Below are 288,358 nucleotides of genomic sequence, written 5' to 3'. Positions count from 1 at the left end.
CTGAAAGCTGTGTTTTTACTGTTTATTGTTGCAATGTTTAGTCTTTTTTTTTTTTTTTAACTATCTTTTTTTTTCTTTTCTTTATTGTTTCAGGGACATTAACCCTCAGCAATGCTGCCCACTTTTCCTTGAGAAGTGTGATGTGTTTTGCAATGTTTGAGAGGCAAAGGTTTCGGATGTCACACTGTTGCTGGGAGGTTCTTTATGTTTTCTAACAATATAAACCAGTGATGTCATCACAGGAGGAAGTGCTGTCCATATTGACCATATAAGGAAAAGGGGGAAAAAAAACTTCACAATTCAAAAGGGTGGAACTTTTGTTTAAAATTAACTAGTAGCAACTGGCCGACTGTTTACCTGCATTAGCAGACACCCCCTTCACCTAAAGATTAGTGATATTTGCAACCCAAACATAAATACAACAATAAATCCACTGGAAGCTGTATATCCAGTTTTAACGTTATAATCAGAAGCCTGAATTTAATCACAAACAGATTTTATTTATATCGCCGAAACTGCCTATAGAATTTACTGCCACACCCTGCAAGGGTATTTTAGTGTAAATCATTTTCTGTTATTAACCCTTCATTTGCAATGACCAACACATTGACCAAGAATTGCCAGATCTTAAAGGGACACTATAGTCACCAGAACAACTACAGCTCATTGTAGTTGTTCTGGTGAGTATAGACAGTACCTGCAGGCATTTTCAGGCAAACGCTGTCTTTTCAGATAAAATGCAGTGTTTACATTAAAGCCTAGTTATTACTCCACTAAGCCACTCCTCAGATGGCTGCTAGAGGTGCTTCCTGGAAGCCTCTGAACTTTCCTCATAGAGATGCATTGATTCCATGCATCTTTATGAGGAGATGCTGATTGGCCTGGCCGGTGTTTGGCCCCACCTCCTTGGCGATCTCAGTGAACCCAATGCATTGGATTGGCTGAGCACATCAATTCTGATGTCAGCGAAAAAGGTGGATCGTTACCAGGGCCAACAGCAGCGGACCCACCAAGTGCTGGAGAAAAGGTAACTTTTAACCCTTTCTAAGGGGGCTTTCAAATGGTGGCTTTAACACTATAGGGTATATCTATTTTTTTGTTCCTGACCCTATAGGGCTCCTTTAAATGCTATCTCGGACATCGATTACAGGGTTATTCACTAAGGTGAGAATTCAAAGGTAATTTCAAATTTAAGGTCAAAATAGTCATATTTGAAAGTCGACTCAACTTTCAGTGTGGCTACTCTGGCCTTAAAGGGACACTGTAGGTACTTTAACCACTTTAGTTTAACTGGTCCTAGCAGCATACCACTGGACACCAGGGAAAAGATCTATATAAAATTAAAATGTGTTTAAAACAATATGAGTGTTTGTATATGAGTGTGTGTGTATATGAATTTGAATACGTATAATAACTTGAGCATATAAATGTTTGTACCTTACCTGTCCCTGGGCAAGACCAGAAATATATATCTGCCTACCCCAAATCCTCATAGATTGTAAGCTCATTTAAGCAGGACCTTTAAATATCTAACTAACAATGATAAGTGAGTATATGCAAGTGTGTATTGCTAGGGGATTTGCAGAGAGACAAAAAAAGCATGGCGATAAAACAAAATTCTACATTCTAAAACTTCTATTGGGGGAGGGGTGTCAGTTAACCAAGGTACACCTCTGGTGGGTTTTGACAAAAGCTGCTTAGAATGGGGAAGTGGCACCATATCCACTGCAGATCACTGCTTGAAGTGTTCCTTTAAGGTGGATGACTCCAGACAGTTCAACAGAGTCCTCTGTAATGTTATTGGGGCTGTTAAACGTTTGGACCTTATTAACAAATGTTTCAAGGCTTTACATATTAGGAGAGTACCATAATGCACAAAGCTATACATGGATACTCAAAACCAGGCAAAAACATAGATTGAAACATTTACATACTTAGATACAAAACACACACATAAAAGCATACCCATTGGGGTTTATTCACTTAAAGGACCACTATAGGCACCCAGACCAATTCAGCTCAATGAAGTGGTCTGGGTGCCAGGTCCATTAGTTTTAACCCTGCAGCTCTAATCATAGCAGTTTCAGAGAAACTGCTGTTTACACTAGGGTTAATGCAGCCTCTAGTGCAGTGATGGCGAACCTTTTTGAGCCCGAGTGCCCAAACCGCAATACATGCCAACGTTTTCCCTTAAAGTGCCAACACGGCAATTGAGTGTGTGTGTGTGGGGGGGTGCGTGTGTGTGTGTGTGTGTGGGGGGGGGGGTGTGTGGGGGGGTGCGTGTGCGTGTGGGGGTGTGCGTGTGGGGGGGTGCGAGTGTGTGTGGGGTGCGTGTGTGTGTGGGGGGGTGCGTGTGGGGGGGGGTGCTATGTGTGGGGGAGGGTGCGTGTGTGTGGGGGGTGGGTGTTGTATGTGTAAATGAGGGGTGCTGTGTGTGTGTATGAGGGGTGCTGTGTGTGTGTGTGGGGGGTGCTGTGTGTGTGTGTGGGGGGGTGCTGTGTGTGTGTGGGGGGGTGCTGTGTGTGTGTGGGGGGGTGCTGTGTGTGTGGGGGGGTGCTGTGTGTGTGGGGGGGTGCTGTGTGTGTGTGGGGTGCTGTGTGTGTGTGTGGGGGGTGCTGGGTGTGTGTGGGGGGGGTGCTGTGTGTGTGTTTGGGGGGGTGCTGTGTGTGTGTGAGAGGGGTGCTGTGTGTGTGTGTGTGGGACGGGTGCTGTGCTGTGTGTGGGGTAGGGGTGCTGTGCTGTGGGGGGTAAGGGGTACTGTGTGGGGGGTAGGGATACTGAGTGTGGGGGGTAGGGGTGCTGTGGGGGGTAGGGGTACTGTTGTGGGGGAGTAGGGGTACTGCTGGGGGGTAGGAGTTTTTCTGGGGGGTAGGGGTACTTCTGGGGGTAGGGGTGCTGCTGGGGGGGTGGTGCTGGGGGTGGGGTGCTGCTGGGGGGGTGGGGTGCTGCTGGGGGGGTGGGGTGGTGCTTTGGTGGGTAGGGGTGGTGCTGGGGGGTAGGGGTGGTGCTGGGGGGGTAGGGGTGGTGGGTAGGGGTGGTGCTGGGGGGTAGGGTGGTGCTGGGGGGGTAGGGTGCTGCTGGGGGGGTGGGGTGGTGCTGTGGGGGGTGGGGGTGGTGCTGTGGGGGGTAGGGGTGGTGCTGTGGTGGGTAGGGTGCTGCTGGGGGGGTAAGGGTACTTCTGGGGGGTAGGGGTGGTGTGTTAGTATCCCACCCCCCTCCTTCTTACCTTCAATGAAGTGTGGGGGGGGGACACAGCCATCCCTGGTGGTCCGGTGGTGGTAAGTACTGCAGGGGGAGGGATCTGTGTAGCAGCTCCCCCTGTCCTCCCGCGCGATGCTGTGTGGAGCGTTGCCATGGTAACGCTCGGCAACGCTCCACACAGCATCGCGCGGGAGGACAGGGGAGCTGCTACACAGATCCCTCCCCCTGCCTCCCGACCCGGAAGCAGAATAAGCGCCTGCCGTTTCGGGCAGGCAGGCGCCTATTCTGCAGTGATGGCAGACCTGTGGCCGCGTGCCCACAGAGAGGGCTCGGCGTGCCACCTGTGGCACGCGTGCCATAGGTTCGCCATCACTGCTCTAGTGGCTGTCTCATTGACAGCCGCTAGAGGCGCTTCCGCGCTGCTCACTGTGATTTTCACAGTGAGAAGACGCTGCCGTCCATAGGAAAGCATTGAGAAATGCTTTCCTATGGACTGGCTGAATGCGCGCGCCTGCGCATTCGGCGGATGACGTCGGAAGAGGGAGGAGAGTCCCCAGCGCCGAGGGAGCCCGGCACTGGAGAAAGGTAAGTGTTTAACCCCTTCCTTCCCCTTCAGCCCGGCAGGAGGGGGACCCTTAGGGTGGGGGGGACCCAAAGACTAGCGTTTTCCAGGCACTATAGTGGTCCTTTAAGCATGAAGTGTTCAAAATTTAAACCAAATTCAAAATAAATGTTCATATTTTAGGATAAAATAGTTGAACTGAAAACACAGCAGACTTGGATAATTTTTCCAGTTTACTATTTTATTTTAAAATATGAAATTCACTTTGGATTCTCAAAAATCTACGTTTTACTGAATCATTTTAATACCGGATTTACAACTTTATGCTCCCATCTGACAGCCTAACTTTATGTGTTATGAAGATGTCATTATATTATTTTTTTAAAAACATTTTATTGAGTTTCAGTATTTCAAATACCAAGGATATATATTTCTCGAATATTTTAAAAATAAAATAAAAAAATACTTAGTTGCATTTTGCTTTAACTTCAAAGAAATGTAATATTAGTTTAAAAGCACGCTGTGCTAAAGCTTAAAAGTTTAAAATGCAATAAAAGTTTAAGAAAGGGTGTTCTATTCAGAAATAGGTTAGCGACTAATTAAATGGGTGTAAAATATAACTTAGTGGTGTCAGATATCAGGAATCAGTAACCCTGGGATCTCACCTATATATATATAGCTTAAATACTGACATCGGGAAAGGAAGAGACAGCGATTTCATAATGTCTCCTGGAAACACTGTGCTGTTTCTTGGATTTAATGAAATAGAAATAAAATTATTTATTAACATGTTTGATTATCCCTTTACGATTTTTAATAAGAAAGGTGTTTGTAAGATTGTAACATTTGTGCCTTTTTTAAATGGAATTTCCCTAGGATTTCCAATTCACAATTATTTTTGTTTTAAAACTGTAATAAATTCTTCTCTGTTGGTCAGGACTTACCAAAGCTGCCCATGCAGCATTGTGTGAATTTTGCCTATTGTACAGCACTTTAGAATATGTTGGAGCTTCATAAATAATAAAATAAAACCAACAATAATATGCACCAGATGTGAAATCAATAAAGTAATCACGACGGGGTCCTAGAGGATCTGAACATTGGTAACACACAGGTGCGTGTGGCATTTGTTTATTTATTTTCTTTTTATAATGTGCAAATATAATGTCAAAATGCAGCTACTTGCCTCATTTCATTCAGTGTCCTCCCCTATCAAGCATACTTCCTAAGTAGAGTTGAGCGGACACCTGGATGTTCGGGTCCGGCGAGTTCGGCCAAACTTTGAAAAAAAGTCCGGGTTCGGGCTCGAACTTGACCCCGAACATGACCCCGAATCCAAACCCCATTGAAGTCAATGGGGACCCGAACTTTTGGCCACAAAAGTGGCTTTAAAAAACTCCTGGAAAGGGCTAGAGGGCTGCAAAAGGAAGTAAAATGTGGATAGGGAAATCACTTCAAAATAACATGAAATAAGCAGCCGCTTAGTAGATAACTCCCTAATTCACACGGTATTAGGGAGCTATCTACCAAAAGGCTGAAAGACCTAAATTGGTCACCTAAATTGGTCTTTCAGCCACATTTACTAATACTAAGTAAAGATTACTTAGTAGTAGTAAATTCAACCTCTATTTGCTATACCGCGAGTAGGGGCGTGTCTAGTAAAGTGGCTGCTCACTGTATAAAAAAAAATCTATTGCCCCCACCCCTGTGCGATGGGTGGGGGCCCTAAATAACAATAAAGGGGGGGGACACCTAATGTCCTCCCCCCAGCCCCCACCCCTGAGCGGTGGGTGGGGGCCATAAATAAAAATTGGGGAGGAGGACCTAATGTCCTCCCCCCTGCCCCCACTCCTGAGCGGTGGGTGGGGGCCATAAATAAAAATTGGGGGGACCTAATGTCCTCTCCCCTGGTCCCCACCCCTGTGCGGTGGATGGGGGCCCTAAATAACAAAAGGGGTGGACCTAATGTCCTCCCCCCTGGCCCCCACCCCTGAGCGGTGGGTGGGGGCCATAAATAAAAATCCCCCTCCCCCAGGTGACTAGGGGTCCCCAAACCCCTAGTCACGCCCCTCCCCCCCCAAAAAAAACTAACCCCTGCCTACCCCCCTCATCCTAAAAATAATGAGGGGGTCCCTTGTCTAAATACATGTAAAAAAAAAATAGACTTACCAATATGCCTTCTTTCTTCTAAAATCTTATTTTCTCACCCCTAAAAAGGACCAAATAAAAATCCATAATAACCGACGCACTTAAAAAAAAAAAAAAAAACACGAGCGCAAAAATAAAAAATCCATCTTCACCAAAGGAGGGCTCCGCGCAGGCTGAGCTCTGCAGGGCGGGGCAAGGCTTATCCAATCAGAGTGCTCTGACAAGTAAATGAAGAGACTGACAGGTAAGTCTCTACATGTACCTGTCACAGCACTCCGGTTGGCTTGAAATCCACCAATCAGGTGCTCTGTGTCATTTTACACAGCATGGGAAAGTTCTTTGGAATTTTCCCACGCTGTGTAAAATGGCACAGAGCACTCTGATTGGTGGATTAAGTAACCAATCAGAGTGCTCTGTGTCATTTTACACAGCATGGGAAAATTCCAAAGAACAGCTGCTCACTGTTTAATAGACATGCCCCTACTCGCTGTATAGTGTGATTTGGCATAATTTACTAATACTAAGGGACCAGCTTCTAGAGAGGCTGGGTCACTTGCTGCACTGGCCAATCACAGCCATTCCATTAGTAGGCATGGCTGTGATGGCTTCTAAGGGCACACGAGTCAAATGTTTGTTGATTGGCTGCCCTGCAGCCTTTCAAAATGCGTCATTAAATCGCCGAACTCCGAACTCCAACCCGAACATACAGTGATATGTCCGTGTTCGGGTCCAGGGTCCAAAAAAACTAATGTTCGGTACGCTCAACTCTATTCCTAAGCAATATAACCAGTATGTAGGTGCCAGGCTATACCACTGGGAATGAACATGGCCCGGCAGGCGAAAACGCTAACATTTCTGTGGGCCTGGAGTTAAAGTTAATTGTTGTCTGTCCAGCACACAGTATCTTCAATGCCACAACATTACTTTCTCTAAGTAACATGCGCTTAGGATGCACAATTTGCACATAGAATGTGTAGCTGTGAGGTCATATGGCTCTAAATCGTGCTGATGGAGAGGGAAGACTGCTTCCCAGTGCATGGCTTTTCTTCTCCTCCCACATCTAGAAACCAGTGATAGACTGGATTCTTTCCTCCTCAGCCCCTGACATATGTGAACCACAGGGAAGAAGAGGGTCCATAATTAAAAATAATTATTTGTGTCTGTGTGTTTTTTGTGATTGTCTGTAAGAGTGTGTTCACATGAATAATTACCTACACAAATTTACAGTGATCAACCATAACATTAAAACCATCTGCCTAATATCTCGAAGGTGCCCCTCGTGCTCTGCAAAACAGCTATGATGTGTTGAGGCATGGACTTCACAAGACCTCTGAATGTGTCCTGTGGTATCTGGCATCAAGACATTAGCAGCAGATTCTCTAAGTCCTGCAAGTTGTGAGGTTGGGCCTGAATGGATCGGATTTGTTGTTCCAGCGCATCCCACAGATGCACAGTCGGATTGAGATTTGAGTAATTTGGAGGCCAAGGCAACACCCTGAACTCTTTATCATGGGGGGGGGCGGAGCCAACGGCGCACCGAGGCAGTCGCCATTTCCGAACGCTCAGCACGGCTGGCGCAAAAGCTCCCAAAAAAGGGCACACCCGCAACCCATCGACCTGAACCAACGACGGGCACAGCTTCCAGGCACCCTGCTGAACACGCAGATGCCTTTTTTCCAGTCATCGGGCACGAAACGCCGGAGCAAGGGGCCTATCGCACACGCGACCAATACCTCACCAGGGAGCTGACAATGTGGCTGGAACAAAGCCCGCAGTTAATAGAGGCAGACTCCCACGCAACTGCAGATATGGGACGGAGGTCCAACAAGCCGACCGCAAGTACCCCCACACCTAACAGGGACATCGGCAGCATGCTGCAGCACCCTCCACCCGCACAGGCCCAGGCTCCCACGGCAACCTCACCTAAGAGGTCTGACGATGAGGACTCAGTATACAGCACAGCTGAGACCACTGCAGGCACCTCGAATGCACAAGCCACTAATGGAATAACCCCAGCGACAAAACTGGACATCCAGACCATGTTAATGGGACTCCAAAGTAACCTGCAAATAATGTGGCAAGCTGACCTGAAAGGGCTGGCAGCAGAAGTACAGACGGTGTCGGCCCGAACACAGGCCATGGTACAAGAAGTGAAAGACCTGAGCCAAGCCCTGAACTCACTGAAAGACACGGTTGCCCAGCTGCAAACAACACAAGCTTCTGTCGCCAGGCAAGTAAACATCCTTGACGATAGGGGTAGGAGGAAAAATTTAAAGATCAGGGGGGTCCAGGAGTCAGTACCATTGGAAGAATTACCCCATTTTGTAAGACGCTTGGTGGCCTCACTCATTCCCAACAAGCAGGCAAAGCATTTTACGTTTGACGGCGTATATCGCATTGCTAAACCCCAAAAGGCACCCAAGTCGGCCTCACGTGACATAATCCTACGATGCCAAACCGTAACAGATAAAATAGCCCTAATAACAGCCATAAAAGGGAAAACGCCATATGACTTTGAAACTCATAAAATCACGTTCTTTCAGGACTTATGCAGAGACACACTAGCATGGCGCAAGAGTATGCAGTCCATAACCACCACCCTGCGAACAGCGGGTTTGATGTACAGATGGGCAACCCCCAGAACGCTGTGGGTGACCAAAGGCGAACAACACTATAAAATCACAAACGAGGAAGAAGGACCGGCCTTGCTGAACACACTGGGACTTTCCAACAACGGTATCGGGGAGGACAACCCGCACCCAGAACCCGTTCCCTGAAACCTGGACTGTTCAAACAAAGACCTCCAGTTCTTATTATTGTTCTTTAAGTTTTATATGCTTTAGGCTCCTGTCTAACGTACTATACCAAGTTATGTATAACCTGTTTACAATCAGATCCTTAACTCTTACAACGTCAGGTCGTACTTGACCCTGTGCCTTTAACCCCTTAAGGACCATACTTCTGGAATAAAATGGAATCATGACGTGTCACACACGTCATGTGTCCTTAAGGGGTTAAGGCAACACGGCGGCAGACTGCCCCTAAACCTCCCCCCCCCCCTAATGTCTCAGGGTTAAGAGGCGTAGCAACCGCTGGAACACATGCTGACCTGAATGGCCCAATCTTTCACTCACATAAACCTCCACTACAATCTTCGAGAAGCCTGTCTCAACACGGCTCGGGCACAAATACCTTGGGTTATAGACCATCCACACATAGACGATACTCAAACCCCTAGTCCCTACCCTAGTATACACGCTTATGCAACAACACGACTAAAAGGGGCAGGAGGTTTCACAGCGCAACCCCCATACCAGAACCATCTCACCATCGATGCAACACCCTAATTTCACACTAGATATGACACACATAGTCAACACTGGTATTGGTGACCACATCGTGACTACTTAGCCATATATAAAAAAATGTGCACAACTAATCTTAGCCCCAACGGCAGAATGCGTTGATTGTTGAAACATTATGTACGATTGCTGTTGTGGCATACTCAAAGTCTGTATTATTGAACCGGCACTGAAAAATAAATAATAAAAAAAAAAAAAAAACCTCTTTATCATGTTCCTCCTTGATTTAGACAAAGAAAATAAAAAAAAAAAGAAGAAAGGAGCCTTAACTGACTGGGACCTCTGTGGGGGATAACCCCTGTTTAAAGTAGAATAGAAAAAAGGAAAAATTGGAGGTAGCAGTGCTAAATAATTAAAAAAACAGGGAATCACTTAGATGGTATGCTGGATACTTTAATGTATAAGATAAAACGTCACTTTTAATCTAATAACTAAAAAAAAAACTTTCATATGGGGGCAATTGAAGATACACACTGTCACACAAACACTAAATAAATAAAATAAATAAAAGTGAATAACATAAAATCTAAATTATGTGAATTGTAATGTCCAGAAATCGTCTAGTAACAGGATTTGTCAATACTATCTAACGTTTTATACTGACAGGTACAGCTGGAATACAATTCTAGGTGCAAGTACTTCAATGTAACTAGAGTGGACAAAAATGAACCACTAAGAACAGGGCTATAGTGTGGTAGTTTAATAATAGACCACGTTGTTTACATGTTTAGTGTGTGAAATACACATTGTTCCAAGCAAAAAGATTTTTGAAAAAACGAGGAACCACATTCTACAGATTTATGACTGATATCGGTCTGCTAAATTCACAGCAGACTATAAAGTTTCGGTAGAATAACCTAAATTCCTGACCGTTTGATGTCCCCATAAATTGCCAGATTATTTACTGACATTAATCAGCCATGGTGTTAGTGCACCGGCTTGCCAATATTTAACTTTAAGCAGTCTGTAACAACTATCTCACAAAGTGACTGTGTAACAAATACAGCTAGTGGATGTAGGATAAAAGTATCCAATTGATAGTAGCAAAGTCCGCTTGTGAATACATCTGAAAATATACCTATCGGTGTGCAGCTGTCCAGTCTTAGGTAAAAGTGTGGATAGTTGCAGACTATAAAGCTGTTAGACTTAAAGCGGCAATGTCATGCCGAATCCGTCTTTTTTTAACCCGCCTCCACTACATTCAATTGACCCCCTAGTCACCCCGAAATACCCCTAAGCCCCCCAGATTACCTCTTTTTTAATCTTCATTTTCTGCCCCATCTATATTCAGGGCGCCGCCATCTTTGTGTGGGTAGGTGAAGTCCCTGTGGGACACGTCATCTGCCCACACTAGATAGCGCTGAGATTCCCGCACATGCCCAGTGAAACACCTGGACATGCGAACGGGAATTTCATCTATTCATTCATTCATCAGACAGACAAATGAATGAATAGAAAAAATCAGACGAACAAACTGACACTGTTTATCAGTGTTCGTTTGCTCGTTCGGTTTATTACAAGGAGGGAGCTACCGGCGTGCAGCTCCCTCCTTGTAATATGTACAGATAGAAGCGGCAGGGAGCAGTGCTCCCCACCACTTCATAAGCCCCCCAGGTCCCCCTTTAACTCTATGGGGGTCAATATGACCCCCATAATAGCACAAGGGAGATTAAAATCTCCCGAATGCCCCTACGCGCTATGTGGCTGCTCACTGTAAAAAAAAAATACATAAATTACAATAAGGGGGGGCGGACCTATTGTCCTCCCCCCCTCCCCCACCCTGAGTGGCAGGTGGGGGCCATGAAGATAATGAGGGGGGGACACCTTCTGTCCTCCCCCCCAGGCCCCCACCCCTGAGCGGCGGGTGGGGGCCATGAAGATAATGAGGGGGGGACCTACTGTCCTCCCCCCCAGGCCCCCACCCCTGGGCGGTGGGTGGGGGCCCTAAATAAAGAGAGGGGGGACCTAGTGTCCTCCCCCTGGCCCCCACTCCTGAGTTCCCCCCCTCTCTTTATTTAGGGCCCCCACCCACCACTCAGGGGTGGGGGCCAGTGGGGGAGGACAGTAGGCCCCCCCCCTTATTGTTTTTTAGGGCCCCCACCCGCCGCTCAGGGGTGGGGGCCCTAAAAAACAATAAGGGGGACCTACTGTCCTCCCCCACTGGCCCCCACCCCTGATTGGTGGGTGGGGGCCCTAAATAAAGAGAGGGGGGGAACCTACTGTCCTCCCCCTGGCCCCCACCCCTGAGCGGTGGGTGGGGGCCCTAGATAAGAATGGTGTTTGGGGGACCTACCGTCCTCCCCCACGGCCCCCACCCCTGAGCGGTGGGTGGGGGCCCTAAAAAAACAATAAGGGTGGGGACCTACTGTCCTCCCCCCCTGGCCCCCACCCCTGAGCGGTGGGTGGGGGCCCTAAATAAAGAGAGGGGCGGGGGACCTACTGTCCTCCCCCCGGCCCCCAACCCTGAGCGGTGGGTGGGGGACCTAGATAAGAATGGTGGGGGGGGACCTACCGTCCTCCCCCCAGCCCCCACCCCTGAGTGGGGGGTGGGTCGCCCTAAAAAACAAAAAGCGCAAAAAAAAAACTGACAAAAAAAGAAAAAACCCGAGCGCAAAAAAATAATCCATCTTCACCCATAGAGGGCTCCGCACAGACTGACCTACGCAGGGCGGGGGAAGGCTTATAAAGCCTTGCCCTGCCGTGCAATTAGGCTAATAACACTCTGATTGGTGGGTTTAAGCCAATCAGAGTGCTCTGTGTCATTTTACACAGCGTGGGAAAGTTCTTTGGAATTTTCCTACGCTGTGTAAAATGACACAGAGCACTGTGATTAGATGGCTTGAAAACCATCCAATCACAGTGCTCTGTGTCACTTTACACAGCGTGGGAAAGTTCTTTGGAATTTTCCCACGCTGTGTAAAATGACACAGAGCACTGTGATTGGATGGCTTGAAATCCATCCAATCACAGTGCTCTATGTCATTTTACACAGCGTGGGAAAATTCCAAAGAACTTTCCCACGCTGTGTAAAATGACACAGAGCACTCTGATTGGCTTAAACCCACCAATCAGAGTGTTCAAGTGCGGTATAGCGAGTAGGGGCATATTATTTACTAATACTAAGTAATCTTTACTTAGTATTAGTAAATGTGGCTGAAAGACCAATTTAAGTCTTTCAGCCTTTTAGTAGATAGCTCCCTGATACCGTGGGAATTAGGGTGTTATCTACTAAGCAGCCGCGGCAATGAATAGGATCGGAGTTTCATTCATTAGAATGAAATTGCGATCCGAACAAAGTGCCGAATTGCGTTCTAAAAGAAACGAACATACTGTTCTCATTCAGTTAGAACGCAATTCGGCAGTTTCGTCTAAAATGACAGGAAGCATCGTGGGAACAGGGAGGAAAGGTAAGAATTATGGGAAAATTGCTCTGACCAGCGGAAATGAAGCACACTTTGCTCCTCCGCTGATCAGAGCTGGTCAAGCGGAGGAATCCTCCATAAGGCAAAGAGTCCCTACTTTGTCTTATGATTTTAAAGAAAACTAAAGAAGACAGGAAGAAAAGAATAACAGATCCTGAGAGAGGGGGAGAAGAGGAAGAGATTGAGGAAAGGTAAGTTCGGCATGACAGTGCCGCTTTAAAAGGAAAAACATGTTGCTATAAACATTTATGTAATGGTTATCCATCCCAGTACAATTTTTGCAATGTGGCATGGTGCACCTTCACACTAAAAATATGATCACACTTAAAGGATTCCTTCCTCCCTTTTCATCTGTCTACATTGGCTTGGCAGATGGCACCTATCCACCAATTATGTCGATACTGTCAACGTACAATATATCCCACCATGCAAATTTGGAGAAAGATTATAAATAAATTTAACTTGTCTCCAGAAATCTGCATGTCCTCACTCATAACCCTTTGATGTTGTCAGGTAGGCCCAAGCTCTTGGCGACATACCTCCACGGGATCACTATTATTCACTCAATTTATTGTGGAGGGTCATTCTATCCCACTGTGTAGCTTGATGAAGGATAAAGTGCCCAAGAAGATGGACATTTTTATATACAATCAAGTTAGAGTTTATGTGAAACCACTCCCGTCTGTCCTTTTTTCGAACAGTTATGCCTCTCCCCCGACCATGTCCTATATTTTATTACTATGTTATATAAACTAATACAGAACAGAGACCAGCCTTACAAAACACTCTTCATGGCACAGTGGGAGTCAGATCTGAGTGCGGCTCACTGAAACACTCAGATTTTTTTGTTTCTCAAATTATGAAAATGTTGTATTCTAAGAGCACCAAGAACTATAGCTCATCAAAGGAAAACTCGAAATGCGAGATCAGTTCTAATTGCTGCACACCACCACAGTGGCCAAAGGTTTTCACAGTAGCACCCAATGGCCCCTCCAGCGTGTGATACCTGGAATATAGTTATAAGCTCTTGACAAGGTGGTACTTAACACCAACCAGACTATATGCCTATAGTACTTCAAATCCTGATACGTGCTGGAGGAGTGGGAGAGGCTGGGGTTCCTTGATGCATTTATGGTGGACATGCCCACTTATCCGACAATACTGGGATATGGTTCTTTCAAAAATCCATGATATCACGGGGAGAACACAATTAAAACTCAGCCGCACAGGCTTTCCTGAAACACATTTTTTTGTTTCTCAAATTATGAAAATGTGTTTCATTCTTATTACCAGCAGGTAGATTCCTTATTCCAGCTATGTAGAGGCAGGCACAACTCCCAACTGTATCAGAATTTAGGAAAGACATTAGCAAATTCGAAGAAACTTCTTCAATCCTCAATCATACTAAGACTGCCCACTGCGCCCATTGGGCACAATGGAATTCTTTTTTCTTTCATTGGGCTGTACCTAATCAGATAACAGCCTATGGGCCAAAAATAGGTAACTGACTGTACCATCCGCTTTCCTACAACATAGTGATATTATGTACTCCTTATGTATGACAGTGTATTGTTTTGCTACAACATTTAAAATTATCTCTCTTGCTTTATCTTCTGTACTCACCTAAGGTGTTCCACCTCCTTGGAGCACCAAGAGCTAGAGCTCATCAAAGCAAAACTCGGAATGCGAGATCAGTTCTAATTGCTGCACACCATGCTCGTATCGTTATTATGTTAATCCCTTTTTCTGATACTGGTATCCTAAGTGTGGTGCATGTGAGGTATTTAACAATGATTGAAATATCAATAAAAACACATTGTGGCAGAACCACTGCCTATTCGTGGAGTTCCTTCCATATTGTGTGTGTGTTCCCCTGTAATTTTCGTATACAGTGCCCCTCCCTCATTCGTCTCCAGAATGGGGACCACCCCCATTTCCCATTTAACGCGAGTTAGAACGTTCAAATAGAACGTTCTCATCTCGATCATTGGTGCGAAACCGCAAGGGAAACAATTAATGAGGGCTCCCCTGGGTGTCCGCTACAGTACAGATGAACGCCAGCCAGGGGGAGCGTTCGTGGATTGCTTCCGGACTCGTTCGTCACCCGAACAACGACCTTCCCGGTGCCCCATTAGAACGTTTCCTCCCAATTAATCAGAACGTTCGCACTTGCAACATAAGTGTGAAAGTGCAACGTTTGCACTGGCAACATAGTGTGAAACCGCAAGGTAAGTAATTAATGAATGCTCCCCTGGGTAGCCACACTTTCGTATAGACGAACGCTGTAATAAACGTTAACTCGCAAGTTGGAGTAAACTTGGAATTAATAATAACATTAATAACTAAAAATAATAACTTAAAATAATAACTTAAAAACCGAGTGTAAAGTCACAGTCCACACTCCTTGCTTTCGGCAATTCAATAATATTTATTAATAGAGGCTAATCAAACAAATAAACAATACATATACATTTGAAATAGGCTAGTATCTGTTGCTACTAAAACTAGTCATTGATTGAATGAAAAGTAGACTAAATTAACATAGTAAAACAGGCATAGATGCATGATACAGTTACTAGTCCATCGATCATCAGCTGAGAGTAAGAGAGAGAGGGTGTGTATAGTGGGGAGAGGGAATAGAGATGGAGAGAGTGAGGAGGGTGAATTCCAAGAGAGTGAGAGTGTTGCTACTCACAGGGCTTTTAACAGGTTAGCCCTTCCTTCTGCTGGACCCACCTCCCTCAGTCAATCCCTTAGGATGGAACAGAACCAGAGGGACTCCTGGGGGAAGGGGGATTGCACTGGAAGTGAATGGAGGAGGAGTTTATCAACAGCCCAACTGGTTTTGCCTGGTGAAAGGCCATGTGCTTCACAGAGGACTCCATTATTGCTTGTAATGGAATGCCTGGCACCCCGACTGGGTACCTTCCGTTGACGGATGCTCCTAGTGCTTTCCAAGTGCTCCAAGCACTCCACTAGACACCATAACCACCGCAGACCCCACAAACCACTGCAGCTTGGTTGGGGTCTCGCCGTCTTATGCCCACTCTTGACCCAAGACCAGGGTCCAGCTTCCAGTAGGTAGACCTCTCTTGTAATCCAGAGAGCAGGAACAGAAACAGGAACAACTCTTACAAGAGCTAGTGCTTATACTCTGGGGAGTATAGGGATTATAGCAATCCCCAGAGTGTGGTTCTCCAATCCCCGAAACATGAGCCAAGACGTCATGAAGGGTGGAACAAGTCTGTTTAATGCAAGCAAGCACTCAAAATTTATACATACATTTAAACCCCCAACAGCCTCATTTACATACAATAGGTTACATAGAGCACTAAAGTACCAGGAGGGGTAGGGTCAGACAATAGCAAGGACTGATGGGAGATGGAGGAGGGACAAAGCAGCTAGTTTAAACTGGTCTGGCAGTGTCCCTGGGACAACGCCCTGCTGGGGAAACAATAGGGCAGGAAAAAGGGGGAGGGGAAGTGGTACATACAAGCAATACACTCTGAGAGATAATTGAGTCAGAAACTGTACAAACTCAATTATCTCCAGGTACAGAAAAATACACAATTTACAAACACCCCAAAAGTACCCCCAAGATCCATGGAAACCCCACAAGAGTCACATCCTCGGATAGCCCTGATCTGGGTGACCAACATATCCAGAAATCACCCAGATCGGTTCAGTGGTGTCACGATTCAGGGAACCCAACACGCTAACACACACACACAGACACAGAAAAGGTGCCGTACCGGACCTTAGAGCCGAGTAAGGGGAGCCAGAAAACGGGAGAACGAGAAACAAGCCGAGGTCAAAGGGATGGAGAATACAGGAGAGTCAGAGAAACAAGCCAAATAATCGGTAACCAGCGAGAACTACAAGCAAACAGCAATACAGGTATCAAAGACCACAACAGGGCACTGAGGGGCAGGGAAGGTAAGTATATAAACCCTGTGGTTAATTCTGATTGCATAACTTCCAATCAGAATTAACAATCGGGGGCGTGGCTTGGAAGCCGAGGAAGATGGCGGCGTAGACCCGGAGCTCCTCTGCAGGCTGAGCACTAATCCTCCTCACAGCACTGATATTGCGGGCAGAAATGGGTAAATCCCACCGGGCATCGAGCACTACCAAGCCGGCGGACACGCCGAAGGGCGCAGCAACGGCATCGCTGCGGCAATTCCTCGTGGCTCCCGCGGACGCGGCCACTCGGGCCTACGCTAATGAAGAGCCTGCTGACGCCTCCCGCCCAGCGTCGCCACGAGGTGAGGGCCCAACAACTGCTGCCCAGACCCCTCCGGACCAACACCCGGACTGGGTCCAACTAATCAAAGCCTTGCCTACCAGACAAGACTTGAAAGAGGCCAACTCCGAGCTGAAAGCCTCTATCACCGCTGAATTGCACTCCCTCAGGGAGGACATTCAGGGCCTACACACCAAAGTGGCCCAACTAGAAGCAGACACTGACCATTTAACCTCTGCTCAATCTGCAACCACAGATGCATTACGCCGCCACACGGCACAAATGAGACAAATGGCCCTGCACATGGAAGATTTGGACAACCGTGGCAGGCGCCAGAACATTCGGGTGCGTGGCATCCCAGAAGACCTTGACCAGGCGACGCCGATAGCTGACACCCTCATGAACCTGTTCAACAAGATCCTGGGCCGCCCTGAGCACTCCGAGATAGAGCTCGTTAGAGCCCACAGAGCCCTGAGACCAAGGGGCCCTCCTGAGGCTCCTCCAAGAGACACCATCTGCTGCCTAGCCGACTTCAAGCTGAAGGAAGAAATCCTACAGAAAGCACGCAACACTGAAAAAGTGCAGCTAAATGGCGTGGAACTACAATTATACCCGGACCTCTCACCGGCCACCCTGGCCTACCGGCGGGCTATGAAGCCCCTCACAAGACTCCTTCAAAGTCACAGACTCAGATACAGGTGGTCTTTCCCGACCGGACTCCAAGTCATTACCCAGCAAGGGCCTTTTGCAATCCGAAATCCGGAAGACCTGAGCGACCTAGCTTTGGAACTACGCCTCCCACCTGTCACCCTGCAATGGCCGGATCCTCTCGCTTTCTACGCACCGCTACAGATGACTCCAGGGCCTCGGCCACAGCAGCCCAGGAGCAGAGGGACTAGACAACAGGCCATCCGACCCTCCGGGATGGCGGTTTAAGTGAACACCACCGACTGCTGCAGCATATAACCGCAAGTACCAACTGACGGGACTCACTCCCCTGAACGGGGCTTAGTCCCCCCAGAGACACTGGGGGTTCTTAGACTATCTCACTAAAACACACTGCTCTACGCAAGGGGAGATTAGGGATACAGGGGGGACCCACCCGGCCCGGACACTTGGAGGGAGGCAGACACTGGGGGGTTACGTAAGGAGTAAAAGGAACAGAACTCGCTCCATTGAGGTAGCCACCCGCTCCTATACAACTGGCACTCATAGCTATCCACAAAAGCCATCTGACGACCGCTGGGGAGGGTGGGGGGGTGGGGGGGGGGGAGAGAGGCGCCCACTAGGCCCTGTGCAGTTACGACAGCGGAGCTCTACTAGGACTGGGACCCACCGCTGGAGCCCTGTCCGCCCTGTGATGACTTAAACGAGCAGGGGGCGAGCTCCACCGGGGGGTCTCACTCACATATAGCTTAAGGGTTGGAGAAAAGAGCCACACTGTACAGCGGCCTGAACTCCCGCTCCCTCAACACACACATGCGGTGAGACACGAACATGGAGAAAACTAACATAGGGGGGGAATAGGAACCTCTTTTGGGAGGGCTGGGAAAATGGCGATTGGGCTGGGACACGGGTGGCGGGAGGGGGAGGAGAGGGCACGTTAGTTAGGTACGTAACTATGACAAGAATTGAATTACGCAGCAGGCGGATGTACACCACAACACAGTTTATTGTTTGATGTTTAATGTTGAGAGAGTTATATGGCAAGTGTTTCTGTAACTGTTATGTTATTTGCTTCTTCTCCACATGCACAAGACAGGCACCCCAGGCGGCGACCAGTGCTAAGACCCGGAGCCTAATACTTACGACTTCAACCGAGGAGGACGCTAACACGAACCCGACTGTAGCTGACACAGCCGACAGAGAAACTACACGGACCCTACAAACCGACCTACACAATCAGGTACTCACTTGTCTACCACAGACAGACGCACAGACGCGGGGAGGACTGGTTCCACCCGGAGTCGCTCGACTTCCTTCTTCTGCCCTACAGGGCCCAGCGACCAAGACAAGGTGAACGGGATCAGCGGGCCACAGGTGGCCGCTGACTAATCCGTTCCCCGTCGCTGTCACCTCACCGTCTCTTTACAGAGGCGAGGACACACCTTCATATACTTCACACATCACCTTTCCCCTCCCCCTCCTTCCCTGTATACCCCACCTGACCCGTAACTAGCAGACGCAGACGACCACAGACCCCTGGACTGGACTGAGACCCACGGACGGAATGACACAGCCACCCTCACACCCCGACACAAGGGCACTCGTGCCGGACTGCCTCACGGTCCTCTCCATCAATGCCAGAGGTCTTAATAAACCGGAGAAGCGCTCAGGAGCGCTCCGAGACTTCCACACCCACAGAGCCTCGATAGTGCTAATTCAGGAAACGCACTTCAGGGAAGGGTCTAGGCCCAAACTGACGAACCAACATTATCCCACTGGATATTATAGTGACTACCACGCGGGGAGGTCCAGAGGGACGGCTATTCTAATCGGGAAAAATATACCACTAGTAGTAACGGGACAGCTAACAGACAGAGAGGGTAGATTCCTCTTCCTTAAGGGCACGATAGCCGGTCAGGCCTATACATTCGCAAATGTATATGCTCCGAACACTCGACAATACCGGTTCCTGGCACGCACACTTAGGATACTTAAGCCCTTCTCGGAAGGGATCCTCATAGTTGGGGGCGACCTCAATGTCGCGCTCAACCCGAGGTGGGACTCCTCGACCGGGAAGTCGGGGGTCCCGTCGCAACACTTGAATGCAATCAAAACCCTCCTGACCCGATCTCAACTGATAGATTGCTGGAGAGCCTACCACCCTGACGAGAGGGATTACACATATTTTTCACATGTCCACAACACCTACACCAGACTAGACTACATCTTCACCTCTCACTATAATCTACCGACCACGAGCGCGGCGGAGCACGGGGTGCCGACATGGTCGGATCACGCGCCGGTGACCCTGACACTCTCCTCACCCATGTTCAGGCCCCGCCACAACAAATGGCGACTTAATGACTACCTACTGACCAGACCCGACTTTACGTCCGAAATCTCAGGCACACTCAAGGAATATTTTGAGACGAACACTACTGACCACACCTCACCTACCATCAGATGGGAGGCACACAAAAGTGTGATACGCGGCCACTTCATCCGCCAGGGGTCCACTCTCAAAAAACAGACCAATAGTCGCATGGCAGACCTGGTAACAGAAATACACAAGGTGGAAACACTCAATAAAACCGCACAACAACCGACACATCAGGCGACATTACTGCAACTTAGACGCGACCTGACGGGCCTCCTACACAGACAACATCACAGGGACGTACTTAGACACAAGGCCTTCTTCCTGCTCCACGGCAACAAAAGTGGAAAGCTACTGGCTAGAATGCTAGCCAAAAGACGACAGGGGACATATATTGACAGGATGAGAGACTCTAAGGGCACCTTACACCAACTGCCTTCCAAGATCCTTGACATCACACGGGATTACTACGCGAACCTATATGCCCTTCCCAGACCCCACCAACACAAACCCGGGGAAGAACTGCATGCGAAAATACAGGACTATTTGTCAGAACATTCCCTCCCGTCCCTGACACCGGAAATCGCGGACAGGCTAGACGAACCGATCTCCATAGAAGAGCTGGCCCGCATCATTAAAATGATGAAACAAGGCAAAAGTCCCGGCCCAGACGGGCTACCTCTCAAATACTACACTACGTTCGCAGACCTACTATACTCACCCCTTCTAGAGGCCTTAAACGCACTCAGGGAGGGCCACCACCGACCGAAACAGTCGCTAACAGCACACATCGCGCTCATCCCCAAGGAAGGCAAGGATAGGGAACACTGCGGGAACTACAGGCCCATCTCACTGATTAATTGCGATGTCAAACTGCTGGCTAAAATACTAGCCACAAGACTCCAGACACACATCCCCACCCTCATACACCCAGACCAGGTAGGCTTTGTCAGGGGACGCGAAGCAAGAGATAACACGATCAGAGCGCTAACGCTCATGCACAGACGACATGGCGGGACCGAGGGCGTTCTGCTGCTGTCGACAGACGCAGAGAAGGCCTTCGACAGAGTCGACTGGCAATATATGTTCCACATACTGACACACATCGGACTGGGCCCACATTTCCGGGGATGGGTCGGGGCGTTGTACGACGGGCCCACCGCACACGTCATAGTGAACGGAGCCCTGACGAGCGCCTTCCCCATCACCAACGGAACGCGGCAGGGATGCCCCCTATCCCCCCTGCTCTTCGTGCTGACGCTCGAACCCTTCCTGACGCACATACGACACAATGAGGCAATCAGGGGAATTGGATCTGGAGACACGCAACACAAAATCGCGGCGTATGCCGACGACCTCCTTTTTTTCGTCTCCAACCCGGAGGTCTCACTCCCGAATATCCTGAAGGCCTTTGAGACCTTTAGGGAGATTGCTAACCTTAAGATCAATTACGCAAAATCCTACATCCTGAACATGAACCTATCGGAACATAGAGCCTCCCCTCTACGACAGAGCCATACCTTCCAATGGGCACAACACCGCATACAGTACTTGGGCACCTGGTTAACAAGGAAAGACACTGACCTATTCAAACACAACTTCACACCCCTACTGGACAGATTCCGGAAAGACCTATCTGAATGGGCATACCCGCACATCTCATGGCTGGGCAGGGTTCAAGTTATAAAGATGAACCTTCTCCCGCGCCTGCTATATCTTATGCAAGCCATACCGGTCACCATCCCCAGCTCATTCTTCCGAACCCTGAGACAAGACATCGGGAAATACATATGGGACCGCAAACGGCCAAGGGTCAAACTAACTACACTGACATTGCCAAAAGATAGGGGGGGCTTAGCCATACCGGACTTCGCCCGGTACTACGACGCATGTCATCTCCAACGAGTCATGGAGTGGACAAAAGAGAATGTTCACAAGCGCTGGAAGGAGGCGGAGGAAACGGACACGGGGACACCACTGTCCACTGTCCCGTGGGCGGGGAGAGGGGGTTATGGAGGACTGGGCACGCCATACACGACCGCAACACTGAGGGTGTGGGAGAGAGTAGCGAAGAGAAGTAGACTGGCCCCATTCCCGTCTCCCCTGCTCCCACTCACACACAACAACAGCTTCCCCCCGGGGCTTGACCCCAACGCGTTCAGGGACCTAATCAGACATAAAGTCCCCAGACTACATCACCTTCTGGCGGGGACGGAATGCAAGACACTCCCGACCTTACTGGAAGGGACCGCCCCCACCCTTTTACACCACCTTAAACACAGACAGCTTCGGAGTTATGTGCACACCCTCCCTGAGGGCATGGCAAGGAAGCGCGACCCCACCACATTTGAGAGGCTATGTATGGAGCCAGACCCGCAACCTCACGGGATCTCACACATATACGCCCTGCTACAAAGGGAAACACCAGCGGAGACTCCTAAATTCATGGGGAAATGGGAACGAACATTAGGGAAGACTTTCACGGAGGAAGAATGGGAACAGATGTGTTACTTGACACACCACTGTTCAGTCTTCAGCAAAACCCAAGAGACAGCGTTTAAGCTGCTAACGAACTGGTACCGTACCCCAATGGTACTGCATGCCATAGACCCTGAACATACAGACCTCTGTTGGAGGTGCAACAGGGAGACCGGCACTGCACTCCACCTCTGGTGGGATTGTGAACTGGTGCAGCCCTTCTGGCGGGGCATACACAGCATCCTGAAAACCTTCACCGACATACCACCCCCCTTCCTTCCAGAACACATGCTCCTTCACCACACACAGACCCCGAGAACACGCTACAAACACTCACTGACCATCAGAATCCTAAATATTGCCAAGCAGGTAATACCCCAATTCTGGAAACGGCAAATGACACCTCCGCTAACATCCTGGTTCTCCCAAATGGAGGAGCTTAGGGCCATAGAGGAACTCATTATGACTACATCCAACGCAACGACCAGGTACATGGAAATATGGACCCAATGGATACTGACCACCACAAGGGCAGACTTTGCGACCAGACTTCGATACGACCCATAATGACACACTGAGGGGACGAAAAGACCGGACAACCACAGGACGGACTCAGACAGAAGGGACTTGGACGCAGACGCACCCTTCCCCTACCCTCCCTGACAAGTCATTCCCGATTCCCCCCTACCCTCTGGCACACACACACTGACCATTAGCATGGCTCACAGCCGGAGCGACAACAGAGCGGACATGAACAGATCCTGCGACGATACTCACTTCCCCAAGGGGAGACCACAGTAATTGCACCTCCACGAACAGACCCTTGATCACGGGGGTTGGACGTCCTACCGAACTCCACTGTGACCGATAGAACACTCTGCCACGACACCAGACCACCTCACAGGAGGGATACCTGACCGTCACACCACAGCCATGCGAACGGACACGGTACACGAAAACCCACTCGGCGCATGGGGACGGGCGCAGCTGGGGAGGCCGGCATACATAAGATGCAATACAAACCTAGAGTGCCCTGACCAGAGCCGCCGCCGCTCGGACTGCGCTCGTTCCCCTGGGCCGAGGTTGAACTGTGCAGGTGGAGAAACTATACGCATACTATGTAGTGATCTATGCACCTACCTCGATTACATGTCCATAAAATGCTTCTAGAAATACTATGCTGTGACCTGCGAGTCACCATTACTTGTTTGCTCATACATTTCTCCCATAAAGCCGTGACGTGACCTGCGAGTCACCTCTACCTACTTGCTTGAATACTGCTTACACAAGTGCCATACGGCGACCTGCGTGTCACCACCTACTGCATGTCTATACAATACTATGTTTACTGGAACAATTTGAAACTGAAAATAATAAATAAAAACATATTTACAAAAAAAAAAAAAGAATTAACAATCACACGTGGGAGATATCTATACCTCCCACTGTGATTGTCATACTGTGACTTTAACGCCGGGTCACGTGGCTGACCCCGGCGTTTGCATAAATGTGCTGTCTCCCAGCGTGCAGCGTTATACACGCTGCCGCCGGGGACGAGAAGGAGGATGCGAGCGGCGTGCGAGGCAGTGAGGACGCCGCTCGCCGAACTGACATTACCCCCCCCTCGAAGACCGCCCAGAGGGCGGGAAGCAGAAGGCTTCAAAGGAAAACGCGCATGGAAGGAGCGAACCAAAGAGGGCGCGTGCAAATCAGAAACAGAGACCCAAGACCACTCCTCAGGACTGTAACCCTTCCAATCCACCAGGTACTGCAACCGACCCCGAGAAAGACGAGAATCGAGGAGAGCAGCCACCTCGTACACGTCACTAGAGACTGCGCGGAGGGAATTGGGTCGCTTGAGAGGGCCAGAGGACCGATTACAGAGCAAGGGCTTCAATAGGGAGGTGTGAAAGGTGTTCGGTATACGCATGGAAGGAGGCAAGGCCAGGGAGTCGGACACAGGATTGACCCTACGCAATACCCTATAGGGACCAAGGAACCTGGGCGCAAACTTCATCGAGGGGACCCTGAGGCGGAGATTCCTAGAGGACAACCAAACCCTATCACCCGGAGCATAAGTAGGAGCCGCACACCTACGGCGATCAGCGAATCTCTTCTGAGCAACCTCTGCACGAGAGAGAGCAACATGGACCTGATCCCACATCTTCCGTAAGGAGGTGAGGTGCTCGTCCAAAGCGGGCATTCCCTTGTCGGAGAATACACCGGGAAGGACAGAGGGTTGGAACCCATAAGCAACCATAAAAGGACTTAAGCCAGTAGACGAATGTGTCACAGTGTTCCTGGCGAACTCAGCCCAGGGAAGAAGATGAGACCAGTTGTCCTGGTGCGCATTCGTGAAGCAGCGTAAATACAACTCCACAGACTGATTAGCCCGCTCAGCAGCTCCATTAGATTGAGGATGATAGGAGGACGTAAACGACAAGGAGATCCCCATCTCAGCACAAAAGCCCTTCCAAAACCGAGAGACAAATTGAGAACCCCTGTCGGATACGATATCCAATGGTATACCATGCAACCGGAACACCTCTTTGGCAAACACCTGAGCCAACTGAACCGCAGAAGGAAGTTTCTTAAGCGGAATAAAGTGCGCCATTTTAGAGAACCTATCTGTCACAGTCAAAATTACTGCCTGTCCATCAGAGGAAGAAAGATCCACAATAAAATCCATGGATAAGTGGGTCCAGGGTTTCTTGGGTACAGACAGGGGCATCAGGAGTCCCCGGGGTTTAACATTAGGCGACTTACACTGTGTACAGACACGACAAGCCTGCACATAATCCACCACATCTTGTTTAAGTGAAGGCCACCAGAACTGTTGAAGGAGACCCTTGTACGTCTTGGTAATCCCCGGATGACCAGCAGTTTTGGCGGTGTGAAATAATGCTAACAACTTTTTTCTGTCTTTTACTTTCACGTATAGTCTACCAACGGGTGTCTCAGAGGGTGCTTGGGTTTGGTATGTCTTGATACCATCAAGGAAAGGAGACGAAATCGCCAAATGAGTAGCAGCTATAATCTGAGACGCTGGTACAATGGGTTCGGGAGCGGGAGCTATAGACCCTAAAGGTTCGTACTGTCGGGAGATAGCATCAGCTTTGACATTACGGTAACCAGGCCTATATGTAATAACGTACTGAAAGCGGGAAAGAAATAAAGACCATCGAGCCTGCCGAGAGGACAATCTTTTGGCATCTGCTATATAGGAGAGATTCTTGTGATCAGTTAAAACCAAAATTTTGTGTCTAGATCCCTCCAATAAGTACCTCCATTCTTTAAAAGCCATCACAATAGCCAATAGTTCCCTGTTCCCGACATCGTAATTCTTCTCTGAATCAGACAGCCTTTTAGAAAAGTAACAACAGGGATGGAGGGGTTCGTTATACGATAACCTTTGGGACAACACTGCTCCTACACCTGACTCAGAAGCGTCCACTTCCATAACAAAGGGAAGGGAAGGATCAGGATGGTGTAGCACAGGGGCAGTGGCAAATGCCTTTTTGAGAGTCTCGAAGGCCTCAAGGGCTTCAGAAGTCCAAACCCTGGGGTGCAAACCTTTTTTTGTTAGTTTCGTAATAGGGGTAACAAGTGATGAAAAGTTTTTAATAAACTTCCGATAATAGTTGGCAAACCCTATAAAGCGCTGTATAGCTTTAAGTCCTTGGGGAAGAGGCCAGGACAGTATGGCTTCCAATTTAGAAGGATCCATGCTGAATCCCTGTTCGGAAATGACATACCCTAAGAATTGCACAGAAGTCTGGTCGAACAAACATTTTTCTAACTTGCAATACAGACCATTCTGCAACAATCTCTTAAGCACCATCCTCACATGAGTATGGTGTGACTTTAAATCAGGAGAATATACAAGTATGTCATCAAGGTATACCACGGCACAGACATGCAGTAGGTCCCTACGGACATAATTTATGAGGTCCTGAAACACAGCAGGAGCATTACACAGTCCAAAAGGCATGACTAGATACTCATAATGTCCACTACGTGTATTGAACGCTGTCTTCCACTCATCATTTTCCTTTATATGAACAAGGTTATAAGCCCCCCTGAGGTCTAGTTTAGTAAAATATCTAGAACCCTTGACACGATCAAACAACTCAGTGATGAGAGGGATAGGATAAGCGTTCTTGATCGTTATATTGTTTAAACCCCTGTAATCTATGCATGGCCGTAAGTCACCCTCTTTCTTGGCAACGAAAAAGAAACCAGCACCAGCAGGAGAGGAGGACCTTCTGATAAAACCTTTCCTCAAGGATTCCCTTATATACTCCTCCATAACCTGATTTTCTTTTTCTGAAAGAGGGTAGACTTTACCCCTAGGTGGCATAGTGCCCGGTAACAGGTTTATGGCACAGTCATAGTCACGGTGTGGGGGTAGCTTATCTGCCTCCCTTTTTTCAAAAACCAATGCAAGGTCTGCATACACAGAAGGGACAGAAACAGAAAGTGGTTTAGCCGTGGGCACATTGAGTAAACAAACAGGACGTACATGGGCCATACAGTCTTGTTGACAAGATTCCCCCCAGGAGAGTATATCTAAACAACCCCAATCCAGCACTGGGTTGTGTTTCACTAACCAGTGAAAACCCAGAATGATGGAAGCAGTAGGAGAGTCAATTATTTGGAAGGTTAACCTTTCCTTGTGCAAAGCACAACCTCAACGGCATAGGGTGTGGCCTTTTGGATCAAAGTCAGGGCAGCGGTTTTAGCAAAGTATTCATCCATAAGATTGTCTGCCGCACCTGGATCGATCAAGGCTTTAGTTGTTATAGTGGTTTTATTGACCAGAAGAGAAACCGTAATAAACGGTCTGGAGATGGACACGGGAGGGGACAAAGTCATAACACCCGAGGCCGAACCCTCTCTAGGCCTTAGGTGCTGGAGTTTCCCTGTAATTTAGGGCAGGCATTACAGTGGTGCCCCCTCTTTCCACAATAAAGGCATAACCCCTCCCTTCTACGATAAGCTCTTTCAGCCTCAGTTAACCCCGTAGCACCCAATTGCATGGGTTCGGGGGATGGTTGTCTAGGAGCGGGTAAAGCAAGTAATGCAGTGCTGGGGAGAGCAGGTTACACCTGAGTATTCATCCGTCTTTGACTACGCCTCTCTCTTATACGGTTGTCTATAAGAATTATATAGTCTATAACATCATCCAGAAGAACAGGCAATTGTATGTAGGCAGCCAAACCCTCCTGAAAGGCTGTTACGAGGGCATCATTATTCCAAACCACTTCAGCTGCTAGAGTGCGGAATTCGATAGTATAATCCGCTACGGACCTGTTACCCTGTCGAACCCTAAGCAGAGCTTTGCCAGCAGAGGCAACCCTACCAGGTTGATCAAACGTGCGTTTGAAAGCCGTCAAAAAATCTGCAAAGGACATAGGAGACAGATTCTCCCACATGGGGTTGGCCCATGCCAAAGCTTTCCCAGACAAGTGGTTTATCAAAAAGGCAATTTTGGATCTGTCAGTGGGATAGGAACGTGGATTCATCACCAAATGGATATCAATTTGGTTGAGGAAACCACGACACAATGCTGGATCACCGCTATAGCGCTGTGGCGGCGTCATATGAACTACGTGAGCAGGAACGGGTACTGGAGTGGGGATGGGTTCAGGCACAGCAGCAGCAGCCTCCTGAACGGCAGGTTGCAAGTGTGCAGTACGAGCCAGTATGGTTTGTAAAGCCTGGGCAAACTGATCCATACGGTGGTCTAAACCATCCATTCTAGCCTCCTGATTAACTAATAGCTGTGGAATGTCAGCAGGTTCCATTATGGCCCTGTTGTAATGTCACGATTCGGGGAACCCAACACGCTAACACACACACACAGACACAGAAAAGGTGCCGTACCGGACCTTAGAGTGGCTGGGCTAAGCACACACAGAATAGTCAGGAGACAAGCCGAATAAGGGGAGCCAGAAAACGAGAGAACGAGAAACAAGCCGAGGTCAAAGGGATGGAGAATACAGGAGAGTCAGAGAAACAAGCCAAATAATCGGTAACCAGCGAGAACTACAAGCAAACAGCAATACAGGTATCAAAGACCACAACAGGGCACTGAGGGGCAGGGAAGGTAAGTGTATAAACCCTGTGGTTAATTCTGATTGGATAACTTCCAATCAGAATTAACAATCACACGTGGGAGATATCTATACCTCCCACTGTGATTGTCATACTGTGACTTTAACGCCGGGTCACGTGGCTGACCCCGGCGTTTGCATAAATGTGCTGTCTCCCAGCATGCAGCGTTATACACGCTGCCGCCGGGGATGAGAAGGAGGATGCGAGCGGCGTGCGAGGCAGTGAGGACGCCGCTCGCCAAACTACACAGGAGGAGGAGTCCGCGGGCGGCAAAGAACCCAGGGTGAGTGCTGCGAGCGGCTTGCAGCCTCCCCTAAGAGCCGCCCGCGGAACCCTGACAAGTGGTTTGGTTTTTCCATGGAAGTCACTTTTTAACATGTGTTTTTGCAGGGCCCATAATACTGGGGCAAGAGGCTGGCAAGCAGCCCTCTCCAAATCCCAGTGACGAAGGAGCTTTCGTCACATTGCCTAAGGGTAAAATGGAGCTTGAATCCCTGTATTAGAACACAATAACACTTCATTGGCATACAGTGTGGCTGTAATCATTTCCCCCCCACTTATTACAAACGCCATCCAGGGGAGCATTCGTACCCCGAAAGGAGACAATTCCCTTGCAGGTTTCAGCACCTGAGCCTTGTGAGCGGAGAGTGGTCGGGGAAGGTGCCCTGGTGGGGACACCTGAGGTTGGTGGAGATACTTTTGGGGAACTGGCTACTTTGGCGGGCTTTTCTGTGCCTGGGAGACAAAGGGACAGTTTCTTATCCCTGCCTTGGCTTCCAGACACAGAGGATCACGGGATGAAGATTCCTGTCCATTGGGGTGAGAGACCCCTTGTATGTGTGGTGGGCTTTCTGTACCTGGGAGACAAAGGGACAACGACCCCCTTTCCCGCGCTTTGGCTCCCAGGTACAGAGGCTCTTGGGATATGACTCCTGTTGACTTGAAATGAAAACCCCTTGCACGGCGACGTGCACAAAAGCCAAGTGTGGCTCAATAAAATGTTGTTGTACCCCTGGAATTGTGTGTCGTACAGTCACTGGGGGCAAAATGAGTCTCATTATACTCCAAGTGGTTTCTGAACGGCTGAAGGAAGGGAATTAGCGGAGGTGATCGGTCGGGTTACCCGTGGTCCGCTTCACATATTAAATATAACCATATTGGTGATAATAGGTTTATCAGTATACTGCTCTATTAAACCTGCACGCACTGTTTCATAACAGCAGCGACATTTAGTAGAAAGCCAAAGTTGTCATAGAAGGATCACTGCTGAAGATGAGGTTAAAAAAAGAAACCCTACAGACTCAGTATGGAAGCCCTGAAGATGGTGGCTACAGAGTTAAGAAGCAAAGTCAAAAACTGAGGGAGGAGACGAGCCCCCCACCATTTTAAAACGTCACCAGCCATCACCTGTATCTGTATAATTAAACATAAACATTTCTCAAGAACTACTTCTTTGGGCGAGGTTTACTTTAACAAAAACATTTTTTTTGCTGAAGGCAACTATCAGAGAGCAATTCTAAAAAAATAACACATGGTTTCAGTCATTCTGCTTCAGTGTCACATGTAACAATAAAATTTACTATTTGGCATAACAATATTAGGGTGTTATAAAAGGGTAAAAATAGTGAGTATTGTTTAATCTAGAGATTAAGTAAACAAGTTTGAGATAATATAGTTCAGATATGTAATGGTATACAAGAGAAATTTAAGCACTGAGACACTTTTAGAGTTAAACTATAATCTCTTCCATGGGGAATAGTTGATTTTGATGGAGTGGGTGGAATAGTAATAGAATGGGAGGAAAACGTGAAATTACCCAGAGATTCCTGGGTATTTAAAGAATATGTTTGAGGAATGAGGAGAGTTATGGGCAGAGCTGAGATTTGTAATTTTGAGTTCCAAAGGACATCAGATTTAACGATTTACACCCTACACAATTATTTGTGGTTGATTATGATAAATTGCAACTCAAGTGTTCGAAAACTGCATGGTTTACTTAACCATTTCACAGCCAGAGTTCCAAACAATATACACCATCTGCACACACATTATCTCCAGATTTCAACTCCCATCAGGTACATTAACGAACTGGGGAACTATAGAACAAAAAGGGAGCCGAGATAACTGATGGCATTTTGTCACCTTTAGACTGTAACTCCCATCAGACTAATCCACTCAGTTGAGAAAATATGCAAGTTACATGCTTAGCAAAACAATGGTTCTTGGACTGCAACTCCCATCAGTTCAGCTAAATAGTTGAGAAAAAGAGGTTTCCGCAAAGCAGATAGATAGATAGATAGATAGATAGTGTATGACCAACAAACTACAATAGGATAGTCGCATGGACTATAATTCCCACTAGGCTCCAGACGAGAATTGTAAACCACAAATACTGGACTGAAAGATGTGATTTCAAACCAGGTCACCGCTATGAACTACAGTACTGCAGGGGTTAAGCAAAATGTAGGAACACAGGTTGCCAAAATCTCTGCTTGTATCAGGAAACTCCCACAAACTATTCCCTTTGAGCTTTGCATAGAAAATCTTTGTGTGTTGCCCCAGCTGCGCTCATAAGGGAACGCACTGCGAATATGGCACTGTGAAACATATTTTATTTGGCTGCAAGAGCTGTCAGCAGAGACAGGAAGTAAAGTTAGAGAAAGGGCAGGATTAATAAAAGGACAAGTTTGAGATTAATCAAAATACGAGGAAAAACTGAGTGGATCAAATATGGACAAGGAAATGATTTGTTTAAGCTATTGTTAATGTGTTAGTGTTTTATGTTTTATTCAAAGCAATAAGAAAAAAAAAAAATGTAAAATTTCAAAAACACCAAATGATGAATTTTGGATAGAGGCATTCTGAATTTTTTTAAAAATGTTTTGAGATTATATCATCAATAATTATTTTTTAGTAGCGGATTTGAAAAATAGTTTTCACTTCTGCTTTTAAAAAGTGGTCATGGTGGCAGGATTCGGTATGTGCAGCATTTCTGCTTGAAACACAGCACACATAGAGATATTTGCACATTTGTGCAGGGGAGGGGGGGTAGTTGCACCTCTGGCACACAGGGCTTCGGCAGCAGCATGTACAGCGTGGTCAGCTTCCACCCTTGAAGATATCGCTGGGAATGAACCTACAAAGGTAAGTTTGACCGTCCTTCCCTCCCTTGGAGAGCTTCCTACACCTTTCTGTCCATTGTGCATTATTTTCTTTAGTAATGCCCTCCTTTGTCTACCCCCTTACTCCCTCCCTCAGAGAACGTGCATGCGCTGTGAGATGGTGAGAAAAGTCCAATAAAATGCTAGTCTATGAGAAGCATCTGATTAGACCTCGCCAGGAAGGCAGTGAGGTCAGGCAGAGTGTTAAAACTAGCGCAGTAGCTTCACCCAGTGTCGGATACCACATTAGTTTATAGTTTCTTTTAAAGCTTTATAATGTTGGGACCCAATCACTAATGGTCATTCTAAACGTCAAGAAATCATCCTTTTTTAAAAAGGGTTGGAGTGACACTTTCGTTTAAAACTAAACTTAAGAAACATAGAATGTGACGGCAGATAAGAACCATTCGGCCCATCTAGTCTGCCCAATTTTCTAAATACTTTCATTAGTCCCTGGCCTTATCTTATAGTTAGGATAGCCTTATGCCTATCCCACGAATGCTTAAACTCCTTCACTGTGTTAGACTTTACCACTTCAGCTAGAAGGCTATTCCATGCATCCACTACCCTCTCAGTAAAGTAATACTTCCTGGTATTATTTTTAAACCTTTGTCCCTCTAATTTAAGACTATGTCCTCTTGTTGTGGTAGTTTTTCTTCTTTTAAATATAGTCTCCTCTGTTACTGTGTTGATTCCCTTTTATGTATTCAAATGTTTCTATCATATCCCCCTGTCTCGTTTTTCCTCCAAGCTATACATGTTAAGTTCCTTTAACATTTCCTGGTAAGTTTTATCCTGCAATCCATGAACCAGTTTACTAGCCCTTCTTTGAACTCTCTCTAAGGTATCAATATCCTTCTGAAAATATGGTCTCCAGTACTGTGTACAGTACTCCAAGTGAGGTCTCACCAGTGTTCTGTACAATGGCTCATTTTTGAATGTGTGTGTATATATATATATATATATATATATATATATATATATATATATATATATATATATTATTTCTTTTTTAATAAATAACATAAAATACAAAAATAAAATAATAGAGGCTGCAACAATTGTAGCCAGCCAATGTTATCAAGTTGGGAGACTGGCTGACTGAGAAGCAGATTGAGTTGCCCCCATTTACCAGTATGTCCTCCCAGCATCTACCTTTTCTGTGGCATTTCCTGTGATTGGCTATGGGGCATGCAGTAACCGTGCTGCATATCCAATTGATGTAAGGGTTATTTCCCTCCCAATATTTCAAATAGACACTTTAATTTTTGGTGTGTGTGTGTGAGTGTGGCCAGGTTGACTAATTACAATTTATTTAACTAAAATTCCATTTTGAACAAGAAGAATGTATCTTATTTACACATATTGATTTCCACATTTATTTTTTTTATTTTTATTTTTTTAAAAGACACATCACTGTGAGTATTATTGCTGTGTACCTCTGTTAGATTCAGACACACCAACAATATGGAGCTCCTAGAAAAGATGGGCATTAGGATAGGAAAAGTGGGACAGAGGGATTTGGGTTAAAAATAGGGACTGTCCCTCCTAAATAGGGACTGGTTGTAAGGTGTGGCTGCATCCAGGGACAACAGGGAACTGTGCGATTGCACCATTAGAAATACTGGTGCTGTGAACAGGCACTAGGACCATGCAGAGAGTGCATCATCAACACACTCTGCATGTTCCCGTCTGCTGGGGGCCAGACAGACAAGCTGTCCTTCTTGACTCCAGGCTGACATGACCCTTCAGCACGTGGACCAGCCCCTTTTCCAGGTGGGCATGCCCATTATGAGCATCACCAGTGATTCAAGCAGTGTCCATCCACCCGTCCACATCTCAATCCTCTTGTATGTTGGGAGGTGTGCGTGTGTGTGCGTGTTTGAGGGTGTGTGTGTGAGTGTATGTAGTAAAGACTTAAAGGGACACTATAGTCACCTGAACAACTTTAGCTTAATGAAGCAGTTTTGGTGTATAGAACATGCCCCTGCAGCCTCACTGCTCAATCCTCTGCCATTTAGGAGTTAAATCCCTTTGTTTATGAACCCTAGTCACACCTCCCTGCATGTGACTTGCACAGCCTTCCATAAACACTTCCTGTAAAGAGAGCCCTATTCAGGCTTTCTTTATTGCAAGTTCTGTTTAATTAAGATTTTCTTATCCCCTGCTATGTTAATAGCTTGCTAGACCCTGCAAGATCCTCCTGTATGTGATTAAAGTTCAATTTAGAGATTGAGATACAATTATTTAAGGTAAATTACATCTGTTTCAAAGTGAAACCAGTTTTTTTATGCAGGCTCTGTCAATTATAGCCAGGGGAGGTGTGGCTAGGGCTGCATAAACAGAAACAAAGTGATTTAACTCCTAAATGACAGTGAATTGAGCAGTGAAATTGCAGGGGAATGATCTATACACTAAAACTGTTTTAATTAGCTAAAGTAATTTAGGTGACTATAGTGTTCCTTTAAAGACGTACTGCAGGCACCATAACCTCACTGTAACACAGTTGTTATGGCAACAGGATGTCCTGGGTGCTGGCCTTCCTTAAAGGGACACTCCAGGCACCCAGACCACTTCCACTTCTGCCCAATGGAGTGGTCTGGGTGCCAACTCCCGCAATCCCTTAAAGTGTAATTATTGCAGTTTTTTATGAACTGCAATAATTACCTTGCAGGGTTAACTCCACCTCTAGTGGCTGTCTAATAGACAGCCACTAGAGGGCACGTCCGTGTCTATAGCACAGATTGCTCGCAGGATCAGTCTCGCCCACCGGCCGACGTAATGAAGAGGAGGAGCGGCGGCGACCCGAAACCACCGCCGAGGGACATTGGCGGGGGTCTCAGGTAAGTAACTGAAGGGGTTTTTACCCCTTCATCAACCGGGGATGGGAGGTGGGAGGGAGAGGGGACCTGCAGTGCCAGGAAAACAGATTGTTTTCCTGGCACTGGAGAGTCCCTTTAAGGGTTAAACTGTTAACATTTTTGCTATCACCCCAAATGTTTGCACGTACAAATGTTTGCGCGTACATATATTTATGTTCTTTTTTAAATTTCATTTTTTTTTTTATTTGAGCAGCTGTGTTGGTTCAGACTTTACTGTTATCTGCTCAAATGCTGCTCAGCCTAACTTGCCTGCTGCTGCTATTGCTCTGTGTGAAACTGCAGAAACAGGCAAGTTAGGTTGAGTAGCAGTTGGTCAGATAAAAGTAGACTCTCAACCAACGTAGATTCTCACACAGATAAACAGTGAAAATTCTCCAAAAACCTCCCATAGATTAAAAAATATATAATTGAAGGGATTCTATTAGGAACAGAAATCTATATTCTTAACACTGTAGTTCCCTCATCCTCTGCTGAGCCGAAACGTTGCACTTTCTTTGGGGTGGTTCACCTATCAATAAATATACCATTATTACTATTGGAGTGTTGCCTGCGTTTATTCCTTTTGAATACATACACAGACCGTCATACAGAGACATACAGACTGTATGTCTCTGTAAGACGGTCTGTGTATGTATGTCGGTGTATGTACACAGGATGGCTAAAAGATAGATCCCCATCTGTCGTGCAACTTCAACAATGCTTTGAAACCTGGGGCTCTACTGATTCCCCATGCTTGCAGGATTGTATTTAGCACGGAGCAGTATTTGTGTGTTTGACTGTAAGCATGTGTTTGTATAGAGTATGTTTGTGTGAATGTAGGTGTGAGTTTGTATGTAGTGTTTGCGTTTGAATGCAAGCATGCATTTACATGTTGTGTTGGTTTTTGAATGCAGGTGTGTGTTTATATATAATTTTGGTGTCTGATATAGAGGTGTGTTTGTATGTAGTGTTGACATTTGAATGCAGGGGTGTGTTTGTATGTAGTGTTGAAGTTTGCATGCAGGTGTTTATTTGTGTGTAGTGTTGGTGTTTGAATGTTGAGATGTATGCACATATACACATACACTGCTAAACACGCACACACTGTGATACACATACACAAAGATACACCCTGACACACATGCAGATACACATATACACAAACTGATACACATTCAGATAGACAGACACACATATACAGATACACACAAACACGGACAGACATACAGGTAAACGCATACACGATGATAGACATACAGATACACACACAGACACACTGACAGACATACACAGACACACTGACAGACATATATATACACACAAAGACACATACACACACAGACACACTGACAGACATACACACACAGACACTGACAGACAGAAACACACACAGACACACTGACAGACATACAGGCACACAGACACACACACCCACTGACAGACATATAGATACACACAGACAGACATACACACACACAGATACACACACATACTGATCAAAATATACACTTTTCTAGCCATACACAGGAGGGTGGCTTACCTGGGATCCAGAGTGCTGCCTGAGATAGTTGGGAGTTGGAGCTAGTCCTGCCCAGCCCCCCTCCTCTCTGCCTTCTTCTGCTCTAGTCTTCTTGGGAGGAAGTACTCCCATGCTGATGAGAAGGAGGACGGCGGTAGCTCCGCTCCTGCTGGGCGCCAGCCGCGCTGTGTGCTACAGAGGGAGCAGGGATATGACGTTCATATCCCCACCCCCTCCACACAGTCCGCGGCACTGCAGGTTGGCGCTCTGCCACGCTACAAGAAGTGACCGGCAAGAGAGGGGCGCTGTGCGCTTCCCTCCTGCCGGCCACCCGGACATTTGCGCCCCCGGGCCGGTGCGCCCTAAGGCAGCTGCCAGTGCCACCTTATGGACGCGCCGGCCCTGATTGTGCCCTCCCCATAGGAAAGCATTTAATGAATAATTTTCTATGGGGATTTTACATGTAGAATGTGAGGACATCCAGAGTAATTTAGGTGACCCAGAGTCCGGTTAAGTCCTGGAAGTGCCCCCAGCGGCTGTGTGGTAGACATCCACTAGAGACTGTCTTAGTACTGCAATGTAAACATTGTAGTTTCTCACTTCATTGAGCAGAGATGGTCTGGGTGCCTATAGTGTCCCTCTAAGTTTCATTGAATGTAATAAACTTTTAACAATTGTACAGAACTGTGGAATATGTTGGCGCTTTATAAATGCCAGTAATAAATAAATACAAATTAAATAAAACGAGAAGGGAAAATTTACTAATAGTCCTTTAACTCAACAGTACAGCATATTAGAGGTCTCCATTGCCTTCTATAAGAGGGTTATTCAGGTCTAAAGTATGAGCCAGATAATATCATGATGCAAAATCCTCTTATTAGGCTATTCACTAAGTGCAAATGAGCTCACAATTTGGCTTTTCACTAAATGCAAATGGATCAACCATTCAGCTATTGCGCATTTAGGAAAACATTTAAGACTTCTTTTTACCTTTTGTTGTTTGCAGTTTATATTGCATTCCTGACACCAACTTTGTATCCCCCCAATGAAAGAAGGTATTAAGTTTTAATTAAATATTATTGTTATTATAAAGTGGCTCTTACAAGGATCGCAGCTTATGTAAAATCTAGTTGAATATTATAGTCATTCATTATCCCATAAATATCATATAGAAATTGTTCTTTTATGTGTTGATATATTCACAGAGAAATTTGGGGATTAATGGATTATTGAGTCGCCATGCGCAGAGTTACTAATGATCTGAGGCCACAGAGAGCTAGGCCATTCTTAATGGTGATCTAGACAGCTCTAGTGTATGTTGAGAAAATGTATGTGTAGGACATAGGATATCATTCACATGCATAAAATATTGGAACCACCTGTATATTTGAGTAAAATGTTTTAGCATGATGAATTGTGTGTGAAACCACTACACTACGACACTGGTGCAAGTGTACAGGGGCATAACCTAAACCCAGCCTCGAACAACCCAAAGTCACGTTGTCCCTGAACAGATCTATATCACTCACTTAAAGGGACACTGTAGAGTTAGAAATGCACACCTGTATTCTGAACACTGTAGTGTCTCCGTCCCTAGTTTTCTGGTTTGACCTCTTACCGGTGGATGATGAAAGGGCTAAAAAAAATGTTTTTAACTTACCTCTTTCCAGCACTATGCTTTAGTTGGAACATGACAAGTGGATTGACATGCTACGCACTTCTATACCCACTTCTCAATCACTTCATCCATATTTGGCCATCAAACATAACTTCTGACTAAAGCTTTCATGCGGACTATTCCAGGGTGCCCCTCATGGAAAGCATATAATACCGCTCACTGTGCAGCACTGCCCCAGGAAGCACCTCTAGCAGCCATCTGAGGCATGGCCAGTAGAGGTATCCTTAGGCTGCAGTGTAAACACTGCATTGTCTCTGAAAATACAGTATTTACTGCAAAAATCCTGAAGGGAATATTTATACTCAGTAGAACAAATACAACGAGGTGTAGTTGTTCTGGTGACTATAGTGTTCCTTTAAATGCCCTTTTCTCATTTTTATTTTTTCGGTTTACCTTCCCACTAAGCTACTGCCCACCACCTTTTCTTGTTTTGTTTTGTTCTTCCTAAATAATGTGTAGCCATTTAAGTTAACTCCCCAGTCTTGTGTCTCACCCCACCATGTTTGTTATCCTTATTATGTCATATTATAACAATCTCCAAATATAAACAATTATCCTCAAACGCTGGAGTAATATATGCATACTGGACCTAAATCCACAGGCAGCTCATAGCTGGTTGTCTGCAATGACCTCAATCCTATGCTGTATGGAATGTGGTGGTCAAACCACACAAATTAATGCACAAAATAGATGGATAACAGCAACCGGATCTCAAAATAATAAAGTTCATCTTTATTCTCCCACGTACGGATATTAAAATTCATTCAGCAACACACGCCATGAAAAGCAACGCAGTGACAGACAGCAGTAGTTTATATGTTTTAAACCCTTGTACTTTAACCAGTACTTTAACCATTTAACAAGAGTTTCAACCAAGGGTTAAAGTTCAAGGGTACGAAACGCTTAAATTGCTGTTGTCTGTCACTTTGTCACTTTGCCATATGCCATGAGTTGCTGAATGAAGAAAATTAACTTTTTATTTTGCAATCCGGTTGCTGTTATCCACCTATATTATGTCATATTGCTTAGTGTATGCTATTGCCTCTATTTCCCTCATTTTGTTATTTAGGCTCCCTGCATTAGTAATCATACATTTAATATTATTATGAGTCTTTTGTACTTTATGTGAATTTCTATTACTATTACATACTTCCTCTGTTTTGAACTTGTCCCTTCGCCATGTCTATCCCCCTTGTGCTGAGTTAAAGCCAATTTTCTTCCTGTCCTATATCCATTGTGTAGATTTATTTGTTCCTCCCCCCACCACTCATCCAACCTTCTAGCCATCCTGTCCCCCAGCACAGCCGATCCTCTCTCGTTTAGGTGCATTTCATCACGCAAAATCAGCCTAGTGCTCTAAAAAGCCCAAATCCTCCTTCCTGCACCATGACTTTAGTCAATCATTAACCTTCCTAATTTCCCATTGCCTTTCTACTGTAGCGCACAGCACAGGTAATATTTCTGAAAATACTATCTTGGTGATCCTTTTCTTCAGTTTACTTCCTAATTCTCTGAACTCATCCTTTAGAACTCTCCATTTTCCTCTGACTTTGTCATTGGTACCAGTATGGACTGTGTGTTACAGCTGGGTCATACCCACCCCTCTTAATAATTCATTATCTCTGTCAGCAACATGACATACCCAAGCACCTGGTAGATGGAAAAATGTCCAGTTGATATGAGCAGAATACCCTGTCTACACTCTTAGTAATAGAGTCCCCTACCTCCACAACCTAGACTTTCTTACATTCTCAACCCTACCCGTACTAAAGGTGCTGTCCCCCAGCTGTTGGAAGGAACAGCTTCCTCCAGTACAGCTACTTTTGAGTTGATGTTCCCAACATCTTGAGTAATATGCAATAGCAGCACCATTTCTTAAAATGTGACTTAAGACAGCACCAATTCTTTACGGAAAAGCATCACAATTAATGGTGAGTGGTTTCTCCAAATCACAGTGTACATCAGGGTTTAGTAAAAAGATCCCAGTATGCAGTAATCAGCTAAGAGACATCCAACGCAAGGTAAAAAGGTACGGTCAGACTAGCAAATAGTCAGGTGTGGCAGCACAGATTCACAAATGGAGGTCAAGCCAAAGGTCAAATACCAGGTAGTTAGAATAGCACAGGAATACAACTGATAGAACCTAGGAGCAATGTAATACTGAGCACTGACAGCTTGTGTGAGCAGGTTTAAATAGGAAGAAAAAACAAAGAATTTGAGAACTTAAATAGGAAGAAGTATGGACCTCCCCACTGCGTCACACCTACATCACTGGCACAACCTCTTTAAAGCACACTAGGTTATGAGCATGCCCAATGGATTCAGCATGTGGGGATCAAAAACCCTCGGCTGGGCTGAATTACGAGACATGATTTCCTGTTCGGCTCCACTCCGCCTTATCGAGGTGCCAGCTGCTAGTGCAACAAAGTCAGCAAGGAGATCCACAAACAGCAACCAAAAGGAATACTTCAAAGGCGATTTATTCACTTGTAAAAAGGTATATAAATAAAGTTCATAAAAACAAAATTAGAAAGAGATGCTGGTATCCCAACTCCCATATAGAAGGGATAACCTCTCTGGTACCTATGCACAGGTGGTGAGGAACAAGGAAGATAATAGAAAAGGGAATCCTTTGGAGATCAGGGAAAATTAAAATTTTCAAGAGCCCCAAAAGAAAAAACTATCACCAACTACTTCCAGTCACGAGAGAAACGGTGGGATCATCCCAATCGCTTCTCCCATTTGTACAGGGAATCTCCACCAAAAAGAAAAATAGCAGAGGATCAGGAGAGAAACCTAGGGAGAGATTAGAAATATTAGAGGATGAATTAAAAAGAGGGATTGTCAATCTGTCTGGAATTAATTTGACAGAACAGGAAATGCAGCTCTTAGAGAAGGAAATGAAATTCGCCCCTAATCAAGAGGCGGATGATTTTCAATTATATATTGACCTTAAAAAGTTTATTAGATCAATGACAGTCACAAGACATTTTTTAAAATACCCTAATCCGATTGAGAACAAAGATGACAATGAGCTCAAGGATATACAGAGAAAATTTAAGCCTAAGTCCAAATTTTTCCCTGTACATAGCAAAGGGTCACATTTGGAGACTTTTGAAAGCCTGGTTGAAAAAGATTTTGAAAAATGGGTAGGTAAGAGAAAAAGAAGAGGAGGAAACCAAGTACAAAATTTAACTAAGGGGGAGCAAGCAGCACTAAAGGATTTGACCTCAAGGGAGGATATTGTCATAAAGGAAGTGGACAAAGGGGGAGCAATAGTCATTATGTCAGAGCAATATTACCGCCAAGAAGCTTTTAACATTCTAGCTGATGGCAAAACTTATAAAAAAAATTAAAAATGATCCCTCTCAGACGTTTAATATAGAACTAAAAACTCTTTTAGAAGAGGCTAGAAATGAAAACATCATTACAAAAAGAAATTTTGATTATCTTTGGAATCCTCACCCGGTTATTCCCATTTTTTATTTAATTCCAAAGATCCATAAAAATATAACAAGCCCCCCAGGGCGCCCAATAATTAGTGGTATTGAATCAATCACGGCCAATTTGTCTGCTTTCTTAGATTCCTATTTACAAAAAATATGCCCAAATGGCATGGTCATACACAAAGGACACAAAATCTTTTTTACAGGAAATCGAAAGTTTGGAATGGCAGGAAGATTACAGCTGGGCCACACTAGATGTAACCTCATTGTATACGGTCATTAGCCACAACCTTGGTTTAGAGGCAGTGGCCTTTTACTTGTATCAGGATGAAAACATCTCTCTTGGCCTTAGATCTTTTATTTTGTGGGGTATCCAATTTATATTGGAACATAACTTTTTCCTCTTTGACCAATCTTTTTATCTACAGTTGGTGGGAACCGCCATGGGTACCAGGTTCGCCCCCAGTTATGCCAACATATACATGCGCAGGTGGGAGGACCTCTGCGTACATCTGGGGCATGACTGGGTGGTGAACCTGGTCCTATGGCGGCGGTATATCGATGACGTGATCATCATTTGGAAGGGGTCGGATTCTGAATTTATGACTTTTGTCGACCACCTCAACCAGAATGAATATAATTTTAAACTTTCCCCAGTATGGAACCGCAGAGAAATAAATTTCTTAGATCTCACCTTATTTTGCGAGGGAAATGAGATAAAATCTAAATGCTTCTTCAAACCAACTGATGGGAATAGCTACGTTCATAAACGTAGTTGTCACCACCAGCCTTGGTTGAAGGGCATTACTAAGGGGCAACTTAATCGAGTAAGAAGAAACTGTTCACATACTAAGGACTTCCAGATACAGGCCCAACATATAGCTGACAAGTTGGTCAAAAAAGGTTATAACCAAAAACAGATCAATAGAGAAATTCATATGATGTCCAAAAGAAATAGAAATTAGCTTTTAGTTGACGGCCCTAGCAGTAAGAAAAAAGGAGAAGATTTCAAACAGGCTTTCTTCACACAATACAATGTGGACCATCCACAAAAAAAATGAGTCTATATAAATATTGGCCAATATTGTTGGAGGATCCCATTCTGGGGGAACATCTATCTAAAAGGCCAAAGATCATTTATAGGAAAAAACAAAACCTCAAGAATTTATTAGCACCAAGCTACGCTCTAAGAAATGGATTTAAAAAGAATAAAAAAGGGTTAAAAGGTTTTAGGGGTTGCAAAAGTTGCAAAGCCTGTTCACAAGTGAATACGGACAAAGTCACATCATACAGCAGTTTTGTGACAGGGAAACAGTTTTCTATTAAAGAGATTGGCTGCCGCTCGACCTGTGTGGTATACCTCCTTCAGTGTCCGTGCGGTAGCCAATATATTGGCCGTACAAAAAGATGTTTGAAAGTAAGATTTTTAGAACATATAAATAATATAAAGAAAAAATTGGACGCCCACTCAGTTCCCCTCCATTGTAATAGTTGCCCATCTTTTTGTTTGAATTGTTTGGGATTGCGTTGTATAGGGATAGAACAAATCCAACCCCATTGGAGAGGGGGTAATAAAGAGAAAAGATTGTCACAAAGAGAATCATACTGGATTCACAGATTACGCACTCTCACCCCTAGGGGTTTGAATGTGGATATGGATATTGTTTGTTTTTTGAATAATTGAGTGAGAAGATGTTAATGTCCCAAAATAAATACACAATATAATATAATTTAAACATTTAATAAAAACACAGTAACACTGGTTCAGTAGCTAAAGTGTATAATTTTTATGTCACTTTATTCAGGATTGAACAAAAATTGAGCGTTCAATCAGTTATGCCACTTTACACAATATGGATATGTAATTGAATATATAAATAAATATTCATGTCACTTTACACAAAATGCAGTTGCAATTGATATATGGTCATTTATGTCACTTTAATGGTTTGTTATGTTAAAATATTGCCGTTAATATATGAATTTATTAACAATCAATTATCATTTCTTGTAAAGTTATAATAGATATTATGAATGATAAACTTAGATAGGAAGTTGTATGTCATTCATCTTTACAATGTCTCAAATTGGTTATTATTATTTTTATAGAGGACATATTATTTCTATTATAACATTCTATATGATTATAAGATGGTTCCTAACAGTTTTCTATTTTCAGTTGCTTATACACAAACATCAGGTATAAGAAAAGTGCTCCTTTAGGCTGCTATTATGCTGTGGAACGCACAGCCATGTTTTTCTTCCCGAGCGTGGAACGCATGACGATGATGTGATGAATAACCAAACACGTGACGCATGCGTAACGTATGACGAATGCGGAAGCGGCTAACAATTTGAATGGACCGGGCATTTTCTCATTGCGGCAAAGCGGTCACACCTGAGGGGGCATACTCCGACGAATTGGAACTGTAAGATTAGAAGACACCCACTATTCCACCAATGACTTGAAGGGACTAGCCCTATATAAGATCTTTTGAATGTTAGCGTTTTAGGATGCTGTTTGATTTTATGTACCTGTTAAATGTTATTTACTGAAAGAGGTCCCTGAGGAAGTCCTTTTGCACAAGGACGAAACGCGTAGGACCAGCATCTCTTTCTAATTTTGTTTTTATGAATTTTATTTATATACCTTTTTACAAGTGAATAAATCGCCTTTGAAGTATTCCTTTTGGTTGCTGTTTGTGGATCTCCTTGCTGACCTGGATACCCTATTGGCTATCACTTGAGGAGGGATATTTAAAGGAACATACCCCCCATTTCCATCAAGGGGAGGCACCCATAATACGCTTAATTTTTCTGGAATATGTGAGTGCATTCTAATCATTGGAAGCTTTATTATAGTTTTTTAGCAATATTTGCACTATGTTTTGTCCTCTATTATAGGTACACTAGCAGAATCCCAAAATACCCTATCAATTATACAGTCTTGTTATATGGTTATCAGCTGGGAGATAACCTTGGGAAGCCGTGTACCAATCAGTTAAGATTTTCTTGTGTTTTATCACTTTTTCACGGGTGTCCGTGTGTTTGTTATTTGCTAGTGCAACAAAACCTGGTACATTGCAGGGAGCAGAGAGGTGCTCAGCATGGGATTACGAGGTAAGTGCCTGGCTTGTTGATAGGCTTGTGCCATATTCAGTTTAGCAAAAAGCATTTATTTTGCCAATGTAGTAAGAATTTAATTTAGATCTGCAATTTAGTAAAGATGCTCCTGTAATGCTATATTGTGTGTGCATTATAGTCAGCACAAATCCCAACATCTCTGTTTGGCTTCATCACTGGAACTATTTGTGTATACCATTTGAGGTGCGTTACAGGTTTCAGGAATACCTTGTTCCACAAGATGTTTAATCTCAGTATCTATTTTTGATCGGAGAGCAAGTGCCTCACTGCAAGTATTCATAAGAATTGGAGCTACATTAAGATCTAATACCAAAAAAAACAGGAGGACCTTTATACATGCCAAGACCTTCTTCAAAATCCTTTTATCTTGCCAAGACCTTCTACAACAACCTCCCTAAAGTCCTTAATCACCACCTGTAGAGTATCTGTGGATACATAATACATTTCAGTTAATTAAATTCCTAGGGGTTCAGACCGCTCTCTACCTAGTAAACTTACTCTTTGTCCCTTAGTTATTATTAAATGTAAATTTCCACTGAATGTACCATAATTTACTAGGACGAAACAAGCACCCTCAACTTTCACTACCTGTTTGTTGTAGTTTACCAGTTGAACATCACAAGGTACTTTTGAAGGACTGTTATAAGGCCATAATTTTGTAAAAGTCTCTTTAAATCAAAGAATATACACAGCCCGAATCTGCTTCCATTTTGCAAGGAAAATCTTGTAATACAACCTCAGTGTAGGCCTTCCACCCCGGTGATGACATTCCCACTTTATTCACATAGCCATTTGAGTACACTCCTGTAGATATTTCACCATCAAACACGGCATGTGGAATATTAACAGCAGTGGCGTACTAAGGGGGGGGCGGGGGGGGGGGGGGGCGGTCCGCCCCGGGTGCCATCCAGTAGGGGGGTGCCACACTCTGTACCTCCTGCTGGTCGTCTTCTCCCTCGTGGCTCAGGCGCTCAGTGAGTGAGTTAGAGCACAGGGAGGGGATTCCCAGCCTGTGTTCTGAGTCATCACTGAGCACCAGGGAGGTTGTTATGGAGTGTGCCAGCAGGGGGCGCAGAGTGTATTCTGCCAGGTTTCTCCCCTGCTGCCACTCTGCCCGCACCTCCTGCACTGCCTGGGCTGGGATGGAGAGAGACAGCCCCTGAATCATGGTAAGACAATATTATTATTGTAAATTCACCCTCACCCCCTCCCTCAGTCACCCTCTCACCCCCTCCCTCAGTCACCCTGTCACCCCCCCACTCAGTCACCCTGTCACCCCCCTCAGTCACCCTGTCACCCCCTCACCCTGTCACCCCCTCTCTCAATCACCCTGTCACCCCCTCCCTCAGTCTCCCTCTCACCCCCTCCCTCAGTCACCCTGTCACCCCCCCTCAGTCACCCTGTCACCAGTCACCCCCCCTCAGTCACCCTGTCACCCCCTCCCTCAGTCACTCTGTCACCCCCCTCAGTCACCCTGTCCCCCCCTCACCCCTGTCACCCCCCTCAGTCACCCTGTTACCAGTCACCCCCCAGTCACCCTGTCACCCCCTCAGTCACCCTGTCACCAGTCACCCCCCCTCAGTCACCCTGTCACCCCCCCTCAGTCACCCTGTCACCCCCTCCCTCAGTCACCAGTCAACCCTTCCCTCAGTCACTCTGTCACCCCCCCTCAGTCACCCTGTCACCCCCTCACCCTGTCACCCCCTCACCCTGTCACCCTGTCACCCCCTCCCTCAGTCACCCTCTCAACCCCTCCCTCAGTCACCCTCTCACCCCTTCCCTCAGTCACCCTGTCACCCCCTCCCTCAGTCACCCTGTCACCAGTCACCCCCCTCAGTCACCCTGTCACCCCCCCTCACCCTGTCACCCCCCTCAGTCACCCTGTCACCAGTCACCCCCCAGTCACCCTGTCACCCCCCTCAGTCACCCTGTCACCAGTCACCCCCCCAGTCACCCTGTCACCCCCCCTCAGTCACCCTGTCAACCCCCCTCAGTCACCCTGTCACCCCCCCTCAGTCACTCTGTCACCAGTCACCCTGTCACCCCCTCCCTCAGTCACCCTGTCATCCCCCCTCAGCCACTCAGTCACCCCCTCAGTCACCCTGTCACCCCCCTCAGTCACTCTGTCACCAGTCACCCCCTCCCCAGTCACCCTGTCACCAGTCACCCCCTCCCTCAGTCACCCTGTCACCCCGTCACTCTGTCACCAGTCACCCCCCCAGTCACCCCCCTGTCACCAGTCACCCCCTCCCTCAGTCAACCCCCCTCAGTCACTCTGTCACCAGTCACCCCCTCCCTCAGTCACCAGTCAACCCCTCCCTCAGTCACCCTGTCACCCCCTTCCTCAGTCACCAGTCAACTCCTCCCTCAGTCACCCTGTCACCCCCTCCCTCAGTCACCAGTCAACCCCTCCCTCAGTCACCCTGTCACCCCCTTCCTCAGTCACTCTGTCACCAGTCACCCCCTCCCTCAGTCACCCTGTCACCCCCTCCCTCAGTCACTCTGTCACTAACCACCCCCTCACTCTGCGACCTGTCATCCCCTTACTCTGCCACCTGTCATCCCCTCACTCCGCCACCTCCTCACTCTGCCACCTGTCACTCCCTCCTTCCCTCACTCTGCCACCTGTCACTCCCTCTTTCCCTCACTCTGCTACCTGTCACTCCCTCCCACGCTCTGTCAGCCCCTCCCTCCTACGCTCTGCCACCTGTCCCCTCCTCACTCTGCCAACCCTATCCCACAGCACACTATGTGCCTTACAATGCCCTACACACTACATCCCACCCCCACACTATGTGTCTTACCCATACTACATCCCTATCACCCCTACACCAGGTCTGTCTCCTAAATTACTATCAATAAAGATTTGTATCAGGACAAGTAGATTGTCACGGTAGACAAGTAGATTGGGCAAACACTTTAGTCCCTGGACAAGTAGTTTTTTTTTTTTAAATTTCAACACCTCTGCCCTCTCTGCCATATACACCCCCGCCATATGCACCCCTGCCTTGTCATAATATCCTCCCTGCTATAAACCCACTACCTGGTCATAATTCCCACCCTGGCATATACCCCTTTAACATGTCATATAATACCCACACTGCCATAATCCCCTCCCTGCTATATACCTCCACCGTATCATAATACACACCCTGCCATACACCCTGGCCCTGCCTTGACATAATATCCTCTCTTCCATATAACACCCAATCCCATTGTTCCCACCCGTGACATAAAACACCATATACTCACCACCTCACCTGCAGTCACCTCCTTCAATCCACTGTGTGCAATGGCACACACTGTCATAGTATCCACCACACTGTCCCACCCTGCCATATACCTTTCTCCTGATAGTAATACTCACCCACTTACATATACATCCACGTTGTCACATTCCCCCAGACAGATAGGACAGATATATACTGGAAGGCAGTGAGATTAAACATTTTTATGGACCATATAGGAGTTTGTGTACGCCCTGCAGTAAGCCGGCAGCCGGGGTATGACGTCATCCTGGCATCGCCATCACTACTGGTCGTGCAAGTGAGCTGTGAAGGAAGAGCACAGAGATCCCAGCCCAGCAGCAACCGCTTGTCACTCCCAGAGTAAGGTAGGGAGGTTGGTTGGACCGCTTAATAACTAAATGCGTTTGTATATCTGTGGTTGTGTATATGTTTAGTAGATAGCTCCCTAATTTGGTGTCCTTAAATATGTCAATCCCACATAAGGATAACAAATAAGTGAGTTATCTACTAAACAACCTAAAGATTAAAATTAAGAAAAAGGCTTTTTAAATTTTGATCTTTTAGCTATTTAGTAGAGAATTCCCTAAATCGGTGCCCTTATGTGAGATTCCATATGTAAAGATACCAAATTAGGGTGTTGTTTAGCAGATAGCTCCCTTATTTGGTGTCCTTAAATATGGCAATCCCACATCTCAGCATCTTGCCAACACTACACACAAACACATCCTTGCATTCCAGTGCAAACACTACATACAAACACACCTCTGTATTAAAACATCACCATTATATATAACCACACCACTGCATCTCGCCAACACTACACACAAAACCATGCCTGCATTAAAATGCCAACACTACATACAAACACACCCATTCATTCACTCACACTTACTCCATACAAAAGCATGCTTACATTGAAGCATGCAAGCACTGCTCAATGCTACATACATTAAAAAAATTGTGGGTGTTTTGTACATTTTAAAGTGCAGGGGGGAGGAGGGGGGGGGTGCCAAAACTAGGACCGCCCCGGGTGCCATATGCTCTAGGTACGCCCCTGATTAACAGTGTGCGTAGCATGGGGTGTTGTACTCACATTCTTCTGTTGGTTTTGTGTTTCAATGGCTTTTCTTTGGTAAACCATCTGTATATGACCTGTATGTTGGCATTTATGGCAATCTGTATATTTGAAACAACATGAGTTACGCCTATGTTTCCCACCACAACTATACCAAGATTCTTGAAATAAAATTGTCACACCTGTGTTGGGTGAAGGTTTCTTTAATTTAAAATCCATTGTCTTTACTCACTGTATTTCAGGTCGTTATGATTGCTGAAGTAAGATTGTATGCCTTTTCAATGTAAATATGCAGCCTCATATGCAAGTACTTCTTCTTACGCAATACTAAAAGTTAGGTTCTATTTTGCAAGGAGTCTATGTTGTAATGCCTCATCATGTCCCGTATGAAGGATTCTAAACTGGCTCCAAAATTGCAATTTTCACACAACCTGCACAGTTCTGCAATGTATACTGCTTTCACCTGGTTGTTGATTACGTCTGTTTAAATGGAAACGCCTCACTATGCCAAAGAGGGTAGGGGCAAAATAATGTTTTAACAATGTCAGTATTTCCTCAAATGAGTGGTCACTTGGTTTAGCAGGGAATATCGCTAAACGTGGACAATATTAAAAGTCTTAGATCCAATAACACTCAGTAACACATCGCTCTTCTGAACAGAGTCATTTACGTTATTAGCTTCCAGGAAAAACATTATGCTGTAAGCATAGGAGGCCCATGAGAATACATTAGCCATGTCAAACTCCTCCATGTATCTCAAAGAAGTCATGATTGACAAAGCATTCATGAAAACAACCAAATAACCCACCCAAACCCTCTCCCCACCTTGAAATAAAAGCATCACACAGATATAAGGTGAAATGGCTTGGTCACAGCTTTATTTAAAGGGACACTATAGTCACATGAACAACTTCAGCTTAATGTGGTTGTTCAGGTGAGAACTATAGCTCCCTGCAGCCTTTCTCATGTAAATACTGTATTTTCTGATAAAAATACAGTGTTTACATTGAAAGCTAGGAACACCTCCAGTTGCAGTCACTAAGAGTGAACCAGAGGGACTTTGGAGTTGATGGAGGCATAATATGATATCATTGATTCAATTAATCTCTATGAGGATATGCTGATTGGCCAGGGCTGTGTTTGAATCATGCTGGCTCTGCCCCTGATCTGCCTCTTTGTCAGTCCCAGCCAATCCTATGGGGAAGCACTGTGATTGGATCAGGCTACCACATGTCAGCAGACTGCTTGTTTTTCTGAGTCTAACAGCATGCATATTTACAGCTTCAGGCTTGAATACAGTAAGATTTTTACTATATTTATAGAGGCATGAGGGGCCCAGGAGGGCTAGATGGTGGTGTTAACACTATAGGGTCAGGAATACATGTTTGTGTTCCTGACCCTATAGTGATCCTTTAAACATTTGAAATGGACCGCCATTAACTTAAACTGATGGCTAAAAGGGCACCGACTTCGAGGCAGGTATTATTACCATTTGAACAACCACCTCTTCCAATGTTTGGACTTGCGCTACCTAGTTAATCCAGGTGCTGGCCAGGGTACCTTCTGCCGCTGTGACAATAACTATGCCTATAATGCCCCTTTAAGAATAAAAATAATTCACAGCCATAATATAACAACTCAAGTCCCACTTAGCAAGACCTCAACAGGAATCTTTAAAATGCACACTGAGAGAGAAATGAGTACAGCATTGTTATTTTAATAAAAGCAAAACAAAAAGGTAAACTTCAGAACTGTACTGAATAAAATGTAGACTGAAACATCTACAACAGAACCACAAACGACACATTTCTTTCATAAGTGTCCATTAGTATAAATGGACTCAGTGGAAAACAGAGAGGGGATCTTGCAAACACCTTAATAGTGGACTTATTTCACCTCTACTGAACTATTTTAGTGGAAAGCAAAGTCTATCACGATGTTTGGAAATCCCAGTTTAAGGGAACGCTAACATGTTACAAAATTCACTCTTCATAAAAAGGAATTTTTACATCCAGAGTCTTATAAGTGTTTTTGTTAAGTGTCTTTTTCCTCCTGCCATAAAACAATATTATTTAGCAGAAATTCTTGTTGTCGTGGTAGAGGTTCAGATTAGACGGCAGCCATTTTTAACATGTCATCGCCCTTCAGCCACACCTCTAGCCCTCAAGTGCTTTGTGAATGGAAGGCTGCAACTTGCCAACAGTGTCAGTGACATTTCCTAGCAGCTCTCAAAAGCCAAAATGTGAGGTCACCAAAATGAGTTGAAGCAGAGATATCCCGTTTGAATGCTCTGCTAATAGATTTTTTTAGTAAAATAAACTTGGCCCGTTCAGTAATCAAGAAGCCCTTCTCACAATAATAAATAATATTTCCCAGTATTGGTATCCTTTAAAAGCTTCCCCTTTCATGTATGCGTTATTATTATATATCTCTTAAATTGTATCAATATATTATTGTATAAAAATTTATTTTTTTCAATTAGGCATAGAGATAGGCATAGATTTAAGCTACCCTCAATTTTAAGGCAACATCGGACTATATATATATATTCTAGCCTGCCCAAGATTGGTGGGAGTCACATTCTCCTGCTAACTGCAGTCAGGGTGTCCGTCTATCCGGAGCTCCTCTCCCCACATTTGGGTACTGTACAAAGGGGAAGAATTCAAGGCGAGCTCTAAGGAACATATCTACTGCAACTTGTCTCTGGACGTAATTCCCCAGTTTAATGCCCGTTTAGGCCAAAAAATGGGTTCTTCAGAACTGCGAGAAAATGCCCGCTTATCAGCTGTACTTCAGCAACTATCACTCTCTGCCAATTAAACACTTTTCAGATTGAACAAATTGATATTAATCATTGAATTTAATTAAAATGTAGATTTGACGTTAGCCATGCAGCTGAGGAGGTGGCGGTCTTCGAGTGCCATGGACAACCCTGGTTTTTGTGAATCCATCCTAAATGGTTTACAAAATAAAAAATACACGGAACAGTACCAAGAGACTGTAAGCAACATAATCATTATAGTGAGCTATAGTGTCTATGGTGCTTAGGGTGTCCTTTATCGGTAGTTTTATTCCATGACCAGTGGCAAATGGCATAAATCAATTCCATCTTTTGTATCCAGGAAAGCGGCATTTCATGGTAAGAAAATTTAGTTGCCGTTTGGCTGCAATTCTTTTGTAATATGTTAAAGGACCACTATAGGCACCCAGACCACTTCAGCTCAATGAAGTGGTCTGGGTGCCAGGTCCATCTAGGGTTAACCCTGCCTGCTGTAAACCTAGCAGTTTCAGAGAAACTGCTATGTTTACATATGGGTTAATCCAGCCTTTAGTGGCTGTTTCACTGACAGCCTCTAGAGGCGCTTCCGCGCTTCTCACTGTGATTTTCACGAGTTTGTTTTCCTGGCACTATAGTGGTCCTTTAAGTAAATGTTATGCAAGCAGTGAGATACATTAGAAAATATCAGAATTCCATTGAGCCTAAAGCAGTTTCAATCCAGTTGATAGTGAATAGAGTCCATCTCAGAGGGATTTTATTTTGGCTGATTTAAAGAGAATTCAGCCAAATGAAAGTGGCCAAATTTCCTTTACAAATTCAGTGTTCATGAAATAGACCCATATGTGAATCTTTTATGGAAAGCTCGATTGGGAAAAAACATACTTTTTTTTTTTTAAACAATTTAGTCTATATACCTCCAAAGAAAACATGCGTGCTATTAATTATTAATCTTTTCATTGTGGGTTTATCTAAGAACAGCTTGTAAAAGTTTCAGTAAAAAGCCACATTGCTGTATTTGCTCTATCCTGGAACCGAGTTCCCCATCTTGGCTCCCGGTCAATCATTGTTATAAGCTCTGTTCCTTGCACCTGCCAGTCAGCATAGAGAAAGGACAAGAAACAAGAACAAGGATTCTGTCTCCTCCAGCACAATGTTCGTGCCCTGCCGGTGCCTTCACTGAACTGGATTTTCAACTGATACATTTTAATTCTATTTTCACTTTATTCACTTAAGTAATTACCCCAAAACGTGCATTTGCATCAATGAGTTACATTCCCTTGAGAAGTCTCTGAACCTTCATCCAAGTTTTTAGCAGAGTCACAAAAACAGGTTTCAGGTTCTGATAGGTGAATCCACATATGCGTTGCTTCAACAGTGCAGTCTCTGATTGGCTGGGTAGTGTACAATACTTCAACTGTGCAACCAATCACAGACAGCTCTTGAGTTGCTGGGATTATGTGCTATTGTTGAGATGACTAGGCTCAACACATTGTACATTGTGTAACCATGGCTTTGGGATTTTTTAAGTACGTATTCCATTGTATATTGCAGACACTCTTCCCAAGTCTGAGTACCATGTGAAAGAGTGTAGCTGTGGAGTGTTTGCATATCATGTGTCACATGATCATATAGTGTAATTGGAAAAAAATCAGTTTAACATGACTTGGCCTCAGTAAAAAAAAAAAAAGAAACCTTTACATTACGCTAGCAAACATATTGGTAACAAGTTATTTTGTACTTTACGGATTTTGACCTTCCTACGCTTTACTTACAGATTGCACCTAAGGGACCCAGCCCTCCTCCAAATATCACATTCCTCAATTCAAGGCAGGCGTTTGTATGACGGGAATTATGGGATGCTGTTCACATCATTTAGAGTTAGGACGGTTGTATGATTTATTTCCTAAGTTATGAGATGTGGAGAGGGTTAAAGGAATTGCACATTTTAGGCCAAAAATATCCTAACTGGGGAAAGAACTGAATTTTAGAATTTTCCCAGTTCGGCAATATTCACAATACATCTCTAAAGTATTCCAGTGAGCCTAAAAGCCCAAACTAAATCTGTAAATTGTTCCTTCAAACCTCTTTCTCTTAAAGTCGCTAAACAGCCATTAAAGGATTGTACAGAACTGTATATTGACGAGAACCATATATATGTCAAAGGCCTTACATATTGCTGGAAGAATAACAGAATGTGACACTAATTGGGCCAAGGAAGAAATGCATTCGAAATGGCCATGCTGGGAAATTTCACGAGGCGTCTGAAGGCATCTGCTGAAAAGGTCCACAGATATTATACATATAATGCTGTTTTTCAGCGTTTTTCAGCGTATGTTAAATGCAAGTACATTGCTCTGCTCTGTGTGTTGTAATGTTAATGTAACAATGGCAGCTCACAGAACCTCAAACAGGTGCATGACTGTTTAAATGGGGAACTTTGGCCATTAAAGGAACACGCCAATGTTATGTATAAATCCATTTATTTAGAATGTTGTTTAGTCTCTTGGACCCCAATTGCCTCCCACCATTTTCTCCTAAATAAATGGTTAGTTACCAGCAATTACACACACACACACACACACACAGACATACAGACAGACACACACACATACAGACACACAGACACACATACAGACAAACACACACACACACATACATACAAACACACACGCACAAAATGTTTAAGTCACCCTCCTGTTTCCTACCTTTTAGGTGCAGGAGGGTGACTTTCCCTGGGGTCCAGCGGTGGTTCAGGTGGATGGGAGTCAGAGTTCCCGCGGGCTCTCTGTATGCTGGGAGGAGTGACTGGCAGTCACTTCCTCCCAGCTCTGTGTGATGTAATCACAGGGGGCCCGGTCGCGCTGTTAAAGCGCCTAGCGCTGACCGGGCCCCCTAACAATCCATGCCCATCGGGTGGCCCTAACAGCATGGGCCACCCGATGGACCCCTTGGACGGCGGCCCCGGCGGTTTGCCGCAAAAGATGATGGCTGGTACCCGATCGCAGGGCTCCGCAGGGCGGCCGGGCCCCCTGGTGTGACGGGCCCGGTCGCAGCTGTGACCCCTGCGACTACAGTATGTACGCCAGTGGCCATGGCCATTATATAAAGTTACCCCCACAATGTATTTGGTATGGTGGGGATATTTATACATGATATAAGGAATAATATTGCTGGTATGACTTGTTTTTGTGTTTCCTTATTTTGTTTGTAACCTTTGCCTTTGTTTTTTGGTGTTTATTATTTATTTACCATTGGCCACACTGGCCCTCATTGGTGCACCTCAATATTGCCTTTTTCATTTGGAAATGATGGAATCAGGTGAATATATCCCTCGGGTTGTTGGTGTCTGCTCTGACACCAACAACCCGAAAGTGCATTATGTGCGATCAATGTGTCAGAGGTAGTTAGGCATGTCCATCAATAAGGCCGAAATATGGCTACTATTATTTCCAGTAATGGGTTCTATCCAGGTGTCTTCAAGTGGCCGCAGATTCTTAAATTGTTACAATGTGAACAATTGAATAAGTCTTGTAAAGTCACCTCAATAGCGACTATACAAGCAGCTGTGGAGTTTGAATGGTCAGTTACCGCGGTGTGGGCCAGAACCAGCGTCTCCAAGTATTGCTCCAAGTGTTTGTGTGGCACCCAAGGGCCTGGATTTCAATCTTAATTTCTTTCCTATTGCACTTAATCTCCTGAGCTAAAAAAACTTTTGACTTTTCAATTTCAGTAGAATCTGGTGTTGTTGTGCGCAGTTTGGACAGAGAATCCCGACTACCCAGGAGACGGTGAATCACGCGGGCTCACCCAGCTGCAATCTTGAGAGGCATGTTGCGCAGCACGGGAAGTGGCAAACATTCTAGCATCCTCAGTTATATTTTGATGAGGAAATCTCAACAGTTAGTATGACACATTATTTATTAAGGGCCAAAAGGAAGAGCACAGTGTTTAGTTTAGCACAAATACATTGCTGTTTGAGTCAGGGATGCTTACTAGAAAGGCATACAGGGATGTAAATTACAGTTGAATATCTTTGTTGTGCCCAATACAGTCATAAAGTCTGAATTTTTATTAGACTTCCCACTTAAAATGCCCACTACCCATAAACAATAGGTGTGACTATTTTTATCTATTTTTGTCATACCTAGTATATGGGACGAAAATTAGATACCTGTTTGTATACTAATATTTTACACCCTATCTAAAATATTAGAAGAAAAATATAGTGTAATATTTTTTTTAAATGTTACTTCTCCGATACTTCTATTGACGATCAATGAATAAATAGAAAAAAATACATTTTGTAAATGTATTTCATTATTGATTTGTGCATCTCTGATCAGAAATCTAATCATAAAATCGCTTTGTTTTCCTACATTTATGAACCAACTATGCGTCATATTTTATCAAACAAATGTACAGTAATATTAAATATATATATATTCTTAGCAAAGGGTTTAAATTTATTTTTTATAAAAGAAGTAATTTTCAGTCTGCATAAGTTTTCTGCATAAGTTTTCTTGGATGGCTGTAATAAAGAATAACCACATTACTTACACTGGCTCAAATGTAAGTCTTTGGTGACCTACCAAACTCATGTGCTTTCTTCTGTCAGTAAAAATAAATAATGGATATATTTGGGCTTTGTAGGCATCCTTAAAATGTCAACTTTCCATACATCTATTACTGCGTTTGATACAAAATGTGTTGGGTCTAAAATTTATAACGGAAATCTGCATGTGGAAAAATCAATTCTACTGCTTCTATACAGGTGTTGAATTAGTTAATGAACTACATGTAGTGTTTGTCCTTTTCTGGAGAACCATTTGAGTTGGGAAGTAGTAGTGATGTCCCAAACAGTTTGCCGGGAACTGTTTGCCGGCGAACATAGCTTGTTCGCGGCAAACGCGGCGGGCGAACATATGCGATGTTCGGTCCGCCCCCTATTCATCATCATTGAGTAAACTTTGACCCCGTACCTCACAGTCAGCAGACACATTCCAGCCAATCAGCAGCAGACCCTCCCTCCCAGATCCTCCGACCTCCATGACGAATGGGGGCGGACCGAACATCGCATATGTTCGCCCGCCGCGTTCGCCACGAACAAGCTATGTTCGCTGGCGAACAGTTCCTGGCGAACTGTTTGGGACATCTCTAGGTAGTAGTAATCAGAAAAGCGAAGGTTCTCCTGATTCATGCGCCAGTAATTTTTCTGTATGGATAAAAAAGTATTTTTAAACCAATTTTTTATATGGGTAGCTTGTATGGTGCCTTATTAAGCTTTGACTCTTTTATAGCTTTATATTTTTGACAAGGCTAGTGTTGTAACAATATATTGATCCACAGATAAAGCATTGCTCTGTAGCTAGTTCAGTAAAATTTCCCGGAATGGAGGTTGTCTTAGGAATATAGTTGTGTGAGTGTATTTAATTAACCCCTTACGTGTTTATATGATTATGATTATTTTACAATCTAATAATTCTCTATAAAGAAATTGTGGTCAACTATATATATATTTATTTTTTTTTTATTTTTTATTTTTGCAGTGCATATGGTGATAACATTCAGGCACGTGGTACCCCAAAGGCAATCCGAATGCTTAGTTCCAAACAAAGAGTGATAACATAGAAAGCATTAGGGTATGGTAGTACAATGCACTATTTCTTTTTTTTATACATGAACAGGCTTAAATCATGTTAGTCAGGCATGTTATAGATTATTTGCGTAGTATGCTAAAGTAACCATGCGTGTTCAGAATAAAGCATACGTGTGATAAGACAAATTAAACTAGCTATGGGCTGAGTTAGCAATACTTAATTGTTCTTACAAGCTAGGTACATGCTGTAGCTACCGTTGTCTTGGTAGATTGCTTTAGTGAGTAGTGACAATATCTTACAGGGAACATTTCTATGATGCCGATCTAGCTAAGTTAAATATGTCGGTGCAGCAATGGCTAAGATCAGAAGCTTAGGAAGCCTGAGAGAGTTATCAGGTTGTCAATGTCATTGTAGATAAGTGAGGTGCATTAAAGTGAGTGTGTGTTAGGCTAAGTATGCTAGCGGGGCGCTATACACGCTTGTGTGGCATGAGTATGCGAAAGGTAAGGTAAATAGTTAAATCGCCGGGTAATCAGGCTTGTCAGCATGGAGTTAGCAGGGGATAGGCTGTACGGGCACATGTCTAGTAGGCGTAATAAGGCATTATAGTATTGTGCAAAGAATACTTTGAAAAATTCACAGCTAGTCATACATGAATAAACAATGAAGAACTCTCAAAAGTTCGATGATGTTTGCCGATCTCAAAACATTAAATTATAAAATACACCACCAAAAATCTGTATGGACATGGTGATGGGGTAGCAAGCAAGCCCCCAGTGTGTTACCGAAAGTCAGCCGACTCCCTTAGCCGGCAGTCTCATGTCGCCTGCAAGCGTGGCACCGGCAGAGCTCAGAGGTAGTGCTACTCCCGGCTGGGGTCTTAGGGCAATGTCCTCTGGAATAAGGGGGGCTTGGCGTGTAGTGGTGGTCTCGCCGTTCTGTTCGGGTGTTCCCACTGCGACTCAGCTTCCCGGCTTTCTGGCTCCGGGCCTTAGTGAGAGCCCTCGCCTTGAGTCCATGGAGCCTCCCAGACTCGGTGGTTGGCTCGGGGGCCCGCGGGTTCTCCCTATCCCGGGTGTCCCCACGGGTATATGGACGGCATGGGGTAATCCCCCGATGGGCTCCCAGCCCAGAAGGACGTCGGGCAGTCAGTGCGGCAGCTTTGTACACCTTCTTGACGATCTCCCCCGACGGTCCAAGGGGGAGGGGGGTAACGGGGTTCCTTCTTGCGTTGTGTCAGCCTCTCTTGGCACCGGACCGGGGGATCGCAACTATATATTTTTTATGTACAAGATTGGATGGGTATCATGATATTGTATACTGTATAAATTTAAAGGGACACTATAGTCACCTGAACAACTTCAGCTTAATGAGGTTGTTCAGGTGAGAACTATAGCTCCCTGCAGCCTTTCTCATGTAAACACTGTATTTTCTGTGTTTACATTGAAAGCTAGGAACACCTCCAGTTGCAGTCACTCAGAGTGAACCAGAGGGACTTCTGAGTTGATGGAGGCATAATATGCCTCCATTCACTCAGATCTGCTGTGCACGAGCATCCTGTGATTCAGTATCTCCTCCCACTGCATGCAGACACTGAACTTTCCTCATAGAGATTCATTGATTCAATTCATCTCTATGAGGAGATACTGATTGGCCAGGGCTGTGTTTGAATCATGCTGGCTCTGCCCCTGATCTGCCTCCTTGTTAGTCTCAGCCAATCCTATGGGGAAGCACTGTGATTGGATCAGGCTATCACATGTCAGCAGACTGCTTGTTTTTCCTGAGTCTAACAGCATGCAGATTTACAGCTTCTGGCTTGAATACAGTAAGAGTTTTACTATATTTATGGAGGCATGAGGGGCCCAGGGGGGCTAGATGGTCATGTTAACACTATAGGGTCAGGAATACCTGTAGTTGCACTGGTGACTATAGTGTCCCTTTAATATTTAGACAGTGTTATTTTAATTCAATTATCTTTAAGTAATGTGATTTTTTTTAGTATGTTATAATTTTGTGAGTTTGGGATTCAATTGATTTATTGATTTATCAATTTATTAATTTATGTACCAACATTTATATTGATTTTTGTTTTTTATATTTAGTTTTTGTAAGTGGGATTTAGGTGAGCTTTACTCCTGTTCTATGGATTTTTGTGGGATGCATTCTGGGATTTCCTATGGGACCAGCAGGATATAGATTTCCAAATAGGGGTGATATTCTAGTTTACCACGCGTCAAGAGTGCAGGGAACCCGTTACTCTGGGTGATCTTGATAAAGTGTCAGCAGACACGAAACGCTTTTATTGCTAAGATGCTTATGTGGATGGGAGCTTACCACTTTACGGCGAGTGTTTTTCAATCATTAATTTTTTGACCATTTGGAATAAAAAGATTGTTTTAATCTATACAGAACAAGCTGTTGGAGGTGTATTGTGAGAACGATACTTTTGCTATTATTGTGTTCCAGCTTCCTGGACTCACTATCCGGTGGGGACTCACTAGTTGGAGATTGTTATTGTGGCACACCCTGGTAGGTCTGGTTTTGCTGGGAGCACATCAGAAAATACAATCCAAGTTTTAAAAATAAAGGTACCTTTATTTTATAAAAATTTAACTTGGGTAATAGTAATATCAATAAGTAAAACACTGACACTATGTAATTCGTTCTAAAAAGATAAACATACTGCATGTTTGAAAACCAGAGTGTCTCCGTAGCAGTAATGAATGTATTATTATTATAATTATTTATAAAGTTTTAACAAATTCCGTAATGCTGTACAATGGGTGGACTAACAGACAAGCAATTGTAACCAGATGAGTTGGATGCACAGGAACAGAGTGGTCTAGGACCTTGCTCAATGAGCTTACATGCTAGAGGGAGTGGGGTATAGTGACACAAAAGGTAAGAGTAGGGATAGAAAAGTAGGTTGCTAGAAAAGTATTCTTATTGAGTTTTTTACTTTTTTCTTTTTTTGTTGACAGTTGAAGGAGAGGAATCAGAGTGCAGGGGAGGGAAAGCTGTTAACAGTTTAATTGATATGCTTTCATGAAGAAGTGGGTTTTCCATTATTTTTTGAAGAAACTGAGACTGGGTGAAAGTCTAACAGAGAAGAGAAGTGAGTTCCACAGGAACGGTGCAGTTCTAGAGAAGTCTTGAAGACGAGCATCAGAGGTAGGAGTATGGACAGAGGATAGACGTAGGTCTTCAGCAGAGCTAAGGGACCTAGACAGGACATACTTGTGTATTAGGGAGGATAGGTAGATTGGAGCAGCATTATGTAGAGAATTGTAAGCAAGTACCAGAATCTTAAACTGAGCCCTGTATCTTATGGGAAGCCAATGTAGGGACTGACAGAGGGGAGAGGCGTGGGAGGTGCGGGCGGACAGGAGCCTTGCCGCCTCTTTCATTATAGACTGTGACAGGGCAAATTGGGAACACATAAGACAACTGAGAAGCAGATTGCAGTAGTCAAGGTGAGAGAAGACAACGGCATGGACCAGCATCTTATCCGCTTCCGTGGTTAAATAGGGGCAGACGCGGGCTATGTTTTTGGGATGGATTCAGCAGTATTTGATGATCAACTGGACATAAGGATGAGTTGAGTAAAAGAGAACACCTAGGCAGGTAGAGATGATAGTAGCGCCGTTAACTTGGAGGGAGACAGACATGAGAGTAGCAAAACCTGAGGGAGGAAAGACCAGAAATTCTACTTTGGACAGGTTGAGTTTAAGGAAGTGAGGAGCCATTGAGTTGGAAATAGCAGAGAGGCAGTCAGAGACATGAGTCAACAGTGACGGAGAGAGATCAGGAGAGGACAGACAGATTTGTGTGTCATCTGCATAGAAATTTTATAGGAAGCCAAAGAAGCTGATGAGTTTACCAAGAGATGCAGTATAGATCGAGAACAGTAGTGGACCAAGAACAGAACCTTGAGGAACACCAACAAAAAGGGGTTGAGGAGAAGATGCAGAGCCAGAAAAAGAATCACTGAAAGAGTGCTGGGAGATCTAGGAGGAGCACATGGAGAGAGCAGTATCCTGTTGACCAAGATTGTGGAGGATGAGAAGAACTTGATGATCAACAGTGTCAAAAGCAGCAGAAAGGTCAAGGAGAATTAGGATGGAATAGTGACCACGATATTTAGCAGTGATTAGATCATTGGATACTTTGGTTACAGCTGTTTCGATAGAGTGACTAGTGCGAAATCCAGACTGAAGTCTGTCAAGCAGAGAGTTGGATTCGAGGAAGTCTGTCAATCTTGCATACACAACTCTCTCAAGGATTTTGGAGGCAAATGACTGTAGCGAGATAGAGGGTACTTAGGGTCAAGATTGGTCTTTTTCAGAATCGGGGTTACGGTTGCATGTTTGAAGGGTGAAGGAAATGTGCCAGAGGAGAGTGAGAGATTAAATTTTTTAGTGAGAGGGAGAGCAAGAGAAAGAGTGCAGGTGAGAAATGAGGGAATAGGATAAAGCGAACAGGTGGTGGGGCAGAAGGACCGGAGCAGAGCAGAAACATCTTCTGCAGTAGTAGGTGCGAATGAGCATATAAGAGTGAAGGGAGTGGGGTTGGGGGAAGTATTGGTATCAGGAGGGAGAGAGATGAGTGATTTCGTCCCTGATTGTAGAATGGAACATAATTATCAATGGGTACTGGAGATACCTTTTTGTTATGGGGCTTATTACAATGTTTCCAGAACTCATTTGTGGCATTATTTACACCCACATCTTAGCACATAATACACCAATGTTTTATATGTTCATTTGTCTGCCTGTCTATTTATTATGTTGTTTTCCACCTCTATTTCCTGTTCACCTTTAATTTCTTAATGTATTCAATATCCAAAGATTTTCATATATATAAAGCTATTTTTTTTTTCATATTAAAAGCATGGCAACATTTCAGTCCTGCATACTTTTCTGTTTGTGGGATCTAAAATAATTTTACGTGTGCTGCCAAATTGACAACGTTTTCCCCTGTTACTTTGTGACTCACAGGAAGTTGTTCTTTTTTTTACAGGAAAACGTCTTTCCTTTTCATTTTTGTCAAATATTTTTAGTCAGTGTACAAATATGTGTTATTTTGGCACTAGTGCTATATCCACAGTGAGGAATCACCATCGTCAGAAGCAGTATTTAAAGAGGAATCATGCCTCATAATACACAGGGCTTGAATGACTTTAAATAATGTCAGTTGTCTTTCTGTTACTTTATACAGATTAGTTTATCAACCCAATTTTCCATTTTAGAAGTCCATTGGTGACCCATGTTTCCATAATTACGTAGTATATAACTGGCTTCATTCTGCAAAACACTCTAATTGGGACTCTATTGCCTGTAGGATAGAAGATCTAGTCCAACAACCAGTTTATTGACAGTTGCCGGGTAATAATGGAATGATGTGTGGTGCCAGCTACTGGAGGACTGAAAATAGCAGGGCAACCCATTTCTGAGTTCTAGAGCAGGTGTTATAAAACACTGATCCAAAACTGGTTTATTCTGGACTTCTCTCTACTGTGTAATAACCACTACTGTATCATAGAGGGTATATCATATATAAGAATGTCTACATTTAAATCTATTTCTCACACCAAACTCACACATTTTTAAGGTGTTTCGTAAACATGATATTAATAGGGGATTAGTAAACATGATATTAAAGATCCTGGGATATGACGGTCCCACTTTAATGTTAGCCACAAACAACCGTATGACCAAAAGGTGCCAATCAAAGAGAATCATTGTGATGTATCACAGAATAATGTCAATGCCCAAATTGTTTCCTCAATACTTGTTAACATTGCATGTATGCCAAGGCAGTCTTGTGTTGCATTATACTAATTGAGCATTTAAATGGACACTATAGTCACCAGAACAACTACAGTTTCATGGGAAATTCACATTATACAGCCAGCTCTATGTATCTTTAAATCAGATGAATAACTTGCTGTACATCATGGCAAACATAGCAGCTAATGGTGGGTAATTTTCTTTCACTCAATAATTATTTTTCTGTATCTTTTTTCTCTCCTTTCTTCCCTTTCTCCTTTTTCTTATTTTATTTTCTTTCCTTTATATTTTACTATCTTCTTTTTCTCTCTTTTAACTTTTTTGTCTCTCTTTTCTTTTAATGTATCTCCTGCTTTATTTTTATAGTCCACTCTCTTTTTCTCTTCATTTTTTTTTTTCTAGGTTATAGGCCGCTCCATTCTTAATATTTATAAAAATGATGGGTTAGGTAGAAAACGTTTAATTTCTGGGTGGTATTTTGGGGGATTTGTGGAAGGGTATTTGGGGACCTCTAGCCACGTAGGGGGTTATTACTAATTCATACCAAGGGACTGTACTGAATAACAGGAAAAACTGTTAACAAAAAAATTAGATTGCATCAAGTTTTAAAAAACGTTTCTACTTCTTGCTTTGATTTTGCATCAGTTATGTCAGGAAGTGGTTTTAATTGAAGAAGTTAGGAGAAGACCTGCTTAAAGAACACATTGTTATGCAATGGATACGTAGAAATCAGTTTCCTTCATTTCTTTAGATCAATGTCTGAACTGCTGAGCTGGAATATTTTAAAGGAACCGCAACAGCTAAAATAAAAACATACTGAAGCCCATGGAACAACGCAGTAGGAGGAGTGGGCCTTGACAGAGCCAGGAAGTGGGCAGGTGCTAGTGTTTGGGGGTTGGATTAGTTTAATGGAGCTTGGGGGCGGAGACAGGGAGTATAAAGAGCAGCCATTTTAGAATAGGGGCCATTTTAACCAGAGCCTTTCCTACCTGTAAATTGTTTCAGGTCGGCGAGGTTCTTTTTCTTTGTCGTTTCTGCAGGATTATGGCGTCGCTAGATGAGATCCTGGAGGGTGTTCGGGCAGCGGTGAAGGACAGAGGACTGGATTGGCTTCATCAGCAGTTGGGGACTGCCGGGCCTGCTCCTGCGGTACCGGCCCGTCGACCGGCAAGGAGGACGAGACCACCTCAGCGTTTGAGCCCGGGCGCTGGGCCTGCAGCGCGGCGGAGGAGGAGCCCTTCAGCGGGAAGTGGGGTGACCGATGGTCCGGGTGAGCCCCGGTCAACAGAGCCAGGCAGGCGCACGGCTCGCTCCGGTGGGCGCGGCAGCGGCCTGGCGAGGACGGCCGCACAGCGCATGGTGGCGGATGGATCTAAGCCACGCGGTTCCGCGGCTGGCAGGAGGAACGGTCCGGGCGGATCTCGGAAGACGGCCGGGACGGAGGCCAGGCCGGCTGGGAGTCATGTGAGCGGCGGCACGAAGCGGATACGTCCCGGTGAGTCAGCCACTAGTGCGAATGCTGGAGGGCAGGGGTGTGATGGTGATGGCGGATGTATGACGGCCCCTCAAGCTGTGGGGGGAGGCCAGGACAGCAGTGTGAGGGCAGGGACGTCTCAGGCTGAGGCAGGTCAGGGAGACAGATGCAGGGACAAGGGGACCTCACAAGAAGCGAGTGGGTCAGGGCACACGGCAGGCTGCCAGGATAGCGAAGATGAATCGGACATGGGGCAGACGGCCGAGGAGAGGCCAGGCTCGGCACTGACAGTTGAGGGACAGGGTGCTCAAACTGTTAAGCTGGTTAGGGATGTCAGCGGTAGGCGGGAGGGCCCATCTGGCCGCTCCCAGGGTCAGCTTCATGACAGGGAGGCCTCAGGGAGTGAGTGGAGAGCAGAACGACGCTTCTCTGGCGTCAGGCGCAGCGTTTCGAAGAGCAGAGCAAGGAGTTCAGGGAGCAGGGAAAGATCACCTGCGCGGAGCGGGTGCAGCTTAGCAGGCTCATGTTGCAGGAGGCGTGATTCCAGGGATAGCATGAGGAGGAGTCAGCGGAGAAGATCGGGTTCGCCGGGAGAGAGGCTCAGTGATCGGTGGAGGGGATCATCTCGTGAGGGCAGTCGCCCTGCGAGACGCAGCGTTGCTGAGGAGGATTGGGAGGAACGTAGGGAAGAAAGGCGGGTGAGGAAGGTTCAGGACAGACTACCCAGATCTCCTTCTCCCTACAGGTCTCGGAGCAATACCCCTACGGTCTCGAGGCGAGTCCAGGCGGATGGGAGTCGGCGACAACGGGATTCTCCGGTGCCTGAAAAGGTGGACGGAAGGACGGTGCCTCTGCAGCCAGCTACGGCCAGAGGTTCGAGTGGTGAGTTCTTACACACACGACACCCAGGACAGTTGTTAAATGATTTAAGAACATTTTTAGATTCTTGGTCTGGGAAAGAGGGGTCGCCTGCGCAGTTCGGGAAGGTGTGGGCACGAGAGAGTAGTCGGGACATAGCTACAGGGCTCGGGGTTACACAGCTGTCCGCGCACGGCGGAGGTGAGTCGGGAGCGGGGGCTGATTTGTCTGGGTTGGAAGGAGGGGGCGAAGAGCGGGAGGTAGGTGATGTCCCGGATGCAGCGCGGCAGAATGTGCACGTGTCCTTCGCGGGCCCCCTCGGATGTCATTTAAAAGTAGAAGTGAAGGAGAAGATATGGAAAGGTGAGTTTGTGGAGATATTTTCCCTCCTTCCCCTAGAGGAGTTCTTAGACTTGAAGGAGGAGGATAAGAAGGATGCGAAAAAGGAGGAAGAGGAGAAAAGGCGGAGGTATCGCAAGATACCTAAGACCTTTGGGAATTGGTTGAGGGCCTTCTGCATTCTAGCTAGTGTAATCGGGGAGAAGGCGCCGGGGCGTTGCTCAGAACTATTTTGTTATTTGGACGGGATAGGTGACGCGTACCGAACCTACGGAGGTTTGGCTTGGTGGAGGTACGACGAACAATTTCGTCAGCGGCTGGCAGCGAATGCGAACATGCGGTGGGACCAAATGGACCTGCCGTTATGGATGCGCCTTATGATGGCCCAGAAGGCGGCGCCCTTTCCCGGGGCAGCCGGCACGGCCTCAGGGGCCGGGTCGGCTGGGCAAAAGAAAGGTTTCTGTTGGATGTTCAACGAAGGACATTGCAAATGGGGAAATAATTGCAGGTTCCGGCACGAATGCTCAGGCTGCGGGGGGTCCCACGGTGTCAACCGTTGTTTCAAAAAGGGTAAGTCTGGCGGGGGAAGCGGGCCCGCAGGGGCGGCAGCCACCGCAGCTCCCGTTGGGAGCGTCTCCGGTGAAAATAGACGTGATGTTGCCTTGGCTAAGGCGATACGTTAACCGGGAAGATGCTATTTTCTTGTGGCGGGGTTTTCGGGAAGGGTTCTTTATTCCCTACGTAGTTAGGGGACCTGGTACGTTATGTGGGAATCTTAAGTCAGTGCGGGAACACCCAGAGGTAGTGAGGGACAAGCTAAGTAAGGAAGTGCAACTGGGGAGGATGGCTGGGCCGTTCTCGGCACCGCCATTGCCCGATTTGCGAATATCCCCGTTGGGCGTGGTCCCCAAGAAGGAGGCAGGCAAATTCAGGTTGATTCACCATTTATCGTACCCGAAAGGGGCTTCGGTGAATGATGACATCGACACGGCTCTTAGCTCCGTCTCTTATACGTCATTTGACAAGGCAGTCGAGTTGGTTCGGAGGCTGGGGCATGGTGCACTGATGGCAAAGGTAGATGTGGAAGCAGCATTTCGACTGCTCCCGATACACCCGGACTGCCATCATCTGCTCGGTTGCTGTTTTGAAGGGGAATATTTTGTTGATCTGTGCCTGCCTATGGGGTGTTCGATCTCGTGCGCCTATTTCGAGAAGTTTAGTACCTTCTTGAAGTGGGTCGTGCGGACGGAATCGGCAGAGGGTGCGGTGGTGCATTACCTAGATGATTTTCTTTGCGTGGGCCCGCGAGATTCGGACCGCTGTAGACAGATATTGGACGTGTTTCAGTGGGTGGCGCATAAAGTAGGGGTGCCCCTGGCGGAGGACAAGACGGTGGGGCCTACGACGTGCCTTAGTTTTTTGGGCTTGGAAATTGACTCCTGTAAATGGGAATGCAGGTTACCGGGGGACAAATTGTCACGGCTGCGGGAGCTGGTGGCCACGGTAGGGAGGGCCAAGAAAGTGACACTGCGAGGGCTCCAATCGCTGGTGGGGAGCCTTAATTTCGCGTGCCGGGTCATACCCATGGGGAGGGTTTTCTGTAGGCGCCTCGCACAAGCTACGAGTAAGGTGCGTCTGCCGTCGCATTACATTAGGGTTTCGGCGGATATGAAGGCAGATTTAATGGTGTGGGACCGGTTCTTGCAGGATTTTAACGGAACGGTGATTTTTCGAGAGCCGGCGGCATCAGGGGAGGTTGTTGGTCTATACACCGACGCTTCTGGTAGCGTAGGCTTTGGGGCTTACCTGGGGGGTCACTGGTGCGCTGAGCCATGGCCGGAGGCCTGGAGACAAAGCTCGCTGATTAAAAATCTAGCGTTTCTGGAGCTATTCCCGGTGGTGGTAGCGGTGAGTTTGTGGGGGCGGGTGTTGTCCAACAAACATATTATATTTCACTCAGACAACATGGCGGTAGTACAGGCGATCAATAGTTTGTCGGCGTCGTCCCCCCCTGTGTTGTGTTTGCTGCGGCGTTTTGTCCTTCTTTGTATGTCATTTAATTTGGTGTTTAGGGCTAGGCACATCCCTGGTATGTTGAATGTGGTAGCTGATGCGCTTTCTCGTTTTCAGTGGGAACGATTTCGGGAAACGGCGCCGGAAGCTTTGGCACAGGGGCAGGCTTGCCCTGGCGAGATGTGGCAGCTCGGGACCGCATGCTTGGGGAGTGTATAAAGAATTCTCTTGCGCCGAGCACGTGGTCAGGCTATGTCAAGGTTTGGAAAGAATGGGACGAGGCGGTACAGCAGGTAGGGGGTGACAGTTCGCAAGGGCAGAGGGTGGATGTGCTTTTGTGGGTACTGTGTCGCTTGTTTGCTAAACAAGCGTCGCCGGCCGTGATAGATAGGTGCATGTCCGCCATGGCGTTTTTGTTCAAGTTCAACGGGTGGGAGGACATTACGAAGAATTTTTTAATACGCCAGGCTTTGAAGGGCTTTAAGAAGGGTAAGAAGCTCGCGGACCCGAGGCGACCGGTGTCGTTTTCGGTTTTGCAAAACCTGTTAAGTGTGTTGATTGATTTGTGCAATTCCCCTTTTGAAGTGACACTTTTTTCCGGGGCGTTTGTCTGGGCGTTTTTTGGGGCTTTTCGCATTAGCGAGCTGGTGAGTGCCAACAAGTTGGGGAACGGCGGTTTGATGTTCAAGGATGTGGTCGTGGGTATTGATCAGGTGCAGATATGGCTGCGCCGGTCTAAAACGGACGTGTACGGCAAGGGACGTGCGGTGGTACTGTATGAGTTGCCAGGATCAGAGGCTTGCCCGGTGGCTTGTGGCAAAAGATACTGTGAGGTGCGGCCAGAAGGTAAGAGTTGTTTCTTTTTACACGCCGATGGTTCAGCGTTGTCGAGATTTCAGTTTCTGCGGATTTTTCGCATGGGTCTGCAGAGAATGGGCTTAGAGCCGAGTCAATTTGGGACGCACTCCTTTCGCATTGGGGCAGCGACGGAAGCTGCGCGTTTAGGTCTGGGGGACGAGAAGATCAAGCAAATTGGGAGGTGGGAGTCCGTGCGATTCCGCTCGTATGTAAGGCCTGATAAGTTGGTGTAATTGCTAGGGTGCAAGTATCTGGGGATGGGGACGTTGCCTTTTTTTTTTCTGCCACTAACTTTGTCTCTTTTCAGGTTTGAAAGTTTGGTTGCTGGGCCACTCGTATGTGTACTGGGCGGAGAAGAGGGCCGCAGTTCGCAGAAGCGGATCACAGCTGGGCTTTCCTTTGGAACGAGTGACTCTATGTTGGTTTGGTTTCAGGGGAGCAAGTTGGCAGAGTTTGTGTAATTTCTTGTTTCAGAAAGTGGTTGGCGGGTCGGTCCCGGATGTGGTATTGATTCATGGAGGAGGGAACGACCTAGGTGGGATTCCGCAAAGGGAATTGGTGAGAAGGATGAAAAGGGATGTAGATCGGCTGAGGGAGCTGGTTCCTGGCGTGGTGGTGGTGTGGTCTGAAATGGTTCCACGATTTGCGTGGCGGCACGCCAGGGATCCGGCTGCAATAGCTCGATCAAGGGGTAAGGTTAATAAGATGATGTCAGTTTTTATTAGACGTTCAGGGGGTGTAGTGGTGCGTCACAGAGAGTTGGAGGGCATGTTACCTGGGTATTTCAGGAGGGACGGTGTACACCTGTCAGATGTGGGGAACGATTTGTTGAACCTTGGGTTCCACGAAGGTATTGAACAGGCCCTGTTTAGGTGTGGTGGGGGTCGCACATGCGCTTAAGGAGGTCAAGCCATGTGCTGTGGCGGAACAGGGCATAGTAGAAATTGGAATTTGGCGTAGAGTTTGGACTGGACAGGCCGAGGTGTAGGCCTGATGGAATTAAGGACTGGTTGGTTCTAGCTCTTCGGTGGCGACGAACCTGTGGGTGTAGGGGTGTCTGAGGTACACCCCTACAGTTAACAATATGATGTGGGGCCTCTTTGGTAGGCCGTGTTTCAAGTGAATTGTTATTTGTTATATATTGTTCAATTGGTAGGGTCATTGTCAGGGGTACTGTGTGGGGGGTATAGTAATTTAATGTATAGTTGGACAATGACCCTAAATTATGTTAATTTATGATAATTTAATTAATAATTTAATTAATAAAAGCTGTGGACTTTATACTCCAACAGAATTAACTGTGTCCGTGTCTATTCAGTTTAAGGTTATAGTACATACGAATATCGTCTGTACAAAGGTTTATATAAAAGTTTTAGCACATGCCGAATAACGTCTGTGCAAATGTCATGCTGCCTATGTAAATGGAGAAAAACTCTCTATGGACGATTCGCTAGTAGTTTTTTTTTCCCCCTAACTTCACAACAAAGTTCCAGCAAAATTACATTAACTACCTGAAGTATCTGTGATGTGTTAAAAATAAAAACAATAAACAAAGCTATTAAAGCAGAAAACACATCGGGTAAAATTTCACATTCTGATGGAAGCATCATATCAGAACCAGAAAGAACCAGTAACCAGTGCTCTGGATCTGAACTGAAGCCTTTAAGATGCTCTGAGGCTGACCAGGGGGCTGGTACAATGGCATGTCAAGGCTTGAGGAAGGGTAGATTCTATTACAGACCCCTGTCCTCCCACTACATCCACTATCCCCATCACCACTACAGCTCCTATCACTCTTACCACAATCTCTATGCTTCCACCACAGCCCTATCATCACACTATAGCCCCAATCCCGTCTCCCACAGCCCCTATCCCCCAATATACTCTAACCACAGCCCCCCACTATAGCCACTATACCCATCACCACTACAGCCACTATCCCCATCACCACTACAGCTCCTATCGCTCTTACCACAATCTCTATGCTTCCACCACAGCCCTATCATCACACTATAGCCCCAATCCCGTCTCCCACAGCCTCTATCCCCCGATATACTCTAACCACAGCCCCCCCACTATAGCCACTATCCCCATCACCACTACAGCCACTATCCCCATCACCACTACAGCTCCTATCACTCTTACCACAATCTCTATGCTTCCACCACAGTTCTATCCTCACACTATAGCCCCAATCCCGTCTCCCACAGCCCCTATTCCCCGATATACTCTAACTACAGCTCCCCCACTATAGCCACTATCCCCATCACCACTACAGCCACTATCACCATCACCACTACAGCTCCTATCGCTCTTACCACTATCTCCCCACTACAGCACCCGTATCCCTTTTTTTCCCAAACCACAGTCCCTTTTCCCCCACAACACATAACAGTCACTCAGGGCCGCCACCAGAAATTTTGGGGCCCCTAACTCAGCTCAGGGTCTGGGCCCCCTGGGGCCCGCCTCCAAATATGCCCACTGGGTCAGTGGCGGATCCAGAGCCTGATCTCGGGAGGGGCACTTGTAGATTATTTAACTAAATAATCCAGACACAATAACCACTACAGCTCAGTGTAGTGGTTATGGTGCCAATAGTGCCGGGACCCCCTCCCAGAGTAAGTAGTCAAACCGTTTAAGAACAGTTTGACAACTTACCTGAGGTCTGCTGGGAAATGGGGCTGTCATAGGGCATAGGAGCAGTGGTGTGTGTGAGTAGTTCAATGTGTGAGGGGTGCAGTGTGTGTGTGTGAGGGGGACAGTGTGTGAAGGTTGCAGTGTGTGAGTGAGGGCGGCAGTGTATGTCAGGGGTGCAGTGTGTGTGTTAGGGGGCAGTGTATGTGTGTGTCAGTATGTGTGTGTGACAGTTGCAGTGTATGTGTGTATGGGGGCAGTGTATGTGTGTCTGGGGCAGTGTGTGTGTATGGGGGGCAGTGTGTGTGTGTATGGGGGCAGTGTGTGTGTATGGGGGCAGTGTGTGTGTATGGGGAGCAGTGTGTGTGTATGGGGGCAGTATGTGTATAGGGGCAGTGTGTGTCTATGGGGGCAGTGTGTGTGTATGGGGGGCAGTGTGTGTGTATGGGGGGCAGTATGTGTGTATAGGGGCAGTATGTGTGTATAGGGGGAGTGTATGTGTATGGGGGGCAGTGTGTGAATGGGGGGGCAGTGTGTGTGAATGGGGGGGCAGTATATGTGTGGGAGGGGCAATGTGTGTGTAGGGTGTGAGAGTGTGTTATAAGGCATGGGGGGGCATTTTTTATAATATGCTTTTTTCTTTTTACATTTATTTAATTAAAATAAATATTAATTCTTACCTTTACTGGGAGGAGGGGGGACTCATTGGTGGTTCCAGTGGGGAGAGTGAACTCTAGCCCGTAGCTCCAGGGCTAGAGTTCACTCTCGCGAGATTTGGAGCGTTGCCGTGGTAACCGCGGCAACGCTTATGACAGTCCTGATTTTGGAGCCCTTTCTGCTGTCCTGGGATATTTATCTTTTGTCTCAGTTCTCTGGGAAAATAGAGTACACAGTGTAAATGGCTAAGTGTGCATCATATAATGGACATATGTGATCCCTTCTGGACAGCTCTATGAATGCCAGGGTGACATCAAGGGGCTCTGCTCACATACAAGAGTGGCAGTCTCAGTATACAATACAGTGTAGCGCTAATATAAAATAAAAAAATAAGTATACAAAAGTATATTATGTACCTTAAAAAATGATGTATGGCTTTTATGGCAAGGTAGTGTACACATTAATGAACTATAAACCTAGCTCAGGTAGAAACAGTGTTAGGGCCCATTAAGGCAACCCTCCCCTTCTTGTAATTGATGTTCTCTTTATTCCATCCTATAGGCTCAAAAAGAGGGAGATATGGTGCAATATTACAATATTGCAATGTACACAATGTCTCTGTAAGAGTATAAAACGAGTACTCACAAGCAAGGAGTTAAACAGTAGGCTCAGATATAGCACAGTTTGTAGTTAGGGACCGCACTACCTCTTTAGATGTCGCTGGAACTGAATGTCATTAGTGTCAATCAACTTACTATTTATTGATAGACATAAACACAAAATACAGCAAAGTTTATATATAAAACAAACACTTCATTTTTCTAAATCTTGCAGATGCTGTTGGGGCATTGCAGGAATGTTTGTTATTCTGTGCACAAAAAAAAAAAAAAAAAAAGAACACTGCAAATGGCAATATCCAAATAGTCTCACTGTCTCCAGGAGCGGAAGTCTGACTGGAAAAAAAATGTTTCTATAATAGACATGATAGTCTCCGACCACTGTCTGGCGCTGTCAACTTATTTTTTCTGCTTGAGTTTTCATTTATGGCAGGGGTTCCCTATTCATTTTTCATGTGGAACCCTTTGACATAGTGTAGCAACATCGTGGAACCCCAAAAAAAGTTTTTGCGCCATAGCGCAAACCTTTTAATTAGCAGAGTGTCTTTTCTAGCAAATTAGTTTTTCTGCTATACATACACTAATTTCCACAGATAGTAAACAGATTGTAGTACATAGGAGCAGGTTTGACTTTTTGTGTAAAGTTGGTGTTTGTATGTAATTTTAGCTTCTTAATACAGGGGTGTGTTTGTATGTAATGTTTGCATTTGTTTGCAGGGGTGTGTTTGGATGTAGTGTTGGCTTTTAAACATGGATGCACATTTGTGAGTAGTATTGGTGTATGAATTCAGTTTTTTTTTGTGTATGTAATGTTTATGTTTGCATGGGTGTGTTTACATGTTGTGTTAGTGTTTGATTGCTTGGATGTATGCACATACACTGCTACATTCATATATTCACACACACACACACACACACACACACACACACACACACACACACACACACACACACACACACACTGGCACAAACACACCCACACATACACACACACTGGCACTGACACACAGATACACACAAACACACACTGACACAGATACACACTCTGACACACACACTGGTATATACACACACGATCTGACATACATAAACAATTCGGGATTATTCTAGCTCCTAGTGACCGAATAATCTAAATTTTATTAAAGACAGGAGGCGAATATTTGCTTATCTTTCTTTACTGAAACTCCCAGCAGCAAAGAAACAGTTAACAGCAGTGTAAAAAAGTTTAACCAATCAGAGTGCATCACAGCAATATAAACTGTCATCAGGCTCCTCCCAATTCCTCTTTCTTGATGTAGCCGATCAGTTGTAGAGTCAACCATGTAAAAGTAGTCATTAAAACGATGAACAGGTAACGGTGAAGGTATCTTTAAGTATGAAGGTAGTGATCAACCCGCAGGTAGAGTCAAGGCAGAAGGCAAGCGATCTTCACACTAGGAGGAAGGAGAAACATCGTGAAAGTATGATCTCTTTGGCAAAAGAAAACCAAATAAATGCAGTGAACTGACTTCCAATTTAGTGCAAGCTCTAACTATGGTAATAACAGAGTGGTATAACAGTAAATGACCATCTAGAATTTAATGAACTAAATATAATATAAAAAACGGGTTATAATAATAACGACCTAATGAGTCTAGGTTAGCGAAAGAGAGGATGTAAGTCATAGTTAGAAATTGGAGGTAGTACAGGATACTTACCTAGAAGGGTGGGAAGAGAAAAACTAGGGTGGGAAAATATTCGCCTCCTGTCTTTAATAAAATTTAGATTATTCGGTCACTAGGAGCTAGAATAATCCCAAATTTTATGGCAAGACAGGAGGCTTCATATTTGCTATTTTAACGCACAGATAGCAAGGACAGAGAAACGTGAGGAGAGTGTCTAAAATAAAAGGTACGGAAGGTGGATTCTCTAGACCAATCAGCGGAGGATAGAATTTCCGCTAAGGAACCTCCAGCTAAGAGTGCTGAAGAGGCGGCTGCGCCTCTAACCGAGTGAGCCCCGAAAGATGCATCAATGCCAGCCATTTAATCCAGCGTGCAATGGTAGGGCACGAAACTGGTTTGTGAGGCCGTACATAGGATACCAGGAGGGGCCCGGTAGGTGCTCTGAGAAGGGTAGTGCGAGCGATATAGTGTCTTATGCACCGGGCTACGCATAGGAGTGGTCTCTCTGAGAAGTAAGGATAGCTCACGGTAGATGAGTTGGTCTTAGTGCGTCTAGTGATGTGAAAGTGTACCCCCTCTGGTGTGAAATCGAGGGCGTGAAAGTCGAAAGCCCTGATGTCGGAAACTCTTCGGAAGGAGACCAAGCAGAGGAGGAGAGCTAATTTGGCTGGTAATTGGCGTAGGGAAAGCGCTTCGTTGTCCGGCCAAGCTTCCAAGAACGTGAGCATGACGGCAACGTCCCAGAATTGATTATATTTGGGATTCGGGGGTCTAGCGATGCGGATGCCCCGCAAAAGTCTGCAGACAGACGGGTGTTTGCCCACCGAAGAGCCTTCTATAGGAACGTGCGCTGCAGAAATAGCAGACCGAAACACGTTAATGGTCCGGTAGGATTTACACTGGTCGAATAGAGACGACAGGAAGTTAATAATATTAATTATAGGTGTTGAAAAGGGATCAAGGTTCCTTTCCAAGCACCAGCAACTCCATAGGCGCCATGCAGAGATGTAAGAGCGTCTGGTTCCTGGGGCCCATGAGTCCCAAAGGAGTCCCTGAGCAGTTGTCGAAAGGCCTGAGACATTCCACGATCCCCTGAAATGGTCCAAGCCACTAGTTGGAGATGGTCTTGGATCGCCAATGGGTGAAAGTTGCCTATCGAGTCTCTGAGGAGGTCGTGGGTGCAGGGTAGCAGCAGGGGAAAGTCCACTGACATTTCCAGTAGGTAAGGGTACCATGGTTGGGCCCGCCATAGCGGGGTCACTAGAGTTATCTTGACACCTTGAGTTCTGAGAAGTTGTAGCGTGCGTGGAATCATGGAGAATGGAGGGAACGCATATGCCCCTGACATCGGCCACTTCTGTAGGAAGGCATCGACTGCAAGGCACGCTGGGTCCGGTAACCAGCTGTAAAAAGCGTCCGTCTGCCTGTTGAGGCGAGATGCAAAGAGGTCCAGGTTGAATGGTCCCCGGCAAATCTGGAGATGCTGAAATATTTGTGGATTCAGTTGCCAATCGCTGGAGTCCCTCCAGTGGCGGGAGAACCAGTCTGCGACGAGGTTGTCTGTTCCCGGCAGATATTCCGCACGCAGGGAGATATTCCTGTCTAGGCAGAACTGATATAATTCCTTGGTCAGGTCTGAGAGCATCTTTGATTTGGAACCTCCTAGATGATTCACGTAGCGGACTGCGGACACGTTGTCCATCTTCAGCACAACTGAACAGTTGTAGACATCTTTGGCGAAGCTGCGGATTGCAAATGAGCCTGCAATCAGTTCGAGGCAGTTGATGTGAAGTGCGCGTTCTGAGTGGGACCAGAGTCCTCCTGTAGAGGTTTCCGAGCAGGTTGCGCCCCATCCGAGCAAACTTGCATCTGATTCCAGGATGAAGTCTGGTTGGGATCCGAAAATGGCTCTTCCATTCCAGGCATCCATATGTTGTAGCCACCAATGGAGCTCGAGCCGGACCTCGTCCGTGAGTGTGATCTGTTGGTCGTAAGACGTCGACTGGTGTAGGTATTGGGTCTTTAATCGTTGCAGTGCCCGGTAGTGCAGTGGGGCAGGGAATATAGCCTGTATTGAGGCGGAGAGCAAGCCGATGGTGCGGGCTAGATCCCGTAGGCGAAGGTGTGGTGATATCAGTAACTTCCGAATGTCTCTTTTTATGGATTTTATTCTGGGTGCCGGAAGTTGAAGGACTGCTTGAACGGAGTCTATCTGGAATCCCAGGAATTGTATCGTCTGGGACGGTGTTAGAGATGATTTCTGGTGATTGATCACGAAGCCAAGATTCTGCAATAGGGCGGAGGTCATGTTTGTATGATGGAGGAGGGTTTCCTGGTCTTGTGCCATGAGAAGGATATCGTCCAGATAGATTATGGAGCGGATTCCTTGGGACCGCAGTAAGGCCATCACTGGTTTCATTAGTTTGGTAAAGCACCAGGGTGCGGAAGATAGGCCGAAGGGGAGGCAGGTGAACTGCCATAGTGTCTGTTCCCAACGAAACTGAAGGAGGCAGCGGTGTGCTGGTGTTACCGGCACCGTGAGGTATGCATCCTTTAGGTCGAAGCGAGAGAACCAATCTCCCTCGGAGAGTAGGTCTCTCAATAAATGGATCCCTTCCATTTTGAAGTGACGGTATACGATGAAATTGTTCAGATCTTTCAGGTTGATGACTGGTCGTAGACCCCCTGATTTTTTCTTTACCAGAAACATGTTGCTTATGAAGACCTGTGGGCCCACAACTCGTTCGATCGCACCTTTGGTGCATAGATCGTTGAGTTCGCTCCGTAGAGTCGACTCGTCTAGCAAAGACATTTTTATTGGGGTAGGAAGGGAATTTTGAATTGGTTCGACTGAAAAATCCAGGTGGAACCCGGACACCGTTTGAAGGATCCAAGGATCCTGAGTTAGTTGAGACCACTGTTGGGAAAAAAGGGTTAACCGGCCTGCAATAGGAATAAGAGAATAAGGAAGGTCCATTACCTGTAGCAGAGCGACCGCGTAGGGAAGCGGATCCACGTCCTCGGATTGCTCCGCGAGAGGGAAAAAATTGTCTGTGTTGGAATCGGGTATTGCCCGAATTCCAGGTGTCTGAAGGTCGAGGCCTGTAGCCTGTGAAGGCGGCTCTGCCAGTCGCTCGGCCTCTATAGCGACCAGCTCTTCCAGAAAAACGCTGAGAGCGAAATACCTTGCGAATAGAGGATTGTGCCTTTGTCAGTGTTGTAAAAACAGAGACGTGTTTACTTAGTTCTTTTATGAACTTGTCTCCAAATAACATGCCTTGAGCTTCTGGAAGTTCTTTGGTGCCTAGTTCGGCAAGTTTAGCATCAATTTTATAAAGGACGGCTTTCCGCCGCTCTGTTGATATTGCCACATTGGCATTGCCTAAAAGGCATAAGGCCCTTTGTGCCCACTCTCGCACCATATGTGCGTCAAATGTGCAACCTGATAAAGCCTCGTCTGCAATAATGAAGATTTGTGTGAGCGGGCCCGCCACATCCATCAACTTGTCTTGAGCAGTTTTAAGACCCTGTTCTAGACCTTTACGGGGGTCTTTCCCTGACTTGGTTAGAAAGGTCACAAGGAAGGGGTCGAATTCTGGTGTATTGGCCACCTTGTCTGGGATGGTGGGGCGTGGGCATTCAGCCCTTAATTTGGCTCTCACCTCTTTTTCTAAAGGCCGACGGAACCACATTCTACAATATTTGGCAATGTGGTCTGGGGGTGTCCATTCGGCCGATCTAGGGTGCTTAATGCACCTGGGGTCAAATAGAGGGCGTCCAGAGGTGTCAAATAAGGTATCTATGGGGTCAGACTCCGATTGGAGTTCCTCTAGAGGTATGAGGGGTTCATTAGTTGCAGAATCGGATGGATAAAGGTCTCGGAATGTCTTATGAGGCGGAGCCTCAGTATCAGAGTGTTCTGCGTAGTATTCGTCTAATACTTGGAGGTTAAAATCAGAGGTAGAGGGCGTGGCTTAGCAACCGAGCGGAGTAGACGCATGGCAAGAGAGCTCCTGCAAATTTGCCCAAAAGCACACCAATTTCGGGCACAAAAATTACGAATTGGGGATCTACCCACAACGAGCAGAGCCCAGTGACCAAAATGGGGCGAAAAACAAAAAAATTTAAACCAGATAAGCCGAGACAAGGGCCGACCATCGCGGAGCTCCTAAGGCAGACACACGAGGCCGCAGGGCCTAAAATGGCCTCTCACCCGGACACTTACTCCGAACTATCGGATGATTTCTCCTCTGAGGGAGATGTGGCCGACCTCTACCTAGCACAGCAGCAGGCACCAATAGCCCAGAAACGGGACGACTCACCAGTCACCACTGCGGTTTTAAAATCGCTCCTCGCAGACCTGCAAAAGACGCTCCAGACGGACGTAGCCTCGCTCCGGGCCGACATACAAGGCCTGACCGGCCGTATGAGTGCACTGGAAATTAACACCAGAGCCAGCTCAGACCACATCACAACGCTCCAACAACAGGTCATAGAGCTACAAAACCAGAACGCGGCACATGAACGCCGCTTTGCGGCCTTGGAAGATTCACGCCGGGCTAATAACCTGAAAATACGAGGTGTCCCTGAAGATGTCCCAACTACTGAACTGCCACACGTTTTGAGACGCCTCCTAGCGGCCCTGCTACACCCAAAACAGGCCAGAAATGTCCAACTGGACGGCTTCTTTCGGGCCCCAAAACCGGCCCAAGCACCAAGCACAGCGCCACGCGACCTCATAATCAGATTCCAGAACCACGCAGACAAACTGGCTGTTGCAGCGGCGACTAGGGACTGCTCACCCTACAAATTCGAAACAATGGAATTAACCTTCTATGCCGACCTCACAGGGGGCACGTTAGCCTGGAGGAGATCGCTTAGGCCACTTACGACGCTCTTACAGAAGAAAGGACTGAGATATAGATGGCTACAGGCCAGAAAACTGCAGATACTACATGGGCCTGACAAGCATGAGATCCACGACATACAAGAAACGACAGCTCTGATGCCCATCTTAGGACTACCACACGACTCCTTAAAAACGGCTGATACGGCGGGCACAAGTGGGCCATCGCATCATTGGAACCCTGAAAGAGTGACTCCTTTCGTCCCACGCACCCTCACAGAAGTCCCGAGCACGGCGGGAATCACTTGAAGCAGCCTGACAACCGTTACCAGTTGACACCGAGGCGAAATACCCCAAAGCCTGAAAGACAATCTGCCTCAAAACTTTTCCTGTTGACTTTTCTTGCTTTTTCGTTCAATTTTACTTATCCTGTATGGTAGGGAATGTATTTACTTTGTGCTATCTCAGAATGCCAACACATGTTAATGGTACTGACCTGCTACACAAATAGAAGGTACATAGACCACGGCCCATCACCTCCCCCCGCCTGACCCCAGCTCAGCATGATACGCCGAGAATAATTCCATAGACAGGCGCAAAATCACCCACTCACAGCGACCACCGCTGTTACACCGACCAACATAATCGCCCAACGGCGGTCTCAATATAAGACTCCCCTATACCATACGCTTAAGCCGACTTGACACTTACTCCCGGGCGTCCTCCAAGACAACTACCTGGTATAGGGCACACCCAGACACCCCAACGCCCACAGCCCGTGCAATTTTACCTTTGCTCATTAGACTAGCTCTTCCTTCCCACCGAGCTTGGCACTTTTCCTGAGAAGGGCTCATGTGCCAGACTCTGGCAATGCCCACCCCACTTACTATCCACGCACACTATATAATCATACATTATGTCAACCCGGCCAGATACTAAACTTAAGGTATATACCTAGTATAGGGGCTCATTTTCCATTGCTAAACAATGTTTTCATGTCCTATTCAGGAGCCCATAGTTAAGCAGTCTGCTCATAAGCACAACCTATGCTATATGCCAACTCCTGACGTTTATGTTACCTCACTCCATGTTATCAGCAAATATAACCTTTTTAAACTCTTAGGTTCAGCACTATAAGCAACTGCACTCCTTAAATGTTTTTATAGCATAGACATTAGCGACATACCTATCTCATATTTGTACTTAAACAAATGATTGTCTTATATATATGTGCCAAGGGGTCTTCTTTGCACTGTTGCTTGCCTATTATGTCATGTTACCATGTTATCAAAAAAAAAAAAAAAAATCCACTCGGCAGATCACTGCACCAAACCAAATATCACTGCTTTTGTACATGCTTGAGAACGTTATGGGCACTAGCCCACATTTTGTAATATAACGATTGCTATATATAATCTGCTGAGTGACTAAAATAAAGAATTACAAAAAAAAAAAAAATCAGAGGTAGAACCCTCAAATGCGTCAAATTTATCATGTTTGGGTTTTGAATAGGGCACTTTAGGGTGTTTAGCGGGCGCTTTGCCTTTACCGGCGGTGGCGCTATCGCCCTTCCAAGGGCGTTTGCGAGGGGCTCCTTCATGTTCCGAAGTGTGAGAATCTTCGGAATCTGAGAGTTGGGTAATGGTCGCCGTAGGGGCTGGTATTGTCTGCTCGCTGAAAGCCGCTAAAGCTTTAGGAATAGATTCAGTGATGGCATTGAATAGCCAAGCCTTAAGTTCGGCAGAAACTGCTGGTTCTGGCACATCAGACATAATGTCAATAACAGTGGGGTCACCACAAAGAGAATAATATAATATACAATATATATATATAGTTTAAATTTTTTTTTTTTTTTTTTTTTAATTTTTATTATTTTTAATTATTTCTAATTTTGGTATGCAGACAAACTAATTACAATGAGGCAGTGGACTTATACAGAAAGTAATTTTTGTAACAGTGGGGTTCATCCACAATATATCAATGGGGTTCACCCAGAGAGGAAGGACAATGAAATGTCCAAAATCAAATAACAGGTATGTGCCTGTGTTATCAAATAGGGATTACCCTGTATAGAGGCAGAAAAAAGGGGGTCACCCTTGAAGGAAGGCTAGAGGGGGTCACCCTCTGAATAAAGGCTTGAGGGGGTCACCCTCAGTATCAAGCAAGGATTTTTTAAGTTGAAAAAACCTGTCAAGAAAAAGGGAAATTTTGAGTATGTATCCTTAATGATTTAAAATAAAAAGGTCTGGGGCTTTAAGGGATAAAAAGTACTTACCGAACAGCTGGGTCGTGTTCTGCAGTGGGAGCTGAAATGCGAGTGAACCGCCGCGCATAAAATTTCCGCAAGATGGCGCTGAGAGGAAGCCCGGGAAAAGGAAAATAGAAATGGCCGCGGAAAGAAAAGGGCGGGAAACGTCTCTATGGAGACGCAAGGCAACACACGAAGTGTGTGAGGGAAAAAACTGAGCGGAGCGGACCGGCAAAATGCCGGGCGCTGCGGGGAAAGTGTGTCAGTTAAACAGACAGTATAAGAATACAAGTATGGTAGAAAAAATAAGAGAGGCAATTGTGTTTATAGGTTGACTGGGGAGTCAGCCCATGTCACCTAAGCAGTGTGTAAAAGCACAGAAAGGCTGAGAAAAATACTAGAATAAGTAAATGAATAAATATATATAATATTAAAGCAATATACTCATATAAATATATATAAAAATTGAGCATAAATAGGAGTATAATTAGAATAGACTCACCTGGGAGGCTAAGCAGCAAAGAAAGAGGAATTGGGAGGAGCCTGATGACAGTTTATATTGCTGTGATGCACTCTGATTGGTTAAACTTTTTTACACTGCTGTTAACTGTTTCTTTGCTGCTGGGAGTTTCAGTAAAGAAAGATAAGCAAATATGAAGCCTCCTGTCTTGCCATAAAATTGTATACATACTTCCTGTATATTGGACTCCTTGGTGACCATAACCATGAGATTATGGTTGAGAAGATCTCAATCATTGTGGGTGGCCACACATCACACTCAGGTGTTTCTCATCTTTGGGTATATAAAGGAATTTATTTTCCTTTGACTCTCTTTGACTCTCTTCTCACTACTTCTGGTATTTTTCTTTTTTGTGGTATGTATGATTTGTTGGGTTGCTCTTTCTGGATATCTAATTCAATTTGTATCTAGATTAGCATTTTTGCCTTTTGTAGTTACTTACTATGTGTATAGAGAATTGTGATACATTTTGTACATTCTTTGTATTGTGGCATTATTACTAAGACACTTTTTCTTTTTCATTTTGTTTGTATCTTGGGATACCTATTCTATTGGACCCAATTAATAAAGTTGCTTTTTTATCCATATGGTTGTGCTCCTCATTCAGTATTTTCTACAGATTATTTAGGTCCTTGGAGAAATAGGACCTTTTGAGTAAGCACCTTAATTTGGCTGGTTTGCTTTTGTTAATAAATTATCATATCATCTGACTAGTGTGCCTGCCTGTTTCTAATTAATGGGGAAAAAAACATTATTATGGTGTACCCACCAATTTAAACCAAGCCCTGATGGCTGCCCCAGTTGCTGTGGCCAAATGTTCAAATAAATGTCCGGAAGCCTTGCTATTCTAACATCAGACAGGGTATTTGGTGCACTGAGGTTACTGAACTGTGATACAGTCTATCTTAGCAAAGCATGCTTACGACAAGTACAAAACGTTTTTTTAAAGAGGAATTCTATTCAGTTGAACCAGTTGGTCATATAAGAAGCCCATGATATGTCATGGTACGAGATGAGCTTTCCCTTGACCCTCAGGATTTTTCTTGCATAAATCCAGTCCTGTAATTTAAGGAGATGTGATTATCTCCTCTGTAATAATGTGAGGGTTTTGTCAGTATTGAGTAATATGATGTTTTAGAGCTTTTGTAAGATCTGGCCATGTAAGCAGTATTTCCTCAAGGGGAAAGGGGAAAGTCTTGTGTCAATACAGAATGTATATAGTAATGAAATAGAAACAATGTTTTAAAGCAGATTTGTCATTTTTGCGATCATAGACTTGTGCAGCCGGGAGCTGGTGACCGCCGTTGTAGAGGGTTTGGTGACTGCTACTCGGGTATGCTGGTTTCTGTGTCGCCTCAGTGCAAGCTGGTTAGGAGTAAGAGGTCGGGTGGTGTGCTGGGGTTTCTCGCTTGGTGGTAGGTTTTAGTTCTTCCAGGCGGGAATGTGGGTGTTCGGTGTAGTAGCGCCATCCCCTCCGTGCAGCCGCTGTCGCCGCTGGTTTGGATGCCTGCGGGGGTAGGTAAGAGTTGTCCCGCCTCCCTGTATGGCAGTGTCGGAAGGCAGGGGTTGCGATGGTAATTGTGAGCGTGGGGAGAGAGCTGGTCTTCCCCTCGCCTCCCGCGCACATGGTGTCCGCCATCTTGGGCGCAGCAGTCAGGCTCTTTGACACAATCTGCGGCAGCTCGGTCAGGGCCACAGGGTGAGGACCGGGATCACCCCCACCGGTCCAAAGGGGGGGGAACAGGGCCGGGTCCGCTCGTGTTTTCATGCCTCTGGCTGGGTGCTGTGATGCAGGATAGTAGGGCTGCGGCCGTCAGCCCCACTCACCACCGGAGAAGGCCTCTGTTGGGGTAACAAGAATTTCTCCTCCAGGGGACTGAAACTCGGTGAGCCAGCCTCTCCCTGGATCCAGTATTCCCCTTGCTTCGGGCACTATTGCTGTCGGTCTGCTTTTAAGCTAGAAGGCATGGTGGATTAGCGTTTTGTGGCTATGTGTTGCAGGAGCTTCCCCAGCCTGCGACCGTCCAGCTCGGCGGTCCGGCCCCCCCCCCCCCCTTGTACTTTTAGGTCGTTCTATTTATGGTTTTATGTTTAAGATTTTGAAGAAATTGAGGAGTCTTCGCACTTCCTATTTCTGGGTATTTATATAAATTTTATATTTTACCTTTGTAATAGCCACAGAGGGTTTTTTTGCATTCTGTAATGAATGATGCAGCTAGACTAATTTTCTTTTTTTTTAAATTCTTTATTTTATCGTGCATAGTTAAGACAAAGTACATTTATGCCAGTCAGTGCCACAACAGCTTTCTGCGAGGGTTTACACGTTCATACAAATACTGTAATGTGGTATGAATAGACCGTGCACATTTTGTATAATTAAGACAGTTCAAGTTTGTAAAACAGGCTTAAAGTACAGGCTTATAGTACAGTCTTATAAAACAGGTTTATAAAGCAGGCTTGTAAAACAGGCTTAAAAAAGGTGCGCTTATCATCCTGCATTGTCACAACATCTAAAGCGGTAACATGCAAAATTCACAATAAAACAGCTTGCATAAGAGATTGGTCTTGAGAGTTATCACTGGGCTTCAAGTCGCTGCGTCTGTACACGTTTGTTAAGGTTATAGTACAAGAGGTAGCTACCCAAATTTTCGTGAAATAGCTAGTGCATAAGTGATACATGCATATCCTATGTGTACAGGTGTGTGGTTGAAGTGGTAACTGTCAGACCCTCCCATATGTGTGGTTATTAAATGAAAAACTTAAATATATTGCATGCTTTACCGTATAAAACACGAGTAAAAAATACCAAGAGGTTGCCAGGCCAACAGGCATATGAATATGAGAGTAGGTTATCGGCCATCAGGGAGAGCAACCCGCGTGTGTAACACAACATTATATGGTCATTGTTGTATTGTTATACAACTGCAAGCGCAAATTAGAAAAAACAAGCAAAACGATCAGGCATTTAGGCTATCTGAAGTGTTCTCTGGAGCTTGCAAGTCTCGGGTAGGGAGGCTGCTGTGTGATCTGAGCTTGGATCTCTGCGCTTTCCCGGGGTGTACGTTCCCCTTCAGCCTATGCCCAGCATGGGAAATAACTGTAAAGTTGTGTGGGAGTCCTGATCAGGCTGCAGGGTTGGTGTTGGGCTGTGGGGTCGTCCGCCGTCTGTATCCGAGGATTCCCTCCAGCCCTGGTCGGTATAGAAAGCCAGCACCCGTGTTCCACTGACCTGAGGGCCTTGTGGCGCCAAGTCTTTCCCCTGTTTGAGGTTGCTGTGGCGTCTGATAGGAGGTGTTCGCCTTTTGTGGGAGCTTTTCAGCCTACTTGGTCGATGAGTGGAGGCTATGCCTCGGAGTGCTCTCGGTCCAGGTAAGGTGGTCGCATAGCAATTCGCCGCTTGTGATGATTGTTTCTCCCGAGGGAGACTGCTCTGCTCCTTCTTTTGCGGGTGTGGTGGGTGGGCTGTGATGCGATCCTGGAGTTTGAGCCAAAAGGCTTTGAAGATGTCGTCCAGCTGCTGGGAAATGTTTGGGATGGTGCTGTGTTGATTTTGCCCAGGTGGGCCATGGTCCTCTGTGGTAGTTTGGCGTTCATCCGCCATTTTGGCGCGTCGCAGTAGCTTGTGAGCGATTGGTAGTCCTCGAGGAGTAGATGTCGATTGAATTTGCTTGGTGACACGTACAAGCTAGGGTGGACCGGGATAACCCCCACCGGTCCCGGGGGGGGGGGACAGGGTTGTATTACAGGCTTGGGAGGGCACTAGGTCGCACAGAGCAGGGGATCGGCCGCCTCCCCCGTCCGGCGATACTACTAGGCCTCACTCCCCGGACCCTCGACAGATGCTCCGTGCACCCGCGGGCGGCAGACCCGGGGCGCCTCGGCTGGCTCCTGAGGTGGGTATGTCCTGGTTACAGGCTTTTGTGGTGGTCCTGGCTGGCTGGTGTGCGGTTTTTCAGGCTTAGTTGGATGATTGAGCTCGGAGCTCACACAAGGTACGTCCAGCCGCCATGATGTCCAGGCCCCGCCCCCCAGCTAGACTAATTTTCCTCTCTAGTCTGTCCTCTCACACCTCGCCCCTCTGCCAGTCCTTAAATTGGCTCCCTGTTTCCTATAGGAGTCAATTCAAAGTGCTAACCCATACATTTAAAGCACTGAACAATTCCAGCCCCTCTTATATCTCTTCACTGATCCATAGGTATGCCCCTCCTCGTACCCTCCGCTCTGCCCATGACCACCTCCTGACCGCTGCTCGCACCCGTACGGCCAACTCGCGCTTGCAGGACCTCTCACGGGCGGCTCCTCTCCTATGGAATAGCTTGCCTACTGCCATCAGACTCTCCCCTTGTCTTCAATCATTTAAGAAGGGCCTTAAAACCCATCTCTTCAGGAAAGCGTATGGCCTCCCAGAGTAATCTCTACCTTACATACCTGTCTCTTGCTCTCTCCTATGGGACAGTGCTTTGCTCTCTCCTCCAGCTCTGCTTCACTCCTACTTGATATTTCCTGTCCTAATGTTTCTAATACCCCACCTCCTATAGTCTGTAAGCTTGTTTGAGCAGAGTCCTCTTCAACCTACTGTTCCTGTAAGTTTTCTTGTAATTGTCCTATTTATTGTTACATCCCCCCCTCACAAAATATTGTAAAGCGCTAGGGAATCTGTTGGCGCTATATAAATGGCAATAATAATAATAATAATAATGTCTCGAATTCCATCTTACTTGGCCTATTTTTGTTTTGTTTTTAACTATGCATATTTTCCAATTTCTTCATAAAGAAAACAAGGAACTACTTTTCCTTATGTATAACCTAAAGGTTGCCAAAAGTTGAAAAGGGTGGACCTTTAGTTGACAACCTGGTCATTGGTCACCTTCTACTGTACTCTCCTCCCTCCCTCCATGGCACGCAACTTCCTGATGTGGTTCATCACTGGTCTTCATTGTAGACTATCATGCTGTGGTCAGTGGAAGCTTCTGGATCTCCTTGGTATTCACAAGATTATATGTGCATGCCCAGGAAAGGGCAGAAGATATGTTTTCTGGGTGGAGTCATCTTAGAATCTTTAAAATAGCAGTGCTGAGAGAAATGCCCTGCAACACCATAACAACTTCAAAAAAGGTAGGTTTAATTGTTCCTCGGGACAGAATAGGTTAAGGAGGGCTTAATATGCCCTGTGTAACTACACTTCTGGCACCAGAGGGATTAACCTCTGTAAACGCAGTGTTTCATAGCAAAATGTTGCAAATACAGACTCCTCAATAGAGGTTATCTTTAAAAGGCCATCCCATCCTCAAAGCAACTTTAGCTGAATGAAATTTTAGTAAAGGCAGTACCTTGGCTTACTTTAAAGGGTTATAACAAGCACCACGACCATTTTAGTCATTTCAGGTGGTCAAGGTGCTTGTTATAACCCTTTAAGGTAAGCCAAGGTACTGCCTTTATTAAAATTTCATTCAGCTAAAGTTGCTTTGAGGATGGGATGGCCTTTTAAAGATAGCCTCTATTGAGTCATGTATCCTAAAAGTAATCATCTAAATCAATCATTGTTTTTCCATGGGGTCTGCTCCACCATTAAACCTTCCTTTTTCTCTTTGTAAACTCATAAAATGTATGTCTGAAGAACTCTCCAAAATCACATAGGTTGTCATTGAAACTTGCCGCTGCACTGTTTTACGCAAGTACTTTTAGGCAGGAAATATTGGTTTAAAGAATTTATAAAACAAATAAAAAAAAAAAATATGTTCTGATTATATTCAGTCTTTGCCAGTTTCCTCCCACTAGGGTCATTTTAATTGTTGGTCTAATTTTAATTTCCTGTTAATTGTACCCTTCAGCATAATGTTTTCGTAAACTAGTAAAAATGTGTATAAAATGTGCAGATTCTTTCCAATATGAGAATGTTGAACAATTTCTTCAGGTTATTATAATTTCCCTTTAACAATATTTTTATGAATTCAATCGCAGTGTTTATGGGATACCTAAGCTATGACTTCCTCATCTAGCACAGCTGGCTGTTGCTCTATGTGCTATGCTCCTTTTGTCATCAGCCAGAGAAGGTATACAATATAAAGAATCCTCAGCTCTACATGTACATGATCAGGGCCGGACTGGGGATACAAAGCAGCCCTGGAAAAAAAAAATCTATGCCAGCCCCATAAGTCATTGCGCCATATATTGTTGCATGTAATATGTAAGGCTATGTCTTGCCACCCCATATAATAGAGTTATGTTATATATATATATATATATATATATATATATATAACTTTTTCTAATATAATATATTGGTCCTTTCAGAGTAAAACATTTAATTATACAGTAAGCATACTCACATGCAGACACAGACAATCTCACTGACACACACAAGCTCATTGATACACAGCCTCATAGACAAACAATTTCACTAATATACATAAGCTCATTGACATAAAAACCCAAGCTCACTCACTAGCAGGCACACACACACACACGCAAGCAAGCAAGCTCACTAGCAGGCGCACACACACACACAGCTTAATGTAGTGTTTCTGGTGTCTATAGCCTGTCCCTGCAGGCTTTTGAATGTAAACACTGACTTTGCAGAGAAAAGGCAGTGTTTACATTGCTTCCTAGTGACACCTCTAGTGACAGACACTCAGACGGTCACTAGAGGCGCTTCCTGTGTTGGTGCGGATTGGCTGAGATCATCAAGCTTGATGATCTCAGTCATAGAGGCAGAGACCAGCACGACGTTGGGAAAAAAAAAAGGTGAGTAAAACATTATTTTTAAAAACACACACAGACACCACGACTGACACACACACACACACACACACCATGACAGACACACACACACACACACACCATGACAGACACACACACACACACACACACACACCATGACAGACACACACACACCATGATACAGACACACACACACCATGATACAGACACACACACCATGACACAGACAGACACACCGCATGACACAGACAGACACACACACACAGCATGACACAGACAGACACACAGCATGACACAGACAGGCACACAGCATGACACAGACAGACACACCGCATGACACAGACAGACACACCGCATGACACAGACAGTTACACCGCATGACACAGACTCACACACAGCATGACACAGACTCACACACAGCATGACACAGACACACACACACCGCATGACACAGACACACACACACAGCATGACACAGACACACACTATGACAGACACACACCATGATACAGACACACCGTGACACAAACAGACACACACACACACAGCATGACAGACACACACACACAGCATGACAGACACACACACACACACACAGCATGACAGACACACACACACACAGCATGACAGACACACACACACAGCATGACAGAGACACACACACAGCCTGACAGACACACACACACACACAGCATGACAGACACACACCATGACAGACACACACCATGATACAGACACACCGTGACACAAACAGACACACACACACAGCATGACAGACACACACACACAGCATGACAGACACACACACACACACAGCATGACAGACACACACACACACAGCATGACAGACACACACACACAGCATGACAGACACACACACACACAGCATGACATACACACACACACACACACAGCATGACAGACACACACACACACAGCATGACATACACACACACACACAGCATGACAGACACACACACACACACAGCATGACAGACACACACACACACACAGCATGACAGACACACACAGCATGACAGACACACACACACACAGCATGACAGACACACACACACACACACAGCATGACGTCATATTCTGGCTCCGGTCTCTTTCTAGCCCGCGAGGGAGGGGGAGCAGAGACAGAACAGCCTGCTCCCCCCAGAACAGCCTGCTCCCCCACCGGCCGCCGGCCCAGAAGAGCTTCCCCTGCGGCCGCCAATCAAGCTCTCCCTGCGGCCGCAGGTCACCCCGGCCCCAGGTGCCGACGGCCCACCGGGAAATTTCCCGGTATCCCGGTGGGCCAGTCCGGCCCTGTACATGATAACACAAAAAAACACTTTCTACTATATTTAAAGGATCACTATAGGCACCCAGGCCCTAGTTATAACCCTGCAGTTGAAAACATAGCAATTTCTCACTGACAGCCACTAGAGGCCGCTTCCGCAATTCTCACTGTGAAAATAACAGTGAGAAGATGCTGGACGTCCATAGGAAAGCATTAAGTAATACTTTCCTATGGGCGGTTAGAATGCGCATGCGGCTCTTGCCGCACATGCGCATTCGGCGCTGACGTCGGCAGGAGGAGGAGAGGTCACCAGCGCTGAGGGTCCTTGCTGGAGAAAGGTAAGTGGCTGAAGGGATTTTAACGGTAGGGGGGCCCTGAGGGTGGGGGGTCCGAATAACCCTATAGGGCCAGGAAAATCAGTTTGTTTTCCTGGCACTATAGTGGTCCTTTAATTAGTATAAGCATCTCACTTGCCCTTACATTAGGGTTGGGAATATATATATTGTGGCAAGGTCAGAGAGGCTTTCTATGTTAGTAATAGATTGGAGCGCTCTCTATTACCAGCATGATGGGGTTAATTGGGGGGAGTCACCCCTTGTATGTTATCAACCAGGTGAATGTAATTAACCAGCACTAGGGTTTTAAAAGGTTAGCCTCTGAAGACATCAGGGAATCTAACAGCTGGGAGAGAGGAGGCAGTTAAGCCTGAGACTCTGAGACAAAGGTACTGTGTGAAACCTGCTTAAAGTGCTGTATTTCATTTTGTTTAAAACTGGGAACCAGATTAGCTGGCCAGTTGGATAGTTAGTAACACTGTTGTTTAGTAAGTCTCCAAGTTGGAGTAGGATTTATTTTCTTTTTGTTTTATTTTGTGGGAAAGCACAACCTTGTATAAATTGTGGAAAGTGACAATAAACTGCAGTACTATTTTATCCTGAATGTTGCATTTGAAGTTTATTGTGAAGAGCCTGGCCATCCTGCCACAAGTGGTGTCAGAAGTGGGATTAGCTGTTTGAACCATGTATTAACATGGAGGATGTGTTAAAGGCATTGCTGCATGCTACCACAGTGCAACAGGAAGCTAACCGGCTGATAACTGCTCAAATGGGGGCTGTGTTGGAGGCACAGCAAGAGGACAGGACTGTCCTGAAGGAGATTGTGCAGCAACTCTCAAAAACTACCAGAGAGGAGCAAAGCAGCGGTTCAAAGCCAATACGTGCAAATCAGTATCTGCAAAAGATGATGCCGCAAGATGATGTGCTTTTGAGCAAACTGCTATCAGAGAGCAATGGCCTCATGCTCAATTGGCTGACATAGTTGCACCTTTTCTGCTTGGTGATGCTCAAAAAGCTTACTTTGACCTAGAGGAAGAGGCGGCTGCAAGCTATGAGGTTCTTAAAGCAGAGATTCTTGCAAGGACTGGCGTGACTCCAGTGATCCGGGCCCAAAGGTTCTACAATTGGAAATTCCAGGAACAGAAGGCACCCAGGTCACAAATGTTTGACTTGATTCATCTGGCAAGGAGATGGTTAAAACCAGAGAGTTCAACACCTGCACAAATAATTGAGACATTAGTTTTGGATCGGTTCTTGCGAGGATTACCCCACGGTCTGCGACAGTGGGCAGGACAGGGTAGCCCTACCACTTATGATTCAATGGTGTCGCTGGTTGAAAGATATACAGCAGTGAGAGAGTTAAAATCTACAGCACCACCTGCAGTACAACATAACCAAGGACTGATTCCAGGCTCAAACACCTTGAACTATGGCACAATTCAAAAGCCTTTGATACAGACCAGGAGAACCCCAGTTACCTGCTTTGAGTGTGGGGAGCTAGGACACATAAAGGCTGTGTGTCCACATTTGCAAGAACCTATTGAATGTGGGTATAATTCTGTAAATGAGGACTTTTGTGGGCTGATCTGTTTGGTGGGGAAACATACTGAAACATGCATATATGATAAAACTGTTTTTTTAAATGGGAAGGCAACCATGGCTCTTGTGGATTCAGGTAGTGACATTACCCTAGTGACAAGCAGTTTGATTCAGCCTTCTCAATTGATCCTAGAAAAGAAGGTTAAGGTACTTTGTGTGCATGGCTGCACTGTATCATACCCTACTATCTCTATAAAAATAGGCTGTCTTGGCCAAACATACCCAGTATTGGCAGCAGTTGTGCCTAAATTGCCACATGCTCTTATTCTCGGGCGCAATTTCCCAGGCGTTGAAAGCCTTATTCAAACCCAGTGTGAATCCATAAGTGAGAGCCCTTTATGTATTTTTCCATTTACACACCCTGACTTGTTTTATGATCAATGTAAAAGGCGCAAGTCAAGGCGTGAACGAAGGGAAGATAAGCATAGGGGAACTATGAATTTACAAATGGCTTTGATTAATGAAGCTAAGAGTAATGAAGGTGTGGTCTTACCTAGTCCAAGTACTAATTCCACACCTTCAACTGAAATATTGATTGAACCCTATGTTCAAACCCTACAACAGGTTAATATTGAGGACTTGGGCATTGGTACCATGGGCGTAGGAACCGGGGGGGATGGGGGGGACGCATCCCCCCCAGCAAATCATGCGGGGGGGACAGGTAATGGGGAAATCCCCCCCAGCTCCGCCGGCCCCCCTTTTGCTGCAGCCGCCCGAGCGCTCTGCAGAGAGCCTCAGGCGGCTGCAGCTCTGCCCGGGCTGGTGCGTCCATGAGGGCGCACCACCCGGGCGCAGCCAGAGGAGAGGGGCTGACAGGAGGGAAGCGCTCAGCGCTCCCTCCTGTCACTCCCTCTATGTAGCGTGGCCGAGCCCTGTATAGTCCGCCGGTACAGGGAGCATCTGTCTCCTGTACCCGGCCGGACTAAAAGGAAGTGAACACTGAGTGTGCACTTCCTGTTAGTCCGCCGGGTACAGGAAACAAAAGCTCCCTGTACCCGCGGACAGTACAGAGCTCGGCCACGCTACAACACAGGTAGGGGAGGGGGGAAGAAAGAAACAGGGAGGGAGGGAGGGGGTGGGGGGGGGAGAAAGAAAGAGGGAGGGGGGAGAAATGGGGGGAGAAAGAAACAGGGAGGAAGGGGGTCAGAAAGAAACAGGGGGGGGGAATAAAGAAACAGGGGGGTGATAAAGAAACAGGGAGGGAGGGGGGGGGTGATAAAGAAACAGGGAGGGAGGGGGGGGTGATAAAGAAACAGGGAGGGAGGGGGGGGGTGATAAAGAAACAGGGAGGGAGGGGGGGTGACAAAAGAAACAGGGAGGGGGGTGATAAAGAAACAGGGAGGGAGGGGGGATAAAGAAACAGGGAGGGGGGATAAAGAAACAGGGGGGTGATAAAGAAACAGGGAGGGAGGGGGGGATAAAGAAACAGGGAGGGGGGATAAAGAAACAGGGAGGGAGGGGGGGATAAAGAAACAGGGAAGGGGGATAAAGAAACAGGGAGGGGGGGGATAAAGAAACAGGGAGGGAGGGGGGATAAAGAAACAGGGAAGGGGGATAAAGAAACAGGGAGGGAGGGGGGGATAAAGAAACAGGGAGGGAAGGGGGGATAAAGAAACAGGGAGGGAGGGGGGATAAAGAAACAGGGAGGGGGGGGGATAAAGAAACAGGGAGGGAGGGGGGATAAAGAAACAGGGAGGGAGGGGGGGATAAAGAAACAGGGAGGGAGGGGGGGATAAAGAAACAGGGAGGGAGGGGGGGATAAAGAAACAGGGAGGGAGGGGGGGATAAAGAAACAGGGAGGGAGGGGGGGATAAAGAAACAGGGAGGGAGGGGGGGGGATAAAGAAACAGGGAGGGAGGGGGGGGGATAAAGAAACAGGGAGGGAGGGGGGGGGATAAAGAAACAGGGAGGGAGGGGGGGATAAAGAAACAGGGAGGGAGGGGGAGGGGATAAAGAAACAGGGAGGGAGGGGGAGGGGATAAAGAAACAGGGAGGGAGGGGGAGGGGATAAAGAAACAGAGGGGGAGGGGATAAAGAAACAGGGAGGGAGGGGGGGATAAAGAAACGGAGGGAGGGGGGGGATAAAGAAACAGGGAGGGGGGATGAAGAAACAGGGAGGGGGGGTAAAGAAAGAGGGAGGGAGGGGGGATAAAGAAACAGGGAGGGGGATAAAGAAACAGGGAGGGAGGGGGGGATAAAGAAACAGGGAGGGAGGGGGGATAAAGAAACAGGGAGGGAGCGGGGTATAAAGAAACAGGGAGGGAGGGGGAGGGGATAAAGAAAACGGGAGGGAGGGGGAGGGGATAAAGAAACAGGGAGGGAGGGGGAGGGGATAAAGAAACAGGGAGGGAGGGGGAGGGGATAAAGAAACAGGGAGGGAGGGGGGATAAAGAAACAGGGAGGGGGGATAAAGAAACAGGGAGGGGGGTAAAGAAACAGGGAGGGAGGGGGGTAAAGAAACAGGGAGGGAGGGGGGATAAAGAAACAGGGAGGGGGGATAAAGAAACAGGGAGGGAGGGGGGGATAAAGAAACAGGGAGGGAGGGGGGATAAATAAACAGGGAGGGGGATGGGATAAAGAAACAGGGAGGGAGGGGGGGATAAAGAAACAGGGAGGGGGGAAGAAACAGGGAGGGGAGGGAGAAAGAAACAGGGAGGGAGGGGGGAAAGAAACAGGGAGGGAGGGGGGAAAGAAACAGGGAGGGGGGAGGGGGGGAAAGAGTGACAAGGGAGGGGGAGAGTGAGTGACAAGGGAGGGAGGGGGAGAAAGAGAGTGACGAGGGAGAGAGATTGACATCCATCACACACACACAATCATGCCACCCTCACACACACAGAAACACACAATTCATCCTTACACACACGCAATGCACCCCGTGCACACACACACAATCACACAATCATGCAATCCTTACACACACAGAAACACACAATGCCTTCCTTACACACACTCAATGCACCCCGTACACACACTCAATGCACCCCTTACAGACGCACACACTGCATCCCGTACATACACAGAATCACATCTTGCAGCCCTTACACATACAAACACAGATTCACACAATGCATTCCTTACACACATATCAGGACATCCCCTACACACTCCACCCCCTGTGAACAAACTCGTTGGTGGAAGGTGAAGGTGGACCCTGGGACCCAGACCTTGAGCTGTATAAAGGGCCCCCAAAAAATGGAGCTGCTTCCCGTTCTCACAGAACATTGATTTTTGGGACCACAGTTACGAACAGCCTCCAGAGAGCCTGTTCTACACCAGACCAGTGGAGCCAGACTGCAGCTAGAGTCCATCATCATCATATTCATCTGGTTGTAAGTAGGCAATCTAGCATATTATTTGTGGCACTAATCTCTAATTTAACTCACATTAAAGAAACAATATAGTCCCCAGAAGCACTGCAGCTTAATGTAGTGGTTCTGGTGTCTATAGCCTGTCCCTGCAGGCCTTTTAATGTAAACACGGCGGCACTCCAGCACTGGCGTTAGTTAACATGGCAGAAAAATAATTGGAAAGGGTTAGGGGGCTACTAATAAGGATAGGGGGAGAGGGGTGGGTAGAAAAATAATTGGAAGGGTTTAGGGGGGCTACTAATATGGATGGGAGGAGGGGGGAGGTAGAAAAATTATTGGAAGGGGTTAGGGGAGTACTAATATGAATGGAAGAGGTAGGGTGGGTTCTAATATGCATGGAAGGGGTAAGGGGGTACTAATATGCATGGAAGTGGTTAGGGGGTACTAATATGCATGGAAGGGGTAGGGGGTTAATATGCGCGGAAGGGGTAGGTGGGGTTCTTTTGTGCATGGAAGGGGTAGGGGTGGTTCTAATATTCATGGGAAGGGTAGGGGTGATTCTAATCAGGAGGATCCCGGCGCTGTATCCAGGTAAGTAAAACCCCTTCCTTGTAGTGACCCTTTAATGTTATTATTTAATCATTTATATAGCGACTGCAAATTCCGTAGCGCTGTACAATGGGATAAACAACTCCTAGTTTACGGAATAAGAATATACCCGGCGAGTAAAAATGCTATCCCCCCCAGATTTTTTTGGGTTCCTACGCCCATGATTGGTACAAGTCAATTTGGAAGGGAACAAGTTAATGACTTAACATTGCAAAATGCCTGTAACCAAGTTATAGAAATTAATGGTACTATGGTTGATGGGAAATCCAGAGAGATGTATCCCCGTTTCATTCTTAGAAATGACTTGCTTTATAGAGTTATCAAAGCTGAGGGGCTAGAGATTGAACAGCTTTTGGTACCCAGATCTTTCAGAAGGAAGGTGTTAGATCTGGCTCATTCTCACTTATTTGGGGGGCACCTGGGGGTTGAAAAAACTCAGGAATGGATTCTAAGGAGATTTTTCTGGCCTTGGGTATATGAAGAGGTCAAGAGGTACTGTGCCTCATGCCCAGACTGCCAACTAGCAGCCCCAAAACCTCACTTAAGAGCACCCCTAATCCCATTGCCTATAATTGAAACCCCTTTTGAGCGAATTGCTATGGATTTGGTGGGACCATTGGAAAAGCCAGCTAAGGGTAATCAGTACATTCTGGTTGTATTGGATTATGCCACACGCTATCCAGAAGCTATTCCGCTTCACAATACTGCTTCCAAAACCATAGCAAAGGAATTGCTGCAGGTATTTTCTCGGGTAGGGTTACCAAAAGAGATTTTAACTGACCAAGGTACCCCTTTTATGTCCCGACTAGTGAAAGAGCTATGCCAATTATTGCAAATATAAGCCTTGAGGACATGTTGCGGTCGCCGGCCCGCCGAGTCTCACGGCCGTGCCCGACCGGCACGACCGCGCCGACAACACGAGCTTACCTGCTCGTCGGCGAGCCGGGAACAGCTCCCCCAGGTCTTCCGGGCATCACGCCCAGATCCAAGAAGGCGCCGACCGCGTGGTCGCGTCTATTACTAGCCCCGCCCCCGGGAATTATACCAACGTGTGCGTGATGTCACGACGTCAACGCACACGCACGTTTTGGGGTCAGAGGTCGCCCTCTGACCAATCACTGCATAGAGAGGGATATTTAAATCCCTAACTCACCCCAGTACTTTGCCCTGTCGTGGTTTCCGTGGTTTCCGAGTGCTAATTTTTCATGTTTCTGATTTCCTGGTATCCTGATCTTGGCTTTTCCCTGGTTATTATAAATTCTGGTTTCCCTGATTTGGCTTGTCTTTACGGTATTGTGTATTTTCTGGCTTCCCTGACCTCGGCTTTCCCTTTGACCATTCTCTGTCTCTAGCGTATTAGTCCGGACATTCTAAGGTCCGGTTTACGCTCTATCCTTTTATTTCCCTTTCCTTATATATGTATATGTTTACATAGTTTCTGCGTGCTGGACCACACTAGTAGTCGTGACAGGACATCAGTGTACCATCCTCAAACCGATGGCTTAGTAGAAAGATTCAATAGAACCCTAAAACACATGTTGCACAAGGTTGTAGGTTGAGATGGGAAAAATTGGGACACTCTCTTACCATACTTGCTGTTTGCTATTCGGGAGGTTCGCCAATCTTCTGTAGGGTTTTCCCCTTTTGAGCTCCTTTATGGTAGACACCCAAGGGGTCTATTAGATATAGCAAAGGAAGAATGGGAAGAACAAACAGTACCTGTAAAGAATGTGATTCACTATGTAGATCAACTCAAAGAGCGCATTACACAAATGTCTCCAATAGTCAGGCAATACCTGGAAGAAGCTCGAAGGAGCCAACAGGTTATCTACAACCGTCAGGCAGTAGTAAGGTCCTTCCAACCTGGGGACCGAGTGATGGTACTTGTTCCCACAGCTGAGAGCAAACTCCTGTCTCATTGGCATTGCCCGTACGAGGTTATTGAACAAGTAGGGCCAGTAAACTATAAAATTTGACAGCCTAATCGTAGGAAAGTTGAACAAGTTTACCATATAAACTTATTAAAGCCCTGGAAGGATAGGGAAAGCTGTATGATTGCTGTAGACGAATCTCCAGTTGTTGACGTTAGTATATGCGCTGATCTCACCCTGAACAGCAGATGGAAGCCAAAGAAATGATATCCAGAAACAGTGGCGTACATACCAGGGTCGCAGGGGTCGTGGCTGCGACCGGGCCCGGCCCACCAGGGGGCCCGGCCGCCCCTATGACCCGGTATGTACGCTCTGGGCCAGCCTCTTCTCCTGGGGGGCCCAGGAGCCGGCCACCTCCGGGCCCCCCGAGGCTGGCCCTGCTTACACCCGGCGGGCAGTCAGGCTGGCTGGTGCGCGAGGGAGCACTCTCCCCTGAGTGCTTCCTCTTCAGCTCCCTCGCGCACCGCACTGATACCGGAGCCGGAAGATGACGTCATCTTCCGGCGCAGGTATCAGTACGCGGCGCGTGAGGGAGCTGAAGAGGAAGCACTCAGGGGAGAGTGCTCCCTCGCGCACCGGCCAGCCTGACTGCCCGCCGGGTGACCGGCCCCCCAGGAGCCCAGCAGCACCACTGGACCCCAGGGAATCCCCTCAGCACTCCAAAAGGTAAGGAGGCTGGGGGGATTAAATTGAAAAAAAATATTAAGCATTATCTTAAATATAAGAAGAGATACAATAATTTACTTGTTCAATAGACCTTGTACGTGTATAAAGACTCCCTTGGCGCTGGGGATCCCTCCGCCGCTCAGCTCCGAATGCACATGCACCGCAAGAGCCGTGCGCGCATTCAAACCGCCCATAGGAAAGCATTACTCAATGCTTTCCTATGGACGTTCAGTGTCTTAGAATCGCGGAAGCTCCTCTAGCGGCTGTCAGTGAGACAGCCACTAGAGGCTGGATTAACCCTCAGTGAAACATAGCTGCAGGGTTAAAACTAGAGGGACCTGACACCCAGACCACTTCATTCAGCTGATGTGATCTGGGTGTCTGTAGTGGTCCTTTAAGTGTGTGTGCATCTGCATGCACTGGTGTACATACCGCGGTTGCAGCCCTGCAACCCCTGCGACCAGGTGCCCGCCGCCATGTGTTGCGGCCCTGGCCTGCGCAGAGTAAGCGTGCGGGGGGGGGGGCCCACGGATCAATTTTCGCACCGGGGCCCCATTGGTCATTTGTACGCCACTGTCCAGAAATAAAGATGTATTTTCTAGCATTCCTGGCAGAACTAGCGAAATCTGCCATGACATTATCACAGAACCAGGAATTACAGTAAAATTAAAGCCCTATAGAATTCCTGAGGGAGGCAACAAGGGTGGCGATACAAACGGAAGTAGCAAAAATGCTTGAACTAGGAGTTATTGAGGAGCCACATAGCCAGTGGTCTAGCCCCATAGTTTTAGTACCTAAACCAGATGGGTCAGTACGTTTTTGTAATGACTTTAGAAAACTTAATGAACACTCTAAATTTGATGCCTATCCTATGTCCCAAGTGGACGAGCATATTGAGAAACTGGCACAGGCCAGGTTTCTAAGTGTTCTAGACCTAACAAAAGGATATTGGCAGATCCCACTGACAAAATCAGCTAAAGAGAAGACTGCGTTTGTGACCCCTGAGGGTCTATACCAGTATACGGTCTTACCATTCGGGCTTCATGGAGCCCCAGCAACCTTTCAGAGGTTAATGAACAAACTGCTAAGACCTCCCTCCAGGTATGCTTCAGCATACTTAGATGATGTAGTCATCTATAGCCAAGACCGGGTCTCCCATTTGGAAAAGGTAGAAGCAGTATTGAACAGCATAAGGAAAGCTGATCTTACTGCTAATCCCTCCAAATGTTCCATTGGTTGTATGGAAGCCAAATATCTTGGCTATACTGTAGGGAGAGGACTGGTAAATCCGCAAATGACTAAAGTTGAGGCAATTGAAAATTGGCCACGCCCTCTAAGAAAGAAACAGGTTAAAGCTTTCTTAGGATTAGTTGGCTATTATAGACGCTTCATTCCCCACTTTGTAACCCGAGCTGCCCCTCTCACTGATTTGATTAAAGCAAAGGCGCCAGATACAGTAAAATGGAATGATAATGCAGAAACGTCTTTTACAGATTTGCGTACAGCTCTATGCATGCACCCCATTTTGGTAGCCCCAGATTTTAAGAAGCATTTCTTTTTGCAAACCGATGCTCCCGATGTAGGCCTGGGGGCGGTACTATCTCAGATGATTGGTGATGAAGAACACCCAGTGCTATTTCTAAGTCGCAAGTTACTGCCAAGAGAGCAAAACTATGCGACAGTAGAAAAAGAGTGTCTAGCCATTAAATGGGCAACAGAAACATTGAAATATTATCTGTTGGGCAGATCTTTCACCCTTATCACGGACCATGCTCCACTACGGTGGATGCAGAACAATAAAGACAAGAATGCTAAGGTCATCCGTTGGTTCCTCTCTCTGCAACCATTTAAATTCTTTGTAAAGCACAGGGCTGGTATACTGCATGCTAACGCGGATGCATTATCATGCCTGATGGGGCAGATTTATTTTCTTTTTGTTTTATTTTGTGGGAGAGCACAACCTTGTATAAATTGTGGAAAGTGACAATAAACTGCAGTACTATTTTATCCTGACTGTTGCATTTGAAGTTTATTGTGAAGAGCCTGGCCATCCTGCCACAATATGCACTAATTCTTTGACTCTGTAACCGATATCCGTATCTGAAATCAGTGTGCAGCCTAAAATCTGGTGGAATGTAGTCTCTCAAAAAGTCTGCACTATGCCTTGTAAGGGCCAGGTAGAGTCCCACATCAGAAACTGCCCCATCAGGCATGATAGCTCACGGGTAAGTATGAGAAACAGCATGGCTTGGAGACATGACCCATAAGGCAGCAGCACCAGAGCTGGTCCGTCCATCCAGTAAGCATGTAGGTGCAGTATCAGGGTGCCGCCGTATCCAGAGGGGTTGTTATCGATAAACGCCAAGATGTGTCTCTCCGGGCGCTGTCGTACAGGACAGGTTGGATCAGGAGCGGGCTCCTCTTCTCCTTGCCCGTCTGGGTGTGTAGGACAGTGAGACACGAGGTCTAGCTTGAGATCAGGAGCCGCTGTCCACATGCGAGCGGTGAGCTCCGCAAAAAAGGCGTTGAATAGCTCTGTCAGCTTGCTCTCCACATCCCATCTCCCACCGCATGGGTCAGGCGAGCAAGGGGCGACCGCCATTGTATTGATAGGTTCAGTATTGCTTGTAAGTGTCGCTTGGGCACAGCTTAGTAGTGGAGCTTTTGGGGTTTGGACCGGGATCACCCCCAGCGATCCAGAGGGGGGGAGACGGGGCTGTAGTAGGATTCAGTGGTAGTCCAGTATCTGACAAGCCGGGAGAGCGGCCGCCCTATACCAGGTCTCACAGCATTCTCCTTTGATTGTCGGAGCAATCCAGAGTTCACGTGCGCTAGGAGAGCCCCAATATAGCGGGATAGTGGTAAGTCTCTTGTAGCTGTAAAAGTAGAGTCCCAAGGGGCAGTAAACATGGGAAAATCAGTAGTTAAGTTGGAAGCTCTTTCAGAATGCATCCGACTGCCATGCAGAATGCTAAAAAAAAAATTGGAAAAGTTCAACAAATATTAAAGAATGATTTATTCTTTAAATGCATGTTAAAAAATAAAATCATGATATTATATTTGACTTTCTAGGCAGGCCTGTTTAAAAATATGATAAAGATGATATGTGGGTATTTTTTATAGCGTTTTGCCATTTAGTTTACAATATGAGTCATTCATTAAAACTCCCAGAGAGATATATATCAATGATGGTCATCTTCACATTATAAACTTGTGTGAACTTTATGGCCCATGAGAACCAAATACCTTAAAGAGAACCTTTCATTAAAATTCTTACTCCCTGTAGTTCTTTTATGGTATAGCGTCACCTCCTTCCTAACAAATCCAGCACTACCATGAGCCCACCTTCATGGGTGGTAACCTTCCCATGTGGACCTCACCTGTTTAGGAGTCCTAGGATGACATCCCTATACCTGTAGGCCTGTAGGTGTGTACTCAGACACACATACCTTGGAGTAAAGTCTATGCCAACAGTCTGTCTGCCAGAGGGAGCTCGATTTTAGCTGTAATTTATGAATAAATCTACTTGATTGCTTGTGATTTAAGTAGCACTATGTATAGATGAAATATAAGGAGGAATTCATTTCTGGAAAGTATCATGATGGTAACCTTTAAGGGAAATGGAAAAATGGTAAATGTACCCAGACAAGACATCACAGAGCACTATGGCACTCCCTAGATGGGTTTGATTAAGTTTCAGAGTTAGTTAGATTATGAAAAGGTGGCTTTCAGATTTTGTGCATGAAGTAACAATTTTGTTCAAGATTTTAAATTAAATCTATCATTTTTCAGTGTTATCTTGCCTGTGAAGTTGTGATGTTTTTTGAATATCCGCTAACCTACTGATGAGAAATACATTTGTTACATCGTGAATTCACTCGATATAGGTCAATTTTTTAAAATTCCCAGAATGTTTGAATAGGTTAAAAAATAACCAAGGAGAAAGGTATCACTATTATTTACCTATGTTGATAATAGTGTGTAGAAAGACAAGTGTTTCTCGTGGCTCTTATAGTCTAGCAAATTCTGACAGTAATTCTCTGATGAAATGATATATGATATGTAGCTTGAGAGTCTGCTGTGATAGAACTTGATAGCCTTATATAATATAAGTTGATAGTCTAATATGATATAAATTGATAGCCTAATATAATATAACTTGATAGCCTGATATGATATACATTGAGAGATATATTATAACATGATAGTCTGATATGACATAATTTGATAGATATAATATAACCTGATAGCATTATGTAATATAACATGATCGTCTGATATGATATAACTTGAAAGATATATGATCTGATAGCATGATATGATATAACGTGATAGATATAATATAACTTGATAGTCTGATATACCTAACTTGCTAGTTTTGATAAAGCCCAGTTGGGACTGAAGAAAGTGACGGCTGTTTTTGTTACACGTAAATAAACAAAACGTATAGACCTTTTTACCCATGACCCCTTCAGAGGTCAGTAAATTGCAACATTGAAACCCTAACACATACTTGATATCTAGTGGTTAAATACATCGATACTATATAACTAGATTTATTTTACCAACAGCAAATGCTTGGACAAGCGGTGGCTAACCCTGGATCTGTAGATATTTGGCCACTACAGCCTAAGGCTGACTAAGGATAATGGGATACTTAGCCAGAATCATGACTCGTGTCTCTGTCGTGGACATCTAGATTAAGTCATACACAAAGGGGAGAGAGGAATGCATTAGTTCGTGAGGCACCAACAGGTATCTTCCCAGTTATTGAACAACGTATCAAGCGGTTATTATTGTTATTAAAATTATAATATATAGCGCCAACATATTCTGCAATGCTCTACAGTTATAAAAAGGGGATATTTCAGTTATTTGCATATGGAATATAACAGACACAAGAGGCGAAGACGTCTTTTCTCAAACAAACTTATAAACTATGAAATATCAAGATTTGTCTAGAAAAGTTAAAGTTGGTGATCCGGAGAGAACGATTAAACAGTTGAAAAATGACTGTAACTGTGGACTGTCCATGTGTTTATGTAGAGCCTGCCCTGTTTCACATGGATGGATGGGTCTAATACAAAAGGTTTGCTAACATAGAAACATGGAATGTGACGGCAGATAAGAACCTTTCAACCCATCTAGTCTGCCCGATTTTCTAAATACTTTCATTAGTCCCTGGCCTTATCTTATATCTACGATAGTCGTATGCCTATCCCACGCATGCTTAAACTAAAACCCCTTAGTGTATGCTCAAACAAAACAAAAATGGAAGATGTGATGTGTCTTACACTGCACTGTCTGCTTTAACCCCTTAAGGACCAAACTTCTGGAATAAAATGGAATCATGACATGTCACACATGTCATGTGTCCTTAAGGGGTTAATTAGTTTGTAATATTTCCTATAAGGGCTTCCAGGAAAGGCCTAGTTCGCATCAAATCTTTAGGGACACCACTTCTGATGTAACAATTGAACCCATTATGGATTGTTCTACTCATATAGAGATAACAGACATCCCATGCAGGCATATGGTCTTTGTGTATTAAACTGTAAATGGGGAATGGAATGTTCTATTACCAGGGGGACAAATACAACCTTGTTCAGAATGAAAAAAATAATATATACAGGCATACCCCGCTTTTAAATACACAATGGGACCAGAGCATGCATGTAAAATGAAAATGTACTTAAAGTGAAGCAATACCTTTTTTCACTACCCAATGCATTTACTGCCGTGCAATAGTCATTTACAGGCATAACTGATACTGCAACTGCAGATTTCCAGTGATTTATTTAGTGATTTTCAGTGGGCTTTTGTTCAGTTAAAACAAACAGTAAAAAGAAAAATCTCATTCCAGATTGTACCATTTATCTTTAATGTTTTACTCATCTGACAACCTTAAACTGGGAGGAAAAGTAAAATAAACCTGCCCACTGGGCCATTTTCTGTCAATACAGTACCAATTTGTATTTGTTAGCAGCTTAGTTGCACACTTTGTTTAGAAACACCTCTTCATCACTTTAAGCATTTATGGTTTAACTTTGAATCCTCAGAATTGTGGCTAATGCAGCTAAGCTGCTAAGTCATAGTTATAGAAAATGGCAGGGTAAACCCTTTCACTGGTTGACACCGATTGCAGAATATGGGCAGAAAAAAATATACATATTCAGCTAGGAGTAGACATTATAAATTTGAGATGATTAACCTGTGCCATGTCAGAAGGTGTGAAAAGTTCTTGCCCCAAAGGCACTGAACTGAGCTGCTCCGGGTGAGAATAGAACCTTCCATTTCCTGTTCGGACAGAAGAGGCGCGGGAATGTCTGTACTCGCGAGTGTACTTAAAGTGAGTGTATGTAAAGCGGGGTATGCCTGTATATATATTGATGTAAAATGACTGATGCGCATCACCTGCTTATCTCAAGGTGGACTTTGAGAAATTTCGAGAAGTCATGTCTCCACATCTATGCAAGAAAGTAGATATCAAATATAGGTCTATTTTGCTAACGAGAATAATGGCCCTGATTGCTGATTCTGTACAGTGACTCCTTCCCTGGCTCATCCAGTGCTCCAAACCACCAACTAATTATGACGATTGCTTCTTCCTTGTTCCAAATCCGGATGCCAAAATCAAATGGAAGCATTTTTCGAAACGATTCCCTGCAGTTTGCCGTTACCACAAAGTGTGATTAGCTGTTCTAATATGCTTTCATATAACATTTATTTTAACTTTACTGCTATGTGGAAACTGGATATGAATTATGCAACACAACCATTTTTAACCTAATTCTGCAATTAAAGTGTTATAATTCTATAAAGGCTGAGGTTGATACCAAATAACACACAGACTAATGAAACTACAGCAGAAAATAAAATCTGCAGATCTAGTCAAGTTCTGTGCCTGTTGAACGGACACAGGCACCAGCTTTCCTAAAACCCATGCCAAAATACAGCAACGCCAGGACACAGAATATGTACCCAAGATTTGCACATAATCTAAAAGTCTCCACTCTATTACATTTGTATTTTAGCAATTGGGAATATATTACAATAGTAGGTAAATAAATCATCTGGTAATAAAGCATGAAGCAGGGCCACATATACATCTTGCGTATCTGTAGGTACAGAATTACTCCCATCCCCCCTCTGCCAAAAAATAAATAAAAAAATCTAGCTTTGTGGTTTTTGCTCCGTGAAATGAATTAGGCACAAGAGAGTCTGGAAGTACACCCCTCATTCCGATTCTTGCAAGTTCCACATCCATACAGGCTTACTAACAGATAGCCAGTAATACATAAATCCCCATCCAGCCACATGGAGGAACAATTCACGGACAGACACATATTTAAATACGGGCTCACAGATAGCCAACTGGAAATGCACACAGGGTTACTTACAGCCAGCCTCTGAAACAAAGACCCATTTATAGCAACAAAATGAAACTAACATACTCACTCAGACACAAAGTAATACAAGCAGAGCTACAGACAACAACATACTAAAGAAACAAGTACAGCTACCCCATGGACACATGCCTGCTCACAGTCAAACACACACAATTCCACTTGCAGACAGACAGTGAAGCACATCGACAGACACACTCTCAGCCATGTATTGGGTTATTCATTTATTTGGAAACTGTGGAGAATTCACAAAGAAACAGCGATCTTAAAGGGGCACTATAGGCATCCGGACCTCTTCATCTCATTGAAGTGATCTGGGTGCCGTGTCAATGTCCCCTCTGAACCCTGCAATGTTAAACGCTGCAGTTTCAGAGAAACTGCATGAGGACATCCAGCATCAAGCAAAACCCCATAGGAAAGCATTTGAATGAAGGGATAATGTGAACGCTGCACTCACCGAACATGAACATTAGGTTCCCCCTCTGCGCGAACGTCGGAGGAGGTATAGACAGAAACAGAGCAGAAGGACCTAAGTGATGGAATATATGAGGGAGAAAAGGTTTTTTTTTTATTAACCCTTTAACTGCTGGGAAGGAGGGGGGGCACGAGGGAGAGGGAACAGAGGGCACTATAGTGTTAGCAATAAAGCCTTGGATTCCTAAAACTACAGTGTTTCTTTAAGACAAAATCTTTCAGGTTTTTACTAAACTCATTCACCTAATGAGTCTTAAAGGGACACTCAAAGCATCATTTTGGTGTTAGAACAATATTGTTCTAGTCCTATTTCTGTGAAACTGTTTTTAAGCAGTTGAAATAAACAACTAAACACATTCTGTCTTCAAAAGCCCGCCCCATAAACTCAAGTTTTCATAATGAAGAAATGTACTTATTTGTCACAGTTCTACGTATCTGTACAACATAGGTCCGCACTGCCTCTTTAAATCATGCAGTGAGAGTCTCTGGCCATTGTGGTATAGGTGGAGTTGTGCATTTGGAATCTCTGTGGCCATTTCAATGTGGGCTTCTGTTATCTTATCGCAGGATAAGCTTTATCCAAACCACTCCACCTGCAAATAGTGCCGGAAATCAATAAAAAAAGAGAGAGGGTCACATTTAAACACTTCATTTATGAAGAACACATACTAACCTGTATGGCATGTGAGACATAGAACCCAAATATGGTTGGGAGCTCTTGAATATTTGTTGAACACAACAGCCTAGCCTTCATCTCATGGCAGAGATGCATGTATCAGTGAAACCAGGAAGATCAAAAAGTTTCATACTTATCAAATAGAAACAATATCAGAACAAGGAAAGTCAACAAAACAAAGATACTGCAATATGGACAAAATGTACATCACTGACCTACTAAAGCCAAGTCTGTGTTAATGTGTACTATTTTTGCTAACCTGTCTCACAGGGTTACTCAGGAACAACCTTATAGTATTCCAAGGGTACAGCTTAATATCTTCAGAAAAATCTGGGCTTTGAGCTCAAAGGAAACTCAATGGTCAATGGTATTTTCACATTCTGCACATTCAACCATTCAATGCCCCCCTGTCATGCTACCTAACTAATAAGGGGCGTGCAGACGTTCTGTTCCTCCGCACTCCCACCCGATAGTCACCTGGGGGACATCACATCCTCCCCCTAAGCAGCCCAACAGAAAACTAACTGCTACCTGATGTAACAAGTTGCCTGATGTAAAATTAAAAAGAAAAAAACACAATATACATGAAAAGTAATATACTCCTTACCCTGTAGAGATTCTGGGCTGAAGAACCCCATATGTGGGGCTCTAGCCCCCTACCCCTCTCTCAACCTCCACCAGCAATGCCTATAGCTGCTATAACCTACCCATGTAATAGCCACTTTGCCAGTAAATGTATACATAAATGTGTTAACAGAGTGTAGCGTCTCTTTAACACTGATCAGTAACCTGTAACCTGTATCCAGTAACCCGTATACCAGGGGCAAATAACATCTGGATGACAGTTAAGGCATCCAGGAAGAGTGCTTCTGTATTTTAATGATTGCCAAAGACACTAAAAGATGTGTCCCCATTGTATTTTAAAAACATGTCATCTGTAGACCTGAGACACTATGCAGGGTTGAGAGGTCTAATTTCCTTTTTTATTTTATTTTTTGTACCTAAGTTTGACATTTCCCTGTTGCATGCCCTAAATATTCTGACTAATTCTTCTCTCCACATCCTCTGTTTTTGTTGCACTCTGTGCCTCCCACTCATTGTAAACATAGGATATTCCCTGTGTGTGTAGCACACAATGGGTTTAAAGAAAGTAAAAAAGTGAAAAAACATAAACATCTGTCAGCACACAGGACTAGCTTAGATAACATTCTCATTTACACTGATTCATTGCTCTCAGTACAAAGGCTTGTTTGTAGGCCCCAAGACAGCTAAAATATGACATGGACTCTCTAGCGGCACCTTAATTGGTCAAGCCGTCTTTAAAGTAAAAGAAAATGATATTTAGCATATTTAAAACAACTAAATTGCTCGGAAAATGATGGACTTTTGTCTTTTTTTTTTTAACCCAGATTACTATTTAACGATGTAGGTTTGTAGATCCATCTCAGAATTCTAAAATGGGCGAAAGGTGAAAATACAGTAGCTGGTACCTGAGTAGGCTGAGAGCACTTTCTAATATCTCTCAGTAGATGGCTGGAAAAAAGTCCAGATGGCTCTTGATGAGCTTTTGGGTTTTGCGGTCTATCATGGCTGCACCATTTGTGCAATCCATTTTTTGTTTACACATTGCACTTGAGAGATTTAATTCCAGTGAGATAATTACATTATGCTTCTCCCCAGCTATTCTTGGGTTGTGACTTATTTTATTTGTCATTTTATGCATTTTTAACTTCAAGAGTGTCATGCAAAGCTTTCTCCATTTGCAGTCAAACAATAAAACTATTAACAGATTTTGATGTCTGGTAAGACTTGTCTAACCAGACTTGTCTAACTTAAATGGACACTATAGGGTCAGTTATACAAAGGTGTATTCCGGACCCTATAGTGTTAAAAATGCAGTTTAGGCCTTGTGCCCCACCTTGTCTCCCTTAAAAATTATTAAAACTCACCTTTATTCACATGGGTTAGCCGGCACTGGCCCCATCCCAGATCAGCTTCCTTGGGTGACATCATCAGAAATGATTATCTCACCCAATCCAATGCTTAGTTACAGGAAAGTATTGGATTGGCTGATATTGTCAATTCTGATGATATCTGATGATATCAGCCAAGGAGGCGGGGCTGGGTGGAGCAAAATGCTGCCCTTGCCAATCAGCATCTCCTCATAGAGATGCATTGAATCAATGCATCTCTATGGCGAAAGTTCAGGATCTCTATGCAGAGTGTGGAGATGCTGAACATGCAGCACTGACCCAGGAAGCACGTCTAGGGACTAGGGAGCAATGTAAACACTGTCTTTCAGCAAAATGCTTGCAGGGACTGACTATACTCACCAGAACAATTAGCATTAAGCTTAGTAGTGTCCCTTTAAGTCCTATGTAACGTAGTGTAGAGATTTGAATTGTCACACCATCATTGATGGTCACTAACTGGTGTAACTTTGCTAAAGCAACAATTAATTGTAAAGGGTTCCAGTCAAAGGGTGAGCAGTCCATTGAAACCCATAAATACTGCAATTCCACTTGTTAGTGTCTAAATGGAGCACCAAAAAAAGCTCTTTTAATGGCAGAAAATCTATTTCAAGTTAGACCAGCCAACCAGGTCGCTTCATAATAAATAAACAAACAAACAAATCTGTGGGGACCCCAAGACTCCCCAAAAAACAGTAGAGGCCCAGCAAGCGGTCTCTTATTTTCCTCCATCCCATGAGCATCAGGAGAGAGAGCAATAATAAAACAGGGTCCAGGATACACTATTAGACCTGTTGTGGATTGACCTGTACTATGTATGGCCCAGTCAGTGCACAACTGATATCAAGTCTCCGTGGCCCTTAAAGTGACCCCCACCCCAGACACACTTGAAAACAAGCAACAGCTAAATATATACTTCCTGGTATACTCTTCTATGTTACTTATCTCGAACACTGATTGCAAACTATGTATTAAACCTTGTACGCCCTGAGATTGTCTTTTAATCTCTAATTAAACTCACCTTGTAACAAGAATGAAACTAGTGTCTATATCTTTATGGCATTTGTGGAATGTCGACCTTCGGCACCGAGAGCAAACGGGTCAGTGCTCTGCATTCTGCACATGAAACTCGTCCTTATAAATGAATGAATGTACAGTAGATGTTGTGGTTCTCTGAAGAGTCGAAGAATGACTACTGATTGTTCTTGTCTAGGTTTGAAGTGCTGTCTGAATGGAATATTGCAGCTGAGAACAGCGATAGGATGGAGTCAAGCATCCAATTGCAGCAATAAATCTTAGCCCACACAATATTTCCTTTATAATCTTCCATTCACATTAGATAAAACTATTCGATAAGAAATTTATACATGAATCAGAAATATCTCTACTTGATTGTGCAATCCAGCTATATAGAGAAGTCACATTTTTAGCCATAGCTATCTATGATGTTACCATAATGGGATAAGTGCCCCGCAGTTGACTCTCTGCCCTCCCTCTGCAGCCAGGAATGCTGCATGCAGTGCAGGGCTGACTCATTGTCTGAGAGTGTCAGATGATCACTCTCAGCCAACAAACTAAACCCTGCACTGCTGGGTTTAGCGCACACAGAGACTACCTGCTCTCTTAAGGCTGTAATGGAGGCAGCCAATGGTGCATGACAGACCCAGGGTAGGAAGTCTAAGCATTCTAAAATAGTTTGACCACTTACAAACCAATAATGTGGAGCATATACAGTCATGGGAAAAAGAACGCGCACCCTCTTTAAATTCTATGGTTTTACATACCAGGACATAATAACAACCATCTGGTCCTTAGCAGGTCTTAAAATCAGGTAAATACAACCTCAGATGAACAACAAAACATGACATATTACATCATGTCATGATTTATTTAACAATAATAAAGCCAAAGTGGAGAAGCCATGTGTGAAAATCTAAGTAACCCTTACTACTTCCATAGGAATTAAGAGGCCGCAAATAAAATACCCTTGATTAATTGATCATCAGCAAATGTGACCACTCTGTAAAAGCGAAGGTTTTAGAAGTTTGCTGGTCTGGAGCATTCAGGTGTGTGTTAACACAATGCCAAGGTGAAAATACATCAGCAATGATCTTCAAGAAGCAATTGTTGCTGATCACCACACTGGCAAGGGTTATAAGGCCATTTCCAAACAATTTAAAGACCGTCATTCTAAAGTTAGAAAGATTATTCAAAAGTAGAAAACACTCAAAAGGGTGTCCAATCTTCCCAGGAGTGGACATCCCAGCAAATTCACTCCCAGGTCAATCCATGCAGAGAAATTGCATAAAGACAAGAGTTACATCTCAGACTCTACAGGCCTCAGCATGTTAAATGTTAAAGTTTATTACAGTAAAATTTATGGTTTGTTTGGAAGGGTTACCAGGAGAAAGCCTCTTCTCTCTTCAAGGAACATGGTAGCACGGCTTAGGTTTGCAAAGCCGCATCTGAACAAACCACAAGACTTCTGGAACAATGTTCTTTTGACAGACAAAGTGGAGATGTTTGGCTATAATGCACAGTGGCTCGTTTGGTGAAAACCAAACACAGCATACCAGCACAAACACCTTCTATCTACTACCAAACACAGTGGTTGAGGCCTGTAATTTGGGCTTGTATTGCAGTCACAGAACCTGGGAGACATCCAGTCATTGAGTCAACCATGAACTCCTCTCTATTCCAAAGTATTCATGAGTCAACTGTGAGATCATCTGTCCAACAGCTCAAACTTGGGCGAAATTGGGTCATGCAACAGGACAATGATCCAAAGCACACCAGCAATTCTACAACAGAATGGCTGACAAAGAAAAGAGGCAAGGTGTTGCAATAGCCCAGTAAAAGATATGTAAAACCATAGAATTCAAAGAGGGTGTATTTTCCTTCCCCCATGATAGATATGTATCACATAATAAAACAATCACAACACTGCTCTATGTATCATTATTTCTCCACGGAAAGAGATGTGCAGTATGGACAGGGTCATGATCGGGGGAAACAGCCCATTTACCATTAGGGGTCCTTGCCAAACAATGGATGGAGCCTACGAAAGGCCCAGTGATGCAATGTGGTCTGTTTAGTAAAAGTTTAATATATCTACCCTCTCTGGATCACATTTTACAGCAGAATCAGACTGGGACCCTTATCTGATAGGAAGCCTGGACAGCTCCCTGTGGGTGACAGTGCTGGACATTTAGGAGTTAAATCCATTTGTTTATGAACCCTAGTCACACCTCCCTGCATGTGACTTGCACAGCCTTCCATAAACACTTCCTGTAAAGAGAGCCCTATTTAGGCTTTCTTTATTGCAAGTTCTGTTTAATTTAGATGTTCTTATCCCCTGCTATGTTAATAGCTTGCTAGACCCTGCAAGAGCCTCCTGTATGTGATTAAAGTTCAATTTAGAGATTGAGATACAATTATTTAAGGTAAATTACATCTGTTTGAAAGTGAAACCAGGTTTTTTTTTCCATGGAGGCTCTGTCAATCATAGCCAGGGGAGGTGTGGCTAGGGTTGCATAAACAGAAACAAAGTGATTTAACTCCTAAATGACAGTGAATTGAGCAGTGAAATTGCAGGGGAATGATCTATACACTAAAACTGCTTTATTTAGCTAAAGTAATTTAGGTGACTATAGTGTTCCTTTAAATGCCTGGCCAGGCTTCATGGCGTAGGCCTGCCTGTGGAAGAGGGTATTTCTGGCTTCAAGATATAGTGAGAAGGGAGGAGTTTCTGGTTAACTGAGAGGATAGGATATGGTTCAATGTGGGCACTGATCGGTAAGGAGTGAAGACGTTGAAGATCTGTATATAAGTGTGTGTTACATTGTGTATCTATGTATTTGTGAGACAGTGTGTATCTTTGTGTGCCATTGTGTGTGTGTGTGTCTGACACTGTTACAGTTTGCATCTGTTCATGTGCATCTGTCAGTGTTGTTGTGTGATATTGTATACTGGTATTTGTGTATATGTAATATGTACATGTGAGTAGTCCAGCAGTGTATGTGTAAGTACAGTTGTGCTCAAAAGTTTGCATACCCTGGCAGAAATTGTGAAATGTTGGCATTGATTTAGAAAATATGACTGATCATGCAAAACAAAATGTATTCTATTGAGGAATAGTGATCATATGAAGCCATTTATTATCACATAGTTAGTTGGCTCCGTTTTAAACCATAATGATATCAGAAATCACCCAAATGGCCCTGATCAAAAGTTTACATACCCTTGAATGTTTGGTCTTGTTACAGACACACAAGGTGACACATGCAGGTTAAAACGGCAATTAAAGGCTCATTTCCCACACCTGTTGCTTTTTAAATTGCAATTAGTGTCTGTGTATAAAGAGTTTGTTAGCTCTCATGTGGATGGACTGAGCAGGCTAAATACTGAGCCACGGGGAGCAGAAAAGAACTGTCAAAAGACCTGTGTAACAAGGTAATGGAACTTTATAAAGATGGAAAAGGATAGAAAAAGATATCCAAAGCCTTGAAAATGCCAGTCAGTACTGTTCAATCACTTATTAGGAAGTGGAAAATCCTGGGATCTCTTAATACCAAACCAAGGTCAGGTAAACCAAGAGAGATTTCAGCCACCACTGCTAGAAGAATTGTTCGGGATACAAAGAAAAACCCACAGGTAACCTCAGGAGAAATACAGGCTGCTCTGGGAAAAGATGTTATGGTTGTTTCAAGGAGCACAATACGACGATACTTAAACAAAAATAAGCTGCATGGTCGAGTTGCCAGAAAGAGGCCTTTACTGCGCCAATGCCACAAACATAATATGCCTGACAACACCTTGACACGCCTCACAGCTTCTGGCACACTGTGATTTGGAGTGACGAAACCAAAATAGAGCTTTATGGTCACAACCATAAGCGCTATGTTTGAAGAGGGGTCCACAAGGCCTATAGTGAAAAGAATACCATCCCCACTGTGACGCATGGTGGTGGCTCAATTATGTTTTAGGGGTGTGTGAGCTCTAAAGGCACCGGGGATCTTGTGAAGCATGTTATCAGAAAATACTGGCAGACAATTTGCGTTCTTCTGCACGAAAGCTGCACATGGGATGCTCTTGGACTTTACAGCATGACAAAAGGCCAGGTTGACCCTCCAGTGGTTACAGCAGAATAGAGTGGCCATCACAAATTCCTGACCTTAATATCATAGAGACACTCTGGAGAGATCTCAAACGTGTGGTTCATGCAAGACTATCAAAGACTTTGCATTAACTGGAGGTATTTTACCAAGACGAATGGGCAGCTATACCACCTGCAAGAATTAGGGGCCTCATAAGCAACTATTACAAAAGACTGCAAGCTGTCATTGAGGCTTAAGGGGGCAATACACCGTATTAAAAACTAAGGGTATGCCGACTTTTGAACAGGGGTCATTTTGTTTTTTTCTTTGTTGCCATGTTTGGTTTTATGATTGTGCCATTCTGTTATAACCTACAGTTGAATATGAATCTCATAAGAGATAAAAGAAATGCGTTTTGCCTGCTCACTCATGTTTTCTTTAAAAATGGTACAAATATTACCGATTTTCCAAAGGTATGCAAACTTCTGAGCACAACTGTGTGTGCTTGTCTGAAAGTGTATCTGTGTGTATTTTGGTGTGTATGTTATGAATGTATCTTTGTATTTCATGAGTATATCTGGAAATTGGACAAACTTGGCAAATGGCTTGTGGTGCTCTGCCCTTTTTATTAAACTTTTTTCCCAGTCCAGCCCTGAGTATGAATCATTATTATAAGTAAAAAGTGGTTATGTGTGAGAGATCCAGAACTCAAGAACTCACATCCCAAAAATTCAGTGATGTGGTTAGTATGATAGCATCACCTATCTCCAAAGCACAAAACTCACATTGATGTGTTTTCTTTGATTTTATCACAGAGACACAGCAATAAAACGCTAAGGGTTAACTTATTTACTAGTGAATTCAAAATTAACTGCACACTTAAAGGACCACTATAGGCACCCAGACCACTTCAGCTCAATGCAGTGGTCTGAGTGCCAGCTCCCCATTTTTTTTACCCTGCCTGCTGTAAACATAGCAGTTTCAGAGAAACTGCTATGTTTACATTGTGAGTTAATCCAGTCTCTAGTGGCTGTCTCCTTGACAGCCGCTAGAGGCGCTTACGCGATTCGCTTACGCGATTCTTATGTGAAAATCGCATTGAGGACAGGCTGGATGTCCATAGAAAAGCATTGAGTAATGCTTTCCTATGGGTGGTTTGAATGAACGTGTGGCTCTTGCTGCGCATGCGCATTTGGAGCTGCCGTCGGCAGGGGAAGGAGAGTTCCCCAGCACAGAGGGAGCCCCACGCTGGATTAAGGTAAGTGGCTGAAGGGGTTTTAACCCATTCAGTCCAGCGGGAGGGGGGCCCTGAGGGGGGGGGGACCTAATAACCACATAGTGCCAGGAAAACGAGTTTGTTTTCCTGACACTATAGTGCTCCTTTAAGGCCAGAATAGAAGAGTTGGAAAAATCAGTCAGCTATGCTTCAAGTGCAGATACTTTGGCCTACTGTGAATTGTAACTTTAGTAAATAATCCCGATTGTGATATGTTTTGCATGATGATATCACAGAGCTCCACAGCAATAAAACTCACAGGGACATGTTGTCTTCATAGTATAACTGTGTTTCACAGCTATAAAGTTCACACATATGTGCTTTGCTCAATGGTATCACAGAGCTCGTATAATATTCACACATATATTCTTTGTATGATGATATCACAGAGCTCCACAGATATAAGATTCCGCTGAAATGTATTTCAGCTTTTACATAATCAAAATACACAGTAACATGAAATATGTTCTTGAATTTGTGCTAGAACTGTACGAAATGTATTCTGTCTTGCGGATCCTAGTGATATTTTAAGCTGAGATCCCTGGTTAAGAGAGGCAGTGAGCGTTTTAAACCCCCCCCCTCCCCCCCCCCCCAAAAAAAAATAAAAAAAACAAGAGAAATGGTTTAGAGAGACTGAGGTGGTTAATTTAGAGAGACTGGCAGGAATACAGAAAGTAGATATGGATTTAGTGACATAAATAAATAAACAAATAACTAGACAAACCATGCAATATTCTTCAACAAGGTTTAATTATTTAGCTAGGTACGTGAAACTAAAATATAGCACATCACAAACATTTTACATTTTTATTGAACTATACCAAGTCCAAAATACAGATTATGAAGAATGTTACATACATTCGAAAAATGATCCCGTATCAGAGCCGGAACACAGAAGTGCAATATGTGGAATCCTCCAATGAATCAATACACATGGATATATATATGCCCACTGGGTCGCTCTTCTAATAGTGCTTAGTAATCATAGTGCAGACCAACCTATGGTAATTTGTGCCACGATTATTATGACCAAAAATATATGGAAGCGTGGGGAATTAAAGGAGCCGAGAAGACTGAAATAGACAAATATATCACTACTATATAGTATATTTGGCATCAAAAAAGTTTAACTGTTAATGTACAGGCTACACTCTCCTATGGGATGTGCAGAAGTGTTTGGCACTCAAAGGGTTTCAGTTATTGGCAATATATCCCAGTTTTATCCTATTTTATCTTTCGTCGTGAAGCCTAGAAACAAAATAGTTATCACTGTAGTGAAACACAGGCTTTGGTCACAGCAGTTGCCAAACAGAATAGAATTTACTAAGACAGCGCAAAATATCTCATGTTTAATGAGCAAACAGTGACACCTAGTGGACATTCATGAAAACTATGCAAGGCAGGTCTGAGAGCTTTTCAACCTTTAAGCTTTAGTTGTGGCAAAAAAAGTACATTTTATGAAGGGTTTAAAAAAGCAATAAAACAAAACATAAACAAACATGTCCTAGCAGCAGTTCAGGATGTGCGACCATCAAATACTTTTAAAGGACAAATAATATATTATTTATAATATTTATAAATATTATTGGAGCAATTGGACTGTTTTGCAGAGTCAAACAAGCAGTATGTTATCGAAATTGTTTTAATATTTTCAAAAATTGGATGATGGTTACTGAATGTTCATATATAGCACACGGGAAAATTAGGTGATCACAAATTAATTTCAGCCACTTTGTCCGTATCAGATTCCTTTTAATTCACACACAAATTAATCATTTTCTTCTTCTTCCACATGCTATAAGTGATTCACAAGGTTTTGAACTGAAATTCACTCTGCACAAGGTTGATTTACAAGGTTACTTTTTCTATTTGATAAAGAAAAAAATGTTTTTATTGGATTGAATGATATGGATCACACGATATAATTACTTTGTATTGGCTTAATTTATAAGGGACATAGATATAGGATAAAAGAAAGTGTGTTTTTTTTCCTTTTTATTTTTCTTTAAATCTCCTACAAGGTTCTTCTTTGGCTTTTAAGCCAACAGGTCTACCTTCCACCTTATACCTCAAGACTAGGCATGGATAGTGGAATTATTTTTGACTGGGGGAGAAAGAGACACACAGAGGTCTGGGGTAACACAAAAGAAAACACAGAGGGGCTGTGTGGTTCAAAGAGACACAAAGAGGGATAGTAGGATAAAGAGACACATAGAGTGATGGTAAGACAAAGAGAGACAGAGATGGGCGGGGGGGCGGGGGGGTGAGGGGGGGGGCAAAAAAGCAAACCACATCAGCTAGTGTGAAGAGAGACACAAATACGGATTGGGAGAAAGAGACACACAAAGGGTCTGGGGAAGAGAAAGAGACACAAAGAAGCAGGGAGACAAGACACACAGAGGGGCTGAGGGGAGAAATAGACCCACAAAGGTGTGTGCCCAGACACACAAAATGGGGCTGGGGGAGAAAGAGACACACAAAGGAGCTGGAAGGAGAAAGGAGATGAGTGGGAAGAGACACAGAGAGGGGCTGGGAGGGAGAAAGAAACCACAAAGGTGTTGGGGAAGAGAAACATAGAGGGGCTGGAGAAGAGGAAAAAGAGACACTCAAAGGAGTTGGAAAAACAGAAACACAAAGAGGCTTGGGGAAGAAAGAGACACACAAATTGGCAATTTTGTTTTCAGTGGGTGCACATAGCTGGTCTTCCCTATGGCACAAAACAGTCTTAACCAGCCCTGAATGTAGTGGTGTAATTGTGAGTAGTGTCGCCATCTGAAAGCAGTGGTGTACTTGTGTGTAGTTTTTGCATTTGATTGCTGGAATGTGTTTATATGTCGTGTTGGAGTCTGAATGCAGGGGTGTATTTTTTATATACCATTGTAATTTTAATACAAGGTACTGGTGTTTGATTGAAGGGGTGTATTTGTATGTAGTCTTGGTGTTTAAGTGCAGGCATGTATCTGTGTGTTGTGTTGGTGATTGAATGCAGAGATGTATTTGTGGTGTTGGCATTTAAATGGAGGAGTGTTTTTGGACATAATGTTGGCATTTTAATACAAGGGTGTGTTTGTATTTTGGTGTTTGATTGCAGGAGTGCTTTGACTGTAGTGTTGGTATATCAATGCATGGATGTGTTTGTGTGCAGCGTTGGTGTTTGAATGCTGGGATGTATGAACATTAACACATACAACGCCACACACACACAGGACCACACACTGACACAGATACCCATTGACACACAGATGTACATACATATTGAGGCTCACACACAGATACACACATTGACACACATAAATACACACTCATACACACACTGACATACACACACAAACAGGTCAGAATTGACATATTTTAGCCATCTTCCTGTTTCTGAACCTTTTGGGTGCAGGAGAGTGGCAGCCTTCAGGTCTACTAGCTGCAGCTGGTAAGTATATCTACCTACCTTCCGTCATGCACACTAAGCGGAGATGTCACCTTTGAGGGTTCTCGATTAATATGCAAAGACCCCTGAAAGTGACAGACCCGCTTTACACCATAGATCACACTTTTCCATTTATATAAATAAAAAAAATAAAAAAACTCCTAAAAAGTGCTGTGTTGGCCCTCTCAGTAAAGTAATACTTCCTGATATTATTTTTAAACCATTACCCCTCTAATATAAGACTATGTCCTCTTGCTGTGGTAGTTTTTCTTCTTTTAAACAGGGGTCAAGTCCTGGAGAAAAAAAGTGTGGGAACTCACCCAAGATTCCTCCCCTAAAAAAAACAAACAAACACAAATTTACACTTCTATGCATATAGTGCAGTGCAGAGTATGTATAATAAATGTAGTGTGTTTGTACTGAATGCACAGTATGTATAATGAATGCAGTGTGTTTATAGTAAGTGCAGAGTGTGTATAATGAATGTAGTGTGTGTGTGGTGAGTGCAGAGTGTGTACAATGAATGTAGTGTGTTTGTAACGAGTGCAGAGTATGTATAATAAATGTAGTGTGTTTATAATGAGTGCAGAGTGTATAATGAATGTAGTGTGTGTGTAGTGAATGCAGAGTATGTATATTGAATGTAGTGTGTGTGTGTGGTGAGTGCAGAGTGTGTATAATGAATGTAGTGTGTTTGTAATAAGTGCAGAGTATGTATAATGAATGTAGTGTGTTTGTAATGAGTGCAGAGTGTGTATAATGAATGCAGTGTGTTTGTAGCAAGTGCAGAGTGTGTATAATGAATGCAGTGTGTTTGTAGCAAGTGCAGAGTGTGTATAATGAATGCAGTGTGTGCAGTGAATGTTGTGTGTTTGTAGTGAGTGCAGAGAGTGTATAGAGAGTGCAGAGAGTGTGTAGTGAGTGCAGAGTGTGTATAGTGAATGTAGTGTGTTTGTAATGAGTGCAGAGTGTGTATAATGAATGTAGTGTGTTTGTAGTAAGTGCAAATTGTGTATAATGAGTGTAGTATGTGTATAATGAATGCAGTGTGTGTGCTGGATGATGTGTGTGCTGGATGATGTGTGTGTCCTGGATGATGTGTGTGTGATGTGTGATGAGGTGTGTGTGTGTGCTGGATGATGTGTGTGTGTGTGCGTGCGTGTGCTGGATGATGTGTGTGTGTGCGCGTGTGCTGGATGATGTGTGTGTGTGTGCGCGTGTGCTGGATGATGTGTGTGTGTGCTGGATGATGTGTGTGTGTGCTGCGTGTGTGCGTGTTAGGAGAGAAAGCATTTTTTTTCAATGTATGTGTTTATATTTGTTATTTTATTCCCTCCTCCCTGCTATTTACCTTGTCAGGGAGGGGGGGAGATCTCCTGATGGTCCGGTGGAGGGAGCCAGACGCTGCACATGGGGGCCCAGCACACTCTGTGTTCCCTCTCCAGTTCTGTCTAACTCTCCCGAGACTCGTCTGCATGCTGTGCGTAGCGTTGCCATGGTAACCCGTGGCGACGCTCTGACAGCCGCGGGTCTCGTGAATGTGAGACAGAGCTGGAGAGGGAACACAGGGTGTGCTGGGCCCCTGTGTTCAGGTATCAGGGCAGATCCTGCAGGATTACTAGCGGGAACGGCGTTCCTGCTTTGGAAAAAGTGCAGGAACGCCGTTCCCATGCGTTCCTGCAGGACTCGAGCCCTGCTTTTAAACATAGTCTCCTCCTTTACCAAGGTGTTCAAACGTTGTGTAACCAGCTGTTTTGGTGTTAGGGTAGATGATGGTCTCTTATTCAGCCCAGCTGTACCCCTTCACTCTTAATAATGTGTACACGTGCATATCCCAGCCCCTTGCATTCTTACAATAATATAACTCAATCAATTATTATTTCTGTAATATAATAACTCACAATCAATTATTTTTCATTAACTGTGTTTTCAGAACGCCCCCCTCCCCTTCCCCAGATCCTGGTGGTCATGTGTGTTAATATAACCTGGTCACGAATGGGTTAACCAGGAGTGGATTACAGGATTATACAATCTATCCTATTTGGTCTTGGTAATTATGCCATAAGATTTGAATGGGAGGAGCTAACTGATTACTTTAAAGGAACACTATAGTCACCTAAATTACTTTAGCTAAATAAAGCAGTTTTAGTGTATAGATCATTCCCCTGCAATTTTACTGCTCAATTCACTGTCATTTAGGAGTTAAATCACTTTGTTTCTGTTTATGCAACCTTAGCCACACCTCCCCTGGCTATGATTGACAGAGCCTGCATGAAAAAAAAAATGGTTTCACTTTCAAACAGATGTAATTTACCTTAAATAATTGTATCTCAATCTCTAAATTGAACTCTAATCACATACAGGAGGCTCTTGCAGGGTCTAGCAAGCTATTAACATAACAGGGGATAAGAAAATCTTAATTAAACAGAACTTGCAATAAAGAAAGCCTAAATAGGGCTCTCTTTACAGGAAGTATTTATGGAAGGCTGTGCAAGTCACATGCAGGGAGGTGTGACTAGGGTTCATAAACAAAGGGATTTAACTTCTAGATGGCAGAGGATTGAGCAGTGAGACTGCAGGGGCATGTTCTATACACCTAAACTGCTTCATTAAGCTAAAGTTGTTCAGGTGACTATAGTGTCCCTTTAAATATAAGTGTTTGCCGTGAAATAACCCCTTTGGCATTCTGTGCTGTGTTAAACTAATATAACATGTTTGTCCGAATATAATAGGATTCTTTTACACCTTTGTCAGATCATTTGGATTGTTAGTTTGTTTGAGCAGGGCCCTGAACACATGTGAGTCAAAGCTGTCTAAGTGAATTAACTAACACATCTCATCCGTCTATTGTACAGTGCTGTAGAATAAGTTGGTACTTCATAAGTAAGAATAATTGTAATAGAGAGGTTAACAATGCTAATTAACTAAGTGAAATTCTTAAATGAACTAAATGAGTTCTAACATTTTACATATCCTGGATAGTTTTTAGAGGATGAGATTCACTAGCTAGCCAGACATGTTGCTGCTTTGTGTCCATGGGATGACGTGGGACCCCTGCGGAGGGTTAGAAGTGGGCAGACAGCTACTAAACTACAGCCAGTCTGATTGAACTGTAAACCTGTTTGTCGGAGTTTGCTGAAACATCCCTGCAAAGCTTTGCACTGGGAGAGGCATTTACAAAGCTGTTATATTCACAGCAACAGTTACTAAGGTGTTGATTTTTGTTTGTTAATCTTGACAAAGTTAGTGTTCTCCCAGCAGGAGCAAACAAACAGCTTCCTTTTAACAAAAGACTCCTGACTAGCTGGGGAGACCTACTGAGTATGTAAAGCAGCACTTTTCTCTGAATAATGGAGTATTTTGGTGGATTTAACCATGACTGAGAAATTAATGGGACTATCAGCTTCTAAAAAAGACTTTCTCAATGAGATTAAGCAAATGTAGATGAAGATCTCCTATGACTGTGAGCCAGAAGGAACATTCTTCTTTGAAAATGAGCACCATTGCTGTAACACATTTGCCAGCAATCCAGTCCACCAATCTTTTTATAAATCCTTACGCTATTGAGGTGTTAAAGAACAAAAAAGAGGAACTTGTTGAAGGTATTAAGAATCCAGATCTTCTCCTGAACTGGTTAGTGGACAATGGGTTATTCCCAATGGATAAAAAAGTGGCCATGTCTTATTACCGAACCAGGACAGAGAAAAACTCACGGATGCTTGATATTCTGGTGTCTAAAGGTGAGCGGGCCTGTCGACTCTTTTTCTATCCTTGTCTTAAGTTGATTGAGCCAGAAATATATAACAGTGTTAAGCAATATGTCAGCAACGTGAATGATTATGTTGGGGATGGCAAAAGGCAACTCGTGGGATATTTGCTTGAAAGGGACAAAGAAGACCTTAAAAGGCCTGTTATCGAAAAGGTGGTGAAACCAGCTTACAAGGAGACTCTGCCCAAAATTAAAAAGGTTCCAGAGAAAGTATCAGAGGTTCCACGTCCTAAAGAAAAGCCAAGAAGTTTGCCCCAGTCTCCCAAAGAACCCACCACAAAAACGGGTTCTCTTAGTATGTTTGATGCTGCTGTAAAGGGGAATCTCTCACTTTTGGAGGAAATATTAAAGGGTTCAAATGTCAATGCTGTGAATTCTTCAGGCGAGACCCTTCTCCATGTCGCTGCGGCCAGTGGACATGTCCCAGTGATAGAATTTTTAATCAGCAAAGGGGCTAAAGTAGAAGCCAGAGACAATAATAATAGGACACCGTTGCACAGAGCGGCAGAGAACGGACATGTAGAGGCTGTCAAGTTATTGCTTAAGGCTGGTGCTAATATTTACAACTTTGATGACGGCAAACAAACCCCTGTTCACTTGGCTGCACAAAACAACCACCAAAAAGTATTGCAAGTCTTTCTGGAGGAAGAAGCTAAGCGTTATAAAAATAGGCGCAACTTTTTACACATGGCCGCAATCAAAGACGATAGCAAACTGGTGACGATGCTTTTAACAAATGGTGCCCAGGTGGACGCCACAGATGAGAAAAACCAGACTGCTTTGTTTCACGCTGTTTCCAGTGAGCATGAAGCCACGGTTAAAGTATTATTAGAACACGGAGCTTCGATAGATTCCAACATTATTGATATTGCCTTTAAGACCAACAATGAAAAGATTTTTGGGTTATTACTAGAATATTCTAAAGGATTGTCTCCCGACACCATGATATCGGCAATGTTCAAAGCCGTCAAGCTGAATCTGTATGGTATAATCAATGCTTTAATTGATAAGGGAACAGATGTCAATGCTACAAATGACCTGAACTACACACCATTGTTGCTTGCCGCAGAATTAGGAAAATCAGAAGCAGCCCAGGCTGTCATTGAAAAAGGAGCGGATCTTGATGTTAGAACGCCGAATCTGAACACAGCCTTACATCTGGCGGTTCAAGGAGGAGATGTTTCAATCACGAAACTACTCATACGTAAAGGAATAAATATTAATATCACAGGCCCTGGAGACCAGACTCCAATTCATGTCGCTGCTTTTCATAACAGGCAAGAACTGATTGATATTTTAATTGAGGCTGGAGCTGATGTGAATGTCGTAACAAAGGAATTAGTGACTCCTTTGCATATTGCAAGCCAGAGGGGAAACCTTGATCTTGCACAACGTCTTCTACACCACAAAGCCAAAGTTAATGTTAAAGATAAGATTTCAAGGACACCCTTACATCTTGCCACTGAAGGAGGGGGGGCAGCTATGGTGCAGTTGCTTCTAAACAACAAGGCAGACCCTAACGCTGCCGATAAAGATAAAAAGACCCCTCTTCACTTTGCAGCAACCCTTGGAGAAGCTGAGATGGTGGAAGCTATGTTAAAAAACCATGGCAGGTTTGCAGCTAAAGATATGGATGGTTGCACACCCCTTCACTATGCTGCGGTTGCAGGCAGTACGGACACGGTGAGGGCTCTCCTGGAAGCTGGAAAAAGCAAGAATGTGGATGATAAAAATGTGTGGCGGAAAACTCCTTTGCATCAGGCGGCTGAGCACGGCCACAGTGATGTCATCAATATGCTTCTAAGTAACGGCGCAGCCATAAACCCTCTAGACAGCAACAGAGACACGCCGTTGCACTGCGCCTGCAAGGCCGGACACTTCACCTCGGTGCAAACTCTGGTGGGCTGGGCGCAAGGAGAAAAAGCCAATTTGCAGGCTACCAACAGCCTCAAGAAAACACCTCTCCAAGTAGCAGAATCTGAAAATACTGATGGTCACCAGCACATCACAACTTTTCTGAAAAAGAAAATGCACTTAATCAAATAGAACCTTTGATTACAAGTGTAGAGGAAATTCGTATGATCCCTGCTAAAACACTTCAGACATGATTTTCTTTCTGGTGGCTGATGGTTAGCGTACATATATTTTTGGGATATATTCTAGATCTCCGTGATATTGGGTGACGTATGAAAAGTGCTGCCATGAAATATGCAGAATGGAAATAATTAGTTTGTCAAGGAAGGATCCCAATGAAACTGACTTGATTATTTCATTAATTTCCTCCTTCCATCATACAAATTCTTTACTTTTTATATACCACCCAATAGCGCAGACATGAAATATGTCCCAGAAACATGGTGGGTCTTTAAGACCATGCACTAAAGATGAAGCTGGAATTAAGATCTGTGCCCTGTCACTACTGCATGTCCCTCATCTCCCCAAGGGTTATTCACTAAACTGTGAATTGTTGAGAATTTCAGATTATAGGCTACAAAAAGAAACTGGAAACCCTGTCCAACTTAGAATTTTTTCCATTCTGCTATTTTGTCCAAAAAATGTTTAAGTTCACTTTGAATTTCCTAACATTTCAAACTGAATACCCCTGGCAGAATTAGAATTGGTTTGGCTACATTCTGCACAATCACTTCATAATTAGTGTTCCGGCAGATTAAGCAGCACATTGCTCAGAATATTCAATATATAAAGGCTCTAGTGTGGCCAAATTACTGACTGGTGGGAGTTGTACTGTAGTGGCAACAAAGATTGACAGGTGTTGTATTTGTGGGTTATAAATTGTTCAGTGATTAGTTTTAGCCGGTTGGAATATTATATCTCAATTAAAGGTTTCTGGGCTTTGCAACCCCCCACCCCCCCAAAGAAATCTCCCCCAACTATAACTTTATATACACACAGACATATATATATATATATATATATATAGACATAACTATTAGAGATTTGGGTATATTCAAACAGGTCAAGATGAACAAATGTATACCTCATCTTTCGATGTTGAAAGGAACACTTTAAGCACCATAACCACTACAGCACACAGTAGTGGTTATGGTGCCAGGAGTTTCTTGGTGCCCCCCCCCCATTGTAGGTAGTCAAAGTGGTTGCAACTTGCTTGACCACTTACCTGTGGCCTCTGGGTCTGGTTGCCTGCTCTATGAAGCTCTCTGCATTGAGCAAAGCTCCATGGCGCAGGGTTTAGCTCATTCTCTGAGAGCAAACAGATCTCATCCAGTGAGCTGGCCCTGCGTCATGGTAGGGTTTAGCTCAGGAAATGTAATGCAAGCTCCTTGTGAAATTAAGCGATGGCTGCAAAGCCCAGTTAGGTTGCCAATCCATTTGCAAATGTTTTGACTATTTACATTGGGGGGCAGGAGGGCACTAGGAAACTCCTGACATCATAACCACTACAGAGCTGTAGTGGTTATGGTACTTGGAGTGTAACTTAAACAAACAGGGATCCCACACCCCCAAACAGAGCTCAAATCTGAGCTACTTTAAGAGAAAAAAACTCAGCACTCATAGTGTAGACGAGACCTTATGGCTACGTAAGCCCACTTTATTGAAGGATCAGAGGATACAATCCCAATAATCACAAAGCATAGCTGACCATGGCTGCCTAAAGCAAAAAATAAAGAAGACTTAATCGTAGATTTAAGATTAAGTCTTATTTCTTCAATAACGTGGGCTTATATAGCCTGAGACTCACCTATTCCGTGATCCCTGGTATTTTATTTATTACGAATGTTCCAGCATATTCGGCAGTGCTGTACAACGTGTAAACAAGTCGTTATATTGTAATTGCTATCAAGCAAGTTTGACAAGTAATGGGGGGAGGGAGAAGAGGGTCATTGCTGAAACACACTGTGCAGGAAGTGGGACACATTTAAATAAAAGGCAAAGATGAAAATGCTAGCTATACAGAACAATTATAAAAAGTATATATTGAGGAGAATGTGCAGCAGGGTTAGCGAGGGCGATTGGGACGTGTGGTCGGTATTAATTACTATGTAGGAGAGAAGGTACCGGTAAATGGTTAATTAATATGCCCCTTAAGAAATGTTGGTTTTGTGAGATTTTTTTTTTTTTAAACTAGGAAAATATAATGGAACAAACTGCATCTTTAACATCCAGATTATAACAGCATAGAATTTCTTAAAGGAACACTATAGTCACCTAAATTACTTTAGCTAAATAAAGCAGTTTTAGTGTATAGATCATTCCCCTGCAATTTCACTGCTCAATTCACTGTCATTTAGGAGTTAAATCACTTTGTTTCTGTTTATGCAGCCCTAGCCACACCACCCCTGGCTATGATTGACAGAGCCTACATGGAAAAAAACTGGTTTCACTTTCAAACAGATGTAATTTACCTTAAATAATTGTATCTCAATCTCTAAATTGAACTTTAATCACATACAGGAGGCTCTTGCAGGGTCTAGCAAGCTATTAACATAGCAGGGGATAAGAAAATCTTAATTAAACAGAACTTGCAATAAAGAAAGTCTAAATATGGCTCTCTTTACAGGAAGTGTTTATGGAAGGCTGTGCAAGTAACATGCAGGGAGGTGTGACTAGGGTTCATAAACAAAGGGATTTAACTCCTAAATGGCAGAGGATTGAGCAGTGAGGCTGCAGGGGCATGTTCTACACACCAAAACTGTTTCATTAAGCTAAAGTTGTTCAGGTGACTATAGTGTCCCTTTAAAGGATTAAAGGACAGTGGCCATTTAAAACAGCACCCTCAGTTCTAATTCATATGTAATTCTTTAATTCTGGAAGCTACAAATATGGGCTTGATGTCCCATTTAACTGGGAACCAATAGAAAGGGTATGGATTTAAACATGGCACGCCCTGAGAGTCCATCATTTGAAACCCTCTGCTGCATGTTAGGAATTATGTCTTCCAGCAGTCACCTGACCCATAAGGAATATTTGGGTCTAATATTAGATAGAAGGGGTGAATGTATTTCTGATTAATCTTCTTTCAGAAAATGTATAAAGCAGGGTTATATTAAACTAATTCCTGCCCTGGATATTCCTGATTTAAAAAAGATTGTCCAGCTACCATCTGCTAGCGGACACATTATATCTTCCATTAACCAAAATAATTATGTTTTTGAGCAGTTTGACCAACCCGAAGGCTCTACCCAGGGCATTACTGATACCCGCAACTGCCCTCAAGATGCTAAAGAATTTCACCTTAAGACTCATTGCACCCTACCCTTTACAATGAGATGGTCCTTAATGTTTCCTTTTCAGATGTATCAGTACATGTTATTACAAGCTGCTATGTGATCAGTTGTTTAATACATTTGTAATTTGGATAAATATTTCTCATTTAGTTCATGTTTCTTTGTTTTGTCTTCAGAGAGTTCATTAATGAATTGAAACTTGTTTTTGTAATTTTATTATTTTTACATATTTTCTTTTTATTGTCTACTATTAGAGAGGGGAGAAATCAGTTTTTATATTAATAGAATATTATATAATGTTAATTACCTTATTGTAACAAAATAGAACATCCAATTAAATACACTTAAAAAACTTGATCGTAATGTTTTACAATAATTTCCATATACGTATGTTGTATTTCTTTGAAAAGTAATCAGCAACATGTAAATAAACATAAATAACTAAATACAAAATAATTTTCATATCTAGGAACCTTTCAAGTGCTAACCATTCATGAAGGCATATGATGGCACCAGTCCTCATTTTATTTAAATATATTGATTAGGGGTTTCCATTATTTTGTCTACCCACTGTACAATAAGTGTATGTGTGCATTCAGAACAATGACTATTGGTAAACAGTGGCGGAACTAACATAGAGAGGACACTGGCGCATGTACACATGTACACACAATGACACATACAAGAGGAGAGAGAGGAGGCTGTCTCTAGATAGTGTGTAAGAAAATCATTAAAAAAAAATATGGTTTAATTCAGAAATGCTAAAGACACACACAATGACTGACGAAGTTGCTAGTCACTACTGTCTCAGTAATGGATACCTGAGGCAGACACGGTGGCTGCAACTAGACGAACTACGTGAAGGTGGGTACAAACGGGAAGACAATAAACAAAACGTAAATGGACAGAGACAGGGCAAGAACCACACTAAAATAGTAAATAGGTCCCCACAGCAGGAATGGTACAGTGCATACGATATTATTGCCCTATTCTGGTTAACTGGCAAGATCGTAAAGTATGGGTGCAAAGTAACTAAAATCTCAGATGAAAATCACAGTATGGCTACAATGTGCCAGAAATGCCCCTTCTCTCAGGAAGAATAGGGGAAATCGTTAGTCAATTCCGGGTAGTGGGTGGGAACTTAATCGTGGGTTGGTGCCCTATACAGCATATAAAAGTTTTTAACTTGTATCCTCACAGGGAAAGTAACGCTTGTAATATACTCCGGCGCCCCTATATTAGTGGAGGATATAGTAGTAGGTCAGCATCCTAGTATAAATCTAGTGAAGTACATATAACCAAGAATAGTGTCTGTATAAAAGTATCCAACCTAGGTGCTAGTGGTTACAGTATAATCTGTACTAATATCCTGATCTGTGCCTTCAAGGGCACATAGCTTCTGGTAAGGCTATGGTAGTACTAGATATCCTGTGCCTACATAAGCACCTAAATAATGGTCGGAGTAAATGTAGCAGAGAAATCCTATGTCTGTATAAAAGTATCCAACCTGGGTGCTAGTGGTTCCAGTATAATCTGCACTAATATCCTAATCTGTGCCTTCAAGGGCACCTAGCTTCTGGTAAGGCTATGGTAGTACTAGATACACTGTGCCTACATAAGCACCTAAATAATGGTCGGAGTAAATGTAGCAGAGAAATCCTGTGCCTTCGTGGGCACCTATGTGGTTAGCAGAGCTGTGCTACCTGAAATCGGCTGTTCTAAACTGTGCCTATGATGAGCACCTGAATAATCAAAGAGTTAACCAGAGATATCCTGTGCCTTCGTGGGCACCTAAATCGTTAGCAAAGCTCTGCTTCCTATTAACGGCTATTCTAAGCTGTGCCTTCGTGGGCACCTAGCTCTAACCGTAGAGATTAGCAAACTGGGATGCTGAGTGGAAACTATGGTCAGAGTCCAATGATCCTCGGTGTAACCGAGCGCTAGTGGCTAAGGTACTGTGAAGTTTAGCGTGTAAGGTCACACGAACAATCATATAGAGTTAGTAACACCGGATCGATTATCGAGCCCCGACGCGCGTTTCACCAAACACAGGCTCTTCAGGGGGAACCGGCTTCCCGATCGAGGCGAGTTTAAATAAGCCGCCTATTTTCCTTATTGGACCAAAGAGTGTGACGTCATTGTCAGTAGTGAGACGTACGGTGGCTGAACGCAATCATTTCGAGTCAGACTGCGCTGACTAAATGATGCCCCGTAATGTTCAACTAATATGTTCTAAAAGTAACACCCAGAGTCATGCTGATTAGGTAGGGAAGGGGGAGATGGTTCATCCTCATAATTTGGGGATAATGTACCCTGAATGATAACACTTGATGGTGACGATAATCTTAGATAGTGGGAGATATATAATAGTTCCCATCAGTGCAGGGACAAAGATCTAAATAAGGAGAAGTCCCTCATAATATTTGCCAATTGGTTAAGTTTATGGCATGGTGGATCAGCAATACGGGTGATGTATATAGTAGCGATTAAAATACATAGTATATGGGTCACAATATTTGGTGGTTGGTCATAAAGGAAGGGTATATCATTAAGGGTGTGTCTTAATAGATAATTTTAGCTAAGAAGTATTCAAGTGGTGTACATGCAACATAAGTGCTAATACATCGTGGATAGGGTATAGAGTGCTCGTCATCGGTGAATGAATGCGGTGTAGTTAAATTCTTCATTCAGTCCCGATGGAGCCAAAGTTTTAAAGAGATAGATCCATTTGGATTCTTTTTGTAGTAGTGTTTTATTAAAATTTCCTTTTCTTGGATTGGGCGATAGTTTTTCTATTGCCTGGAACTTGAGATTTTCAGGTTTGCCATCATGGAAATTCCTGATGTGTCTGGCCACTGGTGTAGGGTTAATGGTATTATCAATAGAATTGATATGTTGCCAGTTAACCAGAATAGGGCAATAATATCGTATGCACTGTACCATTCCTGCTGTGGGGACCTATTTACTATTTTAGTGTGGTTCTTGCCCTGTCTCTGTCCATTTACGTTTTGTTTATTGTCTTCCCGTTTGTACCCACCTTCACGTAGTTCGTCTAGTTGCAGCCACCGTGTCTGCCTCAGGTATCCATTACTGAGACAGTAGTGACTAGCAACTTCGTCAGTCATTGTGTGTGTCTTTAGCATTTCTGAATTAAACCATATTTTTTTTTATGATTTTCTTACACACTATCTAGAGACAGCCTCCTCTCTCTCCTCTTGTATTTATCTATCTAGGGTTATCCCCTGCGCTGTCACTTATCATAGGACCAACCCTCTACTATATACACAATGACACATAGATTCACACACAGATACATACAATGACACACATACAAATAAAAACATAGACACACAGGGGCACAAACTGACACCCATGCAGATACACAGACAAACTCTTACAGAAACACTGACACACACAGCGCCTCTATGCAGAGTGTGGAGATACTAAATGTCAATGCTGCACATCATGCAGCACTGATCCAGGAAGCACACCTAGTGGCTGTCTGAGTGACTGACACTAGAGGTGTTCCTAGGCAGCAATATAAACATTGCCTTTTTCCTGAAAAGGCAGTGTTTACATTAAATAGCCTGCAGGGACACACTATACACACCACATTGTTGGCGTTCCAGTGACTATGGTGTCCCTTTAAGCTTTAGGGAGTTGTAGCTTTTACAGGCTGGATTTGCAACATTCCTTTATATTATCCATAGATTTAGAAATTCTGAACTGCAGTGAATTGAAAACCAAATTGCAAAATTACATAAAAATAGCCCAACTGACTAACAAACAAACAAACAAACAAAAAAACAAACAAACAAACAAAAAAACACAGCTATAGCCACAACTTTGCAATCCATTTTTATTGTTCTAAGTTCTTTCCAGCCCGTTGCACTTTCCTCTGGTGCTAACATAGTTCTATTTCAGTCCAGCTCTGTGGGTCTGGGAGGTTTCCAACACGGCTTGGACATGGCTCTGTTTTCTGTTGAAACCTACTCTTTTCTTTGTGCAATTCCCACTGGAAACTTCAGCTAAAAACAGAAAATGACATCAACCACAAATCAAATTTTAAATTGTTTTCACACTAAAAACACAGAGGCTTTGTTCATAGCCATTTAAGTCTCCCATTTGCTCTGAAAGTTCATGTGAACAATCCTGAAAGAAATTCTATTAGATTTGTTCACGATTTTAAAGATCTGACCTAGAGATTTTTTTCTGCCCAATGCCCGGCCCCTCACCAACAACATAAATATTTAATTGAAAAAAGGGGAGTGTATACCGCGCCTAGAGGTATTCGTGTAAACAATTATAAAAAATTATACATACATATAGTCGATGGAGATTTTGACAATAGTTGGTAACCTCAAAATAAAAAGCAAAACATAATAGTGCAATACAGTAAATAAACAAGAAAGGTCAGATAAAGCTATACACAGTCCACTCACATGGGGATGAGCTATAACAGAGCTCAGCTGTGATGCGCCTGGACGGTATAATCCCCGTCTCGGGATATATGGTGGTATAACTTCAGGGATTTTCCAAGGTGCAGTGGTGCGTAGATCATAAAATCCAAAGATAAAAATATGGCAGCATATGGTGAAGTAAGTACTGGTGAAGTAGTAACAAGTATAAAAGGTATTGTACTTACAATTTCTAGAGCATGTAACCTGCTCTAGTTTGGACAGCCTAGGTGGTATAATCCCCACCAAGGATATGCAGGATCCAGGGAGTAGAAGGTGATAATAATAACGATATATATAAAAGTATAATAAAAGAAGTACTTTAATATATAAAACAAACAAGTATAATAACAAGTATAAAAAGTCCACTTTACGCGTTTCGCCTCACAGGGCTTCTTCAGAAGTGTGGAGAATCTCCTTCATGGATCCGTTTTTATATGGCTGTCAATTTAGGAAAAGTTAGTTGGTGGTATAGTGGTTTCTAGTTCCGGATTATCTGTCCTGGAACGCTCATTTCCGTTTCCGGGTTGTGTCTATGGAACGCAGGAGTCGCCAGAGTGATGACGCGGCACTCGCGTCGAACCGGAAATGACGTGGTAGGTGCGTCATTCCGGAATATTGGCCAGAATGATCGTGACGCTCAAGTGGAACGCACGCAACGTCCGAAAACAGCGTGCGTTGCGTTCCAGAGCGTCTATATGCAAATAGCTGCAATAGAAAAGATAAATATGGGCACAGTAGTCTGAGTATATAACCGCCATATTGGTTATGGGCATTTACATTTCAACGATTGTAATATAAGTGTGAACACAATATCAGAACAATATAAAGACAACATAAAGGTGGGGTACTTTCAGCCTCAGGGGTAATTAGATATACATATACAAATCAATATATAATGTAGCAAATTGAATGAAGAGCTACAATTGATTATAATAGATGCAATAAAAACGTAAAGATATAAATATTCTGCATGAGGCACAGAAAAAAAATATATATTGTATAAATAAATGAAAATATATTATCATACATTAAATTTCATACATAGCATAATTTAGAGGTCAAAGTACTCCTGTATTATATTTTTACAGGTAGGGGTATATATATAAAACCAAAAACATGCAGAGCAAGTGGGTATATAGAGGGGTGTTGATAAGTGTAAAAAAGATCGAATGAAATGAAGAAAATCTTAAAAAATAAATAAATAAACAAATTAAAATTAAAAAATAACATAAAAAGATAATAATAAAACACATAATATTAATTGGATAAAGGAAGCAGCTCTATGGGCAGATTAAAAAACCAAAAAGGGCTAATAAGAAAGAGCTAATAAAAATATATATAGAAAAAAATATATAATCATAAAAAATTATAGAGATCAAAATCTGCATTCAGCCCTTTAGGATGTAGGGTGTCGAGCTGGTATACCCACTTCATTTCTATCTGGCCGATCTTTTTGACAATATCCCCTCCCCTCCAATGTTTATTGACTACAGCTATACCAGTAAAAGAAAGGTGCTTGGGGTCGTTGTTGTGTAAGCAGAAATGTGTGGGTACAGAGTGGGTTTTTAAACCTTTTTCGACATTTCTGCAATGCTCTGCTATTCTTATTTTCAAGGGTCTAATAGTTCTGCCCACATACTGGAGGCCACACGGGCACTCCAGTAGGTAAATGACATTTTTACTGTTGCATGTAATGACGTCCTTTATATTATATTTCTTGCCTGTATGGTTAGATTTAAATTCTGTCAACATTCTTTTTGTTTTTTTAGTTTTCTTGCACGCTATGCAACAATTGCATTTGTAAAAACCTTTGTTGTCCATAAAATTATTAGTTTTATTTGGACTATTCTTTGAGAAATTCTTAGTTAAATGCATCTTTAAATTTGGAGCACCTCTAAAAACTATTTTCGGTTTATCTGGGATTATTTTTCCCAGAATTTCATCTTCTTTTAGTAAGTGCCAGTGCTTGGTTAAAAAATTTTTCAGTTGTTTGTTTTTGTTATTGTAATCTAAAACAATTGGTAGGGTAAAATCTGGATTTCCCTGGTTTGGCAGGGGTTTTAATTTATGTATTAGCTGGTTTCTATCTATTGCAGCTGTTTTCTTAATTGTTAGGTCTATATTTTTTGCATCGTATCCCTTTTGTGTAAAACTTTCTTTTAGTGTGTTTGCTTGCTCCAGAAAAGTTAGTGTCTCTGAGCAATTTCTTTTGAGTCTCATAATTTGGCTTTTGGGGATGCTATCCAACCATATCTTGTTGTGGCAACTGTCTGTACTTATATAGTTATTCACATTAACATCTTTAAAATGAGTTTTTGTGTGTATTTTATTGTTCTTAATGTAAATATTTAAATCCAAAAAAAGTAACCTTCGAATTGCTAAAATCTGCAGTTAAAATAATACCATCTTCATTCCTATTTAAAAACGAAATAAAATCTTTGGCTGAGCTCTCAGATCCCTTCCAGATAAAAAACAGATCATCTATATACCGGGAGTAGGATACCAGGCACTCCACCCAGTCATGCCCCCTCCAAACGGACTGGTCTTCCCACTCCGCCATATAGAGGTTGGCATAACTGGGTGCAAACCTGGTACCCATAGCTGTTCCCGTATTTTGCAAATAAAAACCGTCTTTGAACCAGAAGTAGTTGTGCTTTAAAATCAAGTCTATGCCTTCTATTAAAAATTCTGTATGTTCTTGGGGCATGGATTCATCCCTTTCCAGAATAGATCTAATAGCTTTACAACCTCTGTCATGTTTTATAATAGTATACAGAGATTGTACATCACAGGTGATCATAGTGTAATCTGTCTCCCAGGTGACATTTTCCAATTTTTTTAAAAGGTCTATTGTATCTTTTAGATACGATTTGGTTTGTTTTACATACGGTTGTAACATAATGTCAATGTATTCAGAAAGGTTTGAGAGGGGTGATCCTATGCCGGATACAATGGGACGGCCAGGAGGGTTATTCAAGTTTTTGTGGATCTTTGGCAGGAAGTATATAACCGGAATCTTAGGAAATGGATTGTTAATGTAGTGGTACTCTTTGTCACTTAGGATCCCCATATCTTTACCTTTTTTTAGAAATACATTTAGTTTATTCTTTATGTCTGTTGTGGGGTCACTATTTAATTTAGCGTATGTGTTACAATCATTTAGTTGTCTTAAAGCTTCTGTTTCATATTTATCTTTTGATTGGATTACAAGACCTCCGCCTTTATCGGCGGGTTTGATTACAATGGAAGTATCATTATATAGATCTTTTAAAACTTTCATTTCTCTTCTGTTTAGATTTGATGTGTTGTTTTTGGGTTTAGTATCTAGGGTTTTTATTTCTTTGCATACCTTTTTTTCAAATATATCGAGAGCACTAGATTTAAAATATGCGGGGTAAAATGTGGATTTGTTCTTAAGTTCACTGCATCTGTATTTTTTGAGGTTTGTAATATTTGTGTTAGTTGATTGGTGATCATTAGATTTACTAAGATAAAAACGTTTTAAAGTGGCATTTCTAACAAACTTGTTTACATCTATATATGTAAGAAATGAGCTAAAATCTCGGGTTGGGGCAAACTTGAGGCCTCTTTTTAAAATATTGATCTCTGTGGTATTTAATGTTTTATCAGACAGGTTGAAAATGCCTGTAGGGGCTGATGGTGATTTAGGGTTTAAAAGCTTTCTAATCTTCCTTTTTTGTTGTCTTTTTCCTGACCTCCTTCCTCTAAGTCTCTCTTGCGGTTTTTTATAGGGGAGATGCTGAGGCGATGGGTTTGTCTCTCTCGGTTGGATGCAATCTCTAAAAAAGAAGTTTCGTCGAACTGTTCACAAAAGGATAAAGCATGATATCTGTTGTTTCTAGTTAAGTCATGTGGGGATAGTTGTTTTGTCTCTTCTTGTCTTTTATAGAATTTTTTTGGATTTTCCCAAGAGTGTTTGGTAGTGCGCTGAGGTTTCGGAGAGTCTGGTATATAAGTGTACCTATGTGTTTTAGGTCTCACTATGAGAGGAGAGTCAAGAGCGTCGTGGTGTGTGGTATATTTGTGTTTGGCTTGGTCTCCAGTTTTTTCTAAGGGATGAATGGGTTTGGTGTCATATGTTTTATAAGTGTTTTGGTGATATTTGGTGTGAGTTTTATCATATCTCGTGTTATATCTTCCAGGAGATTTAATTGGTGATCTGTGCCTATAATTGTGAGAGTATTTTTTCTCGTGAAATTCTTTACTCTGAAACCTTTTAGGTCTAAATTGGTGACTTACACGTGTGTTAGTGTTGGTGTGCATTTCAGCATTTTTCCATCTATTTTGTGTGTTGGGTTTTTTTGTGTTATAAGTGCGGACTTGTTTGTGTGCATAGTCATATCTGTCTCGATTAAATTTTTGAATTTTTATCCTTCTTGTGTCTGTTTCAATTTTTTCTACATTTTTTTTGATTTTTTGTGATGAATTATAAAATTCTTCTGTATCACCAAACGGGATTAGCTGTTCCCTTAGCGTGTTTATTTTTTTGTCTAGTGTGGAGAGTTTCTCACTTTTAACTTTTATGAGACTTCTCATCAGACCGAAAGTACAGAACTCCAGGTGGTTATACCATTCTTCCATGAAGTTTGTATTATCGGTGTCTGATGTAGGCATTTTAAAGAGTCTCAGACCTCTTGGGGTGATTTTTTCTTCTATATATTTAGTTAATGTGGCTATCTCCCACCTTAACTTCATTTCTTTTGTTAATGTAAATTCTAGTTCCTTAAGTAGTTCGGGTAGATTGTCAAAAATAATTAACGGTTCATTGATATTCGGTTCTTCTAGCTCGTTAAAAACATCATTAATATTGATGGTATAATTATCTCGATATTCAAACAGAGTCATATTAGAGAAAATACTATAGGGCAACCTATCTAGGGAATGTATAATGGTCACAAGGCAAAGGGTAATAGGCGCTCGCTATAGTAAGTGGTGGGCAGGCAGCGGTGTACAAAACAAGGATTCCCAAAACCTTGTAAGTGAGAGTAGAAATCGAAAAAAGGGGAGTGTATACCGCGCCTAGAGGTATTCGTGTAAACAATTATAAAAAATTATACATACATATAGTCGATGGAGATTTTGACAATAGTTGGTAACCTCAAAATAAAAAGCAAAACATAATAGTGCAATACAGTAAATAAACAAGAAAGGTCAGATAAAGCTATACACAGTCCACTCACATGGGGATGAGCTATAACAGAGCTCAGCTGTGATGCGCCTGGACGGTATAATCCCCGTCTCGGGATATATGGTGGTATAACTTCAGGGATTTTCCAAGGTGCAGTGGTGCGTAGATCATAAAATCCAAAGATAAAAATATGGCAGCATATGGTGAAGTAAGTACTGGTGAAGTAGTAACAAGTATAAAAGGTATTGTACTTACAATTTCTAGAGCATGTAACCTGCTCTAGTTTGGACAGCCTAGGTGGTATAATCCCCACCAAGGATATGCAGGATCCAGGGAGTAGAAGGTGATAATAATAACGATATATATAAAAGTATAATAAAAGAAGTACTTTAATATATAAAACAAACAAGTATAATAACAAGTATAAAAAGTCCACTTTACGCGTTTCGCCTCACAGGGCTTCTTCAGAAGTGTGGAGAATCTCCTTCATGGATCCGTTTTTATATGGCTGTCAATTTAGGAAAAGTTAGTTGGTGGTATAGTGGTTTCTAGTTCCGGATTATCTGTCCTGGAACGCTCATTTCCGTTTCCGGGTTGTGTCTATGGAACGCAGGAGTCGCCAGAGTGATGACGCGGCACTCGCGTCGAACCGGAAATGACGTGGTAGGTGCGTCATTCCGGAATATTGGCCAGAATGATCGTGACGCTCAAGTGGAACGCACGCAACGTCCGAAAACAGCGTGCGTTGCGTTCCAGAGCGTCTATATGCAAATAGCTGCAATAGAAAAGATAAATATGGGCACAGTAGTCTGAGTATATAACCGCCATATTGGTTATGGGCATTTACATTTCAACGATTGTAACATAAGTGTGAACACAATATCAGAACAATATAAAGACAACATAAAGGTGGGGTACTTTCAGCCTCAGGGGTAATTAGATATACATATACAAATCAATATATAATGTAGCAAATTGAATGAAGAGCTACAATTGATTATAATAGATAGCAATAAAAACGTAAAGATATAAATATTCTGCATGAGGCACAGAAAAAAAATATATATTGTATAAATAAATGAAAATATATTATCATACATTAAATTTCATACATAGCATAATTTAGAGGTCAAAGTACTCCTGTATTATATTTTTACAGGTAGGGGTATATATATAAAACCAAAAACATGCAGAGCAAGTGGGTATATAGAATATAGAAACCAGCTAATACATAAATTAAAACCCCTGCCAAACCAGGGAAATCCAGATTTTACCCTACCAATTGTTTTAGATTACAATAACAAAAACAAACAACTGAAAAAAATTTTAACCAAGCACTGGCACTTACTAAAAGAAGATGAAATTCTGGGAAAAATAATCCCAGATAAACCGAAAATAGTTTTTAGAGGTGCTCCAAATTTAAAGATGCATTTAACTAAGAATTTCTCAAAGAATAGTCCAAATAAAACTAATAATTTTATGGACAACAAAGGTTTTTACAAATGCAATTGTTGCATAGCGTGCAAGAAAACTAAAAAAACAAAAAGAATGTTGACAGAATTTAAATCTAACCATACAGGCAAGAAATATAATATAAAGGACGTCATTACATGCAACAGTAAAAATGTCATTTACCTACTGGAGTGCCCGTGTGGCCTCCAGTATGTGGGCAGAACTATTAGACCCTTGAAAATAAGAATAGCAGAGCATTGCAGAAATGTCGAAAAAGGTTTAAAAACCCACTCTGTACCCACACATTTCTGCTTACACAACAACGACCCCAAGCACCTTTCTTTTACTGGTATAGCTGTAGTCAATAAACATTGGAGGGGAGGGGATATTGTCAAAAAGATCGGCCAGATAGAAATGAAGTGGGTATACCAGCTCGACACCCTACATCCTAAAGGGCTGAATGCAGATTTTGATCTCTATAATTTTTTATGATTATATATTTTTTTCTATATATATTTTTATTAGCTCTTTCTTATTAGCCCTTTTTGGTTTTTTAATCTGCCCATAGAGCTGCTTCCTTTATCCAATTAATATTATGTGTTTTATTATTATCTTTTTATGTTATTTTTTAATTTTAATTCGTTTATTTATTTATTTTTTAAGATTTTCTTCATTTCATTCGATCTTTTTTACACTTATCAACACCCCTCTATATACCCACTTGCTCTGCATGTTTTTGGTTCTATATATATATACCCCTACCTGTAAAAATATAATACAGGAGTACTTTGACCTCTAAATTATGCTATGTATGAAATTTAATGTATGATAATATATTTTCATTTATTTATACAATATATATTTTTTTTCTGTGCCTCATGCAGAATATTTATATCTTTACGTTTTTATTGCATCTATTATAATCAATTGTAGCTCTTCATTCAATTTGCTACATTATATATTGATTTGTATATGTATATCTAATTACCCCTGAGGCTGAAAGTACCCCACCTTTATGTTGTCTTTATATTGTTCTGATATTGTGTTCACACTTATGTTACAATCGTTGAAATGTAAATGCCCATAACCAATATGGCGGTTATATACTCAGACTACTGTGCCCATATTTATCTTTTCTATTGCAGCTATTTGCATATAGACGCTCTGGAACGCAACGCACGCTGTTTTCGGACGTTGCGTGCGTTCCACTTGAGCGTCACGATCATTCTGGCTAATATTCCGGAATGACGCACCTACCACGTCATTTCCGGTTCGACGCGAGTGCCGCGTCATCACTCTGGCGACTCCTGCGTTCCATAGACACAACCCGGAAACGGAAATGAGCGTTCCAGGACAGATAATCCGGAACTAGAAACCACTATACCACCAACTAACTTTTCCTAAATTGACAGCCATATAAAAACGGATCCATGAAGGAGATTCTCCACACTTCTGAAGAAGCCCTGTGAGGCGAAACGCGTAAAGTGGACTTTTTATACTTGTTATTATACTTGTTTGTTTTATATATTAAAGTACTTCTTTTATTATACTTTTATATATATCGTTATTATTATCACCTTCTACTCCCTGGATCCTGCATATCCTTGGTGGGGATTATACCACCTAGGCTGTCCAAACTAGAGCAGGTTACATGCTCTAGAAATTGTAAGTACAATACCTTTTATACTTGTTACTACTTCACCAGTACTTACTTCACCATATGCTGCCATATTTTTATCTTTGGATTTTATGATCTACGCACCACTGCACCTTGGAAAATCCCTGAAGTTATACCACCATATATCCCGAGACGGGGATTATACCGTCCAGGCGCATCACAGCTGAGCTCTGTTATAGCTCATCCCCATGTGAGTGGACTGTGTATAGCTTTATCTGACCTTTCTTGTTTATTTACTGTATTGCACTATTATGTTTTGCTTTTTATTTTGAGGTTACCAACTATTGTCAAAATCTCCATCGACTATATGTATGTATAATTTTTTATAATTGTTTACACGAATACCTCTAGGCGCGGTATACACTCCCCTTTTTTCGATTTCTACTCTCACTTACAAGGTTTTGGGAATCCTTGTTTTGTACACCGCTGCCTGCCCACCACTTACTATAGCGAGCGCCTATTACCCTTTGCCTTGTGATAAATATTTAATTATCCCTATTCTTTTATCAACTCAGGTTGTGTATGTCCTTATTCTTCATTACTCCAGTTTTACAAGACCCTACTCCCCTATACCCCCACTGTATATGCCTTATCTCCTAGTGAATACCCAAATTCTCCCCAGTTTTACTAGTCCCTATTACCCAGTTTATGTATACAGGACCTCTCTTCAGCTATCTCCCCAGTTTTAAGAAACATTATTCCCCTATCCCCATTTGAATATTCCTCTAATCCACTTTTCCTAAGTTTGTATATGTCCCTATTCTCCTATCTCCCCATTTTGTACATGTCCCTATTCTCCTATCTCCCCATTTTGTACATGTCCCTATTCTCCTATCTCCCCAGTTTGTATATGTCCCTAGTCTCCTATCTCTCCAGTTTGTATATGTCCCTATTCTCCTATCTCCCCATTTTGTACATGTCCCTATTCTCCTATCTCCCCAGTTTGTACATGTCCCTAGTCTCCTATCTCTCCAGCTTGTATATGCCCCTGTTTTCCTATTCCCCCAGTTTGTTTGTACCCTTATTCTTCTACCCCCCCCCAGTTTGTATTTGTCCCTATTCTCCTTTCTCCCCAGTTTGTATATGTCCCTAGTCTCCTATCTCTCCAGTTTGTACATGTCCCTATTCCCCCTATCTCCCCATTTTGTACATGTCCCTATTCTCCTATCTCCCCAGTTTGTATATGCCCCTATTCTCCTATCTCCCCATTTTGTACATGTCCCTATTCTCCTATCTCCCCAGTTTGTACATGTCCCTAGTCTCCTATCTCTCCAGTTTGTATATGCCCCTGTTTTCCTATTCCCCCAGTTTGTTTGTACCCTTATTCTTCTACCCCCCCCAGTTTGTATTTGTCCCTATTCTCCTATCTCCCCAGTTTGTATATGTCCCTAGTCTCCTATCTCTCTAGTTTGTACATGTCCCTATTCTCCTATCTCCCCATTTTGTACATGTCCCTATTCTCCTATCTCCCCAGTTTGTACATGTCCCTATTCTCCTATCTCCCCATTTTGTACATGTCCCTATTCTCCTATCTCCCCAGTTTGTATATGTCCCTAGTCTCCTATCTCTCCAGTTTGTACATGTCCCTATTCTCCTATCTCCCCAGTTTGTATATGCCCCTATGTTTGTATACGCCCCTATTCTTCTATCCCCAAGTCTGTATATGTCCCTATTATGTGGAAATCAAACACTCCTAATGTGAAATCAACGACATATAATCATGGATCTTTCTTAAGGATAACCTATTTGATTTTTCAGCTGCGTACACACCTGCACACACTGGCGGAACTACCGCGGCCACAGGGGTCGCAGCTGCGACCGGGCCCGTCATACCAGGGGGCTCGGTGTGCAGGTGTGTACGCAGCTGAAAAATCAAATAGGTTATCCCTAAGAAAGATCTATGATTATATGTTGTTGATTTCACATTAGGAATGTAACTGCCAGGGTTACATTGAAGGAGCCCTCCTGGGGCCATCGATGGCAATGGATTTCCTAGGGCCTGGTTTAAGAGCGTGACCGGGCCCCAGTGAGGATGTCAGAGCTGGGAGGAAGCCATTACTTCATCCCAGCCAGCAGAGCGCCGTGCAGGAGGAGAGGAGGGAGTCAGAGTGGGAGCTCTGACTCCCATCAGCATGAGGCAGCCACTGGACCCCAGTTAAGACACTATTTTTTTTTTTAACAGTTTGTGTGTGTGTGTGATAGATAATGTCTTTATCAGTATATCTGTGTGTGTGTCTGTATGTGTCACTGTGTGTATGTGTGTGTCTGTATGTATGTGTGTGTTTGTATGTCTGTATGTATGTATATGTCTGTGTGTGTATGTATGTCTGTATGTTTGGGTCTCTGTATGTGTCTGTATGTATGTATGTGTGTCTGTATGTATGTGTGTTTCTACATGTATATATGTCTGTGAGTGTATCTGCGTTTGTATCTGTTTGTCTGCATGTGGGGGGGGGGGGGGACACGTATGGAGTGGGGGAATAGGGGGTGGGGGGTTAGACGTATGGGGAGAGTGGGGGTACAGGACATTTTTTGCACCGGCTCCCGTGGTTTCTAGTTACGCCTCTGCCTGCACATTAAAAAAAAAATATTAAGTGCAATCCGTATGGGGTTATTTACAAACCTGTGAATTTCTGGTATTTCAAAGTAAACTTCTAAATTTAGGTTAAAATAGCTAAATAGTAGAAAAATCTAAAAGTGATCTATATTTTCAGTTCTGCCTGTTTTGGCCGGAGTGTTACTTTAATTCCAGGAAATCCACACTATACTGAATAAACATAATAGTTTTAACACAGGTTTCTCCAAAATCTGGCCCTCCGGATGCTGCTGAACTACAACTCCCATGATGCTTTGAGTGAAATAGTTAGAGAATCTGAAAAATGTAGCTGCAGTTCTACAACATCTGGAGGGTCAGAATTTGGAGAACCCTGGAACACAACCCCTCCCCCCAATATCCATAAATGTGTATATAATTATTTATTATCATGTAATGATAGACAGGCAGGATGCAAGCACACAGGTAGCTGCTTGCTATACACACATATACACATGCACAGGTCGCTGTTTTCTCTACCATTTGATTGGACGATGAAAGTCAGCTGATCATATTCACCATGGGCAACATCTTATGTCATGTGATCAAGTGACGTCACGACCCAGGAAGTAGAAGACAACATGGCCAGAAATGAGGAGAAGCAGCTGGGCAAGCTGAACAGACTGTGGCTCCAGAAAGAGAGAGAAGGTTCTCTTATCCTCAGTTTTAGACTCTAGTCTTTCTATCACCTATAGCACAATGTCAATGGGTTTTTATTTAATAATTTGTAAGGACAATGAAGAAACCTAATTAGATTTGTTTTTACTCCTTTGACAGAGGGAAGAATCAGAGATGTAAACCATAGCAGACCCAGACTGGTGAGTTACAATGTATTGGGGAAATCCAGGGTCATAGCTTGTAGGATGCTTTTCTGGGCATTTAAAAATGTGTTCCATACAAACTCACATTGCTGCACTTGGAGTGTTAATGAAGCAAATTAAAACTGAATGGAGACATTGAGGTTAAAATAACTAAATTGGGGTAATTCCCCCATTTGGCTATAGCTGCAGTTTGGTTATTTTCTTCTAAGTTTGCAATTTGGAAGTAATTTGTTAAAATTCTGTGCTTTGTTAATTACCCTGCTGGCATTGCATTTAAAATAGATACTTCAGTCCAGGAATCCACCATCATCCCTTTTTAATGCATTATTCAGTGATTGTTTATAATTTGCAAAACCATCCTAAATAATAAGCCCTCCAGAGGTGCCTTAGAACTAGAGCTTACATGATGCTTTGCATGCCTTTAGAATGACAAAGCATCATGGGAATTGGAATTGTACAACATCTGGGGCTCCACCTTTTTTTTTTTTTTGGCACACCTCTTTCTAAGCATATAGACCTTGAGTTCAGTAATGTTTTTGTTTAAGAGAAGAAATATACAATGCTGCAATTTTGGGTTTCAAATCACTACAGCTCATTGCTTCATGAATCAACCCCAAAGTTTTATTATTTTGGTATACATACATTACATGTCATGCAATTCATTCATACTTGACATTAAAACATTAAAATAAAATTGTGCTCTGTATTAAAAAAAATAAAAAATAAAAATACACACACACTCACACTCACACTCACACTCACTCTTCAGTTTTAACTGTTTGCATTTATTTTGCAGTCTGCCTTGAATACAGCTTCCAATGTTAAGAAATGGATACCAAGCATTAAAAGTGAGATAAACTACTATTTGGAAGTAAGTCCATAGTAGTCAGGTAATCCTTTCAAACACAAGTATCAGAATTATGATTTCATTTATATATGCTATATGTGACCGCAAACTCCACTGGTAAAGTTGGGGGAAAATGGAATGTAAAATGTTCTATTCTGGTTTTATATGAGAAAATTAATAGGTAAAATTTTAATTTTGAGTACATGGTATTTTAAATAATTGTATACACATTTATCAACCAATTCTTAAAGGGACCACTTCTGCCCATTGGAGTGGTCTGGGTGCCAACTCCCACTACCCTTAAGCCTGCAAGTGTAAGTATTGCAGTTTTTTTTTTTTTTTTTATAAACTGCAATAATTACATTGCAGGGTTTACTCCACCTCTACTAGGCAGCCACTAGAGGGCACTTCCTGGTTTCTAGCCCAGGAAACCTATGCTAGAGCGTCGCTGGATGTCCTCACGCTATGTCAGGACCTCCAGCGTCGCTCATTTCCCCATAGGAAAGCATTGAAATGCATTTTCAATGCTTTCCTCTGGGGAGCGCTAATGCGCTCCCCGGCCGGTGGGTGGGATCAGTCTCGCCCACCGGCCGACGCAATGCAGAAGAGGAGCGGCGGCGGAGGAGGAAGCAGCGACGAGGGACATCGTCGCTGCCTCAGGTAAGTCACTGAAGGGGTTTTCACCCCTTCAGCAACCGGGGATTGGGGGGTGGGAGGGAGAGGGGACCTGCAGTGCCAGGAAAACAATCACTGGAGTTTCCCTTTAAATAGGTTCTCGTGCAGACCATGTGTTTACACTGTAAACTATAGTCTAAATCAATCTTCCCCAAACTCCAGCCCTCCAGATGTTGCTGAACTACAACTCCCATGATTCTATGAATGAAATAGGCTGAGAATCATGGGAGTTGTGGTTCAGCAACATCTGGAGGGCCGGAGTTTGGGGAAGCCTGGTCTAAATCCACTTAGACCAGATAGATTTGATGTAAAAAATAAGTAAAATTTTTCTTTTTGGCTTGTTTGCAAAAAAATGTTTTTTTCTTTCTGTTTGTTATAATTTCTAGGCTGAGACCAGTATGTATAGATAGATTGATAGAAAGTGTGTGTGAGTAGGAGCCCATCAATGTCTTGATTTGTGAACATTGGCGGATCCAGGGGGGGGGGGCAACGGGGCAATTGCCCCCCCCGAGATTCTCCCCTGCCGGCTAGTGCAGGGCTGGCATTGCCCAAGCGCCAGCCCTGCACTGCAATGTGCCTGCGGACCGGGGAGGGAGATCAGTGATCTCCCTCCCCGGTCCGCAGGCACATTACTGACAGCCGACCGGAAGGGGAGGGAGAGAGGACCCGGGAGCTGTTACCAGCGCAGCTCCTCCGGGTCCTCCTCTCGCGAGATTTGGAGCGTTGCCGCGGTTACCACGGCAACGCTCCAAATCTCGCGAGAGTGAACTCTAGCCCTGGAGCGCGGGCTAGAGTTCACTGGAACCACTGGACCACCAGGGATTCCCCACTGGGACCACCAGGGATCCAGAAATATCCCCCCTCCTCCTCAATAAAGGTAAGAAGGGAGGGGGGACATAAATATATTTTATTAAATACATTTTTTTTTTTTTTTTTATTAAAAAGCCTCCCTTCCCTCCTCCCCTTTGCCCCACATACACTGCCCCCATACACACACTGACCCCATACACACACTACACACACTGACCCCATACACACACTGACCCCATACACACACTACACACACTGACCCCATACACACACTGACCCCATACACACACTACACACACTGACCCCATACACACACTACACACACTGACCCCATACACACACTGACCCCATACACACACTACACACACTGACCCCATACACACACTACACACACTGACCCCATACACACACTACACACACTGACCCCATACACACACTGACCCCATACACACACTGACCCCATACACACACTGACCCCATACACACACTGACCTCATACACACACTAAACACACTGACCCCATACACACACTACACACACTGACCCCATACACACACTGAGCCCATACACACACTACACACACTGACCCCATACACACACTGACCCCATACACACACTGAGCCCATACACACACTACACACACTGACCCCATACACACACTACACACACTGACCCCATACACACACTGAGCCCATACACACACTACACACACTGAGCCCATACACACACTACACACACTGAGCCCATACACACACTACACACACTGAGCCCATACACACACTACACACACTGAGCCCATACACACACTGAGCCCATACACACACTACACACACTGAGCCCATACACACACTACACACACTGAGCCCATACACACACTACACACACTGAGCCCATACACACACTACACACACTGAGCCCATACACACACTGAGCCCATACACACACTGACCCCATACACACACTACACACACTGACCCCATACACACACTGACCCCATACACACACTACACACACTGACCCCATACACACACTGACCCCACACACACACTACACACACTGACCCCATACACACACTGACCCCACACACACACTACACACACTGACCCCATACACACACTGACCCCACACACACACTACACACACTGACCCCATACACACACTGACCCCCACACACACACTGACCCCATACACACACTACACACACTGACCCCATACACACACTGACCCCATACACACACTACACACACTGACCCCATACACACACTACACACACTGACCCCATACACACACTGACCCCATACACACAAACACTGCCCCCGTACACACAAACACTGCCCCCGTACACACAAACACTGCCCCCGTACACACAAACACTGCCCCCGTACACACAAACACTGCCCCCGTACACACAAACACTGCCCCCATATACACACTGACCCACAAACACTGCCCCACATACAAACACTACACACACTGCCCCCCCATACACACACTGCCCCCCCATACACACACTGCCCCCCCATACACACACTGCCCCCCCATACACACACTGCCCCCCATACACACACTGCCCACAAACAACACTGCCCCCATACAACACTGCCCCCATACAACACTGCCCCCATACAACACTGCCCCCATACAACACTGTCCCCATACACACTGCCCCATACACATACTGCCCCGCACACACTGCACACCTATACACACACAGTGCCCTACACACATTGCCCCAAACACATACACACAGTGCCCCCCATACACACACTGCCCCACACAGACATACAGTGCCCCCATACACACACTGCCCCCTAACACACACACTGCCACCCTTACACACTCAAACTCACTTCACCGCTCACACACACTGCACCTTTCACACACACTTCACCCCTAACACACACCACTTCTCCTATGCCCTATATCCCAGCAGACCCCAGGTAAGTTGTCAAACTGTTCTTAAACGGTATGACTACTTACTCTGGGGTGGGATCCTGGCACTACTGGCACCATAACTACTACACTGAGCTGTAGTGGTTATTGTGCTAGGATTATTTTTTTTAAATAATCTTCAAGTGCCCCTCCCGAGATCAGGCTCTGGATCCGCCACTGTTTGTGAATGCATAGTAATGCTTGAAATAATAAAAGAATTACTGTTTTATACTCTCAATATATCCCTTTCCTCGAGGTAGAATTAAACCTGTAACATTTTGTATGGATCCTGGCCTGTGTTCAATGATTTGAATGTGCCAGCAGATATGCATGTATTACCATGGTGGTGCTCAGACAAGATGTGTGCCTTTAATCCCGTGTCAGATAATTGTGTTTATCCAGTTACTCACTAGAAGGTTCCTCTGGCCCTGTCCTACATTAAGGAATTAAACTTTCACACAGTTTGACATTAACCTGGGTCCTCGACTCCTCACGCTCACACTTCTGGTCTTCTGTCATTAGAGTGAAACTAAGTGTAAGCCAACAAATTCAAGTAGTGGCTAAGCCTGAATGGGAACCTCCGCTTTATGAATATCTGTGAAGAGGGGCCATATGTATCACATGGGGTGGAGGCAGAAAACTGTTCAACCTGCTGAAAATAATTTACTCAATACCATGGGAGTACCCCTTTTAAACCCAGCCACTCTAACATTTGGTTATACTTCTTTCTATCTTTTTTTTTTGTTTGTTTTATTTTCATGCTTACTGGATTCACTTTACTTTTGCAGTATGATTATGCAGGCTACCTGCCACACGTTTACTCCTTTTTCTGTTCATCTGTTTGCGTGTCCTTTTAACTTTTCACTTTTTCACGTATAGTACAAATATCGAGTGTTGTTTGTCTTGTCTTGTGTTTTTTTTTTTTTTTTTTTTTTTTTGTCTGATTGGGACTTTTAAAATTACCTATTAAATATTTGGTTTTATATACATTTTCTGATTTTGTGATCATCTATAAGTTAAGGTTACCCTCTCCATCTTCTTATCTATTCCCACAGGGGTTATCCCCCATCAGGAGAGGTGTAACACTCTGGCTCCATTCCCCTTCTTTCCATCTTTTCTCAGTCTGTTACACTATCTTGACCAAACTAGATTCACCAGTCCTTAATCTTTACTATATGGTGTCAATGGCAGAACTGTTATTCAGTTACCAGAGTTTAATGTATCACTTGTATCAGAATCTTACACATAGACATTTCTTGCAAATGCGAAAACTAAGCATCCCACAATGTCATTTTTTTTTTTTTGTAGCAATCACAGTTGTCGCACTACTCAGAGCGGAAGATCCAAGAATTCCAAGACAAGATCGAGACTTTGAGGAAGGAGTATCAGAGTTTTCTCTGGAAGCTCCGTAAGTTGGATCCTTCATGCAAGGAGCACCCCTGGAAGCTGCGAGGCTACTCAAGAAAAAGAGCTGCTGATGGAAAGCTGCCATCTTGGCTAGAATCCGGTACTGTAACTAAGTCTCTACAGTACAACTATTCCCTTACAAATCTGCAATGATATAATGAACGTTAACAGAACCTTAGGTTTCAGCAGCTGATTTATTGAAATTCATTTAGACTCCACAACCAACTCAGTTGATGCATATTTCATTTTTTTCCCCATTAATTTGAACATCCTTTAACCAAGAAATTTACTAAAGGAAAATAAATAGCATTCACTAAACTCTAAATTCTTGTGGAGGGAGCCAAAAGCCTGTTACTAACAACTACAGCTGCGCACGGAAAATAAAGGTGCAGCACTCCTGTGGTGTGTAAATGTCCTTCATTTGTGCCTTTAGAATTTAGTCACTCAAGATGGGCTTACTTCTTGTTATATACGGTCTTCGGCCAATGAAAATGTTAATCAGTCAATGACCAGAAAAATCAATTTGAGTGATGCTTCAAATTAATTATACAAAATATAAACATCCTAGAATACACAAACAATTTAATTTTGAACCTGTTTAGATGGACTCTTTTATATAAACTGAAATGTATAATTTTGACTGTTTACTTTATTGAACAGATGTCACTCCATAATTGTTATATGATTTGTTATAAAAATACACAAATGTGTAGTTGATATGAGTGTGCATTCTTAGCATTCCAAAAATGTAAGCAATAATGCACTCTGAGCACTTATATATATATTTTTATTTTTTTTCTATTTTCAAGGAGAACATACGGGGGCGAAATTGCTTTGCACACCAATTCTTAATCAGAGCACGAATAAGGCCCAGAGTGATTCAGAAGAGACACCCTCTGATGGAGAGAGGAAACCATTAACTGTAGAGAGTGCAATGCTAGTTTTGGCAGACCAGGATAAACCTCTTGTGTTTAATAGTGAGAAATCTCACCCAAAACATATCTGGCTTAGGTCATCTTACAATGCAGGTGGAAGTGAAACAAAACCCATGAGAGACATTCTTCTGTCCAAAGATCCTGCACCCAGAGGAGAACTTTCAGCACCTAGTCTGGAGAGCAAGCAAGGTGACCTTTCTGGTGGTGGAGTGAAAGGAATTCTGGGTTTAGAATGTTACATCTCTTCTGAAGAGGAAAGCTGAAGGATTATTTATAATGTACTGGTATACAAGTTATCTGGAGAAATGGGTTTATGACTTGCTTAACAACTCTGATCTGCCTGGTGATCATTTTTATTTAATATTGTCAAGCCTATTTGTGGTTCCTGTGGAGATGCCTTTGACATTGAACTCTTAAGACTGTAAACCAGGACTAAAATGGACAACTACATTCTTATGAGCATATATTAAATTTTTCAATATATATGTTTTTCCTTATATGAATTGCCAGCCTAGCTACGGTCTAACAATACCTCTGGGTTTACTCATACTTAAACCCCAAGCTTTGGTTCCCAAACCTTTTCTTGCCTGAAGCACACTTTGGTGTTACATTAGAGACGTTGTGTCTAATCAGCAGTAACACGGTTATTAGAATTTAATATTATTTGTGAATATTTACTGAAAGACAGTTATAAAATAGTAACCTACTAAATGTTAAAAAATTCTAAACAGATCTGGTAGAGTGCGACTATTATACAAGTGACAAACTATTTTAAAAAAATAAAATATTTTAATAAAATAATTCCATGTGTCTGCACTAGATGGCATCACACAGCCCAAGGCAATTGAGAGGCTTGCACTTTTTAATGTGCCACTATGCCTGGCCTACAAAGACACTTACAAATGCATCCTGATCCTCTGACTTACACAATTGCATTTCCAGGCATTCAAATGTCTTCAAGGAGAGCCCTGGCAAAGAAATTTTTCAAACACACTTTGTGCCTGCATCCACATACGCTACTTCCAAGATTCTCCTTTAGGATAATTCAGTTAGCTCTTCAGAGCTAAGCAGAACTGCTGATCGACAGCTGAGCAGCCATTTAATGTGGTCCTGGGTCAGCCATACTTAGCTTTATGGAGACATCAGCTTCAACTGCAGGGGAAGGTAGTGTGCAGCAGGCTTCCGAAGGACCTAGATAAGCTGTCAACCACTTCTGCAATAGTTTGACAAACTACCAAAGGATGGTGCCAATGCATTCCAGGTACTATAACCAATACAGTGTAGTGGTTATAGTGCTTGGAGTATTTCCCTAGAGCGTAATTTCAATATTCCAAAAGTAAGCACTATTAAAGAGTTTCCTGTGGTAAAATGAGCAGCAGCGCACTTGCCTTGCCCAGATGTCCTTCGCTGCTGAGAAATACTAAATTTAAGAAACGTGAAACAGCACTGCTTCTTCATGGCCTAAAAATTACAATCATTTCATTTCACTGTTTAGTAAATGAACCCTTGAGTGGTGAGACATTGAATAGCAGGGACCCAAATCACAGTAAAGGAGTACACATGTTGGGTGGCCCGAGACTGATTTCAGTTAAGCTCAAGGGCCTCAGCCATACTGTGGGCAATGCAGGATTTAAAACCATGATCTGCCTTTTTAATAACTGGCAGAATCTGTAGTCCATGATGATGTAAAACCATGCCAATGATTCGCTAGACCTCACAAACCATCTTATAGCTATCTCTAGAACCTTGAGATGGCTTTTATACAGATTACATGAGTGGTTTTATTTTGTGAAGTTCTGTTGCACAGTACTGTGAAAACCAAGGGCTGTTCTTTGTCATTCCAGATGTGGAATGGAACACATTCAAAATGTGATAGTAATCAGTAAACAATGAAATCCAAAACATCAGATGATATTTTTCGATTCACCACTATTTGGTAAATACACTCTAGACTTCTTGGGGATGATTCCAGGCTGCCGCCCTGGGTCCTGCCATTTATTCTATTTATGTATAATCCATGAATGGTGTTGAGGAAGTGAGAGGACATAGATTAGGGCAGACAGATAAAATAATAACAGCCATGAATTTTGGCTCCAGCAAACCCATTTATCTTGGTCAGCCCAAACTGGTGCTACACTAAGCTTAAGAGCAGCTGACACTCTCAGACGATTAAGTCTACCCAAAAGGCAGACACATATCCCCTATACCAGTGATGGCTACCCTTGACACCATCAATTGTTTCTGGACTACCTTTCCCATGATTCTCAGCTAGTTTTAGAGTCCAAAAGCTAGCTGAGCATCATGGCAAATGTAGTCCAAATAGCCATCACTGACCTATACTGAAAGGGAACCAACACTTTTCTGACATCTCTAAAAGGGCTGAACCGCAGGTGCCTGAGCTACTCAAAATCTGTTTTTAAATGAATTTGGTGACATCTGTTAACATTTGTCAGAGGAAATTACAACTTAGGAGAAGAAGTTATTAGTATACAACCACTTCCAGTTCATAGCAGCAGAAAACATAATTTGAGAAATGTAAAAAAAAAGACATAGCACCAATAATGTACCAACCTTTGCTGAAAATCACCAGGATCTGAAGCTGCTGTATTGAACTTTGTACAGACCAGGAAGGAGTTGAAAATTTTTAAAATCCAATACTAGTACACCATCTTCAGTGGGAAAGCAGAGCATTTTCCTAAATTCTTGTCCAGAGTATGCGTATAACAATGGCAGTAGTTTTATTCATGAAATATGAAAAACAACTATTGTGCATGCTTACTGAAGCAGAAGCATCTTTCCTTTAAAGGGATCTGGCACTATAGGTTTCTAAGGAGCCCCCTCTTTAACATTGCAGCATTAGGTGCAAAAGGGACACAGCACCCAGACCACCTCAACATAGAATGTGTCGGCAGATAAGAACCATTCGGCCCATCAAGTCTGCCCAGTTTTTTTTTAATACTCTCATTAGTCCCTGGCCTTATCTTATAGTTAGGATAGCCTTATGCCTATCCCACGCATGCTTAAACTCCTTTACAGTGTTAACCTCTACCACTTCAGCTGGAAGGCTATTCCATGCACCCACAACCCTCTCAGTAAAGTAATACTTCCGAATATTATATTTAAACCTTTGTCCCTCTAATTTAAGACTATGTCCTCTTGTTGTGGTAGTTTTTCTTCTTTTAAATATAGTCTCCTCCTTTACTGTGTTGATTCCCTTTATGTATTTAAATGTTTCTATCATATCCCCCCGTCTCGTCTTTCCACCAAGCTATACATGTTAAGATCCTTTAACCTTTCCTGGTAAGTTTTATCCTGCAATCCATGAACCAGTTTAGTAGCCCTTCTTTGAACTCTCTCTAAGGTATCAATATCCTTCTGAAGATAGGGTCTACAGTACTGCGTACAATACTCCAAGTGAGGTCTCACCAGTGTTCTGTACAATGGCATGAGCACTTCCCTCTTTCTACTGCTAATACCTCTCCCTATACAACCAAGCATTCTGCTAGCATTTCCTGCTGCTCTATTACATTGTCTGCCTACCTTTAAGTCATCAGAAATAATCACCCCTAAATCCATTTTCTCAGATGTTGAGGTTAGGACTCTATCAAATATTCTATACTCTGCCCTTGGGTTTTTACGTTCCATTAGCTGAAGTGGTCTGGATGCCTACAGTGTCTCTTTAAGTATTTAAATAAATGGTTGGGTTTCTAGCAGCAATATTAGAAAATCTAAAAAATTATGCAAGTGATAATATTTTCTGTAAATGGTATTTAATACACTTAAATACTTATAGTTTGATAATTAGCATTAAGGTCAACACGATATATCAGGTAAACTGTACACAAAAGATATACATCTGCCTAACTTCATACAGGACAGCAAAATATATTCTCAGGAATGCATAATGGTTGTGTTCGGGCGATGAGCCTCATTTCTAATATTACGAGACTGTCATCCAAAGACCACAAATGAGAATATTGCTTCTCTAAGCAGTCTTTGAGGAACACCAAGAGTTCAAAAGGCTGTTCCTATGGTGTGATCGATAAAACCCAGACTGTTCATAGTTCTATCAAGATGACATTTAGACTACAATTAAAACATGCCTACTTATTTTGATTATTAACCTTGATTTGTATGATTATAATGTTCCCAAATCATTTACTCCTTCGAAAAAGTCAGTGAAGTAAGTGGTATGGAATTGTGGAAGATGCTGCAGAGAATTACGAGAGTTACAGCTGGACAACAATTGGGAGTTTTGAGTTTGACACTCCTGGACTAGGCTCCCTTGTGCGGATGGTATCAACTACCCATAGAATCAATTAATGGGCGGGTCAATCATGTGAATTAAACTTCCAGTAGCTAAACATTTGGAATGGAAACAGATCCCCTTTAAAAACCCCACCAGTTGCAGAGTGCCACTTATAAAACCAGATCGATGACTGCCAGTTCTGATGTCCAACCCTTTGTGCAGCAACTGTACTAGGATGACACAAACAGGTCACCGGCAGAATAAGATCAGCTTTACAAAACAAGCGAGGCCAGGCTTTTACACTGTTAATTTGAAAACATTACAATATTTCTTGGAAATGAGCTGGAAAGTAGAAATTGAGCAAGTGCTAAGTCTCTGCCATGTAATGACCTTAGAGAACGCATGGTTATATACAATGGGGAACATTTTGGCAAACTTCATTTGGGATTTTGTCAGACAGGGGCTGGAAAGACAGTTATTCTCAATGTTTAAGATCCATTTTTTTTTTTTGCTCAGACCAACTTCTTCAGTTACTCTTTTCAATGTGTCGATATGTCTAAAAGTAAAACCAGATGTAAAAGTTTGCTCGATTTCATCACGGAGTTTTGCTGCACAAAATAATCTTTAAACAGGAGCCAGATTGCATGGGCTAGTTTTCAAAGAAATGATCACTTTCTGACACAGTTGCAACACTACTTTTTTCATAAGTTCTCGGAGCCTCCTCCTCCTCTTCTTCTTTTGAATCCTTAAAACTTTGATAGCTGGTATGAAATAAATCTTCTATCCGATTCAGAAATTCTTCAGTAACCTCAGGGTGGGCTGTGTTTCCCAATGTTCTTTTCATACAGGACAATAGCTGTCAGGAGAACACAATCAATCTGTTAGTGCGTCGTACGCATATCAAGAAATACGGTGTATTAAAAGTAATAGTATCTGTTATTGAGAAAAAGGAAGTAACCTTTCTGCAATTATCAAAATCAATTTGCAATAAAACATACTGTGAATTAAACAAAATCTTATATTTAGTGCAATCATTTTGCTTTTTAATGCACTAAACAGTAGATCTGGCTCCACCTGCTGGATAAAATGAATCTGCAGATCCCTTGAAGATAATTTAAGGTAACTAATACAGTGCATTTTCACACGGTAGAGGAGGATGAATACAAAACCGTAACAAACTCAAAATACAAAACAAAAAAAAAGTATCTCCTGGAGCACGTCACGACTGCTTAGTCACCAGAACAGCTACAGCTTATTGTATTTGTTCTGGTTTGTATAGTAATTCCCTTCATGCTTTTTGCAGTTAACACTGTCTTTTCAGGAAAATGCAGTGTTTACATTACAGCCCAGGGATACCTCCAGTGGACACTCTTTAGATGGTTACTAGAGGTGTGTGTAGCACTGCCTTTCAATGTCTCCACCCTCTGCATGGAGACACTGAACTTTCCTTATAGAGATGCATTGATTCAATGCATCTCTATAAGTAAATGCTGATTGGCCAGGGCTGTGCCCCCTGATCTGCATCCTTGACAGTCTCAGACAATCCTATATGAAAGCATTGTGACTGGCTCAGAACAACACTTCTGATGAAGTCAGCCAAGCAGGCAGATCAGGGGCAGCAGCAGTAGACTGTAAAAACAGTAATTTTACTTACCGTAAATTCCTTTTTTCTTAGTATAGTGGCAGTACTTACAAGTGGGATGTTCCTTCCGGTGTTGGACAAGAAGCTCCCCCTTCTTTGAATAATATAGCTGTGCTCCGCCTGCTGCCTCCATATAACCTGCAAGATTGAATCACCCGCCAGTAATAGAAAAGAACCAAACGGAGACAGACTAATGCAAAAAACATTTAATCCAAATGAAAGAGGAGGGAAACCCAGTACTGCCACTATACTAAGAAAAAAGGAATTTACGGTAAGTAAAATTACTGTTTTTCCCTCCGTATAGTGGCAGTACTTACAAGTGGGATATAGCAAGAACCCTGCATACAACAAAGGGTGGGGACTCAGCAGGCCACAGCTTGCAGCACCTTACGCCCAAAAGCAGCCTCAGAAGATGAAAATATGTCCAGCCTATAATGCTTGATGAATGTATGCAAGGAAGACCAAGTAGCCGCTTTGCAGATGTCTTCAGGTGATGCTGCTGCTCTTTCAGCCCAGGAGGTTGCCATAGCCCTAGTGGAATGAGCTTTCAACGGGAATCTGAGAGGAATCCCTTTGGAGTGATAAGCCAACTTGATGGTATCTGTAAGCCACCGAGCCAGAGAGGGTCCGGAAACAGCACGACCCTTGTACTTGCCTTGAAAGTAGACAAAGAGATGATCTGAGGATCTAAACCCTTGAGTCCTCTGAAGGTAGATCTTCAGGGATCTTCTAACATCCAGGAAATGCCACTTTCTTTCCAGATCCGATGTAGGAGATTGACAAAAGGACGGCAGAATAATAGGTTGGTTAATCGCAGCCCTAGAGATAACTTTAGGCAAAAAAGAAGGCCTGGGGTGCAGGACCACCTTTTCCTGATGGAATATGGTGAACTCCGGAGAAGATGATAGAGCTCGGATCTCACCAATTCTCCTAGCGGAGGTGATAGCCACCAGGAAAGCCGTCTTGAAGGTTAGTAGCTTGATGGGGACCTTAATCAATGGTTCAAACGGTGGTTCACAAAGGGCTTGAAGAACCAGAGACAAATCCCAGGTAGGAAAATACACTAATCTGGGAGGCCTTTTTAACCGTATGGACTTAAGAAACCTTCGGACAAGTATGTTTGAGGCAATGTCACGAACCAGGAAGTGACTTAGAGCTGAAATTTGGCCCTTGAGTGTAGAGACCCCTAGGCCGGCTTCAAAACCATCCTGTAAAAAAGAAAGGATTTCCGGGATAGACGTTCTGGCAGGATCCGAACCTCGAAGAGAACACCAGGCTCTGAATTTCACCCAGACTCTGAAATAGATTTTCGAAGTGGACAAGCGGACAGAGGATAACAAAACGTCACATAAGTGTTCTGAGAGACCATGACCCTGAAGGATCATCCTTGCAGCAACCATGCTGTCAGGCGAAACATTTCCAGGGTTTCTACTGGAAGAGTCACATTCTCTAATATGGTGGAAGAGATCGGGAGAGACCAACTTGATATGGTCATATTTTCCACTTCTGAGAACCAACTTCTGTTTGGCCAGAAGGGCAGGACTGCTAGAATTCTTGCCTTCTCCCATCTTATCTTCTGAACAATCCGGGGAAAAAGAGCGACAGGCGGGAAAATATAAGCCATGTTGAAGTTCCAAGGGATCGACAGACCGTCTAGGACATCTGGGTAGTCTCCTGCTTGGAGAGAAGCGAATCTCTGCACTTTCCGGTTTCTCCTTGTCGCCAACAAGTCTATCTCTGGCCTGCCGAAGCGGGAAACTAGCTCCAAGAAAACCTGGTTTGATAGTGCCCAGTCTGCCTGAGACCAATGACTTCTGCTGAGGTCGTCTGCAATAATGTTTAGAGACCCTTTGATATGGGTAGCTGAGATTGCAAGAAGATTGGTTTGGGCCCAAGACATTATACGGTAGCAGAGATTTTGGAGAGCTTTTACCTTCGTGCCTCCTTGGCGATTTAAATAAGCCACAGTGGTGGCGTTGTCCGACTGAATCCTCACCGTCCGATTGGCGATGACTGAACCGAAAGACACCAGTGCCTTCCAGACCGCTAGTAATTCCCTGAAATTTGAGGAAGCGCCTGCCTCTTCCTTGTTCCAAAGACCTTGATGGAATTGAGAACCGAGATGGGCGCCCCAACCAGTCTGGGAAGCATCTGTGGTTATCGTAATCCACTGTTTTTGTGCAAAAGATAGGCCTTTTGAAATGTTGCTCCTGTCTCTCCACCAGTTTAGCTGTTTTTTCACCTTTTCGGATAAGTGGAAGGGAGAGTCTAGATCTTCCTGTTTTCGAGTCCATTGTGAAAGAATGTCCCATTGCAATGGTTTTGATTCTGCTTTTGCCCAAGCCACTGCTGGGATTGCAGAAGTGAGGAGGCCTAGCAAACTCATAGCATCCCTGATTGAGCTTAGGTTTTTCTGCAGCTTTAATACGGCTTTTAAGATCCTCCTTTGTTTCTCTATTGGTAAAAACAGAGACAGGGACTGTGATTCTACCTGAAGACCCAAGAATTCCAGACTCCGTGACGGATTCAACTTGAATTTTTCCAGGTTCAGGATCCAACCGTGATCTTTTAAAACCTTCATCGTAATCCTGAGATGATATTCTAGCAGTTGTTTCGATTTGGCTTTCAAGAACCAATCGTCCAGGTATGGAACAATCGAGATACCTTTCAGACGTAAGACTGCTGCTACGGGTGCCAGGATCTTCGTAAAAACTCGAGGAGCTGAAGACAGGCCAAAGGGTAGAGCCTTGAATTGCAAATGGAGAATCCTTCGCTTTCTTGTAAGAACCGCAAACCTGAGAAACTTCCGGGAAGATTCTGAAACCGGTACATGTAGATAAGCATCTTTTAAATCTAATTTTGCCATGTGATCTCCTTTTTGTAAAATGTGCGTTACAGACAGAATACTTTCCATGCGGAACTTCTGGTACGGTATGCAGGTGTTGACTTGTTTTAGGTCTAGTATTGGCCGAAAGGATCCGTCTGGTTTCTGAACCAGGAACAGGCGGGAGTAAACCCCCTGAAATTCCCAACGTTTGGGTACCTTCTCTACCACATCTTTTCTTAAAAGAAGAAGAGCTTCTGTTAGGAGTGCTTCTGTTTTTTTCTTTGAAGGATAGTCTGATAGTAGGAAGGAAGGTTGTGGTTTCGTTGAAAACTTTATTCTGTAACCTTCTGAAATTGTTCTTATAATCCACCCATTTGATGTACTCTTTTTCCACTCTTGGGCGAAGAACCGAAGGCGTCCTCCCACTCTTTTGGCGTCAAAACTTCCTCTTTTTGTCTTGCCTGTTGGATTCATGTCTAGACCACTGGCTGCTGTTTCCACCCTGTTTTTGAAACCTTCGAAACCGCCCTTGGTAACGAAAGGACCGCTGACCCTTATACTGAAAACGTTTATAACCCTGTGATCTTGATTCCAGAGGTAGGGCTTTCTTTGTGTCTGACATTTGTTTAATAATGTCTTCCAAAGGTGTTCCAAATAGTTTGTTCCTCTCAAAGGGTAATTCACACAAGGCAGCCTTGGACGCTGAATCTGCTGTCCATGTACGTAGCCAAAGAGCTCTTCTGGCCACTGACGACAATCCCATGATTCTTGCTGCTAAACCCATAGACTCATCAGAGGCATCCAAAAGAAATTCATTAGATAATTTCAGTAGGAACATAAGATGGGAAGGATCTGCATCTGATTTTCCCATAAGAGATTCTTCCAGGGATTGTAGCCAAACGCTCTGAGCCCTGAGAACCGCTGAACCTGCAATACCGGCTCTGCATTGGTACCCTGCGGCCTGAAATATTCTTCTACATGAAGTTTCGGCTCGTTTATCCATTGGGTCTTTGAGTCCTGAGACTTCGCCAATGGGTATAGTGGTTTTCTTAGATAGCTGGGCAATCTGAATATCTACTTTAGGAAGATCTTCCCACTTTTCTTCCGACTGTAGTTTGAACAACAGTTTAAATTGTTTGGAAATAAATGCACGTCTTTCAGGATTCTTCCATTCTCTATGAAGGAGATCCAAGATTTTAGGTGACATCGGGAAACCTTTAACCTTACCCTTGGTAGGTTGCGTTTCTTGTATAGCTGATGTTACTTCCTTAATAAATTTTTTCAGCTCTTCTGGTGGGAAGCCCTCCTCCACACTGGAAGCTAGGCTGGAAATATCCGAAGGCGAAGAAATAGAGCATTCTCCTGAAGAAACGTCAGACACCGAAGGAGATCTATTCCTTCTACGTTTCTTAGGCTTCTCTTGTATAGCCGGCTCTTGCTTCACAGAATCTTTAAAAGACTCAAACGTCTGGGACAAATTTTCCTGGAACCAGCCCAGGAAGGATGCCATATCAGTCTGCTTAGCTTTCTCTAGCAATTCCACAGAGCACTGATTACACGTCTTTTTGCGACATCCGTCAGGCAGAGGTACAGCACATTCCAGACAACATAAGTGCTTAGATTTGCTTGTGGCTTTTTTAGGGACAGATGCTGACATCTTGTCCTTATCCGCTTTGTCCGTCGGAATAGGACTGGACATATCTGTGGATCAAACAAAAAAATGTTTCAATAGAAATAGAAATAGACATATAAATAGACGCATGCAAAATAATAGATGAATAAAAGGAGAGATTCATAAAATCTCACCTTAAATCAACTAATGTCCGTGTAGGAGGGCTGGTGACACGGAGAACCAGAGCTGTACACCCACCCTTGGGGTCAGTAAGGTTCTGCACAGTTTATATACCAATTAAAAATTGTAATTTTAAAATTTGGCGCCAAAAAACCCCGGTTTCGCGCATGCGCAGTTGCGCGATTCCGTGTTTGGTGGAACGCAACGCCTCCCGGCGTGCGTTCCACCACTGTGCGCATGCGAAAAGCAATCGAGGAGGACCGCCCGGGAACTCATCTTAGCAGCCACAAAAGGGAAGTACCCGGTCGCGTTCCGTAACGCTAGACCGGAAGTACTGCGCCACTCAGTTCCCACCCGGGGAACCATCGGGCAATTACCTCCCCGATCAGCAGCCTGTGCTGATCGCACCTCTCCACCTGAACTGGGGAACCTGTCCGTCCCGTTGCCGGGACAAGAAGAACTGGCGGGTGATTCAATCTTGCAGGTTATATGGAGGCAGCAGGCGGAGCACAGCTATATTATTCAAAGAAGGGGGAGCTTCTTGTCCAACACCGGAAGGAACATCCCACTTGTAAGTACTGCCACTATACGGAGGGAAAAGTAAGATGCTATATTTAGGAGGGCAAGGGGAGGTTTTAACACTACAGGGTCAGGAATACGTAAAAAAGACACAGACACATACACACAAAAAGAAAAAGCCCTGTCCACAAAAATGATATTATATACAACATAAAATGCAAAAGGCCGCAATCCATCTGCTTAGGTGCTACTTTAGGGTCAGAACATATATAGCCAAAAAGAAAGTAATGCAAAATGCCACGTTTATTAGACACGACGACTGTGCTTACAGTTGTGAACAGACATGGAATAGAGACACTGGGTAATGTTTGATGTGGACATGTTAGTACAGTCAGTAATTTGTTATTAATAAAGTAGAACCAACTTTTCAGAGATATGCACTTGCCAATCTATTTGATGGCCATGAACACATTCATAAACTTAAGTCTGAACGTGGCGGATTTAAATTGGAGAAAGCAGACCTAGAGGCAGGCGACTAAGTGAAACAGTAGTATGGTTACGGTAGTCAATCACTGAGGCTATAAATAAATAAGCAGATCCCTTTGTGTTTGGCAAACACTGTACAGAAGACACGGCTTACCTTCTGTACACAAGTCAGATCACAGTCTTGTCGAAACCTTTTGTTCATCGGGATACTGCTGCTTGACAAGAGAACAAATCATTAGTAAAAACAAGATTTAAGTAAGATTAGCAAGTATGGTAATAAAACCATAAAGAGGTTTTTTTTCACCAAACTCCAAATTGTATCAAATTAAAAACATAACGTCAGTAATTACGCTAAAATAGCTGAACTGGACACTCGTCTCAAATTCTGCTATACATCAACTTGGCTAACTGAAACTAAACTTTGTAATTTGGATTTCAACTTTCTACATATCAAAGTTCAGCAAACAGGACCCTACCCTAAGCATAACTAGCAGTATGACTGGGATAAAATCTAAACCAGGAATTGAGTAGGGAATTTGATATTTTGGCCAATATAGCTAGGCAAACAGCTGAGGTGGATGTTTTTTTTTTGTCAATAGTGGTCTCTGTGATTCTTCACATTCAAGCATCCTATATGTCCATTTACTCACAGCATGTACCAAAATAAGAGCAGTGGTGACTAGTACATGTCAGTCTCCTGCCCTGCGCTCTGCGTACGGCCTGTGTTCCATAGAACATACAACAAGTTCTTCTGTGTATGGAGCTGGCCAGTGCACATTGTACTGCTCCAGACACTGACACTTACTAAATAAAAAAACAAAAGGACTTCATAGACCTCACAAAACAACTTTCAATCAACTATTACTGCATGTACAGAACAAACATCACAAACACGTTGATGACGTTTGCAAACAACATTGTTTTACCAACAATTCCTTGTTGTTGAATTAATGCAGTCATAAGTACTGCAACAACAAAATTACATAGCAAAATCGATAAGACATCACGCAGGAACTCTATACTCAAAATTTCTTTTTTAAACGTATTTTAAGAAATGTACAGGCATTTCATTGCGAATTGGAGCACAGATTAAGGACACACACACCTAATATCCTCACCACTGCACTATAAAAGGGGATGTTCCCCAAAATGGACCATTTTTTGTCAAACTTTATGACCTTATAGTATTGACCTCGAGATCATATAATCAACAGTGACAATTGAAGTTGAGGGGTTACTCCAATCACCATGACAACTTCAGTATTTTGAAGAGGTCAAAGCACCTGGAGTCTTACTTTGTAGAGTTACACTATGAAACGCTGCACATACAGAGTTTAGATCCTTTGCTGCTGTAGGTGTACTCCAACTCCGGCAGCGTCACTGGGGCATCATTAGCCAGCCGGGAACAAGAGTTCCCAGATGACTAATATCAATCCTGTGCACATTTCTATGCACAGAGTTGTGTTCATTGGCTGACAGCAGTAAGCTGACGCTCTCAGCCAATAAATGGCCATTCGGATTGACAGTCAACATCAGCTCTTCAGAATATATGCTGTCATCCCCCTGAGAGGATCCCTCGGCGCCCAGCAAGAGGGTTACAAAATGTTCGCCCCATTATTGGAAAATTGGAACAGTGATCCTCACATCATAACCACTAACGTGTGCTGTAGTAGTGATGAAGTCTGGAGTAACTCTTTAAGTTGATAAAGATTTTTAACTTTGGCAGAGTTACTAGCATACAAAAAGTTGTGATATTTTTGGACTGTACTTACCATGAAAGATTCACTTACTTCTGACATTATCGATCAAATAATGACCCTGGACTGTGAACAACCTTAATGTGTCTAGTGTGTGTCCTTCAACTTAATGTTTTGATTGTTCTGGAAATCCAATGAAATACCAACGTATCCTCAAATGTTTGGTTTACGTCAAGATAATGAAAAGAACACATCTGGGTGCTGTAAACACACCTGTGGGATACTCTGTACTTCTCGATTATCCATCTTGTCTTTTCAAACACTAGATCCCACTGAGGTTCTCCTGGCAGGTGTTCTACTTCAAATTTGTAGGGGATTCCTGGGAGACAAAAGACACAGACATCTATTAGCGGTCTATGTTAGCAATGAATGCAGCCTCATTAATCAGATTCTGAAAGCACTCATGGCTAACATATTCAATGTCTCATAGCAAGGACGATCATGTTCTGAACAGTGGAGACTTTAGAGGATGTGTCAGGACAAAAAAAGCAAGAAAGCATTTATTCTTAGAAAGCCACAAAAAGATATTTAACAAACAGTATTAATAAAAAAAAAACAAAAAAAAAACACTTTGAGCATTTGCTGTTCCTGCGCAGGAAACCATAAGTATGCAATTGGAACTAGAGCCCATCTGTTGTAAAACCACAATTGCCATGTTGTTTTGACAATCTCAAATCAGTTGGTGGGGTCTACCTTTTGGCCACCCTCTGCTCTATGGGCTGGTTTACCTGAAACAGGATAATTCAAAGGGACAGTCTGATCTGAAATCTGTATTTACAGAAAACTGAAGCAAATTAAAGATACTGCTTTATTTTCAATACCTCTGACAATCACTTTTGTGTTGATTAAATAAAGTTCAACTCACTCCTTTTCCACGACATAGGATTCAAGCCTGTTTTAAGTGAAATGTTAGGCTTCATTCATTAAACGGTGAACTGTGGGAAAGCAAAAGCCAAATTTGGCAATTTAAAGAGAAACAACAAAACAAATTTAGCTTAATTGAGTGGTTTTCATGTATAGTCTAACTGTTAAATTCTCTGCCATTTAGGAGGTTAAGTCACTTTGTTTATACAGCCTTACCTTACAGTCACACCTCCCTTCATGTGATTTATGCAGTTTCTATGCACATTTTCTGTCATGAGCTCTAATTTTTAAAACTTCCTTTATTGCATACTCTGTTTAAATTAGAATTTATCTCCTGCTCTGTTAATAGCTTGCCAGAGTCTGCTGTGTGTGATCAAAGTTAAATTAGCATAGCAGGAGGCTGTGCGAGTCACAGCCAGGAGAGGTGTAGCTAGGGCTGCAAGGACAGAAACAAAAGTGATTTAACTCCTAAATGGAAGAGAATTGAGCAGCGAGACTGCATGTTCGTAATCTATAACAACTTCATTAAAGTTGTTTTGGAGCTTAGAGTATCCCTTTAAGAAACCATACAATGGAAGAAAACAACATGGGTTAAAACTCTGATTTCAGAGTGCTTCAGGTGCATATTGTATATTCAATCTTTGACTGGTATAAAATGTATTATAAAATATATATATTTTACCCAATTTCAACAATCTGCATTTGTAAACTGTTAAACAGCACTTAAGTAGCCTACTTACGTAACATACAAAAGTTGTGAACCACAAATTGTCTTAATTATGTCATGGTTCCTACAAGGTGGCCCATAAGTCCCTACCCATCCATATATCTTATGTACCGTGTGCTGGATGGTGGCCCTTCAAAGGTCCTTTATTTGCTAAATTAAAGCCCTATGTTCTGACTCGAGTTAAATATATGAATTTGCCAAAATAAATGGTTTCACCCCTTAAGAACACATGATGTGTGTGACACGTCATGATTCCCTTTTATTCCAGAGGTTTGGTCCTTAAGGGGTTAAAGGACCACTCCAAACCAATAAAGCAATTCAGCTTGCTGAAGCACTTTATGAGTGAAGAGTATCTAATTTAAAAGGCACTTTATAAAAGTGAAGCGTTGTAGGTGAAATCATCACGTTTATCATTAAATACTGAAAGTCACTACAAGGCTGTCAATCAAACAGTCAGGGATATTTAACTTCTTGCTTCCGTTAGTTCAGCTGAGCTAACAGAAGTGGCAGGCAAGCTCTACTTGAACGTGCCTGCCTCCCTTACATTACTACTCACAGAGACTAGATCAAGACCAGCATTCTTTCTCAATGGAGGCTTCTCAATGAGGTTATTTCCCTGTAAAGAGACTGAAAAGCTGCAGTTTTCACAAGCTCTTTTAAAATATAACTCCAATGAATACATGCATGCAGGTATAATTGCTAAACAGTGATATTTTTTAAAAGAAAATAATTAGCACTGTGGAGTGTTCCATTAATGAGTAAAACGATCTGCACACGACTGGCTTGAACACGGTTTCAATGGATAACTTTACACATTTGTAACAAGCTTGTATAATAGAGGAACAAGACACCGTGATTTACAATCATTTCAGACTATGAAAAGTGAATAAAATAATGTACATACTGTAAGAGCCATCTGCGCTAAGATCATCTCCTATAATGAGACAAGACACTTGTGATTGAGGAAGAGGGTTGCTGCGATTGTAAGGGCTTATGATCATTCCCAAAAACTTTGATCCACCTCTAGAAAAATAGCTCTGTGAAGGGAGAGTAATATTACATTGTTGTACATCATGACAAATAGTAAAAAGAAGGTTATCGTTGCAAAGTGACACGTATAAGCAAGTGTTTAATATTAGTTACCTGAACTAAACAATCTGTATTAGTGATCTATTAAGCGGAAATTAAGTAGCCTAGTACACACACCATTGGGGAGTGGAGATACCATATAGTAGATTTGTGCACGGTGGCTAACAAGGGGACAGACATGTAGGGATAGAACATATGTCTTCCTGGGTTTCATCTCATTGTAATGCTGGTTTGTCTTCCTGTAGCCCAGCTCACTTAAAGGACCACTATAGGCACCCAGACCACTTCAGCTCAATTAAGTGGTCTGGGTACAAGGTCCATCTAGGGTTAACCCTGCAGATGTAAATATAGCAGTTTCAGAGAAACTGCTTTGTTTACATTAGGGTTAATCCAGCCTCTAGTGGCTGTCTCACTGAGAGCCGCTAGAGGCGCTTCCGCGCTTCTTACTGTGAAAATCACAGCGAGAAGACGCTGACGTCCACAGGAAAGCATTGAGAAACGCTTTCCTATGGACTGATTAAATGCGCGCATGGCTCTTGCCGCTCATGCGCCTTTGGCGCCGACGTCGGAAGAGGGAGGAGAGATCACCAGTGCCGTGGGAGCCCGGCGCTGGAGAAAAGTAACAGTTTAACCTAGAGCATCAATGTTATTTTCGTGTCTGGAGGGCCCCTTTAAAAAAGGTTCCTTTTTTCTTTGTTTAATTTGTACTCATTAGAATAATTTATTTTAAACTGTTATCTATATGATGTATTACAAAATAGGGGTTACTTCCAGTAGTGGAATGTCCCTATAAGGTGAAAAACAAACAAACAAAAACATGTTTTAAATATCCCTTTAACCCCTTAAGGACCAAACTTCTGGAATAAATGTTATTTCAAGTCATGTGTCCTTAAGGGGTTAAACATCATATTAGTAAATCAGTCATGCTCTTAGCTTATTGGATATCCATAGCCAACTTTAATTTCAGCAATAGTGATGTCACAATGCCATTGATTAATACAGACAATATTTAAACTGGATTGATTTTGTCTGTTCCATACCTGATACTTAGTCTGTGTGTCAATATCACGGATGGATGGATTGGGATCAAAGGCCGGATGTGAATGGTACCATCCAATAATGCTGTATCCTCGTTCTGCTAAGGCCTCTGATGCCTGCGTTTGTGACACTGGATCCATCTCGCATTGCAGTCCAGTGCTAAGACTGTTGCATGGTTCAGCTGCCCAGATCTGTACAGAAAGCACATAAGCCATCTGTTAAAGTCCTGCTATTATGCAAATAGGACATGGAGGCACTAACATTTTTATCATTACATTGCTAACAAATGTATAGATCTGTCCGATCCTGATTAAATATGCAGCTTATGCATCTATGCCATATGTTTAATGTTTTAATATGAATTGCTACACTATTGGGCATAAGCTAGATAAAAATTATAACATTAAAATGTAATTATTAAAAACCACACCACAAAATTAAATGAAAATAAATTAATAAAAAATTATTTTTTTCCATTTTGAAAAGCCATGTTTATTTTGTCTCTGTTATCACATATGCATAAATATGAATTGTGTCACTGTCACTTCTAGTTGCAGCAATACATCGTTCACATAACATTTATATGCACTGGAAAATTTTGCCCCATGAGACGGTCAGGCACTTGCAACTAAATTGGTGTAAAAACCAGGGTTCTTTTCGATTTTAAAATATCTGTCAGCTACCGATTTCAACAGGTCAGAATGTCCCCTAATTTACTTAGTGGCTGATTTACTAAACATCTATTGTAACAAAATTGAAACTGAACTGCAACTTTTATGCAAAAATGGCAAATTTGAAAAATAAATCTGCAACGAAACACTACAATTTGCTGTTTAGAGAATAATCCCCTTTGCTTAAATGAATTAAATAGAGAATATTCCATGCACGGAATGCCATGAGAACTTATCCAATAATACCTGGGAGGGCACACTCCCACGGACACATCGAAAACGCTGCGACTTCAAACTGCGCTACCTGAAACCAGGCCCACTACAAACACCATATAAAGCTGTACATTATGCAGCACCATATCTTATCTATGTTATGCTCCGGGTTACTGCTTGATGATTCTAGAGGCCTGAAAAGCCTCAGCAACATGTTTAAGCTATAATTTCGTAGATTTGTAACCGTTATTTACTGTATCATATAACCAAGAATAGATTTGGTAACCATAAGTATGCTCCCTCATTTGGACACACAGTGCACTCTTTAAGCACATTGTAATGTTGTGTCCCTTAAATATGGCAATATGAATGGGATCATACTCTGATCATAACCCGGCGGTAGCCGCATGGAAATATTACTGTGTCGCAAATTTTAGCCACTTGTGTATCTACTACTACAATTGGAGGCTCATGCACAAACTAGCAAAAACCTAAAAGAACGTTCCAGGCATCACATAGATAGTGCTTAGTATTAGCATTCATAGTTCGGATGCAAAATACATTTATAACATATCAGGCAAGTACGAACATGTTAGACACAAAAACAATACACTCAATAACTATGCTTAAATTTCTGGTAGTAAGCAAAAACAATGTATTCATAAGACATCTCTGGGCTATATGCAAACAAAACACTAGCCCTTTATCGCATAATATGTCTCCACTGCAGTTTATGGCAAAATAAATTATTATGCAGACACAGGCATTTAGGACGAAAACATAGCATTGCTAAAATATGCCACCCTCATTGCACTCTCCAAATAAGGTAGTCGTTAGTTAAGTGTAAAGTGTAAAATGTACTATGCATTACTTTGTTCAGCCATGTATTACAAACGTCATGATCAACTTGCCTCTGCGCAGGCAATAAGATGGCATTCCGACTCATGTAACTAATAACAGCGCCTCTGCGTAGGCGATTACCCGCTCGAAAACAAAACCAAGTTTGAAATGGACGTTATGATTTGATAACAATAAACATATTCAAAACAATAATACCTGGGGTTATTGGTGTGAGCAGGGATTTACCCTCAACCTTTTCATAGGTGTTTAAATGCCTATTTAACCCTTTCCACTCGGATACAATTTCAGTGTCGTTCACCAATTTTGCAAAATGTATTTATAGAAATCACTTTGTGGGTGCGTTTTTTTTCCCAAGTCACCTTTATCCGATAACGTTATGTCCCTCTGGGTGAGCCGTACGATCGTCAAACTTGTATGTTACTCATGTGTCCCACCGGGTGGGACCTACGATCGGAATTTCGAAAATTAAAATGTCCCACCCTGTGAAACAGTCGAGGGGAAGGTTTTTTTTGTATTTTTTATTTAAAGTCAATTTTTTTTAGCTCCACAATGACTTTCTACAGCTAAGCAACTCTGAGACTGCATGATGTAATCTAGATTGTGGCAGAAATCATAACACTTACTTCTAAAACACTTTCTGTTTCCGAATATCTTCCTCCCAGTAAGCCGATCACTTCTGCCATGGACACATGGGCGTGCTTAAAAACCAAGACAGCCACAACATTAGCATTTGCCCAATGGAATCCTTTCAGAATGCATTCAGAATATTCCAACAAAAAAGAAGACAGGTGGCATGTAGGATATGCTGATTCCATTCAGCTTGACACACACTTCATCCTATATCGCCCTGAAATTGGATTCTGATACTTCTGTTTGACCTCTCAAAAAAACAAATAGATAATAGCATATTGCACAATATCTGGATCTCATATTTTGCCCAACATACACATAACAGGCTTTGATATCATTAGTACAGCACAACCTTAGCCTTGGGTGTTGGTGCGTGTGGGTTCTCTATTTTACCTGTAAGGTGTGTGTAACGTTGGTGAAAGATGGGTGATGTATGTGGATGAGCGATAGATGAAGTCTGGGTGTCAAGGAGTTCATGATATCCAGAATTAGACCAGATCTGCCAATTCCCACATATACAAGATATGCCAACAGTATACAAGAAAGGTGAGGCTATAGTGTACAGCAGCGTTTCCCAATTGGTGTTCCAAAATTGGGGTTCTGCAATGAATCGCCCCATCCAAGATGGTCGCCGCGCCCTGCTGTTCCCGGAAGGTCGGAAACAGCAGAGATTGTGCGGCCGCGATCTTATAAAGAGATCGCGAGATTGCCACACACTTATGCATGCCTGCCCTGTGTCAGCTCGTCCAGGGTCATTTAAGGTAAGAATTTCTCCCAGCCCAGTATTCCTTTATTCCCCTTTCCTCCCAGCATTCATTAACTCTTCTCTCCTCCCAGGATTCCTTTCCTCCTCTTTCCTGCCTGTATTCTCCAATTCCTCTCTCCCCTAGTGTTAAGCTAACCCTTTCTTTTCTCCAATATCACTCCATTTCTTTCTTCTTTTGTTACACCATGTCTATTCCAAGAGTCGCTCTATTTATTTCCTCATCTCCCCACTAGCGTATCTCTCTTGCACAGACCTCCATTACGGCTGTTTTGAAACTCAACACTGATCTGCACAGATCTCTACTTATCTGGAGAGACATTGTCACTATACACAATCCAAGGGGTGTTATTCTGTATTTATATGTTTTGTGGGAGTATATTTTTGTTGTCAACATGAGCCAAAGACTTACAGACCAAGAGTGGACAAAGAAAAATAGCTAGCTCTATAAATAGCACACACAAAAGGGCTGAATGAGATCTTATCTCACCTCCCTTATTATAAATGAAAAGATACACCATTAGCATTATAGACTGGTCATCCCACACTACAGTCCAACGCTGAACTTGCAGATGTTAACCTGAATTGTCAACTCACTACAATTTACTATTAGTTGAATAAATTCCAAAGTATAAGAATTGGTCAATGAGAACATTAAAGTTCAAGATTTTTCAAATTTGTATTTATAAATAAATTATTAGATATGACTAGTGAATATTTTGGGGGATATGTCTTTTCTGCAATCTACCAAGTACATTTCCCCTTATTATTACCGCCTCCCCCCCATCCTTATCAACTAAACTTTGACATTTGGTGTCAGTGCATTTGTGGCTCAAGTAATTGGCTGCCTTACACTGACTTGGCATATTGATCCAAGTGCAATATCGCATTTATTTTGATAAATGCTCCATGTAGTTCCTTACTGTTCTCACAAGAGCAGGGGTTTGACTTTTGGTTGAAGTGAGGCTTACTTGCATAGTGACATATAGTGTTCATGGGAGTAGCGGCAGTTTCTTCCAACTACAACTTAATTGTGAGAGTGAAATGAGAGTATCCACATGATTTTGGCAATTTTTAAATTATTTATTTTTACATATAATTTTGTATATGTATATTTTTTATTTTATTTTTTCAGTAGAAATCTGTAAAAGAAGAAAAGAACACAAAGCTAACCAATCTTCTTCTCAAACAAAGAAAAGGAAATATGATGACAGCTACTTAAAATTTGGATTTTTTTGCCAGAAATAAAAATATACCTCAAGCACAATGCTTACTTTGCAAGAAAATATTGCCAAACAGTTCGTTAGCACCTGCTAAGTTACATCGTCATTTTGAGCAAAACCACAGAGTACAAAGATAAAGACATTGCCTTTTTTAAGTGAAAGCTTCAGGAGTATCATAAGACTAAACAGTTTATGAGCAAAATATTTGAAAATGACACATACTGTCAATGGGTCCATGTTCATTGCCAGCTATGGCGCAAACTTTTTTTTCGTGGGTTCCACGATGTTGGTATACTGTGTCAAAAGGTTCCACGGGAAAAATTAATTGGGAACCCCTGGTGTACAGAATAGGCTACCAGCATTATCTAACACAGCATTCTTACCAAATCTAATAGTAACATCACTTCTGCTGCGACTTTCACTCTGAATGGTTCCTGAAACAAAAAGTGCAATTTAGTAGATTCAAAATATGAAATTCTTTGCTACACTACAAAATGAAGAGATGACAGGTTAAAAAAAAAAAAAAAAAAGTGGTCAGGTTCCAAAGAACTTCAATCATTCCATGTGCTATGAAGTAAGCAGTGTGGGCAAAGCGATAGAACAGACTGCAGAATAGAACCTCGATGATCGTTTAGACAATCATGAGGCTCTTCAAGCAAACTTTTTGTATCCAGAATACTGTAGCATTATTGGGGACGTTTAGTCTATGCCCCTCAAGGCCAACTCAGGGACTAAGTCTTAGGGCCATAACTTTCCTTCTGCATTGCGACCTCCCTGCTGTTGTTATTTTCTGCTATTTTTCCTGCTACTTTTATGATAGTCTGATATAAACTAATACGAACTTTGCAATGTGTAACCTACTGTCATTAGCATTACATCAAACAATATGTATTTGTGGCAGGATATGTTTACTTCCATTTGATTAGGGTTTTATTGATTACATTGGTACCTTTATTTTATAATACCCTGATTATATATGCATACAGAATTTAGTAAAGGTTAGGTTTTAATATTTACTTTCTAGGCTGCCTTTCCTTTTTCTTTGTGTATTTCTATATTCATTATAGGGGTTACACCCTGATATTTCTGTCAGTCCTATTTCTTTCCATCTAGCGTACAATGTATTATTTTTAGATTGCAATATCGTACACTGTAAGCAATGTGTAGCTATTCAGGATTTCCTCAGTTGATTATAATTAGCGCTAGATTTTCGTTAAAATTCAAACTGCTATAAATCCAATGGGTTGCCTGAAAGGATGGGGATATACATAAGCATACTTTTTTACCCATTTCCTGATAGGTCCTACATTTTCAAACTATTTGAGTTTTGTACATTTTATTACATCAAGTAAACTTAGAACACAAAAGGGTTAAGTGTTATGAATTATATTTACCGGTTTCTCTTCATTAAAAGATGCGCAAGGGATTAATTGAAAAGGGTCAAAAGAGCTAGAAAACAAGAATATTACTGTTAAAAGCAAGTATGTAACAGCTGATTAAAAAAACACACACACAAAAAAACACAACAGCACAGCCCTTAGTTATGTGATCTTTTAAACCTTTGGAAGCCCTCCCCTTCTAACCCCGCCCAGACTTTCTGTGTCTGTCCAATCACAGACTTCCAAATGTAGCTCAAGTAGGTCGCTGCAAGGCAGGTGGCCTTGGGCAATTGCTGCATCTTGAGTTTAGCTTGACTGAGCTAAATAGCCAGTAAGTGACAGGAGTGTTTGTCTGATAGCCAGAGGGTGGAACCAGGTTAATGTATAGAAGTGCCAATTTCTATTCAAATCTACAGTTTTGAAAAATGAAAGAAAAAAAAAAAAAAAGACACACGGTTGAAAATTAAGCACTTCAACAATCTGAAGTGTCCCTTTAACCAGGGAATGTACATTTAGCTTGCAGCTAGTTCCCAAGTACATGCTGGAGTCAAGATAACTGGAACGATGGATCCAAGTTTTAATATTACGTGAACTATTAAGTGGAACTGTCACTAGTTGAATTTGTAGCCCAATTTCCAACTAAAATTATGGCTTTTTTTTTTTTATTCTACATGGCATGCAAATCAATTTTACCCCAGCACTGCTATATACATGTATGGCATTATTAAAAATGTGCATACAATTGGCAAGCACTTTGCTGTAAATGCCAGAATGTGCATGCCTGGGGCACCATGTAGTGAAGACTTAGCACTCAGTAGGGAAGTGCCTCAGAGGTCTGTGCATTAAAAAAAAAACCACAAAACGTATCTATACTACCTGGTAAGCGGTTTAACAGGTAAAGGAATGACTAAGTAACAGTTTCTATTTAAGTGATTAATGTACATTTGCCAAAACATTGCTTCCTCCATTACCAAAATGGCTACAGGAAATGGATGGGAGGCTTCATGTTCTCCCCCTCAAGTAATAAGTGTATGGGTGAAAAGTTGTTCTGCAGGTAGTAACAGGTCACCCAGATCATTAAGTAATATACGGAGGTAAGGATAATAACAAAAATATTTCCCTTTAGTAAAAGTGAAATAGCCTTTCACTTAACTTAAAATATTAATAAAATAAATTACAAAAAAACAACAACCACCATAACACACACAAAAAAAAAATTAACATGAGTGTAAAATATCTGACCTCTTGACCAGTCTTGATCCTTTGGAAGATTTTGAAGATTTGATTTTCTCCTCTCGTCTCCTTGCCAGTTCTTCTGCAGACAGATGCTAGACAACCGAAATGTAATTTTCATTAAGGCTATAACTAGAAAGGGAGCTTCTACTACTTTGTAGTGTTTCATTCTTACAACGCTGCTTCTGGGAATTCATAAATCTTTTCCAATTTAAAAGCTTACGCCTACTGACAAAGTGTGCCACAGCAAGGCATCCACTCTTTCATCTTCTCTATGAAGGTGGCTGCAGTCCTCGGCACAATAACTCAGAAAGATTTAATACAAGAGGCACGTTTAGATGGTGTGCCAACCTCTCATATCTGGATCTATACTTGGATCTAAATGCTCTACTTCTAATATAATTGTAATAGAACTAATGCAGGAGCGAGGAGGACTGTCACTGCAACTATTCTAGGTAGAAACTGCTGGTAATATAATTGCTTTGGAACCCGGAAACACAGGTTTGAATCCCAGTCAGACCCCTTGATCAGTTGGTGACCCTGAAACCTAACAATTCATATCCCCCTACCTCAAATCCTTGTAGATTGTAAACTTGTTTGAGCAGGGTCGTCTTCATTTCCCCTTTGTATACTTGTAAAGCGCAGAGGAATAAGGTGGAGCTATATAAATGCTAATAATAATGCTATTAATAATAATAATAATAGAGGATTGAACCCAAATCCATTCGCACCTTACTTAAAGTTCTGACAACATGTGATGCCAGAGTCTGCCTCCACTCAAAATGTAGGTGCAATTCTAATCTTTGTTCTCCCAATTACATTTTGAGTTGCATCAAAATATCCATTTGACATTCTTGAACCCCATTTAAGAAACAACCAAAGAATTTCAGCCACATAAAAGACTTTTGAGATAAAGGAGCTTGCATACAGCTCAACTCATGTAAAAAAAAAAAAAAAAAAGGCATTATTTTGTTTTGATTGTGGCGGTTTCTTTTCAAAAATGTAAAATGTACTAAGAGTGTGAGAAGCCTTTGTGCTTAATACATTCCTGAATAATAAGAAAATTAAACAAACCTCAAATGTTTGCCCTTCTAGGTCTTTTGCATCACACCAGTTTCCCCACGGATCCCTGACGCGTCTTCTTCGGGTGCGCTAAAAAAGTGGAGAGGGAGAGGGAGAGGGAGAGGGAGAGGGGGAGGGGGAGGGGGAGGGGGAGGGGGAGGGGGAGGGGGAGAGGGAGAGGGAGAGGGAGAGGGAGAGGGAGAGGGAGAGGGAGAGGGAGAGGGAGAGGGAGAGGGAGAGGGAGAGGGAGAGGGAGAGGGAGAGGGAGAGGGAGAGGGAGAGGGAGAGGGAGAGGGAGAGGGAGAGGGAGAGGGAGAGGGAGAGGGAGAGGGAGAGGGAGAGGGAGAGGGAGAGGGAGAGGGAGAGGGAGAGAGAGAGAGAGAGAGAGAGAGAGAGAGAGAGAGAGAGGGCATCTCATTTGACCATGTCACTTGCCAGTCAATGGGTATTTCTCGTGGTAATCTGGATTACAAATAATGGAGGTAGTACACGGTTTCCTCTGTATTTGTACCAAATTGTCTCTGAACTGATCAGGATGAATTCCCTGACTATTCTACCAGGAGGCCACTTTAACATTTTAAAATGAGTAAAGTTGGCTTGGAAAATGTGATAAGTGTTCCTTGTCAAAACACAATATTTCTCAGAAATCTCAATGAAAGCAGTAACATGCATGCTGGTCCCATAGAAAGAGATAGTATACTTTACAAATGTACTTTTTGCAGTCATTAAGTTTAATTCTTCTTTTTATTTAATAGTTCCTCCTTAGAGCGAACCTGACATATTACCTGATTCTCCGACCCCCCCCCCCCCCTCCCACACACAATCAGGATGTTGCTAGCACACAGGTGCCTGTGTTCTTAAATGCCCACTCAATCGCCCTGCTCTGTGCCCACCGAGATTAATTCTATGAACACACATTTGCTGATACATGCACTGTTATATACACTCCTATACAGACAGCACAGTACGCTGTGCAATTATTGACAAGGGAGCGTAAGGGGAAGCATTTCGGTTCTGATTATTAAGCGGTCTATGCATTATGAATTTTACGGTTGCAATGCAGCATGTTTAGCATAAAATTATGTTTTTGTTATCCTTGTTTTAGATGTTTACTAGAATATAGTAATGAAGACAAAGATCATTTTTCTGGGATTGGTAAAAAGAATAATGATTTTACACAGCAATAGTGTGTATGGGAAAGAATACCCTACAAATAAATAAACTTTTCAGTGTGATGTAATTCAGAATGCGTGTTATGGAGATTGTTCTAACTTTTTACCTCACAGAAGCAGCTGGAGAGATGTAGTACACAACATCATTTAACAAATTTAAGATTCAAATTATTTTAAATTCCTGGGGACTATGGATGGTCTATACCAGGGGTAGGCAACCTTCGGCTCTACAGATGTTGTGGACTACATCTCCCTTGATGCTTTGCCAGCAATATGGCTGTAAAAGCATTATGGGAGATGTAGTCCAAAACATCTGTAGAGCCGAAGGTTGCCTACCCCTGGTCTATACTGTCATAACAATCTGGTCTTAAAGGGACACTAGAGTCACCTGAACAACTACAGCTTAATGTAGTTGTTCTGGTGAGTATAATCATTCCCTTCAAGCATTTTCATGCAAACACTGCCTAGTTAGAGAAAAGGCAGTGTTAACATTGCCCCCTTGGGATACCTCCTATGGCGACTGGAGGTGCTTCCTGGGGCAGTGCTGCACAGTAGGTCACAGTCTCCATGCTGAATTTTCCTCATGGGAAAGCATTGGATTGGCTAAAAATTGTAAATACTGATGATGTCACCAAGGAGGCGGATCAGGGGCAGAGCCAGTGCTGGTGGACCATTAACACTATAGGGTCAGTAATACAGGTTTGTGCTCCTGACCCTATAGTTTCCTTTATTGTATACTATTCCTAGATGGGATATTACATTCATAACTTTAGCACAGTTCTAACCAGTGACAAAGGTAAGTAGAGAGTATTTTGGGACTCACTAGTGATACCTAGGGATATGTAGTTAATAATAATTTCTGGAGAGTACTATAAAAAAAAGAATAAAGCCACACTATATAACTATAAATGGAATTTGGAATCCAGCTTACCATAGACTGCAATCTGTGTGCAAGCTCATATGCTTCCAGAGTATCTCTCCCTTCCTTGGACTTTGTCTTATCGATTGGCCGAGGTCGGTTATAAACGGCTTGCTCTAGAAATATTTACAATAAGTAAAATTTAGATGCATCATTGGGAAACACAAGCTCTTCAGTTTCTTGAAAAATATGAATGTCTTATGCCTTACCACACCCAAAATTAATGGCTCCAATTAACTCCAGGTACATGTGAATGCGTCCAATACAATTCACGTCACCGCAGTTCTTGAGGCCAGGACGGACTGATGTCTTATTCAAGTATCTCGGCTTACAACTTTCCCTACATACAGAGAGAAAGAAAATCACCCTATTTATTTATTTTAAGTTTAGATAAAACCAGTCCTGTTTCTCATTTGCTCTGAACAAATGTAATACTAGAGTAATAAGAGTTCAAAATACTGCTCCTCTATATAAACACTCCAAGGATCAGATTATTAAGTATTGCAATCCTGCTGTTCGAGCAATGTTCTCTATTGTATCTTAAAAGGTTACTCAAGCACCATGACCACTTCAGTGTTTTCAAGTGGTCATGGAGCCTGTATGTGCTGCATTTCGTAATGAAATACTGCATGTAGAGAGTTTAACAGGTTTGCTGCTGCGGCAGCTTCATTTTACAGCCTGGAGCAAGACTTCCATACGTACATACTGCACATCTGATGTCAGCACTAGGGATGCACCAAAATTTTCGGCAGAAAATGGGCCTATCCCATTTCGACCAAAAAAGGATCATATAGGTCAAAAATTACACCCCACCCACTTATGAGAGGGCACAATGCCTTTTGCTGTAAACACTGTCTTTTCAGAGAAAATACAGTGTTTACATTACAGCCTAGTGATAACTTCACTGGCCACGCCTCAGATGGCTGTTAGAGATCCTTCCTGGGTCATGGCTGCCTAAAATGCATCCAAACATTCAGTATCTCCTCCCTCTGCATGCAGACACTCCCTCTGCATGCAGATTCATCTCTATGATGAGATGCTGATTGGCCAGGTCTGTGTTTGAATCATGCTGGCTCTGCCCCTGATCTGCCTCCTTGTCAGTCTCAGCCAATCCTATGGGGAAGCATTGTGATTGGATCAGGCTACCACTTCTACTGATGTCAAAAGGCAGTGGGCAGGTCTACAGGAAACAGGGACAACGCCTGCAGCAATAGACTTGAATACAAATAAGATTTTACTATTTTTAGGGAGGCATGAGGGGACTAGTGAGGGTAGATATTGGTTTTAACCCTATAGGGTCAGCAATACATGTTTATGTTCCTGACCCTATAGTGCTCCTTTAAGTATGTGAGCTTTATTAAAAAGGCTTGCTTTTAGCACAGAAACTGTCCCCTTATATACAGTTTACCACCAGTTTCCCCTGGCTACCACCAATGTATTTTATGTTTTAACCCCTTTTCTACCTTCCAGATTGATTTATTGCATTTGGGGGGAAAAAAAAGTCATTTTCGGTTTCGGTTTTCAGCCAAGGGCATCCTGAGTTTACGGTTTCGGCCCAGAATTTTCATTTTGGTGCATCCCTAGTCAGCACATAGGATTCTAGCAACAGACGTCTAGTCCTACTCCTCCATGCCACCCATGTCCTCCTACTCCTATTTTAATCCCTCTCCAATAAAGGGGAACAACATCAGCAGAATAGGATCAGGCTCAAGGGAGAACTTTAACTCAATGCTGGAACAGAGGTAAGAAGTTTTAGCGTTAGGAATACAAACCTGTATAGCCACCCCTGTCTCCACCCTTTCTACTCCCCCTCCTCGCCCCCCCCCCCCCCCTCCTGTTTGCAGTGGAAATTTAAAGAAACAAAGTTTTACTCAACTTTTTCTGACCTCTCTACCTCCTGCAACGACATGGAATTAATGCTTTTCTATGGGGGTTTACACGTTACGTGACCAAGGTTTATTCAGTCAGTGCAGCGGAAGCACTTCTAGTGGCTGTCATTATGATAGTCACTAGAAGTAGACTTAACCGTTCACTGTAAAGGTTTCTAATAAAACTGCATTGTTTTACATTGCAGGGTTAAAGTTAAAGGACCACTGCACCCAGTTGTGAAATAGACCTGCAAAGAGTAGGCAGAGGTAGTGCAAAAGAGAGAACGAATGAACAATAATATCAGCAAACCATGTCACACACACGTATGGTGTTACTCCATCCGACAGGAACAGTTAGACCTTCATCTGAGGCTACAACGTTTATCTACCAACAGCATAAAAGCTAAGTGCACATAGAATAGCCTTTTGCATGCAAAAATTTACATTCTTCTTGACTCCACTCATCAAAAACACAAACAATGATTAAAGACAAAGACTTCTAATCTTACCACTGATCCAAAATATAGTTGCGGATTCTAAGATACCGTTCTGGAGTTTTTGCTGGACGCCCCTCAAAAAATTCTGGAATGGCTTGCTTTTCATCCTCCATAATGAAATTTCTGTCTATCTCCATCTCCTGGTCAGGTGACTTAAGCTCTTCCTCATCATCTTCAGTTTCAAACAGTGGAGGAGAGTTTATTGCATGGGCACCAAAGTCAAAATCTTTGGAACACTGCACATGCTCTGGGGTGCTGTAGTGCTCCAGTTTAGAGAAGTATGTGCATGCACTAGTATCATTAATGGTGAGGCTTGTTGATGGGTTAAATAATTCCCGGTCTGCTATGTCCAACTGTTCACCGATAGCTTCCATTTTGGAATCCTCTGTTTGTGAAGATTCTGATAGGGCAAGAATTTGTTGTGGGATACTATGAGACGTTTCTTCACTTTCATGGTTAGAGAGACCCGCGGATTTTACGGTGTCACAAGAATCTGACTTCTCACCGATCACTTCATCTATTTCATCAGTTATATCAATTTCTTCATCGTCTGATAGCTTTTCAATTTTAACAGCATTAAGGTTTGGATCAGCTCGTCCTCGAAAAGCTGGGAGCTCATATGTGATCTCACTTTCTTTGTTCGAATCGTCTAGATGGAAAACTGGAAGACTTTCACTGCTAAGTTTGGACACCACTTTCTCACTCTCTTCCACCTTACACTGCATAAACAGAATAAATTAATGCCGCATTTATACAAAACCTAAAATATTAAAAGAAAATTATGTCACCTGGGAGATTTAAAATCAAGTTGGAGATAGGAAGAGTGGAGGCGTGCCGCAGAAAATGAAGTCAACTGTGAGTCTTCCCTGGTAGAAAGCGCTAGAATGGCTTAGCACTGCTTCAGTATGTTTAAAGGAACACTATAGTCACCTAAATTACTTTAGCTAAATAAAGCAGTATTAGTGTATAGATCATTCCCCTGCAATTTCACTGCTCAATTCACTGTCATTTAGGAGTTAAATCACTTTGTTTCTGTTTATGCAGCCCTAGCCACACCTCCCCTGGCTATGATTGACAGAGCCTGCATGAAAAAAAAACTGGTTTCACTTTCAAACAGATGTAATTTACCTTAAATAATTGTATCTCAATCTCTAAATTGAACTTTAATCACATACAGGAGGCTCTTGCAGGGTCTAGCAAGCTATTAACATAGCAGGGAATAAGGCAATCTTCATTAAACAGAATTTGCAATAAAGAAAGCCTAAATAGAGCTCTCTTTACAGGAAGTGTTTATGGAAGGCTATGCAAGTCACATGCAGGGAGGTGTAACTAGGGCTCATAAACAAAGGGATTTAACTCCTAAATGGCAGAGAATTGAGCAGTGAGGCTGCAGGGGCATGTTCTATACACCAAAACTGCTTCATTAAGCTAAAGTTGTTCAGGTGACTATAGTGTCCCTTTAATGGTACACTCATACTCTGCTTTTATGCCTCAAAACCTTCACTCAAAATCCACTTTTCCTTTTAGGGACCACTGATTAAATGGGATGGCAACACAGGGACCTACATCCTGGAATATGGGAAGGTATGCACATTACTTAGTTTGATCAGAAGAGTTTTTAGTATGAACACTGTTCCTTTACTATATTTGCTAAAGTAATGATGTTCACATACGCTCCATGGCTAGGTAGGATTGGGACAACTGCCCAAGTTGTCTTAACAGGAGTAGAGTACCATCAAATTCATGCACACACAGGTCTGTAAGAGGCTACAGGCGTTCAGGCAACTCACTACAGTCAGCTGATAAGTAATATTAACGTGCATGAAGATAAATATGGGCTCTTCCTGTTTCCAGCATTGAGGCAGAGAATATGAAGAGGATTATTGTGCAATATTTGTTTTCAGTGGCAAATAGAAAGAAGACATACATTCAATTGGGTAATGAAGCATTAATCTTAAATTGTACAAGAGATGACAGGGCAATACTGTTAAGCATTGCACAGTTTTAGAGCACAAGTAAAAGTAGTAATAAATGGACACTACACGGAGTATAAACAAAAAAGAATATAAAAAGGAAAATGGGGGAGCATATGTTAAACTTAAAAAGAGGGTTCCTTCTTCACCACAAATGTGGCCTCAATTCATCTACATGGACATTTTCCTTTAACAGATAGTGTTCAGTGTGACCTGGATCTTATACATCTAAAAGCAGAATTGTAGAGCAGGCCTGGGTCCGATGCATTACATGCCTGTTTTCTGTACCTGTTCTTGCACTGAGTTGCTAGGAGTTATCACATGGCTTCCCCTGCTCATTCCCAGTGTGCTTCAGGAAAAACAGTATTGGTGGTGGAGGCCTGAGCATTTGATCAGGGTGAAGCAATGTTTGGAGGGTTTTTGGATAGTAACGGTCAAAGCTGGCATACGGGACTTAAAGTGGAACAGTTACAAATTAGACAAGGGGACAATAAAAGGACAAAGGAAAATAAAGAGGAAGAAAGCTTCCTCCTATCTCCTAGGAAAATGTATAGGTCCTTAAATTATATCTGCACAACTACTGCATATCCTCCTATTACCTATAACACAAATAATATATGTTAGTGCTAACTCTAATCTGTGCACACACAAACATGAAATTACAAATAACCCCCCACACATACCTTATTTTTAAAATAGTGTCGTGCATAACTCTTTACTTGTAACACAGTACGACTTCCGATGAGCCGTGCAATATTAGTCCACCTTCTGCCGAACTCTGCCTAATTATATTTAAAAAAAAAAAAAAAAAAAGTAATACTGTATATTACACACTTACTGAATATATTTAGACAATTGATCCCTTCCATAATGCCATAACATAAAAAGTAATTACAGATTACGAGAGGACAAATAGGTCTTTTATAGAATACACAAGGAATCCTGTGTCACATAAACGTTACTTGGCAGAAATACATAAAAGGTCTAGCAATCCTAGGTGGCATGTAATGAAATTTCTTACCACTCCTTGTTCAAAGAGCTCCTTCTCTTCTGAAGTCCATTTCACTGGGCTGGTTCCTGGTTTATTTGGGGAGCGGATCCTACACACACACACACACAAAGAAAACAAAAAAGCCCATAAATATATGAAACATGCCATTTAATGGAACATCTTTAAACCATATATTTCTCTTTGGTAATGCAGATCCGTCATTTTTTTTCTGGTTGTGGAAGGTAAAACAACATTCCCCTAATTTGGTATGGTTAACTTACATAAAACAACTACAAAAACAGCACTTTATATAAATAAATAACATGAGACTTACTATAAAACTATGCAGAAGAAAGATAGTGGATAGTTAAATCAGAAAAACGTTTGAAAGAAACTTACATTACTCTTGACATTTTCTTCTGTGGGCTTCTGGCATTTAAAAAAAAAAAAAAAGCGAGAAAAATTACTTTATTATTATATTTTTCCATGCATTGAACTCAAATTTAAATCCAATATATCATTGATACGCCTGATTAACTACAAATCTGTATCACAAAAATAAAGTTTAATTTTTATTTACTATCTTCATTCGTGGGTATTTTGCCTCCATGGATGTGCATTTCTTTATTGACACAAGGAAACAAAATTGTTTACCGAGTCTATTATTTCAATGGGTTCTAAAGTGAGTAACTCCAAGAACTATATGTATAAGTGACAGAATGTATATAGTATTTAACATATAACACCAGCCATTTTAACTAACAAAGACCCAAGGCGCAAGGAAAAGCACTGATTTATGAAATGTAGGAAATTGACAGTTACACTTTTAGCAGCGCCCTTAATAACCCTTTATGGGTAGTCCTAAATTTAGAATGAAAATGGTTTCAATCAAAAAGGATTTTTTAAACTTACCTTTTGATACAACGCTTTTCTCCATCTTTGGATTCTTGCCAGAACTTTGCTGGAAGTGGTTTGCTTGATAAATAATATCTATGGAGATGCTAAGGAAAGACAAACCTGCTTGTCCTAGGATCTAAAACCCATTTATTTCTATAAGATGTGAAATTACTTACTGCTTTTATGGGAGCGGGAATGATACCGCTTACTCACTCAATCTCAAATTTTAGCTAACTAGGTAGGCAGAACCTCACCTGGAGCTTTATTATGTTGACCAATGTCTTCTACAATTATACGATTCTACTTTAGTTTAAAAACTCACCATAGAATCGATGTTAAAGATCCAATATATAAAGAGATATTACTGTTCTAACTAGTGGAGACATGGAGGAGTTTGCTCTTGGTAATATAAATAGTCCTGATGATGCATGTGACACCTATTTGCATCAGCAATGCATTTAGCTCTCCGTAACCTTTAAACTGTGAAGTAATTGAAAAGCCCAGAAAGGTGCACATTTTATTTCTTGTTAACCTCATGATGTCGAGCTTGACAATGCAATATTAACAACAAAATCATGGTTTGGGACTGGTTTTAATGGGACACTATAGTCGACCACTCCATCGTAAAGGAAATCTGTACTGCTTACCTGTTCCTTAAAAAAGTTATTTAGTTGATTAAGCAGTAAAGATTTCCCTTTACTGTCCTTTTATATTGCATTTTTTTTTCCTTTTTAGAAACTGCAATGTTTATATTGCAAAGTTAAAACCAACCTCTAGTGGCTGTCACACTGACAACCATTAAACACGTTTCTGCGTCACTGACAGAGTAAAACTCGGTCATGTGAAGCGGAAAAACATTTAGAAAGCATTGAATACAATATGGGGAAGCTGTAATACATGCAGAGCTGGCTGCACATGTGCATTAGGTCCCTGATGCACCTCTATGAAGAGCATTTGATTGGACGAACATAGAGGATGCCATACCTTCTCTGTGACATCATGGGAGGCGGAGAGGTGAGCAGTAAAAAAAAGGTAAGTTCATATCTTTTTTGGGGGCCAAACAGGTGAGGGGGTCAAGATACAACAAAAGACAGGGATACTATATTGGTAGGGGTGTTCCTTTAAACAATTATAACTTTTTTTTACTTCAGCTGTGTTGCCAGAGGGTAAAATGGTTAGTGACATTTTAAAGGTGATCACTTTGATAAATGTTGCGCAATACCAGCAGAGTGAGAAAACATTTTTGAACGGTTACTGATGCTGCATTCTAATGAAGTTATATGTTCTCATAGCTGGAGAATATGGCTTTAATTAAATAAAATGATATAGAGACCTCTGGGAGACAAAGTATTGATTCTGAGAAGTCATCTACATACAATAAATGACTCTGAAGGGATCCCACTATTTTAATTAGACTCTATATAATGTTTTCTCAATCTACCTATGGATTTACCGTATATACTCGAGTATAAGCCGACCCGAATATAAGCCGAGGCCCCTAATTTTACCCCAAAAAACTGGGAAAACTTATTGACTCGAGTATAAGACTAGGGTGGGAAATGCAGCAGCTACTGGTAAATTTCTAAATAAAATTAGATCCTAAAAAAAATATATTAATTGAATATTTATTTACAGTGTGTGTATAATGAATGCAGTGTGTGTACGAGTGCAGCGTGTGTGTACGAGTGCAGCGTGTGTGTACGAGTGCAGCGTGTGTGTACGAGTGCAGCGTGTGTGTACGAGTGCAGCGTGTGTGTACGAGTGCAGCGTGTGTGTACGAGTGCAGCGTGTGTGTACGAGTGCAGCGTGTGTGTACGAGTGCAGTGTGTGTGTATGAGTGTTGCAGAGCCTTGGTGGGGGGTGGGCAATTTTTTTTAATTATTTTAATTTTTTTTTATTATTATTTATTATTTTATTTAATTATTTTTTTATTTTATTAATACTATATATTTTTTTCGTCCCCCCTCCCTGCTTGATATATGGCAGGGAGGGGGGCTCTCCTTCCCTGGTGGTCCAGCATTGGTAGTTCAGTGGGGGGAGAGGGGGGCTGGCAGAGCTGTAACTTACCTGTCCTGCAGCTCCTGTCAGCTCCCTCCTCCTCCGCGCCGTCCGGTCAGCTCTTCTGTCAGCTCACACTGTAAGTCTCGCGAGAGCCGCGGCTCTCGCGAGACTTACACTGGGAGCTGACCGAGGTGCTGAACGGACGGCGCGGAGGAGGAGGGAGCTGACAGGAGCTGCAGGACAGGTAAGTTACAGCTCTGCCAGCCCCCAGTCTGTATTATGGCAATGCAAATTGCCATAATACAGACTATTGACTCGAGTATAAGCCGAGTTGGGGTTTTTCAGCACAAAAAATGTGCTGAAAAACTCGGCTTATACTCGAGTATATACGGTACATTGTATCCAGAGACAGCAGACCCTGGGGTCTATGGAAATGAAGATTTTCCAGTTTGAAGGATACTCTTCTTCAAGCAACATTTTCTCAATAACAGCCTTGTTTTCTTCACTGATAGTGCTGTCCAATGTCCATGGCTAAAAAATAAATAAATATAGAATAATATATACATGGAATAATCTTTGGATATTATTCTTTGTAAAACTCCCCCTCCCTCCCCCCCTCCTACCATGCAACACTAATACAGAATTTATAATTACGCATTTTAAATGTCAAATTTCATCAAATTGGATTGTGGTGACTGGATGCGGGTCAGCTTAGCATGAGTGTAATTGTTCAATAAAGTGACAGGAGCCATACTAGAGCTGCTATCAGTTTTATGTGAAACAGCGATCAGCAGGGCTTGCCAACGACACATGCACGCAGGTCTCACAGGAAAGTATAAGGGGATCCTTCCCACTTGTGTGTGCGTTGTCTAAATACAACTGATTAAACTAAGATAAAGATGGATCACTGCAATTTTAAGCCACTAAGTATCGGTGAAAGATACTTCCTAAACCATAAACTTTACTAATCATGCAAAGTTGTTATGGTGGTTATACTGAACCTTTAAGATACGTTATTTTTTGCCAGATGCCTGGACTCTCCATTTGTACTCCCCTTACATGGAAACTCTCCCGTATGGGGTTTTGGCACTACCCGGCATTCAACTAAAAGTTAGCAACAGTTGCACCATTATTCTCCTGACAAGTGAAACAGATTTGATTATAGACTTATATTGTTTGTCTGGCTGTCCCGACAGTCAGAATATACCTTGTAAATGATTTAACCCCATGGTCCCACACACATAAAGGAAGTTTGTTTTATAGTTACCTACACACATCTACTTACCCAAATAACCTATTGAGCAGTATTTACTAAGGTAAGGAAATAAGGAGCAGTCAATTCAAGAGAAGTGACATACTTGCATTAAGGGCATCATCACTTCTTCACAGAAGCAAAGAGTACATGATACACCAACTACTCACTGTAAGCTCATCATTTTTCCACACTGAATCCAAGTAGTGGTCTGGAACAAATCCTGTGTTCAGGTTTTCAAGAGCTCTGTAAACATAGAAATATATAAATCAATAAACATTTACATTATAGAACATTATAGAACATTATGAGTGGCATTATGGTTAATTCTGTGAGAAAGGTTTCTTTTAAAATAAAGTGTGCAAGCTTATTAAAAAATGCACTCTAAGCACCATAATCACTATAGCTCACAGAAGTGGTTGTGTTGCAAAGAGTCTCCTGGCTCCAACCAGGTAAACGTCAAAGTGTTTCTCAACTATAAGTTCTGCCCATCTTTGGATGGAAACCATTGGCCAAGAATGTCACCTGATGCGCTCAGCCAATGAGCTCTGTCTAAATATGGACAGAACGGATATATCGGACATGGAAGATGAACTTCCATTTTAATAATATCTGTGAAGTGGGGCCTCACAGTAGGCAACCAGGGGAATGAGGTGAATGTCATACTATTTACAAACCACAGTGTTTGGGTTGTGGCACTTAGAAAGGCCTTTTAAAGAGACATAAAATGCAGTAGTGGGGGTTATGTTTAACATAAAACTGTGGTACTTTAAAGTATCATTACAAGGAGTGCCATGTAAGGAGTCCCACAGTAAGATATCAACCGTTTTAGCATGGCTTGACAACTTACCTTGGTTCTACAAGGCGCTTGGGACTACATCTGCTGCATTCGGTCTTCACCAGCACAGAAATTCGTATTAAGCTATACATCAAAGTGAGACTATACAGGCACATGCTCATTGGCTGAGAGCATCAGTTGAATGCTCTCGGCCAATGACTGCTGTCCTGCATCAGCTGTGCTTAAGTCTACAGAGATGTCCTGCAGGAGATCAATGATAAGCAGGTACCTGGGGACACGGGTAAGTTGTCAAACTATTTTAACACAGTGGCTACACTATAGCAGGTTGTAGTAGTTATGGTATTTAGAGTGTTTCTTTATTGTGTTAAACACATAGTTATTTACTAAACTGAGAATTGTTGGGAATTCAAAGAGAATTGAAAGTGCATTTTATATTTTGGACCAGAATAGCTTGACAGCATGATCTCGAAGCACAGCTGTCTTGGAGAATTTTTCCGACAACTCTCACTTTAGTAAATAACCCTGAAACTATTCAGATAATACAAATCCTATATTTACCTGCACTGCAAGCTGTTTGGGCAAGAGGTTGTATTTGCAACAAGAGTAGAGAAAGGGGAATCATCAAGGTTGACATTTTAGCTCAGCAGCCCCTTCTAGACTCCATATTATTTAATGACACTCATCATGGAGCTGGAGCAGCCAAGGCAGAGCACAACACACCCATGTGGGGCTGTAAGGGTTAAAGGAACAATATAGTCACCTAAATTACTTTAGCTAAATAAAGCAGTTTTAGTGTATAGATCATTCCCCTGCAATTTCACTGCTCAATTCACTGTCATTTAGGAGTTAAATCACTTTGTTTCTGTTTATGCAGCCCTAGCCACACCTCCCCTGGCTATGATTGACAGAGCCTGCATGAAAAAAAAAACTGGTTTTACTTTCAAACAGATGTAATTTACCTTAAATAATTGTATCTCAATCTCTAAATTGAACTTTAATCACATACAGGAGACTCTTGCAGGGTCTAGCAAGCTATTATCATAGGAGGGGATAAGAAAATCTTAATTAAACAGAACTTGCAATAAAGAAAGCCTAAATAGGGCTCTCTTTACAGGAAGTGTTTATGGAAGGCTGTGCAAGTCACATGCATGGAGGTGTGACTAGGGTTCATAAAAAAAGGGATTTAACTCCTAAATGGCAGAGGATTGAGCAGTGAGGCTGCAGGAACATGTTCTATACACCGAAACTACTTCATTAAGCTAAAGTTGTTCAGGTGACTATAGTGTCCCTTTCATCAGGAAGCCTATTGTCATCACTCCATGCATTTAAACAGTAAGGTCAGCCAGCAGCAGAGGTAGGTGGCAGGTAAGTGCCTGCAATGGTTAAATAATGGCACATTCTGTCAGTTAATAATAATAATAAAGCCCACGGTATAAATTCTATAATAATAATAATAATAATAATATAATAATAACAAAGCCCAGGGTATAAGTTCTAATATAATAATAATAATATATTAATAATAAAGCCCACGGTATAAGTTCTAATATTATAATAATAATAATAATAATATAATAATAATAAAGCCCATGGTATAAGTTCTAATATTATAATAATAATAATAATAATAAAAAAATAATAATAGAGACCATGGTATAAATTCTAATAATAATAATAATAATTATTATTATTATTATTATTATTATAATAATAACAGAGCCCATGGTATAAGTTCTAATATAATAATAATAATAATAATAATAATAAGAAGAAGAATAATAACAGAGCCCATGGTATAAGTTCTCACCCCCTGCTGCACTCATTCTCATCCCCTTCAATGTCCACATCTGCTTCCTCCGCCATGATGGCTCCAGTATCCTCCAGGCTCTAACCGCAGGAGCTCGGGCCGGGGCCAGCAGCCCGGGGTGGGGAGGCAGGCTGCACGGGGCCTGGGTCTGAGCAGGACATCACTGGGGACCTGGGCCCCAACACACAAACCTCCGAAATGACGTCTCTGCTCCCACCAGCCAATCAGGAAGCAACACGACCGCCATCTTGGTACACCCGAGGCTTCACGGGCAATGGCCGCGCCGCCATATTGCTACACCTTACTCCCCCCCACTCTCGCTGCCAATGGCACGAGCATCCATCTTGGTACACCCGCTGACTATGCCTCGCGCAGCCGCAAATGGCCGGAGAAACCGTGTCCCCTGCATGTTATACTGTGCTTGGTGACAGCTTGCTACATTTTTTTTTTTCGTTACGAGAATTAGTCATTAGAAAAGAGAAGGCCGAGGTATAGGTAGGGGGTGTAGCAATATGGCGGCTGCTGTCAAGGCAGCAAGGACCTTTCGTGCAGTTTGTCAGCGGGCTGCACAGGGTGTTATGTGAGTGGGCCACACTGACTCTCCTTGGTTACATGTTTACCAGGACTGGCTGTTAGCTGTGACCCTGATCTACCCTCCCCCATAGTCACATGCCAAGCTGAGGTAAGTACACTAACAGAGGTAACCTGGCTGTGGACACATTGTACCTGAAATAACTAGGGGTGGGGAACCTTCGACCTCTCCAAATGTTTTGGACTACATCTCCCTTGATACTTTGCTAGCATTATGTCTGTAAGAGCATTATGAGAGATGTAGTCCAAAACATCTTTATTATAATAATAATAATAATAAGGCTCAGCCTTGGATTGCATTTACAATATGATTGTTTCAAGAAAGAGCTGCATAAATGCAAGTGGTTTAACTTTAAAACTATTTATGTTGCACGTACGTACACCGTTTCCTAACACTTCCTTATAAAGCACCAAAATAATCTACAGCGCTAATACTCACTGGCATAAATAAAGGACCACCCATATTACCGGCACTTAAACACACATATGTATTCCTAACATTAAAGTGACTCTCTGCCCCCATGGCTCTCCCTGCTTCCCCCTTCTTGAAAGGAGTAAAAAACAAACAAAAACAACAACTTTCTATATGTTACTTATATGCAACACAACTTTTTTGCGCTTTTCTAGATTTCTACTAACTACATTATGACGAGCTCTCGCTGGGGTCAGATGAATTCATTAATTCACTTTGTCGTAGCTTTTAATTTTTCTGTCAATTTTTTTTTTTTTTACATTGGCACGTCCACCACCCATTGTTTCATTATTGTTTCATTATTTAGAGCTTCCACATGCTGCCAATGTGTGCCCATGCCGCATACTATGCCCTCCCCCAAATAATATAACTAGAGCCCCCAAGGGTGGGGAGCGGGGGCACACTAGATTCCCAACCCTCTTATATTACAGTAGTTCCCACCTGCGACTAGGCAGTTTGAGACACTTAGGTGATATGGCCCCACTTGCAGCAAAATAGGTAGGGTCATAGGGAGGTTTAAACCTCCCTTAAAGTAATATGGTGATCTTATGAATTTGAAGCATTGGGCCCAAATTTGAGACATACATGTCTTGATATTAGCTGAAATCCGAAAACAATTAGCAAAATCTGGACATTGTTCAATAACGTGAATAATGTCCAGATTTTGCAATTGAAATGGCATCATATGTGGCTGGATGGTTTTGCCCCATTCGGTACAGCTCTATTAGAAGTTTCGTGACTAACCCGACAGAGGGTTTAATCATCATTTTACAGCGCTACAGACTTTGCTGGCGCTATATAAATAATAATCAAAACTTTGAATCATAGGGAATTAAAATACCGGTTGTAAAAGCAAGGCTAAAAATAGCTTTACTGCAGCAAAGTGGGAGAATTTTTCACTTACCGGTACCTACATTTTTTTTAATTCGGATTTCATTTCGCTACAGTTCGGGGTTTAGTCATGTAGTGGATAACCCTAACCGTGTTGTCCAGGTTCATTTTCTAGATGTTACAAATATGCATGCCTGCAGTATGACAACAGTTTTCTGGTTAACTGAAGGAAATTGCCATTTGACAAGGAAATTGCTAATTTGATGAATAATAACAAAAATGTTTTCCAATTTGGCTGCTTTGGACTACAAATATCAATTCCTTTCTCAGTTCTGCACATTTCTGTTTTTATCGTCCACACTGCAGTTCTCTACGGTTAGCTGCGAGAGAGTGTTTTGGGACATGCTAAGCGTCATTGTATGTAGGAGCATGTGCACTTACTGAAACCAGCATTTTTTATGGTGCTGCTGTAATAGAGAAAAAAAGGATAAATCTTAAAAGTATTTTTTTTTTTTTCTTTAATCAATCTGGTTAAAATTAAAAATAATTTATCTGCTACCACAGATGTATGCTGCCATATCCTATATACTGGATGGATGCATTTTACCTTTTTGCCATAAGTTCTATCCGGTTTAACTTTTGTTATGTTTTTAATCTAATTATATATTTTTTTAAACTGACTACAATGCTGTGTTTTTTATTTTTTGTTTTCTCATTTTTTTTTAATCATTAGGGAGATCCATTCTGGGAGAAAAGTATGGACATCATACATCATCTTCAAATCTCCAGACAGAAAATATTGACTTTCCAAAAACTCATTTCAGCAAGGTGTTACAGAAGCACATTTCAAAGCTCAACACCAAAAGCAAAGGCTTCAGCGTCATGGTGCAACAACGAACACACAGAACTTTATCGACAAAAAACATGCTCTAAGCATTTCAACTCATCCCCATACAAGGCTGAAGGAAACCAATGGGTCACCCAAAGGAGAATTGGGGCATCATTAAATAATTACCTACAATGTGGAAATCTCCACTCGTGTGTGCCAATGATTGGTGGCATTTCCTTAAGGTTGGCTGGTCAGCTGCATAGTCACTGCTACAGGCCAATCCACACATCGGCACGTTTGAATGTTCTCTTACCTCCCCATGTTTGGCTATTAATAAAACCAGTACAGAAGCTCTTTGCAATCATCCTTGGCAGGTGAATTCTTATTAGAGCTGTAGAAAATGTAGAAAATGCAGGATCAAGTATATTAGCTTAGAGCGTGAGATGAACACTCACAAGTAATGAGAGCGATCCTATCTAGGCTGTGCTGAGCCCTAGTGAAGACCAAATGGAGTGCAGACATTCCAGATTTCAGCGTAGGGTTTGCACTGGGATGGTGCCAGAGCACTTCTAGCTATGGCTGTAGGGGATATGCTGCTTGGAGTGTGCCTTTAAGTCAAAAACACTTTAATGGTTTACTATAACCCTTTTGAGAAGGGGTACCATTTCCAGTGTAAAATGCCCTATTGGGCACTGTGGAGGAGGTTCCCCATCTCAATTTGTAGTAAAACCTGGAGAAAAAGGTTTTACTTACCTGGAATCCAGCAAAGCTCCCAGTGCTGATCTTCCGTGCCCCCTTCTGACGTCCCTGAGGCAGTGTGCGTTCCAATTACTCATTGAGAAGCCTGCGATTTGGACCATTTAGTCAGCTCAGAATGCATGCGCACTCACCGGGCGAAGGGAGGGAGAGTTTAGTTTAAAAACAACAATGTGGAACAGAGGGAGGCGGGAGGAAATGAGAATGGTTGGTTGGGAGGGGAGAGTTAGTTTCCCCTTGCAGGCATAGAACTCTAGGTCTCTTGTCAGCCTGCAGTGCAAGCTGACAACAGACTTATTTTATGGACAGAATTGACATTGGCAGCTCGGAACCGAGTTCTGGGCTGCCAGTGTCATGTGCTGAGTTGCTACTAGCCCTCCAGAACACAATTACAAATATCTCGGGATGTGCAGTGTTTTAAAACTGAAAACACAGCACATGCGGACTCCTACCACCATGAACACTTCAAATCCCTGAGTAATCCTGGAGTAATGGATCTTTATTGGATGTCTGCTGACATTTTTTGTCAGAATTATTAAAACAAATCCACATTGTCACAAGAACTAAAGGATCACTTATTTGCAGCTATGACTTAGAAATTTGTGAAGATTCAGGGATATATTCACTAAACTTTCACTAAGGGATTAAACACGGAACTGTAGCAAACTGCACATTTTGCAAAATTCAGGCTCATTTAGCATGGCTGTGACTATAGAGGAGTTTTTATTTTTTACAAATTGGCTGTTTTTACCTAATTTTTGCAATTTGTTTACTAATTCACTGCAATTTCATGTTGAGTGAATAAGATACAGATGTTTGTTCCCTAAATAATCGTTTGCCTGGTAAACTATAAACCAGTCATGTCCAAAGTCCGGCCCGCGGGCCCATTGCGGCCCTTGTTCCGGTTTAATACAGCCCCACGGGTTATTTGGCTAATACTATTTGTTGTGGATCCCCGAGCACTGCTCAGGATCCCTGGATCTTTGAAAGCCGCGGTCCTGAGCAGCTCGCAGGGATTCACTGGGGGCCAAGAGATTGCGAGAACGCAGACGGATGTGCAGTCACTGCTCGTCCTCAGTCTGAGTTCTCACGATCTCTTGGACGTTGACGTTGCAGGATTTGGTTCTTTCTCCTTGGAGGCAGAGAATGAAGGGACAGAATAAAAGAGAGAAGGGGCAGAGAATGAAGGGGCAGAATAAAAGAGAAAAGGGACAGTATAAAGGAGAAAAGGGACAGAATAAAGAGATCAAATGAAAAGTATGCCGCTCAATTTTGCATAAAATAGTTAATTTGCATTTAATTTTAATGGTTCAAAGAATGTCAGGCAAAAGGGTCGGCCCTCACGCATGTTCACTTCATCAAATCTTGCCCTCTTTGAAAAAAGTTTGGATATCCCAGCGATAAACTGTAGGTCAAAATAGCTGATATGAGAGAAAATAAAAGTACTATTTTGGTCTTTTCATTATGCTATTATGGCCTCCACTGCAATTTAGTTTTGAACTCACTGTATAGCAGATAAACCCTTTTCATCTTTACAAACAGAGTATTCACTATATTACTGACAGTTAGATTACAGTTTTTAATGAACTGAAAAGTCTTCAATGCTGTGCTTGCTTTTCTGGGTTTACCTTTCTTTAGCACTTTGATCTTTCTAATTTACGTGGCTCATGTGGCACATACTGCAGTCTTTCTTATTTGTGTTTTGGTTCTCAGGAGTGTAAGAAAATGGTGGAAAAGTCTTCCCTCCAACAAACGGCAGATGTTCAAAGAAAACCTAAAACAAAACAAGTGGAAGCTGATTGCTAGTGTAACCTCACTAGGGATCGTCTTCATCCTATTTTATTGCACCCATCTGGAGGAGAGTCCCATTACCGGACGGAGCCGGCTCTTACTTTTCAAAAAGGAGCACTACAATTTTATCACTACAATGGAATATGAAAATGTGAGTAAAATACAACGGAGAGCTGTGTTATGACTTCTTTTGTGTTAAGCAAATATAATTATAATAATGTATTAACCCCTGCTCCCTGTAGTATGTCTCTCTTCTTTGTTAGACGTCAGTGAATTACTGCCAAATATATGGAATAGGTAGCAAATCAAATGCACTCACAGAGCTTCATATTATTTTCTTAAAAATAAGACTTTATGTGAAAGAATCAATGGTTTGACTGTCTCGGGGTCTTTAACAAAATAAATACAGATTTAGGGTTGGAATGTTGCTGCATTATTGTAAATGTCTATTGTTCCCCTTCCTTCTGATCAAAACCACAAACTTTGGAATTAGTAGTTAAAGGGACACTCCAGTGTTTAGTATTTAAACCGCCAATGAAAACATGTATGCACTTAATTATGCTTTTTTTTTTTTTTCATTGGAAATATATCTAAAAACAGCTTGCAAAAATCTGCAGATCTATTGTCAGAAGCCTTTGCAAGCGCTCCCATTCTAACCCAGTCCAGGCTTTCTGTGGTTGTCCAATCACAGATTGGCAATTGCATGCCTCTTGAGTTTAGCTCCACAGAGTGAAAAATCCAGACCGCAATGACAACCAAACTCCTCAGGAGTCACCGATTAAATCTCACTTCTTGGCTGTTCTGGCTACTTATTTATAGCTGTCAGCTCATACTCCACTTATTGAGTTAATAGGTTGGCATGGGAATGCTTCCCGTGATCTATAAGCACTCTGTAGTCACTTTTCTCTGATGACACATCTGAGGTCTAGTGGGTACCAAGGTCCGACTTGCGTAAGCAAGGTTCCAAGGAATCCGATGCCCTATTTACTCTTCATCTCAGCAGCTATCCTGCTCCAACTGTGTACTAGCTCTACCAAAGGTAGCACAAACAAGATAGCGGACGACGCTGCAAGCCCTTTGGACTTCCATGGAGAGATGTCCAACATTCTCCATAGACTGGAAGCACTCTTTGAGGCTTTCTGGAAGTGGCTGCATGACAAGAGATCTCTACCAGCTCCCGAAGCTGCCACAATACCTCTAAGAAGGTTCCAAAGCACATCACGTCACGTTACGATACACCTTGAGGAAGCTGGTAGGCAGTACAGCATTGGCACACTCTTAACACAAAAAAAACCCTTAAGCAAACTAAAGTGCTTGATGGGTCTGGAGTGTCCCTTTAAGTGTATTATTAATATAGAAAATAAATAATAGCAAGTTTGGTGAGTCACATTATTTTATGTATATATTCTCTTGCTCACTTTTATGACATCACATTCTAAAAACATTGACATTAATATGTAGTTGCTACCGTCTTTGAAGGTCTTCCACTCTTATGGGAAGGCTTTCCACAAGATTTTGGAGTGTTTCTGTGGGAGTTTTGCCCATTTATCCAGTAGAACATTTGCAAGGTCAGGTACTGATATTGTAGGATAAGGCCTGTCTCGTAATGTTAATGTCCACTCCAGTGTATCCCAAAGGTGTTCGATGGGGTTGAGGTCAGTGTTTTGTGCGTACCAGTCAAGTTCTTTCACACCAAACTGAACCATGGACCTTGCATTGTGAACTGGGCATGCTCTGTGTGTCCAGTCAAGTTCTTCCACACCAAACTCAACCTTGGCAACGTGCTTTACACTAAACAAGGCAACGCTTGGCATTGTACTCGGTGATGTGAAGGTTGTATGCAGCTGCTCGGCAATGGAAACCCATTTCAAAAAGCTCCTGACACACAGTTGTTGTGCTGATATTAATGCCAGTGGAAGTTTGGAACTCTTCAGCTATGAAATCAGCAGTGCATTGGCGACTTTTACGCACCATGTGCCTCAGCACTCAGTGACCCTGCTCCTTGACTTTACGTGGTCTTCTGCTTCGTGTCCTAAAAACTTTCACTTTTATCAAAATGACTTATTGCAAAGGTAGCATCCTACCACAGTAGCATGCTTTCACTTTTCACTGAATTCACTGAATTCACTGAGCTTTTCATAATGATGATTTTTTTTTAACAAGTGTTTTTAAATGCAGACTGCGTGGCTAGGAGCTTGATTTTATACACCCGAATCAATGGGTCTGATTGAAACACCTGATTTCAATAATTTAAGAAGTGTTTCCCAATACTTCTGTATACTATACAATAAAATGCCTTCTTAACTTTGTTCTCTTGCTGATTACACCAGCAAAGCAATCGCACACCATGAGACTACTGTGGAAACTATTTTCTGGCACCGTAGACCTTTCTTTTGCTAATTTCTAGCACCCTATCCCAGGTGTCACAAGAAATGCACTAGGGAGTGAATAGTATATACTTCTGTGATGTTGGCGAAAGCTGCGCATTAATTCCTTGAATAACGCAGCTTAGATCTTGGTAAGACTGGACAGTGAAACAAAACTTGATTTGCTTCACTGATCCCAGAATAAGGAAAAGACTTTTACTAGCTGTTTAAATTGAATGTTTCTTATTTGAGCTGCGCGGTTGACAGCTAATCTGTGCCGTGCATCTTACAGCCTCCCGCAGTCTGTAATCAAAAACTCCTTGTGCTTGATCAAAGGATCACAGTTTTGGGACTAAAGCCTCTAATAAGTAATTATTCTGGTGTTCAGGAAACCTTAGCTTATGGTTTCATGTTTGTCTCATGCCAATTTCTAATTTTTTAGCAATATTATAGGAAAAGGAATAAAAAGCCGACGGCTACCCAAAAAAGCAAACAAACTTCAACAACACTACGCCATCTGTCTGTATATTTTGTTAACAATCCTTAAAACAGGATAAACATTTCTCGATCTATTTAATAATAATAATAATAATGATAATTTAACTGATTATCCTAGGAATATAATATTTAAACAGATGACAGGATCCTTTTCAATTAGAATAGAAATGTAAAGGGTCACTTCAGCCACTCGAATGTTCAGTGCAGTGTGTCGGCTAGGTTACAATTTGTTGCTTTCTAAGAAAAGATCTCCAGGGAGGAGGAAGAGCTCTGTAGAAGTTGTGTGGCATGCCATATTTAAAAAAGAAAACCCTGATATAAGGTACTTGGACAAACTGTGCCAGTTCTATGCCACTTGCAGAAGTGAGAGCTGGAGCATAGTCCTTTATGTACCATCAAGTTTGTCATGGTGCTTAAAGTGCCTCTTTAATAGTAACTTATACCTCAACATGTGTACCATGTATTTGAGGCTAGTGGTGTTGTGGAGAGAGGCATTGAGGCTAGTGGTGTTGTGGAGAGAGGCACTGAGGCTAGTGGTGTTGTGGAAAGAGGCTTGGAGACTATGGTGAGGCCTAATAGAAAGCAGTTGTTGAAAGGGGATTCCATCATAAGAGGTGTGGAGATGGACAATGGTGGTCTTGTGAGGTGTCTTCCCGGAGCTACTGCTCACAGAGACAGGAGACGTATCTTTAATATTGTTAAGCGAGCAAAGCAGGAAGGCGAATTGGATGTACTTGTCCATCTAGGGACAAATGACTTGGCTTGCAATGAGGTTTCAGAGGTTAAGGACGTTTTTAGTGTTTTTGCCAATGATATACGGCAGGTTGCTTCCATACTGTCATTCTCTGAAGTTCTGCCTGTGCATAACACTCAGAACGACAGGCGGATGCGTATTAGGGACTTTAACTTGTGGCTTGGTGAATGGTGTCGGGAGCAAGGATTTGGCTTTATTTCTCATGGTAGCTCTGTTTGGAATGGAAATAAACTGTACAAAAAAGATGGTTTGCATCTTTCTCAAAAGGGAACAAATGTTCTCAATGAGCAGTTCAGAGGTTTTGCTAGAATGTATTTAAACTAGGAGGGGGGGGGGGGGGCGCAAAAGGGTGATAAAACACCAATCCAATTGTCCCCCAAAATAAGGACAGAAGGTGCCTGTAGCAAGTGTGTTAAAAAATGATAAGCTTAGAGTCATGTCTACAAATGCTCACAGTTTAGGGAATAAGATCCATGAACTTGTGGCAATAATGGCAACTGATAGTGCAGATTTAGTCACTGCTACTGAGACATGGTATAATGAGAAAAATGACTGGGACATAGCAATACCAGGGTACTCTTTATATAGAAAAAACAGGGAAGGTGTCACGTCTAAACATTTGTTATGATGGAACACAACTGCAGATTTCTTATAGTTTGAATATTTATTATAAAAAGTAAAAGGTATTGACTTTAATTCCAATTTACAGGAACTGTAGCTTTAAGTAATAAACGATAACTGAAGTCCACAAATATAGGCACTGTAACTTTAAGTAGTAAACGATAACTGAAGTCCACAATTATAGGCACTGTAGCTTTAAGTAGTAAACGATAACTGAAGCAGAGTCCTTTAGTAGTATTAATTAATTAGGTGATAAGACGTTACAATAGCTGTTCCACAGACTTTAACTGAAGCAAGACAGATGCAGCTAACTGAGACAAAGTATGAGTTGAAGTTAGCTGTAACGGGTTTGTTTTATCAAAGGACTTTGGAGACAGGAAATAACAGCTTTGAGATGCAATGCTTATCACAGAGGTTTTTCTTAGCTTCCGGCACATAGAACACTGGTTCCCGAGATCTCCTCAGAGGCGGTTATCCTGAATGGTGAGAGTTCAGCTTTAGTCGTGGATGAGGAAAGGTGAAGGGAACTTGAAGTCTTCCAGTCCGGTCCGGTAACAGAGGGCTTTCACAACGATGTTGCAGCCGGTTCGTGAGTACGGAACGTAGTTCATTAATCCAGCGTCGATCAGCTGGTGCGGTCAGATTAAATAGGGAGACCGTGTCATAAAGAGGTGTGGCTAAGCTCCGTGGAACCAGGAAGTAAGAGGATACCATAATTAAGGCATGACAGTATCCCCTCCTTAATGAGCAACCTCTGGGTGCTATTGACTTGGCTTAGAAGGGTAACGCTTGTCAAATTTGGAAATTCATTTGTCAGCATGAACGACAGAGGAGTTTTCCCATGTATCTTCATCAATTCCATATCCTTTCCATCTGATGAGGTATTGTAAGGAGCCACGATGGATCCTTGAATCCAGTATACTTTGAATTTCGTATTCTTCTTCACCCTGGACCAATATGGGATCAGGAGAAGTAGTGACATTTCTTTGGAAAGGGTCAGGATGATGAGGCTTCAACAAGGACACATGAAAAACAGGATGTAGCTTTAAAGTTGGTGGAAGTTTCAATTTAACAACATTACGGTTGATAACCGATATTATTGGAAAAGGACCAAGAAAAAGAGAACTTAACTTCTTTGATGGACGATTTGTAGAGATGTTCTTTGAGGAAAGCCAGACAAGATCACCGATTTTATAAGAAGGTGAAGGTTGTCTTTTTGTATCAAAAAACTTATTTTGATTGGAGGAGGCCAATTCTAGATTCTCATGCAATTTCTTGAATAAAGAGGACATATGAGAGATTTGATTCGAATCGGAGAGATTAGATGAAGAAACTGTCTGAGCAGGAAATGAGGAAGGATGAAATCCATAATTGGATAGAAATGGAGTCATTTTACTGCTGGTATGAAAAAAGTTATTGTATGCGAATTCTTTCGTTAGTAACTTGCAGGTCTTGCACACCTTGGGCTAGTGTATCAACTCTTTGATTCAGCGTAGTTATAGTAGAATCGAAATCTGCTGGATCCATTACAATGGCTGGATTAATCTGTCATGTCTAAACATTTGTTATGAAGGAACACAACTGCAGATTTCTTATAGTTTGAATATTTATTATAAAAAGTAAAAGGTATTGACTTTAATTCCAATTTACAGGAACTGTAGCTTTAAGTAATAAACGATAACTGAAGTCCACAAATATAGGCACTGTAACTTTAAGTAGTAAACGATAACTGAAGTCCACAATTATAGGCACTGTAGCTTTAAGTAGTAAACGATAACTGAAGCAGAAAGAGTCCTTTAGTAGTATTAATTAATTAGGTGATAAGAAGTTACAATAGCTGTTCCACAGACTTTAACTGAAGCAAGACAGATGCAGCTAACTGAGACAAAGTATGAGTTGAAGTTAGCTGTAACGGGTTTGTTTTATCAAAGGACTTTGGAGACAGGAAATAACAGCTTTGAGATGCAACGCTTATCACAGAGGTTTTACTTGGCTTCCGGCACATAGAACACTGGTTCCCGAGATCTCCTCAGAGGCGGTTTATCCTGAATGGTGAGAGTTCAGCTTTAGTCGTGGACGAGGAAAGGTGAAGGGAACTTGAAGTCTCCCAGTCCGGTCCTGTAACAGAGGCTTTCACAACGATGTTGCAGCCGGTTCGTGAGTACGGAACGTAGTTCATTAATCCAGCGTCGATCAGCTGGTGCGGTCAGATTAAATAGGGAGACGGTGTCATAAAGAGGTGTGGCTAAGCTCCGTGGAACCAGGAAGTAAGAGGATACCATAATTAAGGCATGACAGAAGGCAGGAAAGGGGGAGGGGTGGCCCTGTATGTGAGGGATAGCATAAAATCTAGCCTAATAAAGGTTAGTGAGGCGAACATAGAGTCCGTTTGGGTTACGTTAGAAATTGGTAATCACACAGTAACTCGTGTAGGTGTGATTTATAGGCCCCCAGGACAAATTGAAGAGTTAGATAATCTACTAGTTGAATAAATAGCTAAAATGACAATGAAGGGGGAAGTTGTCATCATGGGTGACTTTAATCTTCCTGATGTGAATTGGAAAACAAAAATAGCTGCTTGTGCCAGGAGCACACATATTCTAAACTCCCTAATGGGATTGTCTCTAAAACAGGTCGTTGAGGAGCCAACTCGTAAAGAGGCCATACTAGATTTAGTGTTAACAAATCGAGATTTGGTATCCGATATTACTGTAGGGGAAAGTTTAGGATCCAGTGATCACCAGTCAGTGTGGTTTAATATAAGAACAGTGACTGAGTCACACCACACAAAAACAAAAGTTTTAGACTTTAGGAAAACAGACTTTTCTAAAATTAGAATATGTGTAAAGGAGTCATTATCAGACTGGAGCAATTCAAATGGAGTCCAAGAGAAATGGGATTATTTAAAAGTTGCACTACTGAAGGCAACTGAAAATTGCATTAGGCTTGTCAGTAAAAGCAAAAAGTTCAAGAAACCACTGTGGTACTCCGCAGATGTGGCCAAAATAGTAAAAAACAAAAAGTTAGCATTTAGTAATTATAAAAAAAAACAGAGTGAGGAAGACAGAATGATCTATAAGATTAGGCAGAAAGAGGCTAAGCAAGTTATAAGAGCTTCCAAATCACACACAGAAGAGAAAATAGCACAGTCAGTAAAAAAGGGGGATAAAACTTTTTTTTAGATACATAAATGAGAAAAGAAAAGTAAAACAAGGATTAGTTAGGTTAAAAACAAAAGAAGGAAGGTATGTAGAAGAGGATAAAGGTCTAGCTGACTGCCTCAATTAATATTTTTGTTCGGTATTTACAGATGAAAATGAAGGAAAGGGACCTCAGTTAAGAAAAAGAATAAATGAGTCATTTATTACACGTGAGTTTACAGAGGAAGAGGTTCTATTTCAACTGTCAAAAGTAAAGACAAATAAGTCAATGGGACCTGATGGAATACACCCAAAGCTATTAAAAGAGCTTAGTGGTGTACTAGCAAAACCATTAACAGATTTATTTAACCAATCATTGATAACAGGAGTAGTCCCAGAAGATTGGAAGTTAGCGAATGTTGTGCCCATTCACAAGAAAGGTAATAGGGAGGAGTCGGGCAACTATAGGCCAGTAAGCCTTACTTCAGTAGTGGGGAAAGTGATGGAAACCATGTTAAAGGATAGGATTGTTGAACATCTAAAAACACATGGATTTCAAGATCAGAGACAACATGGGTTTACTTCAGGGAGATCATGCCAAACTAATCTTATGGATACTTTTGATTGGGTAACTAAAATTATAGATCAGGGTGGTGCAGTAGACATTGCTTACCTAGATTTCAGTAAGGCTTTTGACACTGTTGCACATAGAAGGCTTATCAGTAAACTGCAATCTTTGAGTTTGGATTCCAATATTGTTGAATGGGTAAGGCAGTGGCTGAGTGACAGGCAACAGAGGGTTGTAGTCAATGGAGTATATTCGAAGCTTGGGCTTGTCACCAGTGGGGTACCTCAGGGATCTGTACTTGGACCCATTCTCTTTAATATTTTTATTAGTGATATTGCAGAAGGTCTTGATGGTAAGGTATGTTTTTTTGCTGATGATACTAAGATATGTAACAGGGTTGATGTTCCAGGAGGGATAAGCCAAATGGCTAATGATTTAGGTAAACTAGAAAAATTGTCAGAGTTGTGGCAACTGACATTTAATGTGGATAAGTGCAAGATAATGCATCTTGGACGTAAAAACCCAAGGACAGAGTACAGAATATTTGATAGAGTCCTAACCTCAACATCTGAGGAAAGGGATTTAGGGGTGATTATTTCTGATGACTTAAAGGTAGGCAGACAATGTAATAGAGCAGCAGGAAATGCTAGCAGAATGCTTGGTTGTATAGGGAGAGGCATTAGCAGTAGAAATATGGAAATGCTCATGCCATTGTACAGAACACTGGTGAGACCTCACTTTATAGTATTGTACGCAGTACTGGAGACCGTATCTTCAGAAGGATATTGATACCTTAGAGAGAGTTCAGAGAAGGGCTACTAAACTGGTTCATGGATTGCAGGATAAAACTTACCAGGAAAGGTTAAAGGATCTTAACATGTATAGCTTGGAGGAAAGACGAGACAGGGGGGATATGATAGAAACATTTAAATACATAAAGGGAATCAACACAGTAAAGGAGGAGACTATATTTAAAAGAAGAAAAACTACCGTATATACTCGAGTATAAGCCGACCCGAATATAAGCAGAGGCCCCTAATTTTACCCCAAAAAACTGGGAAAACTTATTGACTCGAGTATAAGACTAGGGTGGGAAATGCAGCAGCTGCTGGTAAATTTCTAAATAAAATTAGATCCTTAAAAAAATTATATTAATTGAATATTTATTTACAGTGTGTGTATATAATGAATGCAGTGTGTGTGTATGAGAATGCAGTGTGTCTATGAGTGCAGTGTGTATATGAATGCAGTGTGTGTGTATGAGAATGCAGTGTGTCTATGAGTGCAGTGTGTATATGAGTGCAGTGTGTGTGTATGAGAATGCTGTGTGTATGAGTGCAGTGTGTGTGTATGAGAATGCTGTGTATGAGTGCAGTGTGTGTATGAGTGCAGTGTGTGTATGAGTGCAGTGTGTGTGTATGAGTGCAGTGTGTGTGTATGAGTGCAGTGTGTGTGTATGAGTGCAGTGTGTGTGTATGAATGCTGTGTGTGTGTATGAATGCTGTGTGTGTGTATGAATGCTGTGTGTGTGTATGAATGCTGTGTGTGTGTATGAGAATGCTGTGTGTATGAGTGCAGTGTGCGTGTGTATGAGTGCAGTGTGCGTGTATGAATGCAGTGTGTGTAATGCAGAGTGTGATGCAGAGCCTTGGTGGGGGGTGGGCATTTTTATTTTTTAATTATTATTTTAATATTTTTTTTGTTTCATTACATTTTTTTATTTTATTTTATTATAATTTTTTATTTAATTATTATTTTAATTTTATTTTTTTTATTATTATTGCTATATATACATTTTTTCGTCCCCCCTCCCTGCTTGCTAGCTGGCCAGGGAGGGGGGCTCTCCTTCCCTGGTGGTCCAGTGGATGGGCTGTGTAGGAGGGGGCTGTGGGGGCTGCAGAGAGATGTTACTTACCTTTCCTGCAGCTCCTGTCAGCTCTCTCCTCCTCCGCCGGTCCGTTCAGCACCTCGGTCAGCTCCCAGTGTAAATCTCGCGAGAGCCGCGGCTCTCGCAAGATTTACACTGTGAGTTGACAGAAGAGCTGAACGGACCGGCGGAGGAGGAGATAGCTGCAGGAGAGGTAAGTAACATCTCTCTGCAGCCCCCACAGCCCCCAGTCTGTATTATGGCAATGCAAATTGCCATAATACAGACAATTGACTCGAGTATAAGCCGAGTTGGGGTTTTTCAGCACAAAAAATGTGCTGAAAAACTCGGCTTATACTCGAGTATATACGGTACCACAGCAAGAGGACATAGTCTTAAATTAGAGGGACAAAGGTTTAAAAATAATATCAGGAAGTATTACTTTACTGAGAGGGTAGTGGATGTAAAGGGTAGTAAAGGAGTTTAAGTATGCGTGGGATAGGCACAAGGCTATCCTAACTATAAGATAAGGACAGGGACTAATGAAAGTATTTAGAAAATTAGGCAGACTAGATGGGCCGAATGGTTCTTATCTGCCATCACATTCTATGTTTCTATGTTTATGGTACACGCATCTCAACCTTCAGGATGGCCTGAATTCGGCATGTGCAGTTTTTGTGACGTGCAGCGTCACAGTCAAAAGTTAGGAAAACTAATGGCGCTAAGGCTGTTATCCATTTGGGGATGTCCATTTTTTTTTTCTTGTCTCACTGTGAAGCACAACCCCAGAGGGAGACCACAGGGCAGGTCTCCCATCTTAGCACTCTTTTCATGTACAGGTGATATTTAAAAAAATTTGAATATCGTGCAAAAGTTAATTTATTTCAGTAATGCAACGTAAAAGGGGAAACTAATATACGGCTAGAATACTGCACCTTTTCACAATATTCTAATACAACAGATTGTGGATTTGGGGTTTTCATGAGCTGTAAGCCATAATCATCGCACTTATGACAAATCACGTCTTGAACTATCTTGCTTTGCATGCAATGCGTCTATCTCATATTTTAGTTTCCCTTTTTACGTTGCATTACTGAAATAAATGAACTTTTGCACGATATTCTAATTTTTTGAGTATCACCTGTTGGTTTATTTACCAAAGTGAGGGTTATTTACTAACTCTAAATAGGACACACCATGACCAAGAAAGCTTATTGCATTTACTATTGTACAAGGAAGTCTTCCGTCTGTCTTTGTTCTGGTTGTACATAATTACAACTATTTGCAAATCACTCCAAAGCAGATCCGCCATGCGGGTATATGCGCTTGGGGTTAGTGCCCTATATGTTCATTACCATCACTGTCCATAAGTTACATCTGGTGTTTTATGTATATTTACTATTGTGTATATTTTTTGTTACATGTACAACGGTTATGAAATACAATATTTGATGTTAAAGGGACACTATAGTCACCAAAACAACTACAAATAATAAACTATAATCCCATGCCAATAAGGATGTGCCTAGTGACCCATAGTACACAAACAGAGCACTTGGACTAGTTAAAAGGTTTCACTTGTAAAAACTCTCCAACTCTCTTATTTTGTCCTAAATGCTGAATTTTCATTGTCTATTTACCGCGTGTGACATTTTGGTGAATAAAACAGTTTTTCAAGAATGCACACGGGGATTAGTTTCCATTTTAGTGATATTACTTCGATGTCCTGTCTCCATTTTTTTTTTCTTTTTGTTATTTGTATTAATATTATTGCCGCTTGCGTATAAGTAAAGGGGGAATTAGTCTGTCATCTACTTAAGGAATATAAAATGGATCTTGCACTTGCGTTGTTAAGTGCCAGCTGTGAACAATTCTCCTTGATGAAAAGCTAATGAATTTTAAAAGAACCACTTTTGTGCGAACAAAGGGAAAAAGTAACATTTTTCAAACCCAAACTAGTAAAACAGCACGCCATTAATGTGCTAACAAATATACTTAAAAATGTATTTGCACCAGGTTTTTAATAGTTGGATCAAGCAGTAAGTGTTACAGAACATGTTTGGATAATAAAAGAAAATACTTAAAATATTCCCTGTGGATTCAAAAGCAACTCACCATGGTGAAATTATAAACAAAGTCCCTTATAAAGGGACTTTCTTCATGTCTATAGTGAAGTGTCTCAAACCCTCTTAACCAGGGGTGTCACACTCGTCAACTAAGGAGACAAAATATTAAAATAAAGTGTGAATGGGGAGCAGAATGTAACATCCTCGTACACTATATAGTGAAAAGTATGTGGACAACAACTATATGAGCTTGTTGGACATAAGTATGAAGTTACTCCCTCTCTTCTGCGATTAGTTTCTCCTCCGTCTATGGAGATTTCATGGCTAAGTGGATACATTATCTGAGGAATTTGGAGACCAAGGCAACACCTTTTTCATGTTCCTTAAACCATTCCAATTTTTGCAGTGTGACAGGGTGCATTATCATGCTGAAAGAGGCCATCAGGGAATACCATTGCCATGAAGGGTTGGTTGTACATGGTCTACTGTAATCTCTAGGTTGCTGGTATGTGGCAAAGTAACATCCACATGAATGCCAGGACCCAAGGTTTCCTAGCAGAACCCGGTCACTGATGCTAGAATTTTACCTGAATAGAAGGTATGTAAAGTAAACTCCCTCGACCAATCAGGAGAAGGCAAAATGTCTGAAAGGAAGCCGTCAGCAATTAAGACGGTGGAAGTGTTCGTACATCTGTCTGAGTGAACTCCAAAACAGGAATCTATACCCGCCATAGTGAGAAGCCACTTAATCCAACGAGCAATTGTGGGGCACAAAACAGGTATGTGAAGACAAAAATAATAAAATAAAAAATTGGGCCTGGAGAGATGTCGTACAAGAAATGTATTGTTGAATGCAACAAACTATACAGAGAACTAAGTGGAAGTAGCTTTTGTGCGCCGAATAATTGAGAAACGTACTCCCTCGGGTGTAAAGACAATAGCGTAAATGTCAAAAGCTTGAATGTCAGGTACCCTCTGAAAATAAATTAAACAAAGAAGTAGGGGCAATTTGACTGATAGCTGATGTAGGAAAGGGTTCAGCGTTGGAAAGCCATGTCTCCAAAAAGTAAAAACTTGTGCAGCATTACAAAATCAGGTATATTTAGGAACAGGAGGACTAGCAAGACAAATGCTGCGTACGAGTCTGCAGATGGATCAATGTCTGCCCACAGAGGAATCCTCAACAGGAACATGTGCTGCAGAAAAAGTGTAACAAATCCCATTAAGAGACCTGTAAGACACTAATCGAAAAGTGGCAATAAAAAAAATTCAAAATGTTAATTAGAGACGTTGAAAAGGGATCAATATCCCTTTCCACACACCAGCTATCCAAGATGCACTGCACAGAGAGATAGGAACGTCTTGTCCCGGGAGACCATGAATCCCATAAGAGCTCTTGAGCAGTATCAGAATGTCCTGAGACATTCCAGGATACCCTGAAACAATCCAGGCCATGAGAGGAAGGTAGCTTTGAGGGCGAGTGGGTGAAAGTTCCATGTTGAATCCCTGAAAAGATTGTAGGTTAGAGGCAATAGTGGGGTAATTCACTGACATCTCTAGGAGATTGGGAAACCATGGCTGGGCTCTCTTCAGAAAAGTTACAAGTGTTATCTTGACTTAAATAGTTTTGAGATGATGAAGAGTGCGAGGAATCATGGCACGGTGGAAAAGTGTAAACTCTGGTCATTGGCCACAATTGAAGGAAGGTGTCAACTGCAAGACAGATGGGATCCGTCAAACAGCTGAAGAATGCGAAGGTCTAAGATGTGTGGTCCTCGAAATATGTGAGGATTCACTTGCCAATCCCTGGATTCTCTCCGCTGGCAAGAAAACCAGTCTGCGACAAGATTGTCTGAACCAGGAAGATAGTCTGGTCAAACAAAAAGGTTCTTGTCCAGGCAAAACTGATGTAGTTCTCTCGGGAAAACAGAGTAGTTTTGCGCAGGATACTCTAAGGAGATGTAAACAGCGGACCACCGAAATGTTGTCTTCTGTAGTACCAATGAACAGTTGTAAGTCTCTTTGGCGAAACTGTGGATCATAGAAGAACCTGCAATCAGTTCCCGGTAGAGAGGTCAGAGCATATTGCGCCCCTGTTGAGGCTGGCGTTTAACTCCAGTATGAAATGCAGTTGAGAAGCAAAAATAGCATTCCCATTCCAGATGTCCATAGGAGTAAACAAACAGTATATACTTGAAGTATATGAAAAGAAAGCGCTAATGAATGAAGCACACAAGTGAAAATAAGAATAACCTTCAATACAATACAGGATAAAATAAAAAAAATAGCGAAAACAAACTAAAATAGAGAAGAAAAACTGACTGCATATGGTGTAATATAGTAAGGAAGCATCGGACTCACAAAAAAATAATATATACAGGCCTGTCTCCCCAAAGGGGTATATTCCATGTTCAATAAAAGAGAGGTAAAATCAGGTATATATCCACCAAAAGTGGATCTCACGAAAGAACCAGTTACAACTGGAATCAAAGGTAAAAAAATAATCAGAAATAAAAACAATGAAAGCGTGTAGTGTACAAAGTAGAGTGTAATAAACCTAGGCGTTTCGTTCGGGTTGGGACATCTTCGGGGATATGGGACACCGTTACTTGATCCGGTTTATAATGAGCTTCTGATTGTGTTAGTGAAACCATCTGGTGGTTCACCTATCTAAGAATAAGAGTGGCGTCACCCTGTAAATTATACTAAAGGAAAGAGGGACTTACCCTCAGTATTTGGCGAAGACAAAACCCCCAAACTGTTATTACAGGATAGAAGCTAATGTAGGTGAAGAGCCAACATATAGTAGTTGCCTGGAAAAAGTACTTGCTCTAAAAGCGAAAAAAAAACAATCCTCTGAACGAGCCAGAAACTGTATGCTGATGAGCTTGGAACAGTGTTTCGCTTGAGTGGCAGAACTGAAAAGCGTGGAAATCCAACAAGTGTCAAAATTTTCTGCACTAAAATGGCCACCAGCACTGACAAGAGAGGCAGAGACTGCGCGTCAATCGTATGACTTGTGTGAAGCTATTAAGGGGAAAACTGCTGCGAGTGCCATGCCACGGCCACCGGCGTAGTTAGATCGGACAGAAGAAGCTGTAAAACTAAACCTGGGGCGAACCCGGAGAAGAATAAAAATAAAAATAAATATGAAAGGGGTTACATGAATAACCGCTCAAATAAAAAAGTTTTGCAAAATTAAAATATATTTAAAACAATAGAAGTAATATATATAATAAACTAGGTCTGTAATTGGAAAAGACTTACCTTGGAGGCAAGCAGCAAAGAAAGAGGAGTTACATAGAAACATAGAAACATAGAATGTGACGGCAAATAAGAACCATTCGGCCCATCTAGTCTGCCCAGTTTTCTAAATACTTTCATTAGTCCCTGGCCTTATCTTATAGTTAGGATAGCCTTATGCCTATCCCACGCATGCTTAAACTCCTTTACTGTGTTAACCTCTACCACTTCAGATGGAAGGCTATTCCATGCATCCACTACCCTCTCAGTAAAGTAATACTTCCTGGTATTATTTTTAAACCTTTGCCCCTCTAATTTAAGACTATGTCCTCTTGTTGTGGTTCTTTTAAATTTAGTCTCCTCCTTTACTGTGTTGATTCCCTTTATGTATTTAAATGTTTCTATCATATCCCCCCTGTCTAGTCTTTCCTCCAAGCTATACATGTTAAGATCCTTTAACCTTTCCTGGTAAGTTATATCCTGCAATCCATGAACCAGTTTAGTAGCCCTTCTTTGAACTCTCTCTAAGGTATCAATATCCTTCTGAAGATATGGTCTCCAGTACTGTGTACAGTACTCCAAGTGAGGTCTCACCAGTGTTCTGTACAATGGCATGAGCACTTCCCTCTTTCTACTGCTAATACCTCTCCCTATACAACCAAGCATTCTGCTAGCATTTCCTGCTGCTCTATTACATTGTCTGCCTACCTTTAAGTCATCAGAAATAATCACCCCTAAATCCCTTTCCTCGGATGTTGAGGTTAGGAGTCTATCAAATATTCTGTACTCTGCCCTTGGGTTTTTACGTCCAAGATGCATTATCTTGCACTTATCCACATTAAATGTCAGTTGCCACAACTCTGACCATTTTTCTAGTTTACCTAAATCATTTGCCATTTGGCTTATCCCTCCTGGAACATCAACCCTGTTACATATCTTAGTATCATCCGCAAAAAGACACACCTTACCATCAAGACCTTCTGCAATATCACTAATAAAAAATATTAAAGAGAATGGGTCCAAGTACAGATCCCTGAGGTACCCCACTGGTGACAAGCCCAAGCTTCGAATATACTCCATTGACTACAACCCTCTGTTGCCTGTCACTCAGCCACTGCCTTACCCATTCAACAATATTGGAATCCAAACTCAAAGATTGCAGTTTACTGATAAGCCTTCTATGTGCAACAGTGTCAAAAGCCTTACTGAAATCTAGGTAAGCAATGTCTACTGCACCACCCTGATCTATAATTTTAGTTACCCAATCAAAAAAATCAATAAGATTAGTTTGGCATGATCTCCCTGAAGTAAACCCATGTTGTCTCTGATCTTGAAATCCATGTGTTTTTAGATGTTCAACAATCCTATCCTTTAACATGGTTTCCATCACTTTCCCCACTACTGAAGCAAGGCTTACTGGCCTATAGTTGCCCGACTCCTCCCTATTACCTTTCTTGTGAATGGGCACAACATTCGCTAACTTCCAATCTTCTGGGACTACTCCTGTTAACAATGATTGGTTACATAAATCTGTTAATGGTTTTGCTAGTACACCACTGAGCTATTTTAATAGCTTTGGGTGTATTCCATCAGGTCCCATTGACTTATTTGTCTTTACTTTTGACAGTTGAAATAGAACCTCTTCCTCTGTAAACTCACGTGTAATAAATGACTAATTTATCCTTTTTCTTAACTGAGGTCCCTTTCCTTCATTTTCATCTGTAAATACCGATTATAACTACTTATCATGTGTGTGTAACATTTGTATGCTGAAAGAAAAGAATATTGCTTTTTCAAATGTACTTCTTACTAATTAACTTCTTTCCCCTGTCACTTCTACTGTTTGTCTTCCTTAATCTGAGCTATTCCTTCTAGTTATTTTAGTGTTTACAAGACTATACACCAGCAATTTATTTTTATATTGACTAGAAAGTACTTTACTCATTTTTGTGTAGTTTAATCCCGTTTCCTTTATGTTGTGAAGTCATAGGTTTCTCACCTTTCTATTTGTCAAATTGGTCATATTGCCAGTTCTTGTATGTTTTGCCCACCTATTGTACCGCACTGCAAAATATGTTTGCGCTTTATAATAAACAATAATATTAATGTAGTATGTATTGTTAACAGGCCCACTATAAAGATTTTATCATGATGTAAGTAAAAATGCTCCAGTGGTTTTTAAAGAAATCATGTAGTATGTGCGCCAGATTCATTTAAGCCCAGAATTGGAATTTCCATTAATCCTCTGAATTTAAAGCAGAAAAAAATTATAAAGCTTCAAAATATTGGTTGGGGTTACTTTAAATACTATCTCATACACAAGAAAACCTAGTTTGCAGCAAGCTGTATATTATCTACCTGGAACAAACGATGGAAGCAATTATTTATTTTGACAGCGGCATGACAAAACGCATAGCTCTGTGTGCTTTGAATGTTCCTTACTCGTTAAATCTCCCCTTCATTGTAATTCCCTCTCAAAGATAAAACTGACTTAGGTTATAGGGGAATATCCTTTTAGGTTCTCCTGCTTCAAAGACGCAGCCAGCACAGTTTATCCCCCAAAGAGCCGCAAACCAAATACAGATATATCGTTTAAAATAGAAGTAGGATTAAAGAACCCAATGTGCAGAGTTGCACTTTTCCAGATTGTCCATATCTTTTTATTTTTGTTACCTTTTCAGCTGATTGAAGAGTATAAGGATATTATGCTTCCCAAGGAAGATCCACGTTATCAGCTTGTCCAGAAAATTGTAGACCATCTTATCGCTTGCAACGGTGACCTACCAGAGGTGTCGAAGATGGAGTGGGTCGTTCACGTTGTAGAGAAGTCAGAAATAAATGCTGCTGTGATGCAGGTAAGAAAAAATATGAATATATTATTAAGGTAGGTGGTTGGAGTTTATTATACAGAAAATGCAACTCAGTGCTTTCATGTGTTTATGTATATATGTGTATGTGAGTTTGTTTGTGTTCGTACAGCCTTGTATAAACCATTTTGCACTCACTATCCTTTATAGAATCAGAGTCAGATTTTTAATATATACAAATAAGGTCCAAAATCTTTAGACCTTTTTTTCCCCTTTTGTGTGTCTATTTCCGATCGGTCAATAGTTTATTGCACACCGGCTTAATGACCACTGTTTTCTCAGATTGCTCTTTGGACCTACAGTTTATTGCTGTAAGAATTTTTTTATTTTTTTTTATACAATGTTGCATACATTTTAACTGTGATGTTTGAACACCACAACCAGCTTTTATCAACGTTGATAAAGGTTCGTTTTGGACACAAAACTTTTCTGTCTTTTTTGTTCCTTGTTTTTTTTTTTTTTATATAATATAGATGTTTCACACAAACTCTCTTGTTATTGTTTGAAGGTTCTGTTGGTGACCAGTAATCTTTAACTGCGGTTGGAATACCACAGTTATAGAGCACAGAGGGATTTAGTAATTTTAATGTGACTAAATAGCTCCTGCTGGTCTGTTGCTAGAAGTTGCCAAGATGCAAGAAGTTGTGGACCAAGAGATGCTAAAGGGCTTTGGGTTATGTACCCATTGTTCAAAGACCCACTTCTGGTTGATCATAAAAAAAGAAAGCATTTATAATGTTATTTTATAAAGGTCTGTGTTTTTATAAGATATGTTCATATGGATTGGTCATTATATTAGGAGATGTAACTGATGGTCTTCTCAGATGTGTTGTCCACTGTCCAAGTTCCTGTTAGCTGTGTTGACAGTAACACAGTAATTTCACCATATGGGTATATTTGTAGCGTGTTTCTTCTGTTTTACCTTACAGAATGGGCAGATCTTTGTATTCACCGGCATGCTCAATGCTGTGGCAGATACACACCAACTCTCCTTTATTCTGGCACATGAATTGGCTCATGCTGTTCTTGACCATACAGTAAGTTTAAATGTTATTAACCCCGTGAACCAAATATTACACATACCGCTTACTCATATTACTATATTGTAGTTATACTAAAGTTAAAAGCCTGGAATATATTCTATTCTGCAATGTATGTGTACTAAGATCTCATTTACATTATGTGAATTTAGGATGGGTGCAATACCAAAATTCCTAGGGTGCAACTAGGCATTAAAGATTGTGGGTTATATATGAAATGAATATTCAATACATTGTTAAATACAGATCTGCACACACCATTGAAGCCACAAGACTTGCTTTTCCAACAGAGATGTTACTGCTGCAAAGGATTCTGGGTGGACATGTGCAGATTAGTTCAACAAAGAATACGTTTTTGCCTCATTATTCCATTTTTAACATGGATTCCTTTGTTTATGTTTGCTGTATACAACGGCTTTGAAACACAGCTCAGCAAGAGATGCAAAACCAGTGAACCACTCGTGGACAGCTGTTTCATTGTTAATGCAACTCATCAGCATGAGGTTGGTTACCTCTGAGACATGCAATAAATAAGCTCATATAAAGAAACGCTGTAATATGAGATAAACCAATACTCTTCGCTTGCGTCGCAACTCTACATTTTATTATAAGAAGTGTTTATATATGATAGAGAAATTGCCGACATTTCCTCCCCTCTTCTGGGTCTCCAGTTCATGCATTGACCCTGGCTATAAAAATCTAATTGGATCATTTTATTGCAATAATCTATTTTCATGCTGTCCATTCCAGGCAAGTGGTGAATGATGAAACCGCTGTGAGATCAATAATTGTGCCTTCCCTACTCTCAACAGAATACCTCTCTATGATTGTGGACATTGCATGTTACAGCAGCTTTAAATGATCTGGGAATACGCTCAGGGTGGTGACTGAACCTTAATGTGCATGAAATTATACTCTTTGCTTCACATGGGATTTATGTGGCTGCTTGATGCTGATCTATTTAAAGTCCTGAAATTGCATACCTGTACTTAAAGGGACACTCCAGGCACCCAGATTACTTCTCCCCATTGGAGTGGTCTGGGTGCCAACTCCCACTACTCCTAACCCTGCAAGTGTAATTATTGCAGTTTTCTATAAACTGCAATAATTACCTTGCAGGGTTAACTCCACCTATAGTGGCTGTCTATTTGACAGCCACTAGAGGTCACTTCCTCCTTCATAGCACAGATTATCTGTGCTAGAGCATCGCTGGACGTCCTCACGCTGTGTGAAGACCTCCCGCGTCGCTCATTTCCCCATAGGAAAGCATTGAAATTATTTTTCAATGCTTTCCTATGGGGCACGGTAATACGCAATAGGTCTACCTGGCCGGTGGGCGGGATCAGTCTCACCCACCGGCCGACGGAATCAGTAGGAGGAGCGGCGCGGAGGAGGAGACAGCGACGAGGGACATTGTCGCTGCCTCAGGTAAGTGACTGAAGGTGTTTTCACCCCTTCAGTAACCGGGGATTGGGGGGTGGGAGGGAGAGGGAACCTGCAGTGCCAGGAAAACTGATTGTTTTCCTGGCACTGGAGATTCCTTTTAAGAACCGAACAGAAAGTGTTGGGTTACTCAAAACCAGGGGTGGCCAAATGCTATGCCACACTAAAGGCTGGCAAAGCATCATGGGTGTTGTAATTTTGCAACAACTTAAAGTAACACTGTAGGCACCCACACCTCTGCAGCTCATTGAAGTTGCCTGTGTGCAAACTCCCATCACCCTTAATCCTGAGCATGTAATTATTGCAGTTTTTATCAACTGCAATAATTACCTGCTAGGGTTAAGTCCTCCTCTAGTGGCTGTCTGGTAGGGACTTCCAGGTTCTAATATGACTTTTGGTCGTCTAAACGACGCTGGACTTCCTCATGTTATGCATAAGGACTTCCAGCGTCACCAGAATCCCCACAGGAAAGCATTGATTAATGCTTTCCTATGGGAAGATCCTAATGCCAGTGTGGCCAGTGCTGCGCATGCGCATTAGGTCTTCCCTGCTGGCCTTACCCCTTCTGCACCACAGGAGTGGTGGGGGGAGGGAAGCCTTGACAAAGAGGGAAGCTATAGTGCCGGGAAAACAAGTTCGTTTTCCTGACACTATAGTGCTTCTGCTAGGAAAAATTCTGACCCTAATGTAATGTGTGCAGTGTGGTATTCAGATGGAATAAATATGATAAAAGCTCTTGTAGCTTGAACCCAAAAAAGGACCAATGGCATGTTAAAAAAAAAACAACCCAAGACAAGTTTCGTTGGGATTTAACCGCTAAATTAGGAAGTCTAAAGCCCTGCCAAGGAGTTCGCAAATTTCAGGCCTCAATTAGCAACATGGGAAAATAGTTAGGTTGTAGAGTTTTTCTGTTTAACCCGTTTGATGTAATATTTGCATTTCCTTTGTCAATGCTCCACAATTCTCACTTTAGTTGATAAACCCCAATGTAGTAAGTAGGAATATTGACAGCTGTGGAACACTTCCATCAATTGTATAAAACGACATCTGGTTTATACAATTCAGTAAGGCCCGTATCTCGGAAATAAAGTTGCCTGGCTCTTGTTCCTATGTTAACATATTTTATTGCTGCACCAGCCAGAACTGAATGACTGCACACGCTGTTGGGTTCAGCCTACCAGAGCTTATTACTACCTTACACACTAGAAAGGTGAATTGTGCTGGCATTCTTTAAATCATCGGCTGTATATCAGTATCAAGTTCACAGTTCTGCTGGCTGCAGTGGTCTCTGAGTGGTATATATTTGTCTAAGGCTTTAATAGCCAACAAGATGGTGCGTCAGCGATAAAGAAAAGATTGGGGAGCTTTCAAAGCTTCATTGATTCCTCTCCCAGCAATCCACAAATGCTTTGTTCTGTTTAAAGGGCTCCAAACACTGTGCAAAAAAACAATATTGTATGTATCATAATATTGTATGTATGTATGAATATAACCATGCTTTGCACAGTAAGGCATTTCTGTGCCTGTTTTGAATTCTAATTTAAACGCACACACACACGTAACTCAATATTTCGATCTTTAAAACCCAACATTGTTCTTCTGAGCAGACCATATATTAAATGTAACCTTTTGTTAAATTAATATTTCTGATCTGTTGCTTTTGTCTGAAAGGCAGGTTTTAAAATTAGCCCTTATTTGACTAATTTACAAAACAAGATAATCATCCGTTGCCCTGAGTTTTTTTTTTAACAAATGTATTTGTGCACACACTACACGTTTGTAATTATTATATAGTAATGGTGAGAGCTTTCTTTTATTTGTTTTAGGCCGAGATGGGTAGTGTGACCCACTTTTTGGACTTCCTGCTTCTCATTTCTCTTGCCCTGATCTGGGCTCTTTGTCCAATGGACAGCCTGGCAATTGTTGGTCAATGGATTCACTCCAAATTAAAAGAGGTAAGAATACATACAAGCAGCTGCTGATCTCCTTCCCCTCTTTTCCTGATCTAGGAATTTATTTGGTTAGGATATGATTGAAAGAAAACACCAGATAGCAGTTGGATCCCTTTTTAATGCTTTATGGAGATAGCACATAAAAAAACTACAAAGGCAAATGTAAGAGACACACGCGTTCTGCACTTTTCCTCTCTTTGCAGCAAACCTGCAGCTTCCTCCGTGACATTGGTTAATCCTGGCCATTTCTATTGATTTTAAGAGGATCACTGTGCATATCTGATTAATTTGTGATCAGTAGAGGTTTATGGGACACACAGTTCCATTAGTATTTTCCATCATGCAAAGATGTATTATTGCCCGAGATGTTTCTCAATGTTTATTAAAGCGAACTGCAGAATCTCAGTCATTGGTTCGATTCCTCGCTTGGTCATCTCAGCATTTCATCTTTCAGAGATCAATAAAATGAGTACCATGAAGTTGGGTAATAACTCACCAGGATGTATTGAAAACTAGCTATTTGGCAAAAGTATCTTTCCTGGCCAAATACTTTATTGTAAAAGGGCTTCATCAACCCTTTCTTGTATGATATAGAATAATGACCTATCGGTATTATTCTGCATGGCCCTCAAGATAAACGCTAATCCAGGGCCAGGACATCAAGGGAGCCACGCCGGGGTCCAATCAAAGTCTTCTCCCAGCGAAACCTATGACTGGAAAATGTAAAGGGCTCAGAGGGCATTTCCAGGAAACCGAGTTCTGGGCTGCCAATGTCACAGGTGCTGGGGGTAGTTCCCGAATATTTTTTTAAAATCTCCTGCACTAAATCCATATGATTTACATATTGTGCTTATTGTGAAGCCATGCACCTGCAATAAACAAAATAGACTTATCTGCGTCAGTAGGGAATAGGCAGAAGTAAATGTTTCACAGCTCATTAAACAGAATGTGCTGTCCACGTCCTAACTTTATTTAAAAAATAAAAAAAAGGTTATGCTAAAAGTCTAAACTGTCTGCGGTTATTGATTAGTGTTCCGATATTGTATCCAGAACCCAGGTAGATAGGTGGGACTGCAGCTAGGCAGCGATTTGACAATATAAAAATATTATAGTTTGATCCATATTTAGCCACTGCAGTGGGGTTATGGTTATGCTCATATAATCTACTGAGACGAAAGTGTGTTTTAAAGTCAAAATGACTCCCCAAAAAAGGTCAGCCTAAGGTATTATTTCCAGTAAGGTGACATTTGGAAATACTAAGGAAATAATTGGCAATTATTGCTATCCACACCTTGGCATTCATTTAAGTGAGTGGGACGAACCCAGGGTTTCACACTATCAACACTGTGTTCCGTTGCATGGCAACTGTGAAACAAAGTACTTGCACGTACGGATGCCCTTTGTAAAACTATTATTGACTGCTTGCGTGTAAAACGTCAATAATGCTTCACATAAATATGACATCGCTTTACTGGTAGATCTGGTTGGGTCACTGTGAAAAATGTCAAGGCTGGATAACAATCTAGTTTTATCTGCTGAGGCAGTGCTAAATACACTAAATGTTATGTAAACTCATGAAGGTTTTTGTTTTTTTGGGGCTTTTGTGTGTGTATTTTCTGCAGTTATCGGTTCCGATAAGTACTAGAAGATAGTCATTTTTCATCAGTGTCCATTATTTTACATTTACCTAAGGTTAATTCTCTCAGTATCAAGAATTACCCATTGGCATATGAATTGTTAGTTTTAACTTGGTTGAGAAGAAAGATTAGAAAAGTTGTTCATGCTACATTGAAGGTAAATTAGAGGGGAAATTATGACATTATTTATATATGTGTATATATATATATATACCGTATATACTCGAGTATAAGCCGACCCGAATATAAGCCAAGGCCCCTAATTTTACCCCAAAAAACTGGGAAAACTTATTGACTCGAGTATAAGACTAGGGTGGGAAATGCAGCAGCTACTGGTAAATTTCTAAATAAAATTAGATCCTAAAAAAAATTATATTAATTGAATATTTATTTACAGTGTGTGTATATAATGAATGCAGTGTGTGTGTGTGTGAGTGCAGTGTGTGTGTGTGTGAGTGCAGTGTGTGTGTGTATGAGTGCAGTGTGTGTATATGAATGAAGTGTGAGTGTGTGTGATGCAGTGTGTGTATATGAATGAAGTGTGAGTGTGTGTGATGCAGTGTGTGTTTGTGTATGTGTTGGTGGGGGTGGGCATTTAATATATTATTATTATTATTTTTTTTTATATATATTATTATTATTTTTTTTAATTATTATTTATTATTTAATTATTATTAATTTTTTTTTTAAATTATATATTTTTTTCGTCCCCCCTCCCTGCTTGATACATAGCAGGGAGGGGGGCTCCTTCCCTGGTGGTCCAGTGTCATTGGTAGTTCAGTGGGGGGGAGAGGGGTGCTGGCAGAGCTGTACTTACCTTTCCTGCAGCTCCTGTCAGCTCTCTCCTCCTCCGCGCGGTCTCTGCACCTCCCTCTGTCAGCTCCCAGTGTAAGTCTCGCGAGAGCCGCGGTTCTCGCGAGATTTACACTGGGAGCTGACCGAGGTGCTGAACGGACGGCGCGGAGGAGGAGAGAGCTGACAGGAGCTGCAGGAAAGGTAAGTACAGCTCTGCCAGCCCCCAGTCTGTATTATGGCAATGCAAATTGCCATAATACAGACTATGACTCGAGTATAAGCCGAGTTGGGGTTTTTCAGCACAAAAAATGTGCTGAAAAACTCGGCTTATACTCGAGTATATACGATTATATATATATATATATATGCCAAAATACCATAGTATTACAGTATGCAAAGAAACCTTTTTTTATTGGACAAACAGGTGAGTGGGTTGTCATAAATAGCAGAAGATGTGACTGAAAGTAAAAGGTGCTGGTTGGCTGAGAATAGCCAGAGAAGAGTCAATAAGCTAGTTAAAAAGAAAAAAATACCCCCAAAATAACCAGCAGAGCTGGGCATGCAAGTATATAGCTGCATATATGTATGTATATAAATTGATCCAATTAAGGTAAAGCGAGAATATTGAAAAAGAACTATATAACACATTAAGATGTGTGTTTATAAAAAGTTTTGGTAGTGTGTGAGAAAGCCACAGTCTACGCTTAATGTCCTTCATTTCTGGTGTGGAAATATGTGATAGTTTTCATCTCAAATGTCTTTAGTTCATTCTTCAGTCTTTGAAATTCCGTTTAAGAACTTTAATCCTGAGGTTTTGGATGGAGTGACCAGTCTGGTTGAAGTGATGACCAACAGGGGTACAATATCCATTTTCTGGTGGTTCTTGATTGGGTGTCTGTTTATTCATTTTGAGATGCAGCTTAAGGACAGTTATTCTAATGTAGCAACCTTTGTCACACACTGTACACTGTATCATGTACACCACATATACAGATGTGCACGGATATGATCCCTTAGAGCAGTGTTTCCCAACCCAGTCCTCAAGGCACACCTACCAGTCCAGGATTTAAGGATTACCCAGTTTTGTCTAAGGTGTTTTTTCTTTTTTTTCTAAAAACACCTTAGACAAAACTGGGTAATCCTTAAATCCTGGACTGGTAGGTGTGCCTTGAGGACTGGGTTGGGAAACACTGCCTTAGAGGATCACTACAAACATGTATTCCTGACCCTAAAGTGTTAAAACCACCATCTAGCCATCCTGAGCCCCTCATGCCTCCCTAAATATACAAATCTTACTGTATTCGAGCCTGAAGCTGTAACTCTGCATGCTGTTAGACTCAGAAAAAAAACAAGCAGTCTGCTGACATCATCAGAAGTGGTAGCCTGATCCAATCACAATGCTTCCCCATAGGAAGACTGACAAAGAGGGCAGATCAGGGGCAGAGCCAGCATGATTCAAACACAGCCCTGGCCAATCAGCATCTACTCATAGAGATGAATTGAATCAATTAATCTCTATGAGGAAAGTTCAGTGTCTGCATGCAGAGGGAGGAGATACTGAATGTTTAGATGCATTTTAGGCAGCCATGACCCAGGAAGGATCTCTAACAGACATCTGAAGAGTGGCCACTGAAGTTATCACTAGGCTGTAATGTAAACACTTCCTTTTTGTCTGAAAATACAGTGTTTACAGCAAAAAGGTAATGATTCTACTCAGCAGAGCAAATTCAATAAGCTGTAGTTGTTCTGGTGACTATAGTGTCCCTTTAATGTTGTATGATTTGTTACTGTGTCTGGCTGTGTAATAGCCACATATACGTTGACACAGTTTGCAAAGTGATTTGTTGCATTTTACAATGCAATTCTGTGTGAGCTCCTGTTCTGTGGTCAATTTGCTGCAGACCAATCTCTCTCAGGTTAGGCGGTTGTTTGAATGCTAGTATGGGGGGCTTAGGGAATATTTTTTTGAGTGTGGGGTCCTCTGAAATGAATGGTTGTAGCTCTTTAATAATTTTACATACTCCTTCTAGAGTTGGGTTGTAAGTAACTAGTGGAGGGACACAAGGATTCTGGTTTTGTTTTCCTTTTCTTTGTATTGTAGGAGTCTTTCCCGTGGTGTTTTTAGGGTAGGTTTTATTTTTTTAGATACTGTCCTTTCCTTGTTGACCTTTTGCCTAAATGACTCTGACAGTGTACTCAGGTGCTGATTTCTGTATTTTGTGTCAAAGCAAATGTGGTGATATCTGATTGCCTGGCTGTAGATGATACCATGTTTGGTGTGATTGGGATGGAAGCTGGAATTGTGGAGGTAGCTGTACCTGCCTGTGGGTTTTATGTAAACAGACGAATGAAGAATGCCATTGGTGGCAGTCCAAGAAACTCACACTGTGATTTGAAAAGTTAATTTTAAGGTTTATTGACGGGTGGAATGAATTGAATAATTTATAAAACTTTCTTCTCCTTCTGTCCATATTAGAAAAATATCATCGATGTAACGATAACATGGATATAGTTTGTGGGGCTGTGTACATAAAAATCTGTTTTCTAAGTCCGAAATGAAAAGGTTAGTGTATTGGTGTGACATTTTTGTGCCCATCGCTGTCCCTGTCATTTGTAGGTAGTTATTGTTATTAAAACTGAAATAGTTGTGTGTGTGAGTATGAATTCTATAAGCTGGGCAATAATTTCACTATCATATTTGTGTGTTGGTTTGTGGGATGAGAGAAATTGAATGCAGGCCTCAATGTCATCCTTATGTAGGATATTGCTGTATAAGGATTCCACATACTCTGTTACTAGTATAGTGTTTTCAGGTAGTTCATTTATCTGGTTAAAGGATCGCTATAGGGTCAGGAACACAAACATGTATTCCTGACCCAATAGTGTTAACACCACTATCTATCCCCCCTGGGCCCCTCATGCCTCCATAAATATAGTAAAAATCTTACTGTATTCAAGCCTGAAGCTGTAAATCTGCATGCTGTTAGATTCAGAAAAACAAGCAGTCTGCTGACATGTGGTAGCTTAATCCAATCACAGTGCTTCCCCATAGGATTGGCTGAGACTGACAAAGAGGCAGATCAGGGGCAGAGCCAGCATGATTCAAACACAGCCCTGGCCAATCAGCATCTCCTCATAGAGATTAATTGAATCAATAAATCTCTATGAGGAAAGTTCAGTGTCTGCATGCAGAGGGAGGAGATACTCAATCACAGGATGCTGTGCACAGTGCTGCCCTGTGCTCTGCTGACAGCAGATCTGAGTGGATAGAGGCATATTATGCCTCCATCTACTCCGAAGTCCCTCTGGTTCACTCTGAGTGACTGCAACTGGAGGTGTTCCTAGCTTTCAATGTAAACACTGTATTTTCTCAGAAAATATAGTGTTTACATGAGAATGGCTGCAGGGAGCTATAGCTCTCACCTGAACAACCACATTAAGCTGAAGTTGTTCAGGTGACTATAGTGTCCCTTTAAGTTTGAGGAAGTCTGTAGTGTCCTGTATCTACACTACTATATATATATATATATATATATATATATGGAAGGCAGGGCCTGAAGTTGTGGGAGGGGCTTGGTTCCCCTTCTTAAGGAGATCCAGCCCTTCACTCACTACCGTCTCAGGTCTAGAGATTTGCATAACCGAACTTCCGGTCCGTGCAAATCTCCTTTTTCGCAGGCTGAATCTCGTGGATATACTTACCTGTTCCTACTACTCCGGTTCAGCTCGCACAGTGGTCCTAACTTCCCGGTGTATCCGCATATCGGCTTATCTGCATAAGCGCCCGGTGACCAGTGCCGTTTCTGACAACAAACCGTAAGTCACGGCTGCCGTCGTGCGGCAGTCGCGGTCGCTCCGCGTCATCTTGGGATAACCCTATAGAATACGGAGCTCATCCATTTCGTCACAATTTTGATTATTTTGGCTGCCGGTCGGGATAGCACGTACGCTGGGCAAAGTTACGAACTATTTCTCTGCATGATTTCGTTTAAATCATATCTCGATCATACGTACATGTATCCTGGCTAAAGGAATGTTCATTTGTGATGCCAATACACTCGTTATTCATTCATTAAACGGCCCATTAAAACTTTCATTGTTGGGTTTAGGTGGGTTAGGTCGGCCCCTTGTGGTCCTACTAATTATGACATATTGTGCAAATTTAAAGCATATTTTTGTTACATATAGTATTAAGTATTTAATGCAGATATGGTTACTGCCCTCTGCACCTGAATTCAGACCAATTACATGTAGGTCTGGCATGATACATTCCGTATTCTAGATACTGCATAGCAATCAATATGATGTAATTTTTTTTTTTTTTTATGTTGCACATTAAATTTCTAAAACACGTTCAGTTACACATATCATTTTATCATGTTATAAGCTAGCCACTTGAGGTTTTGCATAGCCGGTGGACTTACGTGTAACTTCTGCATTTATAGGCTAGGCCATCCGTGCAACCTTTGGGTTTTTGGTTCCAGTTTCCTATTTAGGATAAATCTACCTGGTAGGTATCTTGGGTATAGGAGGGAATTTAGAGGTACATATCGATAAACCACTAAATAGTTATTAAATTAAATTAAATTAAATTAAATTTTAAACTCACTATTAATCTTGTAGGACCTACAGATCACCTGTATAACCTTATCCGGCTAAATACTTGGCTCAACAGGTATGTCCTTTTTCCACACGATTCCCGTCCCCTTCTATTTTCATAAGCTAGTTATATACTGGCATTAAAGCATAGAAGCCTCTAGGTACGTTCTTCCTGGCCTTTTACGCCTTACGTTAGTGGTCCCGCGAGGCCAACACCCATCCTAAAAACGGAGGTACGACATCCCCTCGGTCCAAATCATAGTTAGCCGCCTCGCATGGTTGCATAGAGAGGGCCTCACCTGTCACTCCCATTCTGTCTTTTTTCTGGTTATTGTCACAGATGGGCCAACTCCCCACCATAATGTCAATGGCCTCATACCCCAATCGGGCCAATTCATAGGTAGAGCCTCTCACAGCCGCTTGGCAACTAGCAGGGCCTCACCTGTCACCTATCGTCTTAATTGTTTCGCCGCTTGGCACTAGTTAAAGCAGCCAGTGAAATTTTGACCTGGGTAAAACTTCTAATTTATTTTATAGCATGTCACAATTACCAGAAGGCGGGGAAGAACTGTCTATACCTAGCACACCGGCTAGATCAGTCACTCCATCTCAAGGAGGCGACAATGCAAGCCCTTCATCTCTCCGCTCCTGGACTGTTCCTAGGATCACCGCCGAATTGAGAAAAATGAATATTCCATTCCCAGCTACGGCTAGGAAAGCCGAATTGTATAGACTTTTGAACACGCAAACTGATAATACAGGGGCTGATGAAGGGTCTAGTAGCGGTCAGTCTTCTGATCTGCAAGCGGTATTATCCTCGGTCTTGACCTCTTTAGGTCGTATTACCAATAAAATGGACACAGATAGCCGACAGCAGTCGCAAACGGCTCTGGGAAATAGTGACTCGGCGGTTGTCCCCAGCCCTTCTCCAGGTAATGTTCCAACGGGTACTAGAGATCCTCATATTATTAACCCGGCACACTTGGTGCCTGCTAATTTGAGAAAGGACATCTTGGAGGGGAAGGATGTAAATTTGGTTTCACTACTCATTGCCTCCCAAGATGTCCTGGAAAATAAGACATATGCTTATGGTGACATATCAGTGGTACTTAAATCTAGGGACCCCAGACTGAATCGTAAGCTGTCAATCCCTGAATTTGTCTTGGCTTTTGGGACCCACAGGGATGTAGTATGCTTAGTGCATCCCCATAGGAGGGAGGAATTGGATCTGTACCTACACAAGCTGGTGGATTTGGGGCACAAGTACGGTGGTACGGCTTTTTACGACTACCACCGTGCTTTCGCCACAAAGGCGTCGGCGGCTCTATCCCAGTTTAGTTATCAAGTAGACTGGAGTGTGCTGGATACGGAGCTCTTTTGTCGACACTTTGCGGGCCTCAAGACACCAGCTTGTGCCATTTGTGCTTCCAATTCGCACACAGCAAATCTATGTCCCAATATCCCAGAGGTAAATACTTTCTAACCCCCTCCCAATATGACACCGGCCGGGAGACCAGCCAAGGTCATTAAAGATAAATTGGGCCGCGATATTATATTTCTGGGGAAGTCGCAGGTTTGCAACAATTTTAATACAGGCACTTGCGGGTTCAGTGCCTGTAGGCTGCTTCCTGTTTGTTCCTTATGTTTCTGGGCTCACTCTAAAGCAATGTGCCCAAATAAATTATACCCCAAGCAGTACTTATCGTCTATTGATATCTCACTGCTGAGAGAGTTATTATGTGATCACCTATCTCAACACTTAGTGGAATTTTTGGTGTCAGGTTTCACGTCAGGATTTCACACAGGTATTATCCACATGCCTACTGGGGTCTTAGAATGCAAGAACTTGCAAACAGCCATAGCGGATCCTGACGCTATTGACCGACTTATACAGAAAGAGATTGACCAAGGGTTTGTAATTGGCCCTTTTGATTCTCCACCTTTTGCTGTATGGAGAACTAACCCCATAGGTCTGGTCACGGGTAAATCCTCAAACAAGCAAAGGTTGATTCTTGACCTTTCTGCTCCCCATGCATCATCTACACCAAGTCTAAACTCATTTATTCCGTCAGAAGAGTTTTCGCTGCAATACGCAACTATAGATAATGCCATCACGGCCATCCTCTCAGCAGGAGTGGGCGCTTGGCTTAGTAAGACGGACATAGTAAATGCATTTAAGCTACTCCCTATTCATCCATCCCTGTGGCATTTACATGGTGTTAAATGGCAAGAGTTATATTATTTTTTCACACGTCTCACATTCGGTTCCAAGAGCAGCCCACGTATTTTTGATATGTTTGCCGAGACGTTGTGTTGGATATTGCTTAACACCTGTAGATGCCCCACCATTATTCATTATCTGGATGACTTTCTTTCCATAGAAAGTAACCTCTTACCTCCCAGTAGCCTCCTGGCTACGACACGACTTTTTACACAACTAGGAGTCCCGATTTCACCTACTAAGACTGAAGGTCCCGATACGGTCATCAACTTCTTGGGGGTTGTGCTTGATTCTGTACACATGCAGGCTAGTCTCCCCAGGGAAAAGATCAAACGCATACTGGCCGCCATTGACCTTTACTTAACCGAACAGTCATGCAGCAAAAAGGAGTCACAATCCCTGTTGGGTTCCCTTAATTTTGCCATGAAAATTATTCCTCAAGGGCGGGCTTTTATATCCCGCCTGCTCTGTTTATTTCCTCGTTTTCAGACCGATTCCTCCCGTATAACGTTAGATGTGCATGCCACCGCTGACTTACGCATGTGGAGGGAGTTTTTACTGCACTGGAACGGACAGAGCATTTTCGTACCAGTATTATCAGATGAGTCTGTTTCTATTTGAACAGATGCTGCGGCCACTTCCGGTTTTGCCGCTATTTTTGGCAATGAATGGATGTGGGGCAACTGGCCAAAGGAAATTGCTGAGATTCCAGAATTCAAGGACACGTCTGCTTAATTTGAACTTTATCCCATTGTAGCAGCCGCGGTTAAATGGGGAGCTGTCTGGTCAGGGAAGTCGGTGCGGTGCTTCTCGGACAACATGGCAACATGCCATATTGTTAACAAGGGACGTTCCTCTTCCCTGGCCATCATGCGATTTATTAGGAATCTCACATGGCAAGCAGCGAAATAAATTTTTTTCCTGAATTGCATACATGTTCCTGGGGTTCTCAATGTTGCCGCTGACCATTTAACCCGATCTCGTTTTCAGGAGTTCCGGGCGGCCCTACCCACAGCGGCCTTAATACCCACTCCAGTACCACAGTGGCCGGAGATGGTGTTGGATTAAACAGATTACTCGCTCACGGATATCACCTCTCACAATTAGGGCTTTCTGTTAACACTAGAAAGGTTTATGGCAGGGCTTTTCATATGTTTAATAAATTTGTGATGGAACACAAAATTTCTGACAAATTTGCCATGAGCACAATGATTGCGTTTATTTCTTTTTGCCATCTTCACTTAAAACTATCCTTCAACACCATTAAATTATATTTCACTGGTATTCAACACCACATCCTCACCACATGGCCTGATAAACAACGTTTCCTGTCCTCTTATCAAGTAAAGTCCGTACTGAAAGGTATCAAGGACTCCACCCCGGCACCTACACCGTCCAGATTACCTATACACGATCTCCTATTTCAGTCACTGTCGAATCTTTTAGACACTTAACCTTTTGAGACTCGCACAAACCAGATCATTAAAACAGCCATCTACTTGGCATTCTATGGGTTCCTTCGGCCCAAAGAGTTTACCACCACTAATTATAACACCCCAAACTTCCTAGTTAAAACACACGACCACTATTCACTGTTCCTACACCATACAAAAACCAGTGTGAAGGGACAGACTGTCACTATTCCCTATTACCCTACTGACAATAAATGGTGCCCTGTGGTAGTCTTCGACCAGTACCTTTCTTCCATCTCAATGACACCACATCAACCACTACTGGCTTTATACGGTAAGACTCTGACGATCAGTAAGTTCATGCTCTATGTAAGAACATTGTTAATACGCTTGGGATTAAACCCGGCCAAATATTCTGGTCATTCATTTCGAATAGGAGCAGCTACTACCGCTTCAAAAAAGAATATCCTGGCACACATCATTAAAATTATGGGCCGCTGGAAGTCTACAGCTTACACCCGATACATTCCCCAGCCAGTTCAAGAAGTACGCCTAGTATTCAAGAATATGATTATGTAATAATATTATACTGTATTGTAGGCTGAATAAACTGGTTACATCTTTTTGCCCTCTTTTATTTTAAGGCCTACTGCGTCGTCAGTTACGGCACACCCCAACTGACTGTTCAGGTCTTGTTTGTTTAGGTTACTAAATCTACGGCTTTATGCCTTGACCACAAATGGAAGGCAGGGCCTGAAGTTGTGGGAGGGGCTTGGTTCCCCTTCTTAAGGAGATCCAGCCCTTCACTCACTACCGTCTCAGGTCTAGAGATTTGTCCCACCCACCACTCCTCCTTTTAATCATTTCTTGAGGTAGGCCCTTTTTTATTTTCAGGCCTACTGCGTCGTCCGTTACGGCACACCCCAACTGACTGTTCAGGTCTTTGTTTAGGTTACTAAATCTACGGCTTTATGCCTTGACCACAAATAAATAAATATATATATATATAGATAGATTGATTGATAGATAGAGAGAGAGACAATAGAAACTGTTTCTGGTGACCTTCATTAACAGGGTTGTACAAATGAGAACGGATACTACACCTACAACAGACACAAGGGTTCATTACAGTGAGAACAAAGACAAAATTGCAAATATATGATCTTTTTCATCTGTGTGTCCCCCTTGGGTTTCTTTTCCTACTTTTAATTTGTTTTGAAATCATTTAATTGATTAGAGAGTGTAGGCCAGCTGGTGGAAATTTAGAGTTGTCCTTTTCGTTCAATCTGCTGGGATTTTTCTGTATCTCTTTACCTGACCTAAGAAGAAGGCATGCTCATCACAGTGTCGGATACAGCATGTTAGATTGCCTTTTTTTGCAAAATCCTATTCTGTGTGCACATAGCAAAACATTTATTGGGTACAATGTGTTTTATAAAAATAAAGTATTTGTAATTAAAGTTTTGAACATATCTTGGAGTATTTTGTTTATTAATTGGTGTTAAGATAATCAAATGATAACATATGTATGTACACCCACCTATCCATAAACATGTTGAAATGTGCTGATTGACCCTGTTATCATAACTCATCTGGCAGTATTTTACCACATGCTGTCGAATGCCAATATCTGAGATATAAAATCATTGCTGTCACCTCCATACTGCTCTGGATAACAGAATTTTTCACACTCACAGTATATGTTCGACCGGCCCTACAGCAGGAGTTTAGAGTCAGAAGCTGACCGAGTGGGACTTCAGCTGGCTGCCAAGGTACCAAATGTCTCTTTTCAAACAGCATTTCATGAGATGTGATTTACTAATTAAAACACATGTTTAAAAAGCAAAATAGGTGTGAATCGTAATGTGTCTTCAAAGTGGGAAATCTGTTTAGTGGAAACCAAACATATGTCAGGTCAAAATATCTCCACCAGGGAATAATTGTGGCTGCACGGAGTGACTTCTCGTAAGTGCTCTTTTAAAGTCTCCTTTTCTGGTTCTTCATCTCCTCCACAATCCTTATCTGTTGGCGTTCTGTCCTCAGCCCCCTAAGGTTCTCAGTCTATGCTATCCCTCTTGGCTTTCAATCCCACTTCCATGCTGATAACATGTAAATCTCTCTTTCTCCATTCCTCTTAAATGATGTCTCAAAGTGCCTTTCTGCTATTCTAACCGGGTGGCATCTCGCTTCTTTAAACTCAATCTTTCCAAAACAGAACTTCTTATATTTACTCCTTCAAGCACTGCTACTCCCATGTTTATCTTCCTACAAGTCAATGGCACTATCATCTGCTCTACCTCAGAGTTCACTCCCTTGGTTTCGTTTTTATTTCAACCTCTTCTTCACCCCTCACATCCTGTCAATTGTCAAATTCTGTCACTTCCATCTCAAAAATATAGCTTGCGTCCCCCTCTACCTATGCACTCCCTGCTCACTCCTCTACAGTCTATAATGGATGATGCATTAAATTCATCTTCCTGTCCTCCCGCACCTCCCATAGCTCCCCCCTCTGTTAATCTGTACATTGGCTTCCTGTAAGGTATCGGTATTAATTTTAAATTCTGGTCATCGCTTACAAATCTCTTAACAAAACTGCGCCTTTATGCCTATTTTCAATAATTCACAGAATGTCCCATTCAGACTCCCACGCACTGAAAAAATCACTGAAAACTCACTTAAAAAAACAGCTTTCCACCCCCACATCTAACTAACCTACATCCTTTCCTGCAACTGCATCATCATACAAAAAAAAAAATAGCCTTCATTGTAAATACTTCTAGCAACCTAATTTTTTATTCCATACCCTTACCTCTTGTGCCATTGTACCCCACTCACCTTCTGTTCTAACTTGTCTTGTTGTAACTACTTGTTTGTTAGTGCACCTATTTACAGTGCTGCAGAATTTGTTAGTGCTTTATAAATAATAATAATTATTTAATGCTATGACCACAATACTCAAGTGAAATCTGCCAGATATAATGGATGTCCTGTTTGTATGTACAAACGTGTCTGCTCTCTGTCCTAGTGCTGGACCTAGCGGAGGCACATCTCGCAACAAAGCACAATGATGGGCTATGAGATGTGTTTTCTTTCATCCGAGAAATACCGGAACATGTCAAAAATATTATTAATATTTATATATCAACACTAGAGCATTAATCAGATATCATCCTGTTAGCATGGCTCGTCATAGACTAGCCTTTATTGTTGTCATGCTGGCAGCATTATATCTGCAAGATGATTGTGGTCCTGAAAACCCAGAATTCTTAGCACACCTGAGGCTAGCACTAGTGCATGACATATTTTAGACACACCTAAACCTTTCATATTTCTTGTTTTGCAAAGTCCTGAAATCTGTAATTTGTAACAGACATACTTAACTTTCTGCAAATCTGGATATTGTGCAGTAAATGGACAATTGCTCTGGTTGTGACATCATATAAGCAAGCGGTCTGAATGTATGAATTGACGCCACAGCCAGTTCCCTTGTATACAGAATTACCATAACTTTGTGCAGTTGGTATCAGGGCATTTTCTATCTATTGGCAAGCTTGAAAGAGCAACAGTCATTTTTCACCGTAACAATCCAGCTTTTTTTTTTTTTTTTTTTTTTACCCAAGTCTTTAGTGGGACGAAATGTTGTACCTGAAATAAGTAAAAAGACGCTTAACTATATACATACACTGAGAAGGTTGGGGCAACCATGTTGGCGTCTTCTTTCCATAATGCAGAACAAGTAGCCAGTATTCCTTAAGTTCACGTGCAACATATCTCCGTTTTTGTTTTCTAGACCTAATGCTGAGTTAGGGTCCACTTTCTGCATCGGTTGTCATTTTATGTTGTTCCAGAAAACCTTTAATTAAAAACAAAAACAAAAAAAACACTATAAATAAGTAAAATAACTAACTTTTATATTGCCCTACTTTGACATGTACCGCTTGCTGTTTAATTAGAAATGTCTGGTATATCGCAGGCGCATGAAATTCATTTAGCACTCTTAGGTTTAGTGTATTACGACTGTAATAATTGGTGCTGATTAAAATGCACCCCGCACATCTTGTTAAAACACCTGCCCTTCAACAAAGAACAGGTGAGAAGCGGCAGAGGATTGCATGATAATTTGTTAGCTCGACAGCCCGTTTGACTGGGATGATGATGTACAAACCACAGCACAGTAACCTTCTTTGTCTGAATCCTTGTAGACATGCAAATAGCTCGCCGTATTTTGAATAACAGATTTCATTCCCACGAGGCTCACCATATTCTATCAAATCATGCACTGCCTGTTGGAAGTCATTCTTGGAAATGTCAAGCCACGAGGTTGGGCATTGCAGGAGGCACATTTTATGATGGCAGCCCTGATGTAATCACTGTGTTTTTGCCTCCATCCGACATAACATTTGACAGAAGCACATTGCTGGAACGTACACTTATGTTACATGCTCAGACTCTTCATTTGAATGCCAGGCAAATCTCTTAAATTCATTTATAAAGAGTGCCACCTAGTGGTTATGTTTTGTACTTACATTTTTTTTTTTGTTGTGGCTCCGTAGAATTAACCCGTAGAACATGAGAAACACTCTATGTATTATGTTATTTTTAAAATAAATCAGTTATACAATTTACTATAATAAATACAGTATTGGTTAAAACCGATTTATAAAAAAAAAAAAAAAATCCTTTCTGTGTTTTGGTAATTGCATAATTTTGTCTCCATTGCCTAATTATAAAATACACTGTTTAGTAGATCTGCCTCTAATTTTTAATTGGGGATAAATCTAAAAGATCTCTTGTCTGAAGCATTCAGAAGCCCTTCCCTTCAAACCCTGCCCAGACCTTTTGTGGCTGTCCAATCACAGACTTCTCAATGCAGCTCAATTGCCTGCCTTTTGAATATAGCTCCACAAAGCTAAACAAACCAGGAAGTAACATGGACAGTAATCTGAATGACAGCAAGGGGGTGTAAAGAAGGTTCAATTATAAAAGTGTCAGTTTATATTGAAAACTGCATTTTTTTGGTAAAATTAAAAAAAGAGGACACATTTTTTCAGACTTAAAGCATTTCAGCAAGCTAAAGTCCTTTTAAGGGTCCAGATTGTCCCTTTAATAAGAATCGCTGTCAGCAGCAAAGTTTATCTAATCTGCTTCAGTATAATTTCCTTTGTTTTTAATATTTTTTTCCTGAGTGCTGTAGTTTTCACAAAATTCATGAGGAAAGGTATGGCTTAAAACTTTGATTTTAATATTTTTGGATAAGCTTTACAAATGATTTAGTGTTTTTGGATATATAAATATTTAATAAAATGTTATACAAAAATCTGCACAGCAGTCAAGCCATAAGACTTGCTTTTTCCACAGAAATCACAAATTTGCAATGATGTTACTACACCTGTAAAGGATTCTGGGTGGGTATATGCAAATGAGTTCAACATAGAATAGCATTTTTGCCTCATTCCATTTTAAACATGGATTCCTTTGAGTCTGTGTTGGCTGTATACAACAGCTTTGAAACACAACTTAGGAGAAGATGCAAAGCCAGTGAACCACTCATGGACAGCTGTTTCATTGTTAATGCAAATCATCAGCACGAGGTTGGTTACTGGCTAGCTAGTTGAGGCTTGGAGGTATTCCAAACCAGTCAAGAGATGTACAGAGACAAAGTAGGGACAACTTTGTTTTTCTCCTCAGCCTGACTTTCTTTAAAACAAAGCGGCATGGCATCCGTCATCAGTGAGGGCTGCGGGAAAGTACAGCAATGACGTTGGTGCTGAAGAGGACCCTCCCAAAATGGAGGCGTCCGTGAGGGACAGATTCGGGTAAGTAAACTCGCCTTTATCTGCCCGACCACCAGCGATGATGTCACAGTTGGCGGACGTTGCAAATTCAAGTACCCAAACGACGACAGTATCCCTTTAAAGCAAGTTTCAGTTTCCATTGCCAATCAAATTTACTCACAATCCATCGACATGACAGGGCCGATTTAAACAAGGCACGACAGGTTAATTTTAAATATTTTTTATTAACCAGTATTTTTGCAGGTGATATTGCTAGCACAGTATATAGATTGTGTGTGTGTATATATGTGTTTGTGTTTGTGTGTGTGTGTGTGTGTATATATATATATATATATATATATATATATATATATATATATATACTTTTTATGGTTTTAAATTCAGGTTAATTTGACATTCATTCACAATGCAGAAAGTGCGTATTGACACAAGGTCGCAGGATGAAGTGTGAATTGGTTTGTCCCATTAAGTATAAAATATATTCCTTTCATATATAGTCTTCAGACTCTGTTGCACTCAGTAGTAACGTAGGCCATGATCTCACACTTAAATGTATTTCTTACATTTACTTTATACCATAGATTTATCCAAGATAAATAGTTTGCCATGGGAACTGGGAACTAGTGAGCAAGGACTCACATGTAAAGTATTAATGTAAATGTCATATCTGTGATTTTACAGAAGACATCTACAATGTTCTCGTACATTCTCAATGAATTAATCCATAACAGATTAAAAATGGGTATACATAATATGATTTACTGGCGTGTTTTATTTATTGTATTTAAAAATTACATAATCACAATCGTTATATTTCTACCAAATCACATGAAGCCTTCACTAAGACCAAGAGTGACCAAAAGGTAAATTTACAACTCCTTAAGGCTGACAAAGCGTTATGGGAATTGTAATTATCTAGCATATGGGGGCCCATATTTTGGCCTGACAATGAACCATAAAGTAAATAAAGAGTATGATCAGGGGTTCCAAAAAAATAAAAAAAAATCCCAAGATCATGGGGAGGATATCTCAGAGTCTTAATCCAAGTTAATCTTAAAACATACTTTATTGATTGCAAAAATACACTAAAATAATAAACAAACAAATGTTAATCACTCTAAAGAAAAAAAGCAAAACCATGAGTTACCTAGAGGGGAGCTGAAACAGCTCAAGATTGCCTTATCAAATTGTGAGAAGGAACAGTAAAGCGTAATTGAGACCTTAGAAGGGGGTACAAATGCCTGTAACCAGTCCTAACTAGATGTAGGATACAATATCCACAAATGAACAGTTACAAATTTACCACTTGAAGGTTCGAAGCTAACTGTGATTACAAAATAACTGCAGAGTCTGAGATACAATACCTTGAGAGTCAAACCTCTAAAGCTAAATAAATTGCAGAGAGGTGGACTCTAATAATGTCTATCTAACAGGGATTAATCACCTTAACTACTTTCTCCTTGTTAATAATAGTCTAGAGATGGTAGCTGCAAGCTCTATCGTCTCAAAAATAAATAAAAAATTGAGTAAACTAGCAAACTCACTCTATAGATATAATTATAAAAAAAGAAATAGGATGACCCCCTCCTATAACTGTGTAGAAAAAAAAGTCTAAACTAGACAGTCTACATCCTTCTCGGCCACTCGCAATTATTAAATGCCCCTTCGGTGGGCTCTACTAGCAGTCTTTATTCCACCATAAATTCCTAATTCAGCTGGCAAGTAAACCCCCAAAACAAAAAATCGTGCTCAACTTAAAAGTGCAGTGTGCAAAATAAAGAAACCATAACGCCTAACGCATTTCGGCGCTGCTCAACTCCTTTATCAAAGAAGGAATGTGTACCTTTCTCTAAAACAAAAGTGATACCATTTGTCATCTTTGTGTTTACAACTGGAGAGTCAAACTAAAATGAAGAAATTGGAATAAAGAAAATCATCATCTGACTTTGCACAAATTCATATATTTATTTATTTTTGGTCAGTTCTCTAAACCACTGAAAGGTGCTTATTTATATGAATACATTTATCTCTAATCTACTTTTTTACAGCGCGTAGAGAAATGGCTTTGACTTGGCTGCAGTTAATTGAAGTGTTACTATAAATACATAGTGGCTCCAGTCTGCTCAGTAGGATGCAGAACAGGTAGATTCACTAGACACTAATAAACTCTGAAGCCTTATAATGATGGATGCGCAGACACTGGTCATAATAGGTTCACTCAGATTCCTCTGTCACTGTTGTCTAACCTGCTCACGCAGGCAGAAAATGTGTACAATTTGTTGCATACAAAATATCTACCAATGAATTAACAACAACAATGTGGTGGGCAAACAGTTGTGTAAATTGTGTGCTCAAAAAATAAAAATGAATATACTTATGCAGCTGGGATTTCCATTTCTGAAGCAGGAACATAAAGCCAGATAAAAAACAAAACTATACTGAAAGTGTGTGTAATATAATTATTACCTGCGAATAGTGGTGATGGGGGTAACTTACAAACTACCAAGTAGAAGATCTGCTCTGATTTTGCACACTGCTGTTATCTTAATAGAATCTCAAGGTAAAGGTGAGTTCTTTGAAATTCTTAAGGAATATATACACAGGGTATCTGTAGTATAGGCCAGTGTTTAGCAACGTTTTACAGAGTGGTACCCCTGCAGGTCTAAAAAAATTCTTCTGCCTTGAGAAGGTATATTATATTTATTTATATTCCAAATGAAATGTGTAGACACATAATTCTATATTGGAGAACAAGCCTGGTTAAAGGAAGTATAGAATATTTTTTAAAATAAATATAACATAATGTGAATATTGTGTATGTAAGGAGGTGTGAATGAACTATTAATTTGAAATATAAAAGTCACAAAATGAAAATATAATACACACTTAATAGTTACAAACAGAGGACACTGACACACATTTACACAGAGAGGACACAGACAATGTTACACACCGAGGACACTGAAACAGAGACACACATTTACACACATACTGACAGACATACTCACAGACATATGCACTCACAACTTATTATGTAGTGGCCTATATGGGCAGAGTTTAAAACGGAACTGTCATCCCCATCCCACCCCAGAAAATTAGTATTGTATAAAAAATACTCATTGTGACTGTGTTATGATTTCACTGAAATTCCAAACCAGTCAAGAGATATACAGAGACAAAGAAAGCCTGACTTTCTTTGGCACAAGGCCGCGTGGCAGAAGACCTCAGTGAGGGCTGCAGGGAATAAGCTGTGGGAAAGTACAGCAATGATGTTGGTGCAGAAGAGGATCTTCCCAAGATGAAGGTGTGTGCGCGAGGGACAGATTCAGGTAAGTAAACTCACCCACCATGGCCACCAGACCACCAGCGAGGATGCCACTGTTCGTGGACTTTGCAAATTTAACAAAGCCCCTAAACGATGACGGTGTCTCTTTAAAGCAAGTTTCAGTTTCCATTGCCAATCAAATTTGTTCATAATCAATCGGCATGACAGGGCCGCTTTAAACAAGGCACGACAGGTTAATTTTAAATAATTAATTTAATGAGTATTTTTGCTTGTGATATTGCTAGCCTAGTATATAGATTTTGTGTGTATGTGTGTGTGTGTGTATATATATATATATATATATATATATATATAATGTGTGTGTGTATGTATATATATATATATATGTATATATATGTGTGTGTGTATATACACACACTCACAAATTATTACATTTGAAATATTTTTAAGTCCACCCAGCCTTCCTACCTTTGGGACAGCTGGAGTGGATCTTTTCCCTGGGGTACATTGTGTAGCAATTCCCTAGGGTCTAGAGTGGCTGCTGTCATCTTTACGGTCTTCTTGGTCTGCTCCCTCACCCGCTGTGTGATGTTATAACCCGGATCCCTGCATCAACGCGGGGGAGCTGTGCTGAAAGAGCACAGAGATCAGTGCTCCCTTGCCGCCCGCCTTCATTCTCCCCTCCGGACACAGCAAATTTGGGCAGAGTAGGCACCTGATGTCTGGGTAAACAGGTACTTACTCTGCCTAGCGCACATTTGCCGCCCACTGCTTGTGGTGCACAAACTCCTTGGGGTATGTGTGGCGGAACCAACCTCGCCACTACTTCGAAGTAGTCGAAGTGGCCGCCATTACGCAGTTGAACACGTGGCGGCGGCCATTTTAGTCCAGTCCAACGCAGTGACCTGTACCTTCCCCTACCCTTCGACACTGCGGCTGGAGACTAAGTCCAGCTCGAAGATTCGAACACACGTTCGAACGGGACTTTGTCATTCTGGGTGTAAAATAGACCTCTGGTAGACAATATAACACCACGGGAACACAACCCCGGTTTCACTTCGACAGAAGTCGAAGTGCGTTCGACGATTCGAACGCCGCCTTCGGATGGGACTTTGTTATTTTCAAGGCAGAAATAGACCGACCACACAGCCTGAATCTGTGGAACTGTTTTGGGCATGCAAACAGGCGTGCGGTCGGTCCAAAGAGACTTTTTAAGATTTCTGGAACCACTGGATGGATTTTCACGAATTTTGAATATGTTGTTCCACAAGTTGTGTTGTTCATAAAAATGTAAGTTTTATTCCTGTGTGATGAAAAATCTGAAAGTTATAAAAAATTCTAAGTTTTTAGCTTGGAGATAATTGAGTAGATACTGTAAGAAACTCACTTATCTCCCAAGCAGAGGGGAGGGAATATGTGGGATGTAACCGTTATCTGGTTGGTGAATGCCTAATTGCCTGTGGGCGTCTCCCCCTGCAGGGGAGCACTGCATAAAAGCAGAGTACCTGCCATTAAACATGAGTTCTTCTTTACCCTCAATTTGGAGTGCCATCTCTTATTGGGGGAATCTGCTACAAGGGATTGCTATGCATATTCCCTTGCTGAATCACTGTTAAGCTCTTGTTCTGCTGGTTCCTGTTTTGCTCTCTGGAGGAGTCTACGGTGGTTATGGTGTCTGCTGCAGTGCTTGAAGTCCTCAGGAAACGCTAGGAGCATCCTTCAACAGGGGTGCCCGTCGATCCGTTACAGTGTGCGTATCACAGGTTTAGAACTTGTGGTGTAGATTACTAAGAGGATGTTAAAATTTATTTGGTAAATAAAAGCCTTGTACTTAAAGGGACATTGCAGGCACCAATAGATCTACATTTGATAGATTTTGAACGTATCAATATGCTGTATTTTTTTGCAAGTTCGAATCCTTATTGTTTTTGCATTAAAAACAATATATTTTGTAGAATGCTGCATATAAGCGCATGCTGCACATATGTGAAGAAAAATTCTTACAGAATATCAGCTGATCTCTTCCATGACAACAGTCCAGCATTATATCTTTAAGTATTGTCCGTATAATCTTGCTCAGCTTTGAGAACTTAAAGGAACACTATATCGTTAGTTATACAAAACTAATGCTATAGTGTTCCTGTCCTTATTACTATGGCCCCCCCACCAGTGTACAAAGGGTTAGAAATCCTTTTTAAACTTGCCTCTTTCCACAGTGCTGGCTCAATCATTGCTTTCCTATGGATTTTGAAGTTGTTGCTTTGTATGAGAATGTCAAAAGTCATTTCACCGAGTTAAACTCCGTTAAAATCCAGGAAGCGCCTCTAGTGGCTGTCTGGTAGAAAGCCGCTAGAGGTCTTAACCCTGCAATATTAACATTGTGGTTTCTCTGAAACTGGAGTGTTTTAAACTGCAGGGTTAAGGGTGCAACGGCACTTCACCCAAACTACTTCATTGAGATAAAGTAGTATGGGTGCCTATATTGACCCTTTAAAGTGGCACGGTCAAGATAAAGGTTTTGCTTTTAAATTAATCCCTTTTTGTCTTTTTCTTTTTCTTAATTTACCTTAGTTTTTTTAATAGGGACAAAACATTTTCATTTCTGGACGTTTTTATTGTTGTTTTTTTTTTCATTTCTTACACAATGGATTGAGCTTAAGTAAAGTTCCATTGCATATGCTAATTTACCCACAATCTATCAGTCCAACGAATCTCACAGAAGTAAAAGACAAAAATAAGCGCTCTCTTTCTGTAAATGAGCTGCAATTCACCAACAAGGTGTTCCCCCAAACCTTGTGAAACAAGACAAATATTACAAAATAAAAAGGTGAACAGCGCTAACGATAAAGAAGGTACCTACGTAATAAGGAATACTGGCCAGTGGTGTAGCTTAAAAGAAAAAACAAAATATATTGATAGTGCAGTATGTCATAACAATAAAGTGAACAATAAAGGAATATTAAATCCACACTCACACTTTACAGAGCTTTACAAGCTCTATTTCAAGGGCCTGGACGGAATAATCCCTGTCTAAGGATTTCTTGATACGAGGTGTTCCTGGTAGGCTTATAGATGTAAGCATTCGTGATATGAAAAACAGATAGAATACACCATGTGGTATAGTATGTAGGTATAAATTTGGCCCAAAAATAAATTATCCTACTTACATATACTAGAGCAAGGACCTGCTCTAGTAAAACAGCTTCAGGTGGAATAATCCCCACCTAGGGATATGATGGACCCAAATGTAGCAGCAGCAAGATGATAAATAGGAAGTAGGACAAAAAAAGGTGACTGGGTGTATATAAAATGTATATATACTTTATTACAACAAATATTTAAAAGTGAAAATACAAACTTTAAAAAACAGTCAGGGTAAAAAAGTCCAAGTTCTTCCTCACTTGGCGCGTTTCATCGAGGCTTTCTCAAAAGTGAATGCTTGCTGTACGGGGTCCTTGAGGTTATATACCTTCTATGATTGTGAAAATCGATTCCGATGTGTGTAGATCGTCATTTCCGGTTTTGTTGCGATGACGCGAGCGGAAGTCCTCCGGGCGCAATTTTGAATATGGGCAATTGTCCGAGAATGCCCAAAAGAGGGCTCAATAATATATAAATTGGAAAATACATATTTATTAAGCATATCAACATAAATAATCATCTAGTATATACAAAACTATATACTTAAATATGATATATGGAGACAAAGAATATATAAATTGGAAAAATGGAATCTCACAGAAGAGCAAACTGCAGACATCATGAAGATAGGAGAAGAAAATGGTGGTGCCCAGGTATTGAGATCTGGCGAAAGGAAGAATAGATTAAGCAAAATAAAGGCAAATCGCAATGGGAAGAGTGTAACCATTATGGTACAAGTGGTGTAAGGAAAGGAAAATACATGACAATGCTGCTTTTATTTGTTTCTTGGTAAATGGAAGATTCTGTGATTATGGAAGAGTGTACAGAGTGTCCTCACTTACCGACCGAGTTCCGTTCTTACGACCCTGTCGTAAAACAGCAAGCATGCGCAAGGGAGCCGGTCTACTTTCGGAGGAATACTTAAATCCCTGCACTAGAGCTGGTCGCAAGCGTGAGCCGTCATAAAACAGGTTGGTCATTACGTGAGGGCCACCTGTCTTTGAGTTTTAAATTACATACTCAATCTGTGGAAAATAGGGTTTTATATATAAGCAGACCTGTAGCATTTACATCACTATGTAACAGGAGACTGCAGCTGATATTAAGAGTGCTGTTTTCAAGGACTGTTAACAAACGTAAACAAAATGATTTGTAAAGTTTGCATTCGGGTAGAACAGTTTGATGTTAGCTACATGCATTTTTTTGTAATTTATTTTTATTATTGGCCAGTGGTTCTTGTAACTTGTGTAACACTGGATGTGTAACCGGCTCATTGCACAGGGATCTGTCTAGCACAAAAAGCGTTCAAGCTGTTTAGCTAACGAGTAGCTTGCATTACCAGAGAAAACAGGCCATAATGTTTAATAGACCTCGGCTGCTCTGGCGTGTAAACCTCTTGGGAGACAGGATGTCATCCTTCCAAATGTGCCCTTTGCATTCGCTTCCTGACTTGCTTTGTGCCACAGAAGAAGCATTGGGCATTTGTAGGTGGGTGAATGAGCCTGTAGCTGCTATTCATCTGTACCTGTGCCATCAGAGCTCCTCTTATTGCAATGCCGGGGAAGCGATCCTTAAATGACCCACTTAGCTCAATCACTCCGAAAATCCATTTTAAAACTCACTTATCTTCTAATAGTCCTATTTAATGCGAATAATGTATGCTAGTATTTAAGAATTCTAGATGCATGTTCTGTTACGGAGACTGTCTAATGCTGAGTTGTGGCCCTCTGTTTTCCCTGCAGTGTTTTATTTTTATTTTTATTTTTTTAATTAAGTACATGTTATTTTTGTTTTGGTTTTTATTCCACACAAATCTAGAAACAGAAGGAAATAAAAGTGTGGATTAGGCTATTGGATAAGGCGAGCCCGATTAATCCAGGCTTCAGTTTCAATGTACAAAATCTATACTCTTGGAGTTTTTCAGCACATCTGTTAACCCCCTCACCTATCTATACACCCTTAATGCATGCTCTTGGTTTTGTGCTTTAATGTAAAGTCTGTTTTTAGGATTCTAAAAAAATCAGGAGACTACTTTCCCTTAAATTTGTGCAGAAAAAATGATTGAAGCGTGTAGGCTTGACAGCCCTCTGTATCAAAAAAATGGGGTGCTTAAAAAACAAACAAACAAAAAAAGCCACCAACAATGTTATGGGCAACTAAGGAAGTAGTAGCTACTAAGGCAAACAGAGAAATGGCAAATATTTTTATATTTCCAAATCTAAATTCCACTCGTTCCACCCCAAGCCCACCCACACACACACAAGCACTCAAATTTTCTATTTGAAATAGAATTGGAATGATTGAAAAGCCCTTTTTTAAAAATGTATTTCCTTTTTTTTTCCTTCTTTTTTTTTTGAATATTTGCCAGACATGTTTTTTTTTTTTTTGTATACGTCTGAATTTTAATAATTAGTATGTGATTCACGTACGTAGCTTTGGGCTGCGTTTCCCAAAATACTGCCCGAGGCACTTCTTTTGTACATAATCAAATGTAGCATCAAAATCCGATTGCTCAGTGAATCCTTGTAGGAAACACAATACAATTGCAAAGTAGTTTAATTGTGTGGGTTTTTTTTTCTCCTTGATGGCCTATTACTGCTTTTTAATCTGCCTTTTGCAGACACGGAACTGGCAAAGGTTTAAAGGGCAAATTTAGTAAGCACCAGCTTGGAGAGATTTTACCTTCTCTGGAGCCAGTTCATCTACATATCAGCATTGGCGTTTTTACCAACGCATTCATTTTTTATTTTTTTTTATTGCTAAAAGGGACACTCAAGGCACGTAATGTTCAAATCTGTATCAGAGCATCTTACAGGCCGTCTCCTGCCTCCACAAGGGAGTAGTTGAAGTTGTTAAAGGCCCCAGACTGTTTGTTTCTTGCAGTGGCTACATATTGCCATTATATAAAAAAATCTAAGAGAAAATAAAATCAATGATACGTGTATATGTTGCGTGTGTGGTCTATATGTGTATGCTGTAACTGTGTGCAAGCATTGATCAGTGTCAATATTTTTTAACTGTCAGAAAATTATATATGTGTGTGATTTATGTTGAAAGTGCAATTGTATTGTGTGTTCTGTGTCTCTAAATGGGTTTATGTGCGTGATATGAGCCGGTAAGGGGACGGAGAGAGGCAGGGGAAATTTAAAAAACAAACTAACATATGGTATAGGGGAGAGAGGGAAGACAAACGCGTTGCCTTGCATACTTTGCCTGCAATGGAGATGCTGATTACATCTGTTGCCAGCACACTTGGTGCCCTACAACAGACAGAATCTTTGCACAGCATTGACCTTAGAATTGCACTGAATTGTGTGCCAGGGTATAAACTAGCCCCCTAGAACAGGAATTAAATGCAGCCATGCTCTATTAAATACAACCAGAAAACAAGGAGCGGAGACTGAATCTCTTCTCTTCATCTGGATGCCAGGACATCAAATCCAGGAGAAAGATAAGAAAAGCTAGAGTTAGTTTGAATCTAGAGGTCTTGGTGAAATAATTAAAAAGCAAGTAGCTGTGACACTGTCAGACCTTCCGGCATCCGTACTCCGGGGACTTCCGGGTAGACGGAGCGCGGCCACTCCCCCTCCTCTGACGCGGTCACTCCCAGGATACAAAGGGAGACCGCGGCAACACCTCAGTGCTGGATCAATTTGAAAGCCTCCCGCGAAAACTTCAAAGCTAAGTGTATCTGTGTTTACCTCTCCTGTGTATCGGACCCGGACTGTTTATCGTATACCTGCCTTCTCCTCTCCTCGACCACGGACTTGCCTTTGGATACTCTTTTGTCTGCAGCCAACTTAATCCTCTCTGAGAAACATCTCTCATCAAACCGGATTACCAACCCTACAAAGCTAAGTAGAACTCTTCTGCCTAAACAGGAGTATTGTTATCCTGCATCTCTGCTTACCTTCTTTTGCTTCAACCTAACTAATTGTTCTGCTGCCATTTAACAATTCTACATTGGAATCTCATCTCTGTTCAGACTAAAACATTGCCTCACCCTAATCTTCTCTGCAAATCCTGCTGCTGCTTAATTTTCTGACAAGGAATTAAAGAGACAGTTCAACTTGAATTTTACTTTATTTCAATTATAACAATTTAATAAACAATTTCAGTTATCTACAGTTGTGATCCATATTGCCAATAAGTGACCATTACAGATTGATCCAGCCCTCTTAATGGATCCAGTAGATCTCACTTCTGAAATCACAAGATTGAACCAAAGAGTGGATACGCTTACTCAAGGCATGCAAGACCTACAGGTCACCAATGAACGAATCCTTACTTATGTAAGGGACTTACAAACACACACTCCTCATACCGTTACACACTCGGCTAGTGATCCTGCTGTTTCCAACCCCGAAAAGTTTTCTGGAGACAGGTCCCAATACCGAGAATTTATCAATTCTTGCAAATTGTTGATTGCCTTGAAACCTAGATCATATCCCACCGAAAGATCTAAGGTTTGTTCTGTTATTTCATTTTTAAGAGGCGAACCCATGGCCTGGGCTCATTACTTCCTGGAGAATGATGACCCCATATTGGATTCCCTGGATGAATTCTTCGAAGCCATGTCTCTCCTTTACGAGGACCCTAATAAACAAGAAACTGCAGACTTAACCATTAGAACACTGCAGCAAAGAAACAGGCCTGTCGAGGATTATATTGCTGAATTCAAACGATGGGCACCAGAAACCCAGTGGAATGACATAACTCTATGTAACCAGTTCCGTATTGGGTTATCTGAAGCTGTCAAGGATGAGCTCTCCAGGACAGAACTACCTACTACACTGAATACTCTTATCCAATTGTCAATCAGCATTGACAGACGACTTAGGGAAAGAAAAGCTGAGAAGTCACTCACTAGCTCCCTATGGAAAAAACCCTTCACTTCTTCACGAGCACCAGAGAAACCTGTAACTCCCACAGAACCTATGGAAATAGGGGTTTTGAGAAGTCCTCTTACTCCAGAAGAGAGAACCAGAAGAAGACAAATGAACCTCTGCATGTACTGTGCTTCACAAGAACATGTGGTCCCAGAATGTCCTCTATTGAAACGTCCTAGAGGCGGTAAGCATGGTTCTACTACGAATGTAATGAGTGTACTTCCTCCTAAAACTACCTCTCATCTCTCCTCTGTTTCTCTCATATTACAGTGGGACAAAGAAAGGATTACCACTGATGCCATTATCGATTCCGGTGCTAATGGGGTTTTCCTGGACTCATCCTTTGTTACAAAAAATAAAATTCCTTGTGTTCAAAAACGTAATTCCGTCTCTGTCAGAGTTATTGATGGCTCCTTAATATCCTCGGGGCCCATTCGTTCTGAAACTATCCCTTTAAGAACTACTACCAATCATATCCATTCTGAATTTCTTGTTTTTGATGTTATAAATTCTCCTCTTTATCCAATTATATTAGGAATCGACTGGTTGCGGACTCACAACCCATATATTACATGGGCTCCTTTCTCTCTCACCTTTAACTCTGCATATTGTAAGGGAACATGTCTACAACACATCCCCATTCTACAAGTTACTGAAGAAACCCCCATACCTTCCATCTATTCTGAGTTCGCCGATGTATTCAGTAAAAAGGAAGCGGAGACACTTCCTCCTCATCGACCTTATGATTGTCCGATTGACCTTGTTCCTGGTGCTCCTATCCCTTTTGGACACATTTACCCTCTCTCTGAATCAGAGTTAAAAACCCTCAAAGAATACCTGGATGAGAACCTCCGTAAAGGGTTCATTAGACCTTCCTGTTCACCAGCCGCTTCCAGCATGTTTTTCGTAAGGAACAAGGATCAGACTATACGCCCAATCATCGACTACAGGTCATTAAATAAAATAACTATCAAGAATCGTTACCCTCTTCCCCTGATCAATGAGTTGATCGAAAGATTAAGAACAGCTACAATCTACACTAAACTTGACCTCCGTGGGGCATATAACCTTGTTAGAATCAAGGCCAATGATGAATGGAAAACGGCGTTCAGGACCCGATATGGCCTTTACGAATATCTTGTCATGCCCTTCGGGCTCTGTAACGCCCCTGCAACCTTTCAGCATTTCATAAACGATATCTTCAGAGATCTCCTAGATGTTTGTGTCATCATCTACTTAGATGATATTCTCATCTACTCCAACAACCTTGAGGAACACAGAAAACATGTGAGATGGGTATTATCCAGATTAAGAACACACAAATTATATGCTAAACCTGAAAAATTTATTTTTGAAGTCAATGAAATCACTTTTTTGGGATACGTTATCTCCCCTCATTCCATAAGTATGGATACCTCAAAAATAGATTGCATTGTCAATTGGTCTACTCCTGCTAATATTAAGGACTTACAACGTTTTTTGGGATTTGCCAACTTCTACAGGAAGTTCATTAAAAATTACTCCAATGTAGCTCATCCGCTTAACCTGCTCAATAGCAGTAAACGTTCCTTTGCTTGGAACGAAGAGGCTCAAGCAGCCTTTGATGAATTAAAACGGAGATTTACAAGTGCTCCCATTCTCCAACTCCCTAATCCTGATTTTCTCTACGTCATGGAAACAGATGCTTCTGACACAGCTATCGGGGCTGTCCTTTCTCAGCAACGATCGCCTCAAGATCCTCTCCATCCAGTGGCTTTTTTTTCACGATCTATGTCTCCTGCTGAACGAAATTATCCTATAGGAGAAAAAGAATTGTTAAGTATTAAAGCAGCATTCGAAAACTGGCGACACATACTTGAAGACTCACGCACTCCTGTAATTGTTTACACTGACCACAGGAACCTTGAATATCTTCATTCGAACAAAACTCTCTCTGCCAGACAAGTAAGATGGAATCTTTTCTTTGCCCGATTCAATTTTCAAATTATTTACAGACCTGGATCCAGAAACAAAAAAGCAGATGCTCTGTCCAGAATCCAACAAGATCTTCCTGTGATTGGAACTCCCCCACCTAAAATCATAGGTATCATTTCGTCATTAATAGATGATATTAAACATCTTAAAGAAGAAGATCTTGAGCTTCCCAAACAAAAGAAACTATCAAAAAAGGACGGTCTCTACTACTTCAAAAACAGGTTATACATTCCTCCCTTGTTTAGGAATAAAATTCTCACCTTAATACATGATTCCCCTCTGGCTGGTCATCCGGGTACAAGGAAAACACTGGAGCTGTCTAAAAGATATTACTGGTGGCCTCGCCAGGACAGAACCATAGAATCTTATGTCAAAACCTGTCCAACCTGTCTGAGATCAAAATCTGACCATCATCCACCATTCGGTCAACTATTAAGCCTACCGATCCCAGAAAGACCTTGGCAGTCCATTTCAATGGATTTCTTGGTGGAACTCCCTCCTTCGCAACATCATAACACCATTCTAGTAGTGGTAGACCGTTTCACCAAAATGTCTCATTTCATTCCTTTAAAGAAATTACCCTCTTCATCTGAGCTTGCAAAAATATTCATCGACAACATAGTGAAACTCCATGGACTTCCTGAAGAAATCATTTCAGACAGGGGAACTCAGTTCACCTCCAAGTTCTGGAATGAGATGTGTTCCTCTCTCAGTATTCAACGTAAATTGTCTTCAGCCTATCATCCCCAAACCAACGGACAAACAGAGAGAGTTAACCAGTGTGTTGAACAATACTTGAGGTGTTATTGCTCTCACTTACAAGACGATTGGATCACATGGTTACCTATGGCAGAATTCTCATATAACAACTCTGTACACGCTAGCAGTAAAATGACTCCATTCTTTTCAAATTACGGATTCCATCCCTCTTCGATTCCTGATCAGGGACTCCCTTCTTCTAATCCATACGTCTCCAACCACAACGCTTTCATGTCTGCCCTCTTCCTCAAGTTGCGTGATAACCTCAAAAATGCATCATCTGCTCAGAAAAAGTTTTTCGATACTGGCAGACGACCTTCCCCTGCTTACAACGTTGGTGATCTCGTATGGCTCTCTTCAAAGAACATTGTCACAAACCGTCCCTCAAAGAAACTGAGTTCTCTCTTCCTTGGCCCTTTTCGTATATTGTCTCTTATCAACGAAAACGTGGTCAGATTGAAACTTCCACCTACCATGAAACTTCATCCTGTCTTCCATGTGTCTCTGCTTAAACCACACCGCTCCGACCCTTTTCTAAGGGAGGCTCTTACCACTCCTGATCCCCTTCTGGTACAAGGTGAGGAAGAATACGAGGTCCAGAGGATCCTGGATTCGCGAATCCATCGTGGTTCCTTACAGTATCTTATCCGGTGGAAAGGCTACGGAGTTGACGAGGATTCCTGGGTGTCGTCCTCCGCGGTGCATGCTCGTCGACTCATCAACGCGTTCCATGCTCGCTACCCTTCCAGACCTCGTTGACAGCATCCGGTGGCTGCTTCTTATGGGGGGGGTTCTGTCAGACCTTCCGGCATCCGTACTCCGGGGACTTCCGGGTAGACGGAGCGCGGCCACTCCCCCTCCTCTGACGCGGTCACTCCCAGGATACAAAGGGAGACCGCGGCAACACCTCAGTGCTGGATCAATTTGAAAGCCTCCCGCGAAAACTTCAAAGCTAAGTGTATCTGTGTTTACCTCTCCTGTGTATCGGACCCGGACTGTTTATCGTATACCTGCCTTCTCCTCTCCTCGACCACGGACTTGCCTTTGGATACTCTTTTGTCTGCAGCCAACTTAATCCTCTCTGAGAAACATCTCTCATCAAACCGGATTACCAACCCTACAAAGCTAAGTAGAACTCTTCTGCCTAAACAGGAGTATTGTTATCCTGCATCTCTGCTTACCTTCTTTTGCTTCAACCTAACTAATTGTTCTGCTGCCATTTAACAATTCTACATTGGAATCTCATCTCTGTTCAGACTAAAACATTGCCTCACCCTAATCTTCTCTGCAAATCCTGCTGCTGCTTAATTTTCTGACAAGGAATTAAAGAGACAGTTCAACTTGAATTTTACTTTATTTCAATTATAACAATTTAATAAACAATTTCAGTTATCTACAGTTGTGATCCATATTGCCAATAAGTGACCATTACAGACACTAGTGAAGAAGGGGTACCAGTAATGCAGGATTGAAACGCTTCACTTTAGGCAATTGACTTACAAAATAACCAAGTATTTGTCTTAGGGTGCTCTGGGGTTTTAAAGGCCTTTTGTGATGCAAGTACCTCCCATGTTTCCTAGGAGGTGACGCAGGTGGAATAAAAATCAGTCCGTAATAAACCAGCTTTCTCACATCAATATACGTACATGGTCCGTGATGTTGGAAAGATTTGGCCAACATGGCGTGACGTTCGTCATCAAAGATGACAAGTCATCCAATTTTGGATCCAGCATGGTTATCACACAATATTTCAATTTGCCTGGCCACCTCAAGGATGTCAAGGAAAATGTAAGAGGAGTCATGACACTAACTCTGTGACTCTGCATTGAGTAAGGGAGAGGTATGTAGTTTCTATCCTTAGAGGATTAGAATAGTATTTTTGTTTTTACTTTTCAGTGATTGTATTCCCTAGAGAAAACATGCATATTTTCTTTGGGGATATAAGAAAAGAACAAAAAAACAAAAAAGAAACACTCTTGCAAAAGCTTCAGCCTTTGCAAGGAAGCCCCTATTTCCCAGGTACAGACTTTTAGTCTATGCTAGGGAAATGACCAGTCAGAGGCTTCTCATCGAGAAGCTTCTCTGCTCGAGTGCACCCAATTATATAAGACTTCTACTGAAATCTGCACTTTTATAAACTGTCAGAACTGACAGACTCCAGACACATGAAGCAATTCAGCAAGCTGAAGCTGAGTGTTCCGTTAAACCCACTTGTCCACAACGAGGTAGGGGTCCAGGAAACGGGAACTGAGAAGTTGACTGGTATATTGATATCGCTGATTTAGTGAACTCATTTGGTCAATCAGAAAATCCAGACATGCGTGCATTCAACTGGTGACTATAAACATGTACTCTTTCAACAAGGAAAAAAAATGTTTTTTATTTTTGATACACAAAGTGTTGTAAATCGTTAGTTTATCTTTATCAAACAGATATTTATTTCATATGTTTTAGTCGCAGAGAGAAACTTTTCATGGCTCTCTCAAATAATTGCTAATCTAATTTCTTTCCGAATCTGCCCTGACATTGGTCTATAATTTTAATTATTATTTTGCACTTTTTATTAGCCAAAAAATGCTATATATCAAATATATTTTTTAAATAGGCCTGAGAAGGTAAGAATAATACTGTCAAGTAGACATTAATCCAAGATGATCACAATAGCACAGTAATCTTTGTATCTCACATGAGCTGTCCCGGGAACTATTTAGCAAGCTTTATTAAGCTATGAGGACTGCTTATAAAAATCAGACAAAGATCTAGGGACGGATTTGCAAACAACAAAGATAATGCCATACTGAGATGCATTGCATATCATCTGAACCTGTCAAGTTGGATTATAAAATCCATTTTTCCTGTTTTCCCTGTCACAGTGGGATATGATTTAGTGAGTTGCTTTTTAACCTGGAAACCAGGTCATCTGTTTCTCTCACCCAAAAGCTAATGGTAGTTACGAAGTTACCATAAAGACAGCTCTTTGTATAGTATATGTCTAATTTCTGAACAGATTTTCTTAATGCTTATATCTGCTGGTGGAAAATTGGTAACAATCTGGACCCTTCACTAAAATAAGGACTTTTTATTCAAAGCTATAAAGATAAAAAAAAATTTGTTATAGATTGTAAATGTAGCTCACATGTAAACTGCTGAAAGTACACTAATGTTTGCAGGCCTGCGTTGACGTCAGAGCAAGTTCTGTCTTCTGGAAGCAAATGGAGTTTTCCGAGAACTTTGGAGGACTACCTCGAACACCAGAATGGCTTTCTACGCATCCAGCTCATGAAAACCGTGCTGACCAGCTGGACAGGCTCATGCCAGAGGTAAGTGGAATTCTGCACCCCTGAGTCATTTTGCACCACCAGCGGCCTCTGTAAACACTCTTATTCTACAGATTGGCCCAACCAACTACTTCAGGATTTTATCAAAATTGTGATATTTAAAGGAAATAGCCAAGTATTGTTTTTTTCTTCTTCTCATGAACATGGCATTCCCAGCACTGCCCTGCATTCCCAGCACTGCCATAGGTTCAACGAGCAACTGATTATTTAGATCTGGGAAAAAAAAAAAAAAAAAAAATATATATATATATATACCACGTGGTTGTATCATCAAGCGCCTCTGACGCATCTACTACTGTATGCATTTTCCTGGGAAAAATATATACAAGATATGAAGCTTCCGTAACACTAGAGGACCAGCAATGTAATAACTCCATCATAACAAGCCACACTTTTAAATATCCTGCATCAACATGGAACGTGGATTGTGGTCCTTATAGGGGATACTTTATGAAGTCCCAGTCAGCTCGCTATAAGTTATATGTAAGTGACCTCAATGTCTCGCTGCCCTGATGCCCTACATATTGTTGTTAACATGGAAGGCCACGCCGCAGTCTGAGCATTGATATTCATCTAATCCACAAAGTGATTCTGAACAAAATTGTATTGTAAAATTGTCAGTGGAGCTTCCCAATGTTAAGTTGTTTTATTTTTTGTTTCTCAAATATGCATAAAGTCTGTCAGTTGTTCTTCTTTCCATGCGCCTGCTGGAAAAAAAAAAAAGAAATATATATAAAACAATTTGCTTTTAATTTAGCATTGAAAATCAGATGGCTAGCACAACAAAACAAGTACAGTTTCCAGCTGTAAACACACAGGACACCTACCTACAGATGCTTTTAGTGTTGTTCCTGCAGTCAAACTGGCGCACAGGTTCTGTAGGCACGGTGCCATCCACACAGATCGGTGCCCACGTGCAGCCAGCCAAAATTCCATGTTTGCTCGGCTAATGTATCTAAGGGCATCATTCCCAACTGTTAATGAGAGCTGCTTGTCCTATTATCTTTCCTCACACAGAAGGAAAATATATGCTTTTTTAATCACTTAAAATATTGTTTTCAGATTTCTTATCTCAAAGGTATTACAGTTTGTGATATTTTTTTGCTCCATTTGCAAAAATACTTTGAAAGAAGTTACAAAGGTTTAGAAATGAGCAACCAATCAAGGAAAGGCTGTCAATGGCATGCTGGGAGTGATGTTCATACTAGTTCTTACTAGAGGCAGATAATGTGTGTGAAAGTGTCTCTCACAGTGAATGAGTGAAGTGCTTATTTTTCAGCTCCGTAAATGTGAAAAGTGTGCTCTTAAAAATGTCTTGAACTTAAAATATATTTTGGCAGTGAAAGTGCAAAAAAATTAATTATAATAATAATGAAAAAAAGGTTTCTGCCCTAGATCACACATTACATACTGTGAGATTTGTATATAAAATATGCATACAAACATATAACAATGACTTTGGGGTGCAATTTATAGATGCAATAATAATCCTGTGGCTGTAGTCGTAAATATGAGTACAACATATAATTATGCATATATTACATAGATTAATAATCAGTGGCTTACAAGAAGGTGGTGAAAAACTGCATACCTGTTCTGCTGTCCACTAAAACCATAAGGCCCACAATGCATTTAGTCAGCCTACTCCCAGCGGGGGTCTTTCTACTATCGGCCTAGCAGAAGCTAGAAGGACACTGTAGGCCATGAATCCTATTCGTCCCAATTTCGGCAGGACAATCATGATTTTCGGGTCCTGCCCTGCCGTAGTCCCCTGGTGTCTTGCTTTTGGGGACAACAGGGAACTGTCCCCAACAGTCATAGCATGAGCACATCATAATACGAGTTTGCGCTGTGTTCAAGGCATTAGGAAATGTGTCACTGTGAAACTTCCAGGTGCTCTAAGCTTTGATGAGTACTCTTGTAATATGGCCAAATAGAGGCCAGATTTCAGTGCAGAAGCATACATAAAACAAACCAAAATGGCTATTCCCAAAAATCTTTAAAAAGCATATCCATTATTAGGGGAAACCATATTTAAATAAGTTTTAACTGTACATAACACAATGCCGTTGTCTTTAACCCCTTAAGGACACATGACATGTGTGACATGTCATGATTCCCTTTTATTCTAGAAGTTTGGTCCTTAAGGGGTTAAATGATAAAACACAGCGAGGACCAACTATTAAATAATATATACACATACGAGCAAATGTGATCTCCGGTTATTAATATGCATATTAAGATATTATTCTGCAGCTGAAGATTCTGTTAAAAAAAATAAAAATAAAGAGCAGTAATAACCTGTGAAAAAAAGTGAATAAACCATATCAACTAGACATTAGTGCAGATTTGTGTGAAAAACATATTAAAGATTTAACAGAGGTCAGTTCAAAAGGTCATCTGGAATATAGCTATGCCTCTATTGTCCCATACTTGTATGAAGCACACAAAATCCTATTATTGCGTCGATGTGTATAATGGATGTGACATAACGTGTACAAACCCAGAGTTTATGTACAAAGGCCCCATTTTGGACCAGATTTGTGGAAGATCACAAATATTTCTGATTCCGAGAAGCCAAAAATATTTATGGCATTATTTGTAAAGCACTAGTAGGATGTAAGAAACCTCAAAGGTGGACCCTTGTAAATTAATATCCTTTCATCATTCAGTTAGGAGTGGGCATCTTTCTCTTTATATCCATGCTATTTCTTATCTTCATTCTTTGTGCAGACAAACCTTTAAAAGTATGTTTCTTCAAGAGATTTAGCTTCCTTTTAAAGCGTACCTGTCATGGTACTTTGCATTTGGTTTAAGGAGAGGAATTACATTAGCTCTACATAGTGCTGGTGAAATCACTAGCCAATGTATAGGTCTTTAGAAGAACCACTATGAAAACTGCGCTCCAACCTTCTCTCGCTCTGACAATCCGCATATGTCGATATCTGTTCTAGAGATGACACAACTACCATATCAGCGTCGTCAAGGGGGGTGGGGGAGATGTGTCAGGTGCAGCAAGGCGTTTCAAAAATGGGCTTAGCTAGAGGGGAGGTAGCAACCCTGACGGAGGGGTGATGGCGATGCTGGAACTGTGGAATATAGCAAAAAAATTATAATAAAGTCACATTGAACATAAGCAAAAACTAAGTTAATTCAGGCAATATCACAGCACAATAGAAATAGACCTGCTTTGTGCTTTTACCCAACCCCATGACAGGTTAACTTTAACATCTTTATTAAGTGTATTGTTCTTTTTTTAGTCTAATGAATTGACCGTAAGAGATGATTTAATCAGGGATGAATTATGGCATTATGGATTACAGTAGCTACTGGTAACCATTAGTTTATAAAGTGATTCGGTTAATTTCTGATCCCCAATGCACAATGCTAGCGGCTTCCAGTGAATAGAAGTCCAATATTTTTACTGAAGGCAATTTCAAGGACTAAATAAACTGATTTATTCCTCCAACTACATCAACACTATATTTAAATGTATTTTCCTTTATTTTTTTCCTTCTTTTTTTTTTTTTTGCCTTGATGTTGCAGGTGGGCTTTCACTTAATGGCCATTGGAGTGAAACAAATATGCTTAGGGATTTGGGCTAGTCCACAAGTAACTCTTTTCTTTGTTTTTTATTGTATGTATTGGGGCTGATGTGTACTGTGGTCATTGCTGCCACCTGGGAGTAGTGGGAGTCTGAGCGCAGGACGTATTTTTGTGTATTTGCATTTTTCTGTGTGCACTATTTTTTATGACTAAACGTCCTTCTGTTTTTGCCTAAATTCTATTCCTAATACATTTAAGCCTTAAAGGACCACTATAGTGCCAGGAAAACAAGATCCGCGCGCGCATTCAGGCAGTCCATAGGAAAGCAGTCCACAGTGAGAAGACGCTGGCGTCTTCTCACTGTGAAAATCACAGTGAGAAGCGTGGAAGCGCCTCTAGCGGCTGTCAGTGAGACAGCCACTAGAGGCTGGATTAACCCATATGTAAACATAGCAGTTTCTCTGAAACTGCCATGTTTACAGCAGGCAACGTTAATCCTAGATGGACCTGGCACCCAGACCACTTCAATGAGCTGAAGTGGTCTGGGTGCCTATAGTAGTCCTTTAATTGAACACTCTGGTGTTATGAATAAATAGTCTCTATATGGGCAAAAAAGCTGTTGAAAGCATGTCTAATTATGGTCTTAGGCTGCACTTTATCTCTGATGTCGATTGAAAAGAGACATCCAATATCAAATCCAGTATGGCTGGGTAGGTTCCCAAAATCAGGACTGTGTTGTTAATTCTGAGACAGATGGACTGACATTTTCAATATTAGGTCTTGGACTAATCATTGATTGTAATTAAAGCATTCTTTATTTTTTCTTACTGACATCTTGGGGAAGATTTATTAAAGTGACATTTCACTGCCTAAATACAAACAAAATCACTGTTTTGCAGATTTAACGCAAATAAAAACATGCATGCATTGTTAAGCTGGAGGTGTAAAAGCTGCAGATCTTTTGTCTGAAGACTTTGCAAGCCCTCCCCTTCAACTTCGCCCAGACGTTCTGTAGCTATCCAATCACAGACTTCCCAATGCAGCTCAATGAGAAGGCAGGTGCTCTGAGCAATTGTTTATCTCTTGAGTTTAGCTCCACTGAACTAAAGAACCGGAAAGTGACAGGACTGGTTGTCTGATTGACAGCCAGGGGGTGTAACGAGGTGAAATCTGCACTTTTTGTAAAATGAAAAAAAGAGGACACACTCTTCACAAAGGAAGCCCTTCAGCAAGCTAAAATGCATTAGGGGTCCGGAGTGCCCCATTAAGGGGCAATTTGATAAGTGGTGCAAACATTTTAAAAGTGGAGCACTCACCAGTGGAATATTATTTTCCTTTATGGGAAATGTCACACTTTTAAAACAAACTGCGCCACTTTTCAGATCATAACACTTATATAAATATATTCCTTTTGTGTTTATGTGTAATGAGTTTAAAAAAAATAAATATTTGTACATCTGACCACACCTGATCAGTCTTCTAACTGAAACAAAATCGTCAAGTGGAAATTTAAAAACAAGTGCTTTCCTTGGGCGCATATAATAAATTCCAAAATTGTCTTGTGTATTGTAGCATAAGGCAAGAAGACAAGAAAGACAACTGTATGGTGTATCTACCATTAGTTAATTGAGTTTAGTCTAACTCTGAGCTGGCGTCTCAACCCTCTAAGATGCCTTCTAATTAAATATAGAATCGCAAGAAAAGGAGGAGAAAGCACAGCATTGCCATAGTGTTGTTTTTATTTACTATTACACTATTGGTTTCCTCTTTTTGCAGTCTTATTTATACTTTTTAAATACACATATTAAAGTAGATATTATAGGCTCTTTTTTCACCTTTTCATCTTTTTTATTAAAGAGAAATAACAAATTATTCTTACTTGGGAACGCTTTTCCTCCATCTTTTTTTTTTTTTCATATCCAGAAACTAAACTTGTTTGATGAAGAACATGAAACCTAAGGAGGAAGAATTTTTTTTTGGTTCAATGTCTCCTCTGCCAGTTCTTCCGCGCCCATTACGAACTGCCCGTCGTAATAAAATACATAAGAATAACATTCCCTCAACTCGATTTCCTCGCGGATGAGCCAAGTAATGTCTGTGAATACAGATGTAATTGGATATACATTTGTACTCGCTTCAATTGATCTTATTAAGTCCATATACTTATGATGTGTAAGAGCATATAAATAACAGAGCCAGACAACGCTTGCTGATTCTCGTAATCTTTATGGTTGCAGACAGTCACACTACTTCTACTTTGTGAGCTTAAATATGCAGAAATGTTCATGGCTTAGTACTAAATTAAAAGTAAGTGTGCTGAAATTTTAATGGTAGTTATTAAGAATTTCACTTAATGTGGAGACACCCTTGTTGCATACTGTAAGTCTAAGGTATGTGTGTGTATAAATGTATTATAGATTTAGGTATATGTCAACCTATATATAGATCTATAAATATATCTATTGTGTGTGTGTGTGTGTGTGTGTGTGTACACACACACACACACACATATAGATAATATATGCAATTCATCTCCAGATTTTTTTATATCCTGAGTTACAGATTTAATTGGGATATTTTATTCTGTTTGACCCAGAAAGGGATATAGAAAAGGAGCTGTACAGCCAAGTCAGTCTTTTGTCCAGAATCTCCATAATTAAAAAGTATTATTCTTAGAATTTTATCCAGGTACCACTAACAAGGCAAGAATTTGAGAATATCTCCACATTCGTGCAGGTTCATTTACTCACCTGCTTTACAACATTAATATCATCAAAGTCCGTCCCGTTCGTGGATTATAAGAACACTAATCTAAATGAGTGGAATTTCGATGATCCATCTTAAATAAGCGCTAAGCAATCTATTGGCACTGTATAAATTGCAATAATAATAATAGTTCTACTTAGTGGCTAGTCAATTGTGGTAAATAATTTTGTGTAATACTGGTCCCAATTAATATTTGGTGGCAAATCATTCATTTGGAGGACCTGTTATATCTGGGTCGATTATTAATCAGCTTCCCTGAGATTGTTTGGTCGTGAGAATCTGATAATTCACCTACATGCCTTTAAAATTGCACACAAACACTGCAGACCTCTGCCCATCCCTTCAGATTGTTAGGACATTGGAATAAACAAAGCAATTTATATAGTCTATAATATCCAATAATATTGATTTAGTTCAATATTTAGTATTATTAAGTAATTCAGCTTTTTGATAAATTAACGTGAACTGATTTTAAATCCATTTGTCTTGTGCAAAAATCCAAGTAACTAATTTATAAACATGAATATTGGGACTTCAAAAATATTTTTCATAAAACCCCATTTGTCTTTGCCTCATGATTGTACACATCAGTTTTTACATACAATGGATTATTGGATGACCCCTCCTCCCAATATGGAAGAAATATTCAGATTTTTGCATTTGACAGCACTTTTATCAGCGCAATGTATAGACCATTTATTTACTTCTACTCAAAGAATACCTTTACTTTTCAAATGCCAAGTCAATTTATACAATAAATGAAATCGAGATGTCAAGCTTAAATTCCCAAACTCTAAAAAATTTTTTTTTTGCGGGTTATCTGCTAGCAGGTCATAAATATTCTCTCTCTCTTTGAGTGTCAGATGTAATCTTCTGTTTTATAGAACTTAGATATACAGAAAGCCTCCCAACGTGCATGAAATGCTTGTCAATCACCTTTTAGTTGTGAAGTTGTTTTTTTTTTTTTTTAAGGGCGATATTTTTTTTTTCTCTTGTCATATTAAGAAAGATGTTGAAAAAATAGTTTCTGAGGCGCTGCATTTTTAATGCTCTGTAGTAGAGATCTGTGTAACGCTCGTTGCCTTGGTATTATTTAAACATAGACTCGTTTCTTGGCAACAAGATGCTTCCCAAAATAGTTGCGTCCCGGCCTTTTCTGAAGCTGCCTTCTTTTTGAACTGAAGATGTGAGCAGTGTGATCTGGTTTCAGAACGTAGGAAAGAGAGCTGTACTGCATTGCAACCAGCTTCTTTTTGTTTAAGAAATTAAAAAGACAGAATTGCATTGTATTACTCTATTTCAGGGGTTCCCAATTCATTTTTACAGTGGAACCCTTTGACATAGTGTATCAACACTGTGGAACCCGCCCCCCCCCCCCCTTTTTTTTGTATGTGCCGATATGTGTCACGGTGTGTGTATCTGTCTTTGTATGTGCCAATGTGTGTATCTATGTGTGTGTGTGTGTGTATGTATCTGACACATAGACACACACACACACACACACACACTGGCACATAGTGACTGACAGATACACACACCTTGACACACAGTGTGTATGTATATATATATATATATATATATTTGTGTTAGGTGCTTATGATAGTACAGTGTGAAATACCATAGATAAATGTAGGATAATAAAAAGATCAAGTTGGTTGTGGTGTGCCGGAACCGACGATGAGGTAGGCCTGAAAAAGAAGAGGGCCTACCCAGGAAAAGAAATAGAAAGGAAATACATGTTAAAATGTGGTGTGGAGGGAGGGTCATTCAACTCTGACCTCGAATGATAAGGAGCAAGGTAAGGGGAGTGCCTTAAGTAGGCTAGAGGTAGCAAACCAGCCCCTCCCACCAATCCAGGCAAATTGCCTTAATACTTGTGTTAGGTGCTTATGATAGTACAGTGTGAAATACCATAGATAAATGTAGGATAACAAAAAGAGCAAGTCGGTTGTGGTGTGCCGGAACCGACGATGAGGTAGGCCTGAGAAAGAAGAGGACAAAATTGAAATAAACAAATTCATTTACAGACAACCAATACATTTTATCAACCAGACATGTTTTTGAAAGCATCCCTTAATTCTTGTACTGGGTTAGGTATGTACCGTGAGTAAGCGGATAACTTCCAGCGCCCCAGTGTTTTGATAACATGAGTTGGGATGTTTACACTGGAGGCTGTGGACGCGGCTCCTATTCGAAAGGAGTGCCCTGAGTAGTTGGCTGCGTTGAGGCCCAGTTGTGTGAGCAAAGACCTGACGTAGGTCATGAAGGTTGTAGTGGTGAGTACTGAATCTTGCAGCTGAAGTAATGGTTGTGAAGGTAGTAAGTTATGAAGCTGTATGTAGGCATCAAGAACCCTGACTGGACACCATCTGTTTTGCGTGGGATAGTACGGAATGTTTACGGGTATGTGCTGACTGGTTTTGGAGTGAGGTAAAGTCAGGATGTAATGATCCATATGTTTTGTCAAGTGGGAATAGAGGAGGAAAGGAGTAATTTGGGTCGTGGAGGTTGTAGTGAATTCTCTCGGTCTTAGAAATCCATAGAAAGCTATGTATATTGCTGTTTTGATGATAGAGTTTGTATTGGTGTCAAACGGTTTTAAGTCAAGCAGGTTGGATAATGCTTTAAAGATCTGGTTATCTATGGGTAGCCTCTGGGCTGTATGTGTGGGCTCTGATTTCTGAATACCTTTGAGTATGGTCTTAATTTGGTGAGAGGCCATGAAACTGTTGTTATTTGGGTGTAAGATTAGCATGTGGTGTTGAATGCCAGTGAGATAGAGTTTGATGGTGTTATATGACATTTTAAGTTTAAGGTGGCAAAAGGAAGCAAACCCCCAAAAAGATGTCATAACAAATGGTTGCATGATGTTATGTTCCAGAAGGAATCTTTTGAATAGTGTGAAAGCTCTGTTGTATGTTTTGTGTGTATTGTTTGAAAGTGCCAATTGGGACAATGTCCTGCTATGCTGCATGATGGTTTCTAGTCCAGTATGAGTTGTTGAAATGTTGGAGTGATGGTGGCTGTGGGCTCAGCTGACGGGAGTGCTTGATGAAACGCCTGAAATTTAAAGCGAGACAAATTGTCAGCAGCTGTGTTACATATACCTGGAACATGGAAACAACATAGGAAAAAATTATGACAAGCTGCCAACCAAGTGAGTTTCCTCAGAAATCTCATGATCGTAAGGGATTTGGAACGACCTTTGTTGATGATGTGACAGGTTGCCTGGTTATCTGAGTAGCAACGAACTGGCATGTTTGCCCATTAATGACCCCATGCTACGGCAGCCGCCACGATGGGATAGATCTCAAAAAGAGCTGAGGTAGTGAAAAAACCTTCCAAATCCTGAACTGCTGAAGGCCAGCTGCCCCAAAGCCATTCGTTCCCAAAAATTGCTGCAAAACCAGTGGTAGATGCCGCATCTGACCAAATGGTGGGAGATGAGTCAGTCAATTGAGGGAGGAACATACTTTTACCATTCCAAGTGGATAACAATCTCTTCCACATGTTTAGATCTGCCGTAGCTTGGGTATCTAAGGACAACCTGTGCGTGTCATGTAGGAAAAGTGGAAAAAGATGCAATGGTCGTGATATAAAGGAGCGGCCTTGAGGTATGATGCGCATAGCAAAATTTAGTGATCCCAGCAGAGACTGTAGCTCTTTGCGGTTGCAAGTACCGAGCTGAAGGTAGCTGTTTATGTAAGTGAGAATATTCACTATCTTATCGTGTGGTAGGCTCGCTTGCATTGTGGCGGAGTCTAATTGGATACCCAGAAAAGTGATAACCGTGCCTGGCCCCTCTGTTTTCTTAGGGGAGATAGGTACACCTAGTTGCTCAAATAGCTTAGTGGTAGCTTTGAGACTAGTAGGAGGGGAAGTGTTCTCCTCGACCAGTAGGAAATCGTCCAGGTAATGTAATACCGTAGGGCATCTGGCTATGTTCAATAGTAACCAGCATAATGCTTCGACAAATGTGTCAAAAATAGCTGGGCTACTTTTGGACCTAAAGGTTAACCGGGAGAAAAAAATAGTAGTTCCCGGACCACTTGATGGCATGCAGGTGCCACAGTGTGGGGTGGATTGGTAGTAATTTAAAGGCGTTGGTAATGTCGGTCTTACTGAGCCAGGCTCCAACCCCTGCTTGTATGATAGCGGTAATGTCGTGATCTATGGTGGTGTATTGCAGGGAGAATTCCTCAGAGGGGATGAGGGAATTAAGACTGGAGTTGACCGATGAGTGGGCTGCTGATAAGTCAATGATGAGTCTCTGTTTTTGGGAAGATTTCCCTGTGACAATACCAATGGGGTTAGTGCGCCATTCTGTGAATGAGGGAGTTTTGAAAGGCCCCAATACGAAGCCACTTCTTGAGCTATGAGGGTGTCAACCGCTGTGGGGTTGTGTTGGGCAGATTGTAGATTAGGGCATTCCAGAGTTCCGACTGGTAAGTGTAGGATACCTGTTAAACCAGAGATAAGAAAGTCTATTAGGTGTCTAGATGGGTGCTGAGACATAAATGCAGTGAATACTGGCATATTAATGGACTTTAGGTAAGGCTTGGAATACATTTTATTTGGACACATGGTCTTTGCATGTGCCCTAAAACATTTTGAACAGACATGCAATAGTCTACATCCACTGTAATTACAATTACTACATTAATTGTAGTATGGGCTGTGGAGGAGCAGTATGCACAAGCCGGTGTTCTTAGACCTGCAAAGTGTCTGCAAAAAATGACGGTATCAATCCTTCCCCAGTTCGATCGTGTTCCATACTGGGAGAAGGCTCCAGACACTTTTGCAGAAAAAGACCTATGGTAGTCATAGAAGGCTGAACCACCATATTTGTTGCCCAGGTCTACCAGCTTGTGCATATAGAGATCAAACTCCTCTCTTCTGTTTGGATAGACCGCACAGATGACATCCCTGTAAATACCAAAAGCTAGTACAAATTCAGGGATAGTCAGTTTCCTGCTTAGGCGGGCATCCCTAGACCTGACAACAACAGATACATCATCATAAGCATACGTATTATTCTCAACAATATCCTGGGAGGCAATCAACAGGGAAGCCAGGTTGACGTCTTTACCTTCCAGGATATCCCTTTTTATATGCTCAGGTATCATATGAGCCGGGCTAACTTCCTGGTCATCCAGGGTGATGGCTGGAGCAACTAATGGCAAGTCAGCTGGTGCTTGTGAAGCAGCAGCAGGTGGCCCTGCTAGAGTAAGGGCCGTGGTGACTGACTCAAGTTTCTCCAGCCTGGAGTTGACCTTGCTCATGGACGCCATGAGTGAGCATAACATGGCATGTATATCTCCTGGGTTGGACTGGCTAGGTCCTTCCCCGGCATCCATGTTATTTGTAGATGTGCGTAGCAGTTTGAAAAGTTCTGCTTTCCTTGCTGTAGCGGGGTAGGGGATTTGTTGTCTCCTCAATTCCGTGGTTATACGTGGGATCGTCCAGGATCTGATCGATGCTGGACTGGCTAGCTCTCCTCCTTGTGTGGGAGTGACAGCTCTAGCCGGGGTGCTAGGCAGGGAGAAATCCTCTACCCCTTCCTGAGACATACTATAAACAAAACAATTAATTAGTATAGGAAACCACCAAATTGTACTGGCAGGCTAGCTAGGCCGGATGGCGAAAACATTATACTTGTTTGGTGACAGATGAGGCCCTGCTAATTGCCAAGCGGCTTGAGAGGCTCTATCTATGCGTTGGCGCAAGGGGTTATTGAGGCCACTCGTCGTAGTGCAGGAGTTTTAGGCCTCTCAGTGACTGTAAGACAGAAAGCAGGGGAAGGGAGTGACAGGTGAGGCCCTCTCTATGCAACATGCGAGGCGGCTAGCTAACGTGTGGCCCGATGGGTGTTTGCTTCTGAAACTTTTGAGGCGGGGTGTTGGCCTCGCGGGACCACTAACTGATGGCGATTGCCAAGAAGGGGTAAATACCTATTGGGAGGCCTGTGACCCTATTGCCAGCACTCTAACCTAGGGGGATGAAATGAAATGTATGGTAGAAATACCATATGAGCAGGTGTACGTACCTGGTAGTATGACGAATTCACAGGAAAAACCCGTGTGGAGCAAATATATATATAAGCTTGACAGCCTGAAATGGGTAAAAGAAGTAGTATGATGAGTGTGGATTGTTGGAAAGAAAACAGACTTATAGCCTGTAGCAGCAATGTTTTAAGGTTTGCTTGCATATGATTGCAAATAAAATTTGATACTATGCAATAGATATGTGTTACTCAGAAATGTTGGCATGGCTTTAATAAGATATCTGAGGGAGGCCGTGGCCTATGTACCAACAACATATGTGTTATATAATAATGGTGAGTAAGGAGAACATAAAATGTAAGTTATATATATATGTATATTACTGTGCAGGAAACGTCTGATTGGTTGGATCAGTACGTGTGATTCAACCCGAGTATGCATGAAAAGGAATTAAATCCTTATGTGTCATGGTTAACAACAAAGAAATGAGGCCTGTAACGTAGGCTGATTTAATTGTAATGAAATGGATAATTAAAAAAAAACCAAAAAAAAAAACACTCCAGTAAGCGTGGGAGTCCAATGGTCTATACAGAAATGTTAGCTGGTTTCATACCCTTGATGTAATAAGTGATACCTTAAAAATAGCATGAAAATGGTCTGTCTATTTAACAAAGCAACTTTTTAACCAAATGTAAATACATGAAATGATGAAATGTAACTCCCGAAAAAGATCTATGTGAATACATAGCAGAATAACCGAATCTTAGTATGAAGGGAAACAGAAGTTAGCATGAATAGCTTAACCGTATGCATTTTAATGCGAACAGCAATCGTGCATAGAATATACTATGAATAAGTGCCGACCAGAAAACACAAACCGAAATGACAATCGTTTAAATGAAGCAAGGAAAAACACTTTGTACTAATTGATCGCTTCTCTAATACGCATAATTTAGCCAAACAATTTGTAAGAAATGAAGCCGCGAAAAAGGCTTTGAAATGCAACTGTGCAGAGAAAACTGTAAAGCGAGGACCCGTGCTGTACCGTGCGCCGTGGGAACCGATCCTGGCGTGACAGGTAGGTCTGACTTACGGTTTAGGAGTCCCTGGGACGCGATCTACGACGAAGACCCGGGTAAGAAGCTGGACGGACGGAAAAGGCCCGCAAGAGGATTCCTGGACACAGCTTGCTGCAGAAAAACTTGTGGGTAAGAAAACCAAGATGGCGTCTGAGAGAACCCGGAAGTGGATCCTCATTCAACTCTGACCTCGAATGGTAAGGAGCAAGGTAAGGGGAGTGCCTTAAGTAGGCTAGAGGTAGCAAACCAGCCCCTCCCACAAATCCAGGCAAATTGCCTTAATACATATATATATACCGTATATACTCGAGTATAAGCCGACCCGAATATAAGCCGAGGCCCCTAATTTTACCCCAAAAAACTGGGAAAACTTATTGACTCGAGTATAAGACTAGGGTGGGAAATGCAGCAGCTGCTGGTAAATTTCTAAATAAAATTAGATCCTTAAAAAATTATATTAATTGAATATTTATTTACAGTGTGTGTATATAATGAATGCAGTGTGTGTGTATGAGAATGCTGTGTGTATGAGTGCAGTGTGTGTGTATGAGAATGCTGTGTATGAGTGCAGTGTGTGTATGAATGCAGTGTGTGTGTATGAATGCAGTGTGTGTGTATGAATGCAGTGTGTGTATGAGAATGCTGTGTGTGTGTATGAGAATGCTGTGTGTATGAGTGCAGTGTGTGTGTGTGTGTGTGAATGCAGTGTGTGTGTATGAATGCAGTGTGTGTGTATGAATGCAGTGTGTGTGTATGAGTGCAGTGTGTGTGTATGAATGCAGTGTGTGTATGAATGCAGTGTGTGTATGAATGCTGTGTGTATGAGTGCAGTGTGTGTGTATGAGAATGCTGTGTGTATGAATGCAGTGTGTGTGTATGAGTACAGTGTGTGTGTATGAATGCAGTGTGTGTATGAATGCAGTGTGTGTATGAATGCTGTGTGTATGAGTGCAGTGTGTGTGTATGAGAATGCTGTGTGTATGAGTGCAGTGTGTGTGCATTAATGCAGTGTGTGTGCATTAATGCAGTGTGTGTGTATTAATGCAGTGTGTGTATGTGTGTGTGTAATGCAGAGTGTGATGCAGAGCCTTGGTGGGGGGTGGGCATTTTTATTTTTTAATTATTATTTTAATATTTTTTTTTTGTTTCATTACATGTTTTATTAATATTATTTTTTTATTTTATTATTATTTTTTATTTAATTATTATTTTTATTTTATTTTTATTTTTTTTATTATTATTAATATATATACATTTTTTTGTCCCCCCTCCCTGCTTGCTAGCTGGCCAGGGAGGGGGGCTCTCCTTCCCTGGTGGTCCAGTGGATGGGCACTGTGTAGGAGGGGGCTGTGGGGGCTGCAGAGAGATGTTACTTACCTTTCCTGCAGCTCCTGTCAGCTCTCTCCTCCTCCGCCGGTCCGTTCAGCACCTCGGTCAGCTCCCAGTGTAAATCTCGCGAGAGCCGCGGCTCTCGCAAGATTTACAGTGTGAGCTGACAGAAGAGCTGAACGGACCGGCGGAGGAGGAGAGAGCTGAACGGACCGGCGGAGGAGGAGAGAGCTGACAGGAGCTGCAGGAAAGGTAAGTAACATCTCTCTGCAGCCCCCACAGCCCCAGTCTGTATTATGGCAATGCAAATTGCCATAATACAGACTATTGACTCGAGTATAAGCCGAGTTGGGGTTTTTCAGCACAAAAAACGTGCTGAAAAACTCGGCTTATACTCGAGTATATACGGTATATATATATATATATATATATATATATATATATGTGTGTGTGTGTGTGTGCATGTATGTATCTGTGTGTCAAGGTGTGTGTATCTGTGTTTGTATGTGCCGGTATGTGTATGTGTGTATCTGTGTTTGTATGTGCCAGTGTGTGTGTATGTATCTAAAAACCAACAAATTAGAGTGGTGCAAATAATTATAAAACCAAGTGTTACCACCAAAGGCAAACTCAGAACAATTGTGTATAAATGCAGCAACCTACAAGGGCCTCTGGTATATTATATCCCCAAAGCAAACAATCCCCTTAAAAAGTGTCAGTGCAGGAGAAGTAACAAAGTATCTGGAATACCCAAAGATATACACATGAATAGCTATTAATGTAGTGAGCAAACAGTTCTGTCAATATCACACTGTGAGAGGGTATAGAGGACAAAAATGTATACTTGCACTCTCCTTATGAAGCAGGTCTCAGAAATCTATAATACATAAACATGCTCTAAAGGAACTACAATCACAATTGTGGGGTGGTTATAGTACCACTCCAGACTATCTGGCCCAGGGAGAATCATACCCTAGAGATCATTAGATCCATAACACAGGTTTTCAGATGGACTCCCCACCAATCGGAAGCTTCAAGTAATAGGCATTATTGATCACCAATTCAAATAGTGTAAAAAAGATAAAATGTCACTGCACTCGGAGCACTTAGAGCAAACCAAAGACCTGGTTACAGTGCAAGTGTCCTCTCTGTATCCTTCAGTTGGTCTCCATCTCTCCACAAGTGCAGGAAGTTCCGGGTTCGGCATGTAGCTACGCGTTTCGCCCCGCCTCTTGGGGCTTTCTCAAGCATACATGAGTTTTCCCACAGCATCCTTTTGTATGTTGCAATAGTGATGGAACCTCCTGCCTTTTAAAGTGCCCATGCCCATAATTTGAATCGCAACCTTATGCTACATCAAAAGTGTTCGAAAAAGTCTTCAAAATACATACATACATACTCAATCGTCCTCATGAGAAAAAAATATAAGGAAAGAAAATAAAAAGGTGTTTTTTTTTTTTTTTTTTAAGAGAAATATATTGCAATAGAACTCTTATATACAATATATCTATTCAACAAAGTACATAGATAATCAGATCATTTTTATAAAGATAATCCCAATCTGCTTGTGTAGTTCATCATATGTGAAGTGAGGATAATAATAAAGACTTATTAGAGAGACATGTATATGTGGAGCTCCGTACCAGAGACCAGCAAAGCAAGCTAAAATGCCGAAAAAACGGCTTCCACAAATGGCCACAAACACGCCTTCCACACAGAGACAACAATGGGGCGCAAAAATAAAATGTTCCGACTCCCAGAGACACCCAAAATGGCTGATATTCGGCTCTCGTTTGCGAGGCCTACTCCACCGGCTCCCGCCATGATGGCGCCTGAGGCACACAGCGAGGAAGAGGCATCAGAGGACTCCCACGATGACAGAGAGAGTCTTACCTCACCACCGGCTGAAGTTGGGGCCCTCTGCCACAAGCCAGATTCAGATGTAGACTCATTCCCAGCGACGAAGAGGAACATAAGAGACCTCTTAACAGAAATGAGGGAAGTGCGGAGAGCGGATCTGCTGAGCACTCAGGAGGTGGTGGATCTCCAACAGCGGCTTACAGCAGTGGAAACCAGAGCACGTGCAAGAGAGCACAAACTACAACACTCCCAAGACAAAATGCAGGATCTTACCTCACAGGTCCAAAAACTCACTCGGACTGTCACAACACAGGAGGCACAGCATAGAAGTCGGAATATCTGCCTCCGAGGAATACCATAAAGCACTGGTGGGGATGCCTTGCTGCCCTACAATCAACGCCTATTGTCCGTAATGGGCATTAAATGGGGCACCGAGCCAAGCATGATACCCTCTGCGTTCAGAATTCATGAAGCTGCAACAGCTCCAGGAGACACACCCAGAGACACTATAGCAGTCACGAGGGATGTGGCAACCCGTTTCGCTAGCATGTCCCGCTCCAGAGACCTGGGCTCAGTACAAATGGAAGGAAACACTGTGGTTATATACGGCGTTCACCCTTTCGTAGCTCTTGTGGAAAGGAGACAGCAGGCCCCATTAGCCAAACAACTACGGGATGCAGGAGTCCGATACCGGTGGGGTGCAAATGGATACCTGGCGGTACCCCGGGGAGACCAGACACTTACCTTGTCCTCCACAGACGACAAAACGCTATTCCTCCGGCAGCTGAACTTAAACAACGCAGACAAAGGAGAAACCGGTGATGGTAGGACCTCAGACACAGCGCAAGCCCAAAAGCAACCTGGGACCGACATTGACACAATGACACTCATAGGCTCTTATATAGCAGCCACACTCTTCCTCATGGCCAGACGCAGCCGTAAACCTACCACGGAAGGACAATCAGAAGTAGCGCAATTGCTACAAATGCTATGATCCTACTAATACTACAATGTTATTGCCCACACATTCATCAGTTATTGTTTAATGGTTTTAATGTCATATGTTCATAGTAGCTGTAATCTCCAGAGCCAACATTGCAGCCTCTAACAGATTGTTATTGCTATTGATGTATCATTATTACTTTTATACCACGACAACGCTGTATTTTGAGTATTTAAACTGTAATAAAATACAAATTACAAAAAATAAAATAAATAAAAAATATTAAAAATGTATTTAAAAAAATTACAAAAGTGGGGCATATCTTCTAAACCATTAATATTAAAAATACCACTATTGGTTCACACATTTTCTTGTCTATAAAAAATAATTAATGATAAATACACCATAATAAGGAATAGGGTCTTTGAGGAGAAAATAAAAACAAGAATCCTTATAGAAAATTAAACAAATCAAAATATATATTCAGGCCGGCAGGGGTTAAAGTATCCAAGTGAAAAACCCACTTAATTTCTTCTTGGACAATATTCTTAATAAAGTCCCCCCCCCTCTCCAATCCTTGAAAAGTCTTTAATTCCTACAAAAACTAAGCCTGTGGGGTCTCGGTTATACACTTGTCTGAAGTGATCAGAAACACTGTGACTGATTACTCCTTTACGTATATTATATACATGTTCCCGTCTTGTTCTTCCAATTTACTGTAGTTTACACGGACACTGTAACAGGTAAATAGCATTATTGCTGTGACACGTAATGTGTTCTCTAATGGTGTATTACATTTTTGTCCTCTCTGATCGAAAATTGTGATGGATGCGTTCCATTCCCCACTTGTTGTGTATTTTTCCAACTTAAACACATTTTACATCTGTAAAATCCAGTCACTTCCCCAAAGCAGTTGTTCATAACTCGCTTTGGTTTTTCTCTTAAATAGTGGTTTCTCGGGTAGTATTTCCCATAAGTCTCTATCCGTTCCAAGAATTGCCCAAAATGTATTTATTATGCGTTTTATTGATTTATGCTCCGTGTTCTAATCAAAGACTAAAACGTCACTAGGGGTTATTCGAACACCCCAGAGTTATCTTTGTATAGCAGTTCTACTTGTGTTTTATGCTTAACCTCATCCCAAGCCCTTCCCAGGGTGTCTTATGGATATTCATTTTCTCAAAATGTACCCAGTAGTTCTTGGGCTTGTGTTAGAAATATATTTTCTTTCGTGCAATTCCACCTTAGTCTGAGAAGTTGTCCCTTCAGGATGTTATTGAGCCATGGTGAATAGTGTCCACTGCCATACATAACATAACCATTAGTATCAACCTACTTTAAAAAAAAAAGGGCATAGTTTTCAGGGATTCCCCCTCCACATAAATCTTTAAAACTAAAAAAAATCTATTTCCATGGGACTTATATTACTGGTCAGTTGTATGCCCCAATCATTGCTATTAAGAAATGTTAAAAAAAATCTTTAAAACTGTCCTCAGTGCGTGCCATCCCAAATAAAAAAACATCTCGTCTATATAACGGCGCTAGGAAAGTACATGTGTTCCCCAGCCTTGGTCACCATAAATGAAAGTCTCCTCCCAATGTGCCACACAGATACACACACACACTAGCACATAGTGGCACACAGATACACACACTGACATACACACACACACCTTGACACGCAGATACACACACACACCTTGACACGCAGATACACACACACCTTGACACACAGATACACATACACACATGTTGACTCACAAATACACACACACTCAGATACACACACTGACATACAGTGATCTTCCTGCTCAACTCCCTTGCGCACCTCTTAGTGATGCCGGAGCCGGAGAGACGTCATATTCCGGCTCCAGCATCACTGCTGTGTGTGCCGCGATAATGGCCGCCGCGATAATTGATGCGGGCGACGAGGGAGTACTCTCCCCTGCTCAGCTCCCTCACCACCTGCCTCAATTATCGCGGAGGCTATTTTGTTTCCAGAAATTTTGGCAGAACCCCATTTGTGTTCTGACGGAACCCCAATTGGGAAACGCTGCTCTATTTACTTAAAAACAAGAACATGCCCACCATCTGGTGTCAGAGCCTCTATCATGTAGGTTTTATTGTTCCCGATGTCTCCTGCACGTCTACCATTCTCAAGCAGTGAAGATTATGACTTGACCTTTGATTAAAGGTGATAATTTAATAAATGTTCACCAGTTCTTAGAACTGGGTATCACTGGTTTTAATTATTTAACACACACTGGCTTTTAATCAAGGGCTAAGTCCAAGCGAAGGGTTAATTCAAAATGTGTTTTGATGCTATAGGTCCTGAGATTATGGAAAGCTGAAATTACAGCCGAGCGGAAATGTATACATTTTTTAGTTGCAAGCTATTCCAAACATGTATTAAGTGTTTGCTCCATCCTGGACTCTTTATGATCTTCAAGGGAGACCACATGTGCAAATATACATTCATATATATATAATAATATATATATATATATATATATATATATATATATATATATATATATATATATATATATATATACACACTTTTTGTAATGCATATAATTAAATAATGTAAAAATATGCATTTACTACAATTGGTTACTGTGGTTATTTCTATCGTTTAAGTGCTTGACATTGTCCAATCAAGTGCTAGAGTACTTAGATTGTAGCAGCAGGGATCATAGTCCAAAACAATTGCTGAAGTTCTGCATTAGTACATATATTAATGTTTTAATTATGTTACAGAATTTTGTTGTTGTTCTATAAAATGTGTACATGTGTAAACTTCAGAAATGTTTTCAGCAAATTAAAGGAACAGCTTAGTGTTAGGAATACAAATATGTATTCCTAACGTGTTCCTCTGCCCCCATGGGCCCCTCCCAGCATTGTAAATGGTTAAATATCCCTTAATTCGTATACCCGATTCCAGCAGGTCCTTCGGCACTGGATCGTTGTCTGTCTCCTCTGACGTCATCTAATTGGGTGGACCTAATGTAGTGTCAGGATTACTGTTTGATCCAGCACGTAGAACTGTATAGCACGGATGACAAATAAGTAACGTATTACCGGTCCTTAGATTGGCCGGATTTAACGTACAAAGAATAGTCAAAAATACTAGCCGAGGTCAGGGAACACAGAAAGGGACGCAGCGATGAGGAAAGCCAGGAGTCAGGATATCAGAATATAGAGAAGTCAATAAACAAAGCCAAAGTCAAAAACCAGGTAGAAAACTAATAACAGGAACGCGCTCTCGGACAACCACAAGGGAAACCAGGACAGGGCACTGAGCAGGATGAGAACTGGGCCTAAATACCCCTTTAATCCTTTAGTTCTGATAGGCTGTAACCGGCCTTTGACCCCAAAGTCAGTTACCAGGTTTCATTTGCATAATTGCTGCTCAGCATTAACCCTTCTGTGGATTAGGTTGCTGCTCGGCACAACTTTTCCTGTGTGGACAGTAAATGTCATTAACCACATTCTATAAGCGGATGAATACGTGACATGTAGCAAGCATAGCGCGTAGGTTAGCCCTTTTCCACAGAAAAATTATTTTCTCAATGCTTTCCTGTGAGGTTCTCTCCGATCACTGTCCACCTCCTCCTCACATGTCATCTGATTGGAGGGACCCAATGTGCATGCGCAGTGAGCATTGCGTGCACATTAAGCCATCCCCATAGGAAACCTTTGCCTCAATGCTTTTTCTATGGGGTTTTCTCTGAAGCTGGATATCCTCATGGAGAGCGTGAGAATGTCCAGCGTCATTTTGTCCAGAGTCAAACTTCAGGAAACTCCTCTAGTGGCTGTCTGGTAGATAGCCACTAAAGGTAGTCAAGTTTAAAACGGCAATGTTTTACATGCAGGACTAAAGGGGGCAGGGACACTGCACCCAGACCACTTTAATCAGATGAAGTGGTTTTGGTGCATATAGTATCTCTTTAAGTGCAGAATACAAAATAAGAGAGATTTCTGATTGCTATTGTGTATATATTTTTTTCTTAAATAACTGTTTAGTAATTTTTTTTTTTTTTTTGCAGAGAAAATAGAGTTTGGTATTATTCATTGAACCGTGATTTGTAACAAATAGACAAGGGAACTGCACAACAGCAAAGTTGCAATAATTCTCAGTTATCTGTTTTCCCGTTTACTAGTTTTACCTAGACTCACAGTATTCTTGTCAACTCGCCACAATTCACAAGTTCGTAAATAAATCCATTGATTAGTTTGTCCCATTGTCCAATAACAGAGAACAGCAGATATATTTCCATTTGGACTAGTCGTGTTGGAGGTGTCATACATTTTTTTATCACAAAACAGCGGGGGATATTTATCAAAGCGTTCCCATTGAAATTCCCATTGTAGAAAAACGGCAATTTACGATGACATGAAAAAGAAACGTGAAACAGCACTTTACTGTCTAAAAAAGTGGCAGAAAAAAATCAAAACTCAATTCAATTGTTAAAAAATTAAAAATATATATATATATATTCACAAACTATGGGTTGAGCGCAAAAAAACAACAGATAAAAACATCTGGCAGATTTAATAAATTTTAACAAACATTTTTCCTGCAAATTAGACAAAAAAAAATGTTGGTGGCACTTTGATAAATCTCACCAGTATGTTGACTTAAAGGACCACTATAGTGCCAGGAAATCATACATGTTTTCCTGGCACTATAGTGCCCTGAGGGTGCCCCCACCCTCAGGGCCCCCCTCCCGCCGGGCTCTAAGGGGGGGACGGGGTTAAATTTACCTCTTTCTCCAGCGCTGGGCGGGGGACTCTCCTCCTCCTCGGCAGAATGCGCATGCGTGGCACGAGCATTCAGCCAGTCCATAGGAAAGCATTCTCAATGCTTTCTTATGGACGCTGGCGTCTTCTCACTGTGAAAATCACAGTGAGAAGCGCTGAAGCGCCTCTAGCGGCTGTCAATGAGACAGCCACTAGAGGCTGGATTAAACCCTATTATAAACCTGCTATGTTTATAGAAAAAAGGGTTAAACCTAGCTGGACCTGGCACCCAGACCACTTCATTAAACTGAAGTGGTCCGGGTGCCTATAGTGGTCCTTTACGTTGACAACCTGCCATCCAATTTTAGACAAAATATCCAACTTTTGTAAAATCTACAACTTCTATTTTTTATTTTTTTACACCTTCCAAGTTTGTTGACAGCAGGACAGCTCACTATACAGCAAATAAAACCCAGGTTCATCTCGGCAAGCTCAGAACCCTCCTTTTTGCATTTATCTACGGCATGATCTGGAGTTTGAGGTTTGGGATTTAAGGTCTGCTTGACCTGCTATATTCAGTGCTATTTAACAGTTTAAACATCTCTGTCTGGGATGTAGGAGTCGTCCTGACAGTCACATCAGTGATCTGAGGTTTGAGAGTGAAATGATCTGGAAAATCACTCCAGTCTTCGAGAAAAAAAAATGTCAAATGTCCTTGAATGTTTGTTGGTTCAGTGACGCCTCTTACTGTGATAAAGAAAAACAGAATTATTTAGAAAAATTGCTTTAGTTATTTATAATAAAATGTTATTTAATGACCAGCAAGGGGGTTAATTAAAGAAAGGTCTAATATTAGTAGATAAGATGAACAAATGCATATTTCATTATATTCTATTCTTAACTTCGTCAGTTATCAGAGACATATGTGTCAGATTGAATTTAATTAGGATAATTAGAGCAAGCGGTGTATTAAAAGCGCCATCAGTTTCTGTATACAGTGGAATTTGATTGAGTTTGTAATGCCCTTTAAACTTTTCTCACAAGCAAGGCTATTATTTCCTTTTATTTTATCTACGGTATTCTGCACAGTCAGCCCTTTTATATTGTGCAGAGCTGTGGGGCACACGGGTGGTTTATATATATATATATATATATATATATATATATATATATATATTAATACAAAGCATATAATTACATTAATTAAACAAAAATCTGCACACCAGTCAAGCCATAAGACTTGCTTTTCACACAGAAATCACAAATTTGCAGTGATGTTACTACCGCAAAGGATTCTGGGTGGCCATATGCAAATTAGTTTAACAATGAATCACATTTTTGCCTCATTCCATTTTAATCATGGATTCCTTTGAGTCTGTGTTTGCTGTATACAAAAGCTTTCAAACACAACTTAGGAAAAGATGCAAAGCCAGTGAACCACCATTGTTAATGCACATGATCAGCATGAGGTTGGTTACTAGTTTGCTATTGAGGCTTGGTAGTGCTTGGGAAGCAAAAACCAAAAAGGTTATGGTGGGGAAAAAATTGTGATTGAAAACCCCTTCCACCTGAAGTCTGTGGATAGTTAATACAATGTTAAACACAAATCTGCTCACCAGTCAAGCCATAAGACAGCTAGGGATAGTACTTGTAAAGTAAAATCTTCATAATTAAAGTGTTACTTCAAGCATCATAACCATTACAGCCCTGGCTCCCCTTAAACAGGACAACATATGCTTTTCAAGTTCCCATTTGTATCACAGATTCCAATTAAAGGAACGCTTTAGAGACAGGAGCACAAAAATGTATTCCTGACCCTGTAGTGTTAAAACCACCATCTAGCCCCTCCCCTCCCGGCCCTGCTTGCTCTTCAAATATAGTAACTAGTATTCGAGTCTGCAGCTGCTGCCTCTGCCCCTGTTCTGCCTGCTTGGCTGACTACATCAGAAGTAGTGGTCTGAACCAATCACAATGCTTCCCCATAGGATTGGCTGAGACTGTCAAGAAGGCAGATCAGGGACAGAGCCAGCACAAGTCAAACACAGCCCTAGCCAATGATCAACTCCTCATAGAGATGCATTGAATCAATGCATCCCAATGAGGAAAGTTCAGTGGCTCTATAGAGAGAGTGGAGACCGTGAATGTCAGTACTGCACAGTGTGCAGCACTGCCCCAGCAAGCAACTCTAGTAGCCATCTAAGGAGTGGCCACTGGAGTTATAACTAGGCTGTAATGTAAACACTGCATTTTCTCAGCAAAAAGCCTGAAGGGAATGATTCTAGTTACCAGGACAAATGCACTAAGATGTAGTTGGTCTGGTGTCTATAGTGTCCTTTTAACTAAAGCTTTGACAGTAAATTCGGCCCCAGACTAAGAATTGACTAAAACCCAGGGCTGGCGCGTGTGTCCATAAGGCGGCACAGGCAGCCGCCTTAGGGCGCACCGGCTCCGGGGGCGCAAGATTTCAGTGACCGGCAGGAGGGAAGCTCTCCCTCCTGCCAGGCCACCATCTCGACCCCCGGCGCGGCTGGTGCTGAGATCAGACGCGGCGAGGGAGCTCTAATCTCACCGCTCTGCTCCCTCACGCGCTTTCTGCTGATAGTGCGGGAGCCGGAATATGACGTCATATTCCGGCTCCCGCGGTATCAGCAGACAGCGCGCGAGGGAGTAGAGCGGTGAGATTAGAGCTCCCTCGCCGCGTCTGATTTCAGCACTGCTGCCTGCCGCCCAGCAGCCCCACTGGACACCAGGGAATGACTCCTCATCCACACCAGCTCTCCAGGTAGGGAGGCTAGGTGGAAAATATTTATTTATTAAAATAATTAGTGAATGTATGTGATGTGTATGTGTGTGAGTGTGTGTGTCTGTGTGTGACTGTGTGTGAGTGTATGTGTGTGTATGAGTGAGTGTGTGTGTATGTGTCTGTGTGTGAGTGTATGTGTGTCTGTGAGTGAGTGTCTGTGAGTGACTGTGTGTCTGTGAGTGAGTGTATATGTGACTGTGTGTGTGAGTGAGTGTGTGTCTGTGAGTGATTATGAGTGTGTGTGTGTCTGTGAGTGATTGTATGAGTGTTGCATGTGAGTGTATGAGTGTGTCAGTGTGTGTTTGAGTGTCTGTCAAATCAGTGAGAGTATCTTTGTCATTGAGTCTGTGTGTGACTATCAGTGTGTCTGTCAATGAGTGTCAATCAGTGTGTGTGTGTGTCAATGAATGAGTGTGTGTCAGATCAGTGAATCTGTGTGTTTGTCATTGAGTGTGTGTGACTGTCAGAACACTAAGGGACAGGGAAGGGAGGGGACCAATAATGGACGGGGAGAGGGGCTGGTTAAGAGGCACATAGGTGAAGATGTTATTTTTCGGGGGGGGGGGGGGGGGGGCGGGCGGAAAAATACATCTTCGCCTATGTACCCAAAAATCCTTGCACCGGCCCTGCTAAAACCTCACATCTAATCCTGGTCCTCTGATTGTTTTTAATGGTAGTGCTAAGCAGGCACTCTTATGGAAACCTAAGACACAAACCTTTTAGGACTGGAAATGTCACAGAGAGCAGGGGCCATTGGAAAAGCACTGCCCCCCACCCTTAAATATACAAACCTGGTATTCTTTTTTTTTTTATTTTTATTTTTTTTATTCTTTATTTTTGTAGTGCATATGAGAGAACAACATGCATGGGGTACCCCAACAGCAATCCACATGCTTTTTCAAACATTTATAACAATCAGGAGTAGGTTAGTTCTTGCACAATTTTATAGTTAGTATGCAGGTAATCAAGAGTGTTCACGAGTTAGCTACTTTTAAATGCGAAGTAATGGCTGAACATGTGTGATTCATAGAAAATAGACAAAACATTAATTTTAGTAAGACTATTTAAGTGTTGTTTAAAGTTTAAACAAACCTGGTATTCTATCCATAACCTGCCTTTTGTTTTGTTTTGTACAGTCTGTGAATTTATAAGGAACAGTTTTTAAGTATAGTCCAGCTACAGTGTAAGAAATACAAACATGTATTCCTAACTCTGGGATATATATTTAGGTCCCTGGCCCCCTCAGATTTGAGTAAACGAGTATTAAACTTACCTTTTCCCCATTGCTGCACCAGTTCCCGCGCAGCTGGCCACACTTCCTTGACTGAGATAATCAATCATTACGATCTTTTTCAATCCAATGCTTTCCCATAGAAGAGCATTGTGAGGCTATTGCCCATGCGTGGCAAAATGCTGCATTGTGCCAATCAGCATGGAGACTCTGAACGTAGGTGCTGCCTGAGATAGGAAACACCTCTAGTGGCTGTCACTAGTAGAGATCGAATTTAACATTAATAAATGTAATATTTAAATAAAAATACTCCCCCATTTTACGCACTTAACATACCTACATAAACACACACACTCTGCATTCATTATATACACACTATACAAACACACTGCATTCACTATGCACACACTACACAAACATACACACACTACACAAACACACTGCATTCACTATACACACACACACACACACACTCTGCATTCATTATATACACACTACACAAACACACTGCATTCACTATACATGCATTCGTTATACACACACACACACACACACACGCACACTCTGCATTCATTATACACACACACTACACAAGCACACTGCATTCACTACACACACTGCATTCACTTTACACACACCACACACTACATTCACTATACACACACTACACAAACACACACACTCTGCATTCATTATATACACACTACTTAAACACTCACTGCATTCACTATACACACTACACAAACATACACTGCATCCACTATACACACTACACAAACATACACACTGCATCCACTACACAAACACACACATATATCCTTGAAAATATAACAAATTCTGACTGGCATGTATATTTTGTGCTTTTACCTTAATACAAAAATAAATAAACATGTTCAGTTAACTGTAGATTTGTGTAGAAATAGTTTATTATTTCAAAATGGTAAATGTACAGAATATCGGTAAGTTATCGACTATTGGCCTGAAAGTTCACAAATTATCGGTACCGGCTCCATCTCTAGCACTAGGCATCAATGTAAACACTGCCTTTTCTCTGAAAAGGAAGCGTTTGCATTGAAAAAAATTGCAGGGAAATGCTGTAGACACCAGAACCACAACTGTAAGCTGAAGTGGTTATGATTACTATAGTGTCCCTTTTAATACAGATTGTAACATGTATCATACACCCATCATGAATAAAATACCATTAAAGAGTATGTTTGTAGAATAATTACAATGTACTCCCTAGGTACATTCTAACTAATTGATCTGCTCCTGCAGACCACATCAATCAATGCAAACAGTTACAGTACTGGCAATCGGGCAGAACCATGTTATTTAAGATGAAGTGGGAGTTCAGATGGAAATAAAACATTTGCACTGTAATAAAAAAAAGAGGGGGGTATGGTCACAGAAATTGAAAGTTATGTGTTTTTAATTGCTGCAGATCTGCTGCTTAATTGCTGTGTATGTTAATCTTGCACGACCTGTCATCAATGTTGGTAATTTTTCATTGTAAATTTGCCTTTTCATCTGCCACAGTGGAATGGTTATCTTCCAGTAGGTTATGGGACCCAATGATGTCATCTACTCTGAATTTTAATTTATCTCTGCGTTTGCCCAAGTCGTTCAGAGATATGCTCAGAAGTGATTTTAGCCAAATCATAGTTGGAGTTCCCTCCTGAAGTCTTGTATGAGGCTCCTCATTTCATCTGTAAATACTTGTGAGTTCAGGAGAGCTGAGGCTGAAAGCGCAGGCTCTGCCATGCTGTTTAGGCCTCGTGGTGGTGTTGTCGACGGTCAATCCTCCTCGTGTGTTCTTTCAGATTTACAGGCCTTGGGCATCAGATAAGTGTTTAATTTAACCTGTGAACGCTTCACCCTTACTCCAACCGTTGGAGGAAGCCAAATGGGCACGGAAAAATGTAGAGCCTCTAGCTGTCTGTGTACATATGAGCTAAGGGCCATCACTTCATCATGGTGCAAAGCAATTATGCCTTTGCCATTTTTTCCAGCAGTCAGCTTCGGAAGGGCAAGCTTTCCAACCTTTTCATTCTTACGCACTGTGTAAATATTTTTTTTTTAATTTATGCTAGTATAAAACTTGTTAGCCATAGGTGAAATCTTTTACTCATTAATGGGAGTAGGAGATCCAGTACAATTTTTCCGTTTGTCCCCACAGAATCAGGGAAGCCTGGTGGTTCTCGTTGACTGTCATTGAATGCAAAATGCCCAAGTATAACCGGTGTTGCATTCGCTGACATATTATTCCATAGCAAGCTCGCTTTGAGGAATGCACCACTTGAAAAGCAGTCTCCCTTGAATCTTAAAGGACCGTGTCTATGCAGATACTTTGGTCAGGGGTTTAATTTTCTGGATTTTTTTTTTTTACTATGGGCATTTCTATGAGGGCACTGGGTGTTATCACTGAAATGGAGGAAACGGAGAAGCTGGTCATACCTCTTACCTCTTCATAATCACTGCAAAAAGAGGGGAAGCTAGGGCAGGGTGCTTATTCCAATAACTCCTAATCTTGGATTTTCTCACAATCCATAATTAGCACCAGCGCTCAAATCCTCCTCATTTCAGTGCTGTCAGTGGGGTGCCACATAAGCTACCTGCTGTCGGGAATGGCAGTGAGATATTGGCTGGCATACAAGTTAGTTTTCTCAGCTATAAGCTCAAACATGGCGTCCATCATAAACAGGCTAAAATCATTTTCTTGCTCACAAATATCAACTGTGATGCCAGCGGTTGCCAAAATGTTTTTTTTCAGGAGCACTTAAATTTGGTGGTACCTAGTTATGCTCAGACACAGTGCAGCATTCTGAGCGCCTGCTGATAGTTGGAGTTAAAGTGGGAGTACCATCACCAGAATGCTCGCTTAAATGCTCTACATCTGATGCAGTAAGTGTCTGTCAGATATGGCGTAAACATCCTCCGCTGTATAGAAACGGCCATGGTGACTTTCTTAATTTTGAAATTATTTTATCCCTTCCTCCTTTACACACGCTCCCCCTACACCCAAAAACCCAAAAATAAAATTAACTGATCAGCATTGAAAAGTGTTTTTCTTTTTTTTTTTTTTGTTATTAGCACTGTGATCAGCAGTGAGAGAGTTACATTTTAACACCTTTTTTACACACAGTATAAATCTGGAACTTTACCAGCAATGATCTTTCTGCCTCTCTAATCTCTGATTAATGTGAGAGAAGAGAAAGGCAGAATACAATATCACAGCCCATGATGCAAACCATGGGCTGTGACATTGTACCAGTAATCAGGGCCGCCATCAGGGGGTGACAACCATAACGGTTGTCACGGGCCCGGCGGCCCTGGGGGGCCCGGCCGCCCGGGCCCCACGTGTAGCAGCGGAACTGCGGCGCCCGCACGCTGATGGGGCCCATCGGGTGGCCTTAGGGCCACCCGATGGGCCCCATATCTTCAGGGGCCCGGTCAGCGCTGTGGCCGTGGTATAGCGCGACCGGGCCCCTTTAAAAAATAAATTGCCGCCGCAGCACAAGTGCTGCTGGGAGGAAGTGGTCACTTCCTCCCAGTTTTCACTCCGCACAGGAGGAGGGAGCGCCCGCCTGCCCGACAATGAAGAGGGAGAGCCCCGCCTGCCCGACAATGAAGAGGGAGAGCCCCGCCCGCCCGACAATGAAGAGGGAGAGCCAGCCGACTGACAGTCCCATCAGCCCCAGCCAGCCACCCTCCTGCAAAGACAAGGTAAGAAACAGGAGGGTGGCTGGAAAATGAGCTATGTGTGTGTGTGTGAATGTATGTCTGTGTGTATGTCTGTCTGTCTGTCTGTGTGTATGTCTGTCTGTGTGTATGTCTGTCTGTCTGTGTGTATGTCTGTCTGTGTGTGTCTGTGTGTATGTATGTCTGTGTGTATGTATGTCTGTCTGTATGTATGTCTGTCTGTATGTATGTCTGTCTGTATGTATGTCTGTCTGTATGTATGTCTGTCTGTGTGTATGTATGTCTGTCTGTGTGTATGTATGTCTGTTTGTGTGCATGTATGTCTGTCTGTGTTTGTATGTCTGTCTGTGTGTATGTATGTCTGTGTGTCTGTGTGTGAATGTATGTCTATCTGTATGCATGTCATTATGTGTATGAATGTCAGTGTATGTATGTATGCATGTCATTATGAATGCGTGTATGTCTGTCTGTATGCATGTATGTCTATGTGTATGCATGTCAGTGTATGTATGTCTGCATGTCATTATGAATGTGTGTCTGTATGAATGCATGTATGCCAGTATGAATGTATGTCATTATGAATGTGTGTATGTATGGATGTCAGTGTCTGTATGGATGCCAGTATGAATGTATGTCTGTATGTATGTATGCATGTATGTCTATCTGTATGCATGTCATTATGTGTGTATGAATGTCAGTGTATGTATGTCTGCATGTCAGTATGAATGTCTGTCTGTATGTCATTATGAATGTGTCTGTGTCTGTATGTCCTTATGCATGTGTGTCTGTATCTATGTTAGTATGTGTCTGTCACTATGTACGCCTGTGTGTCTGTATATGTGTGTATGTCTCAGTATTTGTGTGTCAGTATGTATGCCTATATGCGTATCAGTATGTGTGTCTGTTAGTATTTATCAGTGTGTGTGTGTGTGTGTGTGTGTGTATCTGTGTCCTTTTGTATCAGTGAATGTGTTTGTGTCTGTGTGTGTATTCCTGTGGGCGGGATTTGGAGACGGTCTCTGTGGGCGGTTTTGGAGGTGGGCCCCCAGGGGCCCAGACCCTGAGCTCAGTTAGGGGCCCCAAAATTTCTGGTGGCGGCCCTGCCAGTAATCGTGGTGTCAGGCTGTCATGTGACTCCAATCTCGATTGTCTGCTGGGAACTTCCTGACAGTCCACTCGATCAGAGGCAGCGAGGGGACTGCCCTCCACCCAAGCCAGGAAGTTAGGAAGTGCTATTACACCATAATGTTGTGAAAGCCCGTGCTGTACAGGACATAATGACACCTCCTAATGGCGCGAAGAGGTTAAGTCGGCAACCAGTGAATGTTTACAACATTCTTCAGTACTCAACGTTCCATGCACATGCAATCTTTGATATATTTTTTTTTCTTTGTGTTTTCTTCCCAAGATTGAGTCACCTTGTGGACCATCTGCTTGTCATGACAGACTATGAAATGTTTTGTTATAATGTTCGCCATTCTGTGATCCAAATGGTTACATTCCTGATAAACCTCTCTGTTAACACAAATACAGTATTAAACTATTGCTTTTCTTTTCCAGGCCCTTAAGCTGAGAGAGATGTGTAACTGTCCAGCTCTCCCACTGCCTGACCCAAGAATAATTTTTGACCAGAGTGTGAAAGTCTTCCTCAAATCCTATGGGGGACAGTGAACCGAACTTGGTAAAAGGAGACCTTGTGCCAATCCCAGTGGATGATAGTCTCACTAGCTTCAACGGTCAAAGACATGTATGGATTATGCAATACATTAAAACTGTCTGATTTGATTGTAAAAAAAAAAAAAAAAACATGCTATAGTTTTTTTTTTTGTGAATTAAATTTTATTCAGATTTTCAAGAATAAATTTGCAAATAACAATAAAGGTAAACGTCTCAAGTGTGGTTCAGTGAAACACGCAGGTTTCCAACAACTGGCAGACACATGTAATAAGGCACATTGTTAGCGATTCTGAGGTGTCGGTAAAGTAATGCAGAGAAACGCGCAGGTTTCCAGGTCGGAACATGTGTAGTTGAGCATTTAATGGCATACCTGTGGTCTGCTGTATCCTGGTCCGGCTGCGCGGCCCGCAAGTCCACCCGGGAAGGGGGGGGGGAGGGGGGGAGAGGGGGGGGGGGGGATGAAAAATGGGGGGGGGGGGGGGATCCCTCAGCGTTTGAGAAAGCGTCCTCCCTTCCCTTTAGGTTTATGTGGTCCTTCGTCTCTGTCAGGGTCAGAATTGTCGAGTTAACGTCTGTCAGTGGTAGCTTTATGTATGACGTGCGCTGTCTTGTCGGTCTTTCCTTGTCACCCCTACCCATCGTCTCGGGTCATGTCCCTTCTGATGTCTACTCAGTCTGTGATAAGCGTCTGGAAGTCAGGTTTCGTCGTGGTCAGTATCCAGTGTGTCCAGGTCGTCATATACGACTGTTCCCTCCCCTCTGCGTGTGAGGTGAGTTCCTCTAGTGCCCTTAGCTCTTCCATGCGCTTAAACCAGGTCGACACAGGTGGTGGGGTCTTTTGTTTCCAGTATAAGGGAATGAGACTCTTGGCTGTATTTAAGATCCTGATCGTTAGGGATTTTTTGTAAGCTGAGCTACGGGTGGAGGTGTGGTGCAGGAGAAAGGCTGCTGGGTCTAAGTGGGGGGGAGTATCAGAAAATTTGGTGATGATCGTGTGGATCGCTGCCCAGTAGGGTCGTATCAGGGGGCACGTCCACCAGATATGGAAGAGAGTGCCTAGGGCTTTCTCACATCTCCAACAGTTGTTGGTGGCGGTTGGGTCGTAGGAATGGGTGGCCAGTGGCGTGCGGTACCAGCGAGACAGTACCTTATAGGCCGTTTCTTGTATGCCGCTGGATGTTGAACAGTGAAGGGACAGGGTACAGATCTTTTCCCATTGGGCTGGCGAGAGTGTAATTCCCAGGTCGGTTTCCCATTTACTCATGAAGCTCGGTGGGGGAAGTCTCTTTGCGTCCATGAGGAGGCTGTAGAGTGTGGACAGTCCCCTGGCCAGTGGGTTTGGGTCATGGCAGAGCCTTTCAAAGTCTGTGAGCGGCCTGTGGGCATGGATGTCTTTGGTGACTATTAGTAGGTAAGCGGATAGTTGTTTGTATCTAAACTGCAGCATGAACGTTGGTCTCCCCACGGGCAGCAGGGACTCAAGAGTCCGTATCGTGCCATTGGTGGTAGCGTGGCAGAGTCTGGGTAGTGAGTTTCCTAACAGTTGTTGGAACGGGCCTGCGTCTAGTCCAGGTGGGAAGGCGTCATTATGCGTCAGGGGTAAGAGTGGTGAGATGGGCGTGGTGAAGGAGGAGGGTGTCCCCACTTTGTGCCAGACCATTAAGGTTGCTCTAATTAGCGGGTGTGGGTTAGCCAGCTGTCTGCCCTGGTGGTGATCTAGCCACGGTAGGAGCCCTATTGGTCTGGATATTTGGTCTGACTCTATTTCCTTCCATAGCTTGTGGACCTCCGATTTGGACCATTCCATCACCCTCTGGAGATGGGTTGCCTTGTAATAAACCTGGAAGTCTGGGAGGGCCAGGCCGCCCTTCCGTTTTGGTAATGTGAGAGTGTCGTGTTTGACCCGTGCCTGTAGGTTGTGCCATGTGAATCTGAGTGCCATGGAGCGCAGTGTTGAGAAGTACGCCTCAGGTATGTGAATTGGCAGTGTCTGGAACAAGTAGAGCAGCCTGGGCAGGATGTTCATTTTCAACACTCCAATGCGTCCAAACCAGGAAAGGCGAACTTTAGTCCATTCCTCCAGGTCTCTACGTATTGTGGTTAGGAGGGGTTGGAAATTAGCGGTGTATATTTGTGACAGGTCTCTTGGTATGGAGGTGCCTAAGTATCTTATAGTAGTGTCAGACCATTGGAATGGGAGCGTGTGCTTCAGGGCTGCAACTCTATTGGGTGGGATCGAGACATTCAGAACCGAAGATTTGGCGAGGTTAACTTTGAAATTCGATAATTGGCCGTAGAGCTGGAACTCTGCCATAATTGCTGGCATTGATGTTTCAGGCTGAGTGACATAAAACAGCAGATCATCTGCAAAGGCAGCCACTACGTGTCTCGTCTGCCCTATCTGTATCCCTTTTATGGCTTGGTTGTCCCGGACAGAGTTAAGAAAGGGCTCCAGTGCCAGTACAAACAGCAATGGGGACAAGGGGCATCCCTGTCTTGTGCCGTTCCGGATGGGGAACGGGTTCGTGAACAGTCCGTTCACGCATACCCTTGCTGTGGGTTTGGAGTATAGTGCTCGTATCCAGCTCATCATGTGCGGGCCCAGACCTATCTCTTCCAATACCGCCAGCATGTAGCCCCAATCTATGCGGTCGAAGGCCTTCTCCGCATCTGTGGAGAGCAAGAGGAGGCCCTCCCGACTGTCTTGTGCCTTGTGGATGAGATCTAGTGTCCTGATGGTGTTGTCTCTTGCTTCTCTCTGGGGCGTGAACCCTGCCTGGTCTCTATGTATGAGATCAGGGAGGTAGGTTTGTAGTCTGCGGGCTAGTATTTTTGTGAAGAGTTTAAGGTCACAATTTAGTAGGGAGATAGGTCTGTAGCTCGCACAGAGTTCCGGGTTCTTACCTTCCTTTGGGATTAGGGAGATGTTGGCCTCTAGAGTCTGTGTGGGTAGGCTGGCTCCGTCACGTAAGGTGTTAAGGGCAGTCAAGAGATGTGGGGATAACACGTCAGCAAATTTTTTATAGTATCTAGTGGGGAGACCGTCAGGGCCCGGGCATTTGCCCAATTTCGACTCTTTTATGGCCCAGGCTAACTCGCGAGGCGTGATCGGTTCGTCAAGGGCATTCGTAGCTTCCCTGGGAAGTCGGTTATGTATGCGTGTGCGTAGGTATTGTCTAGTTTCTGGTAAGGCGTCACCTTGGCGTGGTGGCTCCCTGTCGGGGTGTATGGCATAAAGCTCCGCATAATATTCCCGTATTGCCGCCGCCATGTCTCCCGGGAGATGTTTCAGTCGCCCTTCTTTATCACGAATTTTAGGTATGTAGGATTCTGCTCTCTTTTTAGCGATCATACGGGCCAGCAAGGTCCCGCATTTGTTGGCGTGTGTGTGAAAGAAGGCTTTGGTGCGCAGGTGCGCCCTTTGGTGGTAGGCATTCATGATGGATGCCAGTTCCCTGCGTAGTGTCAGTAGCTTGGCACCATCGCTCTGGAGCCGTGTAAGTTTGTGCCTGGCTTCCACCACCTGTATCTCCGTGATTATGGTCGCCAGTCTGGCAGCCTTTGCTTTTTTCAGGGCTGCGCTTTTGGCTATGAAGTAGCCTCGTATCACGCATTTGTGGGCCTCCCACACACAGAGGGGTGTCACATCTGGGGTAACATTGTCAGTGAAGTATTGAGTAAGTGCGGTTCGGGATTCCGTGGCTACTGTTAGGTCGTTAAGTAGGGCTTCGTTCAGTCGCCAGTTGCGGCACGTCGGCTTATAGAGGGGAGACGTTAGCGTCATGGTGAGTGGTGCGTGGTCGGACCATGTTGCTGTCCCAATCGTCACAGACTTAACATCAGTCAGGTAGTAGTGTTGTAGGAAAAAGTAGTCAAGTCTGGAGTACGTCTTGTTTGGATTGGAATAGAAGGTGAAGTCTCTGTCATCAGGGTGTGTCGCTCTCCAACAGTCGGTCAGACGTTGGTCTCTAAGGGTTTTGTTGATAGTGGTCAACACATGTCTGGGTATCGTCGAGGTGCCCGTAGAGGTGTCTAGGCTCGGTTGTAGGGCCACATTTAGGTCTCCTCCCATGATCAGACAACCTTCCGTGAAGGCCATGATGGCTTTCAGTGATTTAGTCAGAAAACGGTGTTGCGCAGTGTTAGGAGCATACAGGTTGGCTAGCGTGTACGTACGGTCAGCTATCGTTCCCTTAACACATATATACCTTCCCCAGTCATCTTTCATGGTTGCTGTGGGTGTGAAATGTAGGGATTTATGAAGGAGGATGGCCGTGCCTTTGGATTTTCCTAAGGGGTTGTTGCTGAGATAGCATTGGGCGAACCGTTTGTCAGTCATTCTAGGTGTCAGACCTTCCTTGAAATGTGTCTCCTGTATGAATACTATGTGGGCTCTTTGGCTGTGAAAGTGGCGGAGCGCCTGTGATCGTTTCTCAGGTTGGTTAAGGCCCTTGGCATTAATAGAGACAATGTTGATGTCTGCTCTGGTTACCGGTTTCGGGTTCTGCATGACGGAGTACCTATGGGCTATTCTGGGAGGGGTAGTGCGGGCAGATAAATGGTGGGCCTACGGTTTGCAGTACCACTCAGGTGGTGGGTGGGTTCAGGGGAGGAGCGTGTCAGAGGTACAGGGAAAGGGTGTTACCTGGACGGGTGGTCCTTGATGAGGCCCCTTCCCGAGTCCCCACGCGGACACCGCAGCCGGACTTTGAGCGCCTAGGATTAGATACAGAGACGACACAAAAAAGAAAAGAAAAATAAAATGAACACTATGTAAACAATAAGTAAACAATGAACAATAAAACAACACTATACAAAATAATGGCTCGGGTGTAGGCCGAGGTGGAGTCGTCCCGTCCGTACTAGCGGTTCGGTCGAGTCCCCTTGCCTTTCTACCTGACACCCCGACCAGGTGGGAACGTGGCCTACTGGTTACTGAATGCCTCTCGGATATACCCGGTCTCTCTCCGGGGTCCCGGTTCAGAGAGGGGAGAGGAAAGGATAAAAAAGGAGAAAAAAAAAACGAGGTGTTTCCCCGTGGGGTCACCTACAGCGGTGACAACAAAAAGAAAGAAAAACTCCCACGTGGAAGGCCCCTCTGGCTACCCCCTACCCGCCCCGCCCAAAAAATACTCTAGCCCCTAGGTTATCTGTGATCTTGTGAGTGGGGTATCGTAAAGATTATGCATGTCGTGTGGACCAGGCTTCTAGCCTTGTGAGTCGTGTGTGCGAGCATCATGGCGTGTCTAGTTGGATGGCGTGTCGTGTTGTGGCCCTGAGCTCTGGCGTCAGGCGTGTGTGTGGTGGTTGTGTTTCCCTCCTGCCTATCCTTCCCCATGGTATATACCCATCCACTTCAATAGAGGGGGAGGATGGGCCCTCCGACAAAGACCCTATATCACCATTATTAGTAGTCACAAAATGTGCCGGTGGCACCGAGTCTCCCCGTCTCTGCGGCTCGTGGTTGGTGGTGTGGCAATGTCAGTCCCTCTATGGCAACGCAGCCGGTTAAGAGAATGTTCCCCTTCTGAGTGGCGGTCGAGGCATAGCGTGAGCCGCAGAGTCATCAAATCCCCCGTTTCAGCCCCCCACCCAAAAGTGTAACAAGAGAGGGAGACCGGCAGTTCAGTGTGGTTTGTGAGATACCTTATGGGAAGCTCCCCAGCGGGTTATTGTTCATAGGCAGGTACCTCAAACTGTGGGTCTCAAAGTCTCTTAGGAGCCGTAGAACTCAGCGGGTGTTGCCGACTGGTCGCGCCGTCTCCTGTCTAGATCTAGTTCTTCTTTGTAGCAGTGGGTCGTCTCGTGTCGGCCTCGGTGGGCC

General features: G+C 42.4%; 4 protein-coding genes and 1 non-coding gene across 6 annotated transcripts; 3 read left to right on the top strand and 2 right to left on the bottom strand.

The window, feature by feature from the left end:
• Positions 1 to 11,343: 11,343 nt before the first annotated feature.
• LOC134570030 (small Cajal body-specific RNA 11) lies at positions 11,344 to 11,488 on the bottom strand. Its single transcript, XR_010084683.1, has one exon. It is a non-coding gene; the product is annotated as a small Cajal body-specific RNA 11 (non-coding RNA).
• Positions 11,489 to 121,674: 110,186 nt separating this feature from the next.
• Positions 121,675 to 124,362, top strand: LOC134568587 (CARD- and ANK-domain containing inflammasome adapter protein-like). Its single transcript, XM_063427235.1, has one exon. It carries the CDS (start codon positions 121,834 to 121,836, stop codon positions 124,189 to 124,191), a length of 2,358 nt encoding a protein of 785 aa, XP_063283305.1. The 5' UTR covers positions 121,675 to 121,833; the 3' UTR covers positions 124,192 to 124,362.
• An 18,778-nt stretch (positions 124,363 to 143,140) lies between these two features.
• Positions 143,141 to 150,594, top strand: LOC134568586 (uncharacterized). Of its 2 annotated transcripts, none has more exons than XM_063427233.1 (5): positions 143,141 to 143,332; positions 143,462 to 143,502; positions 144,302 to 144,376; positions 149,078 to 149,177; positions 149,986 to 150,594. In XM_063427233.1, exons 1-5 carry the CDS (start codon positions 143,266 to 143,268, stop codon positions 150,372 to 150,374), a joined length of 672 nt encoding a protein of 223 aa, XP_063283303.1. In that variant the 5' UTR covers positions 143,141 to 143,265; the 3' UTR covers positions 150,375 to 150,594. The 2 variants fall into 2 exon arrangements, with proteins under 2 accessions (XP_063283303.1, XP_063283302.1); XM_063427232.1 differs by having other exon boundaries at positions 143,146 to 143,332; positions 149,078 to 149,276.
• Positions 150,595 to 153,760: 3,166 nt separating this feature from the next.
• On the bottom strand, positions 153,761 to 189,488 carry MYSM1 (Myb like, SWIRM and MPN domains 1). The gene is made up of 20 exons (XM_063428000.1): positions 189,313 to 189,488; positions 186,877 to 186,952; positions 185,915 to 185,985; positions 183,469 to 183,546; positions 182,956 to 182,985; positions 182,587 to 182,665; positions 182,249 to 182,347; positions 179,605 to 180,311; positions 177,437 to 177,567; positions 177,240 to 177,343; positions 175,149 to 175,226; positions 174,084 to 174,169; positions 172,857 to 172,911; positions 171,846 to 171,896; positions 169,470 to 169,544; positions 167,104 to 167,292; positions 165,879 to 166,011; positions 163,597 to 163,702; positions 161,781 to 161,838; positions 153,761 to 155,216 (listed from the first exon to the last, which is right to left on the bottom strand). The coding sequence occupies exons 1-20, from the start codon at positions 189,366 to 189,368 to the stop codon at positions 155,010 to 155,012; spliced, it is 2,469 nt and encodes an 822-aa protein (XP_063284070.1). The 5' UTR covers positions 189,369 to 189,488; the 3' UTR covers positions 153,761 to 155,009.
• Positions 189,489 to 189,798: 310 nt separating this feature from the next.
• On the top strand, positions 189,799 to 282,652 carry OMA1 (OMA1 zinc metallopeptidase). Its single transcript, XM_063427231.1, has 9 exons — positions 189,799 to 189,994; positions 191,940 to 192,409; positions 194,505 to 194,733; positions 212,387 to 212,560; positions 213,502 to 213,609; positions 216,882 to 217,010; positions 229,369 to 229,443; positions 250,686 to 250,835; positions 282,418 to 282,652. Exons 2-9 carry the CDS (start codon positions 191,964 to 191,966, stop codon positions 282,526 to 282,528), a joined length of 1,422 nt encoding a protein of 473 aa, XP_063283301.1. The 5' UTR covers positions 189,799 to 189,994; positions 191,940 to 191,963; the 3' UTR covers positions 282,529 to 282,652.
• Positions 282,653 to 288,358: the final 5,706 nt, after the last annotated feature.

Source organism: Pelobates fuscus, chromosome 7 (assembly GCF_036172605.1).
Source record: "Pelobates fuscus isolate aPelFus1 chromosome 7, aPelFus1.pri, whole genome shotgun sequence".
Lineage (NCBI taxonomy): Eukaryota > Metazoa > Chordata > Amphibia > Anura > Pelobatidae > Pelobates > Pelobates fuscus.
This window is presented reverse-complemented; position numbering and strand designations above follow the sequence as displayed.

Bases quoted from the DNA above. Each gene is read 5' to 3' on its own strand.
- LOC134568587 (XM_063427235.1), top strand. From the start codon at position 121,834: ATGACTGTGAGCCAGAAGGAACATTCTTCTTTGAAAATGAGCACCATT.
- LOC134568586 (XM_063427232.1), top strand. From the start codon at position 143,266: ATGGCCAGAAATGAGGAGAAGCAGCTGGGCAAGCTGAACAGACTGTGG. The intron at 143,503-144,301 runs GTGAGTTACAAT...TTTATTTTGCAG, and splicing joins ACCATAGCAGACCCAGACTG to TCTGCCTTGAATACAGCTTC. The intron at 144,377-149,077 runs GTAAGTCCATAG...TTTTTTTTGTAG, and splicing joins AGATAAACTACTATTTGGAA to CAATCACAGTTGTCGCACTA.
- MYSM1 (XM_063428000.1), bottom strand. From the start codon at position 189,368: ATGGCGGAGGAAGCAGATGTGGACATTGAAGGGGATGAGAATGAGTGC. The intron at 182,986-183,468 runs GTAAGTTTAAAA...TTTAAATGCCAG, and splicing joins GAAAAGCGTTGTATCAAAAG to AAGCCCACAGAAGAAAATGT. The intron at 167,293-169,469 runs GTAAGTGTTATG...CTTTCTGTACAG, and splicing joins AAACAGAAAGTGTTTTAGAA to ATCTGGGCAGCTGAACCATG.
- OMA1 (XM_063427231.1), top strand. From the start codon at position 191,964: ATGGACATCATACATCATCTTCAAATCTCCAGACAGAAAATATTGACT. The intron at 194,734-212,386 runs GTGAGTAAAATA...TTACCTTTTCAG, and splicing joins CTACAATGGAATATGAAAAT to CTGATTGAAGAGTATAAGGA. The intron at 212,561-213,501 runs GTAAGAAAAAAT...TTTACCTTACAG, and splicing joins TAAATGCTGCTGTGATGCAG to AATGGGCAGATCTTTGTATT.